The sequence below is a fragment of the Homo sapiens genome, chromosome 11 (genome assembly GCF_000001405.40).
Source record: "Homo sapiens chromosome 11, GRCh38.p14 Primary Assembly".
Classification (NCBI taxonomy): Eukaryota; Metazoa; Chordata; class Mammalia; order Primates; family Hominidae; genus Homo; species Homo sapiens.
The window spans coordinates 107,217,208-107,461,000 of record NC_000011.10 but is presented as its reverse complement, the minus strand read 5'-3'; the positions used below and the strand labels follow the sequence as shown (position 1 = coordinate 107,461,000).

The 243,793-nt window shown below is 37.7% G+C and overlaps 1 protein-coding gene, 2 long non-coding RNA genes and 1 pseudogene across 6 annotated transcripts, besides 6 other annotated features; all 4 read left to right on the top strand.

The window, feature by feature from the left end:
• Positions 2,892-3,397: an enhancer, noted in NCBI's record as "H3K27ac hESC enhancer chr11:107328330-107328835 (GRCh37/hg19 assembly coordinates)". NCBI's record gives its function as "activates a minimal SCP1, AML or CMV promoter by ChIP-STARR-seq in naive H9 embryonic stem cells {active_cell/tissue: H9 hESC(naive)}" and the evidence as "EXISTENCE:reporter gene assay evidence [ECO:0000049][PMID:30033119]".
• Positions 3,176-134,641, top strand: CWF19L2 (CWF19 like cell cycle control factor 2). Of its 4 annotated transcripts, NM_152434.3 has the most exons (18): positions 3,176-3,289; positions 5,225-5,335; positions 6,429-6,551; positions 17,952-18,062; positions 19,379-19,498; positions 21,818-21,911; positions 27,252-27,367; positions 31,550-32,202; positions 42,714-42,807; positions 44,703-44,792; positions 68,106-68,222; positions 70,790-70,927; positions 107,265-107,477; positions 111,948-112,064; positions 124,288-124,443; positions 126,040-126,120; positions 130,982-131,083; positions 133,948-134,641. In NM_152434.3, exons 1-18 carry the CDS (start codon positions 3,185-3,187, stop codon positions 134,089-134,091), a joined length of 2,685 nt encoding a protein of 894 aa, NP_689647.2. In that variant the 5' UTR covers positions 3,176-3,184; the 3' UTR covers positions 134,092-134,641. The 4 variants fall into 4 exon arrangements, 3 of the variants coding, with proteins under 3 accessions (NP_689647.2, XP_011540922.1, XP_047282375.1); XR_007062452.1 differs by lacking the exons at positions 126,040-126,120; positions 130,982-131,083; positions 133,948-134,641 and adding an exon at positions 115,511-115,587 and having other exon boundaries at positions 124,288-124,374; XM_047426419.1 differs by lacking the exons at positions 3,176-3,289; positions 5,225-5,335; positions 6,429-6,551; ... (2 more) ...; positions 21,818-21,911; positions 31,550-32,202 and having other exon boundaries at positions 27,260-27,367.
• SMARCE1P1 (SMARCE1 pseudogene 1) lies at positions 56,373-57,663 on the top strand (annotated as a pseudogene).
• Positions 62,967-64,166: an enhancer, noted in NCBI's record as "MED14-independent group 3 enhancer chr11:107267561-107268760 (GRCh37/hg19 assembly coordinates)". NCBI's record gives its function as "activates an origin of replication core promoter dependent on BRD2, BRD4, P300/CBP and CDK7 cofactors, and independent of MED14, by STARR-seq in HCT116 cells {active_cell/tissue: HCT116}" and the evidence as "EXISTENCE:reporter gene assay evidence [ECO:0000049][PMID:35650434]".
• Positions 62,967-64,327: a biological region, named in NCBI's record as "MED14-independent group 3 enhancer GRCh37_chr11:107267561-107268760".
• Positions 63,541-64,327: an enhancer, noted in NCBI's record as "NANOG-H3K27ac-H3K4me1 hESC enhancer chr11:107267400-107268186 (GRCh37/hg19 assembly coordinates)". NCBI's record gives its function as "activates a minimal SCP1, AML or CMV promoter by ChIP-STARR-seq in naive H9 embryonic stem cells {active_cell/tissue: H9 hESC(naive)}" and the evidence as "EXISTENCE:reporter gene assay evidence [ECO:0000049][PMID:30033119]".
• Positions 98,357-99,556: an enhancer, noted in NCBI's record as "BRD4-independent group 4 enhancer chr11:107232171-107233370 (GRCh37/hg19 assembly coordinates)". NCBI's record gives its function as "activates an origin of replication core promoter dependent on BRD2, P300/CBP, MED14 and CDK7 cofactors, and independent of BRD4, by STARR-seq in HCT116 cells {active_cell/tissue: HCT116}" and the evidence as "EXISTENCE:reporter gene assay evidence [ECO:0000049][PMID:35650434]".
• Positions 134,642-162,817: 28,176 nt separating the features above from the next.
• On the top strand, positions 162,818-237,785 carry LOC105369477 (uncharacterized). The gene is made up of 3 exons (XR_001748363.2): positions 162,818-185,540; positions 235,155-235,268; positions 237,598-237,785. It is a non-coding gene; the product is annotated as an uncharacterized LOC105369477 (long non-coding RNA).
• Positions 187,957-188,704: an enhancer, noted in NCBI's record as "NANOG hESC enhancer chr11:107143023-107143770 (GRCh37/hg19 assembly coordinates)". NCBI's record gives its function as "activates a minimal SCP1, AML or CMV promoter by ChIP-STARR-seq in naive H9 embryonic stem cells {active_cell/tissue: H9 hESC(naive)}" and the evidence as "EXISTENCE:reporter gene assay evidence [ECO:0000049][PMID:30033119]".
• Positions 207,285-210,278, top strand: LOC124902745 (uncharacterized). Its single transcript, XR_007062875.1, has 2 exons — positions 207,285-208,115; positions 209,014-210,278. It is a non-coding gene; the product is annotated as an uncharacterized LOC124902745 (long non-coding RNA).
• Positions 237,786-243,793: the final 6,008 nt, after the last annotated feature.

Genomic DNA, 243,793 nt, shown 5'->3' with positions numbered 1-243,793 from the left:
TACTATAAAGACATGCACACGTACGTTTATCTCTGCACTGTTCACAATAGCAAAGACTTGGAACCAACCCGAATGCCCATCAATGATAGACTGGTTTAAGAAAATGTGTTACATATACACCATGGAATACTATGCAGCCATAAAAAGGATGAGTTTATGTCCTTTGCAGGGACATGGATGAAGCTGGAAACCATCATTCTCAGCAAACTAACACAAGAACAGAAAACCAAACACCGCATGTACTCATAAGTGGGAGTTGAACAATGAGAACACATGGACACAGAGAGGGAACATCACACACCAGGGCCTGTTGGGGGGTGAGGGGCTGGGGGAGGGATAGCATTAGGAGAAATACCTAATGTAGATGACGGGTTGATGGGTGCAGCATACCTCCATACCACGTGTATACCTATGTAACAAACCTGCACATTCTGTACATGTACCCCAGAACTTAAAGTATATATATATATATATATATATATATATATATATATATATATATATATATATATATAAAGAATGTGGGTACATGTCTAAAGGACACAGGAACCAGCTTGAAAGGGCTCTCACTGGCCTAACCTGGACCAATTTGAGGATCAAAATAAATACTGATAACGAATTTTTATCCCACTGAACAAAAACAGGAATCCACTGAGAAATTATGAATCTGTATTATATAAAAATAAATAACTTGAAAATTTGGTACATGATCTACATAGTTTCAAAGAACCACTTCACAAAATACTTATTATAGAAGGAAAAGAGGTACTTTACAGCAGAGAAGCTCTGCAGATGCCAGTTTATTTAAATGATCAGAATTAACATCACCTGTAATGGAACAAATGGAAATCATGCGCTACCCAACAGGATGCAGTAAGACCGCCTCACTTCTGTGATCGTCCTGCTTAAGAGGCCAAATTTGAATTTAATCACAAAAGAACCTCCGACAAACCCAAGTTGAGTGACATTCTATAACACAACTATCCTGCAATCTTCATGAAACTTTTGTAGTTAATTGTGATCATCTGACCTATTTCTGGATCATAGGATTTAAATGAAAGAAACTGAACTAGGCTTTAGGAAAAGCCATCATTTTTCTAATAAAAAATGAGGCCAGCTTAGCTAACAACGTTTACCCTTTGTCCTTTCTCTTTATTCTTGTTTATCAGATGCCGTGAACAGATGTGAAAGAATATGATACCCTGCTTGTGACTACAAATACTAAAGTCACAGACTGCAACAAAGCGAAAAAGGATAAACTATTTGGCTCCTTCAGCAATTGCACCAAGCCTGGACCAGTTACTTTTAGGCTCCTTGTTACGTTATCCTTTATTTGATTAAGCCATGTGACTGGATTCGCATTAGGTGTGGCCAAATGCAAACCTAGCCAAAATAACCTGCTTTTTCTTTCTTTTCTTTTCTTTTCTTTTTTCTATTTTAACATATCTAGTTCCCCTCTCTAACCCCAACTTTTTTTTGGGCAGTTTTATTTGTATTGCATGGTATTTACAAATTAATTGAGAAATGATTTTTTATGATGTTTTCTTCTTTAAGCACATAGTATACCTCTCCATTCGTTCTAGTCTTTTTGGGGAGCTTATGCAAGATTTTAAAGTTTTCTTCATATAACTTTGCACATTGCTCTAGACCGAATGTTTGTTTCCCCAAAATTCTTATGTTGAAATCTAATCCCCAATGTGCTGGTATATGGAGGTAGGGACTCTGGGAGGTGATTAGGTCATGAGAGCAGCACCCTCATGAATTCCTATAAAAGAAGTTCTAGAGAGATCCCTCTCCCTTTCCGCCATATGAGACACAGCAAAAATACTGCCCTCTAGGAACCAGGACACACCTTCACTAGACAGCAAATAGCCCAACACCTTGATTTTATCCAGCCTCCAGAACTGTAAGACATACTTGTTTGTTATTTATAAGCCATCCATTCTATAATATTTTGTTATAGCAGCCTGAACTGATTAAAACACACACGTTTCTAATATAATCACAGTTTATTTTTATTGAATTGATGCAAAACAGTGAAATGGATGTTTTTCTGAATTCCAAGAGAATCTGAAAAGACGTTGATGCTAGTTATGACAAATATCAGTCAATGTAGTCAGTTGATTAAATATTACAAGGTCGATTAGTAAATTACATTTTAAAATAAAATGAATACTTTCTATTGCATATCAAACAAGTAGGCATTGTGTGTTCAAGATTCAGACTCATAGAATGGTAGTGAATGTAAAAACTCTTGGAAAGCTTCTTGCAAACACACATTAAATTTTATGAAACCTGAAGAGAAAGAGTATTTACCTCAACCTGGCTTATGTTACTTATTTTTAGCGTCTTTAAGGTATCGTTTATAATTAATTCCCCAGCCTTCTTCTTCTTGTAAATGTAAGCTTAGTGTCTTATGTTCTCAAAGCACTTCATCACCTTAGAATGTCTTATTCTTCTGAACTTAAAAGTTTTATGTTTGGGCGATACATGCGTAAAACAAAACAAAGAAATCTCCGCAGAAATAAATAAGTAACTGTCCATTGTAATGAAAAATGCTTGGATGGATAAGTATGAGTAAATAATATGGGGTCAGAGGAAAAAATATAATGTAAACTTCTAACAAGTTAAGCACGGGTAAATTGTGAAGTGCAATGCAAAATTCACATGAGTGTTTCATATATTAAGTAAAATCCACCAAAACAAAACACTGAATCTTCAAGGCAATTCTGTCCTTCCTGCCAGCTGCCACTACCTTTCTGGCAGCCTCCCTTTATCCCATTCCTCCAGCACAGGGAAATGATGCTCTGGCGACAAAGGGTACTTCCGCAGAAAACTTTTGAGAGGTACCAACTTAACTTCCAAGAGCTTGTAACTTACTCCGGTGATTTTAAGACGAAATTGGTGAGAAAGCTGTTAATATAGTAAAAAGTGCATAATAAATATATACGGGTATTAATCCTGCTCACAATCGCACCCAACACCTGAAAGAATTAAACCCTCCAACACCCTTCGGGTCTTTAAAATCTGGGCTGCGGTAATCCGAGCCCTAAGCGACCTCAGATGTGCGCATGCCCTGTTGGTGGAGCCGTGCTCCTCCTTCCTCGGGTCCGGAAGTCCCGGTTTGTTTGTTAAATTACGACCGTCGTAAACTAGAATTTTCTTGCGGCTTCTTAGCTTTACGATGGCAACAAGTATGGCGGCTGCTAGTGGTAGATTTGAAAGTGCGAAGAGTATCGAAGAGCGGAAAGAACAGACCCGGAATGCCAGGGCCGAGGTGTTGCGCCAGGTACCTCTGTTTTGGGGCTTTTGTAGTTATTTATTGTTGTGGGAGTTGAGGGTTCCCGTAAGCTAGCCCACTCACCCCTTCCCTTACCTCGTCAGTACTGAATCTCACCTTAATTTGGGTGAGTTCTCCCTTTGCAATGCCGGTAAACCCTTTTGTAGCTACCGATTTTTTAGATGTTCTGGCAGGTGCCAGTTGCTAATTCTCTTTTCAGGCAGATCTGTCGCTTTTTCTCCAAGTTTCTTTACCTTTTAAGTTACCCATTCTTTACATTTCTATCACTCGGACTGCACACTTTGTAGGTCCCCTGCGGCTTGTAAGGACTCTGCCAGCATGTCTCGCAGCCTCAGTCATTGCTACTGCTGTATCTGAAATGAGATTTTCCTTTTTCGGAAACACATTCAAGTCACACTTGAATAGACTCAGTTTGACATTTCCTCCTCCTGTCTCTATTGGTATCAATTCCAGACTTACTGTAAGCTCTTACCAATCCAAACAAAAGTTAACACCAATCTCAGTATATTTAGCCTGTCACAAAAGATCGCGAAACATTGTATTTCTCACTAAACTTCAGATACATAGAGGTAACATACAAAGAATGGAGAAAGTAAGCTTCTGAATTATCTGACAATCTATTCAATATGTAAGAAGTGTGGCAATGAAAGAGAAAAGTTGCAGTTGGAGAGCAACAGAGAATTCAGTGAGGGTTTTTGTTTTTATTTAAGTTGGAAGAGTTTTAAACAAGTTTAAATGCAAATGAGAAGGAGCCAGCAGAGAAGAGGGAGAGGAGACTCTAAAGGGAAAATGACATAGTTTCAAAATTTGGCAAATAATTTGAGGGTGAAGCAGCCCCATTCTCCTTTAATCTCCAATTTTCTCACCCTGTTCTTTGGAGTCCATCATAAGCCCTGCTCTTTTCTCTGATATCGATTTTTCTGTTTGGTATATAACCATTGTATTCATCTTCTTGCCTACACCAAGAATTATTATATGCACCCAGGGAAAAGCTAGCTGCAGAATGTTGGACTACCTCTCCATGATTTTCCCTTTTCTGGAATATTAACTCTTCTAGTTCTTGTTGCTTCAGCAGTTCTCTGATATAAACCTTTAATAAATTATTTTTATATTTGATTAAAAAAAAAAAGAAAATGACTACAGCCAGGTTTTAAAGGGGAAGAGTGGGCGATTAGTCTTGGGTAGGTGAAATGTTGGTATTGTTTCGTAATTTCAACATATGTAATGTGTGTGTGTGGGTATATATATATTATTCATTCTTTTCTCTTTGGTATTTCCAGCAGTTTTTGGAGGGAGTAAGTTTCGTAAGTTGAGATAAATCTTATAGTAGAGATATGCATAGAATTTGAAAAGGACCAAACTGAGCTTTGGAGTTACAGGGAAAGAAAGAGGGCAGGAACGATTTCCTAGGAAAAACTTGCTTTGTTTGACTATCATTGAAGAATGGATAAAAATTACCAATATGATCCTTTCTTTATACAGAGATGATTCTTCCTGAGGCATTTTTGGGGCTGGGTATTGGGGCTACAGGCATTGCATATTGAAGGCGTGGAGGTCTAACTGTTGCAAAAGTCTTAAGGCAGTAGCCATGGGAATGGTGAAGGGAAAAGGGATTCCAAGTCATATTGAGCTAGGGAGCTTAGAGAGATGGGAGGGCCTGGACTCAGTCCCTGGATTCTCTCTGATTGGTAACTCAAATCACTGGAGATTGGAAATGCAGAAGGAGAGATTTTTGCTTTGTTTTGTTTATTTATTTATTTTTTTATTTTTTTACACTGGAGAAGCAAATCCCTGGCAAGGAATAGACATTCATTCATGAGTGGATATTTTTGTATAAAAATGACAGAGGTTTTTGTTTTCCTTTTTTTGTGAAACCCAGTTGGGTCAATTGCCAGTTTGTCTTTTTTTTTTCTTTGGTTGTAGGCTAAAGCCAATTTTGAAAAAGAAGAAAGGCGTAAAGAACTTAAGCGACTTCGGGGTGAGGATACATGGATGCTACCTGATGTGAATGAGAGAATTGAACAGTTCTCACAGGTGAATACTAACAGGTTTACGTGATGTAAGGATATCTGTCCTTTTTTGCACGTATTCAAGTTAATATTGGATGAATAATTTTATAGAATGTTTTCATAAGTTACAAAATGAATATCACATAGTTGGCATTGCTGAATAGTTTCATCTCTTTGGCAGAGGTAAGATATTGTAATATTTTGGACATTATGACTCAAGTTTTGTTATTTGAGTTTGGCTAGTAGAAGACAGCTTCAAATTTCTGGCCCACTATAGCAAGCTTATAGGCCTAAAAATTTATGCATTTTAAGCTTTATGTATTTATTTTATTTTATTTTTTTAGGTCTCAAGCCTGTTTTCCTATAATTTTTTTAAAAATTATTTTTAATTGACAAATAATAATTGTGTAAATTTATGGGTTAGAGTGTGATGGTTTGATCTATGTATACATTATAGAAAGATTCAGTCAAGCTAATGAACATATCCATCACCTCATCAACTTATTTTTTTGTGGTGAGAACGTTAAAAGTCTGTTCTTCAATGGCTTTGAAATAGATAATACCTTATTATTAAATGTGGTCATCAGTAATAGATCACTAAAACTTATTTCTAGTGTCATGAAAACTTTGTACCCTTTGATCAACATCTTCCCTTTCCCTATCCTTGCTCCTTCCCCTAGCCTCTTCCTATAATTTTAATTTGTGCTATCTTGTTATATTTTTTATGGCCTAATAGTCTTGTATAAATTTTTGGGGAGACCATAGAGGGATATTATATGTATGTGTGTTTGTGTGTGTATAGATGCATGTATACATGTTTGTGTATATATGTGTTTATTTGATTATATTTGTCACATTAATCTACAAATAAAGCCAAAATTTTCCCAGTATTTTTCTGGTAAGAAGTCTCAGTTATATGATTTATTGATAGTGCATATATTATAGAAGGTGTGTTAAGATTTCCTGAAAGATTTTATTTATTTAGACATATTCTTGGTCTTATTTCATCAGAGATTGAAAGTTTTTTAGAATGTGGTTTATTTTTTTTCTCTCAGAATACATCCTTTTAAATTAAGATGAAATTAAATTATTTTCTTGCCTGTTCAAAATGATTGTAGGAACACTCTGTGAAGAAAAAGAAGAAAAAAGACAAGCATTCAAAAAAAGCAAAGAAAGAAAAGAAAAAAAAGAGCAAGAAACAGAAATATGAAAAAAACAATGAGTCATCTGATAGCTCATCAGTAAGTATGTACTAAAATTAATCAAAGCAGCTATTTGAGAACATTTTATTTGAATGTGTAACTTATGGGAAGTTAAAATACAAGAAAACGTAAAAAATATATTACTAGTTATGATATGAAAATATCTGGGATACATCTACTTAGAGATGTCCAGAAAATATTGGAAATGTTGATCTTGAATTTCAGAGAAAGGCTAAGAGGATAGGGATATGATTTGGGAATTATTGCTAAGCACAGCACTGGATCTTGCCCAAGGCCTGCTGTAACAATTACCTGGCTACAGCTGGTGTTCACTCAAGGCCCTGGGGCTCTGCAATCAGCAGGTGATGAAGCCAGCCAGGCCTGCGTCTTTCCCTTCAGGGTGGCAAGTTCCCCCAGGCCTGAGGGTGGGTCCAGAGGTGCCATCAGGGACCCAGGTACTGGCGTCAAAAACCTTAGACTTGTACCTGGTGTTCTATTGAACTGTGGCTGAGCTGGCATTCAACCTATGAATGGCAGTCCTTCCCACTCTTCCCTTTTCACAGGCAGAGGGGCCTCACCCTGTAGCCACCACCATAGACCCACAGGTAGTACTGGCAGGCTACCACTGATGTTCCCTTAAGGCCCAAGAACTCTTCAGTCAGCTGCCCGGCCTGGGACTCACCCTTCAGGGCAGTGGGCACCCCCTGGGCCAGGGCAGATCCAGAAATGCTATCCAAGAGCCAAGGCGTGGGGCTGGAGACCCCAAGATCCCTCTTGGTGTTCTACCACCCTGTGGCTGAGCTGGTACCTAAGGCGCAAGACAGAGCCCCCTTTACTTTTCTCAAGCAGAAGGAGGCTCTCCCCATAGCCACCACAGCTGGGAATGTGCTGAGTCTCACCTGAATCCAGCAAGTCTCAGATACACAGTGAAGGCCACAGTGTAGTACCCGATTATTGGTGCTGGTTATTCAGGGCCTAAGGGCTCTTTAGTGGTTACCAGCTATGGCTGAGCTGGTATTCAAGATGCAAGATGGAGTCCTGTATTTACTCTTCTCTCTCCTCTCCTCAAGCAGAAGGACAGGGTCTCTTTTGGAGCTGCACATTGTGCAGCCTTGGGTTGGGGGAGAGGTGGTGTAAGCACTCCCTTAGCTGCACCAGTTGCCCCCCAACCACCTGTCCATTGGCTCTGAGGCAAGTTTAGCACTAGGAGTCACCAAGGAATTCCACATCCTTGCTAGTACTTGGTATTGTCAGTCTTAGTAATTTTTAGCTATTCTACTGTGTAATGTCTCGTGTGATATTTCTCTGAAGAACAAGGATGTAGAGCATCATTTTAAGTCCCCATAGGGCATTCCATGTCTTTGTGAAATCTGATTTATTAAATATTTTCTTTTTTGTTTTTCATCATTTTTTCTTAGTGCTTCTGGTATCCTAATTTTTGCGCACCTCAAGATTGTGATTTCTCCTATGTTTATGTTATTATTAAATTTTTTTGTTTTTTGTTTGTTTTTAGAGATGGAGCCTCACTATGTTGCACAGACTGGAGTGCAGTGGCACCATCATGGCTCATTGCAGCCTCAAACTCCTGGGCTCAAGCAATCCTGCTGCCTTAGCAGCCCAATTAGCTATGACTACAGATGTAGTACAGAAAAGTTGTTTTTGTAGACATGGAGTCTTACTATATTGTCGAGGCTGGTCTCGAACTCCTGGGCTCTAGTGATCTCCTGCCTCAGCCTTCCAAAGTGCTGGGATTACGGGTGTGAGCCACCATGCTTGGCCTCCTATTTTTTTTCCCTAGAAGTTTTATAGCTTTGGCTTTTTTGCTTATTTATAATCCATTAATAATTTTTATTTATGTTGTGTAGTGTCAGTTTATTTTTTTCCCACGTGGATTTCCAGTTTTTCTAGCATCATTTGTTGAAAAGGCTGAATTTTCCCTATTGGAAGGAATTTAGGGAGATAGATATGTTAAAATATTCTTTCAATCCATTATGCACTTGGTACATCTCTCTATCCATTTATGTCTTTGATTTTTCTCACAATGTTCTGAAATTTTTAGTGTAGAGATCTTACATGTCGTTTGTTATTTTTTTTCCATTTTGTTTTCTGGAAGTGCTATCGTGAGTGGAATTTTAAATTAAATGTGTTTACAGCTAGTATGTAATTATAGAAGTGACTTGAAACATTAGGATCAGAAAAAAAAGAAAAAAGTGAAAAAAAACCTGCTTTTGATATATTCACCTTGCCTCTTATCACCATGTTAAAATTACTAATACTAGTGTTAGTAGCTTTTTTAGTAGATTTCTTAGGATTTCTAGGTAAATGGTATGTCATGTGTGAAAAAGACTTTTACTTTTTTCTTTTCAGTCTCTGTGCCTGTTTTATTTGTTAATTGTTGTTGCCTTATTTCAGTAGCTAGGACTTAAAAATAGTGTTGAATGGAAGTGGTGAGAGTGGACATGATTGCCTTTTTCCTTATCTTAGGTGCAAAGCATTCAGGTTTTTACATTTAAGCATGATGTCTGCTGTGGGACTTTCATGTATGCCTTTTCAGATTAAGGAAATGACATTTTATTTCTAGTTTTCTGAGAGTTTGTATCTTGAATGAGTATTGAATTTGGTAAGTGCTTTTTTTGCATCTATAAGTGTTAAAATTTGCCAGTGAAACGGTTTGGTCCTGGAGTTTCTTTGTGGAATGGGTTTAACGACAGAGTTAATTCCTTTAATAGTTGTGTTAAATACTTTCTGTTTATTCTTGAGTTAGTTTTAGTAATTTCGGTTTTTCTGGGAATTTATTCCATAGAAATTGTCAAATTTATTGTCATAAAGTTATTTGTAATATTTCCTTTGTTCTTTTAATGTTTACGGAATCCATAGTGATACCCCTCTTTCATCCCTGATTTTGGTAATTTCTATTTTCTGTTTGTTTCCTCTGTCAGTCTGTCTTGAGGCTTATCAGTTTTATTAATCTTTCTTTATTGCCTTTTAGTTTCCTTGAATTTTCTCTGGTTGTGTGTTTTCTATTTCATTGATTTAAACTATATTTATTCTTTGCGAATACTTTGTGTTTAATTTGCTCTTCTTTTTCTAACTTTCTAAGATGAATGTATCGCCACTGATTTGAAATCTTTTCTAACGTGTATTTATTTTATAAAATTTTCTCATAGCACTGTTGTATCTCTACGTAACTTTGATGTTATATTTTCATTGCTGTCCCATTCAAAATATTTTTTACTTTACTTTTTCTTACTCATGGATATATAAGAGTTTTTAAACTTGCAGATATTTGTGGATTTTTCTAGTTTTTTTTTGGGTTATTGACTTTGATTTTAATTATTATGTTATACTCTGTATAATTTCAGTTTTTAAAAAGTTTTTGAGACATTTTATTTTCTAGCCTATGATCTATTTTGGTGAAAATTCCATATGTATTTGAAATGAGTATGTATTCTGCCATTGTTAGGTATAGTGTTTTATAAATGTCAATTAGGGAAAGTTGACTAATAGTATTAAGTTTAGTGTTAATGATTTTCTGTTCACCTGTTCAGTCAGTTACTGAGAAAATAGTATTGAAATCTCTTAATTGTTTTGTGGATTTTACCTATTTCTGCTTTCAGTTTTGTCAGTTTTTGCCTTATGTAATTTTGAAGCTTTATTAGGTACATAGACAGCTCCTTGATGAACTGACTGTTGTTACGAAGTTTTCGTTTTTATCTTTGGTAATACTCTTGTCTGAAGTCTCTTGTATCTCATATTAATAAAGCCTCTTCAGTTTTCTTTTTTTGTGTGTTTTCATCGTCTTTTTAAAATTCTTTTAGTTTTAATGTACCTTTTTTATATATTGAAAGTGTATTTCTTGTAAGCAGTGTATAATTGGGTCTTGCTTTTTTATCTCGCCTATCAATTTCTTCTTTTTTATTTTATTGATTGATTGATTTATTGATTGATTGACAGAGTCTTGCTTTGTTGCCCAGGCTAGAGTGTAGTAGATCACTGCAGCTTCAACCCCTGGGGCTCAAGTGACTCTCCCACCTCAGCCTCTTGAAAGCTGGGACTACGGGTGTGCACTTCGACGTCCAGGATATATATATATGAGTTTTTAAATTTCCAGATATTTGTGGATTTTATTAGGTTTTTTTGGTTATTGACTTTGGATTTAATTATTATTTTATTGTACTCTGTATAATTTCAGTTGTTAAAAAGTTTTTGAGACATTTTATATTCTAGCCTATGATCTATATATATTTTGTAGAGATGTGGTTTTGCCATGTTGCCCAGCCTGGTCTCAAAGTCTTGACCTTAAGCAATCCTCCCACCTGGGACTCCCAAAGTGCTGGAATTACAAATGTGAGCCACTGCATCTGGCCTCTTCCTTTTTTTTTTTTTTCTTGAGATGGAGTCTCACACTGTCACCCAGGCTGGAGTGCAGTGCCGCAATCTTGGCTCACGTCTCTTACTTTTCAATTAGATGTTTTTTGTGCTCTCTAATCTGTTAGCTGTTTATGGCTTTTAAATTTTTTGTTAAAATTCATTAAAATTATATCAGCCAAATTTATGTGGCTACTATATTCGACAGTATATAGAAAAATTCTTTGAATAGTACTGGTTTGGATTATTTATGTTTAATGTAATAATTGATATGGATGAGTTTAAGTCTACCATGTTGTTATTCCTTTTCTATTTTTTCTTTGTTCTTTTTTCCTTTGTTCCTTCCTTTTCCTGTCTTTTGGATCGAGTGTTTTTTAGCATCCCATTTCATCTGCTGTAGGCTTATTAGGTATACCTTATTTATTTTTAATGACTGCTTTAAGTCTTATGCATATTTTAACTTACCATACTCTCAAATAATATATAATTTTACTTTTATAATTAGACTTTCACCAAAATATACTTCCATTTTCTCCTACCATATTTTTTGCTATTGTTGTCATATATTTTACTTCTACATATGTTATAAACCCACATTGTTTATAATTTTTAATGTCATACATTCTTTTTATTTATACTTTAGTCAGTTATCTTTTAAATAAGTTACACATATGAAGAAAGTCTTTTATATTTACCCACAGATTTATCATCTCTGATATTCTTTATTATTTTATGTAGGTCTGAATTTCTGTCTAATACCATTTTCCTTTTGTCTGTAGAACTTTCATTAACATGTATTATAATATGGATTTGCAGACATTGTATTCTCTCAGCTTTTGTTTGAAAATTTCTTTTATTTCATCTTCATTCTTTTTTTCTTTTACCACAAACTCAGAAGTTCCTACTAGCAATCTTCATTTTTCAGATACTTGGCTAGATAAAGAATTTTAAGTTTATAGTGTTTTCTTTTTTTTTTTTTTTTTGCACTGTAAAATGTCATCCCATTGTCTTCTGGTTTGCATTGTACATATTGAGAACTCTGTAGTCATTGTAATATTTTTTCTCTGTATGTAGTGTGCCTTTTTATTCTGGATGCTTTTAGGGCTTTTTTTTTCATCATTATTTTTCAGTGAATCAATTGTGATATGTCTTGGTATTGATTTCTTTGTGTTTATTCTACTGTCTTAGTTCATTTGGGCTGCTATACCAAAACTAACTGGGTGGATTATAAATGACAGAAACTTATTTCTCACAGTTTGGGAGGCTAGAAAGTCTAAGATCGAGGCGCTGGTAGACTTTGTGTCTGATGAGGGTTCAGTTCCTCAGAGATGGCTGTCTTCTCACTCTAACCTCATATGGCAGAAGGGAGTGCTCTTGGGCTATGTTTTATAAGGGCACTAATCCCATTCCCAGTCATCTCCCAAAGGCCTCAGCCCCTATTATCATTGTCTTGGGAGTCAGGATCTCAACATAAGAATTTGGTGGGGGACACAAACATTCAGAGTGTAGCATCTGCCTTAGGTTCATTGTGCTGCTTTGATTTGTGAGTTTACAGTTTCCATCAAATATGAAACTTTCAGGCTTTTTTCGAAGTATTTTTTTTTTCTGTTCCCTCTCATTTTGGTAGTCTCCTTAAAATAATGTCTCACAGGTTGATGAGCCTGTGTTCACTTACTTTCTAGCCTTTTTCCTTTCTATGCCTTGGGTTGGGTATATTTTATTGCTATGTCGTGAGCTTCAGGTTTACTGGCCTTTTTTTTTTTTTTTTTTTTTTTTTGTGACGGAGTCTCGCTCTGTTGCCAGGCGGGAGTGCAGTGGCGTGATCTCAGCTCACTGCAACCTCCGCCTCCTGGGTTGAAGTGATTCTCGTCCCTCAGCCTCCTGAGTAGTTGGGATTACAGGTGCTCATCACCACGTCCAGCTAATTGTTTGTATTTTTAGTGGAGATGGGGTTTCACCATGTTGGCCAGGATGGTCTGGATCTCCTGACCTCGTGATCTGCCTGCCTCAGCCTCCCAAAGTGCTGGGATTACAGGTGTGAGCCACTGCGCCTGGCCGACTGGCCTTTTCTTTTGCTGTGTCTAGCTTACTGTTATCCCTATCCAGTGACATTTTCATTTCAGGTACTGTATTTTTTTTTTATCATTAGATGTTTCGTTTGGATCTTTCTAATGTTTTTCAGTTTATCTCCTCATTATCTTTACATTTTCCCTTCCTTGAACATATTTATGATAGCTGTGTTAAAGTCTTGGTTTGCTGTTTCATTTTCTCTTGTTTTTTCCTGTTCTGTTTCAATTAAATGATTTTTCTCTTGAATATGGGTCACATTTGCTTGCTTCTTTGAATGTCTAGTAACTTTTAATTGGATGCTGAACCCTATGAAACTTATATTGTGACTGCTGGATTTTGTTGACTTCTTCAGAGAGTATTGAGTTTCCTTTTGGCATACAGTTAATTACTTGTGAATTAGCTTAATCCTTTTCAAGGATTGTTTTTAAGTTTTGTTCGTATGCACCTAGAATAGCTTTACTCTAGGACTGGTTTAGCCTTTCTACTAAGGCATGACCTTTGTGGGTTCTCTGCTGATTGTCATGGATGTTCAGCGAGGTTTCTTTATTCTGGTTGGGAGGAACTAGAATGTCTTCCAGCCCTTTGTGAGCTCTGGGGATTGTTCTGCTTACAGCTCTTTGGTAATTGTTTTCTCCATGGTAATTTTTCTTTGCCTGACCTTGTGGACTCTCATCCTCAGCATGTTCAGCTTGGTCTTTCTTTAAAGACTCCAGGGGTCCTTTAAGTAGATTTCTGGCACCCTTTCTCTGTGTAACTTCCCATCTGTACTTTTGTTTCAGCCTTCACAAAGTTCAAATTCCGTTTCCTTTGCTCAGTGAGATTTTCATGTTCTGCTTGGGTTACCCCTCTATGCCACAGTCTAGAAAGTGCCTTTAGATAAAAAGCTGTAGAGATTGTAGTTTCATTTTTATTCCAATTTGTATGTATTTCTAGTTTGATGCCATTTATTTTGTCAAGGACAGAAGCAGAAGTCCTCAAGATCCCTTGAGTTTTGCTGGTAGCACTTTTCTGTCTTAGTTCCACCTTCTAGGTTTTGACCACTAGATAGAATTAGAGGTGTGGTTAATTCTGCAGGCTGCACAAGAGAAGGAGAGCCCTGAAGGCTGTGTTAGGTCAGGAGGCGTATTAAGCTTGATAGTTAATGAGTTCAAGGTAAAATGGAGATTGAAACTAAAATTAGCAAGAGAACTGAAGTCGTAGCATGGGGAGCATCAATTTTGCTGAAGTGGTAAGGTGAGTGAGTGCATAATTGTGAAAATGAGTATAGGTTGCTGCTTAAAAGTTTCTGACTAGTGCTATTGAAAGAGTAGAAAAAGACATTTCATTTAATTTCAGCTTGCATTTATCAAATGCTTATTCTTTGCCAGACACTGTTCTAGACATGGGGAATATAAAAATATATTTTTAAACCTTTGGGGAACTCATTTCCTAATTGGATAAATAGATACATAATATTAATAATATGATTTTGTAGTAGATTTTGTAGAAGAAGATGTTGGCTTTATTTTCTGTTGTTACTGAGTTTAGCATACCATCCAACATGATGCCATGGTAGTACAGGGTATTAAGAGGGATTTCATTTGCTAACTTGTTGATTAAATGATGCTTGAATTGAGACTAGATAGATTAGTAAGCATTAGGCAAATAAAGGTGTGCTTGGCATTTCATGCATAAGGAATTGCGAGAGCAGAGACATGGAAGTATGAGATAATATGAGTGTGAGTATGTGTGTATGTATGTAAATATAACTATAAGCAATTTGATAGTACTAAATTATAAAACAAGAGGAGGGGGTGAATGGAGATGAAACTGTAAGAATTAATAGGGCCTTGTAAACCAAGAGCTTTGACTTTATTCAGTAGGGAATGTATCATCTAATTGGGTTCAGCTGCATTTATTAGAAAATCTCAGAATAGCCATTGATTATACAAGATAGAAATTCATTTTTTTCTGATATGAAATAAGTCAGGTAGACAGTCTAGGGCTAGTATGGTCTTCTGGGACCTAGGCTTCTATTGTCTTGCTTTTCCATCATCCTTACAGCATTGCCTCTTAGTCCAGATAACAGGAAAGAAGATGCTCTTTTTTTTCTTAACTTGACTTCCAGAAAGTCCCATAAAATACTTTTGTTTACATCTAATTGGACACTTGATCATAAGGCTTCACTTTCTAGCATGGGAAGTACATTACTTCTCCAAATAAAATGGGATTCTGTTGGTAGGAAAGAAGAGGGATAACTAGCAGTCTTTGTAATGGGAAGCCCTAGAAGAGAAGTACGGTGGTCAGATGTTCCCTTTATATTACTCTAAATGTATTTGGGGTGAGGGGTTGGAGAAAGAAGGGGAGCAGGAAAGATGAGTCCAGGAGATTAATTAGGTCTCCTGGAATCAGTTGTTTAGGTGAGAGATAAGATCTGATCTAGGGCTACTACTTTTTTTTTTTTTTTAAGGCGGAGTTTTGCTCTTGTCCCCCAGGCTGGAGTGCAATGGCACGATCTTGGCTCACCACAACCCCCGCCTCCCGGGTTCAAGATACTCTCCTTCCTCAGCCTCTCAAGTAGGTGGGAGTACAGGCATGCGCCACCACATCTGGCTAATTTTTGTATTTTTAGTAGAGATGGGGTTTCACCATCTTGGCCAGGCTGGTCTCGAACTCCTGACCTCATGATCCACCCGCCTCGGCCTCCCAAAGTGTTGGGATTACAGGCGTGAGCCACCGCGCCCAGCCTGGGGTGCTACTTTAAGGATCAAAGAAGAGAATATTAGTTGGTATTTTGGTTGCAGGTAACAGAAACTAAATATAAATTGGATTTTGCAAAAAGGATTTATTATTAAAGTACAAAATTCTCATAAGACATATAGATGTAGGAATGCAGCTAGGCTTCAAGAATAGCTGGAATTAGAATTGTGAATGGTTTTTGCAATTTTCTTGCCATTTTTCATTTCCCCTACCCTGAGTTCTAGTTTTTAAAAAATTTTTGCTGATTTCTATTTCTCATGACAGAAATGGCCTCTCCCAATGCCTTCCCATTTCTTAGTTTTAGATAAGCCCATTTAGACCTGATTTCAGATTCCTGTGGAATGGCTCAGGTTGATGTGAATTGGGTCAGGTACCTACGTTTGAACTAATCAGTAGTGGCCAGGGATAGAGGTAGGCTCGTATGGTAATCATGTATTCACTCTATGGTATATTTAATAAATATTTTAAAAATGAAAATGGTAGGCTTGAATATGTGAGGTAACATCATCCTGAGTTTCTGACTTGGTTTAAGTGGGTGGTTGGTTGTTCCAGATAACTCAGTTCAATACTATACAAGGAGAAGTAGATTTTGTAGAAGAAGAGGATAGCTTTATCTTCTGTTCTTACTGAGTTTAGCATGCCATCCAACTGCAGTAGACAATTAGTCAGTGAAACTTTGGTTAGACAAATTTGAAAGATATCAGCACAATTTATTGTAGTTCAGGCGATCAGAATGGATTTAATGGCCCAAAGGGAATGTTTAGACATTGAAAAATGTCATGGGCAAAGAATGGAATCCCAAATAACAAGATATTTAAGGGCTAAGCAAAGGAGGAAGAGTTCATGAAGGAAATGGAGAAGAAACAGAGTGGGAGGAGAGCTGAGAGGTGTCATGGAAGCCAGGAAAGTGAGTTATCAACAGAGTTGCATTAAGCAGAGAGGTCTAGAGAGCTGAAGACTGAAACGTTTTGTTGAGTTCGGCACAGTGGAAGCCACTGGTGAGTTTGGAGAAGTTTCAGTAGATTAATGGGGACAGTAGATGTATTGTAGAGTTTTGAGAAAATGTATGAAAGTGAGAGTGTGAAGGCGGTGCATGTAGACTACTCTTTCAAGAAGTTCATCTGAGAATGGAAGCCGGAAGATTAATTCCTGCTAGAGGAGGAATATACGGGGTCAAGGAAGGTCCCCCTTCCCTCCTTAAAAAAAAAAAAAAAAGGGTGGGAAATGCTTGAAATTGTTTCTAGGCCATTAGGGATCTTTGGTTAATGCCGTGAGAGGAGAAGATAATTGATGGAGCAAGGTCCTGGAGGAACAGAAAGAGTTATCAAAATCTTTAGAGCAAGATCTGCCTTAAATAGGAGGAGTTAACTGGAAATAAGGATAGGCACAGCCATAAATGTTTTGGGCGGTGGGTAGGAGGATAAGGTGGCCCTAGTTTTCTTGATGAGGTAAAAGAAGACATCATTTGCTGAGAATATGGGAATTGGTATAAAGCTTCAGGAGGGTGTTGAAGAAGATAATGTTATCTGCAGTTTTAGATCAAGGGAAATCTCAAAATGTGAAACTTAGGGGCAAACAGCAAATTCGTTTACCTGGGTGGTGTTTCCCCTGTTCTAGTGAAGCAGAGATGTGAGTAACTACTTGACGTTGGTAGTCACTGAAGCTCTGTGCTGAAGTGAGGTCTCTACTTGGCAGTTCCCATTTTTGTTTTTTTGCCTTCTCTTGGCTTGATAATAAATGGATGAGAAAATAAAAATAATTTGGTTGTGTTTGGTGGGCTTAACTCAAACTAGTGGGTTTATATGTTTTTTCTTTAAAAAAATTTTTTTTTTTGAGACGGAGTCTCTGTGGCCCAGGTTGGAGTGCAGTGGTGTGATCTTAGCTCACTGCAACCTCTGCCTCCTGGGTACAAGCGATTCTCCTGCCTTAGCCTCCTGAGCAGCTGGGATTACAGGCATGCGCCACCACGCTTGGCTAACTTTTTTGTATTTTTAGTAGAGATGGTGTTTCACCATGTTTGCCAGGCTGGTCTTGTACTCCTGACCTCAAGTAATATGCCTGCCTCAGCCTCCCAAAGTGCTGAGATTACAGGTGTGAGCCACCACACCCAGCTCTTTAAAATTTCATTGCCATTTTGTAAAGGGGAAATACAGTGTAAGAATTTTTTTCTACGATGTTGAATTTCTACCACTTAACAGCACAGAATTTTTATATCAAAGTATGCAAATTTGACAATTTCACTTATATGCTAAATGTTCTTAGAGCTCTGAAGATGAGTGGGTTGAGGCTGTTCCATCCCAGACTCCTGACAAGGAAAAAGCCTGGAAAGTGAAAGATGAAAAGTCAGGAAAAGATGACACCCAAATTATCAAGGTAAGCAAGCCACTTGATTTTCCTTCCTTGCTTTCTTCCTTCCTTCCTTCCTTCCTCCCTCCCTCCCTCCTTCCCTCTCTATCCCTCCCTCCCTCTCTGTCCCTCTCTCCCTCCCTCCCCCTCCCTCCCTCCCTCCCTCCCTCCCTTCCTTCCTTCCTTCCTTCCTTCCTTCCTTCCTTCCTTCCTTCCTTCCTTCCTTCCTTTCTTTCTTTCTCTTTCTCTCTCTCTCTCTCTTTCTCTCTTTCATTCATTTTAGAGACAGGGTCTCACTCTGTTGCCCAGGCTGGGCCGCAGTGGCACAATCAGAGCTCTCTGCACCCTCGACCTCCCAAGCTCGAGTAATCCTCCCACCTCGACCTCCCTGGTAGCTGGGACCACAGTTGTGTGCCCACCACGCCTGGCTAATTTTTTTATTTTGTGTAGAGTTGGGGTCTCCCTATGTTGCCTAGACTGGGTCTCAAACTCCTGAGCTTGAGCAATCCTTCCACCTCAGCCTCCCAAAGTGCTAGAATTAGAGACGTGAGCCACTGCACCTGGCCTATCACTTGGTTTTAAAGAAAAAAGTATCAACTTTTGAGAATAAATGAATATGAAAATGAAAGATGATTAAAATTTCTTCAGGAGAACAATTAGACTTTGAAAACAATATACTTTAGGAATAATTTTGGCAGTACTGCTGTTTGCTGAATGTTTAGAACCCCCTTCCCCTTCTACTGTGAGAAAGTGAGTGTTCCTCTCTATTCTCGTTCCTTAGAGGCTTTCATGCTTTTGATTGTTGATAAGAAGTGGCACTTTCCCCTTATGTCCCTAAAGCCTTATACTGTATCTCTGTCTGACCCTTCTATAGTGAGTGGAGTTCCATCACAGTTTTTTTTCCCTTCACCTCATGCCTTAATTTTCTTAACAATACTTAACAGTTGAATAGTTCAAAAATTTTGGGCTATAGTTCATCTGCCTCAGGAAGAATGTAATTTGTCCACTGTTAGCCACAGGTGAAGGAAGAAAGGTGAACAGGAACTAAGTTTGATTGCTTGTTGTGTGCCAGGCTTTGGGCTGGATGCTTTAGATCTGTTATCTTGTTTACTCTTTAAAACAATCCTGAAAGGTAGGGATTTTATACCATTTTATAGAGGAGAGACTAAAGTATAGAGAGATTTAGAAGCTTGCTTCAAGTTATATAGCCATGTAGGACTTGTTTCAGGTTTGATTGCCTCCAAAGTCCCTGCTCTTATTACCAAGTGTTTATTAAATTCTAATCAGTTCAGATTGAAATGATGAGTGGATGACTGTTGATTTTATGTCTTTTTTTTTAACAGAGGGATGAGTGGATGACTGTTGATTTTATGTCTGTTAAAACTGTGTCATCATCATCACTCAAAGCTGAAAAGGAAACTATGAGGAAAATAGAGCAAGAGAAAAACCAAGCGCTTGAACAGGTAAGAGAATATTTGAAATGCTTTAACTTTCTAATTTACCTTTAATAAACTTACAAGACATTTATATAAATGCAGTTTAACTTGTAAAATACCATTTTATTTTTTATAGTATTTAATACAATTAGTGAGAACAACTATGAAATACATCAGTTTAAGAAAAATAAATTTCCTATAGGAAGTGAGTTTAAAGGTTTACTAGATTTATAAATCTAGGGCATATATAAAGTTGAGTGAATATTGAGTTTAATATCATTAAATTGAAAGTGAACTCACTCAATTTTTGTTTCAGTGTACATACTGAATTAGACACCATGAAAATACTTCCATTTCAAGACATCTAGAAATTCTGGTGGATATAATGTAAAATAAGCATGCTTATTTTATACTTTATTGTTGTCACTTTGCTAGTAAGGAAGCAATAGGAAATCTGTAGAGACCAAAAAATGAGGCAAAAGCATGAATCCAGAGAAGTAAGGAAGTGCTGAAGCTGATGACTTTCCTAGGGGCATCACACAATCCTGGTAATCTGGAATTCCAATTTATACTGTACCAGGAGCATATGTTTCTTTTCCAGTACTCAGTATCTGTAATTGTCAAACTTTATATATTTTTTTATCAGCCTAATAAATGGGTGAGAAATGGTATTTCATTGTTTTTGTTCGCATTTATCTGATTGCTACCAGAGAGGTCTTTTCATGTTTTTTGGTCATTCAGATTTCTTGTACTGGGAGCTGCTCATTTATGTTTTTTGCTTACTTTTCTACCAGGGTTGTTTGTCTTTTTCTAACTGATTTATAGAAGTTATTTATGTTTTCAATCCTTTGTCTTTTATACATTTTCAGATAGTATCTCATAATTTGTCTAGCCTCTTGTCAATTGTCCTCAGTATGCAATTCTAGCCTTTTTTGTCCTGTTGAGTATCTTATGTGTATATTTTTGAGAGTCTTAAGACCATTGGAAGAAATTCCTTGACTATAGATATTGAAAGATTTTGTGGTAAACTAACAAGGGAGGTGACAGAACCTTTTTTGATACAAACTAAGAAATCAAATCTGTATGGTTTTGTATATCCCTTTAGGTTAAACTTTAACTTAAATTTTGTCCTTTGAAGGTTCTTTTTCGTCAGCTCATGGATACATTTAAAAAAGCCCTTTTAAAAACAAATTTTACAGAGCATTTTAATTTTCAGTAGTATATTGTATTCCTGGAAACTAAAGTTCCTAACATTTAGCTCGTTCCATTTCTTGCCATCCTCTTGCCATTATTACTTCTTGTAGGAAGCATTTTCTAACCCCCCACTCCCAGGGTCAACTTCGGTATCATTAGTATGTAGTTCTTTAGCACCCTTTACTTTGATCTCACATACCTATATTTATATTGCTTGATTGTCTTTCCCCCTTCTCTAGACCATAATTTATTTAATGGCAAGGACCATGGCCGCGTCACACATTACAGTCCCAGTGCCTGGCATCGTGCTTAGAACACAGGAGACACTTGCATTGTGATTAGGCTACTATCATCTGTTGCCTGGATTACTGCCACAGCCTTCTGACTGAACTTGTGCCTCTGATCTTGTTCTCCAGACTTTCCTCCATGCTGAGCCCAGTTTGCTCTTTGTGTGATATGAAGCTGATCACATTCATGAGTCTCTTTTGGCCCCAGCATGAAACCCTCATAGCAGTTCAAAATGGCTCACGTGGCCCAGTCCCTGATTATTCTACAACATAATCTCTTGTCATTAGTCACTCACAGTTTTAGCCAATTAGAATTATTTCTAAGTTTCCTGAAACTGCTGCACTTTCTCTTTCTCTGTTGTTTTAAGAACGTGCTGTTATTCTTTCTACCTGGAACATCTTTATACTCCCTACCCTACAAAAAAAGAAAATGCGGTTAATTTATGCTCATCCTTGGACTGCACATATTACTTCCTCTAGGAAGTCTTTGATCCTTTATTGTGAGAGGGATTTGAATTCTTTTTGCATCCTCAGTACTGTATACTTCTGTCTTCAAAGTACATGTCTGTTTTTATTGTCTGTGTTCCATACTGAACTAAAAGTTAGCAAGGGCTGACCAGGATTTTTGACAGTTAAATCTTCTGCAACTAGCACAGTTTTAAGATATAGTAGGCATTAAATAAGAACATTGAATGAATGTGAATTTAGACATTTCCTGTAAGTTACAGAACAGCATATCTTAAGAATGTTTTAAATGATTTGTCCAGGGTTATGACTATTAACTGGGTCTCAGATTTATTATTTGTTAATTTTTTATAATTTGTTAATTTTTTGAAATTTCACCTCTGAAAATAATTTGTTCTAGTCCAAACTGATGGAAAGAGAATTGAATCCGTACTGGAAGGATGGTGGGACAGGTCTTCCACCTGAAGACTGTAGTGTGTCATCGATTACTAAAGGTATTTCTACATTTTGATTATAGACACACAGGGTTTTTTTTTTTTTTTTTTTTTCGAGACAGAGTCTCGCTCTGTCAGCCAGGGAGTGCAGTGGTGCGATCATGGCTCACTGCAGCCTCCACCTCCCCCTCAAGTGATCCTCCCACCTCAGCCTCCCAAGTAGTTGGGATTACAGGTGCATGTCACCACTCCCAGATAATTTTTTATAGAGATGTGGTTTCACCATGTTGCCCAGCCTAGTCTTGAACTCCTGGGCTTAAGCCTTGACCTAACTGCCTTGTCCTGCCAAAGTGCAAGGATTACAGGTGTGAGCTACTGCGCCTGGCCTCAGGCATTTCTTTTGGTATTATAAGTGTATGACCCAAGTTTACGTATGAGAAAGCATTGATAAAAATTTGCAGTCTTTGGAAGGCTAATTTAAATTATTAGTACTATGGAAGATTGTTTTAATTATGATGTATTTGGAGCAGGTTAATTAAATACATAGTTTTATACTTGAAAATATTCTCATATATGAGTTTCTACTTAAACTGGATTAATACAAAGTATGATTCTATGAGTACATAATAATGCATTTGGTTTGTTACATTCTGTAACAAAATATAAAAAGTATCTGAAATTTCATGAAAATAATGTATAAAAACTAAAGATGTGGTTTGTATATTCAGAATTTCCTGCTTTTCTAGAATTCTTAAAATTTGTATTGACCTTAGGAGAGTGCTATTATTTTCCAGCAGATGGAGACAAAATATTTAAATGTCACGTAAGCATACTTTATAACACAATTTTAAAATTACTTATATTCCCATTAAGTGTTGTGCTGACACCTCAAAAGTTTATTACAACTAACCCATTATACAGATGGTAGTATTACAAATTGTGATGTTCTCTTTTCACCTTAGTGATTTATCAGTAGGATGTTTTCCTGCTTTTTATACATAATGTATTTTTATTTTGGTTATTTGTTAAAATTCTTCTGTATTTTATGTAGAGATGACAGTAGAGCCACCTTACATGTCCCTTCTTAATTTAGCAATTTTACTAAAGTTATTGGTAATAGTTAACAGTTTCTTTTTTTTTCTTTCAACTTCAGGCAGAAGTGTCCCTGCTGAGTTATGTAATAGTAACTATAGTCATACAAGGTTCTCTTTGAAATACTGTTTCATAGATAGTTTAGGGAACAATAAGTTAGCTCACTCAACTATTACTATGTAGGGCTGTTTTTATGATCTAGGCTTTTGCCATCCCTAATGTCAGAGGATGGTCCATAAATTTCTTTGAGGAAAACCTAGAATTGACAAACCCAATCTTTGGATCTTGCCAGTTGACAGGTTCTTTACTGAGTGGAGAAGATCCAGAGTTTTACTTTAGGTGGTATCTTTTAGCAGACTGAAACAGCAGAATCAAAGATACTAGGAGAAAATTATGCTTTTAGAGTGCCCTTCTCCCTTCCCCTTCATGTCATGCTTTTACCACTTCTTTTCCATCTTATGTTTATTCAGAAAGAGAAAAAATGACAGAAAGCTTCTGTCTTTCTGAGGCTAAGATCCCAGAGTTGAAATTAAGTTTTAAAAAATGATTGGCAGGTTTTACTGCATATGTAGATAGTGTTGTCATTCTATTTAGACCGATGGTAGGGGTGGAACTGTTAGGCATCTAAAAGTATTACAATATCTGTATTAAGGAGGTAGAGGTGACATAGTGTTATTGTTAAAGGACTAGACTTTGGAGTCAGTCTACTTGGGATTAGAATGTTGGCATTTCCACTAATTAGCTTCATAATTGTGGAGACATTTTCTGGCCTCTCAGAGCCCAATTTATTCATATGTAATAGGGAATAATGATATTACCTATCTTATATAGTTAATGTGAAGATTAAATTAGAAAATGTTTTAGCAGTGTCTGGATTATGGTGACTACTCAATAATGATGGTAATGTCAGATACTTGTATGATTAAATCTTTTGGGAAGGTTTTATCAACAGGTTTTTGTAATGATTGAAGGGACATATTTTCAATAATTACTGTGTTAATCTTGATTTTTTGTCTTAGAATTCAGTGGAAAAGTAGGTTAATCATTTTCAGAGCCCATACAAAATTATTTTGTCATATTTTAGTAATGGGAATATTTGTACAATTTTAGAGTTTATATGGCACAGTTATATATCAGCTTTTTTCTTGGCAACCATGTAAAGGACAGCAGTGTAGATAGTATTTTAATATTATAGCTCAATAAACCAAGGCTTAGAGTGGCCAGGTAATTTTTCTGGTAGTCGTGTTAGTAGTACTAGAACCCAGGTCTTCTGATTCCTAGTCCAGCATTAGTTACTCTAGATTCTTTAGTGGAAGACTATTTTTATTACCATGTAGTTAGTAGGAATTCTTGCTTACAGACTCCTTTGATGTGATTTTGTTCTTCCTATTGATTTCTTCCCCCTTTTTATTTTTTGGCTTTTTCTGCTAGAATGTGAGTTGAAAAGACTTTGAAAGGTGGTTTAAATTGGCTGCCTTATCTTAGAGATGAAGGAGCAAAGGTCCAAAGAAGTTAATGACATACATAAGATTTTACATATATTTAATAGTAGCAGCAAGACTAAAATCTAGGTTTCCTGATAGTTTATCACTATTTTTATGTTAGTCTGTTTTCTGAGAGAGTTGGGTAATATAGCCCAGATTCATTTGGTTGTATTAATATTTGGTCTATAACAGTGTAACTTTGAGTTATGATGGAAGCATATGATGGAAGTTTCTTCATTTTTTACTTATAAATAACAGATTTGAAATCTAGGTGTATGTTAAGTGCCACATATCAGTGAATTTATATAATTATTTGATATATCTTTTTCTCAGCATAGAGGACCTGAACCATGCTACATTCATGTTTGTACTTCCTATTGTACATTCATGGGTTTGTTTTTTTTTTTTTTGGGTCGGGGGGCGTGTGGAGTCTCGCTCTGTCACAAGGCTGGAGTGCAGTGGTGCAATCTCGGCTCACTGCAGCCTCTGCCTCCTGGGTTCAAGCGATTCTCCTGCCTCAGCCTCCCGAGTAGCTGGGACTACAGGTGCATGCCACCACACCCAGCTAATTTTTGTATTTTTAGTAGAGACAGGGTTTCACCATGTTGGCCAGGCTGGTCTTGATCTCTTGACCTCCTGATCTGCCCACCTTGGCCTCCCAAAGTGCTGGGATTACAGGCGTGAGCCGCTGCACCTGGCCTTGTACATTCATGTTTGTACTTCCTATTGTAGGAAGGTTTTTATATTCATAATAAATATTGACTAAATTTTTTTTTATTGAATTTTGGGATGGTACTGCAAGTTGGTATTTTTTATTCGCTTTTTAAATATTAAATTTGGTGATTTTTTTCTTACCAAAAAGACTTCATTATTGCCATCTCTAATTATAAGATTAATAGGACTATTGAGATAGAACATATTATCAACTAAAGGTGAAATCATTATATAAATATTTCTAAAATTGTATGGATTTAACTAGTGAAGGAATTGGCTGAAAATTTTTACTCCCATTGGATTTCCTTCATAAATGTTAACATAGAGGAATAGTCTTACTTTTTTCTCTGATTTTTTTTTTCTGAGCTATTATGTTTTAGTGATTGTTCAGGAAATTTTTACTATGTCCATCAGCATTTTATCAGTTTCACAGATAATTTTATGGAAGAAACAATTTTGTAGCTGAGACATTCATATAGGTATTTATTACTGTGGATTTCTTTTACTTACCGCTGTGTAGATTGCGGATTTAGACTAACTTCCTCAAGTGGTTGCATAGTTAATTTTGAACTCATGAACTATATAAATAACAACAAAAAAGCAAGAGTAAAATAAGCTTTTGAATAAAATGTGAAATCATTGCATTAGAGATCTAGGTTTTGAAGTACAAAATATTTTAGGCCTATAAAGAAAAGTCGTATTAGGAGAGATTGCTTAGTAAAGATAAACTTTTGAGATCTGAATGGGAGAATGGAATTAATTTGAGCCTTGAAAAATCTGTTTTTAAGTAAACTTTTTATTGAAATGTGACATATATAAAAATATTCAAAAATATTTAGTGAATATTTACTATGAATATAAAAACCTTCCTACAATAGCTTACATATATATTATATATGTACATAAATACACAAACCACAAGTGTACAGCAGCAGACTGATCATTTTCATAAAATGAAAACGTTTGTGTACTCAGCACACAGTTTGAAAAATCTTGTTAGTATCCCAGAAGCCCCCTTTGTGACCCTTCTAGTCACTACCTTGTCACCAGAAGGGTAACCATTATTCTGTTTTCTAGCACCAGAAATCAGTTTATCCTCCTTTGTTTCCAGCTCCTTTTGCCCACATTTTGAGATTCATCCATATTGTTGTATATAGTTGTAGTTTTTTCTTTTTTTTTTTTTTTTTGCTGTGTAATATTAAATAGTATATTTTAGGAATATATCACAATGTAGGTGTCCTGTGTACTGATGGTAGACATTTCCTAGGTTGTTTCCAGGCTGGGATTATTGCAGTGTTCTGCTATGAATATTCTTGTATATGTCTTGGGGTTAATGTGTGTGCATTTTTGTTGGTTATGGAGCTGGGGCGATCTTAAAGCAGTCATGTTCTGGGGCAAGGAAAATCAGGAACAGAATTTTTATTAAGTAATTGATTTGATTTCCTCTTTACACATATCCAAAGCGTGATGTGTAAAGAAGAAAATAAAGCCAGCTTAATAAATTAGTTGAAGGCTTTCAAATGTTCATGGTTGGTAATTATGACTAAAGTAAGATAATTTGTTTTAACATCCACTTTGGCATTATCTTCCATAGCCTCCTTATTTGTTCTTTGTTCTGCAGCTGAGGTAGCTTTTTTTCTCTCCCTTTCTCTGTGTGTCCTTTTATTCCTTAATTATTTCTTGGAATGTCCTCCCTACCCTTGCCTGTTTGAAATAGAAACCCAACTCATTTTCTTGAGCCTGGTTTGTGGAGTTTTCCCTGACCTCCTACTTTCTAGAGTCCATTATATCTTTTTATAGTAGCGGTCACATTATTTTTATTGTAATTAATTATGTCCTTTTATTCTTATTCTCTTAGATTGCAATTTTCTTATAGTTTTATTTTTCTTTTCCTTCTTTCTAGTGGCAAAACTCTGTGGCTTACATATAGGCACTGAAATATATATATATATATATATATATATATATATATATATATAAAATTCCAAAGGCACTTATATATTTAAAGAAAAATATTTATTTTTATATTTTAGAAGTCATAGAAGCAATACATATTAATTGTATGATAACCACATTAAAAGTATAACTAATATTTAATACTGGAATTTAGTTTCAGTGGTAGAAGATGGTGGATTAAGCTGGCTAAGGAAATCTTATCTAAGAATGAAGGAACAAGCTGAGAAACAAAGTAGAAACTTTGAGGACATTGTAGCCGAAAGATATGGGGTGAGTATCTGTTTTAAGGAGATGCCTCTTATTTTCAGAATTAGGTGAAAAATTAAGTGCCTTTAGCTTTGTTTTGTGCCATGAAGAATTGAATTAATATTTCATGTCTTTATACTACTGAAGTAATTTTCTGCTTTTCATTATTATTAAACATGTATCATATTTTTATTGACATAATGAATGTAAAGCTTAAGTATATAAAACTTAAATGTGGGTGTGTTTAATGTAAAAAAAATTTTCTTATTGTGAGAAAATTTAAACAATGCCGGAAAGTCTGCATGGTACACTTCTGGAGGTAACCACTGTTGAAATTTTTTATATTCCAGAGTTAGGTATATTCTAGAGTTTGGGTACTTTACGGATTTTTTTAAAAGAGTGTATATATACTCTTAAAACAATGAAACTGTGCAACAGTATATATTTTAGAACCAGTTTCCCCATCGTTCTGGACAATCTTTCTATTGCAGTAATTACTGATATTCTTTTTTTTCTCTTCAATTGCCGGGGGAAAGCAGGTTTAGAAAGTAGTAAGATTTCTGGAATATATTTTTCCAGATATTTTCCCCCAGAGTTTTAAAGTAGACTCGTAGAATATGCCCTGGCTTTTTAAACTTAATAATGTACACATAGTTGGATGCCAGTAAATATATACATTTTAATGACCTGTTAATTTTTTTAATATATTTATAGGCTTTTCCTTTATTTATTGGTCAGTAGATGACCATTTATATGCTTTTCCTTTCCCTTGTTAGATAGCACTGTGCTGACTGTCTATGCCCAATGCATTTTGCATATTTTTCTTGTTGGTGAATTACTAAAAGTGAAATTGCCTGTTTAAAGGATATAGACATTTAAAGCAAGGTACATATTGCCAGATTTCTCTACAGAAAGAATGAGCAAATCATACTTAAAAATATCTCTTTTATCACATAATTTTCAACAGTAAGATTAGTTCTTATAGTTCATGCTGTTGTGATTGGCAGAGTTTTTAAGTTTTGCTTTTGTTTTTATACATTTGTTTACTGGTGAATTGGAATTTTATTTTTATTTTGAGGTGGAGTCTTGCTCTGTCACCCAGGCTGGAGTGCGGTGGCACGATCTCAGCTCACTGCAACCTCTGCCTCCTCGGTTCAAGTGATTCTCTTGCCTCAGCCTCCCAAGTAGCTGGGACTGCAGGAGCACACCACCACGCCTGGCTAATTTTTGTATTTTTAGTTTTTAGTAGAGACAGGGTTTCACCATATTGGTCAGGCTGGTCTTGAACTCCTGACCTCGTGATCTGCCCACCTTGGCCTCCCACAGTGCTGGGATTACAGGCGTGAGCCACTGCGCCCAGCCGAATTGGAATTTTTTTACATTTATTTTGACCATTTGTATTTTTTAGTGAATTGACTATTGATATTGTTTTCCATTTTTCTTTTGGGATAATAATTTAAGACTTTTTAATAAATCTGTTCAGATTTCTCCCCCTCGGCTTGATGTTTTTTACTTCGTTGATAATTTGCTATGGATAAGTTTTAAATATTTTTACCTATCAAAATCCCTCATATTATTTTTTCATGAATTAGTGCTCTTGGTATAATTTATTGACAGGCCTTCCCCACCCCACAATCGTAAAAATATGCAGCTGTACTTACTTGAGTGCTTGTTCAGTTTTATTTTTTATGTTTTATCTTTAATTTTTCTGGAATATATATTTGTGCATGGTATGAAATAGGCATCAAACTTTGCATAAGTCTTATATAGTTGTTTGCTATATATTGAATGAATTATTTTTTCTCACTAATTTGAAATGACACATTTGTTATACATTAAATTTTCTCATATACATGGGTCTGTTCCTTTACTCTCGGATCTGTTTCATTGATTTTTCTATCTTTTCCTGGAATTTGTATCATACTTTTCTAATTATTGTGGTTTTCAGTAAATTATGCAGATAGCAAATAATAAACACCTACTATGTGGTAGTCACTATGTGATAAATCTCTTGTTAGTCACCAAAAAAATTAGCTTTGCTTTCTTATGTGTTTAGTTTTCTTAGTAAATTTAGTTTAAGCTCAATAGAAATAAATATTTTTCCAAAATTTGTTATAAATTTACGACTCTTTTTGGAGTTTTTATTTAAATTTAACTAAATGTATAGATAAATTAAGGACAACTAGTATCTTTATAATATAGAGTCATCCCATCCCAAAACACTATTTATTTATGCTCTTCAGTATTTTTCTCTGTGCAGTTATTATGCATATGCCATTGAGGTTATTTTTATTTTTTTATATTATAAATTGAATTTTAAAAATGTTTTCTGACTTGGTGTTGGTGCTGGTCGGCCAATTCTTTAAACTTTTATTATCCTAATTTTAAAAATTTTGGGTTATGTGGAAAGGTAGTTATATGCAAATAATTATTTTGTTTTTTTCCTCTCTGTTAATACTTAAACTTTCTTTTCTTCTTGAAATAGTTATAATTTTAGAACTTTGATAACAGGATTGGAAGCTGGTATTGCCTTTTTGTCTAAAGACAAAATAATGACTTTTGCATTTAAGATTAAGAGTATCATGTTTAAGTATCCTTATATTCAAAGTTGAGTAAAAGGTACTTTTTTGTTTTTTTTTAATTTTATTTTTTTATTTTTTATGTTGTATATGTTTAAGGTATGTATTCCATGACGTTTTGATATGCATGGGGAAATAATTACTAGAGTTAAGCAAACTAGTGTATCATTTATCTTACGTAGTTATTCTCCTTTTTTTTTTGTGGTAAAAATACCTAAAATCTACTCTCTTAGCAAATTTTCAGTATATAATGTGATATTATTAACTGTAGTCCTCATACTGTACATCGTATCTCCAGGCTTAGTTATCTTACATAATGGAAACTTCTGACTCTTTGACCTCCATCTTCTCATCCCCTCTCCTTCCAGTAACCACCTTCCTACTTTCTGTTTCTATGTATGATGCATCTTTTCCTTGAAAATTGTTTTAAAGTTTGCAACTACAAGAACAGTTATTTAGACTTGACCATTGCATTTGACATTTGGTTTTTAGCATCTGTTCTTTTTTTCAGAGATCTTTGCCCGAATTCATTGATGGTGTGTCTTAATCATCTTGAGTAATTTTTTTCCCTCAGAATTGCTAGTGATATGCCCTCTGATTCCCTGCATTTTTGAAAATGATTTTCTTTGGCCCATACCAAGGAAGGATAATTTGACTGTGAATTGAATTCTCTATATAGAATTATAGCTTAATTTTGTTTTCAAAATTTAATCTTCATTCTATTATTTACTTATTATTATGGATGAACAGCTGTAAGTCTGTCTTTCCTTTGTGGATAATTTGTTATTTATCTACCCCTATCCATATACAGGCTCACACTTATTCACTCCTTCCCTGATCTAGTCCTTGTAAAGGTTTTTTTTTTTTTCCTTGAGTTTTGAGATTCAGGTATTAGGGTTTTTTTCTGTGTTTTTCTTCTTTCTCCCCCACCCAAGGCTATTGGATGAGTCCTTCTGAGAAATCGGCTGGGGAAATTTTCTTATATATTTTTAAAATTAATGCTCTATTCCCATCATCTTTGCTCCATCTTTCTGGAAGTACTAATAAATGCATATTAGATTTTCTAGAATCAATTGTTCATGTATCTTTTTTTCTTATAACTTACATTTATTTACTACCTTTTCCTAAAATATAGAGAATTCCCAGGTTAATTTAGTTTTCAGCACTGTCTTTTCTTCCTTTTGGTGTATCTTGGCAGCTTTTTGGGACACACAATTTTTTATTTCCAAGTCTTTCTTGTTCTTGAACTATTCTGTTTTTTTTTTTTTTTTTGGTGAGAATCTGTTTTAGCAATTTAACCTCTTGAATCTCACAACCAGTAGGAATTAAGTATTTTTTGCAAAGTTTGTCTCTACTGTTTTCTGTGTTATACTTTGTGTTAGTGCAGAGTGTTTGGTGTAACTGGCTATCCTTTTGGAATCTTTTTGTTATTTAATAATTTTTAATTGTTTACACATTTTTAGAAAGTATTCGTTTCCGTATAGGATGATTGTATGGGTCTTCTTTCACCCCGTTAGTGGGCTTTTCAGTGTGCCACTTGGCAGTGAGTCATACAGTGACATGTGGGGTGCAAGTCACTGAGCCGTTCCTAATTTTAGATATCTTGTTTAATTTTTCTCCTTTGTAGTCAATGGAAATATTTCAGTCAAAATTAGAAGATGCTGAAAAAGCTGCATCCACGAAAGAAGATTATAGACGGGAACGGTGGAGGAAACCCACATATTCAGATAAAGCACAAAATTGTCAAGAAAGTAGAGAATCAGACTTAGTAAAATATGGTAACAGTTCAAGGGATAGATATGCTACAACAGATACTGCAAAAAATAGCAATAATGAAAAATTTATTGGTGATGAAAAAGATAAGAGACCTGGGTCTTTAGAAACGTGTAGAAGAGAATCTAACCCAAGGCAAAATCAAGAGTTTTCTTTTGGCAATTTGAGAGCTAAATTCTTGAGACCCTCTGATGATGAAGAACTGTCATTTCACAGCAAGGGCAGAAAATTTGAACCACTTAGTTCATCTTCAGCATTGGTAGCTCAGGGCTCTTTGTGTAGTGGTTTTAGAAAACCCACCAAGAACAGTGAAGAAAGATTAACATCATGGAGTCGCTCTGATGGGAGAGGAGACAAGAAACATTCAAATCAAAAGCCATCGGAAACCAGTACTGATGAACACCAACATGTTCCAGAAGACCCAAGAGAAAAATCACAAGATGAAGTCTTGAGAGATGACCCTCCAAAAAAAGAACATCTACGGGATACAAAGTCTACATTTGCTGGGTATTTTATCATTTTTTAACCTAATAAGTTAAGATCCAGAGAGTTCAAAGAACAGAACTGTATTTTTAGAACATCAGTTATTAGCTGTGACTATGATCTCACATTTCTTAAAATTGATAGAAGGGGTAAGATATGCAGATTTAACAGGCAGTATTGTGGTATGGATTGCATTTTATTTCATAGGTTTTTTTTTTTTTAAGAGCTGAAAGCAGTAGCTATATTTGTTCAAAATATGTTGCTGCTTTGCAATTTAAAAAACTGAATGAGTTAATGTTTTAAATGTATGTGCTGCAGGAGATATTTTGGTAGATTTTGTTACCAATGCCATTACTTTCTAAGGAAATTATCTTATTGTTGAGTATAATCATAATCATAAATACTGCATGTCTATAGGAAGTCTAGGAGACAAAAGGAAAACACGCTGCCACGGCCCAAATATAAAGTGACAAATACATGCCAGAGATCTTGCAGAGGGGAGCATGAATTATGGTTGTTATTTTGCACAAAGAAAGAAATAATCCACTTTGGGCAATTGACAGATTTTAAAGATAATATTAGAGTTTTAAATATAAAATATATGTTGCATTTATGTAGGGCTGGGTTAGAAGATGAGGAAACCCAGGTTGAATGGGACTAAACCTAAGAAAATTTGCTTTAGAAATTTGCTGGCCCTGTTGGAGATAGCCAGAAAAAAAAGTGTCCAAAGGGTAACAACTTACACGTGAATGATCATTAAAATATGTTTAAAAATAGCACCAAATGAGTGGGACACTAAAGGAAGAGGTTTTAGGAAATAATAGAAACACATGGTTGTAGTAGATAAAAGCACTGTGGTTTGGGGTTGTGAGTCTGATAAATCACTTTTGTTAATGACTCCATCTGAAGCAGTGGATTATAAAACTCAGTGTGTAATTTTCGGTGGGAGGGAGCTGGCAAAATCTGAACTGAGTGATTAAGCCCCAGTCAAATGGACTCTGGTTCACATCAGGGCTTTCCTCCCAGGAAGTGGAAGGAGAAATCCAATTGTATTGACTAAACAAACATGGCAGGGATTATTGTCTAAGGCTGTATGCATATGTAATTGTCCAGTCTTCACTCCAGGTGCCCTGGGTGGTAGACTATTTCCAGTTCCCAGTCACTAGGGGAATGAGGCTCTTATTTCCTGATATCATTAGGATTGGGTTAGCATTTGGATGATCTGTAGGCCTTCTTCTGTGACTGTAGCTAAGCAAAATGTCTGCAAAGTAATACCACACGATTAGTATTCCAACCGGTTGTCTGATTGCTGCATATTTGTATGTCTTATTTAAGTTGTAAGCTTCTGATAGATACACTATAATACAGGCACTCACTAAAAGCTGTGTATGTATATAATTTTTCGGTTTGAAGACAGCACTCACTAAAAGCTATATATGTGTGTATATATATGTATGTATACATGTAATTTTTCCTTTGAAGACAGTATTCTTTGTTCGCTGTGTTAATTTGATGGTACAGAGGGTTTGAGGCTTTCTATGAATTCTGTGACTGGCTGGAGAGGGAAAGAAAAATCTAGGAATCATCCAAAAAAAAAGATTCCTGAGAATGTAGAGTGGTTGTAAAGTAGGAGACCAAGACAGGACCTTGAAGAATGCCTAGTTGTTACAAATAATCTTTGTCTTATAAGTGAATGGTCATGATTGGAAAAATTAGTTGAATTAGTTTTTACTTCTTTGTATGTATTGTTCATATATCTTTACCTTTCTTGTTATTTACACCAGTATTATTTTTTAGAACATGCCATTTGTAATCTTAATAAATGTATATGTATAAAATTTAAACAATATAGACAGAAGAGTATAAAACAAGAATATGAAGCATAGGTGAGTATAAAATGAAAAAGTAAATCTCCCTTTCATGTCACTTCCAACCCTAATCCTATTTGCCAGGTTAACAGTGTTGGTAGTGTCTTTCCAAATTTTTTAGTGTATTTGAAAATGTGTAATATATATATTTAACTTAATGTATAAAATTTTATAAAAACATAACTTATATATTTAATATATGTAAGTTAAATAGCTCTACAATGCATATACCATTCAAAATCTTGGTTTTTTTTCCCAATAAGTATATCTTAAAGATCTTTTTACTTTAGCCCATATGTACCTACATTTTTTTATTTTAAAGGCTCTTTAATACTCCATTGTAAAACTTAGGCATAACCTAATATTTTTCACTGGTTTCCTATTGATGGAATTTTAGGTTGTTTCCACTTTGTTGCTCTAAGAAACAATTCCGCATTTAATTTTTTGTGAGTATCTTTGCATGCTATTTAAATATAGCTGTAAAATAAATTCCAAGGAGTGGAACTGTCAGGTCAAAGAGTACATGCATTTTACTTTTTACATATTTTGCAGTATTAACCAATTTAGACTTTTATATTGCATTGGAATGACTTTTCTCCTACTTCTTGCTGATAGTATTATTGAACTTTTTAAATCTTTGCCATATGTGTAGTTGAGAAACAGACTCTTTGATTTTTATTTTTTTAAATATGAGTGAAGTTTGCCATATTTTTATGTGTTGTTTATTTGTATTTTTTTGTTAACTAGTCATATGTTTTGCCCTTTTTTTGAGCTATTGTTTGTTTGTGAGAGCTCTTTATATTTGTCATGTAATACAAATAGATTTTTCATCATTTGTAAATTTCCTTTCATTTTTCATTCTTTCTTTAATGTGTTCAAATTTATCACTCTTTTTCTTTATTCATTTTAGGCCCTGCGATTATGTTAACTAGCAGAAAAACGTCCACTGCCATGCAATTGAGAACCTTGAGCTTTTTATTATTAGAAATGAAATGTGCTTTTGCATATATTTTTCTTGTGTTAGAAAATATATTGGCTAAGTATTTCCAGGAATTTAAAACTTAGAGGAGTATGTAATGTGAACAAAAATTAATGAGAAGTCCTTAATTTTGGTTTTACAAATTTAATATCAGAAACTAACCCATTTTATATAATATTTTAACCTTTGGATGTCATTCTTGGCAGAGTTTGTTACTGTAGCCCAGAAGGGCAAGCAAAGGATGCTAGATTCTGAAGGCTTTGAGTATAGTTGTGAGATCTTTAAGCAAGGAAGCAAATATGAGAGCAGCTGGTAAATAAGGGAGATCTGTGAACACTGCCAGCACAAGAATAATAAAATTATATGTGGCTTAACAGTGGGGATATATTCTGAGAAATTGTCATTAGGCAGATTCATTATTAGGTGATGTCATTGTGTGGACAGCGTAGTGTGTACTTAAGCTTAGTGCATACCTACACTATATGGTACAGCCTGTTGCCTCTAGGCTGCAAAGTAGAACATGTTACTGTATTGAGCATTGTTGGCAATTGTAACACAATGATAAGTATTTGTGTATCTAAACATAACATAGAAAAGGTCCAGTAATAATACAGCATTATAATCTTACGGGATTACTGTCATGTGGTCTGTCGTTGAGTGAAACGTCGTTATGCTATGCATGACTAATTTCAGGTTTTAAAAATGTTACTGGGCTAGAGCTCTTTTAGTTACTTATTTCTCAAAGGTTTTCAACCTCTTTGTGTGTGTGTGTGTGTGTGTGTGTGTGTGTGTGTGTTTCAAAGAGAGTACATTTTAATGTGAAAATAGGATTTGCTTTTTAGAAATTAATTATAAAAAGGACTTCTGAAATATAGCAGTAATTCTTGAAATTGAGACATGTTTGGGCTTTTTTTCTTTTTGCAGGATAATTGCAGGTGTCATGGTGATGTTTCTTTCAAAGCATTTGCTCATCATTATAAACACTTGGGGAAAGAAAGGAAGAGCCCATTCCCTGATGTTTGCTGTAGAACAGTGTCTTTGCTGTGGTGTTCACAAAATAAAATAGAATAATATTTTCTTCAGTTACTTTGTGCTCAACAACTTTCATTTAAATGTCTTTACTTGACACCTATTACTGTTACATTGTGTTCAAGTAACTTAATGTTGAAATTACTACTATAAAAGATGTTCAGAATTCTTGTATATTTTTGTCATTTATCCTCATCTACTAATAAACAATTTAATTCTTGTTAGAAAATACTAAAAAAATTGTGTGGAGCATTCCATTTCATGACAATGGAAATCACCTCTTTTAAAGATCTATTGAGATTCTAGTTATCTTCTGGAACTCGTGGGCTTTAGATGCACTTCAGCCTACCTTCATTGCCCTTCCTTGATTGAATATCTAAACTTTTATCCTGGGAAGTGAGGGGAAGAGGAAAGTAAAATGACAAAGATGTGCGCTTTGGATGGATAATAACAAACTTCTTTGGCTACTTAATCCGGGCTTTTTTTTTTTTATTATAAAAGGGTGTATAGAAGCCAGATTTTAGTAGACTAAATTATTAAGAGTTATGGAATGGTAGAGATAGAAAGTGTATTTATACTAGAACATGTTTATATTTAATGGAAAAGAGTCAGTATCCTTTTTAGAAGAAGCAAGACAGCTAGGCAGATGATAGATGGGGCAACTGAGCAAGATCCCTGAGGTTAGTATGGGTGAGTGTGGGGTCCATTTCAGTTATAAAAGTAGAAGGATTAGCTTTGGGTGGAGATAGTTAAAAAAAAAAAAGAGGGAAATGTGGCTACAGATTGTGGGTGACAAGGGAGAAATTTGAGGAATTATTTCTTAATGACTTAATGCCAGTATTTTTTTGACATATGATTCCCAGAATATTGGTGATCCCCTTGATCTATATATGGAGAGTCAGTTATGATTGGTATTGGTATTATAAAGAAACAACTTCTAGTTCTTCATGAGAAGCTCACATTAGAAACTGAGAATTTGATTAGTACCCTGTTTTTAGGTATTTATACTTTTTTTTTTTGCTCATATATATTAGTAGGTATCTATTGTCATATTGACATTTGATGTAGTCGTTTGTGTTAATAATCCTCAAACATTTCTCCTCAAGAGAAGGAGATGGATTGATGGATGGCTTGGTCTTTAATTCTTCTGATCCTGTCAGACTTAAGGTTGCTTGCAAGATGACTTATTTCTGGATATGGAGCTCAATAGGAGATTATGTGTGGACTTGTTCTACATCTGGTTTATAGTAAGCATCTATTGGAATAACAGAAAGGATTGTAGAAATACTGCGTAAATAGCTTCGTTATCCTAAAGAACCTTTCTTTGGTTCTTTGGTTTCTTAGTTGGCCGATGTTGAGATGAGAAATGGAGGAACTAGACATAACTTTAGTTGGAAAGAAAAACCTGGTCAGGTACAAATGGCAGAAGGAAAAGAAGCCAAGAAGTTTCTCACTTAGGAAACAAGAATTTGAGAGACAGACCCTGGAGAAAGCGACTTCATAGGGGAATAATTGCACTGGTGCTCTTTAGAAAGGGCATGAACTGTGGTTATTTAATTTGTGTTATACATACATGTAAAAATGTAATATCTATAATTCCACATAATAAACATAAACATAAGTTTTTAAAGCAGGGAATTTTGGAAAATTGAATGTGAAAGAATGCAAATTGAGGAAAGTTGTTTTGGTTAGTAAGTAAAAGAGAGATATGATTAGTTTGCCAGAAATTCTGGTAAATTACATTTGCAATACAATGAAAATGACATGTACCTTAGCATTTAATTTGAAAAAGTACTGAAAAATATTTTCCATACAAAAAAGTACAACTAATAAAACAAGCAATAACTCAGCCCACGGATGCATATAAAAAGTAATAACATTCTCCTGCTTACATGAATGCAGTGTCCCTACTGTTCATTTTCATTGTTTTTTAAAATGACTGAAATAATATGAGGGGAATGAAAATATGTTACTTTCTAGTGTTGCTTTACCTCAAATATTTTAGATTTCTTAAACACCAGAGTATTGCCTTTCCTTTCAACAATGTGGGAAGAAATGGCTACTATACATTTTCTGTAGAGATTTTTTTTTATTCCAATGCTATCTGTCTGTTAAAAGATTCCCCTCCCAGAAGAATTCACTATTTAAAAATAATTTCCATATATTGTTGGTAGGTCATGTTTTGATTTGGAAAACCAAATTTGTAGAAAATATGATTAAGGTTAATTTTTATAGAGTATTATAGAATCTGGGAATTCAGGAAAACTAATAATACCAGATATATCCTTTATATTTAAGATTATGACAAATTAGTTATACTCTGGTTTTAAAATGTATTACTCCCTTTGAGGGTTAAAAAAACTTTGAGGTATAATTGACATATAATAAACTGCAAATATACAAAAGTGTACATTTTGGTATATTTTGAAATGCATATGTTCTCATTAAACCATCACCCCCCTGAAAGCCTTTGTGCCCTTTTATAATCTCTCTCTCCTGCTTTCCCACACCCCTGCTCTCCACTCCTAGGCAACCACATCTGCTTTCTTTCATTATAGACTACAGTTGTCCCTTGGAATTCGTGGGAGTTGGTTCTAGGACCACTCAAGTATTCCAAAGTCGCACATACTCAAGTTGGAACCCACATGTATGAAAATGTTACTCTGGTATATGTAGTTTTTACATCACATGAATGCTGCATTTTTGATTGACGTTTGGGTGAAAAAAATCTGTGTATAAGTGGACCTGGGCAGTTCACCCCTGTGTTGTTCAAGGGTCAACCGTAGTTTGCATCTTCTAGAGTTCGATGTAAATGGGATCATACATTATGCACTCTTTTTGGTCTGTCTTCTTTCACTCAGAGTAATTATTGTGAGCTTCATTTATGTTGTTGCATATGTCAGTAGTTCATTCCTTTTTATTGATGGGTAATATACTATTGGTGGGTACATCACAATTTGTTTTTCCATTCTCCTGTTGGTGAATTTGAGATTGTTTCCACGTTTTGGCTATTATAAATTATGTACAATTCTGAACATTCAGGTACAAATCTTTGTGTTGACATATGCTTTCCTTTCTCTTGGATAAATATACCTAGGAGAGCAGTAGCTAAATCATATGGTAACTGTATGTTTAAATACTAAGAAACTGCTAAACTGTTTTCCAAAGTGATTGTACCATTTTACATGATCACCAACAGTGTATAAGAGTTTCAGTTTCTCCACATCCTTGTAAAAACTTGGAATGGTCAGTCTTGTAAATTTTAGCTCTTCTAGCGGATGTGTAGTGGTAGCTCATTGTGGTTTTAATTTGTATTCCCCTAATGGCTAATGACTACTGATGCCGAACATCTCTCTATGTGCTTATTTGCCATCTGGATATCTTTTTGTAAAGTGCTTACAACGTGTAGTGCTGTTACCTCTCTACTAGTAATTTAGATCTCTTTTTTATCAGGCAGGCTATAGGTTTATCAATTTTATTGCCTTAAATATCAGCGTTTGGTTTCACTGAATTTATTGTTTTTCTATTTTCTATTTATTTTACTCTGATTTTTATTGTTTTTTGAATTTTTTAAACTTTGTTTTAATTTGCTCTTTTTCTGCTTTCTTAAGGTGTAAGATGAGGTGATTGATTTGAGATCTTTTCTAATATAAATATTTAGTGCTATGAATTTCCCCCTGAATTAGCAGCATTCCATCAGTTCAGACATGTGTCATATAATTTTCCTTTGGTCTTATTTTTGACCCATGGGTTATTTACAGTTGCGCTATTTAGTTTCCAAGTATTATAGTTGAGGATTTTCCAGAGACTTTTGTTAATGATTTCTAATTAATTTCATTGTGATAAAAGAACATAGTTTATACAACTTGAATTCCTTTAAATTTATGAGACTGTTTGTATAGCTTAGAACATGGTGTATCTCAGGAAATATTTTGTATGCACTTGGAAAGAATGTGTCTTCTATTCTTGTTGGGTGGTGTGTTCTATGGATGTCCATTTGGGCATGTTAGTTGATAGTATTATTCAGGTCTTCCTTATGCTTGCTGATTCTGTTTACAGTAGTCCCCCTTTATCCATGGTTTTGCTTTCTGAGGTTTCAGTTACCCATGATCAACCATGCTCTGAAAATATTACAGTATTCTGCAAGAGATACCACCGTCACATAACTTTTATTACAGTATATTGTTGTAATTGTACTATTTTGTTATTGGTTGTTGTTGTTAGTGTCTTACTATACCTTATTTATAAGTCAAACTTTAACATAGGTATGTATATATAGGAAAAAAAATACTACAGATAAGGTTTGGTACTATCCAAGATTTCAGGCTTCCACTGAGGGTCTTGGAACATAACTCCTGCAGATAAGGGGGGGGACTATTATATTTATCCTATCAAATATTGAGAGAGAGGTATTGAAATTTATAGCTATAATTGTGGATTTGTTTATTTCTCTTCTGTCAGTTTTTGCTCATGTATTCAAACGCTCTTGCTGGATTGACTCCTTTTTCATATGAAATGACGTTCTTTGTCCCTGGTAATATTGTTTTCCTCTGTAATCTTGTTTGTTTGATATTAATGTAGCCACTTCAACTTTCTTTTGACTAGCATTAACATGGTATATCTTTTTCTATCCTTTTATGTTTAACATACGTATGTCTGTGTATTTATAGAACATTTCTTGTAGTTGAATTTTGCTTTTATATCCATCTGATAATTTCTGCCTTTTAATTTAGGTATTTGGACCATTTATATATAATGTTGTTGATATAATTAGGTTCAAATATGTAACTTTGCTATTCGTTTTCTATTTTTCCCATCTGTTCTTTTTTCACTTTGTCCTCTTTTTCTTACTTGTTTTGGATTATTTTTATGATTCCATTTCATTTCCTTGGTTGCTATATATTTTTTTTTAAATAGTGGTTGCTTTGTCTTTGATGGTGTACTATACCTTTAACTTATCATAGTCTATCTTCAAGTGATATGCTATTCCTGAATGGTGTAAGAACTTTATCATTGTTTATTTATATTTCTCCCTTTCTTTCCTTTCTGTTAGTGTTCTCATACATTTTACTTATACTTGTTATAAACCTCAAATATATTTTAAAAATAGTTATCTTCCGTTACATGTATGGTGGGATACTTAAGGTTGTCCCACAGCCCTCTGATGCTCTTTTCATTTTTACAGATTCTTTTCTCTGTTTCATTTTTCATATTGCTTCAAGTTCACCAAACTCTACTTCTGCAGCTTAATTTTCCATTAATCTTACCCATATATTTTTTATCTCACACATTGTAGTTTTCATCTGTAAAAGTTTATTTTGGATCTTTTTTATATCTTTGTTGTGTCTGACTTTTTGAACCTATGGAACACAGTTATAATAATCACTTTTAGTATCCTTGTCTGCTGTTTTTTACATCTGTGTCAGTTCTGGGTTGATTTTGACTGATAGCATTTTGTTCTAATTATGGGTTGTGTTTTTCTACTTATTTGCCTGTCTGATCATCATTGATTAGATACTAAGTTTTACAGACTACCTTGTTGAGTGCTAGACATTTTTGAATTTCTATAAATATTCCTGAGCTTTGTTCTGGAATATTTATATTGTTCTGATTAATTGGAAAACATTTGATCCTTTTAACTTTTGTTTTAACATTTTTTAGGTGGGCCCAGAGCAGCATTTAGTCTAGGGCATGCTGTTTCCCACTAATGAAGCAAGACTCTTTAATACTGTGTCTAGTGCTTTTTGAATTACGTGATTTCCTAGTCTAGCTAGTGGGACTGGATAAGCAGTTCCCAGGAATGCCAGGTACTCTACCTCCAATCCTCTGGGCTAGTTCTTTCCCTGACTGCAGGTGGTTTCTTGCTGAGTACTCAAGGGGAACCCTCTGCAGTTCTCTGGGATTTTCTTATGGTGCAGCTTTCGCTTCTTTGGTACTCTGTTCTGTGAATTCTAGCTGCCTTGGAATTCTTGGACTCCTGGCTATGTCTCCTTTACTCAGAAATCCTTCAGACTCTGACTGAGGTCACTGTCCTGCACTGTAGCCTTGAATTATTTCTTAAGGCAGTAAGCTAGGGAAATCTGACCTTGGCTGGAGGTTTCTTTTTTTGTGTGAGGCTTCCATAGTATAGGTTTGGCACATGATACCAGTTTTAAACTAGTTTATATTATTTGACTATATGTTATGTTCTGGACTGACTTTACAAAAAAGCACACGATCAATGCTTTTATTCTTTGAATGCAGTTAGATATATATATCATTTTATAGTTTCTTAGATTATTAACAACTTATGTCGAATGAGAAGAGTTTCCAAAGATGTATAGAATTATGGCCTGGTTCGAACGTTTTTTGTTTGTTTCCTTTTTAAAGTTACGAGTATGGGGATATTAAATAAGAAGAGTTGATAAGTACTATTTATCTCATTGTTATTGGGATTTTGATCAGTTATTATAACTGCCATAGGTGGTTGTGGCATTGTAACAGAGAACTTTATCAATTTGTGGAAAAATATTGAGTTTAATTTACATGTATTACAATCATGATCTGCTATTGGTACTGAATGCTTTGTTGAGGTCAGTTAAAATAACATTTGAGTCTTGATGTTATTGCTTGCATCGCACCTATATTTCATATGCTGTTAATCTTTCCTATTCCAATAGCAGTCCAGAGCGTGAGTCCATTCACATCCTGAGTGTTGATGAGAAGAACAAGTTGGGAGCCAAGATTATCAAAGCAGAGATGATGGGGAATATGGTAAGACTCTTAGATGTTGCTTTAGAGAATAATGATTAAATGTTTAACTTCTTATGAGTAATTTTAGAAGTTCCTTAGCAGTGTGGATATAGCACACTGTGAAAATAACTGTTGGTTATTGATTCCTTAAAGAAATTCTCAGGCCTGGCACCATGCCTGTAATCCCAGCACTTTGGGAGGCCAAGGCAGGCGGATCACTTGAGGTCAGGAGTTCGAGACCAGCCTGGCCAAAATGGTGAAACCCTGTCTCTAGTAAAAATACAAAAATTAGCTGGGTGTGGTGGCGCATGCCTGTAATTCCAGCTATCGGGGTGGCTGAGGCAGGAGAATCGCTTGAACCTGGGAGGCGGAGATTGCAGTGAGCCAAGATCACGCCATTGCAGCACTCCAGCCTGGGTGACGAAGCGAGACTGTGTCTCAAAAAAAAAAAAAAAATTCTCGAACCTTTCTGTGAAGAATACTATCTACTTCTAAATAAATGATCTACTTTCTCTGTCAGATCTCTGAAATTGAAGATACTAAGGAACTTCATGCTTTTAAATTTCTTTTTTACTTGGCTATTTACTTTATTCCTGCATTTGTAACTCATTGAGCATATTTAAGGGAGATAAAGATGTCACTTTTTCTACCTCATTTTTGTCATATATTTGTAAGAATGTTTTTTACTTTTCCAAATTACTTAGGAACCTAAAAAGGAGGATTAAGTCATTTATTCAAGTTTTAAGTAAATGTGCTGTGCCTGATACTGTGTTAGATGCTTTGTGTAGGCTTACTCATTTAATTCCTGTAGTAATGTTTGATTTAAGACTAATTTACCTCAGAATTGTAAGAAATAGGGATGATTTGGTAAGAGCTGCATTTATCCATTCATCCATTCACTTATTGTCACATGCATATTAAAATAATATACAGTGAGATGTATATATTTAAGTGCACATGGCAGAATAGCACAGCCAGATATTCCACATCTTGATAGAATAGATTCAGTCATGGTCATATGTATGCACTCATCTCAAACCCAAATATAAGGGATCTTTAAGTAGTCTTATGTTTTGGTAAACTATTAGTACAATACTGTAGTAGAACAAATGGTAACCAAACAAGATATTTCTGTGTTATGTCTAATAAAGGGCATATCTTGCATATGCTGCTCTATCTCTTTGAATCTGATCCTTGGAAACACTGAACTTCCACTCGTCCTAGAAATTGGTAAGGGAAGTAAACCAACAACAGTAACGATAGCAAGAAAGTAAAGTTTGAGCTTTGAAAGTACAGAGGAATTAGTTAAAATAGTGAAAGAGAGGTCATCTAGGTAAAAGGGTGAAATATGTGTTCTTGTGTTCAAGAAGAACACTGTGGTGGTGCTTGCTATTCTTTGCATGTCACATAAATCTACTTATTTAATGTATTACTTCATGGTTTATTGCTTTATATGGCAGTTGTTTTATATAAATTTCTATAAGTTTCCTAGAGTAAAAATGAAATATCTTCGGAATTTTCATCTAAATTATCAACAATAAAGAAGGTAACAGTTTAAATCTTGTGATAGCTTTTTTGTTACCAATAACCGAAGTTGAAAGTATTGAACTTTTGTAATATTTAGTAATTATTAAAATGTCATTAAGGTTATGTATTTCCTTCATCTATCTCTTCCAAAATATATGTCCTTATAATTATTTATCTTTGAAGCATGTCACAGGTATTCAAGAAGTTTGTAACTGAGATAAGTTCATTAAAAAGTAGTATACTAGGCTATGGGTTGGTAATTGAAATTAGATGAAGGCTACATGAGTGTTGGTTATGCTGTTTTTCCTTCTGTTGTGTAAATTTGAACATTTTGTCGTAAAGAATTAAACTACATATCGCACATATTTTACTTGTTTTTCTTTTTGAAGGAATTAGCTGAACAACTTAAAGTTCAACTTGAAAAGGCAAATAAATTCAAAGAAACTATAACACAGATACCAAAAAAATCTGGGGTAGAGGTAAGTAATAAAAGTTTGGAGAATGTAATTACCTTGTGTAAACTACCACCGGGCAGTGGTAATATTTTATTTTATTTTATTTTATTTTTTATTTTATTTTATCTATTTTTTTGAGATAGTGTCTTGCTCTGTCGCCCAGGCTGCAGGGCAGTGGCATGATCTTGGCTCACTGCAACCTCTGCCTCCCACGTTCAAGCAATTCTTGTGCCTCAGCCTCCTGAGTAGCTGGTACTACAGGTGTGCGCCACCATGCCTGGCTAATTTTTGTATTTTTAGTAGAAATGGGTTTCACCATGTTGGCCAGGCTGGTCTCAAACTCCTGACCTCAAATGATCCACCCGCCTCAACCTCCAAAAGTGCTGAGATTACAGATGCGAGTTACTGTGCCCAGCTGGCAGTGGTAATATTTTAATGTGAGATGTGTCTGTATATGTGTCTGTGTGTTTATGTGTATGCATGCTTGTTTTAAAAAATTTAGTTTTCTATATATTCTCTTACATTCTATCAGTGTGCTCTGGTGGAAAAAAGCCTCGGGCTGAGACCAAGGAGTCTTGCTTTTATTCTGGACTGTGCTGCTTACTGATTGCTTCTGTATGAGTCAAACTGCTTCTTAACTGTCTCCTTCAGAATGAGAGACTTGAATTAGTTATTCATTTCATATAAAACAAATTACTTTGGTCTATGATTAATTCATCTATCTGTTAGTGAACAAAACAAATAAAAACACCTACCTGCATGGAACTTTCATTTGGGTAGGGAGGGAAACAATAAATTATAAAAATGATAAGCAAATTAAAAAATAATACAGTGTATCAGAAAGTTACCCTATGGCAGGGTAGTGGCAATTTTGAGTGACAGGTGGGTTGGTGGCTTGGAATGCACAGGCCAATTCTGTTGAAAAAGTGTAAGGACTTTATGTAAGGACTTGTAGTTAATGGAAGAGTGAATTTCTGTGTATTTGAGTGAAGAGCGCAGTAGTCATAGGGAACAGAGATTTAAAGGCCCAAAGATGGAAATATGTCTGATGTGTAGGAAGAATAGCAACGAGACTGGTGTTGCTGGAGTGGAATAAATGAGAGAGGGAAGTAGGAGATACAGGTTAGAGAGACTATAGGTGGCCAGATCATGTTAAGCTTTGAAAGTCATGGTAAGGAGGTGGACTTTTTTTTCTGACTGAGGTGGTGAGAAACTATTACATGGTTTTAAGCAGAAAACATATTTTGACAGGACCATTCTGGATTCTCTATTAAGAACGGTTTGCAGAAGCTGAAGTAGAGGTGGGCTTTTGTAATAATGCAGATAAGAAATGATAGTGGCTTTGACCAAGACAGATAGTAGCTATGGAGATGGTTAGAAGTGATTGCATTTTGTATTTGTATAAATACTTTATGTATATATTTTGAAAGAAAAACTGACAGGATTTTTATGGTGGTTTAGGTGGGGGGTGGGTAATGGGCTAAAGAGAGGAGGCAAAGAGGACTCCAAGGTTTTTAGCTTGAGCAGCTGAAAGAATAGCCATTAATTGAGTTGTGGAAGAAAAAGGAAGAATAGGTTTTGGGGCAAATCAGAGGTTCTGTTTTGGATATATTGAGAGTTTGGATGCCTGTTAGATGTGGAATAAGTGGAGATGTCAAGTAGGCAGTTGGATGGTTGGGAGTAGGGAGAAGATAGAATTGGGTAGTTGGGAAAAAGTCCTCTGTGCTGGAGATAGAAATTTGGGAGTTATTAACATGTAAGTGATATTTAAATCTATGATACTGCATAAAATAATCACAGGCATAAATGTAGTTAGAAGTTGAACAGCTGAGTTCAACTTCTGCATTACAGATTTAGATGTATATGAATAACTCTAGCTGGGTGTGGTGGTGTGCTCCTGTAGTCCCAGCTACTTGGGAGGCTGAGGTGGAGGATTGTTTGAGGCCAGGAGGTCCAGGCTGCAGTGAGCCATGATTGCACCACTGTACTCCAGCCTAGATGACAGAGTGAGACCCTGTCTCTAAAAAAAGAATAAATAAATAAATAAAAACACTAAAAACAAAATCCTCCCCTTTCCCCCAAAATAACTCATGCAATTTTCACAGTATCCTTTGAGGTAGTCCATGTCATTATTACAGTTTTATAGATCAAGAAACTGAGGCACAGAGGGCTAAGTAACTTGTCCAGGTATACAACTGGTAAGTGCAGGGCAAGGATGTAAACCCACAAAAGTACTTGTTTTTACATGATACCTCTTTTTGATGCTGAAGGACAAAGTCAGCTGCTCTTTTGGAGAATCAGGTTTGGGATATAATGAAGTTTAAAACTGGTTTTAAAGGTCTGTTCTCAAAGATTAATTTACATAATTTACTGTCAGTGTGGGAGGAGATGAGAATGTCAACTTCCCTAGAATTTTCTTCAGGCTAACATCATTCATGACTTAGATAACATTATAAAGAGTGTGTTTATGAAAATGGCTGTTTACACTAAGTTGTGGTACCTAATATTTTTAAAAAGTTTCTTGCACAGATTAAAGAATGGAGAGTGAGAAATTACTAGTAGGATTAAAAAGCAGGGACTGGGACGATAGCTAGAACTAGGTGTACTGTGAAGTCTATCTTACACACTTTTGCCAAATTATTGTTTTCAGGTGTCCTTGTGGTTAGCTGATTTTGTACTCTGAAACTTGAAGTGGTTTATTAGTGCTAACTGTTAGTACCAGATCTTCCTGCAGCATAGCCTTCCACAGTATGGCCCTGTTTTCCAGTCCTACCTCCAAGACTTACACATAACCAGTGTCTCTTTCACATTTACCTATGCTATTTATTATTTGTGCCAGACATCACCCTTCTTCATTATGGCCTTTTTCTAATCCTGTCATACAGTTGCAACATTTTCCATTTTTGAAACCTCAAAGACTTTTCTTTTTAAGATTTTATTTTTTAGAGCAGTGCTACATTCACAGCAAAATTGAGAGGAAGGTACACACATTTCCCATACACTTCCTGCCCCTCCATAAGCACAGCCTCCCCCGTTATCAATAGCCCCTACCAGAGGAGTACATTTGTTACAATTGATGAACCTGCGTTGACACACTGTATCACCCAAAGTCTATAGTTTACATTAAGGTCCTCTCTTGGTATTGTACATTCTGTGGGTTTGAATAAATGTGTAATGACATGTATCCACCATTGTAGTATCATACAGAGTATTTTCACTGTACTAAATCCTCTGTGTTCCACCTGTTTATCCCTCCCTACCCCTTAACTCCTGGCAACCTCGGATCTTTTTAGTCTCCATAGTTTTGCCTTTTCCAGAATGTCATGTAATTGAAATCATACAGTATGTAGCATTTTCAGGTTGGCTTCTAATATGTATTTAAGATTCCTGTCTGTCTTTCCATGGTTTGATAGCTCATTTCTTTTTAGTGCTGAATAATATTTCATGGTCTGTAGGTGCCACATTTTACTTATTCATTCACCTATTGGAGGACATCTTGGTGCATCCAAGTTTTTGCAGTTATGAATAAAACTGCTATACACATCTGTGTGCAGTTTTTTGTGTGGACAGAAGTTTTCAACTCCTTTTGGTAGGCTGGGCGCACTGGCTCATGCCTGTAATCCCAGCACTTTGGGAGGCTGAGATGGGCAGATCGCTTGAGGTCAGGAGTTCGAGACTAGCCTGGCCAACATGGCAAAACCCTGTCTCTACTAAAAATACAAAAATTAGCTGGGCATGGTGGTGGGCACCTGTAATCCCAACTACTGGGGAGGCTGAGGCAGGAGAATTGCTTGAACCTGGGAGGCGGAGATTGCAGTGAGCTGAGATTGTGCCACTACACTCCAGCCTGGGCGGCAGTGTGGGACTCCATCTCAAAAAACAAAAAAACCCAAAAAACTCCTATGGGTAAATATCAAGGAATGCGGTTGCTGGATCGTGTGGTAAGAGTATGTTTGTCAGAAACCTCAAAGATTCTTAAAGTATTCTCTATGGCATGTATCTTTTCAAATTATATATATGTGTACACTTGTTACCACCTTCTCATTTATACCTGTTTCTTTCCTGGCACTTGTCACTTTTATTAAAGGTTCTAAAGCTGTGGCTGGACTTCAGGGGATTCCTGAATCAGGCACATTTTTTTCCCTTTGATTTGGTTGGTTGAAAAATTGTCTTTGTAAGAAAAATTTCTTTATATCAAATGCTGTTCATTTCAGACAACTGTAGTTACATGACTGTTCCACAGCCTGGTAGCACAAGCTTCATGGGAGCAGTGCTGAGGCCTCTAGAATGACTTCCATTCGATAGGACTAAGAGACCATTGTGCCATTTTGATCTTTTGACAATCCGTCTCTGCCTTTGTCCCTCTCTTTAAATATTAGGCCTAATGAAGAAAATAAAATAAGAATCATAAGTACTCTTCTATTTTACTTTGATTATCATATATTCTAGAATAGAAAAACCAGTGTTTTTGATAATCAGGTTTTTAAAATATCCGAAGGGGCATTAAATGTATGAGAGCATAGGAAGGAATACTTAATTTTAATTAGTATATTTATTAAATTTATTAGCTTAAATAACCTGCCCTTCCTTAAGCATTAAATGCTCTTGGTAAATTTAGCAAATCACTCAATTATTTTAAGAAATAATCAGACTAAAATTCTTTACCATTTTCATGGTTAGCTTAATTAAATTATAAAATTTTAAGCTGTTATTAGTTTTGTATAGCTTATTCACTTAAGGGTTTCAAATACGTTCAAAAGACAAACACACATTCTTAAAAAGTTATAATGAACAAGTCATTATAAATGAACGTGAGTGCCATTAAAAATGTGTTTCCTGTGTTAAAGTGAAATAAATTTTATATCAAAAAAGGTTGCAGAGCTATTACTATACTTTTACTTAAACACAATATAAAAGGTTAAGTTTGATTTATTTCTTAATCTCAGAGTTGCAAAGTTACTTAACCATCTAAGGGAAATTAACTGTTTTAGGCAGGTTAAGGTCCTTCCATAGCAGGAGAGATCTTTATAGAATTAACAGAATAATGGGTCAGAAATTTGAGACTACTGTATGGGACCCTAACCAATAAGAATATACCTTGCTGTTTTATGATAGTGTGTGTGTGTGTGTGTGTGTGTGTGTGCACGCACGCGCGCACACACACACCACACTCTTATAAAAGCATAGACCTAAGCCTGAGATTTTTGTGTTACTTCTTGTAGTCAAGCTTTGCTGACCCTACCAAATAAATTGACCATTTTCTTCTCATTTTTTGACTAAGGTTTGCTATGTCCCACCAGATTTTATTTCATACACCTCCTAAAGTGAAGTGCTTTTTCCATTATTCTGTGCAGTTGTTTAATGTAAAGTCAGTTTTCAAAGTATCTTAGGCAAGCAAAAGGAGCCACATAGAGAAACCTTGCTTGAAATGTTAGAGCTGGTTTGCGGCTTGGAACAGAAGGAAAACATTTGAAGCAGGTATTCTGTTAAATAACATTTCTCCTACGGTTTTGAGGATATGACTGAATAATTGACAGGCTATATCTCATCCCTTGTGCACATGACTCTGATATTACTGATTGTTTTTTAAATTTCTAGCTCCTCCTATCTTTGAGCAGTGGACTTCAGTACTCAGTAGATTAGTATTCGAAGTATCATACGAAGTGTTATTTCTGCTTGTTAGTCCCTTTTGGGAACTGTATAGCCCTTTGAAACTTCAAATAGAAAGCTTTTTTTTCCCCTAAGGATTCTTTGACCAGAAAGGCATATTTTCATCTTCTCTGCAGAGAAGGTTCAAGCACACTTGCACATCTGGTTCAAGCTTTACTAAGTATATATATGTATAAAACAAATCTTTGCCAAAAATTCTGAAAGAATTCTCTACTGCAACTAAAGTAATTTATTCCATCAGATCCAGGGCCTTGATTACCTTTCAAAGTGGTTTTTTTTTAGAAATCAGAGTGGAATACAAAGTTGTTTACTACTATGGAGATTTGATGACGTTCTAGAGGAAAATCATGGAATACTTCTGATGGAAATTTTGCTCTTTGAGAGAAAAGAAAACCCCATGCATAGAACGCTTGAACAGCGAAGAATTCTTTCATTGCTTAGCTCGTTTGTTGGAAGTATTAAGTTACAGGAATAAGGTAAATCTCTTCATTCACATATCTATGAATACCATTTTGGCTTTAGTGAAAAACCATCAGCACTATTAATTATTAGTTTCCTTATCCCTCTTCTTTAGAGGGTGAACTATTTAGTATTTAGGACAAGGGTTATTCTTTCAGTTCATATCTAGTACATAGAGTAATACTTGACATCTTGTAGATGACCAAGACATACTGAAATACTTGTTTTATGAATGTCTTTAATTTATTTTATTCTCTGTAGTATTTTATTGTAAATCTTAAAAATGATCCATGATCTTTCACATCATCTAGTCTGGCCATCACACAAGTACAGCTTCTTTATTTTAACATTAAGCCCACCACATAGCTTCTCCATCTAACTTGTGCTTGAACACTGAGTGATGAGGTCTCACTGAGTTTTGGATATTGCTAGTTTTATATCAGGAAAAATCCAATCCTAATTCTTTAATATGTTAGTCCTAATCTGCCCTTCCATAACTTGTGCCTGTTAATAATCCTTCAATGGAGTCACATTATGTATACATTTAATCTAAAGGAATTTAGCTTTGTACTTTATAAGAAAAGATAACGCAGGAAATTAAGCTCAACATTTGTAACAAAGAATGAAATAATGTTTGCCTAATGGTGTAGTAGCTTTAAAGTTTTGTCTACACTGCTGATAAAGAGGAGAAATGCATTTTGGTCCCTTTGCATGTACGTAGAGGGGGTTTATGGACATTCTCTTTAAAGAAATTGAGGAATTAACTAAGGGCCATAGAGAAACATTAATAAATAAACAGATACATTCATCATTTTGTATATAAATCAGGTACTTGACTAGTTATTTGAAGTATTTCCAGTAGTAGTTTGACCATATTCAATTACTGCTTTAACACTGTCTTTTGGATCTGATTCTTGGGTGCATCGTTCACTGTGTTCACAAGTTCACTTGTCATTGGTGTGATTCCCAGAATATGTGAACTGTTAGACTGTGTCTTTTTTTTTTTTTAATGTTTTAGCATCCCAATCCCTGCAGTTGATCCCCTAAGCACAGTACAACAGAAAAAAAGTTACAAGACTATAAAAAACTTGCTTGTGGTTTACTTTTAATATTTAAACAGTGAGGTTTGACCTTTACTCAATGAATACTTTGCAGTTCCTTCTTTGTAGAAGGCCTTTGCACTCTCAATTTTCTAGGTCAAATATTTTAAATCTAAAGTAAACATTATTGTAGCTTTGCATTTATTCTGTTTACCTTGCCATGTTACTGTAGGCACACTTTTCCTGAGGTATGGTCTTGCTTGACACAGAGTAGGTATGCAAAAATATTATTTCCTTTTAGTCATTTAGCTAGTTTTTTCCCCAGCCAAGTAAAAAAGGTCAATGGATGTACCTATTTTCTATACAGTTCAGCTTGTATTTTTTAACCCTCCTTAAAGTATCTGTCATTTCTGTCCTGTGCAGTTAGAAATACCATCTTAGGCATTACTAGAGGGCTTATTTCTTGAAATAGAGTATTACTATAGGAGCAAATATTTTAAGAAAAAATAAATTAAAGAAAATGGTGTATAAATACAAACTAGTATTAGCATGCAGAATCTGTCTGTTCTCTAGTCTCATACCTCACATAAAATTCATCGTGAAATGGTGACAATTTTACCTGCTAAATATTTCTTAACCCTCCTCTTTGTTTTTTATATCTACCACACTAAGATGACCATCATCTCTTGTCTTGACCTCCTAAGTAGCTATTTTCCCTCCTGCCTCAGTGCCTTTACAGTCTTTCTTTGCCTAGAGTATTTTTCATGTAGTTACCTTCTGTATATCCTTGAGATCTTAATTCAGACATCATATACTCCTTATAAAAGCTTTCTTTCAGGAAAGAGAACATACAAATAAGATTAATTATATAAATATATAATTACAGTCCTTTGACGGTCCTTCAAAGGAAAAGTATAGAAATATGGAGGTATTGAACAGGGCCTAGTGCAATCTGGGCATCCAGAGAATGTTCTGAGGCTATAGCCATTATTTTGGGATCCTGTTACCATTTTGTAACTTTGCCAAAGGAAAAGCTATTCTATTTATGACTACTATCTGTAAGCCTTATTTGTTTACCAGAAAAATAATCTTTAGCATGGTATTATCCTAGCTGGGAGTGTTGACCTGTAGGCTTCAGTCATGGAATAGGAAACACCCACTCATATGACTATAGGATGTATTTAATTCTCAATGCTTTCTGGGGTAGTTAAAAAATTTTTTTTATTGTGTTATGAACAGTATTTTCTCAGGTCTAATTTGGAGAAATTGTAGAGTAGTTGTTTTGGATAGTTATGATTATATATTTATTAATGATCTAATTTTGGGATGAAGAATTATGTCATAGACTATCTCAAACTTTGAACAGGGCTCTGTAACAGATACTGAAGCCACAACTAATTGATTTCCTTAGAGAGGGACCCAGCAGCAGCCTCTCTCCTTCCTCAGTTTGCTTCTATTCCCTCAAATGCTCATTATTTTTTTCTCACTAACTCTACTATTAGCATTTAATTCCCTTTTCTGTTGTTAAATTTAAGGGAAAAATGAAATATTACTGCATATGAAAAATACTGAGTCCTTATACTGTTCAGTAGCATTTGAGACTTAGGTTTTGTCTTGGACGGATGAATTCATATATGTTCTGTTTCCAGAATTTTTTTTTTTTGGTAGGGGGAAGGGTTAGATGGAGGGACGATGTCACATAATTATATATTTGCAGTTTAAAGGGAAAACATTTTAAGTGGAAAAAAAACAAACCCAAGGTAAGTTTTATCCTTGTACATGTTTTAAAATTAACCATATTGTAGACTGCATAACAGATTGTTGAAGATAGAAATCAAATTTAATGTGCTTTATAAAAACTGAAAATACAGTTTTCAATTTCATAGTGCATAAATATGCAGGTACCAAGAGGTTCTGACTAGAATAATTATAGTAGACAGTTGTTAATGAAGATTGATGAGGAAGAGAAAAAATTAGTTGAGTGAAACTCCAGAATACTGAAAAAAAGGAAAGAAAAGAAAAACACTTGCTATATCACAGTGAATCATAGAAAAATCTTATAATATTTATTATGGTCTTGTCTACTCAAAAATAGTAAATAATCTGTGTGTCATTCTTTAACAGAAAGTTAAGTTATAATTAATATAGCTATTTATTAATAATTAGTAATAATGTCTGTGGCATTAGCCAATAGTAACACAGAAGAGATAAGAGAGAACATAACAAAGAGTAGATACGATATACAAAGGATAGATTAAAAACTGAAATTACTAAAATAGAAAATAAAAAATAAATAGAAATGATTTTTTAAAAACCCAAGAGTTTATTCTTTGAAAAAAGTTAATAGCCTCTAAGAAGGCCAATCTAAAAAAAAAAAAAGGAAAACACAATAGTATATTATAAAAGTGGGACAGTATGGACAGAATTGAGAATTTAAAAACATTTTTAAAAGGGCTGCATTGCGCCTATATGATGCCTTCATGGAGTTAGAAAAAGATGTCTCCTTTGGGCAGATGCAGTCCTGTGAATGCTTTTGTACAAATTAAATAGTAGCCTTGGGCTAGGACATACATCTCAGTTATCAGAGTGTAGCTTGGTGTTCAGTCCACCCACTGCCTTGGCCAGGTACTTGTGTGTAGGGAACAACTTGTGGACATAATTAGAGATAAAGTAGAAATTATTCAAAAGCCATGAAAATACTAAGAATAGTAAAAAGTGATTATGGAAATTTTAAAAGATAAAAGTTGAAACATGCTTTATGGCATTCAGTGATAACAAACTTGCAGGCTACCATCATGAACTCTGGAAGTTTGTAGACCACTGATAGGAAAATCTGATTTAGTAGGAGAGTTTTGCTTTATTTCCCAATGCTAGAAAAGGCTTTCAAACATTTACACTTTTTAATAGTAGCTTTGAATCAAAGCAGTGTGTGCTTTTTCCTTTTCTTTTTAATCAGCGTATTACATACAAGTAGTGCTAGGCCTGCTATACCAAATAATAACAATGTCGTGAGCTTTTTCCAGACTTTCTTCCAATCCTGGTGGAAGCCACTTTGGTTCTTAGTTGTTTCCTTTGCTTTACTTCTATATTTTTTAATTAAGTTATCTCTTGATCCAGTAAATAGATACTGTTAGGCCAAATAGTATAATTGCCTTTCTTTTATGTAAATAAATAAAATTTCTTAATTTGCATTATCTTCTTCTTCTTCTTCTTTTTTTTTTTTTGGCTTGCTTCATATTCTTTGCTAGTTTTTCTCTTACTTCCAACATCTTGTTAAAATATATCCCAATTTAGTCAGCAAGGAAGGTCTGATTAAATTCCTTTGTACTGCAGTCTATGAACTGCCTCTTAGTAGAAAGCTGTGGCCATCCTAGGGCTCATCTCATTTCTTTCCCTTCTTTTAGGGATTATACTCTTCTCGAGGTCAATGTCTAAAAGTGGTTGTTTCATGTATTTGTCCTGTTGTCTAGTTTTTTTAAACAGCAGCAGGTTATACTGTTTTTTTTGTTAGTTCATCATGGCCTGAAATGGAAGTCAAGCATAGATATTTTAACAAAATAAGAGTACCAGGTCCTGTTCTCTTACCCTAATTGTTACCAACATGGATCTTGTGTAATACTATTAAGCAACTGCAAGTTTTAATCTTGCTTGTTATCAGGTAGTAGGAAAAATCAATAAAGTGATTTTGAATTAGTTTTATTAGCTAAATAATAGTATAGAACCAAGATTGGCAGACTTTTCTGTAGAGACCAAATAGTAAATATTTTAGATTTTGTGTGCTGTACAATCTGTGCCACAACTATTCAACTGTTGTTGTATCATGAAGGCAGCCATAGATAACACATAAATGAATGAGCATGGTTGTGTTCCAATAAAACCTTATTTATGGTCACGAAAATTAGAATTGCGTAGAATTTTAATCTGTCATGAAATACTATTGTTTTGATTTCCCCCAGCCATTTAACAATATAAAGACCATCCTCAGCTTATGGGATGACTAAAAACAAGCACAAGACTGGAGTTGGCCTGTGGCCCATAGGTTGTTGACACTGATACAGATTCTTAAGCCTCATATTCTGTATTAATGTGATGGCAAATTGGGAACTTGCTCATTGTTTCTGAGCTCCTCAATATTTCTGTCTTGGTTACTCAAAGTGGCAAAACAGTGTGATTTGTATTGGCAGGCCTAAGGAACAGAAAGTAGAGAAGTGAGTAGAAGAGGAAAGTAGAGGGGAAAGTGGGTTAGCTTTGGGTGTATAATGAACCTGTCTGAGGCACCAGCTTGTTCATTTCATTTATCAAGCATTTATTGAGTACCCACTATTTGACACTGTGCTAGGTCCTATCAATACAAAACAGTATACAGCTTGGTCTTTGGTCTGGAAAGGTGGGGAAGACAGTTAAGTTTTAAGTATCTGTTGGGGTAAGCGTGGGACAAAGGGAAGCGAAGCCAGAGCTGCAGGTGCTTTTTCTGCCTGTGGAAAGACCATCTTATGCCCCACCTCCCACCCCAGCTCCTGCAACACAAATGCCCAGCACTCCAAGGTTTGTGGGATACAGTCCATACAGTCATCTCGCCTACAACAACTAAGGGCTGGGAGGGAACCCGGGTGCCAACAGCCAGTTCATGGCATCCTCTGGTACTATAATTCCAAAACCCCCAAAGCCACCAGATAAGCTGCTGATGCCCTACATGAGGTACAGCTGAAAGGTCTGGGACCAAGTAAAGGCTTCCAACCCTGACCTAAAGTTGTGGGAGACTGGCAAGATTATTGGTGGCATGTGGCGAGATCTCACTGATGAAGAAAAACAAGAATATTTAAATGGATACGAAGCAGAAAGAGTACAATGAATTTATGAAGGTCTATCATAATTCCCCCACATACCTTGCTTACGTAAATGCAAAAAATCGTGCAGAAGCTGCTTTAGAGGAAGAAAGTCGACAGAGACAGTCTCACATGGAGAAAGGAGAACCATATATGAGCATTCAGCTCTGCTGAAGATCCAGATGATTATGATGATGGGTTTTTAGTGAAACCATCACCTCTTCAGTGAAATCCTTAGTGAGAGTGTGGTGCCAGACGTTCGGTCAGTTGTCGCAACAGCTAGAATGCAGGTCCTTAAACGACAGGTCCAGTCCTTAATGGTTCCTCAGTGAAAACTAGAAGCTGAACTTCTTCAAATACAGGAGGAGAAGAGGAAATTCCTAGAAAGCACAGATTCACTTAACAATGAACTTAAAAGGTTGTGCGGTCTGACAGTAGAAGTGGATATGGAGAAAGTTGCAGCTGAGATTGCACAGGCAGAGGAACAGACCGGCAAAAAGCAGGAGGAAAGGGAGAAGGAGGCGGCAGAGCAAGCCGAGTGCAGTCAGGGCAGCATCATTCCTGAGGAAGAACAAGCACCAAACAAAGGTGAGGAGAAGAAAGACGAGGAGAACATTCCAATGGAGACAGAGAAGACACACCTTGAAGAAACGACAGAGAGTCAACAGAATGGTGAAGAAGGCACGTCTACTACTGAGGACAAGGAGAATGGGCAGGAGGGGGTTGACAGTATGGCAGAGGAAGGAACCAGTGATAGTAACACTGGCTCAGAGAGCAACAGCACAACAGTGGAAGAGCCACCGACAGATCCCCTACCAGAAGATGAGAAAAAAGAATAAGTGTTGCCATGTTTTATGTGTTCTAAATAGTTTTTTAAATGAAAAAAAGTTTTTTGGTTTTTTAAAAAAATACCTGTTAGGGTAAATGAAAATTTAGAATGACTGGACTCTGAAGTGTCTTTTGCAGATAAATACAGTTTTTTTTAATTTTAATTTTTTTTTATACCAGTGGTATTTGGTTACATGAGTAAGTTCTTTAGTGATGATTTGTGAGATTTTGTGCACCCATCACTCAAGCAGTATACACTGGACCATATTTGTAGTCTTTTATCCCTCACCCCCTTCACACTCTTTCCCTAAAGTCCCCAAAGTGCATTGTATCATTCTTATCCCTTTGCATCCTCTCACAGCTTAGCTCCTACATATCAGTGAAAATATATGATGTTTGGTTTTCCATTCCTGAGTTACATCACTTAGAATAATAGTCTCCAGTCTCATCCAGGTCATCACAAATGCTATAAATTCATTCCTTTTTATGGCTGCATAGTATTCCATTATATATATATATATATATATATATATATACACACCACAGTTTGTTTATCCACTCGTTGATTGATGGGCATTTGGGTTGGTTCTCTGATTTTGCAGTTGTGAATTGTGCTGCAATAAACATGCGTGTACAAGTATCTTTTTCAAATAATGACTTCTTTTCCTTTGGATAGATACCCAGTAGTGGGATTGCTGGATCAAATGGCAGTTCTACTTTTAGTTCTTTAAGGAATCTCCACACTGTTTTCCATAGTGGCTGTACTAGTTTACATTCCCACTAGCAGTGTAGAAGTGTTCCTTGTTCACCGCATCCACGCTGACATCTACTGTTTTTCGATTTTTTGATTATGCTCATTCTTTCAGGAGTAAAGTGGTATTGCATTGTGGATTTGATTTGTGTTCCCCTGATCATTAGTGATGTTGAGCATTTTTTCATATGTTTGTTGGCCATTTGTATATCTCCTTTTGAGAATTGTCTATTCATATCCTTAGCCCACTTTTTGATGAGTTTTTTTTTTTTTCTTACTGATTTGTTTGAGTTCGTTGTAGATTCTGGATATTAGTCCTCTGTCAGGTGTATAGGTTGTGAAGATTTTCTCCCACTCTGTGGATTGTCTGTTTACTTTGCTGACTGTTCCTTTTGCTGTGCAAAAGCTCTTTAGTTTAATAGGTCCCAGCTATTTTTCTTTGTTTTTATTGCATTTACTTTTGGGTTCTTGGTCATGAAATGCTTTCCTAAGCCAATGTCTAGAAGGGTTTTTCCAGTGTTATCTTCTAGAATTTTTATAGTTTCAGGTCTTAGGTTTAAGTCCTTAATCTATCTTGAGTTGATTTTTGTATAAAGTGAGAGATGAGCATCCAGTTTCATTCTCCTACATGTGGCTAGCCAGCTATCCCAGCACCATTTGTTGAAAAGGGCGTCCTTTCCCCACTTTATGTTTTTGTTTGATTTGTCGAAGGTCAGTTGGCTTTAAGTATTTGGGTTTATTTCTGGGTTCTCTATTCTGTTACATTGGTCCATATGCCTATTTTTATACCAGTACCATGCTGTTTTGGTGACTATGGCCTTATAGTATAGTTTGAAATCAGGTAGTGTGATGCTTCCAGATTTGTTCTTTTTCTTAGCCTTGCTTTGGCTATGTGGGCCATTTTTTAGTTTCTATGAATTTTAGAATTGTTTTTTTCTAATTCTGTGAAGAGTGATGGTGGTATTCTGATGGGGATTGTGTTGAATTTGTAGATTGCTTTTGGCAGTATGGTCATTTTCACAATATTGATTCTACTCACCCATGAGCAAGGGATGTGATTCTATTTGTTTGTGTCGTCTGTGATTTCTTTCAGCAGTGTTTTGTAGTTTTCCTTGTAGAGGCCTTTTGACTCTTTTGTTAGGTATATTCCTAAGTATTTTATTTTTATTTTTATTTTTATTTTTGCAGCTATTGTAACAGGGGTTGAGTTCTTGATTTGATTCTCTGCTTGTTCGCTGTTGGTGTGTAGAAGAGCTACTGATTTGTGGTACATTAATCTTGTATCCAGAAACTTTGCTGCATTCTTTTATCAGTTCTAGAAGCTTTCTGGAGGAGTCCTTAGGGTTTTCAAGGTAAACAATCATATCGTCAGCAAACAGTGACAGTTTGACTTCCTCTTTACCAATTTGGATGCCCTTTGTTTCTTTCTCTTGTCTGATTGCTCTGGCTAGGGCTTCCAGTACTGTGTTGAAGAGGAGTGGTGAGAGTGAGCATCCTTGTCTTGCTCCAGTTCTCAGAGAGAATGCTTTCAACTTTTCACCATTCAGTATTATGTTGGCTGTGGGTTTGTCATAGATGGCCTTTATTACATTAAGGTATGTCCCTTGTATGTTGATTTTGCTGAGAGTTTTAATAATATAGGGATGCTGGATTTTGTCAAATGCTTTTTCTGCATCTATTGAGATGATCATGTGATTTTTGTTTTTAATTCTCTTTATGTGGTGTATCACATTTATTGACTTGTGTATGTTAAACCATCCCTACATCCCTGGTATAAAACCCACTTGATCATGGTGGATTATCTTTTTGATATGTCATTGGATTCGGTTAGCTAGTATTTTGTTAAGGATTTTAACATCTGTGTTCATCAAGGATATCAGTCTGTAGTTTTCTTTTTTGGCTATGTCCTTTCCTGGTTTTGGTATTAGGGTGATGCTGGCTTCACAGAATGAATTAGGGAGGGTTCCTTCTTTCTCTATCTTGTGAAATAGTGTCAAAAGGATTGGTACCAATTCTTCTTTGAATGTCTGGTAGAATTCATCTGTGAATCCTTCTGGTCCTGGACTTTTTTTTGTTGTTAATTTTTAAATTACCATTTCAGTCTCACTGCTTGTTATTGGTCTGTTCAGGGTGTCTAATTCTTCCTGATTTAAGCTAGGAGGGTTGTATTCTTCCAGGAATTTATCCATCTCTTCTAGGTTTTCTAGTTTATGTACATAAAAGTGTTCATAGTAGCTTTGAATGATCTTTTGTATTTCAGTGGTGTTAATTGTAATATCTCTTTTTTTGTTTCTTAGTAAGGTTATTTGGATTTTCTCTCTTCTTGGTTAATATTGCTAATAGTGTATCAATTTTATTTATCTTTTTGAAGAACCAGCTTTTTATTTCATTTATCTTTTGTGGTTGGTTTGTTTTTTTCAATTTCATTTAGTTCTGCTCTGATCTTGGTTATTTCATTTTTTCTGCTGGGTTTGGGTTTGGTTTGTTCTTTTTTCTCTGGTTCCTTGAGGTGTGACCTTAGAATGTCAGTTTGTGCACTTTCAGACTTTTGATATAGGCGTTTAGGGCTATGAACTTTTCTCTTAGCACTGCCTTTGCTGTATCCCAGAGGTTTTGATAGGTTGTGTCATTACCGTCTTTCAGTTCAAAGAATTTTTTAAATTTCTATCTTGATTTTGTTTTTGACCCAGTGCTCATTCAGGAGCAGGTTATTTAATTTCCCTATATTTGGATCGTTTTGAAGGTTCCTTTTGGAGTTAATTTCCAGTTTTATTCCACTGTGGTCTGAAAGAGTGCTTGATATAGTTTCAATTTTCTTAAATTTATCTAGGCTCATTTTATGGCCTATCAAATGGTCTATCTTGGAGAAAGTTCCATGTGCTGTTGAATAGAATGTGTATGCTGCAGTTGCTGGATGAAATGTCCTGTATATATCTGTTAAATCCATTTGTTCCAAGGTATAGTTTAAATTCGTTGTTTCTTTGTTGACTTTCTGTCTTGATGACCTATCTAGGGCTATCAGTGGAGTATTGAAGTCCCCCACTTTTACTTTTTTGCTGTCTATCTAATTTCTTAGGTCTATTGTTTTATAAATTTGGGAGCACCAGTGTTAGGCACATATATGTTTAGGATTGTGATATTTTCCTGTTGGACAAGGCCTTTTACCATTATATACTGTCCCTCTTTGTCTCTTTTAACTGCCGTTGCTTTAAAGTTTGTTTTGTCTGATATAAGAATAGCTACTCCTCCTCACTTTTGGTGTCCATTTGTGTGAAATGCCTTTTTCCATCCCTTTATTTTAAGTTTATGTAAGTCCTTATGTGTTAGGTGAGTTTCCTGAAGGTGGCACATAGTTGGTTGGTGAGTTCTTATCCATTCTGTGATTCCGTATCTTTTAAGTGGAGCATTTAGGCCATTTACATTCATTCGATGTTAGCATTGAAAGGTGAGGTACCGTTACTTTTCTTATGCTCTTTGTTGCCTGTGTACTTTTGTTTTTGTTTTTGCCTTTTAACTTGTATTTTTTGTTTTATAGGTCCTGTGTAATTTATGCTTTAAAGAGGTTCTGTTTTGGTGTAAAAGATTTGTTTCAAGATTTAGAGCTCCTTTTAGCAAAAGGAACCTTCAAAACCATGCAAAAGGTGGTGGTTTGGTAATGGCGAATTCTCTCAGTCAGTGTTTGTGTGTCTGAAAACAACTGTGTCTTTCCTTCATATATCATGCTTAGTTTTGCTGGATACAAAATTCTTGGCTGATAAATGTTTTGTTTGAGGAGGCTGAAGATAGGTCCCCAATCCCTTCTAGCTTATAGGGTTTCCGCTGAGAAATCTGCTGTTGATCTGATGGGTTTTCCTTTATAGGTTACCTGGTGCTTCTGTCTCACAGCTCTTAAGATTCTTTCCTTCATCTTAACTTGGGATAACCTGATGACAGTGTGCCTAGGCAAAGATGTTTTTGTGATGAATTTCCCAGGTATTCTTTGTGCTTCTTGTATTTGGCTGTCTACGTCTCTCACAAGGCTGGGAAAGTTTTCCTTGATTATTCCACCAAATATGTTTTCCGGGCTTTTAGAATTCTCTTCTTCCTCAGGTATACCGATTATTCTTAGGTTTGGTTGATTAACATAATCCCAGACTTCTTGGAGCCTTTGTTCATATTTTCTTAGTTTTTTGTCTTTGTCTTAGTTGGATTGGGTTAATTTGAAGACCTTGTCTTCAAGCTCTGGATTTCTTTTTTCTACTTGTTCAATTTTGTTGTTGAGACTTTCCACAGCATTTTGCATTTCTAAAAGTGTGTCCAAAGTTTCCTGAATTTTTAATTGTGTTTTCTTTAAGCTATCTATTTCCTTGAATATTTTTTCCTTCACGTCTTGTATCATGTTTCAGATTTTCTTGCATTGGGCTTTGCCTTTCTCTGGTCCCTCCCTGATTAGCTTAATAACTAATTTCCTGAATTCTTTTTCAGGTTAGAAATCAGGGATTTCTTCTTGGTTTGGATCCATTGCTGGCGAACTAGTGTGATTTTTGGGAGGCGTTGAAGAGCCTTGTTTTGTCATATTACCAGGGTTGGTTTTCTGGTTCCTTCTCATTTGGGTAGGCTGTGTCAAAGGGAAGGTCTAGGGCTGAAGGCTATTTGAAGGCTATTGTTTAGATTCTTTTGTCCCATGGGGTATTCCCTTGATGTAATAATCTCCGCCTTTTCCTATGGATGTGGCTTCCTGTGAACCCGACTGCAGTGTTTGTTGTCTGTCTTCTGGGTCTAGCCACCCAGCAAGTTTACCTGGCTATGGGCTGGTACGGGGGGTTTTCACAGAGTCCTGTGATGTGAACTGTCTATGGGTCTCTCAGCTATGGATACCAGCTGCTTGTTCTGGTGGATGTGACAGAGGGTGCAGTGAACTCCGTGAGGGTTCTTAGCTTTGGTGGTTTAATTCTCCATTTTTGTGCTGGTTGGCCTCCTGCCAGGAGGTGGCACTTTCCAGAGAGCATCAGCTGTAGTAGGGTGGAGAGAGACTGGTGGTGGGTGAGGCCCTAGAACTCCCAAGGTTGTATGCCCTTTGTCTTCCACTACCAGAGTGGATTGGGAAGGATCATCAGGTGGGGGCGGGGCTAGGCCTGCCTGAGCTCAGACTCTCCGTGGGCGCGTCTTGCTGGGGCTGCTGTGGGGGATGGGATGAGATTCCCAGGTCACTAGAGTTGTGTTACCTATTATTAGGATTATGGCTGCCTCTGCTGAGTCATGCAGGTTGTCAGGGAAGTGGGGGAAAGCTGGCAGTCACAGGCCTCACCCAGCTCCCATGCAAACTGAAGGGCCAGTCTCACTCTCACTGTGCCCCCACCAACAGCGTGGAGTCTGTTTCCAGGCTGAGGGCAAGGTGGGCTTGAAAACATACCTGAGGATATCTGCCTTCCAGCTGCGAGAGAAAAGGGCTTTAGTTCTTACCCTGCCTGTGAAGTCTGTACGCAGGATTTGTGCCCTCCCTTGAGTTCTGGCCAGGAGGTTTCTCACCCTGTTCAAATTGTTACAAAGTTCCGCTAGATAATTCCTTTTCCCTGTGGAGTTTTACTCCCTGCTCCTCTGGCCACCCTCCTGTTGGATCCCTGTGGTGCCAGGCAGGAACGGGCTGTTTGGGGACCCAGCGAGATCCCAGGGCCTTTCTGCTCCTTCCTCTACCCCTGTATTTCACTTGGCCCCCTAACTTGACTCAACTCCAAGTAAAGTCGAAAACTTCTCCTGCAAACAGACCTTCAACTTCTCCAGTTGGGGGGTATGTTCGGGAGGAAGTGTGTTCCCACTTCCACAGTTGGGGGACTCACAGTATTTGGGGTGTCTCCTGGGTCCTGCAGGAGTAGCAGTCTGCTTCCTTCAGAGAGGGTCTGTGGGTCCTCTCGGGATTGCTGGTTTGTTCTTACAGTCAATCTGGAGCTAAAATCCACAATGCAAGCCCCTGCATGCTGCTCTGTCCAGAGCTACAATCTAGTCTTGCCTTGTGTCTGCCACGGTCTCTTGAATCCTCAATTTTTATTACTATAAAAATGATATGCACTTGTGGGAGAAATTTATTATCTCACAAATACTATAGATACCAACAGGGAAGGTTTATTCTGGTTATGTTAGCAAACTGATTTTGTAGCTTTATATAAAGTGTTTTGTTTTCTCCTTTCTTCCTTTAAAATAAGAATCCATGATTTTTGTCAGCCAGAAGGTTCTTTTATGGATTAATGAGTAAATGATCCCAGAGCATTTTGGGATTTGTTAATTAAAGTGTCCTTATAAAATGCTTTAACAAATTATCAGTTTTGATGTTTTTAAAATAAAAAGTCCTCCAGAGCAAACTGTAATTGTTGGGGATAATTTAAAAACCTGGAGCATTTGGCATTCTTATGAAAATGGAAAGAGTTTATAAATGCTTTTTAGTTATATCAAGAAGTGTTTCTGGTTTCTTTTGAGATAAATTACAAAATTACATGGATAATGAAAATGTTTTTGCATATTTTCTGTGTAGAGTGAACTTTTCATTTCTGTCTCGTATTTTAATGCCATGTAGGTGGTTAGATGCACTCTGTCTTGCGTACCCAAAATGGAGCAACTTGGGGTCTTACGTATTGGCAGTCCTAAGGAACAGAAAGTTGGCAAAGGGAGGAAAGAGCTCACTGAAGGGGAAAGTGGGTTAGTTTTGGGATACAATTAATCTGTCTGAGGTGCCAGCTTGTAATAACATTTATCAAGCATTTATTGAATTCCCATTATTGTTTGACACTGTGACAGGTCCTATAGGTACCAGTAGTGTATAGCTTAGTCTTTGTCCTGCAAAAAGAGATAAATATAGACAAATAGTTACTGAAAATATTACAGTCTAGTAACATACATGTGCCAAAAATTATTGGGAACAGAGCATTGGCTGTGACTAAATTCTCAATTTCCTAGTTGAGCAAGAAGGGATAATTGTTCCACGCAGAAGAAATAAAATTTACAGTACGTTTACAAAAATTACAAGGAACTAGAAAAATCTAGGGCCAGAATTTGAAGGCTTTGTATACTGTGTGAAAATGCTTTACCTTTATTTCACTATTTAGACTATGGTGTAGGATCAGGGTTGTTTATATATATTTTAAAATTTTACAGACCATGATGGATTAATAGTTTTATAAAATACAATAAAAAATAATCATAGAAAAATGAAATAAAGATAAATGAAATAAAGTCCCAAGTTTTTATTTAGGTTGAACCAACATAAAGTGATTCTTGTATTTGTCTGTTTTCATGCTGCTGATAAAGACATACCCGAAACTGGGCAATTTACAAAAGAAAGAGGTTTAATTGGACTTACAGTTCCACATGGCTGGGGAGGCCTCACAGTCATGGCTGAAGGCAAGGAGGAGCAAGTCACATCTTACGTGGATGGCAGCAGGGAAAGAGAGAGCTTGTGTGGAGAAATTCCCGTTTTTAAAACTGTCAGATCTCATGAGATCCATTCACTATCACGAGAACAGCACAGGAAAGACCTGCCCCCATGATTCAGTCATCTCCCACCGGGTCCCTCCTACAACACGTGGAAATTATGGGAGCTACAAGATGAGATTTGGGTGGGGACATGGAGGCAAACCATATCAGTTCTATACAATTGCTATAAAACACTCAGTTTCTATACTTACCTCATCATGGATTAGTAACAAATATTTAATGTCTAGTAATTATTGGACTTGGGATGGTCTGTGGGCCATACTTGCAGTGGTATTGATGTTCTGGTGATAAATGTTCCCTGCAGATTTTTAAGCAAAGAATAGCATGATTATATTTGTTTTTAACACGGTGAATTTTTTTTGCAATATGGGTGATGATTAGGTTTCAGGCTGAAGGGCTGGAAACCAAGGAACCCTGGAATCATCAGCATTTGAGGGGTAGCTGGAAATGAAGGAGAAAGTGAAGGTGACTTTGTTTATATTAATAATTCATGTGGGGAGTAGTTTCCCCACTAGGCCATAAGCTTATACAAGGCAGGTGTTAGATTTCTTTTAACTCCTAAGATTAAATAGATATTTCAGAAATATTTGATGAATGAATGAATAATGAATGAATGTGTCAGAGAGGTAAAGGCAGAACCAGGAGAGAGTAGAGTGTTTAAAACTGAAATAAGAAGAATTTCAGGCTAGAGAATGTAATAAACAGAACCAAATGCTTTCAAATCAGGGAAGATGACAATTTAATAATTATGTATTGGACTTAGTATTTTGAAAGTCCTTAGGGAGACCAGCTTTATCAGTGTGGTAAAGTTAGATGCCAGCTTATAATGTGTTGCCTATCTCTACTATCTGGTAAGGGAGTGAGTAGAAAGATCTTTTAAAAGATGGCACTTCATTAATGTTCGTTTATTTATTGAGGAAGAAAAGTAATGATAATCTTTTATATCAATTTAGTATTGTGTGTGAATGTAAGATCAATAATAGGTATATATTATTTTTCTTCCATTTCAGCAGGGGAACTAACATCTATTAAATGGAATTGGGATTGATTTTTTCTATAGTTGATTCCAATTGAGAAGAAAACTATAATGTGAATATTTTGCTTGGTCTTGTTTCAAATGGATTTTTAATGATTATTCCTTAATATTATTTTTGTTTTTAATTTTTAAAAAATAGATTCAGGGGTTGCATATGCAGGTTTTTTACAGGGATATATTGCATAATGGTGAGGTTTGGGCTTCTACCCATCACCTGAATAATAAAAATTGTTCCCAATAGGTAATTTTTTCAGCCATTACTCCCTTTCCATCCTCCCTGCTTTTGGAGACTACAGTGTCTATTATTTCCCTCTTTATGTCCATGTGTACCCATTGTTTAGTTCCCACTGTTAAGTGAGAACATGCAGTATTTGATTTCCTGAGTTATTTCACTTAGGATAATTGCCTCTAGCTCCATCCATGCTGCTGTGAAAGACATTTCTGTTTTTTGTGTGATTGTGTAGTATTCCATGGCATGTATACACCACATTTTCTCTTTTCAATCATCCATTAGTGGACACTTCAGTTGATTCCATGACTTGGCAATTGTGTGAATAGTGCTGGGATAAACATACAAGTGCAGGTGTCTTTTTGATATAACAATTTCTTTTCCTTTGTCATTCTCTAATATTCTTTAATGATTATTAGAATCCTTCCAATAACATTCCATTTCCATTAGAGAATAAAGTTTACTCTTATTCTGTACTGTGCCAGGTTTATATTTGGCCAAAAGTTTGTAAGAAAAATATGGCTTGAAAGTGTGTGGGATATAATTCCTTCTGAAGAGTCAGAAAACTGAAAAGCATTTGAAGGCTATTAATAGAAAGAATAGAAGTTACGGGTAGTATCATTATATTTGCTAATTTAGCAAGTTTGTCTTTAGTTGTTTTATTTCTTATAATCAGATTTTAATAGGATCTTTAAATTTAAAAAACATTACATCTACTGCATAAGTGATGGGCACATGGACTATTGATACTTCGTCATCTTTTAATATTGTCTAGATGAAAATTTTATTTGAAATTTTCTTCTCTTGATTGCTTTTTTAAAAATACTAAAATAAACATTGGGTATTTTTTACCCTTTCCCCAAAAGATTATGTTCATTTTATAGTATAGAGAGTAATGAAAATCCAGGAGATTTAAGGCAATCCACAACGTTATGTGGAAACGTTAATCATTTTAATGCTTTTTTTGTTATTAAATAAAAACATTCAACATTCTTCACAATAATTTCAATAGTTATCTCTAAATCTTTTTATAGAATGAAGACCAGCAAGAAGTAATCCTTGTCAGAACAGATCAGTCTGGAAGAGTATGGCCTGTGAACACACCCGGAAAATCTCTGGAATCACAAGGAGGAAGAAGAAAGAGACAGATGGTATGTTTAACATATGTCTTTGTTTATTAATTCAGAATTCCTTCTTCCCCTTGGGGCTTTCTTTGTATCAGATTATAAAATATTTTCTGAAATGTGGCTTTTGAATGCCAATATTGGAAGGTAGGAAATGATGTTGTTACTACTTTTATTCTTAGTTATATCTCTTTGCCTTTTACAGAATGGAAACTAATCCAACTATTTTTTCAAATAGTTGTTAACATTGAATGTTTAAGGCAATTTTAATTTTAGTGTACATTTCTTTGATGTTGTTTTCAGCTGCTTTTGGCATACTTGCTATAGCTCTTAGGGAAAACTTTGGTCTCTCAGAGCTGTTACTAGTGTTAGACAGCTAACTTGAGACCTGGTGATGGGGTATCCATACACAGTAATGGCTTAATTATGTAGGTGCCATGATCCTTTATAAAACTAATTTTCTTTTCCATTTTCCAACTCTAGTAATTAGTTTTTAGCACTACCTTGAGGCTCTTGAGCTGGCAAAAACAACATATTCAGCTTTCTCAAGTTAGTTTTTTTTATTTTAAATTTGGAAGATCAGACAAGTGATAATTGCATATACAAAAGAACTGTTCATTCAGAATATTTCTGTCAAATGTTTATTTTTTGCCTGTTGAGTGCCTATGTTGCTAGAGATTCTAATTAATTCATCCAACAAATAGAAGTGGGATGGATATGTCTTCTAATGTAATGGGAGGAATTTGGTGGTTGGAGAGGAGGTGCAGGAGGAGAATAGTAAAGGTCTGATTTATATGAAATGGTGGAACTGACTAGGGATCCATAAATGCATTGTCAGAAGGCATTGAGGGCCCTTTTTGAGTTGCATATTACTGAGCAATCTAGGTATAGGAGTAAAGAAGGTAGACGCTTTCATTCATGAGTAGAGTTTGCTCTTTGAGTATAATGAAAAGACAAGAGGGCCAGAAATTAAGTGTCTGGAGCCAGGGGGTGATTGGAGTCATGGGATATGAGGTTTAAGCTAGTAAAGAAAAGAATAATAATGTTGGAAAATGTAGTTGCACCCCTGTTCCAAAGATCTCAAAGAAGTTAAAGACAAGGTTTTATTTGGATAAGGGAATGTGAGAGCAGCATTGGAAAGATTTGATTTGAGAGGAAATAAACAGTATTTTTCTGTTGCACACCTGGGTATGGAACCAACTGATAGGAAAATCTGGGACTGAATTAGATGGAGACCAGAATATCAGCTTTGCTTTTGATAAAGCTGTTTACAGAACAAGGGTTTAATAATTAGAAGTTGGTCTCTTAGTTCAGGCTACTGTAACATAGACTGGATGGCTTAAACAATAGAAATTTATTTCTCACAGTTCTGGAGACTGAGAAGTCCAAGATTAGGACTTGGAATGGCAGCTTCATTGTCTGATGAGGGCACGCTTACGGGTTTGTAGATGATAGTCTTCTTGTATCCTCAAATGGCAGAGAAAAAAGAGAGAGAGAACAAATGCTCATGTCTTTTAATAGAGGTACTGTATTAGGGTTCCCTAGAGGGACAGAATTAAGAGGATAGATGTATATATGAAGGGGAGTTTATTAAGGAGTGTTGGCTCACACAATGACAAGGTAAAGTCCTACATAGGCCGTCTGCAAGCTGAGGAGCAAGGAAGCCAGTCCAAGTCCCAAAACCTCAAAAGTAGGGAAGCTGACAGTGCAGCCTTCGGTCTGTGGCTGAAGGCCCGAGAATCCCTGGCAAACCACTGGTGTAAGTCCAAGAATCCGAAAACTGAAGAACTTGGAGTCTGATGTTTGAGGGCAGGAAGCATCCAGCATGGGAGAAAGATGAAGGCCAGAAGACTCAGCAAGTCAAGTCATTTCAACATCTCTGACTCGCTGGCAGCTGATTAGATGGTTCCCACCCACACTGAGGGTGGGTCTGCCTTTCCCAGTCCACTAACTCAAATGTTAATCTCCTTTAGCAACACCCTCACAGACACACCCAGGAAGAATACTTTGCATCCTTCAGTCCAATCAAGTTGACACTCAGTATTAACCATCACAGGTTCTGATCCCATTTCTGAGTACTTCATGCTCATAGCCCAGTTACCTCCCAAAGACCTTGCATCTTAATACCTTCATACTGAGATTTCAACATGTGAATTTTGGGGCAACATAATCATTAAATTCATAGTAGTGGATTTGCTAATACTTCATCTCTGTTTTTGATATACTTACTCCATTTCTGGATGACTTCAGTCTTCCCACCACAGTGGTAAGGAATTTTAACTATAAGGAGAAGAAGAGCAGAAAAGAGAGAAGAAGGGGTAGAGCAGTTTTGCTCTTTCATCAAAGCTCAGAAAGCAGATCATATCATGCTTCCATCCCTGGGGAAGAGGAGAGTAAAGAGGTAGAAGTAGGGAGTGTAATTCTAATGGAAGTTTTTTCACATGGAAACTGGCAGACTAGGGATAAACTGGAAGGAAAGGTTGTGATTACATAGTGGGATTTTTACATTTAACATCAGATATTTATGTAATCCATCAAGAAATACTTCAGAGACTCATGTTTTCATTAAATTAATAATGTTCATTTTGTCATAGGTTTCAACCCATGAGGAAAGAGAAAGGGTCAGATACTTTCATGATGATGATAATCTAAGCCTAAATGATTTAGTCAAAAATGAAAAGATGGGAACAGCAGAAAATCAAAACAAGCTCTTTATGAGAATGGCATCTAAGGTAAGATATATTCCTAGGATACCTCTGAATTTTGAGAAGCTGATTATTCAGTGTAACAGTGATCTGCTTTTTGGAGAGATCTGGTTCTCTCTAATCTTGATTCATTTTATTAAATTAAATCCTTTGTAAGACTTATTAGAAACATGCATTTTGGAATTGATCTGGTTGAGAAACATACAGTTGAAATGTTGTTTGTTTTTAAATATAGACTGTGGTTTATTTCTTTAATGCATTCTGTGGAGATTTTAATTATACATTTCCTCTACCATTTAAGAGAAAATGTTAAGCCAGAGTTAATGATTGACAGTGCGCTGATAGTTAGGTTACCACTCCGTCTTGTCTTAACGTTCCTCCAGTTCTTCATAATTGTGCCATGAAGAGGTAGAAGAAAATATTTGCACTAATATATTATGGATTATGGAGAGGCATCTGGGAATAATCTTACATCTATTTATATGAAAATATATATTATTTTAACACGTCATTATGGGTAGGATGAATTTTTGTTTCAAATAGCATTCTTTGTTGCAGTTTCTTCCATTGAAGTCTCTTCCAAACACTACCATTAACATTTTTTATAAAAGAGACACTGGTATTTAAACTGTTCTGTAACAGGTTTTGGCAAACTGTGACCCCTATGGGAAAAATTCAGCCTACTGTCTATATTTGCAAATAAAGTTGTATTGAAGAACTGCTATACACATGCATTTACATATTATCTAAGGCTGCCTTCACTCTATAATGGCTGAATTGAGTAGTTGTGACAGAGAGTGGATAGTCCATAAAGCTGCAAATATTTTCTGTGTGGCTTTTTACAGAAAAAAATGGCCAACTTCCACCCTATAATAACAATGGTTACTTTTTGGTAGTGGGAGTTTGAACTGAGTCACTGAGATATAGGCAAGGGATGGGGAGACCTTTCACTGTATATCTTTTCAGACTTACAATCTTTTATTTTTTAACTTTTAATATTCACATAAGTACGTAAGTATGTTACCTGGTAAAAAAATTAAACTTAATGAAAACTAAGATAAAGTAACCAAGGTATCTGTATGTGTATGTTGTGTTGGGGAAGAGGGCAATAAAGTAAAATAGAGTTTAAATGGAAATGGCTTTTGTACCTATCAGCAAGAGTTTCATGAGATCTTATATTTAGCCCATTAAGATAATTTTACCTCTGTTTATTTTGGAAAAAATGCCAGAAATTTCCTAGGGTCTGGAATTTTAATGCAGAAAGAAGGAAGACATGTTTTTATTAGAGTTTCCTTTTCAGAAGTGGTACCTCTGTATATGAAGTCTGAATTAAATAGTTTTAGTAATCTTATAAACCGTTCAAGTTTATGAACCATAAACCATTCAAGTTAAAGAAAAATCCTTCTTAAAAATTGTAATAGTGCCGGGCGTGGTGGCTCAACCCTGTAATCCCAGCAATTTGGGGGGCCTAGGCAGGCAGATCATGAGGTCAGGAGTTCGAGACCAGCCTGGCCAACATAGTGAATCCCCGTCTCTACTAAAAATACAAAATTAGCCAGGCATGGTGGCACGCACTTGTAGTCCCATCTACTCGGGAGGTTGAGGCAGGAGAATCCCTGGAACCCGGGAGGTGGAGCTTGTGGTGACCTGAGATCGTGCCACTGCATTCCAGCCTGGACGACAGAGCAAGACTCCGTCTCAAAAAAAAAAAATTGTATAGCCATTTGTCAGTTCAACAGTTATTATTGAAGACTTAATTAGTGTCAGATACCATTTTAGTTGGGGGATACAGAGAAGCAATTAAGTCAAAGTTTGTGCCCTCAGGCGCTTATATTTCTAGTGGATGAGAAAGTGAACAAATATATAAACTATGTAACAATATATTATAAAATTGAAAATAGTTTTGTAGAAAATGAAGCAAAGTAGAAGGAGCTGCGATGATATTTTCAACAGAGTGTTGCTGAGGGAAAGTCTTTCCATATAGGTGATGTTTCATCAGACTGAAAAAAGTGAGTGAGAGGTCCTTGTGAATATCTGAGGGAAGATTATTTCAAGTAGAAGAAACAGCAAAGGATCTGAAGCAGAGACAAGCTTGAAGAACATCAAGAGACTGCAAAAAGACAAGTGTGACTGGTAGTAGAGGGAGGAAGAGAAAGAGAAGTTGAGATGAGATAGGAGACATAAGTCAGATTACGTAAGGCAGGGGGCCCATATCCCTGGGCCATGGATGGGTACTGGTCTGTGGCCTATTTGGAACTGGGCCGCACAGCAAGAGGTGAGCGGAGCGGGCCAGTCGGCATTATTGTCTGATCTCCACCTTCTGTCAGATCAGCGACAAGATTCTCATAGGAGCATGAACCCTATTGTGAATTAGACATGTGAGGGATCTAGGTTACACACCCCCTTACAAGAATCTAATTCCTGTTGATCTGAGGTGTAATAGTTTCATCCTGAAAGCACCCCCACCCCCACCACTGCCCTGCCACCCTGTCTGTGGAAAAATTGTCTTCCACAAAACTGGTCCTTGGTGCCAAAAAGGTTGGGGACTGCTGAGGTAGTGTCTTACAGGCCATGGATAACTTTCATATTTGTTTTAATGATGGGGAGCCATTTGAAGGTTTTTTTTGTTTTTTGTTTTGTTTTGTTTTGTTTTGTTTTTAGCAAGGCTGTGTCATGATTTGGTTTATATTTTGACAGAATTTTTCTGGCTGCTCTTTTGAGAAGGCAGTGTAGAGAGGCATTAGTGGAAGCAGGAGATCACTTAGAAGGAGAGTATTATATTAGTTCAGATAGAGCCATGGATGGATTACAGTGGTAAAACTGGTGAAAAGTGTCAGGATACAGGGCATTGCTGGTGCTGTATATTGAAATGGGAAAAATTGCAGGAGGGACAAATTTTGGGGGAGTGGGAAATCAAGAATACTGTTATGGATGTGTGAAGTATGAAATGCCCGGTCACATGGTAGTGTAGGGTGACTGCCCCTGGAGTTCTGGGTAGATGCTGGTTCTCCCATATAGATTTGGATGCATTAGCCTTTTTTTTTTTTTGAGACGGGGTCTCGCTCTGTCACCAGGCTGGAGTGCAGTGGCTCAATCCCAACTCATTGCAACCTCCGCCTTCTGGGTTCAAGCGATTCTCCTGCCTAAGCCTCCTGAGTAGCTGGGACTATAGGCACGCACCACCATGCCCAGCTAATTTTTGTGTTTTTAGTAGAGACGGGGTTTCACCATGTTGGCCAGGATGGTCTCTGTCTCTTGACCTCGTGATCCGCCCATCTCAGACTCCCAAAGTGCTGGGATTACAGGCATGAGCCACTGCGCCTAGCCCTGTGTTAGCATTTAAATAGTATTTAAAGCAATGAGATCAAAGAAATTATTAATGAGGAGAGTCTGAAGACTGTCCTGGAGAGGACAGAAAGGATTCAGCAAATAAAACTAAGAAGTGCAGCCAGTGAGGCAGAAGGAAAACCAAGGGTGTGGTGTTTCAGGAGACAGGGAGGAGGCTGTGAATGACTGTGTCAGCTGCTTCTAAGAGGTGAGGAAAATCTTTGAAGATGGGAAATGGTCACTGGATTTGGCAGTGTAGAGGTTTCTGGTGACTTTAATAACTATGGGTTTTTCTTGGTCCAATAAGGAAAAAAGCATGATTATGTTGTGTTCAAGAGTGAATTTGGGAAGAATTGACCTTAGAAAGGAGCTGATTACCATCCATCAATTATATAAGGAGGAAAGGCAGAGTATTAGTATACAGATGTAGGTAGGTTCTTAAATTTGGTAGTAGAAAAATGAACAGGAGTGGCGGCTCACACCTGTAATCCCAGCACTTTGGGAGGCCAAGGTGGGAGGATTACTTGAGGCCAGGAGTTCAAGACCTGTCTGGGCAACAAAGTGAGACCCCTATCTCTACAAAAAATAAAAAATCAGCTGGGTATGGTGGTACTTATCTGTAGTTTCAGCTATGCAGGAAGCTGAGGTGGGATGATCACTTGAGTTTAGGTGGATGTCTGAAACTGTGGATGGTACCAAACCCCTATATATGCTATGTTTTTTCCTATTCATACATACCTATGATAAATTTTAACTTATAAAGTATAATTGATAGACATAGTAAGAGATTAACCACAATAATCATAAAATACAAGTATAGCAATATGCCAGCATTGCTACTCTCGCAGTTTCAGGCTATTATTAAGTAAAATAAGGGTTACTTGAACACAAACTCTCTTATGCTGCAACAGTCAGTCATAACTGAAATAGCTACTGAATAACTAAATAGACAGACAGGTAGCATACACAGCATGGTTGTGCTGGACAAAGGGCTGATTCATGTCCCCTGGGGGGGATGGAGTAGAACAGCATATTTCATCACACTACTCAGAATGCCATACAATCTAAAACTTATGAATTGTTTATTTCTGAAATTTTCCATGTAATATTTTCAAACCACAGTTGACTGCAGGTAACTGCAGCCACAGGAAGTAAAACCACAGGTAAAGGGGGGTTACTGTATTGTATAGGATTGCTTATTTAATATTAGCTGATTTGGCAATAATTGCATCTTCATTACTTTCCCTAAACATTTTACATCTTTGATTTTTTTAATTGACGTTTAGATAAATTGACGTTTAGATAAATTATTGAATGTGCAGCTGATACACATTCAGTCCAGACTTTTAAAAAAAATTTTGATCAATTTATATATTATTGAATTTGTAGTAGTGTTGTATTAATATCTTGACAAATGTGTTATTTTTATTCAAGCAAATTGTTTTTTTTTTGTATTATTTAATGGAGGTGTTTTTTCTAAATATGCAAAGCAATGCCAGTTCCTACCTATGTGCAGTGGGGCCAATGGAAGTACAGGTTGCTATGGAAATGCTGATTTCACATTGGGATTTTTAGTTCATCCTGCCTGATAATTACAGCAGAGTAGCAATTTGTTTTGTATGTTTAATGATTAAAATCAGCTCTGCTAAAAATTTGAGGCGTTACTAAAAGCCTATAAAAAAAAGAAAGTATTTGAAGTGTTGGCCATTTCTAAGAATACTGTGCCTAATCCTTTCACTCTTAAAAGTTTATGAACTAAAGTAGCTAAGTTATTGAATTTTTGATAGTAATATTGCTGGTATATAGTTTAGTTATGTCAAATAGTTTCATGAATGACTCCAAAAGCTCATTATCCTATGTTTCTTTTTATTATTAGTTAAAAATGATTAGTCTAGTTTAAAGTCATTAGAGGTTGGCAAACTTTTTATGTTTCTTTTTATTATTAGTTTAAAGTCATTAGTTTAAAGTCATTAAACAGAGGTTGGCAAACTTTTCTTGTAAAGGGCCAGACAGTAAATATTTTTAGCTTTCTGTTGCAATTACCAGCACTGCTGTTGTAGCACAAAAGCAGCCATACACAGTATGTAAATGAATGGGTTTGACTATATTCCAACAAAACTTTATTTACAAAAACATATGGATGGCCTGATGTGGCTTGGAAGTTGTAGTTTTTCAATCCCTGGACTAGGATATAAAATCTTCAATGCAAATGTATTTGAATTTAGATACAGGTTGAACATACCTCATCCAAAAATTAGAAATCTGAAATGCATTAAAATTCAAAATTTGTTGGGCACCAAAATAATGACACATTTGCTTTTTGATGGTTCAGAATACACAAACTTTGTTGCATGTACTATTTAAAACGTTGTATAAAATTACCTTCAGGCTATATGTATTAGGTATGTATGAATCATAAATGAATTTCAAATTTAGACTTAGGTCCCATCCCCAAGATGGAATGTATATGTAAACATTTTAAAATCCAAAACAATTCAAAATCTGAAACACTTCTGGTTCCAAGCATTTTGGATAAGTGATATTCAACCTGTATGTCTCTTACTTAGTAGTTTCCCTGAAAATGGATCTTGGGCCTTGGGAAAAGTAGCTAGTCAGGAATAGTTGATATAAATTTATAAAACAAGAGTCTGCTTATTTATTTAGTCGACAAATGTTAATTGAACTCATTCAGTGTATGAGGTGTTCTACTGGGGACACACTGGCACATGAAGAAGAAATGATCCTTGACTTTATGGAGCTTATTAGGCTAGTGGGGAAAAGGAAGCACTAAATAAATAGCTATGAAAAATAGTTCAGTAATCTTGGATGTACAAAGAACTGTGACAGACAAGTGAAAAGTCTTTTGGAAGTAACACCTGGGTGACCCAATTTAAACTGGGGGCACAGGAAAGATTTCATGTTGAACAGAAATCTGATACTACCTGGGCTCAGTATTCAGATCTGCCCTATTGCCTTTTGCTGTTGATGTGTATTTTACTTTTTATTAGTACCTTATATTTGTTTATTTAATTTTTATTGCCCATTCTTTTCTTGCATTTCCAAAATTCAGGTTATATTTATGTTCTTTCCAGTTGTATTTTACCATTAAATCTTTAATAGAATATCTTTCTTATAACAAAACCAAGAAAGGTATCTCATGACAAATATGAACTTAATTGTGTTTGTATAGGGGAATTATGATTCTTGGTTTTTTTATCCTTTCTATATTTTTCAGTTTTTTTGAATATGTACTACATAATTAATGAAAAGAGGGGAATACAAAATACCCTGAAAAAGATGTGTAGAGAAAAACTCTCTTTTAAAGTGTGTTTTTCCTCTACTCTTAAATCACAGTCATCAGCACAGAAGACTTCTGTGACCAAATGTGTGGGTTTTTTTCTCCACGCACCGAGCAGTGGACACTGGCAAGATGTCCTCTAATTCAGTTCCAACACTGTCTACCTGGAGATAGTGTCTGATTCCACAGGTTGGGGTCTCAGTCCCCAAGTCTGTCCTCCAGATGCCCAGACTGGTACCAGTCACAAGTCTGGGCTTCCAGAACTTCTGACCACCCAGCTTCAAGTTGGGGTTCACATGACCCCCCCACTTCGGGTACGATTAATTTGCTGGAACAGCTCACAGAATTCAGGGAAACACTTAAATTACATTTACTGGTTTATTATAAAGGTTATCATAAAGGATATAGGTGAAGAGACGCGTAGGGCGAGGTATGGGGGTGCAGAGCACGCTTCCTTGCCATCCCTGGGAGTGCCACCCTCCAGGAACCTCTACGTGTTCAGGTATCCAGAAACTCTCTGAACCCAGTCCTCTTGGGTTTTTATGAAGGCTTTTTGACTTCAGTATTCCTTCCCCCATTGCATAGGGTGTGACCCTCTCTGGGGATGGTCTTAAGACCCACAATAAAAAAGGTAGGAGAAGATTAGAGTCCTGCCTTGGGGCAGGTGAAAGGAGGGCAGGAGAGAGACTCTGTTTCCTGAGGCCTGCCTCTGAGGCTTGAGATACCCAACATTGTAATACAAGACTGTAACAATAGCTATGGGAGTTATGAATCAGGAACTGTGAATGAAAACCAACGCATATCATAACACCACAGAAGTGTATGTTGGTCTAATTTTCTTACCATAGATGTGCCAGTATGTTTACTATGTTATGTTACTTTATTATGTTCTAGAACATAATAGGTATATAGTAACTTATTTTGGATAAAGAAATTTCTTCCTTCGAAATCATAGAGCCAAAGAATTTTAGATTTGGAAAGGGACCTTACTAATCTTGTTTCACCTTTCACATCTTACAGCTGAGGGAACTGAGACTTTGAGAGAATTAAATGACTTAACGCAAGGCTAAGTAACTTTCCTAGTCCCCACAGCTAATGAGTTGCAAAAGCCAGCACCAGAAGCTTCAGCTTTACTTTTCAGTCCACATTAAACAGTACTGTCATTCAAATGACTCATGTTAATGGATAGTTGTTGACTGTTGCCTAAATTTAATTGTCTTTGTCCAATTTCCATGTATCGTTTATTGCTATTTGGGAATAATAAGCTGTGTATGCTTTGCTCTTTCTTAAAATACATTCTATTGACTCCAGCATTCTTTAAATATAAACTCTTCCATTTAAAATTTAAGACGTCAGTGTTACCTTGGCAACGTAAACTCAGGCACATCTTCAAGAGATCTATATACATCTTTCCTCATTAATTTTGTTGAGACTGTGGGCAGTAATTTTATCCTTTTTGTACTAATAGACCATTAAACATGGGCCGGAGGGGAGGAAAAATGAAAGGTGTAAGAGGGGAATGATAAGGGAGAGAAAAAAAGACTCCAGTAATTAGGATTTTACCTTAAGTTATTAAAAAAAGATGATTTTATTGTCTAATAAAGTGTTTGTATTTTTACTGATTTATTTTCTCTTGTTTGTAACACTTAAGGCTTAATATATTTTCCCCGGAAGTAGTCTTTAGGATATATATTACATGTTTCTCTAATAATATACACTTGAAATCCTCTACTTTTTTATTCTCAGTAAACTACTAATATCAGATTTTGAGAGATTAAGTGATATACCATTCTTAAATGTATGATTAGAATAAGGTAAGGAATATTGAAATTGCCAGCTTATTGCAGCAGCCCCTTGGTCATTTTCATTCTCATAGACTTTAATAGATACACAGTGAAATTATCTTTGCAAGAGGCCAAATCCAAGAGTATGAAATCATTTATATGTTCCTGTGATATCCCCTAAAGGAAATTTGAAATTTGTATGTCATAAAATAATAACGTGATATTTTGCCTTTTTGTAGAACCGAATAAGATAAATATTGACTTAGTTTATTCATTTTCCAAAAGATGTAAGCTTGAATCCAGTTCAGGCTGCTGAACAAAATAATTTTTGTTTTTCTGAACCTCACCTATAGGTGATGGGAGTGGGAGGAAGGTGGGATCATAAGAAGAATTTATTTAATGTTTTTTCGTTCAGGTCCTAGTTGGGTTTTTTATGGCAAAATATACATAACATAAAATTTACCATTTTAACCATTTACAGTATACAATTCAGTGGCATTAAGTATTAATAAATTGAAATATTTTGCAACCATCACCACTATCCATTTCCAGAACATTTTTTCATTATCTCAGACAGAAGCTCTATACCCATTAAACAGTAGTTCTCCTTCCCACTGTCCTGCTCACTTCCATTTACCCCAGCCCCCTGGTCACCTCTTTCTGTCTCTGTGAATTTGCCTGTTCTAGGTAATTAATGATAAGTAGAATCATATAATACTTGTCCTTTTGTATCTGATTTATTTCGCTTAACATAATGTTTTCAAGTTTTGCAAGTATTTAGCATGTTTCAGAATTTCATTGCTTTTTAAGGCTGAATAACTCTATTATATGTATATAACACATTTAAAAACTCCATTCATTTGTTCATGGACACTTGGGTTGCTTCCATCTTTTGGCTGTGTGAATAATGCTCTTAGGAACATTGGTGTGCAAGTCTCTGCTTTCAATTTGTTTGGGTATATATTAATATCTAGACATGGAATTGCTAGACCATATGGTAACCCTATGTTTGACTTTTTGAGGAACCACCAAACTATTTCCCACAGTTTGAACAATTTTACACTCCCACTAGGAATGCACATAGGTTCCAACAGTGTCTCCACATTCTTGCCAACACTTATTTTTTTTTATTTTGTTTTGTTTTTTGTAAAAGCTATCCTTGGTGTGAAGTGGTATCAGTTGTGATCAGGTCCCAGTTCTTGACCCTGGTGAGATTTTATGAGGTCTTTTGGACAGTTCTCTCAGATTTTAATCAAAGTTTAAATTGTTGACAGTTGAGCATAGTGGTTTAATAGCTTCACTATCCATAGAGTCCAAAATGATATGAAGTTTATATTTAATCAATGAATTCATCTATTTCCAATGGATTTAAGGGCTTGGAGCTTGAAGGATAGTTTCACAGTTTTGATTAAAATTTTGATTTAATAAACATTGTCATAAAATTTGAAATGGTTTTGTAAGAATTAGACTGCAGTCTATTTTTCATTGTTGGTAATCCTTGTGTAATAATGCAGCACTTATTAAATAGATTCATTGCAAACCATTTTTTTTCTATATAATGACACTAAAATAAGCCTCTAGTTTTCATAGAGTTTTTATTCAAGGATCTTAGTATCTGATTTTTTTTTTTTTTTTTTTTTTTTTTGAGACGGTGTCTCGCTCTGTCGCCCAGGTTGGAGGGCAGTGGTACGATCTCAGCTCACTGCAAGCTCAGGCCATTCTCCTGCCTCAGCCTCCCGAATAGCTGGGACTATAGGGGCCTGCAACCATGCCCGGCTAATTTTTTTTGTATTTTTAGTAGAGATGGGGTTTCACTGTGTTAGCCAGGATGGTCTCAATCTCCTGAGCTCGTGATCCACCTGCCTCGGCCTCCCAAAGTGCTGGGATTACAGGCGTGAGCCACCGCGCCCGGCTGAGTATCTGATTCTTAATAAAATGACAGTTAATTTGTAGTATTTCAGGTTTTTCTTTATGCAGACATCAAAATGGGAAAACAAATTAGCTTTCATGGTTAGAAGACATTAATATTTTTGTATGTTTAAAATGTAGGTTATGAATTCACTTCTGGTAACAACTTCTGTAACCAGGCTTGAATTTGGAAACTGATTGAACAGGTTATCAGTAGTAAATCAGTTTAACTCCCTAACTCATGTGGATGGTTGTTATTAGTGGATACAAAAGAACTTTTCATGTGCAGTTATCAGAATCAGAATCCCTCTTGAACATGGCTTCACAGCCTTAGCGCTATTGATATTTTGGGCTGGTTAAGTCTTTGTTGTAGAAGGACTGTCTGTGAACCATAGAAGATTTAGTAGCATCCCTGGCCTCTGGCCAGCAAATACCAATAGCAACCCCTCTCACCCTAAGTTGTGACAGCCAGAAATGTCTCCAGATATTGCCAGATGTCCCAAATAAGGGGCAGGAAGCAAAATTGCCTCATTTGAGAACACAATCTTGGGAGAATCTGGGAGAAAATAGTAATAACTACAAATTTTTGAGGACTTGCTAGGTGCCAGATCCTTTTCATACCATAATACTTATAATTGTCTCTCAACAGGGTATAATTAACCCCATTTAATAAAAACTGTTGCTCAGAGATATTCAGTAGCTTGCCCAGGATCACGTATCTCTTTAACGAATCTGGCTTGTTTTCAGTATTTCCTATACCATTGTGTAGTACTACTATCTAACCTAGATTAGAAAGCTAGTAGTCATCAGATGAGGGAGAATGATCTCTCCTTTGTTCTCCACATCCAGTCTGTCACCAATCTTGTCTTCCTATGCCCAATCTACTTCTCTTTGTTCCTGTTGCCATCACACTATCGATGCTATCTTTCTTTTTTTTTGTTACAATATATATTTATTGACTTTATAATTTAAACATTTTGTAACTTTATTTTATTTTTATTTATTTATTTATTATTATTATACTTTAAGCTTTAGGGTACATGTGCACAATGTGCAGGTTAGTTACATATGTATACATGTGCCATGCTGGTGCGCTGCACCCACTAACTCGTCATCTAGCATTAGGTATATCTCCCAGTGCTATCCCTCCCTCCTCCCTCCACCCCACAACAGTCCCCAGAATGTGATGTTCCCCTTCCTGTATCCATGTGTTCTCATTGTTCAATTCCCACCTATGCGTGAGAATACGCGGTGTTTGGTTTTTTGTTCTTGCAATAGTTTACTGAGAATGATGATTTCCAATTTCATCCATGTCCCTACAAAGGACATGAACTCATCATTTTTTACGGCTGCATAGTATTCCATGGTGTATATGTGCCACATTTTCTTAATCCAGTCTATCATTGTTGGACATTTGGGTTGGTTCCAAGTCTTTGCTATTGTGAATAGTGCCGCAATAAACATACGTGTGCATGTGTCTTTATAGCAGCATGATTTATAGTCCTTTGGGTATATACCCAGTAATGGGATGGCTGGGTCAAATGGTATTTCTAGTTGTAGATCCCCGAGGAATCGCCACACTGACTTCCACAATGGTTGAACTAGTTGACAGTCCCACCAACAGTGTAAAAGTGTTCCTATTTCTCCACATCCTCTCCAGCACCTGTTGTTTCCTGACTTTTTAATGATTGCCATTCTAACTGCTGTGAGATGGTATCTCATTGTGGTTTTGATTTGCATTTCTCTGATGGCCAGTGATGGTGAGCATTTTTTCATGTGTTTTTTGGCTGCATAAATGTCTTCTTTTGAGAAGTGTCTGTTCATATCCTCCGCCCACTTGTTGATGGGGTTGTTTGTTTTTTTCTTGTAAATTTGTTTGAGTTCTTTGTAGATTCTGGATATTAGCCCTTTGTCAGATGAGTAGGTTGCGAAAATTTTCTCCCATTTTGTAGGTTGCCTGTTCACTCTGATGGTAGTTTCTTTTGCTGTGCAGAAGCTCTTTTGTTTAATTAGATCCCATTTGTCAATTTTGGCTTTTGTTGCCATTGCTTTTGGTGTTTTAGACATGAAGTCCTTGCCCATGCCTATGTCCTGAATGGTGACGCCTAGGTTTTCTTCTAGGGTTTTTATGGTTTTAGGTCTAACGTTTAAGTCTTTAATCCATCTTGTATTGATTTTTGTATAAGGTGTAAGGAAGGGATCCAGTTTCAGCTTTCTACATATGGCTAGCCAGCTTTCCCAGCACCATTTATTAAATAGGGAATCCTTTCCCCATTGCTTGTTTTTCTCAGGTTTGTCAAAGATCAGATAGTTGTAGATATGCGGCGTTATTTCTGACGGCTCTGTTCTCTTCCATTGATCTATATCTCTGTTTTGGTACCAGTACCATGCTGTTTTGGTTACTGTAGCCTTGTAGTATAGTTTGAAGTCAGGTAGTGTGATGCCTCCAGCTTTGTTCTTTTGGCTCAGGATTGACTTGGCGATGCGGGCTCTTTTTTGGTTCCATATGAACTTTAAAGTAGTTTTTTCCAATTCTGTGAAGAAAGTCATTGGTAGCTTGATGGGGATGGCATTGAATCTGTAAATTACCTTGGGCAGTATGGCCATTTTCACAATATTGATTCTTCCTACCCATGAGCATGGAATGTTCTTCCATTTGTTTGTATCCTCTTTTATTTCCTTGAGCAGTGGTTTGTAGTTCTCCTTGAAGAGGTCCTTCACATCCCTTGTAAGTTGGATTCCTAGGTATTTTATTCTCTTTGAAGCAATTGTGAATGGGAGTTCACTCATGATTTGGCTCTCTGTTTGTCTGTTATTGGTGTATAAGAATGCTTGTGATTTTTGTACATTGATTTTGTATCCTGAGACTTTGCTGAAGTTGCTTATGAGCTTAAGGAGATTTTGGGCTGAGACAGTGGGGTTTTCTAGATATACAATCATGTCATCTGCAAACAGGGACAGTTTGACTTCCTCTTTTCCTAATTGAATACCCTTTATTTCCTTCTCCTGCCTAATTGCCCTGGCCAGAACTTCCAACACTATGTTGAATAGGAGTGGTGAGAGAGGGCATCCCTGTCTTGTGCCAGTTTTCAAAGGGAATGCTTCCAGTTTTTGCCCATTCAGTATGATATTGGCTGTGGGTTTGTCATAGATAGCTCTTATTATTTTGAGATACGTCCCATCAATACCTAATTTATTGAGAGTTTTTAGCATGAAGGGTTGTTGAATTTTGTCAAAGGCCTTTTCTGCATCTATTGAGATAATCATGTGGTTTTTGTCTTTGGCTCTGTTTATATGCTGGATTACATTTATTGATTTGCGTATATTGAACCAGCCTTGCATCCCAGGGATGAAGCCCATTTGATCATGGTGGATAAGGTTTTTTATGTGCTGCTGGATTCGTTTTGCCAGTATTTTATTGAGGATTTTTGCATCAATGTTCATCAAGGATATTGGTCTAAAATTCTCTTTTTTGGTTGTGTCTCTGCCCGGCTTTGGTATCAGAATGATGCTGGCCTCATAAAATGAGTTAGGGAGGATTCCCTCTTTTTCTATTGATTGGAATAGTTTCAGAAGGAATGGTACCAGTTCCTCCTTGTACCTCTGGTAGAATTTGGCTGTGAATCCATCTGGTCCTGGACTCTTTTTCATTGGTAAGCTATTGATTATTGCCACAATTTCAGCTCCTGTTATTGGTCTATTCAGAGATTCAACTTCTTCCTGGTTTAGTCTTGGGAGAGTGTATGTGTCGAGGAATTTATCCATTTCTTCTAGATTTTCTAGTTTATTTGCGTAGATGTGTTTGTAGTATTCTCTGATGGTAGTTTGTATTTCTGTGGGATCGGTGGTGATATCCCCTTTATCATTTTTTATTGCGTCTATTTGATTCTTCTCTCTTTATTAGTCTTGCTAGCGGTCTATCAATTTTGTTGATCCTTTCAAAAAACCAGCTCCTGGATTCATTAATTTTTTGAAGGGTTTTTTGTGTCTCTATTTCCTTCAGTTCTGCTCTGATTTTAGTTATTTCTTGCCTTCTGCTAGCTTTTGAATGTGTTTGCTCTTGCTTTTCTAGTTGTTTTAATTGTGATGTTAGGGTGTCAATTTTGGATCTTTCCTGCTTTCTCTTGTGGGCATTTAGTGCTATAAATTTCCCTCTACACACTGCTTTGAATGCGTCCCAGAGATTCTGGTATGTTGTGTCTTTGTTCTTGTTGGTTTCGAAGAACATCTTTATTTCTGCCTTCATTTCGTTATGTACCCAGTAGTCATTCAGGAGCAGGTTGTTCAGTTTCCATGTAGTTGAGCGGTTTTGAGTGAGATTCTTAATCCTGAGTTCTAGTTTGATTGCACTGTGGTCTGAGAGAGAATTTGTTATAATTTCTGTTCTTTTACATTTGCTGAGGAGAGCTTTACTTCCAAGTATGTGGTCAATTTTGGAATAGGTGTGGTGTGGTGCTGAAAAAAATGTATATTCTGTTGATTTGGGGTGGAGAGTTCTGTAGATGTATATTAGGTCCGCTTGGTGCAGAGCTGAGTTCAATTCCTGGGTATCCTTGTTGACCTTCTGTCTCGTTGATCTGTCTAATGTTGACAGTGGGGTGTTAAAGTCTCCCATTATTAATGTGTGGGAGTCTAAGTCTCTTTGTAAGTCACTGAGGACTTGCTTTATGAATCTGGGTGCTCCTGTATTGGGTGCATATATATTTAGGATAGTTAGCTCTTCTTGTTGAATTGATCCCTTTACCATTAAGTAATGGCCTTCTTTGTCTCTTTTGATTTTTGTTGGTTTAAAGTCTGTTTTATCAGAGACTAGGATTGCAACCCCTGCCTTTTTTTGTTTTCCATTTGCTTGGTAGATCTTCCTCCATCCTTTTATTTTGAGCCTATGTGTGTCTCTGCCCGTGAGATGGGTTTCCTGAATACAGCACACTGATGGTTCTTGACTCTTTATCCAATTTGCCAGTCTGTGTCTTTTAATTGGAGCATTTAGTCCATTTACATTTAAAGTTAATATTGTTATGTGTGAATTTGATCCTGTCATTATGATGTTAGCTGGTGATTTTGCTCGTTAGTTGATGCAGTTTCTTCCTAGTCTCGATGGTCTTTACATTTTGGCATGATTTTGCAGCGGCTGGTACCGGTTGTTCCTTTCCATGTTTAGCACTTCCTTCAGGAGCTCTTTTAGGGCAGGCCTGGTGGTGACAGAATCTCTCAGCATTTGCTTGTCTGTAAAGTATTTTATTTCTCCTTCACTTAGGAAGCTTAGTTTGGCTGGATATGAAATTCTGGGTTGAAAATTCTTTTCTTTAAGAATGTTGAATATTGGCCCCCACTCTCTTCTGGCTTGTAGAGTTTCTGCCGAGAGATCTGCTGTTAGTCTGATGGGCTTCCCTTTGAGGGTAACCCAACCTTTCTCTCTGGCTGCCCTTAACATTTTTTCCTTCATTTCAACTTTGGTGAATCTGACAATTATGTGTCTTGGTGTTGCTCTTCTCGAGGAGTATGTTTGTGGCGTTCTCTGTATTTCCTGAATCTGAACGTTGGCCTGCCTTGCTAGTTTGGGGAAGTTCTCCTGGATAATATCCTGCAGAGTGTTTTCCAACTTGGTTCCATTCTCCCCGTCACTTTCAGGTACACCAATCCGACGTAGATTTGGTCTTTTCACATAGTCCCATATTTCTTGGAGGCTTTGCTCATTTCTTTTTATTCTTTTTTCTCTAAACTTCCCTTCTCGTTTCATTTCATTCAGTTCATCTTCCATTGCTGATACCCTTTCTTCCAGTTGATCGCATCAGCTCCTGAGGCTTCTGCATTCTTCACGTAGTTCTCGAGCCTTGGTTTTCAGCTCCATCAGCTCCTTTAAGCACTTCTCTGTATTGGTTGTTCTAGTTATACATTCTGCTAAATTTTTTTCAAAGTTTTCAACTTCTTTGCCTTTGGTTCGAGTGTCCTCCCGTAGGTCGGAGTAATTTGATCGTCTGAAGCCTTCTTCTCTCAGCTCGTCAAAGTCATTCTCCATCCAGCTTTGTTCCGTTGCTGGTGAGGAACTGCGTTCCTTTGGAGGAGGAGAGGCGCTCTGCTTTTTAGAGTTTCCAGTTTTTCTGTTCTGTTTTTTCCCCATCTTTGTGGTTTTATCTACTTTTGGTCTTTGATGATGGTGATGTACAGATGGGTTTTTGGTGTGGATGTCCTTTCTGTTGTTAGTTTTCCTTCTAACAGACAGGACCCTCAGCTGCAGGTCTGTTGAAGTACCCAGCCATGTGAGGTGTCAGTCTGCCCCTCCTGGGGGGTGCCTCCCAGTTAGGCTGCTCGGGGGTCAGGGGTCAGGGACCCACTTGAGGAGGCAGTCTGCCCGTTCTCAGATCTTCAGCTGCGTGCTGGGAGAACCACTGCTGTCTTCAAAGCTGTCAGACAGGGGCATTTAAGTCTGCGAAGGTTACTGCTGTCTTTTTGTTTGTCTGTGCCCTGCCCCCAGAGGTGGAGCCTACAGAGGCAGGCAGTCCTCCTTGAGCTGTGGTGGGCTCCACCCAGTTCGAGCTTCCTGGCTGCTTTGTTTACCTGAGCAAGCCTGGGCAATGGCAGGCGCCCCTCCCCTAGCCTCGCTGCCGCCTTGCAGTTTGATCTCAGCTGCTGTGGTAGCAATCAGCGAGACTCCGTGGGCGTAGGACCCTCCGAGCCAGGTGCGGGATATAATCTCGTAGTGTGCCGTTTTTTAAGCCGGTCTGAAAAGCGCAATATTTGGGTGGGAGTGACTCGATTTTCCAGGTGCGTCCGTCACCCCTTTCTTTGACTCAGAAAGGGAACTCCCTGACCCCTTGCACTTCCCAAGTGAGGCAATGCCTTGCCCTGCTTCGGCTCACGCATGGTGCGCGCACCCACTGGCCTGCGCCCACTGTCTGGCACTCCCTAGTGAGATGAACCCGGTACCTCAGATGGAAATGCACAAATCACCCGTCTTCTGCGTCGCTCACGCTGGGAGCTGTAGACCGGAGCAGTTCCTATTTGGCCATCTTGGCTCCTCAACCCGCTATCTTTGTTTCTTATCTGGTCTACCAAATAGCCTTCTAACTAGTTTTCTAGCATTCCTTCTTATCCTCTTTCACTTCTTTCTTAACTCTTATCTCACTGAAACCAGAATAATTTTTTTGTTCAAAATGTGCATCTCATCCTTTAGTCCCTAGGTTTAAACATTTTGAATGGTATTTTGTTGCTGTTAGGCTAAAGACCACATTTTTAAATGTGGCCTAACAAGACCTGGAATGGCCTGGTCACTACCTCTTTAGACTCATCTTGAATCACACTCTTTTGTTTTGCTTCCTCTGCTCCATCCGTGTTGATTTTCATTCAGTTTCTCAAATTAATGTGCTTTCTGCTGCCACAGACTGCATTTGCTGTTTCCACTTTTTTTTTTTGCCACCTTTTATCCCCCTTTATCTAGTTGATTAAACAGAATATTCATACAAATCTCATCTTTATCATAACTCTTTCAGGGAAGCCTTTACCTCTGACTCGTTTACTCCCTCTGTTAGCATCTCAAATTGCCATCACAGCTATAACTTGACAGTTCTTTGAGTAATGCTTTAGTTAGTGTCTTTCCCACTATTCTGTAAGTCTCATATGATTGGCTCACCAATATATTCTATCTAGTATAGTCACTAACACATAATAGCATTCAATAAATATTTGTTTTCTGGAGTCTCATATTTGGGACTTGAAGTCAAGTGCATGGAATTCCAGAAACCCCCTTTTCACTATTATACAAAATTGCCTACAAAATTTAGATATATTCTGTTGTTCCCATTGATGTCTGTGATTTTGATTTTGCAACAATAATATTTAAAAAACAAGCACAAAAAAGGATGATGAATAAAATGATGTCTTGGACGTGGAGGTGGGGGGACCATCTTTCATCTCTTATTTTTGTTGTCCTTTTTTGTTGGCTTTCTCCACTTTTTTTGGTAGAGATCACTTTTTAAGAATGTCAGAATGGTGACAGCAATGACCGAGCTGCGGAGAAATTGTCATCTTCAGGTTTTATCATCTAGAACTGTGGTTACAGGGGCAGTCAGATCCTGGGGCAGGTTTCCTGGAACATGTGATTAATTTGTAGTGCACAGAATCAAGAATTGAATATAAATATTTTTAAATTTCAAAAATGATGATATTCTTTCAGTATATTTTAGTGTATAACTAGAACCTCATGTTTAACAAATGGCATGAGCATGTTATTAGCTTGCTTTAATAAAACTAGCAATGTTTTAATAGCACCTTTAAAAAATCAGTCTGTAATTCATGCCGTACTTTAAATATTGAATACATAAAATTACACATAAGTCAATGTCATATGGGAGAATAGTCTTGAGTCCTGCTTCTAATTCCTATCCTTATCTCTTTTCTATCAAGGAATTCAGGTAGGAATTAGGATTTTTTACATCTTGGCATAATATGCATGACCCATTAACACTAAAGATAGAAACTAGAGGCCGGGCGTGGTGGCTCACGCCTGTAATCCCAGCACTTTGGGAGGCCGAGGCGGGCAGATCACGAGGTCAGGAGGTCGATACCATCCTGGCTAACATGGTGAAATCCTGTCTCTACTAAAAATACAAAAAATTAGCCGGCATGGTGGCAGGTGCCTGTAGTCCCAGCTACTCAGGAGGATGAGGCAGGAGAACCCGGGAGGCAGAGCTTGCAGTGAGCCGAGATCGCACCACTGCACTCCAGCCTGGGCGACAGAGTGAGACTCCGTCTCAAAAAAAAAAAAAAAAAAAGAGAAACTAGAAATCTTAACATCGTGAAATAGCAGTTTTCTCGAAAAAGAATAATTTTTGTTAAATAGTTTTCTTAAAGGTATTGTACAGACAAATGATAAAAGGTACTTATGTCTCTCAGTAGTTTAATGTTAAATTATCTATATTACAAAACACAGATGACAGGAATTAGTTATAATGCTCCCGATTCTTTTGGACATACAAATATTCTAATGAAAAACATTGCCACCTGTTTGTCAAAGCCAACATTAAAGTTTATTTTTATTTACTTAGATGGTAAGAAAGTGTAGAATTAAAAACTGTCCTAAATTTTGGTTGCTGACAGGTCAGATCTCATGCTATTTATGGCATCTGAAATATCCACTTCCATTTTCAGTGTTTAAGATGAGGTTTTCTCAATTCTGTGACTCGACCTCAGTGATTTCTTCTCTTTTCCCAGGCCATGCAGTTGTTTTTTTTTTTTCCCTTGAAGAAACAATCACTTATGAAAGAATGACTCATTCTTGTGCCATAAACTTCTCTCTCTAATATGTTAGTTTTAATTCTCAAATCTTTTGTGAGGAACAAAGAAGACAAGAAATCAACTTAAGGGACTCAAATAATCTGGAAATGAAAGAATTTGGTTCTGTTGTCATGATAACTCACAAGATTTTAATATGATTTTATGGAATTCCATTGGTGGGTCTTGTCTTACTCCCCTCCCCTCTTTTTTAAACAGGCTTGGTTAGTTAGCATGATTTATTGAGCATATCTGTTTAGCTGCTGACTTTTTAGTATTGCAGTGGTACATGATTTAATAGAAGAACAACTTTTAGAAATACTGTCACCTAAGAGTTTAGAAATACAGTCACCTTAGAGTTCCTGTAGTAGGATGTATTTTACTTGAGATTTTTCCCTGAAGTTAAACTTAATGGTTATTTAATCATTAGTAGGCTGAGTGTCAAAGGACTGTTGACTTTGTTGGATGCTTATTTGGTAGTTATGTCAATAATGGAAATGTGGATATATTTCTAACCATGTCAAAAAGCTAATATTACAATCCCAACACTGCACTCCAGCCTGGGCTACAGAGTGAGATCCCGTCTCTAAAAAAGAGCTAACACTTGAAAGTTAGTTTTAATTATTTGTAAAAGAACTAGGTAATATTATATTTCATGTAGTGTAAATACATAAGGTGAAGACTAACACCACAGTTATAATTATGCTGTCTTAATACATCATTATTTGCTCTTCTGTGTCTTTATCAAGTTGGCAGTTGGCTCTAGTTCCACTTTGAAAAATAATTTCTTGTTGGAATCATTTTCTTTGGTTGGGTTTTAAATCTTAAAGTAATTTTGAAAATGTATGGAATCAGTGTCCTTACTTTCTTCTAGTAATAAATTATTGTGAATATTTTGACATCAAAATAATGCAATATACAAATGAGAATTAGTAGTAAAAGAGGCAGGATTCAAAAAGTTGCTTCTAGCTAGAATGTCATTGTGGGCCAGGGAATAAGTCAAGCCTATGTGTCTTTTTTTCGTGGTTTGTCATTATGGTTTTAAAAATGTGGCATTTTGTGTTTTTTCTCTTGATACTAGTCAAATGTTTATGGATTGTAGCCTAGCTTTTGTATTTTTGTTCCAAATGCAACAACTATTTATTGATTACCTAGAGAGGGTGCCTCTGAAGCTCTACTTTTATATTATACATAATTCTAATGTATTTGGTTATCCAGTTTTAGAAAAGAAATATAATAAAAGCATCAAATTATAAGTGAAGAAACAGACTACCACAAGGAGCTTATGGCAGTAAGAACTGACAACAGACTTTATAGAGAGCACAAATAATGAAGAAAAAAATGGATAACTAAAAAACCGTGTAACTCTTGCTGATATAGTTAGCATAGAAGCAACTGGCGTTACATTCTGGCCAAGCTAAATTCTGATTTGGAGGAGTTGCTGGAAAGGGAAGAAAGGCCAATGGTTCAATCTTGGGAGGTTGTGTTTCCAGGAATTTATCCATTTTCTCTAGGTTTTCCAGTTTGTGAGCATATAGTTGATCATCATAGTCTCTGATGCTCTTTTGTATTTCTGTGATATCAGTTGTAATGTCTCCTTTTACATTTCTGATTTTGAATGCACCTGGCATTTTGAAGCACCATTCTTGAATTAAAATACATTATTATCACAGTAATTATTGTGTATTATCAGGAAAAGAATAAAGTTTCATTTATTATATTTTAAAAGGCAGGAAAGCTTATAACACTGTTCGGGAATATTTCCTTTCAAAATGACTATAAAAGAAATGTTTTTATACTTAAATGGTAAACCCTTAGCTATTTGGAAAGTTTTGCTAATTAGAAAAACACATTCTGCCAGTTTACATTAACCAAGGTTGTATTCTGAATATCAGTCATAATTTGGCACCTCACACATCATCAGCTGTCAGTCACTGTTTAATAAAATCATTATATCTTTATATCTTTCTTCTCTTCTGTATATGATTATTCATGAAGTTTAGTAGTTACTGTGACGGCAAGTGGATGTGTATGCCAGACAAATTTTCAAAATAGAAGAATCTTTAGCATGCTTAAATACTTAAATTCTGATTTGGAAGAGTTAGATAGGGAAGAAAGGCCAGTGGTTCGTTCAATCTTGGAAGGTTTTATGTTTCCAGGAATTTATCCATTTCGTCTAGGTTTTCTAGTTTGTGAGAATATAGTTGATCATCATAGTCTCTGATGCTCTTTTGTATTTCTGTGATATCAGTTGTAATGTCTGCTTTTACATTTCTGATTTTGTTTATTTGGATCTTATCTCTTGGGTAATTTAGCTAGCAGTTTGTCAATTTTGTTTATCTTTTCAGAGTCAACTTTTTATCTTACTGATCTTTTGTATTTTTGTGTGGGGGGGGGTCTCAATTTATTCTGCCCGGATCTCTCTTTTCTTCTGCTAATTTCAGGTTGGTTCCTTCTTGCTTCTCTAGTTTCTTGAGGTGTCACATTAGATTATTTTTCATTTGTTATTTTTCTACTTTGTTGATGTAGGCATTTAATGCTATAAAATTCTCTCAACATTGCTTTTGCTATATCTCACTGGTTTGGGTATGCTGTATTTGCAGTTTCATTTGTTTAAAAAAATTCAGTAAAGTTTCAGGATACAAAATCAGTGTACAAAAATCAGTAGCATTTCTTTTTTTTTTGTTTTATACTTTAAGTTTTAGGGTACATGTGCACATTGTGCACGTTAGTTACATATGTATACATGTGCCATGCTGGTACGCTGCACCCAGTAACTCGTCATCTAGCATTAGGTATATCTCCCAATGCTATCCCTCCCCCCTCCCCCCACCCCACAACAGTCCCCAGAGTGTGATATTCCCCTTCCTGTGTCCATGTGATCTCATTGTTCAATTCCCACCTATGAGTGAGAATATGCGGTGTTTGGTTTTTTGTTCTTGCAATAGTTTACTGAGAATGATGATTTCCGATTTCATCCATGTCCCTACAAAGGACATGAACTCATCATTTTTTATGGCTGCATAGTATTCCATGGTGTATATGTGCCACATTTTCTTAATCCAGTCTATCATTGTTGGACATTTGGGTTGGTTCCAAGTCTTTGCTATTGTGAATAATGCCTCAATAAACATACGTGTGCATGTGTCTTTATAGCAGCATGATTTATAGTCCTTTGGGTATATACCCAGTAATGGGATGGCTGGGTCAAATGGTATTTCTAGTTCTAGATCCCCGAGGAATCGCCACACTGACTTCCACAATGGTTGAACTAGTTGACAGTCCCACCAACAGTGTAAAAGTGTTCCTATTTCTCCACATCCTCTCCAGCACCTGTTGTTTCCTGACTTTTTAATGATTGCCATTCTAACTGGTGTGAGATGGTATCTCGTTGTGGTTTTGATTTGCATTTCTCTGATGGCCAGTGATGATGAGCATTTTTTCATGTGTTTTTTGGCTGCATAAATGTCTTCTTTTGAGAAGTGTCTGTTCATATCCTGCGCCCACTTGTTGATGGGGTTGTTTGTTTTTTTCTTGTAAATTTGTTTGAGTTCTTTGTAGATTCTGGATATTAGCCCTTTGTCAGATGAGTAGGTTGCGAAAATTTTCTCCCATTTTGTAGGTTGCCTGTTCACTCTGATGGTAGTTTCTTTTGCTGTGCAGAAGCTCTTTTGTTTAATTAGATCCCATTTGTCAATTTTGGCTTTTGTTGCCATTGCTTTTGGTGTTTTAGACATGAAGTCCTTGCCCATGCCTATGTCCTGAATGGTGACGCCTAGGTTTTCTTCTAGGGTTTTTATGGTTTTAGGTCTAACGTTTAAGTCTTTAATCCATCTTGTATTGATTTTTGTATAAGGTGTAAGGAAGGGATCCAGTTTCAGCTTTCTACATATGGCTAGCCAGCTTTCCCAGCACCATTTATTAAATAGGGAATCCTTTCCCCATTGCTTGTTTTTCTCAGGTTTGTCAAAGATCAGATAGTTGTAGATATGCGGCGTTATTTCTGACGGCTCTGTTCTCTTCCATTGATCTATATCTCTGTTTTGGTACCAGTACCATGCTGTTTTGGTTACTGTAGCCTTGTAGTATAGTTTGAAGTCAGGTAGTGTGATGCCTCCAGCTTTGTTCTTTTGGCTCAGGATTGACTTGGCGATGCGGGCTCTTTTTTGGTTCCATATGAACTTTAAAGTAGTTTTTTCCAATTCTGTGAAGAAAGTCATTGGTAGCTTGATGGGGATGGCATTGAATCTGTAAATTACCTTGGGCAGTATGGCCATTTTCACAATATTGATTCTTCCTACCCATGAGCATGGAATGTTCTTCCATTTGTTTGTATCCTCTTTTATTTCCTTGAGCAGTGGTTTGTAGTTCTCCTTGAAGAGGTCCTTCACATCCCTTGTAAGTTGGATTCCTAGGTATTTTATTCTCTTTGAAGCAATTGTGAATGGGAGTTCACTCATGATTTGGCTCTCTGTTTGTCTGTTATTGGTGTATAAGAATGCTTGTGATTTTTGTACATTGATTTTGTATCCTGAGACTTTGCTGAAGTTGCTTATGAGCTTAAGGAGATTTTGGGCTGAGACAGTGGGGTTTTCTAGATATACAATCATGTCGTCTGCAAACAGGGACAGTTTGACTTCCTCTTTTCCTAATTGAATACCCTTTATTTCCTTCTCCTGCCTAATTGCCCTGGCCAGAACTTCCAACACTATGTTGAATAGGAGTGGTGAGAGAGGGCATCCCTGTCTTGTGCCAGTTTTCAAAGGGAATGCTTCCAGTTTTTGCCCATTCAGTATGATATTGGCTGTGGGTTTGTCATAGATAGCTCTTATTATTTTGAGATACGTCCCATCAATACCTAATTTATTGAGAGTTTTTAGCATGAAGCGTTGTTGAATTTTGTCAAAGGCTTTTTCTGCATCTATTGAGAGAATCATGTGGTTTTTGTCTTTGGCTCTGTTTATATGCTGGATTACATTTATTGATTTGCGTATATTGAACCAGCCTTGCATCCCAGGGATGAAGCCCACTTGATCATGGTGGATAAGCTTTTTGATGTGCTGCTGGATTCGTTTTGCCAGTATTTTATTGAGGATTTTTGCATCAATGTTCATCAAGGATATTGGTCTAAAATTCTCTTTTTTGGTTGTGTCTCTGCCCGGCTTTGGTATCAGAATGATGCTGGCCTCATAAAATGAGTTAGGGAGGATTCCCTCTTTTTCTATTGATTGGAATAGTTTCAGAAGGAATGGTACCAGTTCCTCCTTGTACCTCTGATAGAATTCGGCTGTGAATCCATCTGGTCCTGGACTCTTTTTCATTGGTAAGCTATTGATTGTTGCCACAATTTCAGCTCTTCTTATTGGTCTATTCAGAGATTCAACTTCTTCCTGGTTTAGTCTTGGGAGAGTGTATGTGTCGAGGAATTTATCCATTTCTTCTAGATTTTCTAGTTTATTTGCATAGAGGTGTTTGTAGTATTCTCTGATGGTAGTTTGTATTTCTGTGGGATCGGTGGTGATATCCCCTTTATCATTTTTTATTGCGTCTATTTGATTCTTCTCTCTTTTTTTCTTTATTAGTCTTGCTAGCGGTCTATCAATTTTGTTGATCCTTTCAAAAAACCAGCTCCTGGATTCATTAATTTTTTGAAGGGTTTTTTGTGTCTCTATTTCCTTCAGTTCTGCTCTGATTTTAGTTATTTCTTGCCTTCTGCTAGCTTTTGAATGTGTTTGCTCTTGCTTTTCTAGTTGTTTTAATTGTGATGTTAGGGTGTCAATTTTGGATCTTTCCTGCTTTCTCTTGTGGGCATTTAGTGCTATAAATTTCCCTCTACACACTGCTTTGAATGCGTCCCAGAGATTCTGGTATGTTGTGTCTTTGTTCTTGTTGGTTTCAAAGAACATCTTTATTTCTGCTTTCATTTCGTTATGTACCCAGTAGTCATTCAGGAGCAGGTTGTTCAGTTTCCATGTAGTTGAGCGGTTTTGAGTGAGATTCTTAATCCTGAGTTCTAGTTTGATTGCACTGTGGTCTGAGAGAGAGTTTGTTATAATTTCTGTTCTTTTACATTTGCTGAGGAGAGCTTTACTTCCAAGTATGTGGTCAATTTTGGAATAGATGTGGTGTGGTGCTGAAAAAAATGTATATTCTGTTGATTTGGGGTGGAGAGTTCTGTAGATGTATATTAGGTCCGCTTGAGGCAGAGCTGAGTTCAATTCCTGGGTATCCTTGTTGACTTTCTGTCTCGTTGATCTGTCTAATGTTGACAGTGGGGTGTTAAAGTCTCCCATTATTAATGTGTGGGAGTCTAAGTCTCTTTGTAAGTCACTGAGGACTTGCTTTATGAATCTGGGTGCTCCTGTATTGGGTGCATATATATTTAGGATAGTTAGCTCTTCTTGTTGAATTGATCCCTTTACCATTAAGTAATGGCCTTCTTTGTCTCTTTTGATTTTTGTTGGTTTAAAGTCTGTTTTATCAGAGACTAGGATTGCAACCCCTGCCTTTTTTTGTTTTCCATTTGCTTGGTAGATCTTCCTCCATCCTTTTATTTTGAGCCTATGTGTGTCTCTGCCCGTGAGATGGGTTTCCTGAATACAGCACACTGATGGTTCTTGATTCTTTATCCAATTTGCCAGTCTGTGTCTTTTAATTGGAGCATTTAGTCCATTTACATTTAAAGTTAATATTGTTATGTGTGAATTTGATCCTGTCATTATGATGTTAGCTGGTGATTTTGCTCGTTAGTTGATGCAGTTTCTTCCTAGTCTCGATGGTCTTTACATTTTGGCATGATTTTGCAGCGGCTGGTACCGGTTGTTCCTTTCCATGTTTAGCACTTCCTTCAGGAGCTCTTTTAGGGCAGGCCTGGTGGTGACAGAATCTCTCAGCATTTGCTTGTCTGTAAAGTATTTTATTTCTCCTTCACTTAGGAAGCTTAGTTTGGCTGGATATGAAATTCTGGGTTGAAAATTCTTTTCTTTAAGAATGTTGAATATTGGCCCCCACTCTCTTCTGGCTTGTAGAGTTTCTGCCTAGAGATCCGCTGGTAGTCTGATGGGCTTCCCTTTGAGGGTAACCCGACCTTTCTCTCTGGCTGCCCTTAACATTTTTCCTTCATTTCAACTTTGGTGAATCTGACAATTATGTGTCCTGGTGTTGCTCTTCTCGAGGAGTATCTTTGTGGCATTCTCTGTACTTCCTGAATCTGAACGTTGGCCTGCCTTGCTAGATTGGGGAAGTTCTCCTGGATAATATCCCGCAGAGTGTTTTCCAACTTGGTTCCATTCTCCCTGTCACTTTCAGGTACACCAATCCGACGTAGATTTGGTCTTTTCACATAGTCCCATATTTCTTGGAGGCTTTGCTCATTTCTTTTTATTCTTTTTTCTCTAAACTTCCCTTCTCGCTTCATTTCATTCATTTCATCTTCCATCGCTGATACCCTTTCTTCCAGTTGATCTCATCAGCTCCTGAGGCTTCTGCATTCTTCACGTAGTTCTCGAGCCTTGGTTTTCAGCTCCATCAGCTCCTTTAAGCACTTCTCTGTATTGGTTGTTCTAGTTATACATTCTGCTAAATTTTTTTCAAAGTTTTCAACTTCTTTGCCTTTGGTTCGAGTGTCCTCCCGTAGGTCGGAGTAATTTGATCGTCTGAAGCCTTCTTCTCTCAGCTCGTCAAAGTCATTCTCCATCCAGCTTTGTTCCGTTGCTGGTGAGGAACTGCGTTCCTTTGGAGGAGGAGAGGCGCTCTGCGTTTTAGAGTTTCCAGTTTTTCTGTTCTGTTTTTTCCCCATCTTTGTGGTTTTATCTACTTTTGGTCTTTGATGATGGTGATGTACAGATGGGTTTTTGGTGTGGATGTCCTTTCTGTTTGTTAGTTTTCCTTCTAACAGACAGGACCCTCAGCTGCAGGTCTGTTGGAGTACCCAGCCATGTGAGGTGTCAGTCTGCCCCTCCTGGGGGTGCCTCCCAGTTAGGCTGCTCGGGGGTCAGGGGTCAGGGACCCACTTGAGGAGGCAGTCTGCCCGTATTCAGATCTCCAGCTGCGTGCTGGGAGAACCACTGCTGTCTTCAAAGCTGTCAGACAGGGACATTTAAGTCTGCAGAGGTTACTGCTGTCTTTTTGTTTGTTTGTGCCCTGCCCCCAGAGGTGAAGCCTACAGAGGCAGGCAGTCCTCCTTGAGCTGTGGTGGGCTCCACCCAGTTCGAGCTTCCTGGCTGCTTTGTTTACCTAAGCAAGCCTGGGCAATGGCGGGCGCCCCTTCCCCCTGCCTCGCTGCCGCCTTGCAGTTTGATCTCAGCTGCTGTGGTAGCAATCAGCGAGACTCCGTGGGCGTAGGACCCTCCGAGCCAGGTGCGGGATATAATCTCGTAGTGTGCCGTTTTTTAAGCCGGTCTGAAAAGCGCAATATTTGGGTGGGAGTGACTCGATTTTCCAGGTGCGTCCGTCACCCCTTTCTTTGACTCAGAAAGGGAACTCCCTGACCCCTTGCGCTTCCCAAGTGCGGCAATGCCTCGCCCTGCTTCGGCTCACGCACGGTGCGTGCACCCACTAACCTGCGCCCACTGTCTGGCACTCCCTAGTGAGATGAACCCGGTACCTCAGATGGAAATGCACAAATCACCCGTCTTCTGCGTCTCTCACGCTTGGAGCTGTAGACCAGAGCTCTTCCTGTTCGGCCATCTTGGCTCCTCCCCCAACATCTTCCAGTAGCATTTCTATACACCATAACAGTGTAGCTGAGAATGAAGTCATCAAGGTAATCCCATTTACAATAGCTATAAAAAATAATACCTAGGAATATATTTAACCAAGGAGGTGAAAGATCTCTACAGGGAAAAGTATAAAGCACCTGTGAAAGAAATCGTAGATGACACAAATAAATGGAAAAACATCCCATTCTCATGGACCAGAAGACTTAATATCATTAAAATTGCCATACTGGCCAGAGTAATCTACAGGTTGATTATAATCTCTATCAACATACCAACAGCATTTTTCACAGAATTAGAACAAACAATATTAAAATTCATATGGAACCAAAAAAGAGCCTTAATAGCCAAAGAAATCCTAAGCAAAAACAATAAAAAAAACCCAAAGCTGCAAAGCTGCAGGCATCTGATTACCTGACTTCAAATTATACTGAAAACGCTATAGTAACCAAAACAGCTTGGTACTGACGTAAACAATAGACAGCCAGATCAATGGAACAGAATAGGAAATATTGAAATAAAGCCACATATTTACAATCAACTGATCTTTGACAAAGTTGACACGAACATACACCGGGGAAAAGATACTCTTTTCAGTAAATGGTGCTGGGAAAATTGGTTTGCCCTATGCAGAAGAAGTATGAAACTGGACCCATATCTCTGAACATACACAAAAATCAACTTAAGATGGATTAAAGACTTACATGGAGAACTTGAAACCATAAAAACTCTAGAAGAAAACCTAGGGGAAACTCTTCTGGACATTGATCTAGGCGAAGAATTCATTACTAAGACCTCAAAAGCCTGAGCAATAAAAACAAAGACAAATGACAGTTAATTAAACTAAAAAGCTTTATGAACAGATAGCCTGCACAGTGCGAGAAAATATTTGCAAAATATGCATTTGTCAAGGGTCTAATATCCAAGAATATACAAGGAACTCAATTCAGCAACAACAACAAATAGTCCCACTAAAAAGTGGGCAAGGATATGAATAGATATCTTTCAAAAGAGGATATGCAAATGGTCAACAGGTAAATGAAAAAATGTTCAACATCGCTAATCATCTGAAAAATGGGCATTAAAACCACAGTGAGATATTATCGTACCCCAGCCAGAATGGCTACTATTAAAAATTTAAAAAACTAACAGATGCTTGTGAGGATGTGGAGATAAGGGAGCTCTTATGCACTGTTGTGGGGAATGTAAATTGGTACGGCCTCTATGGAAAACGGTATGGAGATTTCTCAAAGAACTAAAAGTAGAACTATCATTTGATTCAGCAATCCCATTACTAGGTATCTATCTACTCAAAGGGAAATAAATCATTATAAAAAATACCCCCACTTGTATGTCTATTGTGGCAGTGTTCACAAGATTAAAGATAATGTAATCAACCTGTGTCTATCAGTGGATGATTGGATAAACAAAGTGTGGTATATATACACAATGGAATACTATTCACCCATAAGAAAGAATGAAATTGTGTTTTTTGTTTTTGTTTTTGTTTTTGTTTTTTGCTGCAACATAAATGAATCTGGAAGTCATTATCTTAAGTGAAACAAGTCGGGCACAGAAAGACAAATATCACATGTTCTCACTTTTAAGTGGGAGCTAAATAATGTATACACATGGATGTAGAGAATGGAATAATAGAAAATAGAGACTCAGAAGAATAAGGGGGTGGGAGGAGGACAGATGATGAGAAATTACTTAATGGATGCAATGTACATTATTTGAGTGATGAATACTTTAAATGCCCTGACTTCATCACTATGCAATCTATGCATGCAACAGGAGAATACTAAGAGGCACCCTCAAGGATCTCCTACATTCCAGCCATACTTCCTCTTACCTCCGTTGTGTAGTCCAATCCAATTTGCCCTTGATAGGATCAGTGGCTTCAGCCAATACAATGCCTTTTCATTCAGTGGAGTGAGGAGTCATAGCAGCGAGGTAGCAGTCTCAACTTCAAGTTCGGTGAGTCGTTGTTGTGTCCCTTGGTGGAAGTATTCCTTCTTTTTTTTTTTCCTTTGTAAAATGTAGATGGGGTTCTGCCATGTTGCCCAGGCTGGTCTTGAACTCCTGGGTTCAAGGAGTCTTCCTGCCTCCTTCCTTGGCCTCCCAAAGTGCTGGGATTACAGGTGTGAACCACTGTGCCTGGCCCTGTATTTCTCCTTTTCGAACTAAAACCTCTAGACCGGTAGAGTCTAAAGTCACAGGAATGGGAAGCAAAAATTTTGCTAGTTTATCACAAAGGGTAATAGTCACTCCTGTTTTTTCCCTAAGATTCCCAGACCTGTGGATCCTAGTTGTGGATCATCATTGTTTGGATGCTGACTTAGAGCATATACTATATCCTGGAAGACATAGCCCAGCCCTACAAGGGATAGTCACCTGGCTGGTACTTGTAATTACATCTTCAAAAGGACAGTTCACTGTTCTGTCCAGACATCTACTTCAGAATGATGGGGATTTTGGCAGAAGCATGGCATGCCAGGAAGGCAAATCCATATCCAAAGTATCTATTCCAGTAAGAAGAAAGCACTGCCCCTTCCAGGATGGAAGCGGCCTGTTGTATTCACCTTGCTGCTAGAGGGAGAGTTATCCTATCGGGCTCAGTGTTGGTCTCTGTTGTTGGCAGACTGGGTATTCAGCAGTGTATGTAGCCCAGTTGGCTTTGGTGAGTCCAAACTCATGATGGTAAGCTCATGTGTAACTTTTATCTGTGCATGGCTGTTTTGTTCACAAGCTTTGAGACGATGATAGGAGTAGCTAATGACATAAGTACTGTCATGTGGGAGATAAGTATCCTTGTACTCTGTATCTGTTTGCATAACTCTTTCCCAGACCTCCTTGTCATCAATTCTCTAATTGTGTTCTAAGTCCCTGACCATCCAGCCAAATATGATGTTGGGGAGTCCTCAAGACCAGCTTTACTCCTGACACCAGCTGCAGGTTCAGAGGTCCCTAAGGCCACTCTTGGGTTCAATATTTTACTGGAAAGACTCACAGAATTGACTAAAAGCTGTTACTCTCATGGTTAAAGTTGATTACAGTGAAAAAATACAGATTAAAATTAGCTAATCCTCTCAACTCTTCCTCCTTAAGCCCTAAGCAGCTACTAATCTATTTTGTCTATAGATTTCCCTGTTCTCGACATTTCATATGAATGGAATCATAGAATAGTGTTTTTTTAAATGACTGACTTTTTTCACTTAGCATAATGTTTTTATAGATCATCCATGTTGTAACAAGTATCAGTACTTCATTCTTTTTATGGCTAAATAATACTACATTGTGGAGTTTCTTGGTCATGTGGTAACTCAACCTTGTCCAACCCATGGCTTGTGGGCCACATGTGGCCCAGGACAACTTTGAATGCACCCCAACACAAATTTGTAAACTTTCTTCAAATATTACGAGCTTTTTGTGATTTTTTTTTTTTTTTTTAGCTCATCAGTTATCAGTAGTGTTAGTGTATTTTATGTGGGGCCCAAGATGGTTCTTCTTCCAATGTGGCCCAGGGAAGCCAAAAGATTGGGCACCCCTGTGGTAAGCCATATGTTTAATATTTTATTAATTAATCTATATTGAAATGTTTGAGGAACTACCAGACTGTTTTCCAAAGCAGCTGCACTATCTTACATTCCCATCAGCAGTGTGTGAGGGTTCTTATTTTACCACATCCTTGACAACACTTGTTATTATCTGTCTATTTGATTGTAGCCATCCTAGTGAGTGTGAAATGGCTAACTCACTGTCATTTAGTTTGTGTTTATGGTGCGCCAAATTGATTTTGTATAATATAATCAGCTTTTTAAAGGGTTCTGTCTAAATGATGAAGAGGCATATTTTCATGCTCCTCTTTTCTTTATCTCCTTTCATCCAGCAGTTTTGTTCACTTTTTCCATCTTACACTTAGTACATTCTCCACTATCTTTTACCAGTCTATCTGTTAAAAAATGTTGATTGTTACTCTCAAATAATGAGAATACGGTAGGCTGGAGGTCATAGAAGAGGTATATATGATTGATAAATTAAAAATATTTGTATCAAAGCCTAAAGAAAAGATAATGAGTAAAAATGCAAATAATTTGAGGCTGCAGGAGGAGGGAATTAATTGTTCCTGGATCAGTAGGGACCATATTTCAGTTATATTGAAGAATCAGTCAGACTTAATTGGCAAGACTGTATCATTTTCAATTCAAACACTACAAATAAATCAGAGAGGTTTGGCAACATCCATGAAAACTAGATTTAAGAGTAGAAATACCATCTTCCATGTATAAAACATTTGATTTGAATTGAATATTTTCTGTGATCATTTATGAACTTTCCAAAAACACAATGGGCTATATCATATGAAGGCACAATTATGTATGTATAAATGTGTATTGTGCTCCTGTTAATATATTTTGGATAAGATAAATACCTACCTAGATATCTGCGTTCCCACTGTTAAGTACCTTAACTTGATTTGGTATGTTTATTCTAGATGAAATAAGTTTTCTTCTAGCTCTTTATTCTGCTTCATAGACTATATTCACAGTATGCCCTTTCTGTGTTTCAAACATTGATTTCTTAAGGGAAAAAGCCTCACTTATATGCCAGACACTGCAGTTTTGTATTCAGACCAACCAGTTTTGATTCCTGGTTCTGTCCTTTAATAGCTGTGTGATTTTGGTTAAGTTACTTAGTTTCTGTTAGTCTCGGTTTTTTGTTTTTGTTTTTGTTTTTGTTTTTGTTTTGTTGTTTGAGACGCAGTTTCACTCTTGTTGCCCAGGCTGGAGTGCAATGGCGTGATTTCGGCCCACAGCAACCTCCGCCTCCTGGGTTCAAGCAATTCTCCTGCCTCAGCCTCCTGAGTAGCTGGGATTACAGGCATGTGCCACCACGCCTGGCTAATTTTTGTATTTTTAGTAGAGACAGGGTTTCTCCATGTTGGTCAGGTTGGTCTCAAACTCCCAACCTCAGGTGATCCGCCCACCTCCACCTCCCAAAATGCTGGGATTACAGGCATGAGCCACTGTGCCTGGCCTAGCCTCAGTTTTTAATCTGTCAAGTGAAAATAAAAATTTCTGTGTTGCAGAAATATTTGGATTAGAATTACTATCTGGCATGTAGTTGGACACTATTTCATGAAAATGATTAGTGACCAGTTCTGATATTTTTTAGAATGTAATGAATTATGGTTTAGATGAAGATATAAAGTTAAAATAAATTTAAAATAATAATTTGTAAGGCAATGCAGTTTACATAAATAGACAAACCTGGAAAAGTCAAGAAGTATACAAGGACTAATATGTAGAATATTGTGGAAGAAAAAAATAAATTGCTAGTAGAAACAAGGAAGTCAGTGTGCTCTAAGAAATGCCTTGGTAATAATCTTTTTACCTGATTCTTTCAGTAATGGTGTTAAATAAATTTTCTTCTATTTACATTGGGTTTTATTTTTTCTTTTTCTAGTTTCTTAAGGTGGCAGTTGGCATCATTGATTTGAGACCTTTCTTGTCTTTTAATACAGATGTTTAATGCTATAATTTTCCCTCTAAATTATGCTTTAGCAGCATACCACAAATTCTGATATGTTGTATTTTTGTTTTATTGCTGTTTAAAGTCATTTCTCATTGTCTTTTTTTGTTGTTGTTGTTGATTCATGGGTCATTTAGAAGTGCACAATACCAGGTATGTGGCAGTTTTCCAAAAATATTTTTCCAAAAATATTTCTGTTACTGATTTTTAATTCCATTGTGTTCAGAGAACATACTTTAAGTTACTAGAATCCTTTTAAATTTATTGAGACTTGTGCTATGACCCAGAATGTCATCTAGCTTGGTTGATATTCCATGTACAATTGAGAAGAACGTATATTTTGCGCTGTTGGGTGGAATTTCTATTAATGTCAATTAAGTCAAGTTGGTTGATAGTGTGTTCAAGTCTTCGACGTAGCTATTGCTTTTCTGTTTGTGCTACCAATTATAGAGAGTGAGGTATTTAAAATCTGTGATTACAGTTGGGATTTGTCTGTTTCTTTGGCAGTTCTATCAAGTTTTTTGTTATGCATTTTGAAATTCTGTTATTAGGTATATAAACTTTAGGATTGTTATGTCCTCTTAAAATTTTTCTTTTCAACTTACATAATCTACAGAATGTTGTGTCCTCTTGATGTTATGATTCCTTTATCAGGTGACCTTTTATCATTCATAATACTATATGCTATGAAATCTGCTTTGTCTGACATGAATAGAACTGCTCCATCTTCAAATCATTTAAAATGCTAACATCCAAGCATCTTTTTATTGCTTTGTGTTTGATGATAACATGTAGTTTTGTTTTTTGTTGTTGTTGTTGTTGCTTTTGTTTGTTTTTTTTTTTTTTGAGACGGAGTTTCGCTCTTGTCGCCCAGTCTAGAGTGCAGTGGCGCTATCTTGGCTCACTGCAACCTCCATCTCCCTGGTTCAAGCGATTCTCCTGTCTCAGCCTCCTGAGTAGCTGGGATTATAGGCATGGACCACCACGCCCGGCTACTTTTGTATTTTTAGTAAAGACGGGGTTTCACCATGTTGGTCAGGCTGGTCTCAAACTCCTGGACCTCGTGATCCGCCTGCCTTGGCTGCCCAAAGTGCAGGGATTACAGGTGTGAGCCACCGCGCCTGGCCTGTTTTGTTTTTAATACTTAGTACTTTAATACTTCCATTACACTAAGTAATTTACATTACACTTAGTACTTTAGTACTTATATTACACTTAGTAGAATGCAGTGTAATGGAAAAAAAAGACAAGTTAATGAGTGTGATACAGTGTAGTCATCCTGAGACTGACAGCAGTACAAGTACACATTGGAGGGGCTTGCAAGATGGAGGAAGTTTCTTTGATGGAAATGACAGCTAATTCTTACCATAGTATTGAAAAATGAGTAGAATTAAACCTCATGGGTTGACCCAGGAAGACACTTACTACAACTGATGAGACAGCCTGTCAGGAAATAAGGATGCCAAGGACAGAATAACTGCAGTCATGTGCCAATGCAGCAGGTATAAATAAGTGTAAATGTGCTGTAATTCTTTATGGGTGGCTGAGATAATGACATCTTTGCCTTCTGATAGTTCAATATACATAAACTTTGTTTCATGCACAAAATTATTAAAAATATTATATACAGTTACCTTAGGGCTATGCATTTAAGGTACATAGGAAACATAAATGAACTTCATTTTAGACTTGCATCCCATCCCCATGATACTATATATATGCAAATATTCCAAAATTGGAAAAAATTGGAAATCTAAAACTCTTCTGGTCCCAAGCATTTGGATAAGGGATACGCAGGCAGTATTGTTACAACCATTGTAAAATGAGGAAATAAGGCATAGAGAGAGCACAGAGAAATTAAATAATATGTTCAAGGTTATACACACAGGAGATAGAACTTTACCATGGTCATTTTGACTGTGGAATCTAAGCTTTAAACCATTATGACTTTATGTATGTATGATTTAGTTGGCTTTCAAGTTCAAGAGTTTGAACTTCATTCTGTACACAGTATAGAACTCTCATAACTACCTAAGGAGGTACATAAAATAAGAAAATAAAATTTGTGTTTTTGTATTTTGAAAGCATCAATCTGTCCATAGTTCATGTTGGGAGAGATATGGAGAAGGTACCTGGAGATGTGGTTAAAAAAAAAAAAAAAGTTCCACATTCTATATAGTGTATATGTGAATTTTTAAAGTTACAATTTAAACCTCTCTGTGATTCAGTTTCCTCATCTATTAGTTGAAAATGAAAATGCTAATGGTCCCCACCACATAGGAGTATAAAACATGAACAAGTCATATAGAATTGTATATAGTAAATATTCAGTAAACTTTAGCTGTGGTGATGATGATGATAGATTGACTCTAGAAGATCAAACAAATATTAATCATGTTTTTTCTTTTCTTTTAAATGTATTAGTTTTATCATAGAACTTACAGATACAGATTTAGGATACCACAGTGCAGTAAAATCTTAATCACTACCTTCTACTCTCTATTACTGTTATTTTGGTTTTTCAGTTTATGGGAAAAACAGATGGAGACTATTACACCCTGGATGACATGTTTGTCTCCAAAGCAGCTGAGAGAGAACGTCTTGGTGAAGAGGAAGAGAACCAAAGGAAAAAAGCTATTGCTGAGCATCGGAGTCTTGCTGCACAAATGGAAAAATGTCTGTATTGTTTTGACAGCTCTCAATTTCCCAAGCATCTTATTGTTGCAATAGGTGTTAAGGTAAGAAGTATTTATTATCCTTTGCTTACATTCTCATAGAACTTTTTTTGTTTCTTCATAGAATAACTTGAATAAGTTTATTATTTTGTCTGTTTTACTTGTTTATTGGGTCTTTCCCCTAATAATTTTTAAGCTCCGTGAAGACAGAGATAACTTTTGTTCTCCATTGTATACAAAGCATCTAGCCCTGGTTGTAGTACATAATAGTAATTCATTTCAATAAATACTTATTGATTTAATTCTTACATTGAATAAATAATTTTTGTATACCTAATATCTGCCATACCCTAATTAGTCACTGGGGAAAAGTTGAGACTCAGACTTTTAGACCTTATGACTAGTGAAATAAGGCAGTAAATAAAGTAATAATTGCCCTGATTTGAAAGAATTAATTGTCATAAAGCAAGTAAAGTGAGGAAATGGGAGAAAGTGATGGGGGTATTTTTTTCACAAGGTAGTCTGGAAGGCTTCTCTGAGGAACTTTAGTAAAGATGCATAAAATGGGAAGGACAAGTAACCTGAAGATAGGAATGAATAATGTTTCAGGAAGGACTGTCAGTGAAAAGCCCTGAGGAGGAAATGAGCTTAGCATTGGTGGAGCAGAAAGAAGGCAGGAGTGGAGTCAGTGAGAAAAGTAGAAGAAGTTGAATGAATGAATGAATGCTAGTTTCAGGAACGAATAGTTTGGGAAACATACATGTACATATTTATGTTGTTTATTGTATACATACACATACCCCTAGTCTTTAATATCTTTAGGTTGTTGAGGTGGTTACATCAGTGTCCATTCTGGCTTCTTTTGATTTATTTTCTTATCTTCTTTTTCTTCTCTTTTCCTTTATACTTAACAAAAAGATAAATGTCAAAATCCCATTCAAAATTAAATAATTTTTAAAAATCCATCTTAACTAATTATATTTATTTTTCTAAGTTCCTTTCCCAACTTTCATGTAAACAACATGGTTATAACTTAAATAAGAGTTATGTTCATTCTTTAATATTTTTGCCTGATTCTAGTCATCTATTTTTAATTTGATTTAGAAAAAGAAACAAAAAACTGCTTGGTAATTCATTCATTTACCAGGTATTTACTGAGTATCTAGTGTTTGTCAGCCTCTAGTACTAGGTACTAGAAATATAAATATGCCTAAAACCTCCTCAAGTTGCTTACAGCTTTATGGGGAGCAGGCAAACATAACCAGATCAGTTTTAATGCAGTGATATAAATGCTCTTGCATTTCGTGGGAACACGAAAGAGGAATATTTAGGTTACCGTGGAGTTATCAAGGAAGGCTTTCTGGAAGAAGTATGTCTTGTGCTACATTTTAATGGTGGAATAGGATACATTTCAGTATTTAGGAAATACAGGACAATACAAGCAAAGACACTGAGGTTTACAACCACATGGTTCATTCTGGGAACTATAAGCTGTCTTAAGTGGGTACTACCCTTACTGGATCTCAGACCTCAGGAGTGTAAAGACTTTATACATCAGACCTGAGAATTATCTAGTCTTCCATTTATACCTTTAGGTGGGGGAAGAGGAGATATACTAGCATTCATACATAAATGAACTACACCAAAATTTAGTGGCTTAAGACAGCATTTAAATCATTCTGTTTTGTATGGTCTGTTATCTTCCAGTAGGCTAGCATAGGCTTCTTCACATGGGAGCTAGGCTTGTTCCAACAGAATTAGCAGAAGTACACAAGGCCTCTTGAGGCATAGTCTTGGAACTGACCATCATCATTTCTACCATATTCTGTGGCCCTTATGAGTCATAAGGCCAGTTTGCACCCATCTCTTGATGGGAGGAGCTACAGAGTAACATTGTGAAGGGTTTCAGTATATGGAGTAGTAAATAACTGGATGCCTTTATGCAATCTACTATAGAAGACTTTTAGAATTTTTGCTTACACTCTCTTAAAATGCTATAACAGAGATATCTTTCTCTGAAATGTTCTGTTCATTTCATGACTACTGTTTTTAGACCACTAGCAAATTTACATTTTAACCCAAATATCTCCTAGAATTCTAGGTTCATGTATCCAACCTACTTTTCCACTTGGATATCTAGTAAACATCTGAAACTTAGGTGAAGGTCTAATACCCGTCTCCACCTTTACCTTTAGCTAACACTAACCCTCCCATAGTCTTCCTCTTTTTAGTAAATGTCACTTTCATCCTCCAGTTGCTTGCATTAGACCTTGGAGTAATATTGAGTCCTTTACTTTCCCTCACTCCTTACTGTCCATTTCTAAATTCTGTTGGCTATATTTCAGAATATATTCATGTTCTGACCACATTTCATAATCTTTATTTCTACCACCCTGGTTCAAGTCATCATCATTTATTACTGGACTTCTGTAATAGTTTCCTAATGGGTCTTTCTGCCTCTTTCCTTTGCCCTTTCTCTATACAGTAGCAAGTGATCTTTTTGACTTTAAGTCAACATTAGTCAGATCTGGCTTTCAGACCAAAGCTGGAATCCTTATTGTCGCCTATGAGGCAGGCCTACAGGCCCAATTCTTCCTGTCACCTCACTGTCTGTCAGCCTTCCTCTCATCATCTCAGCTTAGCCACACTGGCTGTCTGACAAGCTGGAGAGCACACTTGGTATGCATCCTCCTCACATGCTTTTCCTTTTGCCTGGGAGTTTCTTCTTGTGTCTACCCTTCCTTCCTTCACATATCTTCTCAAATGTTACCCTAGAAGGTAACTTTAAAGGGAGGCTTCCTAACTTCTCCCTAGACACTATCTATACCTTTTTCTGCTTTATTTTTTTTAGTACCCCTTATCACCATCTGACATATTGTGCATTTTACTTTACATTTACATTGTTTATTTGTATTTCTTCTTTGATGTCTTAGTTCGGGCTACTATAAAAAATACCGTAGACTGGATGGCTTATCAGCAACAGAAATTTATTGAAGCTAGTTCTGGAGGCTGGGAAGTCCAAGATCGGTGCTAGCAGATTCAGTGTGAGGTCCCACATCCTGGTTCACAGACAGTCATCTTATTGGTGTGTCGTTACATGGTGGAAGTGGCAAGAACATTCCCTGGGGCTTCTTTTATAAGATAATTAATCCCATTCATAAGGGCTCTGTCCTCATGATCTAATCACCTCCCGAAGTCCCCTACCTCCAAATATTATCACCTTGGGTGTTAAGATTTAATGTGTATATTTTGGAGGCACACAGACATTCAATCTGTAGCACCCCATAAGCTCCTTATGGGTAGGGATTTGTGTCCCTGCACATTGTTGATTCCCTAGCATGTAGAACACTGCCCAGCATGTAATTGGCCCTCAGTAATTATTGATCAGCCAATCAGTAGCTCTGCTTTCTCTGTCAAATAAAAGAAAGTATTGCTTTTTTGTGTGTTCTAATTTATTTAGGTATTAATTTATGAATTTTCTTTTCTCTTTTATGTATCTATTTGGAAAAACTGCTTTTGATACCAATTTTAGGGGATTTTTATGTTTATAATGCTTTTAAAAATGAATTTTATTACAACTTATTTGACCTGTCATTGACACTTGGACCTGGCTCTTTATCTCAGTGATTATGTAGAAAATTCAGTGATTTCTTTAAATATTTCATTTTCTAAATCTTGTAAGTTGTCTATAGACATACCCATGACCCTTAATCTTTATTTCTTTTTTTCATGAACATGTTTGTGATTTTACTGTAATTTTAGGTAGATATCCATGTCCACTCCTACTTTGTTGTTTGTCAGCAAAGTTTTAAACATTTGAGTTATTCTATTAAATAAATAATGTCTGCCATGCAAAATATTTCTAGCTAAAACCCAGCAAAATATAACAGAAATAAGAATAAGATCAAGCCCTTTGTAATGCTTTTGTTCTCTGTATATATACCGATTAACCTTTTTTTTTTAAGACAGTTTGTATATAATGGAAAATTAGCACCAGTTTTTAGGTAATACATGTATGTAAATACACAGTGGTAAAGCCATTCCGAGGTCATTTCCTCTTCGTCTTAGCTGAGTTAATTCTCTTTTCTCAGCTAATCAGAGAAGGAAGGCCTGATAAACAGGCATCAGTTAGACTACCGTTACCAGGCCATGTGTCTTTTTGTTTTTGTGAAAATTGTGTTGTTTCAAGAGTTGTCAAAGTATCTAGCTCCTTCAGATTAAGGATATTGTGTCATTCATTCTGCTCTTCTTTGCCTAATCTTAATCGTTGTCTGATGTAAAATAGTGAAAATTGAGATCTGTGCTCTAAATTTTCAGTTTATTAAAAGCTATCCTGATGCCTTTAAAAATACTAAATATCTTTAAAAATATTAACATTTGCAAAAGCAATTCTTAAGTATTCTTCATTAAATATTCATCATTTTTTTCTACTAGGGGCTCATCTGTTACAACTGAGAATAAATAGCATTAACATATAAATATATAACATATAAATAACAATAACATTTCACCTTTTGTATTTCTCTCTTATAGGTTTATTTATGTTTACCCAACGTACGGTCTCTTACTGAGGGGCACTGCCTGATAGTCCCTTTGCAGCACCATAGAGCAGCTACTTTGTTGGATGAAGACATCTGGGAGGAGATCCAGGTCAGCATAATAAATGTTCATTATCATTTTAAAACTCATGAGCAATTTTTGTAAATTATTGTGATAAATTCCAATAGGTATAACTTCATTTAATGATTTTAGTTTCTAAACTTAAACACGTGTGTTTTCATAGTTGTATATATCTGTGGATCATGATGTTTCCATCATTTTATTTCCCTTGTGTACTCCAGATTTTGAGACCTTTTATCTACGAAATAAACTGTGACAAAGTAATAATTATTTTTACTTAAAAAAATCAGTCTAAGATTTCAACACTTCTTTTGTAGCATGAAAGAATCATTCTTACCACAGTAAGCCAATAAATTGCAGCTGAAAGGAAAGACGTTTTCAGATAATGAAAAGAAATTTGAGGAGTCAGAGGTTTTATATTTAGCGGTTGCCGTATTTTCCTGTGATAGAATTGGTCTTCTCTGCTGCTGTGTTTTTGTGGTGATTTTGTTACTAGCTTTAATTTCTGCTCTTTTTCCTTCATAATCTGGCCCAGCTTTTGGATTCAGGGATTTGTTTTTGTGGCTGATGCTTTAAGAGAGTGAAAGGCACAACATGGGTGAAATTGTTGCTGAATTATTTCAAGACCTAATAATGACCAGGAAAGAAAGGAAGAAAACTCTTTATTTTTTTAATGCCAGACAACTGAATAGGGGCTACAGGGAGCCTTAATTAGAAAATGTGAAAATTGTAAGTTAGCACTGCACAAGAGATGACTAGTCTTTGCAGCATGCTGATAAGTATGTCAAAAGAAGAGATGTTTTGATGGCATTTAATGAAATTTAGTCTTGTATACCTTGTAATTTTAAAGTTTTTGCTGTCAAAGTTTAAAGGGTAGATTGTTTTATTGCATCTGCAACCAAGCAAAAGTAAGAATATGTCTTTTTGATGTGAAAGTTTGCGTTTTCCTAGTAGTGGATGCCAGTGCCAGTAGGTAATTTAAGGTGGAAAGTATGGAAATTCAGTTCTTAGAATTATTTTAGAACATTTCCAGGAAGCCTTTTAAAAATTTATACATATAAAACTGATTTAATTTAGAGCAAAATGCAGTGCCAAAAATATTTTAAGTAATTATAGGAATACAATGTGTATATGTTTTATATTTCTATAAGAAATCAAGCTGCTTAATGAAAACAGTTTAAGTGGATGAAGATTTTTATTCAATTTAACAGATATTGAGTACACAAATATAATATTTTAGGTGCTGTAAGAAATGAAGAGATCAAGTAATTCATTAATTCTGCCAAAATATGTGGTGTATTTCTAGTATAGTTTACATTATAGTTTAGCAGAGTTTGGAAACCAAGTGTACTATGGAAAACTGCGAAAGAGAGGAAAAGCCAAATTGTTTTATGCAAATAATGGTGTTGTAGCTCCTTTTGTGTGAGAAAGGAAAATAATTGTTAGAAGTTATCAATTATTGTAGGCTAGTGAACTAATGAAATATTTGAATCCTAGCTTGATGAGGTACAGTTTGCTGTTGCTGTTGTTGTTGTTGTTATTTTACTTTCAAATATGTACAACTCAAATTAATTCTACCCTAGTGAGTATCTTTGATTATTCACCTCTTTTATTGGATATATTAAAAAAAGATTTGACTTAGCACAAAATGTTGTTGCCAAATGTTGCAATGCAGGAGCCACTTCTTTCAAGTGGTTTTAAAAATCACCAGTATCTAGTAATATTTAAATGTAATTTTAGACTTCCTATTTAATAGAAAATGCGAAGATGTTTTAGCATAGCATACTTGAGTAATCACAGATTTCAAATAAGATCCAAATTGCTGGTTTTGTTTAATATGTAATGAAACTTGGTTCCCTCTAAATTTATTGTTATCATTTTTACAAATTTTCTTGAACATATGCTGTAGGCAAACACTGTAAGCCCATTTAAAAAATATCCCAAGTTGGTAGGTGGGGAAAAAGGAGGGTCACTGATGCTTACATACAGTGAACTTCAATGTGGAGTGATATGTGGGGCCATTTCATTAGGAAATAGCCAATGTTAGTACCTTTAGGTCTTTTTCTTGGGGCTAGCCAGACCTTCAAAAAGACTCTTTCAACCTCCTGTCATCTAAGCCCACTTGCCAGTGTTCTGGGAGCTGAATGGGGGAAGAAGGCTGGAGGTGGCAGTGTTGAACATGTACGGACATTAAGTAACCTTTCTGATAACACCCCTGTTTTCAGACTGTAAACTCTCACCTGTGTCTGGTTTTCTAGCCCAGCTACCTTGTTTTACCTTTTCCAGAGGAGAATCCTGTAGTGTTCTGATCATGAGGAGGGGATCTGTCATGTTGATTGCTTTTTTAATAGGCTTTCCTCTAAGTCATCTGTTTTTAGCCACACCTTCACCTCCACGTCCATAAGTACTTGGTGCTGCCAACTCCTGAGCCTTTTGAAGGTTCTGCAGTGTAGCATGGGTTTCCTCTTTGCTATCCCTGCTAACCTTCTTTCTCCTCCCCAAGGTATGAACCAACTTTCTAGCATTTAAGTCAGATCTTATGGAGTGATCTGATTTGTCATTGTGTTTTCTCTCATTTCCTTTGTTCAAGTAGCTTCTGCCTTTTAAACAATTGTTTAAATTCATTTTTGAGGTGTTACTCTGTGGAGAGAGTAGAGATAAATGTGTTCTGTTCTGTTGCATAACATTTACCTTGGGATAACTTGATAACTTTATATTTAAACATGTTATATTTTAAAAACGACTACATCATAGCGTTAATATTCCAAAATCAGTCCTATATAGCGTTAATAGTTTTAAGTACTTTAATTTGAATGTCAAAATTATGTATTCATATGTACTTGATTTTTTCATACTGTGGTGATACAAAAGGACCTGCAACATTGTGCAGTATAGTTTCCTTAAACTGATTATAAGAAATTGTAGTCTGGATGCATTGACTAAATGAGGAATGGGCAATTAGATGAATAATGATAGGTTAGAAATGTGGAAAGTAGTGGTTACCCAAAGAATGAAGTGTTTTTTTACTAGGAATATGGGAATTTCATGTCATCTCCATAACATGGGAACTCTGCATCTCTCTTAAATATAAAACAGTTTTGATTTATCTTATGATATGGAACTACAAAAACTTTCCCCATTATTTAGTTGTTACATAACTTTTTAAAAAATGAATATTTTTGTATAGCGTATTTGTTATTGAGTATGGAGAACATCATGCTTGATGTTGATCAAACGCAAATTATTCCATTAAACTCATATTTGTAAATTAAAATATTCTATATATGTGTGTGTATAGAGAGAGGGAAAGAGAGAGGAGAAGTACTTAAATGTGTGTGTATCCTCCTTGGAGCTATTAGTATGAGGTTTATATATTTTATAATACAGAACCATTCTTGCAACACTATTTTAGTATTTTTTCAGTTTTTGTTTATAATTCATGACATTTTGAGTCTGCCTTCTTCACTATTCTCCAGATAAAATCTAGAACAGTCATCCAATAATTAAGCCAGAAAGGGAGTATGAACAAACATGAAGTAAAGATGTTTGTGAGGTAATTTTCGGATTATTTAAACTTTTATTATTGTTATTGCTGTTGCTTTTTATGTACATCTTTTCTTCTTTGAAAAAGTTTGGGTTACAAATACATAGTTCCACTCTGTTAACGATTTTGTTTTTTCTAGTATATAAGGTTATCTTCTCACTCTATGACTAGATATTGAAGTAAGTAACAATAAAGTTTTCTTAATAAATAAAAGTTTATAAGCATAGTAACAAGTAACAAAATAGAGACAATCTGAAAAGCTGTCATAATAGCAAATTTGTATATTTTCCTATTTCATTCTGTTTTTTAGTTTTTTTTGTGCAAGTAACACTAGGCATGTGAAGGTAATGATGAGTGGAAACCATGTGGGGAGGAGGCACGAGCCATGCCTCCTCCTTCCAGTCAGGATAGTATCAGTGGAAGCCTAATGGGAACCTAGCACTCCCACCTGCTACCCAGCAGTAATGAGTAGCCTCTCCCATTTTTGAGTGTCAACAGAGGCCGAGTTGGGAACCTGAACTTCTATCCCCATATGGCAGTAATGAGGTAGTATCTCCCTTTCTTCTGATGGAGCAGTATTAGGAAAAGCCATATAAAACAAAAAATTTAAACAAGATCCAGTCTCTTAATTCTCAAAATATCCAGATTTCAATTGAAAATAACTTATAAAGACAATCTCAACTAGGTTGAAAAAGGTAATCAATAGACACCAACACCAAGATAACAGAGATGTTCTAATTATCTGACAAAGATTTTAAAGCAGCCCTCGTAAAAATGCTTCAACAAGCAATTAGGAAAATACAACAAGTGCTGTAAGGAAAGTACAATTTGAATGACAGCGCATTTCTCACTAGAAACCATGGAGACCAGAAGGAAGTAGCACATTTCTCAAGTGCTGAAAGAAAATAACTGTCAAGCAAGAATTCTGTTTCTAGTGAAAATATCCTTCAGGAATATGGGAGAAAATCAAGACATTGTTAGGTAATGGAAAACAAAGAGAAATTGTCATCAGCAGAGCTGTCCTAGAAGAATAGTTAAAGGAAGTTCTTTAAACAGAAAGGAAATGATAAAAGAAAAAATCCTGGAAAATCAGGAAGGAGGAAAGAAGTTTTGACTAAAGAAGAGGAGAAGCCAGTATGATGACAGAAGCAGAGACTGAAATGATGCAGCCACTAGCCAAGAAATGCTGGCAGCCCCAGAAACTTTTTTTGAGATTGAGTCTTACTCTGTTACCCAGGCTGGAGTGCAGTGGCGTGATTTTGGCTCACTGCAACCTCTGCCTCCTGGGTTCAATCGATTCTTGTGCCTCAGCTTCCTGAGTAGCTGGCACTACAGGCATGCACCACCACACCCAGCTAATTTTTGTATTTTTAGTAGACTGGGTTTCACCATGTTGGCCAGGCTGGTCTTGAACTCCTGGCCTCAGGTGATATGCCTACCTCAGCCTCCCAAAGTGCTGGAATTACAAGCGTGAGCCACCGCACCTGGTGTCTGATGTGTTTCCAAATGTATGTGGAGAAAGTATTTAAGACAATTTTATTCTAACTGAGGGAGAGTAAATGGACATAAAGGGAAGTAAGGGGTCTCTATTTTATTTGCATTGGTAAAATGGCCCCAGTAGACTGTGATTAAATATATATGTATGTATATGTAATGCCTTAAAGCAACTCTTAGAATCACTTTAAAAACTATACAAATTGACAGACTGAAAAACACTAAATAAATCAAAATGGAATTCTGAAAATGTTCAAATAACCATCGGAAGGCAAGAGAAAGGAACCAGAAAAACAATAGAAAGAACAAACAGAAAACAAAAAAAATAAAAATAGAATATCTCTACTATATCAATAAACAGTATATCAGTTAAAAGATAGTTTGGTAGAGGAGATTTCATAACTATATGCTGTCTGCAAGAACTCTTCAAATGTAATAATACCACAAGTAGAATAATATAAAAGGTTGGAAAAATATATATTATGCAGCCATTAATGAAAAGAAAGCATTTATGCCAGATAAAGTAGACGTTAGAGCAGAGGAAATTACCGAAGAAGAGAGGGGCATTACATAATGATGAAAGGGTCAATCCACCGAGAAGACATAGCAGTCCTAAATGTGTGTACACCAACACTGAGGCACAAAGTCTGTAAAACAGAAACTGAATGAACTGAAAGGAGAAATAGGCAAATTCATAATTATGGTTAGAGACTTCAGCACCTCATTTTAACAACTGGTGGAACAACCAGACTGAAAGTCATCAAGGATATAAAAGAACTTAAAAACACCATTGCACTAGTTTCCTATTGTTGCTGTAACAAATTGCCACAGAGATGGTGCCTTAAAACTGTAGAAGTGTATTTTCTTATGGTTCTGGAGATCAGATTCCAAGTGAGTCTTATGGGGCTAAAATCAAGGTATCTACTGGACTGGTTCCTTCTGGAGACTCTGGAAGAGAATCTATTCCTTACCTCTTCTAGTTTCTAGGGGCTGCCAGCATTTCTTGGCTTGTGGCTACATCATTTCCGTCTCTGCTTCTGTCATCATATTGCCTTCTCCTCTTCTTCAGTCACAACTTGCTCTGCCTCCCTCTTATAAGGAAACTTTTAATTACATTTAAGATATACCCAGGCAATCCAGGATAATCTTCCTGTATCAAGATTCTTAGTTATATCTGAAAAGTCTCTTATGCCATATATGGTAATGTTGTTAGGTTCTTGGGAATAGGACCTGGATATCTTGGGGGCCATTAGTCAGCCTGCTATAACCATCAGTCAGCAGGATTTAATCAATATTTGTATAACACTCCACTTAACAATATTAGAAAACATTTTTTTCAGAGCATAGACTCTATCTTGCCACAAAACTAATCTCAGCAAATTTAAAACAATTGAAATCATACAGAGTGCATTCTCTGATCACAGTGGAATCAAACTAGAAATTAATAACAGAAAGATAATCAAAAAATTCCCAAATACTTGGAAATTAAATAATACACTTCAATAGTGTATTATGGAACAACTTTAAAAAGAAGTTTCAGGAGAAATTTAAGAAATAATAATCTAATTGAATTACAATGAAATTACAACATGTTAAATTAAATAATACACTTCAATAGTGTATTATTCAACAACTTTAAAAAGAAGTTTCAGGAGAAATTTAAGAAATAATAATCTAATTGAATTACAATGAAATTACAACATGTTAAGATTTATGAGGGACAGCTAAGGGAGTGCCGAGAGAGAAATTTATAGCACTAAATACTTATAGAAAAGAGGAAAAACCTTCACCTCAAGAACCTAGAAAAAGAAGAGCAAAGTACATCCAAAGCAAGCAAAAGGACAGAAATAATAAAGATAAGAGCAGAAATCAATGAAATTGAAAACAGAAAAATCATAGAGAAAATCAATGAAACAAAAGTTGGGGTTTTTAAAAAAATAAATTAATAAACTTCCAGCAAGACCAACAAAGGAAAAAAAATGAGAAAAAACAAGTTACCAATATCAGAAATAAAACAGTATTAGTACAGATTTTGCAGTCATCAAAAAGATAATAAGGGAATAATATGAACAACTCTGGATGTAATGGACCAGTTCCTTGAAATGCAAACTGTTACAACACACTCAATATGAAACAGACAATTTGAACAATCTTTTAACTAATAAGGAAGTAGACTTCATAATGTAAAACTTCTAAAAAATTAAATCTCCAAACCCAGATGGTTTCATTGGAGAATTTTATGAAACTTTTAAAGAATTGACACCAATTTTATATAATCTCTTGAGGAAAGAACACTTTCCAATTCATTCATATTGGGAGTTTGTATTATCCTGATACCGTAAGTTAGTGTTATCCTCATACCACAAGACAGTTAAATAAAATAGCTACAACTCAATATCCTATGTGAATAGAGATGTAAAAATTATCAACAAAATATTAGCAAATAGAGTTTGGCAATATATAAAAACAATAACACACTATGTCCAAGTAGGGCTTATACCAAGTATGAAAGACTGGTTCAATATTAGATAATAAATCATTATAATCCACCATGTTCATATCAATCAATGAAGAAAAAGCATTTGATGAAATTCCTACTCATTTATGATAAAAACTCTCAAAATCAAAGATTAAAGACTGCCGGAAGGAAGCTTATCTAAAGTTTGTTCTCTCCATAAGGCACATCACATCACAATGTTGTGCTAAGGAACACCAGATGGCACTTCAGTAATGTGCTTAGGGTCCAGTTTGAACAGAGAAATCAAAAACAAAAAGCACAAATATGTGGAAATGTGGCACTAAATAGACCCTGGAAAGCACACTTGTTTACATTGAGAACTGAAACAGGGCAGACCATTGCTTTGTTCAACTTTGGTTGGGAAGGTGTATGTCGGATGACTCAACTTTTTCACCACTCTGCAGTTGTCTGTAAAAGATCTCAAAAATGCCATGAGAATTGATTTGGAAGACAAATTTGTAAATATGGAATCCACAAATACTGAGGATGGACGAAGGTACAAATCTAACAAAACGTGTCCATATTTTGTATGCTAAAAACTACAAAACACTGTTAAGAGAAATTTCAAAAATAAGATAAATGTAGATATATCATGTTTATGGATTAGGAGAGTCAACATAGTAAAGATGACAGTCTTCCTCAAATTAATATACTAGTTTAACACAATTTTTATCTAAGTGCCAGCAAGATTTTTTTGTAGGTATAGATAGAATTATTCTAAACTTTATATGGAAAGGCAAAGGAACCAAAATAGTGAAAATAATTTTGAACAAGAAGAATACAGTTGCAAGAATCAGCCTTACCTGATTACTGGAGATGTATAATAAGCAAGATTATTACATATCTACAGTAATCAAGACTATGTGATATTGGTGGAGGGATAGACATATAGATTAATTAAACCAAATAGACAACCCAGAAATAGACACAACCAAATATTCTCAACTGAATTTGACAAAGGTGCAAAAGCAATTCAGTGTAAAAGGGATAGCCTTTTCAGTGAATGGTGCTGGAGCAATTGGACATGCATAGCAAAAAACTTGAGTATCAGCTTAAACCTCATACCTTATATAAATATTAACTCAAAACGGCACACAGCCCTCCAGTGTAAAGTGGAGCACAGCACTCCAATGTAAGGTACAAAACTATAAAACTTTTGGGAGAAAAACAAGATAAAATTGTCAAGATCTTGGGTACACAGAGTTCTTTGACTTGACACCAAAAGTATAATCCATGGAAACAAAAATTGATAAATTGAGCTTTGTCAAATTAAAAACTTTTGTTCTGCAAAATACTCTGATATGAAGATGAAAAGACAAATTATAAACTAGGAGAAAATATTTGCAAACCACATACCTGGCAATGGATTTGTATCTAGAATATATAAAGAATATTTTTATATCTAGAATGTCAAAACAGTGAAAACAATCCAATTAGGAAATTGGCTGAGCGCAGTGCCTCACGCCTGTAATCTCAGGACTTTGGGAGGCTGAGGCAGGTGGATCACCTCAGGTCAGCAGTTTGAGACCAGCCTGGCCAACATGGCGAAACCTTGACTCTACTAAAAATACAAAAATTAGCCAGGCATGGTAGTGCACACCTGTAATCCCAGCTGTTGTGGGGGGGCCAAGGCGGGAGAATCACCCGAACCTGGGAGGCAGAGTCTTCAGGGAGTTGAGATCGCACCACTGCACTCTAGCCTAGGTGACAGAGCGAGACTCCATCTCAAAAAAAAAAAAAAAAAAGGGATAAACAACATCATGAAACATTTTGCTGAAGAGGATCTATATTAATAGATGGCAAATAAGCATATAAAAATGATATTTAATATCATTGGCCCTTAGGAAAATGCAAATTAAAATCACAGTGATAAATTAGACCTATCAAAATGTCAAATAAAACACATTGACAACCCCAGATGCTGGCCAGGATATGGAGAAACAGAATTGCTCTTCTGTTAATGGTAGAAATGTAAAATAGTATGACCACTTTGGAAAACAGTTTGGCAGTTTTTAAAAATATGAAATATGCAACTATCATAGGACTCAACTCTTGCACTTCTTGGCATTTATTCCAGAGAAATGGAGTTATATTTCCCCAAAAACCTGTGCACAAATGTTCATAGCAGCTTTATTTGTAATAATTAAAAACTGGAAACACCCCAGATATTCTGTAAAGGTGTATGGTTAAACATACTGGGCACATCCATATCAGGAATACTCCCAGCAATGAAAAAGAATGAATTGTTGATGCATGAAACAACCTGGGTGGATCTCCAGAGAATATGCTAATTGAAAAAAGCCTAATGGCTACTATTAAAAAGTCAAAAAACAACAGATGCTGGTGAGGTTGTAGAGAAAAAGGAACGCTTATACACTGTTTGTGGGAGTGTAAATTTGTTCAACCATTGTGGAAAACAGTGTGGCAATTCCTCAAAGACCTAGAGGCATACCATTTGACCCAGCAATTCCATTACTGGGTATATACCCAAAGGAATATAATTCATTCTGTTATAAAGATACATGCACACATGTGTTCATTGCAGCACTATTCACAATAGCAAACACATGGAATCAACCTAAATGCCCATCAATGATAGACTGGATAAAAAAATGTGGTACATATACACCATGCAATACTATGCAGCCATAAAAAGGAATGAGATCATGTCCTTTGCAGGGACATGGATGGAGTTGGAAGCCATTATCCTTAGCAAGCTAATGCCAGAACAGAAAACCACACACCACATGGTCTTTCTTATAAATGGGAGCTAAATGATGAGAACACCTGGACACATGGTGGTGGGGAACAACACACACTGGAGCCTGTCGGTGGGTGGGAGGTGGGAGGAGGGAGAGCATCAGGAAGAATAACTGATGGTTGCTAGGTTTAATACCTAGGTAACGGGATGATCTGTGCAGCAAACCACCATGGCACACGTTTACCTATGTAACAAACATGCACATCCTGCACATGTATCCTAGAACTTAAAGTAACAGTTGAAGAAAAAAAAAGAAAAAAGCCTACCTCAAAAGATTACATGGTTCTATTCATGTAACATTCTTGAAATGTCAGAATTAAAGAAATCAGGAACACATTAAGGGGAAGGTAGAAGAAGGGAATGAGGACTGGATAGGGTGTGGAATGACTGTGACTGTAAAAGGGTAACAGGAGCTGGCCATGGTGGTGCACCTTTAGTCCCTGAGTAGCTACTCAGGTGGCTAATGGGGGAGGACTGCTTGAGCCTGAGTACGACGAGGTTGTAGTGTGCTATGATCACACCTGTGAATAGCCACTGGTACTTCAGCCTGGGCAACATAGCATAACCACATCTCTAAAAATAAAAGGAGAAGAGAAAGTAAAAGGGTAACAGAAGATCTTTATGGACAGTGTTGGAATTGCTCTCAGTGTTGACTATATCAATGTCAATATCCTGGTTGTGATATTATAGTATAGTTTTATAAGATGTTACCTTGGGGAAACTGAGTAAAGCATACATGGGATCTCTCTGTATTATTTCTTATAACTACATGTGATCTGTAATTACCTCAAAACAAAATGTTTAAATAAAATATTAAAAAGTTATAAATCAAGCTGACAAATCTAAATAAAATACATTTTATCTTCCTACTTAAATATACTTTCATAAACTCTTACAAGGCCAACTTTAGTTTAAAATTCTTAGACAACTTGATCTTGAACTCCTGATCTCAGGTGACCTACCCACCTCGGCCTCCCAAAGTGCTGGGATTACAGGCATGAGCCACCGCGCTCATCCAGAATTCTTAGACAGCTTGAGGGGTTCACAGTAAGACATGGTGATGTGGACGGAGCTGGGCTCTGGCATCCAGCCTTCAGCCTGTTCCCCTTTCTTTCGATCCCTAGCTCCATCCTGTACTACAGGGGGTGTCATGTGAATGCATGCAGACATCCTGGACCACTCAGCTCTATTCAGTCACCCTCTACAAACAGCTGCCCTTTAGGCCTAGGAGTGTGAAATACACACACACACACACACACACACACACACACACACACACACAAAACACACACCTCCACAACTGATTATATTTGTGTGTATAGTTGTATAATAATACTTAGTTCCTTGGGAAGAGAAAACCCTATTACTTTTCAACTTTAGTGTATTTGGCTTTCATATGCTTTATAGGACTGCATTATATGTGAAAATAGAGGACTACCTGAATATACAAGGTTATTAGTGATGGGTCAGCAGACATAGGGAACCAACAAATGCAGATGCTATGAGCATAGGAAAACAATTGGAAGTGAATTCTCATGTATTTCTGAGTTTAAGGATGCCCATCTGCTCAGAGTATCTCTTTTGGCTTATGGATATTTTCCTATGATTGTTCTGTCAGTTCTGCATATTTTACCACCTAAATTTGATTTTTATCACTTCTTTCTCTCATTTTACTGAAACTATTTCTAATATATACATAGTGGGTTTCAGTTTTTTTAAAAGTCTTGCTTAAATATATGAAATTATATAGTAGATTTAGAAAGTAAAGTAACTATAACATTGCAGAGTTCAGATATTACTGTTTATTTTATTTATTTTTCATTTTAAAGGGATTTGTACTTTTTTATTAAAGTTTTCATATTTCAAATATCTTGAATATGCTTGATTTTGAATCTCCTTTAAGTGTTTTCTTTACCTAGTTCTTTTTTTTTTTTAGATGTTCAGAAAATCATTGGTAAAGATGTTTGAAGATAAAGGATTAGACTGCATTTTTTTGGAAACTAATATGAGCATGAAGAAACAGTATCACATGGTTTATGAATGTATTCCTCTTCCCAAGGAAGTGGGTGACATGGCTCCCATCTATTTTAAGGTGTTTATAAGTAGTCTTTGCATATACACTTATTTTTTGCTATAGTGCTATTTTACAAATATTGTTGTCTTTATTAACATATTTTTCTCCTATATACTTACATCAAAATTTATATAAAGAAATGAAATAGGCCGGGCACAGTGCCTCACTTGGAAGGCCAAGGTGGGGAGATCACCTGAGGTCAGGACTTCAAGACCAGCCTGGCCAACATGATAAAACCCCATCTTCACTAAAAATACAAAAATTAACTGGGCATGGTGGTGGGCACCTGTAGTCCCAGCTACTCAGGAGGCTGAGGCAGGAGAATCACTTCAACCCAGGAGGCGGAGGTTGCAGTAAGCTGTGATGGCACCACTGCACTCCAGCCTGGGTGACAGAGCCTGATCTTGGCTCACTGCAACTTCTGCCTCCTGGATTCAAGCAATTCTCCTGTCTCAGCCTCCTGAGTAGTTGGGACTACAGGCATGCACCACTACGCCCAGCTAATTTTTTGTATTTTTAGTAGAGATGGGGTTTCACCATGTTGGCCAGGATGGTCTCGATCTCTTGACCTCGTGATCTGCCCGCCTCAGCCTCCCAAAGTGCTGGAATTATAGGCGTGAGCCACTGCACCTGGCCTACACTAAACCTTTTATGTGATCATTGAAGATGCTTTTATATTGAATGTGCTATATTACAGTGTCAAGCCAAGCAACTGGTGCCTTTTAAATAGGTAATAGCACTGTATCTGTTCTATTTAAATAGAACTTATTTGAATGTTATTTTATCTTTAAAATTTGCTTCATTAATAACAATACTGTAAAAACATGAGGTTATTTTATATTTATCACTCTGGCTTTTCTTTCTTTTAAATATTTCTTTACCATAAATAGTAGTCACATTGCTTAGCATAGGAAGTCTTACTCCATTTCTATGTATTTTCTCCCTACATTTTAAAAAATTCTTATTTTTTAAATTACAAATTGACAAATTATAGTTATATAAATTCTGACATCAAAAACATAAAATGTGTGAGGGGTAAATAAAAGCATTGAGTTGCATGCAATCAAAGTTAAGTTGCTATCTGCTTGAAATAGACTTATGCTTCCTGGACTTTTAAAAAATAGGCTTTATTTTCTAGAGCACATTTTTTTTCCTGTATTTTTACTTCTTCATTATATGAGCAGAAATAGTTCAAGACCTTGGTTGCTAGAAAACATGTAAATTACTCTGTTGCCTTTTGGAAGAAGAGCAGTAAAACTAAATGAATTTATTTAGTAATCTCTATGAATGCAGTGCTATAAATGGAACTTTATGATCACAAATTATGTTTCATATTAAATTGATTGGTCTTATTAAGGATTGCCATGTAAAGTTGAGCTCAAGTTAGTATAACAGTTAAGAATGAGTAAAAGAATATTATCTTTGGCTAATGGTAAGATTTCAAAAATTTAAGAAGTTCTTATTTTAAATAACTAAAAGCCTTAATCAGTTCAGAATAATGGCTTACTATGTATAATATACCCCATAATTAATTTGCTATATTACTTGTTATAAGCTGTTTCTTTTTATTTACTTACATGTTCTTTTTTCACTTAACAAATGGATATTTCTTAGAAAGCCATAATGGAATCTGATGAAGAGTGGTCCATGAACAAGAAGTTGATAGATCTCTCTTCAAAAGATATCAGAAAGTCTGTAAGTATGTTTTTTCCTGGTAAAAGAAATTACCCTAGTGCTCAGGATCTTTATTAATTTCCATGTCTTAGTTGACAAAGGGACCATTTGGTTGAGTGACTGAAGGCGAAATTACTAGTTCGACAAATGAAGTTATTTTTATCCTACCTGGTCTAGAAAATGCTTATTTGTTTGTAGAGGGTTTTTATTTGTTCACATGAATGTTTCTTCCTGACCTTTGGCCTTCTGCCACTGTAGTCCCTATAATTGGCTATGGCAGCTATTAGAGTCTGCCGTGAGAACTGCTGTGGTGAGCTTCTCAGCCCCTGTGGGACAAATGGTGAGAAGGGCCTTCCTGAAATATATTGTTCTGCAATTATACTGAGAGAAAAATTTTCCTAGATGTTCCATTTTGAATTTGGAACTCATTTTCTTTTTCTTATACAAAGGTTCACTATTATGTTCCTATAAAACTATAAAATAGTAGTTGAGTTAGATTGTGGGTTCTTTTGGAGACTTGCCTAATCATACCTCATAGTTTAATCTTTATTTGTAGATCAGCTTTTATGTACAAGTTACACTTAAGTTGAGCACGTCTGGTAATGATTTTTTCTCTTTTCTAGAAATACAAATTAAATGGAATGGAATAGAGATTTAATAGAAGTGTGGTTCGTTTTTGTTTTTCTATTCAAAAAGTAGTTTATTCTACAAATATTTATTGTGTGCCTGATATTTACCAGGCATTGTTCAAGATGCTTTTGGTACACAGTGGAACAAAACAGAAAGATTCCAGACTTGATGGAGATTATAGTCTAGTGCTGGGGTTGGCAACTCAAGCCCTGCATGCTAAACCCAGTCTTCTGCCTGTTTGTGTAAATGCACTTTTATTGGAACACAGCCACACTCATTTGCTTAGGTATTGCTTATGGCTGCTTTCATGGTACAAGGGCAGATTTGAGTAGTCCCTACAGAGAACGTATGACCTGCGAAGCCTAAAGTATTTTATTATGTGGTCCTTTTCAGAAAAAGTTTGCCAGTCCCTATTCTAGTAGGTGTCACTGGAATACTTCTCCCCCATTTCTTCTTTTGGAAAGCCAGACTCCTGTTACATGTCACGTAACTAATAGGATTCCTTATTACACTTATTATATTCCAGTCAAAAGATTCCATTTTATTACATTATTCAAGATACATAGTTTTATTTTAGAGGTACAACATTATCTACAATCATTTTCTCTTCTCTGCTGGTGAATTGGGCCAGACAACATATTAAAAAACAAAGTAAAACAAAACAAAAACTCTAAATGTACTGTTTACTTCTCTCCTTTTTGTGCCTATAGAAAAAGGCATTTAATGTACGTACATCTTTTGTGCTACGTTTTTCACTTCTCATGTTATAATTTCTCATGCTGTTAAGTATTCTTTCACAACATAGTTTTAATGACAGTTGAAAATATTTCAAAGGAGAAAAAAATTTGATTTATTAGTCCCCGTTTTCTATACTGTGTATACATTTTCTTACTGGTGAAATGTCTAGTATCTTATTATTTGTTTCTTTTTTAAAAGCTCCATGAGTACCTGAATTAAGTAGCCAGGAGGTCTTAATATTTTAACTTAACATTATGAAACATAAGAAACACAGATACTGTAAAAATGGCAGTTGTATATTCAGTTTTAAAGGATTTCAAAGATAGCAGCAATTGCCTTTATTAAGGCATCACATAGTATTGTATCTGAGACTAGCTGAGGGTTACAGTCAATGAAGGATGAGCCAGATGACCTCTTGAGATCCCTTTTACCTTTTTTTTTTTTTAGACAGAGTCTAGCTCTGTCGCCCAGTGACGATCACTCCACCTCCCAGGTTCAAGTGATTCTCCTGCGTCTGCCTCTTGAGTAGCTGGGAATACAGGAGCGCACCACCACGCCAGGCTAATTTCTGTATTTTGTGGAGACAGGGTTTCACCATGTTGGTCAGGCTGGTCTCGAACTCCTGACCTCGTGATCTGCCCGCCTCCGCCTCCCAAAGTGCTGGGAATACAGGTGTGAGCCACTGCGCCCAGCCCCTTTTAGCTTTAAGATTTTATAATTATGTGGATGGAAGTAAGAATGAGAAGAGTACATAAGTATAAGAAAAATTCCAAAGGAGGTCACTTTTTGGTTAATAAACTTTCCATTATCTTTTCAAAAATTAATAAAAGTATTTTTGAACATGAAATGAACAATACTGAGTTATTTTAACATTATTATTACTTCTGAAAGAACCTTATTATACTTCTTTTAAAAACTTTATGTCCTTAATAATTTCATGAAATATTTTGCCTGCATCCTTCAGGGTGGGGTGGTTTTTTTTTTTCACTGTGTAAATTCTTGGCTTATAATAGAGATTCACGTATATGTAATCCATTCTGATTTTTACAAATTTATGTTTTTCTTTGCTGTATGAAGGTAAGCTTCTCTTTATCTGCCCATTTTGTTCATTTTCTTTGGCCCATTTGCTTTCTTTTCAGTGTAATGTGAGGTTCATGGAAATAAACAGGAAAAACAGATCTGAGTGTTCAATGCAGAGGAATTGCATGATAATAAGTAACTGTCGAGAAAAGCAGTCATTTTTCACAAGGCTGTTTTAGTGAGATTGCATGAGAATTCTTTCTGAACTTTAAAAAATGGTATTTTAAGTTTAATTTTGTGATAACTATAGCAATTGAAAAAACATCCAACATTTAGAAATTGATGTTCTAAACTAAGGAAAGCACTTCTCACGAGAATGTGGGTTTACCAGAGGCCTTCAAATTCAAGGATACTTATAAGAAGTCAGGAGTAACATCTGGAATAAAAGTGAAAAATCCAAATATGTCTATTTTTCTACCATAAATAAAAAGTTTTGCTTTAATTCTGTCAGTGCCTTTAAAGAGTGGTGCCAGAGTTCCAAATGCATTTCCTCTGACTGGCCAGTGCAGAAAAAAGGAAGTGCTAAATGTACATACACTTTGATACTAGAGCCTTTGCAATGCCTGCTAACAACTCTTCTAGCAAGCAGCAGGTTGTACCTTTTTGCAGCCTGCAGGGAGAGAATAGAGAAGCTTGTGACAGCAGTTGCCTTTGTGTGAAAGTAGTAGTGTGTTCATTGTGCCGTCTTGGCAAATATGCCATAGGTTGTTGAGCCTTGGCATGTATATTGGTTTCCTATTGCTGCTGTAAGAAATTACCACAAACATATTGGCCTAAAACGCCATAGATTTATTTCAAAAATCTGGTGATCGCAAGTACAAAGTGGGTTTCTTTTGGCTAAAATCAAGGTGTCAGCATGCCTGCATTCCTTCTGGAGGCCCTAGAAAGAATCCATTCCTTTGCCTTTTCTAGCTGTTAGAAGCCACCTGCATTCATGGCTTATGGCCCCTTCCTTCATCTTCAAAGCCAAGAGTGTAGTATCTTCCATCTTTCTCTGACTCTGACCTTCCTATCTCTCTTATTAGTGTCCTTATGATTACATTGGGCCTATCTGGATAACCCAGGAAAATCCCCTCATTTCAAGATCCTTAATAATATCTGCAAAGTCCCTTTTGTCACCTAAGGCAGTATATTCATGGCGAATTGAGGACTAGGGCATTTCTTCATGTTTCTCATGAGACTCAGAGATGTTAATTAACTTGTCTGAGGTAACACACTTATAAGAATCAGAGTTGCAATTGGAGCCTTGTCTATCTCCTTTACTTTGTTTTTTCCTAATAGTCAAGGTCATAACATGATTATTATATTTAAAAATGTGGAAATATAGAAAAATTAAAGCCACAAATGGTATCCCATTTCTCCATATTTAATGTTATATACTATTTCGTGAACAGATTTTTACGTGTGCTTTTTAAATAACATGAAAAACTTTTTATAAGCCCTAATTTTAGTTGCCTTATAATATTTCAAGGTGACCACTCTCCACTATATCATACTGTGCCCTTCTACATTGTGCCTTTTTAAAAAGGACACAATACACAATTTGTATGGTTAAGTAGGACCATGTGATTCACTGCCCAAATAAGTAAGTACAGACTATATGAGGGAATTAGAGAGGAGAAATGTTGCTATAAATGACCCACTTGGATAATTTCTAGTGGCAAAGTTTGGGCTTTGAAGCAAAACTTGCAAGGACACAAAATCTACTTAATTGATAGAGAAAACAAGAATTTGTGGCTTTTCCTAGTCATGAAATAGTTTAAAGTGTGTGTGTGTGTGTGTGTGTGTGTGTGTGTGTGTGTGTGTGTGGTGGGGGGGGTGTGTGTAGAGAGAGAAAGAGAGAGGGAGGGAAGGAAAGAGTAAGGAAGGGAGAGAAAAAGACAGTAGGGATTTAATCCTGGAGATATTTTGAAATAAGGCTGGTAAACTAAGTGTTGCTGTATCCACTTCACCAGCTCGTAAAAAATTATGATTGTTTTTGTATAATTTATCTTTGATAAATATATAACTGTAAAGATTCAAGGAGAGCTCTAAGTATGTGCAAGGTCCCTCTTGCTGTTCTCCATTGTGAGTGGAATACAAGAAGGCATATACTTATTCTCTATTTGTGTAGTCTAAGGGAAATTATTCTTTGCATTTGTATTTTTAAAAGTATAATTTCCCCCGTTGGTTTTCCCCAAGGACAGCAAAATAGTTGGTTTTGATTATAATTCATAGATAATGATGAACTATCTGGCTGAAAGGCTACCAAAATGAGATATTTTACTCAGAAAGTTAGGTCATTGTTTAAATATCTCTAGAACTGGAAATTCATTTTATACATTTGTCTTGAGGAATGCTTAAGATTACTGTCCTTCCAGAGAAGAGGGGAGGGATTAAACATAACTTTCTGGTTTCATACTGTATTCCATTTGTGATTTGTCTGTTTATTTAGGTACCCAGAGGGTTACCTTACTTCTCTGTGGATTTTGGCCTTCACGGAGGGTTTGCCCATGTCATTGAAGATCAGCACAAATTCCCTCATTACTTTGGAAAGGTAGGCTTACAAATTTGATAAAATCCCAGAGTTAGCAATTTGGTAACATTTTTCTTTTGAAAGGAAATAAAAACTTTGGGCACAGTATACAAAGAAATTGGTGAGTACTGCTCCACCCAGTTTTTAGAGAGGGAATACCTAGCAACTATTAATAAAAATATCCCAGAATGTATATAACAGAGCCAGGAATGTTACTTTGGAACCAAACATTTCTTGACGGTGTCAACAATTACTATAATGGTTGTTTTTGGAGGAAGCCAGGCTTGTGTTGAGAATGATGATAATTGTTAAAACTTATTAAGGGCTTACAGTGTGCCAGCTACTGTTCTAAGCATTCATTTAATGCTCACAATAATCCTATTGTGTGGATATTATTATAAATTTCACTTTACAGATGAAGAAACTGAGCTACAGAGAGATTAGGTAACTTGCCCAGGGTAATGCGCTAATAAGTGGTAGAACTAGGAGTACATATAGTCATGGTTGAACTAGAGAACCAATTTTCTCATCTTCATTTATAATTAAGCAAGGCGTAGCCCAAGAAGAACACATGACTCATTTTACGCTGATAGTTTCTGGGCAGATATTAGCATACAGATCTTTTGATTCACTACCACAGATTGCCTTCTTATATTCTGTGGGGTATAATCTTTAAATTAAAGTCTACAGAATAGTGTCAGGAACTGGAATAAAGTTAATGCAGCAACTGAAACAGTCAAAAGTAGTCTGGGCAATGATTGCTCTAGAAGTGAGCCTTTAATCTAGTATAGATCAGGCCTTTCCATTCATATTTATCCCTATGTAGCCAGGCCCTCTGAAAAAGAGGGGCCTTGGTGAACTCTGCTTGGGATTCCCTGTTCTCCACCCTGCTCCCCACTTTCATCTCCTGCAGAGGAACATCTTCTGCAATGAGTAGAAATATCTGAAGAGGAATCTCAACTCCAGAGGTTTGATTCAAAACTTTTTAATGCTCTTGTCCTTAGTGGGTTAACCAGCATAACAAAGTAACATGCATCTTTGAACTGTTATAACATATTACAGAAACAAGTTTGAGAAGTGTTCAGAATTTTTTTTAACTAGAAAGAAATGTGTTTTCACTGTTCTGAAAAATCCTGTTGTTATACAGTAGAGCTTTATAACCAAAAGCTCTATGGCTGGATTTATTAAAAACAAAAACAGAAAAACAAAACAAAACAAAAATTTGGTCCTAGAAAAAAGGAAGTAAAATATCCATTTTTAAAAAGTTGTATATATTAAACTGGGAGATTGCCCTTTCTTCACATATTATTCATGCATTCTGGTTTATATGATTCAGTTTTGGAGTTAAAAGTAAATTTTCTCTGTCAGCATTGCGTCACTGAGCCATTTTCCTCAAAATTTGCTTTTTAAGAAATAGCCTGTGGGCTCAAGACCTCCCTGCAGTCTGCTGCTGAAGCAGTTGTTCAGAGAGCAAGAAGAGATTATGGGGATAGTCTTTCCATTAACAGCTGCTTTGATAACAGAACAAGAGTCAAGCTTATATGGTAGATGTAAGACAAAACTTGGTATTTTATAGACAATTTTAGGTAAACTTTTATAAGCTAGGCTTTCTTAAACTACATTGCTTATTTGGACCGATGCTGAGAAACTCTTGAACTAAATCTCAATTTGCCCTATTTCTCTTTTCTACTATCTCTGTTGACCCCTTTATTTCCCTTCCCTGATGACAGGAGATTCCCTTTTCCATGAAGCATCTCCTGGTCTGGCCAACAAATAGATTGTTTTTTTTTTTTTTTTTTTGAGTCTCCACAAATGGTCTGCTTTGACACTTACCTTCTACTTTATGAGACAGTCTGCTGCATAGCTGGATTATTATTCCTCCCACCACAGCTCCAGATTCTATTCTGTCTGAAGACAACTGTGTGTCTTCACCCCACAATCTCTGTATCCCCTACAACATACGGCATTTGCTTCTGCATAGTAGGTCCCTAAGTAAGATGAAGAACCTGCATCTGAAAGATTATGTGGTTTGTGCAGGATCTCACCACACAGTCTGGTGGAGCTAGACCGACTATGCAGAATTTGATCCTTAGTCTGTTTTTTGTTGTTGTTGTTTTGTTTTTTGTTTTTTGCTTTGTTACCATACTGCCCTCCCTCTAAGCATTTAAGCATTAGGAGGCTCCCCCATGTCTTTCTGTTCATGGATACTCACATGCCTAAATTTGATTTATTTCTATAGCTAACAGCACAGGAAGAGGATCATGAAGGAAATCAAGAATAATAATCAGATAACCAAAAAGCCATTTATTATGGGACTTGAGAATGTGATTTTTTAAATGAAAGTGATATATAATTTTTAATTCTATCAATAGGTTTACTTAAACTAGTATTACAATAGGATTTTGTTTCATGAAAAAAGATTTCTGCTAATAGTGGAAGAAACTAATTTATAAATATACTTGGTAGCAGAGAGAGAACATTAGCTTGGGATTCAACTGCAGTTGAGCAGTAAAGTTAATAATTGCTAGAAGTTGATTAACATTTTTGCAAAATTGTTTACGGGAGCCTCTAATAGAGATCATATTAATTAAATTTCACTTGTTTTCCCTCCCCTTTGTTACCATCTAGTAGATGTGCTAATAAGCAACAAAATGGACAAATTGCTTGATAGGAGATGCAGCTAACTTGGACTCTTAGAATCACACGGTTTGCCTAGTTAGAATTAACTGAAAACATATTTTTTTAACTTCAACTAGTATTTATGCTTGAACATTGTCATGGAGAAGAACTTGTTATATTTTATAGCAGAATAAACAGAAATAGTTTCATTTCTGTTTTCATTATTTATACATGCTTGTGTTTGTGCTTTTCTCTTTCTTTAAAAGGAAATCATAGGTGGGATGCTGGATATAGAACCAAGACTTTGGAGGAAAGGCATCCGAGAAAGCTTTGAGGATCAGAGGAAAAAAGCACTGCAGTTTGCTCAGTGGTGGAAACCATATGACTTCACCAAAAGTAAAAACTATTGAGGTGTACCTTCCATTTTAAAATTTTTCTTCAGATCCCGTTCAGTTTTATTTCCATTGCATCTAATGAAGCAACTGACCCTCAGGTCACAGGCAGAGAGAGTCACAGCAGCAGACTGCTCTGGGTCAGTGACAACTGTACATCAGGAGATTGTGTTGTTTTCTTCTTCACCTGCTCCTATCTATGGACTTCATTTTAGTCACCATGGAGTAAAAACATATATTCGATGATCTGCTCACATTCCTGCTCTCTACCTACTTCTTGGTATTCCGAATTGTTCAGTTAATTTAGAGAAGGCCTTTTCTGAAGGGATATCTAAAAAGCATAGGAAATCCTTGGTTCAGAGGGAAGTGGGTCTGCTTCATGGTTGTTAAGTCTACTGTCTGGCTTCTTTTGCATTTTTAAAAATAAGACGATTTAATTTTAATTTCATAGGATTTTATAGAAAAGCTCTTAATTTTCTACTAGCAGTATATAGTATCACTTCTATTCTTTTTGTTAAAGGAAAAGGAAATGTCCCCAAAGTATTAAAGAATTAAATGATACTGAAAATTTGTATGATTCAAATTTGTTTTTATTTCTGGATTTTTAAATAGTATCTTTGAATTTTGGTGGTTCTAAAAGTAATTCTTCCAAATAACATATTTTAGGGTTGTTTGGGGTTTGCATGAAAGTTAAAATTTATAGCCAAATCATTGGTTTTGAGTTGTACTGATTGTCGTAAAATCTTAAGTAATGAGAGTTTTTATTTATTTATCTTTTTGTTTTGTTTTTATTTATTAAGACAGAGTCTGGCTTTGTCACCCAGGCTGGAGTGCAGTGGCCCAATCATAGTTCACTGTAGCCTTGAACTCCTAGTCTCAAGCTATCCTCCTGTTTCAGCTTCCCAAAGTGCTGGGATTGCAGGTATGAGCCACCATGCCTGGATGAGAGTATGGGACATTCTGTTGTCCCTTACTTGATCCAAGGAACGTAATTTTTATTTGTTCTCAACTCACACCATAGTCATATTTTGTAAGTATAGGGTTTTTATGTTTTGAGTGCTCCTACTTTTCTTTTTCTTAATGGAAATTATTGTTGTAGTAACTTTTTTTTCAGCTATTGGCTTTTTGGAAGCTGAACCTTTTTGTATGAAATGTTGGATACCTAGATTCAGTGTGAGGTGTGCTCCACTGTAACTTATAACTCTACACATTGTTTCTTCTCTTTTTTAAATTATATTTTAAGTTCTGGGGTACATGTGCAGAACGTGCAGTTTTGTTATATAGGTATGCATGTGACATGGTGGTTTGCTGCACCCATCAACCCATCATCCACATTAGGTATTTCTCCTAATGCTATCCCTCCCTAGCCCCCCGACCCCCTGACAGGCCCCGGTGTGTGATGTTCCCCTCCCTGTGTCCATGTGTTTTCATTGTTCAACTCCCACTTATGAGTGAGAACATGCGGTGTTTGGCTTTCTATTCTTGTGATAGTTTGCTGGATTATTCTTGTGATAGTTTGCTGAGAGTGGTGGTTTCCAGCTTCATCCATGTCTGTATGTTTTATGTTAGCATCTCATTGCTTCCCTAATATGTTAAAAAGCAAAATGTATGTGTTCTGTCTGTAGTTTTTTTTGATTTCATAAATAAGTTGAAGTTTAATGTTTTCAGTTTTTGAATATTTGCAACATACACTTAGGCATATATATGAAGTAGATGTTTGACAGTATTTATTGATTGCTATTTTAAAACTCTTGGCTTTGCTTCCAAATCTTAAAGGAATCAATAACACTAATTTATTCAATCAGCAAATTAACAAACATTTGTTTGTAGAGCACTGTGTTATGTGCTGGTAATGCAAAAATGAAAAGTACTTCCTCTACCTTAAATTATTTTATAATTTAGTGGAAAAAGATATATACATAAATAATTATAGCACAATGTGATAAGTTCTCAAGTGAGATATGTGCCAAGTATACTTGAGTACAGTGCTAAAGGACTATTTCACATCTCCCCTCTCTTCATTCCCAGATTATGACCGTGCTTCCTATTTTACTGAGAAAATAGAAGCAAATGGAAGGAAATTTGTAGCACGTCTTGTCAGTATACCTGCATGTATACCTGTGAACTCTTACTTTTTCTCTTCCTAATTCCAGATAAATTTTTTTGTTTTTCTTATCTAGGGCCAATCCACTTATTTATGTACTGGATTTTATCCCTTCTCAACTACTACATTGCCTCTTCTCTCTATATTATTATTTTTTGCTCTTCTTTACAGGATTATTCTTATTAGCATACAAAAATATTTATATAATATATCAACAGCAAATCTTGGCATTGCATCTCCCCTCTAGCCCTGTGTCCAGTTGACAGGAAACTCATTTTTTTAAAGTCTGTTTTCTCTTCCTCCATTCTAATTCTGTTCTCAGTGCAGTGAGGATGAAGTTCGACTTCACCCTCATCATTCTACCAAACTCTTCAGGTCAAGGTCATCGGTGACTTTCCACACTAGCAAATCCAGAATTAAAGCTCAGTGCTCATCTTTATCTATCAGCATATCCATGACATACTTGATCATTTCCCCTTTATGAAACACTTTCTTTACTTTGATTCTAGAACACTGTTTCTTATTTATTCTTCTTTCTTACTAGTTGTATTCTCTCAGTCTCCTTTGCTGGTTCCTCTTCATCTCCTCAACCTCTAAATGTTGAAATGCCTACTTTCAAACCTTATTTTTTTATCCACTGCACTCACTTTCTACGGGATCTAGAAATACCATTTTTAAGTTGGCTCACAACAAATACTTCAGTGTCTTTAATATGCCAGTCACTGTTCTGCATGTAAGGGATACATTAGTGAATAAAAACTCTCTGCCTTAGTGGCTTATAGTAATAGCCATTTTATTATATCTAGTGTTTTATAGGTGAGGCATTTGATACGGGCTCAGCTGGATGATTTGCCTCTGCTTCATGATGTCTGGGGCCTCAGCTAGAGTGGTTTAAACCCATCTGGAGATGACTGAAGCTGTATGTCTAGGTCCTCTGTTCTCCATATGGTATATGCTGGTGTAGAATATTCAACATGGTTCCTTCACTCGTATGTCTGGTGCCTGGGCTAGAATGACTGGAGCAGCTAGAGACTGGCTAGTATGACTTTCTCCATATATAGCAATTTTGTTTTAGTTGGACTTGCTGTATGGCTCTGGCTTCTCCCAGAACAACCATTCCAAAGGGCAGTTCCAAGGCCTAAGAGGTAGAAGGTGCCATCTTGGGGCCTGGGCCCAGATAGTGGCACAGCATCATTATTTTCTGTATGTCAGAGTTGTCACAGAGCCCACGTATATTCAAGAAGTGGGGTCATAATTCTACCTCTTGATAGAAGGAGTGTGAACACCAATTTACCCTCTGGCCACAAATTTATATTTCTCCCACATGAAAATATATTCAGATCCTCTCAAGAAAGTTTCATCCCAGTCAGTAACTAGGCTTAGGCTTGAGGTTTAGGTCTCATCTGAATCAGACCCAGATGGAGATGAAACTACTCAGGTGTGCTTCCACTCACTCTGAAGATTTGTGAACATAAGATCTGCACCACCTCCACACAAACACTCACCAAACACAATAGTAAGAGAAACATACATTAACTGCAGTAGGCACATTGATGGAAAAGTAAGAAAATAGGAGGAATATAGCAGTCACTGTTCACTAGAAATTTTAAAATTAAGTATATATTGCCAGTTTCTTGATTAGGTGATCTGTCCTGCTTCTTGAGAAGATTCTGTGGCTCTTTTCTCTGTCCTCTGTGCTCTTGTTTTAACCCTGAGTCAGCCTTTCTTTTTCATAAGAAGTAGCTCAAGTATTACGCTTCCAGACAAGATAGTGGCCCGATTACCTTGCTGCCTAAAACAACCAACAAACAAACTGTATATGAAACAATGATTTCAAGACATGGGACATCATACAGCAAGGTACAATGATCCCTGTGAGATGGGAAACAAATGAGATGAGTCCTACAATTGTCCTCTCTTAATGCTTTGAGAGAGTTTCCAAGCTGTAGTCCAGGATTGGGAAACAGCTTGTTGACTATCCAAGTTGAGGAAATGGAGCTGTGAGCCTAGATAGACCAAGTCAGAAAAACAGATTACTAGAGGAAGGATTGCTGTACAGAGAGAAAACACTAGAGGTATGCAGAGGGTCACCTTTGAGCATCTGTGCACTGATTAGTGCATGCCTTGAGGAAACTACTCGAGGCTAGGCCAAGATTGACCTACCCCAAAAGAGTTAGAGGTGACATTTTCCACAAGCTAGAATGGAAAATGTCATGATTGACTGGGAATTGGATAGAGTACACGTAATGGTGGTGTGTAGCATAGAATAATTGTCTCAGTAATATAGAATCATTTTTCAGAGACTGAGTATTGATCTAGTAGTCTTGACAAACAAATCTTAAATATAAGAGACAAAAGGATCAAACTGTTTCCAAGTCACTTAACTGAATTCCAGAACAAAGCTAAAAAACATGTATAGGAATAAAGATATATCCAGTAGTCTACACTATGTGCCCGTTAGTCACTCAGTAGTCATCTTCATTTTCAGATTGATTGTGGTGGTATTTCAGTGCTTGTGTTCAAGTAACCCTTATTTTAATAATGGCCCCAAAGCTCAAGAGCTGGCAATTTAGATATGCCAAAGAGAAGTTATAAAATGCCCCCTTTAAGTGAAAAGGTGAAAGTTCTTGGCTTAGTAAGGAGATAAAATAAATTATGTGTTGAGATTGCTAAGATCTGTGAGAACAAATCGTCTATGAAATTGTGAAGAAGGAAAAACAAATTTGTGCTAGTTTTGCTGTCACACCTCAAGCTGCAAAAGTTACAGTCACAGTGCATAAGTGCTTGGTTAAGACAGGAAAAGCATTAAATTTGTGGGTGGAAGACATGAACAGAAATGTGTTCCAATTAATGGCAATTGGGTTCAGTACTGTCTGTGGTTTCAGGGATCCACTAGGGGTCTTGGAACATATCCCCCACACATAAGAGGGCACTACTGCATTGCTTAGAAGCAAGTCACAGGTCCTCCTCACACTTAAGGGGATGGGGTCATACAAGGATGTGAAAACCAAGATTAGAACATAATGGAGGCCACCTTAAGAATCTATTCACTGGCATTTTAAGGAAGTCCTGGGAGTGATGTCACCAATATGGCAGAGTAGTAGATCTACAAGCCTTAATCTCCCCATAAAAAAATATAGATAGCCATTCACAAACCAGAATAGCCCTGATAGTGCTCAAGGATCTATTTAAGAATCTGCCGCAACACACTGGAGAAAAAAAAGAAGAATATCCACAGAAAGGATTGCTGTTGAAATTGGCATACTTGAGGCACCAGGAGATGGTTAGGAACGAAGAAATGCAGAGGATATTGGTATCAGCTGTACAGGTGAACTGCTGTGGTTCCCAGGAGCCTGCTTTGCAGAGGACAGTGGCATCTTTTGCAACAGAGGTAACCAACAGCCATTCCTGTCCAGGAACCCCATAGAGGGAGATGTGGCTGCACACTCCCATAACCCCTAAGAATCAGTTGCTCTTGTGCTATTCTGGGACTGGAGCTGCCACATTTCCCATCCCTGTGCATGCCTCCAACCTCTGAGCTGTGGCTGTTCCACAAGTGCCCACATTCCTGACCCCTTCTCTGAGGGTTTATTCTGTGTACCCATGTCTCATACACCAGAACCATAGCAAGCTAGATCATGTGTGGGTCCCAGAGCCAAGGTCTCTCCATGCATGCCTATGCTCTGGGTACAAACTTAGCTGCCATAGAGAGCTAGCTGGCATCCCTAACCCTGCAGCCACTGTAGCTCTATTCATGCCCATAGTCCTGTCCCAGGTTCCCTGGCTTACCCATTACTTCATAAGCACCAACATGCAAGTGGGGGTGCCTTCATCCCAGCACCAATGCCATTAATGCCTTGGATCCCAGAGCCATAGTCCCTCTGCTCATGCTCATACTTCAAGACTTGGCTCCATGGCTGCTTTACATGCCACTCATCAGACACCTGTACCACTGCCACCGTGAGCAGGCCCACAAGCCAGACCTTGTGCCAAAAGAGATCCCATTGTCGAAAGATTCATTGGTGGGAGAATAAGAGATTGGGAGAACCTAGCAGCCATTGCCACTGACAATCCCAATAGCCCTCACCTCTGCTGTGGACATTCACAGTACTGGCTGCTGAGGATCCCTGCAATCTTTGTCACTTTGACCTCAGCTGACAGAACTCCATGGAGACTATACTGCTGTGTCCTATCTGGAACCAGAACCACTGCACCTCACCCAGCCAGGGGCCTAGCACCCTCCCATAGGGGAAAGCCTTTCCCCACTGAAACCAGTGCATAAAATCTGAAAGAGATGGCTACCCCCACCAAATGCACAGACATCAACAGGGCAGCAAGAAACATGAAAAATCAAGGAGACATATTACCACCAAAAGAACAATAATTTCCTAGAAGCTGCAAATAAATAGAGACTATACACTGCCTTACAGATAATTTAAAGTAATTGTTTTAAGGAATCTCAGTGAACTTCAAGAAAATACAGAGAATCAGTTCTATGAAATCAGGGAAACAATAAATCAACAAAACGATAAATTTAACAGGTTGAAATCACTAAAAGAACCAAACAAATTTTGGGGCTAAAGAATACAATGAATGAAATGAAAAATGCAAAAAGGAGAATGGCAGAACTAATCAAGCAGGAGAAAAAAATATGTGTGAACTCTATTTCAAAATAATATGGTCAAAGGAGAAAAAATAATGGAATGAAGAAAGACTACAGGATTTATGAGACATCATCAAAAGAGCTAACAAATGTATTATAGAAATAAGGATGAGGGTTTTTCAAAACCTGATTTGAAAAAAATAATAGCTGAAAGCCTCCCAAATCTGGGGAAAGATATAAATACACACTATTATGAAAAGGTCAGAGGTCTCCAATAAGATTCAATCTAAATTATATGAAGACATATAATCAAACTTCAAGACAGGATTCTGAAAACAGCAAGAGCAAAGAAGCACATTACATTAAGAACAATATCAATAAGACTATCTGCAGATTTCCCAGGACAGACCTTACAGGCCAGGAAAGGGTGGGATGATATATTCAATGTGCTGAAGAAAAAAACTGCCAACCAAGAATATTTCACCTGGCAAAGCTGTCCTTCAGAAACCAAAGACAGAGAAAGATTTTCTCAGACAAACAAAAGCTGAGGGAGTTCATTACCACTAGACCTGCCTGAAACTAATAAATGCTAAAGGGAATTATTCAAGCTGAAAATAAAGGACACTAAATTAGTAACATGAAAACATATGAAGTATAAAACTCACTGGTAAAAGCAAGTACATAGATAAATACAGAATACTCAGATATTGTAATGGTGGTGTGTAAATCACATCTCTTTAGTAAGAAGATTAAAAGACAAAACTTTTATAATTATAACCACAATACTTTCTAAGTAATATACAATATAAAGAGATTTAAATTGTGGCATCAAAAACATAAAACTACAAAAATGGTAGTGTTTCTATATGATCAAGTTTAGTTATTAGCTTAAAATATAGCCTGTCATTGCTGTTATTTTATGTAAGTCCCATGGTAACCACAAAGCAAAAACCTATAGTAGATACACAAATGATTAAAAAAAAAAAAAAGGAATCAAAGCATGTCACGCAAAAAAAATCATCTAATCACAAAGGAGAACAGCAAGAGATGAGAAAGGAACAAAGGATTTATCAAAACAACTGGTAAACAACAAAATGGCTGTAGTAAATTCTTACCTATCAGTAATCACCTTGAATATCATTGGATTAAATTCTCCAAACTAAAGACATCACTATTCTTTTGAAGGACTGAATGAATTTTTTAAGGACCTGATTTTAGGCTGAATACAAGACGCTCATTTCACCATTAAAGACACATAGATTGGGCCAGGTGTGGTGGCTCACGCCTGTAATCCCAGCACTTTGGAAGGCCGAGGCGGGTGGATCACGAGGTCAAGAGATCGAGACCATCCTGGCCAACATGGTGAAACCTCGTCTCTACTAAAAATACAAAAAATAGCTGGGTGTGGTGGCACATGCCTGTAGTCCCAGCTACTCAGGAGGCTGAGGCAGGGAGGTGGAGGTTGCAGTGAGCTGAGATCACGCCACCGGACTCCAGCCTGGCAACAGAGTGAGACTCTGTCTCAAAAAAAAAAAAAAAAAAAAAGAAAAGAAAAAAAAAGACACATAGATTGGAGGTAAAGGAATGGAAAATGTATTCCATGCAAATGGAAACCAAAAGAACTGGGATAGCTATACTTAGGTAAAATAGATTTTAAGTAATGTATACAAGGAGACAAAGGTCATTGTATAATGATAAAGGGATCAATTCAAGAGGATATAACAATTATAAATATATATGCACTCAGCATCAGAGCACCTAAATATATAAAGCAAAGATATAAAGATCTGAAGAGATAAACTGCAATACAATAATGGTAGGGTACCTCAATACCCATTTTCAACAATGTACAGATCATGCAGACAGAAAATCAATATGGAAATGTTGGAATTGAGCCACAGTTTAGACAAATGGATCTAACATATATACAGAACATTTCATCCAATAGCAACAGAATACACATTATTTTCAAGCTCACACAGAGCTTTCTGCAGAATAGATCATACATTAAGCTACAAAAGAAAACTTAACAAATTTAAGCAGGTTAAAGTCATATCCAGTATCTTTCAACCACAGTGGTATGAAATTAGGAATTAATAATAGGAAAAATGTCAGAAAATTCACAATATGTAGAATTAAACCAAATTCTCCTGTACAACCAGTGGGTCAAAGACAAAAGTAAAAGGGACATTAAAAATTGTCTTGAGACAAATGAAAATGGAAACACCACATGCCAAAACTTGCGGGTAGCAGCCAAAGCAGTCCCAAGAGGAAGATAATAGCAATAAACACCTATATCGAAAAAGAAGAAAGACTGTGAACCATCTAACTTTATATCTTAGGGAACTAGAAAGAGAAGAATAAATTAAGGCCAAAGTTAGTAGGAGGAAGGAAATAATAAAGATCAGAGCAGAAATAAACACAAACTAGAAAAACAACAGAAAAGAACAAAACTAACAGTTGGTTTTTAAGATAAAATCAACAAACCTTGATCTAAACTAAGAAATGAGAGAAGGCTAAAATAAAATTAGAAAATAAAGCAGAGACATTATACATGATACTACAGATATACCAAGGATCTTACGAGATTGCCATGAACTTGCTAACAAATTGGATAACCTAGAAGAAATGGATGAATTCCTAAAACCATAGAATCTATATGAGCCGTATACTTTCTTAACATTTCTGCCATCCTCCCTATCCTCTTTGGTATAGCCTCTCTTCAGACTGCCTCCTTAGCTCTCTTCTGGATCACTATAACAGCCTAACAATTGTATCACCTTCAGTTTTGCTCTTCCTTCCATATGACTAAATAAATGAAAAATTTGATCAGACATTAACGAGTAGGGAGAGTGAATTGGTAATAAAAGGTCCACTTATTTTGTCTTACAGTGAGAGTGGCTTGCTATTATCTCCCATTATTGATGCATTTCTATCTTTGTCTTCCTGCATCCCCTGCAGTTTTTGCTTCATAAGAATGTTTGCAGTGTTATTTGGTACCATACATATTCATGTTAGGTCTTTATTGTGAATTACAGATTTTAGAATTAAAAAGGAGATTTGGGCCGGGCACAGTGGCTCACGCCTGTAATCCCAACACTTTGGGAGGCCGAGGTGGGCAGATCACCTGAAGTCAGGAGTTTGAGACCAGCCTGCCCAGCATGGTGAAACCCCGTCTCTACTAAAAAAAAATACCAAAAATTAGCCAAGTGTGGTGTCAGGCGCCATAATCCCAGCTACTCAGGAGGTTAAGGCAGGAGAATCACTTGAACCTGAGAGACGGAGGTTGTGGTAAGCCAAGATCGCCCCATTGTACTTTAGCCTGGACAACAAGAACGACTCTGTCCCAAAAAAAAAAAAAAAAAAGAGATTTGAGGGTCATATTTATATTTTTTTGGCTTGGATTCTACGTTGCCTAGTATCAGGATCACCTCCCCTATTTTCTTATTGTTCTCATTTCCCCTATATTTCATTGTCCATCCCATTATTTTTAGTCTTCTTACATCACTTTGTTTCTTGTATACAGTATACTGTTGGTTCTAGCTTTGTAAGACAAATTGAAATAAGCTGAATAGGTGAGTCAAGCCCACTCATCATTCATATGACTGAGTGTTTGGTTTGAAGCCTGTCATAAAATTGTATTGTTATATTTGCTATATTTATTTTCTGTGCAATGTGTACTATTTGTCATTTTATGAAAATGTTTTACTGATAGTTAAGAATTTTTATTCTAGTGGTTATCTTTGTATTTATACTTTATTCTCCATTTTCTTATTTAAGATTTACTATCTAGTTTGTCAGGTTTTAATGCCTGTAATTCACACTTATTGCCTATACAGCGATCAATGATTTTAATCTCACGTCTTTTTGCTCCCATTTTTTAGTTGTTTTATTTCTACCTGATTGCAACATATAATGTTTGTGTATTGGTTTTGCACTCGAATTCCTACTGTTGGTTTAGTCTGAAAGCTACTATTAAATATAGTAAATATTGTAATTTTATTTTGCTGAAGTTTTTCAGTCATCTCTTGTTGAATGAAGCTCATTCATTAGTAGATCTTCATGAGTGGCTCAGGGGTACATAATTGTCTAAGTTATGTGTTTGAAGCTGTTTTTCTATTATAGTGTTTTATACTGAAGGACAGCTTGACTGAATATAAAATCTTGGTTCACACTTTCAGTTTTTTGAAAATTTATTGTCTTGCTTTATATATATTTTTTGAGAAATCTGATACCAGTCTAATTATTTTGCCCTTGTAAATTATTTGATCACGTATCCCTGAATCCTCGAGGATTAAAAAATTTTTTTCGGCCTGGCTCGGTGGCTCACGCCTGTAATTCCAGCACTTTGGGAGGCTGAGGCGGGCAGATCACGAGGTCAGGAGATCAAGGCCATCCTGGCTAACATGGTGAAACCCCATCTCTACTAAAAATACAAAAAATTAGCCTGGTGTGGTGGTGGGCGCCTGTAGTCCTGGCTACTCGGGAGGCTGAGGCAGGAGAATGGCGTGAACCCGGGAGGCAGAGCTTGCAGTGAGCCGAGAGTGCGCCACTGCACTCCAGCCTGGGCAACAGAGCGAGACTCCGTCTCAAAAAAAAAAAAAGAAAAAAAGAAAAATTTTTTTTTCAAGTTTAAATAGTTTTACTGAGATGTGTCTTGGAGTTAACATTCAAAGTTTACTTTTCCAGTTAACTGGAAATCCCTTTCAAAATGTAGATTCAGATCCTTTTTATTTCTGATAATTTTTCATGGATTATAATGTTAAATATTCTGTTCCATTGTTTTTTATTTCTTCTTCAGGGGTTCCAATTATATGTGAGTTATTTATCTTTTGTTCAACTTTCTCTTTCTGACCATTTTTCCTTCTTTTCTGTATCGTATTTATTTGTTTATTTTTGCATCTATCCAGTGTCTAAGTTTTCATTAGTCTGTTTTCCTTTGGACACCTTGTAATTTAGTCTTCATTTATAATTCCCCCCCTTCCATTTCTTTCTTGAATTCAATAATCTTTAAATTTACTCGTGGTTTTTTTAATCTATTTCTGTTTTTTATATTTTGAATTTCCAATTCACGGTGCTTTTTCATATCCCCAAATGCTTATCTGAGGATTTTATTCAGTTTGATATGTTGTGTTACAATTTTCTTCTGATTTAATGGTTGCTTTTTGGTAGAGAATTTTCATCAGCCAATGCATGTTAATTATTGTTTGCTGATTTCTCATACTACCATTATATAGATTTAGTCCATTTCCTTCCATTCATTTTTTTGAATTTGAGGGGTTATAAGATTCCTAGTTCAGAAGGACTCTCTCTGTCAGCATAGAAAATACAATTTCTTTAGGGGGTGTTTTTTTTAACTTTATAGTAGAGGGAGGGATTATGTATGTTCCAGTTTTTTGTTTTTTGTTTTTGTCTTGCAGGACCCTGAATTTCTCCTGTTGCTTCTTTTCCCCTTCACCATCCAGTTGCCAAAAGGCACCTTGCCTATTCTTTTTGCTCTCTCCACTCCCTGAAGCTATCCTGTAATAAGTGTTGTGATACTAAGATACTTTATATTTTTGCACCTAGGATAGAATTTCTATCTCTGCTGGTGATTTTAGACCAATTTTAGGCCTGCCACTAGATCCGTTTTTCTTTATTCTGTATGTTCTTCTTTGGCCTGCCCTTGCTTGCTACAAAGGCTTATGGTAGAAATGTGAAAGATCACTCACTTGGATTTGGTGCTTTTAATTTTTTTACTTATAAGTATTTGACATTTGGCTATATTTTTCTTCTTGTTAGGCTGAGGGTGTATTTTGTATAGATTTATTTATTCTTCTTGTTCTGTATCGTTTATGACGGACATAGGTAGCTGCCATTTTATTTTATTACCGCGAAGTCCTCACCTATTCACTCTTAAATCTACCTCATTGAAGACTTCAATAACTATTTGTTGTTGGAAGCCATAATGAAACTGTTGATCAAATTACCCAATCCAAATCAAATTAACCAAAAAGACTTTCTTCAGTCTTCATATTAATTACCTTCCCTGCAGAACAGAACATGGTTGCCCATTATGTGAAATTCCTTTTACTTCTTTGGTGGTCCTGTCTGTTTTCTTATGCCTAATTGTTGCTTACGGTATACTTGCTGTTTGTTTGTTTGTTTGTTTGTTTCTTTTATACACTCATTAAGTGAGTTCTCCATCTAAATATCCCATAAGGCACTTCAGAATCAACATATCCAAAAGGAAACATATTTTACTCATCTCCAAATCTTTTGTTTCTCCAGCAATTCAAGTTTTGGTGAATGAAGCTATGAACAATCCAGTAATCCAAACCAGAAACTTGAGAGTCATCTTTTTTACACCTCCCACTTTGCATCTCTCACATTGAATAAGCAATCATGCCCTGAGCCATATACTTTCTTAGCATCTCTGCCATCCTCCCTATCCTCTTTGGTATGGCCTCTCTTCAGACTGCCTCCTTAGCTCTCTTCTGGATCACTATAACAGCCTAACAATTGTATCACCTTCAGTTTTGCTCTTTCTTCCATATGACTATCAGAATTATTTCTCTGGAAGATCATGTCAATCACTCCTTCTCAGTGGTTCTTCATTGCCTATAGGAAGAAATCCAAACTCCGTAGCATGAGAGAAATGTTTTTCATAATGACTTTATCCTGCCTTTCTATTGTTTCTTTCATATCATGCCCAGCTCAGCCCCCCATTCAATGAAAATCATACTAAACTACTTTAATTCCACTAACATGTTGTGCTAGTTAAGCCTCTTTACCTTTGTTCATGCTGTTTTTACTCAGACCACTCCATTCCACAACATACACTTGGGGGATACCTACTAATTTTGAAGACCCCCTTCAGCCCTGATGTTAACCTTCTTTGTGGAATCATTATTGACATGATGGATAGAATTGGTCAGATGCTTCCTTGTTCATCAGTTGTACTAGGCACAGCATTCTAATGTAGCACCTATTACACATTTTAAAATTTGTTTACATGTCTCCCCTCATGTAAGTTTGTAGGACTGGTACCTGAAATATACTAGGCTTACCTTACTGACATTTTGAAATATAAGATAGCTTTCCAAGGCTTGCTTTTGCCTCCTGATTCAGGACTCTACCATTGGCATCATCAGGAAGAATTTCTAATAGTATTATTGATCAGAGTCTTCTGGAAGTTTCTGCAGGTTACACATCAACTTACTTTTCCCTGACAAAATAATTCTGCATCTAGAAACACAAACAAGTAGTCAAAGAAGTTATATTGGAACTAAGAGATGAATTACCAAAGGAAAACTGAAATCAAGAAACATTTGATGAAATTCAGGCAATGTCTTCAGGTGCCAGAGGACACAGAAATGTCCCGAGAACCATTCACATGATCTTAAAGAAACTTCTGCTGGTTGTCTTGTACCTTTGAAGCAGGTGTGATTGAGATGGATACCTTAATTTTTTTAAAGTAAAAATTGTTCATTCTCTTATGTACTTTAGCATACTGGTATTCTTATCAAAATATGAAACAGCATCAAGTTTAATATTAATTATAAAACACATGGTATATTTATATTTCTGCTCTTTATTTTCTAAAGTTAACTCAGTTAACTCTCCATATAGGTATTTGGACATGGGCTGTAACCACTTTTTAGAACAAATACTGTGAAGATTGTTTTATTACATGACATTTTATGATGTGAGATTAACACCTTTGTGTTAGTAAACATCCTAGATTGTTCACTTCAATATAGATTTTTAAAATGTATAGTTATACTTGTGCAGGATACTAGAAAATGAAAATGACTGTTCACACATGCTTTATTATTCAGTAATTTTACAAGAAAATATTACTGTTTGAAAGAAAATCATGCATGCCTAAAACTGATTCTGTTCCAGTTTTATAAGTTAGTATACTAATTTTAAGACATTGTGTATATTTCCTTCACTTAATTTCTATTTTCTACTGCATTTCTACCAATATAAAAAACAAAGAATTCAGTTGGTTCCTTTCTAGAGGGAAAATTTGTTGTGAGTATAGTACTGGGCATCACATGCTGCTTCCCTTTGTGGCTTTGAATAAACCCTTATTTTCTTGTCCATTTTGTCTCAAAGAATTTTAAATGGCATTGTCTAAACTCAGGAGTATTGTGTGGATTGATTAGTATGAGAAGTTTCTTTCATGGTAAGTATAGAGTTTAAGTATATAAAATCAACTCTTGGTCATATATGTAAAACACAATTGAGAAGTAAAACTTGCCATCAACTCTTGGTTATATACAAAAAAATTGAGAAGTAAAACTTGCCATACATATTAGTACAAGTAATTAAAAACGGATTATAGCTTGAAAGGCATTAGATCTCACATTATTTACATTCTCACTCCTTTTAGCTCCTTTGCTTTTTTGTTCTCTTGTTTGCAAAGATTAAAAATAATGTTCCTGGCATTTTAATGGAACATTACCAAATGTACATTCATGTGTATTGATCAAAGACCAACTTTCATTAGTGAAAAAATCTAATTTTTTCTAGACCAATTAAAAGGATAAAATTCTCTTATTTGAATAATAAGAGAATTAAAGAGTTTATTAAGCAAAAACAGTTGCTGAAAAAGCGTAGCAAAGACTGACTAGACTGGCTAGAATTTCCTCTTCTTCCAGGACAGATGGTTCTACGACATTTTAAGCCTTCTTTGTAATGGCCGAGTGACTGGGTTCTAGCTAGTGGAATGTGAGTGGAAGCCTTTTACCTCAGAAAAGACACACAATTCTGCATGCCCTTTCCCCTTCTGTGGCATGGTGCAAACATGCATGGTGACTTTGGAAGCCACATTTTGACGATGGTGGAGCCGCAAGATGAAAAGAGCCTAGGTTCCTGAATCACCAGGTGGAGGAATATTGCCAATCCATCAGTAATGTATTTTGTACTTTATCAGAGCAATAAATAAAATTCTCTACTTTTAGAGCCATTATACATTTTTTTTTTTTATTTTCATTGCAGTTGTCGCCTGAACCTATATAGAAATTGGTACCTTGAAAAGTGGAGGTTTCTGAACAAAAAAACCTTTAAGGTATGTGGCATTGGCTTTGTGGTTGGGTAGAAAAATTAAGTTAAAATTAGTTCCATTGTAATAAAGATGTATTTTAGTTTTTACAGGTAAGCTTAAGTTTCATATCATCACACTTCATAACACAGAGGAGGAGCAATCTGTGCTTTCAAGTGCAGCCATTTGTTTTTAATAGCCAGGGTCCTTGATTAACCTATGGATAGCCCTTGTAAAGGTAAACAGAGCTCTGCTTCTGAATTTGCTTATATTCTCTGCTTTGAGCATAAATTATCTTTATTTGTAAGATATGTAGAGATCATATATGATACCATTTCATTCATTTGTATAGTATAGCTTTGAGAATTCATATTTGGCCATTGAGTTGCCAATTGTTACAACTACTTACTGTTCCTTAAAGGAATTTAATAAAATAAATGCTGTCATTAAAATTACAACTTTGAAAACAGTTTTTGCATGTTATCATAGTGTTAAGTTTAAAAAGAGAACAGTGAGTTTTGTGTGAAAAATTATATGGGCTAGGTGCAGTGGCTTATGCCTGTAATCCCAGCATTTTGGGAGGCTGAGGCAGAAGGATTGCTTGAGGCCAGGACTTAGAGACCAGCCTGGGCCATATAATGAGACCTGTCTCTACAAAAAATAAAAATAAATTAGCTGGATGTGGCGGCACACACCAGCAGTCCTAGCTACTGCGGACACTAAGGCGGGAGGATTGCTTGAGCCCAGGAGTTTGAGGCTGCAGTGAACTATGATTGCACCACTGCAACCTAGCCTGGGCACCAGAGCAAGACCCTGTCTCCAAAAAGTAAATATATAAAAATAAAAATAAATTTAAAAAATGAATTATATAAAGGACAGTGTGGATGGAAAGAGAGAGAACTTTTTTCATGTGGGATTATCGGTGACTTTAAAAAAATCATTAAAGATATATATGTCTATATATAGATATAGCTGTGTATGAAGGAGAAGTGAAAAGTTAGAATAACATTACCTCAATGTTAGCTAGAACGCTAGGCCACTAGGCTGCTGCTCCATATTATGTAGTATTTTGCTGGAACATGTTTCAGTTTAGAGAGACAGTAAAAGAGGAATTATACCCATTTTTTCACACACTGCACACACTGGAAACTTGTTTTTGTTCTGTGAAGTCTTTTTTTTTTTTTTTTTTTTTTTTTGGAGACAGAGTCTCGCTCTGTCACTCAGGCAAGAGTGCAGTGGCATGATCTCAGCTCACTGCAACCTCCACCTCTCAGATTCAAGCGATTTCCATGCCTCAGCCTCCCAAGTAGCTCGGACTACAGGCATGTACCACCACTCCCGGCTAATTTTTGTAGTTTTAGTAGAGATGGGGTTTTGCCATGTTAGCCAGGCTGGTCTTGAACTCCTGGCCTCAAGTGATCTGCCCTCCTCGGCCTCCCAAAGTGCTGGGATTACAGGTGCCAAACCACATGCTCAGCCATGTGAAGTCCTTTTGACTTAATGGTGCTTCTTTGCTAATTTTTGTTTTACTTTTAAGGCAGAACCTTTCAGAATCCCTTTCTGTATTTTTGTCTGTATTTATTTTGGTCTCATAAGTTATGCTATTTTTCCTGAAAAATTAACATAATGTACAATGAAGAGTATGAAATTAGTCATTACTGGGATAACATCCCATTGATTGAATTTGGTTAAAAAGATATTTCTGGAGTACTTTTCTAAGTGTAATAAAAGCATTTGTTTTCCAAAGAAGCCTCAGATGTTTCCCTGAAAGTTACAACATAATCAATAATTTAAATACAAGCAGTATACTTATGTCAGCTAGTTAATTTCATCTATTCATTACCCTCATATTTTTCTTAGGATCTTAATAGCTGAATGACAGTTTGGAAATAGTGTGGGGATGATGATAGTGATGGTGATAGTTTTAAACCTCACTAATTTCTCCTATAAATAGCAATAGATCAACCAGAATAGTGAAACCAAAAACACACAGATAACATCTTCAATACCCTACAGACCCCAGTTACGCGCATGCAGGAACAAACCACCAACATCTATAGATCTGCGTGATATCAGCATTTGACTAAAGAAAGGAGAGGGAAACAAATGGGCTTTGACGTCATTGAGTGCAGAAGAACCCTCAAATTGCCAAAGGTGCTTACTGTAAAGCATTATGGGGTAGTGTGAGAAGAGGAGCAGCAATTGGAAACAGAATCCCAATGTTGGGTGGGTGTAATAGAATCATGATATGATAGTATCTGATGACTGTGAAGTAAAGAAAAGCTACTCTGGCCTGTCTCTCCCTTTAAAAGTAGAAGCAAACTTGCTTCATTTAAGTGAATACGTTACAGAACATTATCACAATTAAATCCCATACAAAATTATTATATGACAAGAGAGAATAGGAGCCAAATGTTTCTACAGACAATAAGATTTCACAGACATGCCCTCAAACAGATAAAAATTGTAACTCAGTATTCCAAAATGAGCTTTGAAATTTAAGAAAAGGACAGAAGGTATGAGGGAAAAAGCAACATAAATCAGAACTTGAAAAAAATCATAAATGATGTGAGAGAAGAAAAGGAAGATTTCACACAAAAACTTCCAATACTCAGGAAACATTTAGAGAGAAATATTATTTCAGAAATGAACTAGAAAAAAACGCAAACAATAGATAATGACTGTCTTAGTCCATTTATTTGCTGAAAAGGAATACCTGAAGCTGCGTAATTTATAAAGAAAAGAGTTTTATTTTACTCACAGTTTTGCAGACTGTTCAAGAAGAATGGTGCCAGCATCTGCATCAGGTGATGGCTTCAAGTTAAAGAAAGAAGGTTCATGGAAGAAGGTGAAGGGGAGCCAAGCTGGCTGTGTACAGATAGCACATAACCAGAAAGGAAGCAAGAGGTGAGTGGGGAGGTGCCAGGTTCTTTTTAACAACCAACTCGTAATAGAGCCAGATCTCACTCAGTGCCCCCGTACTGCACCCTAGGGAGCACATTAATCCATTCATGAGGGATCTGTCTCCATGACCCAGACACCTCCCATTAGGCCCCACCTCCAACTTGAGATTTGGATCAGATTTCAACATGAGATTTGGAGGGGTGAAATATCCAAACCATACCAATCACTTAATACAAGTATAATAAGATATAAAGAATCTTTTTAATAAAAAAGATATGAAAGAGATTTAAGAGAGTCAAGAGAAAGTGAGAGATACAGAAGATAGATATAGTATCTATTTTTTTAACTTTGAAGAAGAAAACCAAAGCAATGAACAGAACAAAAATTACTAGGTCCATATAATCTCACGGGAAAATTTTATCAGACCTTTAAATAGCCAATGATCATAGTGCCATTTAAATTATTTCAGTGTGTAAAAGAAGAAGGAGAACTTCCAAAATTGTTTTATGAAATGATGATGCTGTAATCCTTAAACTTGACAAGGATTGCACCAAAAAAGAAAACTACATATCAATACCTTTTAAAATATCAATCCAGAACTTACAGATTAATAATAGCAAACACTTATATATTCCTTATATATTCCAGGAATATTGAATGATTCAATATTAGAAAATTAAACTATGTAATTGATCATATCAATGAAACAAATAGGGAAACTCATATGATTACACTCCATAAATCCTGAAAAGGCATATGGCAAAACTTGGCACACATTCATGTTAAAGAATGTTCAGTGGGAGAGGAATTGATGAATATATCCTCATTAACATTAAAAAGTAGATATATTTCAGGCCAAAAACTTTTATCTCATTTATTGGGAAATACTAGATGCTTTTCAGCCAAAGTCGGGAGTAAGGCAAGAATGCTCACTGGTTCTCTACTACTCTTTTTTTTTAGACAAGAGTTTCGCACTGTAGCCCAGGCTGGAGTGCAGTGGCGCGATCTTGGCTCACTGCAGCCTCCGCCTCCCAGGTTCATGCGATTCTCCTGCCTCAGCCTCCTGAGTAGCTGGGACTACAGGTGCACACCACCATACCCAGCTAATTTTTTATAGTTTTAGTAGAGATGGGTTTCACTATGTTGGCCAGACTGATCTCGAACTCCTGACCTTGTGATCTGCCTGCCTCGGCCTCCCAGTGTGATCTGCCTGCCTCAGCCTCCCAAAGTGCTGGGATTACAGGCATGAGACACCACGCCCAGCCTTCTTTTTTTTTTTAAACAGCTTTATTAAGATATAATTTACATACCATACATTTCACAGACTTACAGTGTACAGTTCAGTGAGTTTTATGTATTCACAAAGTTGTACAACTATTACCATAATCATAATTATAAAATTTTAGAACATTGTCATCACCCCAAAAGAAACCCCATAATCATTACTAGTCACTTCTCATTTTCCCCCAATTTCTCCAGTTGTAGGAAGCCACTAATTTGCCTCCAATTTTTATAGATTTACCTATTCTGGACATTTTAAATAAGTAGACTCATACAGTATGGGGCCTTTCGTGATTGGCTTCTTTGACAGCATAATGTTTTCAAGGTTCCTCCATGTTGTAGAATCAATATTTCATTACTTCTTATTGCTGAATAGTATTTAATTGTATATATGAACTACATTTTACTTATCCATTCATAATTGGTAGACGTTTTAGATAGTTCCCAATTTTTAGCTATTATGAATAATTATAGCATTATACATGATGCTGACATTTGTATATACATATTTGTTTGGAAATATGTTTTTATTTCTTTGGGGTATATAAAAAGGTGTGGTTGTGTGGTAATGTTACATTTAAACATTTGAAGAACTGCCAGACTCCCGAATGACTGGAGCATTTTGCATTCCCACCATCAACTTATGAAGGCTCTAATTTCTTTACATCCTCACCAACACGTGTTATTATCTATCCTTTTGATTTTACCCATCCTCTGGGTGTGAAGTGGTATCTGTTCTGGTTTTGATTTGCATTTACCTAATGGCTAATATTATTGAGCATTGCTTCCTGTACTTATTGGGTGTTTGTATATCTTCTCTGGAGAAATGTATATTCAGCTTGTTTGTCTACTTAAAAATTTGGATTACTGTGTCTTTATTATTGAACTGTGCTTTAGCTTAGGCTGCCTTAACAAAATACCATAGACTGGGTGGCTTAAACAACATAAATTTATGTTATCACTGTTCTGGAGGCTAGAAGTCTCATCAAGGAACCAGCATGGTCAGTTGCTGGTGAAGTCTCTCTTCCCTCTTGTAGATGGCCACCTTCTCATTGTGTCCTCACATGGTGAGGGGAGAGAAAGAGCAAGATCTCTTGTGTCTCTTCTTTTAAGGGCACTAATCCCATCATGAGTGCCATACTCTCATGACCTCATCTAACCCTCATTGCTTCCCAAAAGTCCCATCACCAAATACCATTACAATGGGGCCTACAGATTCAATATATGAATTTTGAGGGGACACAAATATTCAATCCATAACAGATTTGTGAGTTCTTTATATATTCTGCATACAAGTTGCTTATCAGATATATGATTTGCAAACATGTTCTCCTATCCTATGGGTTTAAAAAAAAATCTGTATGGCATCCTTTGAAGCATAAAAGTTAACTAATTTTGATAAAATCTGGTTTATCTGTGTTTTCGTTTCTTCCTTGTGCTTTTGATATCACATCTTGGAAGACTTTGCCTAACCCATAGTCATGAAGATTTAATCCATATTTTAAGAATTGTATAATTTTCATTTCTACATTTAGGTTTGTCATCCATTTTGAGTTAATTGTTGTATATGGCATGAGAAAGAGTTTCAATTATTTTCTTTTGTTTGTAGATATCCAGTTGTCCCAGCACAATTTTTTGATAAGACTATTGTTTTCTTTCATTGAATTTGTTTGGCAAACTTACCAAAAATCAATTGACCGTAAGTATAAGGATGGATTTCTGGACTCTCAATTGTATTTCACTGGTGTATGTCTGTCCTTATATCAGTACCACACAGTCTTGATTATTTGCTTTTGTGGATTCTTTAGGGGGTTACATATACACAATCATGTCATTTGTGAAGAGAGACTGTTTTACTTTTTCCATATGGACTCGTTTTTATTTAATTTTCTTACCTAATTCCTTTTCTAGAACCCACAGTACAATGTTGACTAGAAGCTGAAAAATTGGACACTGTTTTTCTGGATTGTAAGCGAGAAACATTGTGTCTCACCATTAAGTATGATGTTAGCTATGGTTTTCATAAATACCTTTTATCAGGTTGAGGAACATTCCTTCTCTATTAATTTCCCAGGGATGCTATAACAAAATGCTATAAATTTGATGGCATAAACAGTACATTATTGTCTCATTTCTGGGGGCCAGAAGTCTGAAATCAAGGAATTAGCAGGGCCACACTCCATCTGGAGGGTCTAGGGAAGAATTCTTCCTTGCCTCTTCCATCCTGTGGTTGCTATCAGAATTCCTTGGCTTCCTTGGCTTGTGATAACATAATCTAATCTCTGCCTCCATCTTCACATAGCCTTATTCTCTCTGTCTGTGTCTGCCCCTTTTCTAAGGAAACTTGTCACTGGATTTAAGGAATACCTGAATATTCCAGATTTATCTCATTTCAGGATTCTTCACTGAATTACATCTGCAAAGATCTGTCTTCCAAATAAGGTGCCATCCACAGTTTTGAGGATTAGGGCACAGATTTCTTTTGGGGGTATTCGGGGTACTGTTCAACCACTACAGTCTGCCCCCTAGCTCCCCACAATTCACATTTATCTCACATATCTTCTTTCATCTTCTTTCATTCCTGATCCTGATTATTTGAGTCTTCTCTCTCTTTTTGTTGGTTAGACTAATTAAAAGTTTATCAACTTTTATATCTTTTCAAAGAAGCAATTTTTGATTTTTTCTTTTCTATTTATTTATTTATTTAGAGACGGAGTCTTACTCTGTCGCCCAGGCTGCAGTGCAGTGGCGCCATCTCTGCTCACTGCAAGCTCCGCCTCCCAGGTTCACACCATTCACCTGCCTCGGCCTCCCGAGTAGCTGGGACGACAGGCGCCCGCCACCACACCCGGCTAATTTTTTTGTATTTTTAGTAGAGATGGGGTTTCACTGCGTTAGCCAGGATGGTCTCGATCTCCTGATCTCATGATCTGCCTGCCTCGGCCTCTCAAAGTGCTGGGATTACAGGCGTGAACCACTGCGCCTGGCTGATTTTGTTTTTCTCTATTGCTTTTCAATTCTCTATATTATTTATCTCCACTTTCATTTCTATTATTTCTTCCCCTGCTTGCTTTAAGTTTAGTTTGCTCCTCTTCCATTGTCTTAAGGTGGAAGGTTAGGTTATTGATTTGCAGCCTTTCTTCTTTTTTAATATAGGTATTTATAACTATAAATTTCCCTCTAAGCACTGCTGTATCTGTATCTCATAAGTTTTGGTATATTATTCTTCATTCATTCATCTCAAAATATTTTTAAATTTCCCTTGTGATTTTACCCTTTAGTAATTTAGGAGTATGACTAACTTCCACATATTTGTGAACTTTCCAAATTTATTTCTGTTTTTGATCTAAAATTTTATTCCATTGTGGTTGGAAAACAAAATTTATATGATTTCAATACCCGTGTATTTATTAAGGCTTGTTTTGTGGCCTAGCATATACTCTATCCTAGAGTATGTTCCATGAGCACTTGAGAAAAATGTGTATTCTCCTACTGTAGGGTAGAGTGTTTTATGGATTTCTGTTATATCTAGGTGATTTATACTGTTGTTCAAGTCTTCTATTTACTTGTTGATATTCTGCCTAGTGTTGTTTTTTTAACTGAAAGTAGGGTAATGGCGTCATTATTGAAAGTGGGGTATTGGAGTCTCCAATTATTATTGTCCAATTGTCTATTTCCTTTTTCATTTCTATTAGTTTTTATTTGATGTATTTTGTGGCTCAGTTGTTAAGTTCGTATATCTTTATAAATGTTATATCTTCCTGATGGATTATTCCTTTTATCATTATAAATATTTCTTACTCTCTAGTAACATTTTTGTTGTAAAGTCTACTTTGTCTGATATTACTATAGCCACTTTTAGCTTTCTCATAGTTGCTTTTTTGCATGATGTATCTTTTGCCACTCTTTTACTTTCAATCTAATTGTGTCTGAATCTAAAGTTTATCTCCTGCAGAAAGAACATAGCTGGAATTTATTTTTTAAATCCAGCCTGACGGTCTGCTTTTTGATTGGATTGTTTAATTTATTCATATTTAATGCTATCATTATAGTTGGACTTATGTCTACCATTTCTCATCTATTTTCTGTATTTCTTATGCATTTTTCTTTTGTTCTTTCTTTTCAGCTGTCTTTTATATCAAATGAATAATTTCTAGTATGATTTTTTAATTTCTGTAATCTTTTTCACTGTATTATAAACATTTATTCTACTAGTGGTTGCTCTAGGACTTCCCAAACACATATTAATGTATCACAGTCTACTTCAGAATTATACGTATGTTTAGTGAGATATAGAAATGTTATTCTATATAGCTATATTTTTGCTTTCCATTTTTGTGCTATTATTGTTATGCATATTACATCTATATGTTACAAATACAACAGAATATTGTTATAATTATTTTATATAATATTAACATCTTTTTAAAAAGCTAGGAAAAGACAGACCAAGTGTATATATTTATAGTGTGTTATATTGATGTTCTTATTTACTATTTCAGGTTCTCTTAATTTGTTTATTTTGCTTTTGAGTTTTAAAGTGAATTTCCTAAAAATTGGAATAAAATGAAAAATGAACCTAACTGCTCTATTCAGAAACCATTCAGAGCTATTTATTTATTTATTTATTTGTCTTTTTTCTTTTTTATTGCTTTTCACATTGAACGTCAGGCCTTAAGCCTGAGAGAAGTGGCTCTGAGACCCTAAGTGCCCTGAGGAGTGCCCCCATCCCCACTGAGCTAAGCGGGGTGTTTTAAGTTATTTTTAAACCCAATAATTTGTATATCTTGGTGTGATATATACAAAAGATAAAAGTAACCACAACAAGACCTTAAACTGTTTCCTGTAATCACTGATAGCTGTGGAATTTTTTGTTTTTGTTTTCTGAGACTGGTGAATGTTCTTCCTGAATAAATTAAGTGAGGAATTATTCAGGGCCAGGACTAGAGTGAGGGAAGAAGGCATTTGCCTCAGGCACAAAATATAAGGGACTCAAAACAAATACAGTAATGAGCTGTGATTGCATCACTGCACTTCCACCTGGGCAACAGAGTGAGACCTTGTCTCAAATATATATATATATAATGAATTAAAGAATATATATATATATGTTTGAGACAAGGTTATACAGCTGAATTAGAGAATACTGAAACATTGCTCCAGGAGAAATGCAGAATTAGATTCCTGCAAGCCTCTGGTTATATTTTTTGTCAACCAATCATTATATAACCTGTTGTATATGTGTTTCTGTATAAAGATACTTTATTTAATATGTGATGCATCTCTCCTGGGAGCAATGTTTCAGTGTTCTCTAATTCAGTTGTATAACCCTGTCTCAAATACATATATATATATATATATATATATATATATATATATATATATATATATATGATGCAATTTTTTAAAAAATAAAAAATAAAAAAATAAAAATTTTAGATAAAGGCAGGAGCAGTGGCAGTACCATGCTGTGTCATATTGGTGCCTGAGGCAAAAGGAAAAGTCAATAATTCAGATCCTGTTGTGGTTTCAAATTGGTTTTTTGTTTGTCATCGATCCTGGCTGGGAATTATGTTAGTGTCATTAAGAACCAAGATTTTCAGCATGGGAGAAAGGAGATGCAGATGTAAGACTGAGAAGATTTAGTAAAAACTCCATTGTCCTGAATTTAAAATATAACTTCTGATGCTTTTTATCTTGAAAATACAAAATGATAGCTATGTCACTATAATTATCACTATATATGTACATATATTTACATACATATACAGTTGATTCTCTTTATGATTTGTATTTGTGAATTCTCTTACTTGCTAAAATTTATTTGTAATTCAAAAAAATCAATATTCATGACACTTCTGTGGTCATCGATGGATGTATTCAGAGTGGCAAAATATTTGAGTCACCAGACACATAGGTTCCCAGTTTGAGGTCGATAAAGCAACATTTTCCTTTTTTGTTCCAGATCTCATATTGATTGATTGAGACAGGGTTTCATTCCATCACCCAAGTTGGAGTACAGTGGTGTGATCACTGCTCACTGCAGCGTCAACCTTCTGGGCTCAAACGATCCTCCGTTCTTAGCCTCCCAAGTAGCTGGAACTACAGGCACATGCCACCACACCCAGCTAATTTTTGTATTTTTAGTAGAGACGGTTTTTGCCATCTTGTCCAGGCTGGTCTCGAACTCCTGGCCTCAAGTGATCCGCCCGCCTTGGCCTCCCAAAGTGCTGGGACTACAGGTGTGAGCTACTGTGCCAAGCAAGCTCTCATACTTTAAGCAAGTGTCCTTTCTGCAGTTGGTGCTTCATTCAAGTGCGAGTCATATTGTTACCTGTAAGTTCAGTGTTAATGAATCAACAATATATATTAAATAAAGTATCTTCATACAGAAACACACATACAACAGGTTATATAATGATTGGTTGACAAAAAATATTATAACCAGAGGCTTACAGTGTCTAATTCTGCATTTCTCCTAGGAGCAATGTTTCAGTATTCTCTAATTCAGTTGTACTCTGTAACTTTATAGAACATGTCTACTGTAAATAATTAGAATCAACAGTATATAGGAAATACAGGAACTGTATATATGTAGTTACTGGTAAAAATATCATCTGTGAGGAGTTTTGCAATAACAAACAAAACCCTGAATCTGATCAAGCAATACTCTACTACTAATTTACAGGAAATAACCTAATTAAGTAAATATGTACATGTATATACATATACTTCCTAGTCTGTCCACTGAAAAGATACAGAAAAATGGCTGCCTAGGAGTAATGAGCCCTCTTAGTTGCCGTATTGTGACTAAATTCTAGATTTAGAACTGGCTTTTTGGATAAATACCCAGCGCAAGACATAGGGCAGGAGATGTACAAGATGAGCCCAAAACAGTTTGTCCTATCAGAAAGGAGGGGTGCTATTAAAGACTTAGAGTTGTATCAAAAGAACACAGACTCAGACCTGATTAAGTTCCAACTAAACAAACCTGGGACAATTTGAACATCAGTAATAATAGCAACTATGGAGTTAAGTACTTCAAATATAATTGTGCACTGCATAACGACTGGTTGGTGGTTTCATAAGATTATAATGGAGCTGAAAATTTTTATTGCCTAGTATTTACTATACTATACATTTATTTGTTATTTTATTTATTTTTTTGATTTTCTTTTTTTTAATTTTATTTTTATTATACTTTAAGTTCTAGGGTACATGTGCACAATGTACAGGTTTGTTACATATGTATACATGTGGTATGTTGGTGTGCTGCACCCATTAACTCGTCATTTACATTAGGTATATCTCCTAATGTTATCCCTCCCCACTCCCCCCACCCGACGACAGGACCTGGTGTGTGATGTTCCCCTTCCTGTCTCATTTTTCAATTCCCACCTATGAGTGTTTGGTTTTTTGTCCTTGCGACAGTTTGCTGAGAATGATGGTTTCCAGCTTCATCCATGTCCCTACAAAGGACATGAACTCATCCTTTTTTATGGCTGCATAGTATTCCATGGTGTATATGTGCCACATTTTCTTAATCCACTCTATCATTGTTGGACATTTGGGGTGGTTCCAAGTCTTTGCTTTTGTGAGTAGTGCCACAATAAACATACGTGTGCATGTGTCTTTATAGCAGCATGATTTATAATCCTTTGGGTATATACCCAGTAATGAGATGGCTGGGTCAAATGGTATTTCTAGTTCTAGATCCTTGAGGAATCACCACACTGTCTTCCACAATGGTTGAACTAGTTTACAGTCCCACCAACAGTGTAAAAGTGTTCCTGTTTTTCCACATCCTCTCCAGCACCTGTTGTTTCCTGACTTTTTAATGATCACCATTCTAACTGGTGTGAGATGGTATCTCAATGTGGTTTTGATTTGCATTTCTCTGATGGCCAGTGATGATGAGCATTTTTTCATGTGTCTGTTGGCTACATAAATGTCTTCTTTTGAGAAGTGTCTGTTCATATCCTTTGCCCACTTTGTGACAGGGTTTTTTTTTTTTCTTGTAAATTTGTTTGAGTTCTTTGTAGATTCTGGATATTAGCCCTTTGTCAGATGGGTAGATTGCAAAAATTTTCTCCCATTCTGTACGTTGCCTGTTCACTCTGATGGTGGTTTCTTTTGCTGTGCAGAAGCTCTTTAGTTTAATTAGATCCCATTTGTCAATTTTGGCTTTTGTTGCCATTGCTTTTGGTGTTTTAGTCATGAAGTCCTTGCCCATGCCTATGTCCTGAATGGTATTGCTTAGGTTTTTTTCTAGTGTTTTTATGGTTTTAGGTCTAACATTTAAGTCTTTAATCCATGTTGAATTAATTTTTGTATAAGGTGTAAGGAAGGGATCCAGTTTCAGCTTTCTACATATGGCTAGCCAGCTTTCCCAGCACCATTTATTAAATAGGGAATCCCTTCCCCATTGCTTGTTTTTGTCAGGTTTGTCAAAGATCAGATGGTTGTAGATGTGTGGTATTATTTCTGAGGCCTCTGTTCTGTTCCATTGGTCTATATCTCTGTTTTGGTACCAGTACCATGCTGTTTTGGTTACTGTAGCCTTGTAGTATAGTTTGAAGTCAGATAACATGATGCCTCCAGCTTCATTTTTTTTACTTCGGATTGTCTTGGCAATGCAGGCCCTTTTTTGGTTCCATATGAACTTTAAAGTAGTTTTTTCCAATTCTCCGAAGAAAGTCATTGGTAGCTTGATGGGGATGGCACTGAATCTATAAATTACCTTGGGCAGTATGGCCATTTTCACGATGTTGATTCTTCCTGTCCATGAGCATGGAATGTTTCTCCGTTTGTCTGTGTCCTCTTTTATTTTGTTGAGCAGTGGTTCGTAGTTCTCCTTGAAGAGGTCCTTCACATCCTTGTAAGTTGTATTACTAGGTATATTATTCTCTTTGTATTAGTTGTGAATGTGAGTTCACTCATGATTTGACTCTGTCTGTTATTGGCATACAAGAATGCTTGTGATTTTTGCACATTGATTTTGTATCCTGAGACTTTGCTGAAGTTGCTTATCAGCTTAAGGAGATTTTGGGCTGAGATGATGGGGTTTTCTAAATATACAATCCTGTCATCTATAAACAGAGACAATTTGACTTCCTCTTTTTCCTAACTGAATACCATTTATTTCTTTATCTTGCCTGATTGCCCTGGCCAGAACTTCCAATACTATGTTGAATGGGAGTGGTGAGAGAGGGCATCCTTGTCTTGTGCCGGTTTTCAAAGGGAATGCTTCCAGTTTTTGCCCATTCAGTATGATACTGGCTGTGGGTTTGTCATAAATAGTTCTTATTATTTTGAGATATGTTTCATCAGTACCTAGTTTATTGAGAGTTTTTAGCATGAAGGGCTGTAGAATTTTGTCAAAGGTCTTTTCTGCATCTATTGAAATAATCGTGTGGGTTTTTTTGTTGGTTCTGTTTATTTGATGGATTATGTTTATTGATTTGCATATGTTGAACCAGCCTTGCATCCCAGGGATGAACCTGACCTGATTGTGGTGGATAAGCTTTTTGATGTGCTGCTGGATTTGGTTTGCGAGCATTTTATTGAGGATTTTCACATCGATATTCATAGGGATATTGGTCTAAAATTCTCTTTTTTTCTTGTGTCTCTGCCAGGCTTTGGTATCAGGATGATGTTGGCCTCATAAAATGAGTTAGGGAGGATTCCTCTTTTTCTATTGGTTGGAATAGTTTCAGAAGGAATGGTACCAGCTCCTCTTTGTACCTCTGGTAGAATTTGGCTGTGAATCTGTCTGGTCCTGGACTTTTTTTGGTTGGTAGGCTATTAATTATTGCCTCAATTTCAGAACCTGTTATTGGTCTATTCAGAGATTCAACTTCTTCCTAGTTTAGTCTTGGAAGGGTGTATGTGTCCAGGAATTTATCCATTTCTTCTAGATTTTCTAGTTTATTTGAGTAGAGGTATTTATAGTATTCTCTGATGGTAGTTTGTATTTCTGTGGGATCGGTGGTGATATCCCCTTTATCATTTTTTATTGTGTCTCTTTGATTCTTCTCTGTTTTCTTCTTTATTAGTCTTGCTAGCAGTCTTTCAATTTTGTTGAGCTTTTCAGAAAACCAGCTCCTGGATTCATTGAGTTTTTGAAGAGCCTTTTTTGTCTCTATCTCCTTCAGTTCGGCTCTGATCTTAGTTATTTCCTGCCTTCTGCTAGCTTTTGAATGTGTTTGCTCTTGCTTCTCTAGTTCTTTTAATTGTGACGTTAGGATGTTGATTTTTTATCTTTCCTGCTTTCTCTTATGGGCATTTATTGCTATAAATTTCCCTCAAAGCACTGCTTTAGCTGTGTCCCAGAGATTCTGGTACATTGTGTGTTTGTTCTCATTGGCTTCAAAGAACATCTTTATTTCTGCCTTCATTTCATTATTTACCCAGTAGCCATTCAGGACCACGTTGTTCAGTTTCCATGTAGTTGTGCGATTCTGGATGAGTTTCTTAATCCTCAGTTCTAGTTTGATTGCACTGTGGTCTGAGAGACAGTTTGTTGTGATTTATGTTCTTTTATATTTGCTGGGGAGTGCTTTACTTCCAAATATGTTGTCAATTTTAGAATAAGTGCGACATGGTGCTGAGAAGAATGTATATTTTGTTGATTTGGAGTGGAGAGTTCTGTAGATGTCTATTAGATCTGCTTGGTGCAGAGCTGAGTTCAAGTCTTAGATATTCTTGTTAACCTTCTGTCTCATTGATCTGTCTAATATTGACAGTGGGGTGTTAAAGTCTCCCATTATTATTGTGTGGGAGTCTAAGTCTCTGTGTAGGTCTCTAAGGACTTGCTTTATGAATCTGGGTGTTCCTGTATTGGGTGCATATATATTTAGGATAGTTAGCTCTTCTTGTTGAATTGATCCCTTTACCATTATGTAATGACCTTCTTTGTCTCTTTTGATCTTTCTTGGTTTAAAGTCTGTTTTATCAGAGACTGGGATTGCAACCCCTGCTTTTTTTTGTTTTGCATTTGCTTGGTAGATCTTCCTCCATCCCTTTATTTTGAGCCTATGTGTGTCTCTGCACGTGAGATGGGTCTCCTGAATACAGCACACTGATGGGTCTTGACTCTATCCAATTTGCCAGTCTGTCTTTTAATTGGGGCATTTAACCCATTTACATTTAAGGTTAATATTGTCATGTGTGAATTTAATCCTGTCATTTTGGTGTTAGCTGGTTATTTTGCCTGTTAATTGATGCAGTTTCTTCATAGCATCAATGGTGTTTACAATTTGGCATGTTTTTGCAGTGGCTGATACCAGTTGTTTCTTTCTGTGTTTAGTGCTTCCTTCAGGAGCTCTTGTAAGGCAGGCCTGGTGGTAACACAATCTCTCAGCATTTGCTTGTCTGTAAGTGATTTTATTTCTCCTTCACTTATGAAGCTTAGTTTGTCTGGATATGAAATTCTGGGTTGAAAGTTCTTTTCTTTAAGAATATTGAATATTGGCCCCCATTCTCTTCTGGTTTGTAGCATTTCTGACAAGAGATCTGCTGTTAGCCTGATGGGCTTCCCTTTGTGGGTAACCCGACCTTTCTTTCTGGCTGCACTTAACATTTTTTCCTTCATTTCAACCATGGTGAATCTGACAATTATGTGTCTTGGGGTTTCTCTTCTCGAGGAGTATCTTTGTGGTGTTCTCTGTGTTTCCTGAGTTTGAATGTTGGCCTGCCTTGTTAGGTTGGAAAGTTCTCCTGGATAATATCCTGAAGAGTTGTTTTCCAACTTGGTTCCATTCTCCCCATCACTTTCAGGTATGCCAATCAAACATAGATTTGGTCTTTTCACATAGTCCCATGTTTCTTGGAGGTTTTGTTCATTTCTTTTTACTCTTTTTTCTCTAACCTTGCCTTCTCGCTTTATTTCATTAATTTGATCTTCAATCACTGATACCCTTTCTTCCACTTGATGGAATTGGCTACTGAAGCTTGTACATGCGGGACGAAGTTCTCATGCCATGGTTTTCAGCTCCATCAGGTCATTTAAATTCTTCTCTACACTGTTTATTCTAGTTAGACATTTGTCTAACATTTTTTCAAGGTTTTTAGCTTCCTTGCGATGGGTTCAAACATGTTCCCTTTAGCTTGGAGAAGTTTGTTGTTACCGACCTTCTGAGGCCTACTTCTGTCAACTCAGCAAAGTCATTCTCCATCCAGCTTTGTTCTGTTGGCTGGCGAGGAGCTGCGATCCTTTGGAGGAGAAGAGGCGTTCTGATTTTTAGAATTTTCAGCTTTTCTGCTCTGGTTTCTCCCCATCTTTGTGGTTTTATCTACCTTTGGTCTTTGATGTTGGTGACCTACAGTTGGGGTTTTGTGTAGATGTCCTTTTTGTTGATGTTGATGCTATTCCTTTCTGTTTGTTAGTTTTCCCTCGGCTGCAGTTCTGTTGGAGTTTGCCGGAGACCCTGTTTGCCTGGGTATCATCAGCGGAAGCTGCTGAACAGCATATATTGCAGAACAGCAAATATTGCTGCTTGATCCTTCCTCTGGAATCTTTGTCCCAGAGGGGCACCCACCTATATGAGGTGTCTGTTGGCCCCTACTGGGAGGTGACTCCCAGTTAGGCTACACAGGGGTCAGGGACCCACTTGAGGAGGCAGTCTGTCTGTTCTTAGAGCTCAGATGCCATGTTGGGAGAACCACTGCTGTCTTCAGAGCTGTCAGCCAGGGAGGTTAAGTCTGCAGAAGTTGTCTGCTGCCTTGTGTTTAGTTAAGCCCTGCCCACAGAGGTGGAGTCTAGAGGCAGTAAGCCTTGCTGAGCTGCAGTGGGCTGCGCTTAGTTGAGCTTACTGGCTGCTTTGTTTACCTACTCAAGCCTCAGCAATGTCGGACGCCCCTCCCCCAGCCAGGCTGCCACTTTACAGTTCAATCTCACACTGCTGCGCTAGCAGTGAGCAAGGCTCTGTGGGCGTGGGACCCGCTGAGCCAGGCACGGGAGAGAATCTCTTTGTCTGCCTGTTGCTAAGACCTTGGGAAAAGTGCAGTATTTAGGTGGGAGTGTCCCGTTTTTCCAGGTACAGTCTGTCACAGCTTCCATTGGGTAGGAAAGGGAATTCCCCCTACCCCTTGCATTTCCTGGGTGAGGCGACACCCCGCCCTCCTTCCTCTTGCCCTCCTTGGGCTGCAACCACTGTCCAGCCAGTCCCAAAGAGATGAACCAGGTACCTCGGTTGGAAATGCAGAAATCACCCATCTTCTGTGTCAATCCCGCTGGGAGCTGCAGACCGGAGCTGTTCCTATTTGGTCATCTTGTTATATCTTATATATATATGTTTTTTAATTGCTTACCTACAAAAAAATATTCTTTGGAGAAATTATTCAAGTTCCTAAATGCAATTACCCTTGCTCTGTGTACAAATAAGCTTTAAAAAAATTTTTTTTTGCACATTATTGAATATTCATTTGTATACTCTGATAAATTGCAATTGAATTTAAAACATTATGTCTAGATAGGCTTTCCTAGACCCCCTCCATGTATAAAAGTGATGGAAGGACAGTGGTTTTCACTCATATACATGCACACACAATTTCACATATATGCATTTATCCATAAATATGCATATACACATACATTAAAATGTATAAAGCCTGGGCACAGTGGCTCATGCCTGTAATTCCAGCACTTTGGGAGGTTGAGGCAGGCGGATCACAAGCTCAGGAGATTGAGACCATCCTGGCTAACATGGTGAAACCCCGTCTCTACTAAAAAATACAAAAAAATTAGCCAGGCGTGGTGGTGGGTGCCTGTAGTCCCAGCTACTCAGGAGGCTGAGGCAGGAGAATGGCGTGAACCTGGGAGGTAGAGCTTGCAGTGAGCCAAGATCATGCCACTGCACTCCAGCCTGGGTGATAGAGCGAGACTCCATCTCAAAAAAAAAAAAAAAAAAAAAAATTAGGCAGATACTTCACAGAAGAAGTAAAAATGACTAATACATATAAAATTAGTTCTGTGTAATTGATCATCAAAAAAATTTTATGAAATACACATCAAACATTGACATCCCATTTTTTTCTTATTTAAGATTTTAAAATTACAGTCTTGCTGGTGAATGCATGATACACAAGCTTCTGGTGGAAGTATAACTTGGTACAACCTTTTGTAAAGCATTTTTGACATAAGGTATCAAAAGTCTTAAAATTATTTATAACCTTTGCTTCTCTATTTCGACTTCTTAGGGTCTAGCCAAGTAAAATCTTAATCAGATATAGTAAAAAAAATTGTATATAAAAATATTCATTATTCATTAATGTTTAGTATTGAAAACACCTAAAAATTTTGTAACAATAAGAAATTGATTAAATTAATTGGGGTACATTCATAATTTGAAATGCTATACAGCTATTAAAAACTTGAATTTTGAAGGTCTTAGCTACTTGAAAAAATTCTCGTTAAAAATTTGAACACACAAAGGCCATACCTGACAAACCCACAGCTAACATCATACTGAATGGGGAAAAGTTGAAAGCCTTTTCTCTAAGAACTGGAATAAGTCAGGATGCCTACTTTCACCACTCCTCTTCAACAAAGTAATAGAAGTCCTAGCCAGAGTAATCAGGCAAGAGAAAGAAGTAAAAGACATCCAAATTGGAAAAAAGAAAGTCATATTATCACTCTTTGCAGATGATGTAATCTTATATTTAGAAAAACCAAAAGACTTCACTAAAACATCTTAGAACTGAAAAACAAGTTAAGTAAAGTTGCAGTATACAAAATTAACATACAAAAATCAATCAGTATTGTTTCTGAACACCAATAATGACATAGCTGAAAAAGAAATCAAGAAGGCAATCACATTTACAATAGCTACAAAAAAATAAAAATACCTAGAAATAAATTTATCCAAGGAAGCAAAAGAGCTCTACAAGGAATACTACAAAACACTGATGAAAGAAATTGAAGAGGACACAAACAAATGGAAAGACATCCTATGCTCATGCATCAGAATAATTATTGTTGTTAAAATGACCATACTGCCCAAAGTGATCTACAGTGTGATCCCTATCAAAATACCAACATCATTTTTCACAAAAATAAAAAAATTCCTGGCCAGGTGCAGTGGCTCACCCCTGTAGTCCCAGCACTTTGGGAGGCCAAGGCAAGTCGATTGCCTGAGGTCAGGAGTTCAAGATCAGCCTGGCTAACATGGTGAAGCCCCATCTCTACTAAAAATACAAAAATTAGCCAGGTGTCATGGCAGGCGCCTGTCATCACAGCTACTGGGGAGGCTGAAGCAGGAGAATCACTGGAACCTGAGAGGCAGAGGTTACAGTGAGCCAAGATCCCACCACTGCACTCCAGGCTGGGCGGCAGAGTGAGTCGCCATCTCAAACAAAAACAAAAAAATAAAAATTAAAAAAAATTTAAAATTCCTAAAATGTGTATGGAACTAAAAAAGAGCCAGAATAGCCAAAGAAATCCTGAGCAAAAAGAACAGAGCTAGAGGGATCACACTACCTGACTTTAAAATATATTACAAGGCTCTATAGTAACCAAAACAGCATTGTATTGGTATAAAAAAAGAGACAAATAGACTAATGAAACAGAATAGAGAACCGGGGAATAAATCCACACATTTACAGCCAACTGACCTTTGACAAAGCCATCAAGTACATACGTTGGGGAAAGGACACCCTTTATAATAAAATGGTGCTGGGAAAACTGGATAACCATGTGTAGAAGAATGAAACAGGACCCCTATCTCTCTCTGTATATGAAAATCAACTCAAGATGGTTTAAAAGCTTAAACATAAGACCCAAAACTATAAACCTACTAGAAAATAACATAGGAAAAACTCTTCAGGACATAGGTCTAGACAAAGATTTTATGGCTAAGATCTCAAAATCACAGGCAAGAAAACCAAAAATAGACAAGTGGGACTATATTAAATTAAAAAGCTCTCCACAGCAAAAGAAACAATCAGTAGAATGAAGAGACAGCCTGTTGAATAAGAGAGAATATTTGCCTACTAATTTCACAGGGGACTCATATCCAGAATATACAAGAAACTCAAACAACTCAACAGGAAAAAGAAAAGAAAACCCAAATAATCCCATTAAAAATGGGGTAAGGACATGAATAGACAGATCTCAAAAGTAGACATACAGGTGGCCTACAGTTGTGTGAAAAAATGCTCAACATCACCAATCATCAGGGAAATGCAAATCGAAACCACAATGAGATATCCTCTTATCCCAGTTAGAATAGCTATTACTAAAAAGACAAAAATAACAAATGTTGGTGAGGATGTTGAGAAATGGGAAATCTTATACACTGTAGGTGGGAATGTAGATTAGTACAGCCTCTATGGAAAACAGTATGAAGATTTCTCAAAAAACTAAAAATAGAACTACCATGTACCCAGCAATTCCACTACTTGGTATTATCTAAAGCAAAATAAACTGCATGTCAAAGGGATACATGCAGTCTCATGTTTATTGCAGCACTATTCACTACAGAAAAGATATGGAATCAGCCCAAATGTCTCTCAGTGAATGAGTGGATAAAGAAAATATGGTATATATACACAATGGAATACTATTCGACCATAAAAAAGAATAAAATCATCATTTATAGCAACATGGATGGAACGGGAGGATATTATGTTAAGTGAAATCAGCAGGCACAGACATATTGCATATTATCATGTGGGAGCTAAAAAGTTGATCACGTGGAGGTAGACGGTGATCTACAAACATAGTTTGGTTAATGGGTACAAACATATAGTTAGATAGAAGAAATAAGTTCTAATGTTCAATAGCAGAGTAGGGTGACTATAGTTAACAACAATATATTGTATATTTCAAAGCAACCAAAAGAGAGGACTTGAAATGTACCCAACATGTAAAAGTGACAAACACTTGGGTGACAGATACCCTAAAGAGCCTGACTTGATCATCACACATTCTATGCATGCAACAAAATTTCACAAGTACCCCATAAATATATACAAACATAATGTATCAAAAAATTTTTTTAAATTGAAAAAATACAGAATACAGTTATGTACAGTGTACAATATAATACTAATTTTGGTCTCTATGTATATAATCAGAAAGATCAGAAGGGAAGGCAGCACAACTTCAACAGCGTTTATCTCTATGTGATGAATTATAGATTATATTATACCTTTCTGTAGTTTATAAGTTATTCAGTGTTTCTCATGTTTTACTGTATAATCACTAAGGAAGAATACACATTTTTCACAAAGCAAACTCAGAGGCACCTAAGATATACTGAAAAGTATAGACTCCCCAATTTATAATGGTTCGACTTATAATTTTTCAACTTTATGATGGTATAAAAGTAATATGCATTCAGTAGGACATCAATAAATTACATGAGATGTTTAACACTTCATTATGAAATAGGCTTTATGGGCCAGGCGCAGTGGCTCACACCTGTAATCCCAGCACTTAGAGAGGCCGACACAGGCAGATCACCTGAAGTGAGGAATTTGAGACCAGCATGGCCGACATGGTGAAACCCAATCTCTACTAAAAATACAAAAATTAGCTGGTCGTGGGTGGCACGTGCCTGTAATCCCTGCTATTGGGGAGGCTGAGGCAGGAGAATTGCTTGAATCCAGGAGACAGAGGTTGCAGTGAGTTGAGATCGTGCCATTGCACTCCAGCCTGGATGACAAGAGTGAAACTCCATCTCAAAACAACAAAAACAACAAACAAAAAATAAAATAGGCTTTGTGTTGGATGATTTTGCCCAACTGTTGGCTAATGTAAGTGTTCTGAGCACATTTAATGTAGGCTAGGCTAAGCTATGATGTTTGGTAAATTCAATGTATTAAGTTCATTTTCCACTTACTGATATACTAAAATTACAATGGGTTTATTGAGATGTAACCCCATCATAAATCAAGGAGCATCTGTATTTGAGGAGTCAGCAAGCAAGGACTTAAGCCAGTCAGCTCAGTGGTCCAGAGTAAGTTTCTCTTCTGGGCCTGATATTCTTATCTAGAAAACAGCCATGGTAATTATACAGTTGTAATGTAAATTAAATTTAGGAAATGAGCCTTGCATACACTATGCATTCAATTATAGGACATTTCCCTATAACAACAAAGTTTAAAATTTGGTTGTATTTTTTTGTCTGTCTTTTCCCCCTCATATAATATAGATAATAGTTTGCAAATACTTTTGTACTCCTGAATATAATCTTGCATCTTCAAACATAAGGGAAACATTTATTGGAATGTTATAAAACCTCAATTTTGTAGTATTCTTTGTGTTCTCTTGGTTTTAATGGCTTGTCTATAAAAAATTACTCATTCATGCAGAAATTATTGTTTCTTACATGGAAAGAAGCATTGGAGAATGAAATGATAAATAAGATATATTTGCTGTCATAAAGGATATTTCACTCATACAACCAACAAATACACAAATGTATTAGGTTCCATAGGGAGAATGGGAGAATAATACAGTTTTGGAGTCCAGAAATTACTTATATCTTACACAAAGATTATTCATCTCAATTTAAAATGACAGTCACCAAATTTATGCAAAAGTTTTCTGTGAATACTGGAGCTAAGAAAGAAAGTTAATGGTTTGGTCTTTGCAATTGGGCTTACTTCTATTTGCTATAGTTTATTAATTAAGAGTAAAGTCAACTTAGCAAATATTTACTTAGTACCCATTATAAGCAACAAACTGTGTGGGCAAGAGTGGAAATGTGAAGAAAATGGACTTTTTATCTTCAAGGAGATTAAAGTTTTAGGAAGTTCAACTATGAAAAACTTAATCACGTTAAAATATTTATTTACTATTTTAAAACAGCTAAATAACTTGCATACCATGTCAAAAGGATCTCAGGGGAATGAGAGGTAGTTCAAAACTTCACTCATTGGAAAATTGGAACTTCAAATGAGTCAATGAATAGGATTAGACCAGACAGAGAGTTGCTGGGTATGATGTACTGGTTGGGTGAAACAGTGTGAGAAAAAGTGCAAAGGTAGACTATATACAAGGCACGTTTAGTGAACAACAAGTAAAGTATGTACAAAAGTCATTTGAAGGATTTTCAGGAGATAAGAATATCTTGAAATAGTTGGGGCAAATTTTTAAAAGTCTCAGAAGTCTAAGTAATTATGGCTTATTCCTATCAATATTGTGGCATTAGTGCAGACTTTTTTTTAAAAGATATTGTCTACTTGAAGTAGTGTGTTAGGAAATTAATCTGGAAGGAAGTATGTAAAATTCAAGAAGGTCATTTAGAAGGTCTTGTAGTCACATTGTTATAATGAAATAAAGGCCAGAATAAGTGTTGCAATATTTATCAAACATTCCACAGACTTGCCAATGTAAAGATGAAAAAGCAATTGCTGGGTGTGGTGGCTCATACCTGTAATCCCAGCATTTTGGGGGCTGAGGCGGGTGGATTGTCTAAGCTCAGGAGTTGGAGAACAGCCTGGACAACATGGTGAAACCCTGTCTCTACTAAAAATACAAAAAAATTAGCCAGGCATGGTGGCACGAGCCTGTAATCCCTGCTACTGGGGCGGCTGAGGCACAAGAATCACTTAAACCCGGGAGGCAGAGGTTGCGGTGAGCTGAGATAGGGCCACTGCACTCCAGCCTAGGCGACAGAGACAGACTCTGTCTCCAAAAAAAAAAAAAAAAAAAAAATGAAGGAACAATGTTACTAAAGTAATAAAAAAGAAGCCTGGGCAACATAGTGAGATCTCATGTCTACAAAAAAAAGAAAAAAAGAATTACCTGGGCTTGATGATGCACCCTGTAGTCCTGGCTACTCAGGAGGCCAAGGTAGGAGGACTACTTAAGCCCAGGAAGTCAAGGCTGCAGTGAGCTGTGGTTGCGCCATGGTACTCCAGCCTGGGCAACAGACCGAGACCCTGCCTAGAAAAGAAAAAGAAAAGAAAAGAGTTACAGCACTTTTTCAGAGATACTTATCTGTGCATTTTCTCTGATAAATGCAAAATTTTCTCTGTCCAGGTAGGGAGAAATTGGAGCAGGCTTCTTCGTATGGTTTTCTTTTCTTTTTCTTTTTTTTCTTTTTTTGAGACAGTCTTGTCTGTCTCCAGGCTGCAGTGCAGTGGCTTGATCTCCACTCACTGCAGCCTCCACCTCCCGGATTCAAGCGATTCTCCTGCCTCAGCCTCCTGAGTAGCTGGGACTACAGGCACGTGCCATCACGCCCGGCTAATTTTTGTATTTTTAGTAGAGATGAGTTTCACCAAGTTAGCCAGGATGGTCTCTATCTCCTGACCTCATGATCTGCCCGCCTTGGCCTCCCAAAGTGCTGGGATCACAGGCATGAGCCACTGTGCCTGGCCCGTATGGTTTTCTTAAGGAGTAGCAATTAAATGAAATGAAATCTCTTACATTACTTTCTTTTATCATTTGTATTTTGTATTATTAAAATGGGCCAGTTTATAATGCTTGAGAAAGAATCCATGAACTATTGACCTAAACTAAACTGTAGAGTCAGCTTTTGGAAAGAAAAAGTTGATCTCTTCCCTGAGTTAAACATTCTTAGAAGTTCTTGGTCTTTTAAACATCTTTATAAAAATTGATAAAACTGGAATCTTTTAGCAGTAACTTTCATATATCATAATCTCTGCTAGTAAAAAGGATATTTTTTCATGATTTATTGGTATCTGTCAACTTCAGAATCATCATCTAGGATTTATCTCTATGAAATATGCAGTTACAGAATTTATTGCATAGTTAATATTTTCCATCAATCTTGCCTTTCAAATTGGAAGTCTCCATTAAAACATATTTTAATGATAGTAAGACATGCCAACCTTTCTATCAGTTTTTTATATGTACTGAATATTAAGGTGTTGTTCATCATTTACACAATGATCATATTTCATTACAATTACTATCATTTAGTTCAACTCGATGTCAGACTGCCCACTGGATGCTGTATACAAATCAACCACTGAATAGAGTTGGATTTATTTTAGGCTTTTAAATGAAAGCATTGTCGCAACTCACTTTAATTTATTTGATTTTTCCACTAATCTATGAAGTCCTATTTGGAAACATCGTGGTATAACGTAAAGAACATTGAGTATGGAGTGGTGTAGTAATATATTCATAATTATGTGGCTTTATGTACGTTATTTAAATGCCCTCGTGTATGTATTATGAGGCAGGCACAGTGCAAGGCTCTGGGAATGGTACACAAAGATGATAGAACTTTGCTTGAAGATGTGTCAAGTTTAATGATAGTGGAGAGTGGAGGTATAGCAAGTAAGATCTCAGAAAGCTATTGAAATTACATTAGATAACGTGTATCCAGTGCACAGACCAACAAAGACAAGGTTGTTACTATTGGTTCTCTCTTTACAAATGTTACCTATTTGGCTTCTTTATAGCAGACCCGATTTTATATAGTGATAATTTGGTAGAATTCCAAATTGCATTGGTAAGTGGAGTTTTACTGGACACAAAATCTTATTTAGGTCAAGGTTTGAGTCTGAGCTATTGTTTTTTTTTTTGAGGCGGAGTCTCGCTCCTTCGCCCAGGCTGGAGTGCAGTGGCGCTATCTCGGCTCACTGCAAGCTCCGCCTCCCGGGTTCACGCCATTCTCCTGCCTCAGCCTGCCGAGTAGCTGGGACTACAGGCGCCTGCTACCGCGCCCGGCTAATTTTTTGTATTTTTAGTAGAGACGGGTTTTCACTGCGTTAGCCAGGATGGTCTCCATCTCCTGACCTCGTGATCCACCCGCCTCGGCCTCCCAAAGTGCTGGGATTACAAGCGTGAGCCACCGCGCCTGGCCCTGAGCTATTGTATCTATGCATTCTCCTTAATATGCAGTTTGAGTTTCACTGAAGAGAAGGAATTTTTCAAATATCTACTAGAATTTCTTGCTTACTTGAATTTAACAAATTAATCATCTGCTTTTCTTTTGAATGTAACTCAAGGGAATGTGGAACAGGCATCCTTGAGATGTATTAAATTATTAGCTGGCATAATTTTTGAGAATGCCTATACAGCTATACAAGGTGTTCATAATACTCAAAGGATCTTAATTTTCTTGTAAGTAGGAAATAAACTGCCCATGTTTTTAGACCTTAATATTTTAAACTCTTTACGGTCTAAATTTCATCTCAAATACTCTAAATGAAAACCAAATGGGCCACTGGCAAATCAAGATGAAGGAATTTGAATGCCCCATGGTATGCTATTAGAAGATGAAGACTATTTTTTCTCAAGGGGTTTACTGTAATTTAATATTATGAGGTATTCTTTGAATTCAAAGACCTGCCCCCAGTAAGGCATAAGATATGAATAGCAAACCTCACTACTTATTTATCTGGCACTTGAACTCAAAATGTGCCTGGGTCCCAAAGGAGCTAGACATATATAAATACAAAATATAGCCATGATTATATTAATAAACATTCATATTATTAATATAAGCAGTCATTTATATTAATAAGCATTCATATTTATTAATATAAACATGGCTATATTTAATGCAATTTGTGATAGTCAAGTTTATTCAGTGAAAGAAAAACATGGAATAAATATTTGTGCTTATTTAAGTTTTATCTACCATAATTACTTATACATCTCCCCTTTTAGAACCAATATTCTGCCTTTTAAATTATGATAATTGAACACAATCATGCAATCCTCCCACCTCTGTCTCCTGAGTAGCTGGGACTACAGGCACAGGCCAACCACACCTGGCTAATATTTAAAAAAAAAATTTTTTTTGTAGATATGAGGTCTTGCTGTGTTGCTCAGGCTGGTCTCAAAACGCCTGGGCTCAAGCGATGCCCCTGCCTGGGCCTCTCAAAGTGCTGGGATTACAGGTATAAGCCGCTGCACCTGGCCCTAGCAACATCTTAAGGGTTGATCTTCTGAAATCTTTATAACATCAGGTAAAAAGCAGATAAGAGTGGGATTACCTGCACTTTTTGTGCTGAGCATTCAGTTCCCCTCTCTAGAAGAGTATCACTAGGATTTACAATTTTTGTAAAACATAACCGGTGTATTGCTATACAAACCAGTAACTTGTCAAGGGAAATATCTGATAGGTGTTTCCTTAACAAAATGATCAAACTTAGCATTTCCAACAGGATGAGATAAAATATCCTTTTTTGCCTTTGAATGTGATACATGAGAAGCTCACAACATCACCTATATAATATTCTGGAATTTTAAAAAAATGGAATCTACTCATCAGAAAACAATGCACATTGTAAGACATAGTGTAAAACAGGTAGCCCTTACTCTTCAAAAATGTCATTGACATAAAAGACACAAAGGGCTGGTGAACTGATTCGATTAGGGAAAACTAAAGAAATATGACAACTCAATTCAATGTGTGACTTTGGATTAATTCTTAGATAAGAAAAAGAAAACAAAAAAGCTATAAAAAGTACATTATTGAAACAGTTGGGAAAATTTGAACATGGACTTTATCTTAGATACTAGGTTTAAAAAAAAAAATCAGTGTTAAATTTCCTGAGTGTGATCATTGTATTGTGGTTAGGTAGGTATGTAAGATAATACTTTTTTCCTTTGGAGACACATGCTGAAGTATTTAGGGTTGAAGTGTCAAAGTCTGCAAGTAACTCTCAAATGGTTGAGAGAGAGAGAAGAAAATATGTATATCTATATATATAAAGATAAAACAAATGAGATGAAATGCTAAAACTGGCAAATTTAGGGGAACAGCAAACAGATGTTCAATGTATTATTCTTCTGACACTTATGAATGTGTAAAATTTTTCCAAATAAAAAATTTGCAAAATGCATATACAAACCAGAGAAAATGAGATTGAGTACACAACATAAAGTAGTGTGAATTTGGTTGTTATTAATCATATGCTTAATTCTCATTTTAATAAGACATATATATGTATATATATACATATATACACACACATGTATATATACATATATACACACACGTATATATATACATATATACACACACGTATATATATACACATATACACACACGTATATATACACATATACACACACGTATATATACATATATACACACACGTATATATACATATATATACACACATGTATATATATACATATATATATATACACATGTATATATATATATATTTTTTGAAACAGTTTCACTCTGTATCCAGGGTGGAGTGTAATGGCACGATCATGGCTCACTGCAGCCTTGATCTCCTGGCTCAAGCAATCCTCCCATCTCAGCCTCCCAAGTAGCTGGTACTACAGGTGCACACCACCATACCCGGCTATTTTTTTTTTTTTTTGGTAGAGATAGGGGTCTCTCTATGTTGCCCAGGCTGGCCTAGAACTCTTGAGCTCAAGCCATCTTCCTGCCTTGGCCTCCCAAAGTGCTAGCATCACAGCCATGAGCCACCATGCCTGGGCAAGAGATATTTTTAAATGTCATATTTTTAAACTGGATGAAAGTCATTGATAATATAACCTACTTACAGATATAATTCAAAGAGTCAATATAATGCCCTCACTGTAACATACAAGAGAAGAAAAGATAATATTCTTCAATAGTCTAATTCTCGGGCACAACTACACTATTAGACTGCCCCCACACATTTCCAGAATTTCCCCTAGAGGGTGGTACTGTCCCTGTAGTGAACAACTGGATTAACTGCTAGTGTAGCAGGGATATTACCCTGAGACATCAGAGATTACAACATGACCATGTGCATTTGCTGAATGGGTAAGAAGGCCCATGGAATATCAATCTGTATCTATTAATTGCCTGAGGGTTTTGAGGTTTTGGTTATACACTGAGGGATTATTAGGGGGTGAATGAGTTACAGATGAAGTATGGAAAGGGCTGCAGGCTGTCTTGGTTCCCATAGACTTTGTTTAAACTCCGTAGAGGAATGAAGTCCTGGGTAAAAGCTGAAAAATCTGGGTTTTTTTTCCTAGGGGTTCAGAAGGAGATGTAGACACCAATATGTTGTTTCTTGATATGCTGATAACACAGCTGAATGCAATTTATTTTGTCTATGTTGGTTTCTTAAAATTATGCAATGAAGGAAATGTTTTCCCATGCCCTGGATGAAACTTGGCAGCTCATAGCTTTTCTGATTACTATTACTGTTACCTAATAGTGGGTAACTCTAAGTTGCCGTGATTCAGTAAGTGATTAATAAAATGTTCAGTCTCAAATTCAGGAAAGTCTCAGGATACAAAATCAATGTGCAAAAATCAAAAGCATTCTTATACACCAGTGACAGACAAACAGAGAGCCAAATCATGAGTGAACTCCCATTCACAATTGCTTCAAAGAGAATTAAATACCTAGGAATCCAACTTACAAGGGATGTGAAGGACCTCTTCAAGGAGAACTACAAATCACTGCTCAATGAAATAAGAGGATACAAACAAATGGAAGAACATTCCATGCTCATGGGTAGGAAGAATCAATATCGTGAAAATCGCCATACTGCCCAAGGTAATTTATAGATTCAATGTCATCCCCATCAGGCTACCAATGACTTTCTTCACAGAATTGGAAAAAACTATTTTGAAGTTCATATGGAACCAAAAGAGAACCTGCATTGCCAAGTCAATCCTAAGCCAAAAGAACAAAGCTGGAGGCATCACACTACCTGACTTCAAACTATACTACAAGGCTACAGTAACCAAAACAGCATGGTACTGGTACCAAAACAGAGATATAGACCGATGGAACAGAACAGAGCCCTCAGAAATAATGCCACACATCTACAACCATCTGATCTTTGACAAACCTGACAAAAACAAGAAATGGGGAAAGGATTCCCTATTTAATAAATGGTGCTGGGAAAACTGGCTAGCCATATGTAGAAAGCTGAAACTGAATCCCTTCCTTACACCTTATACAAAAATTAATTCAAGATGGATTAAAGACTTAAATATTAGACCTAAAACCATAAAAACCCTAGAAGAAAACCTAGGCAATACTATTCAGGACATAGGCATGGACAAGGACTTCATGACTAAAACACCAAAAGCAATGGCAACAAAAGCCAAAGTTGACAAATGGGATCTAATTAAACTAAAGAGCTTCTGCAGAGCAAAAGAAACTACCATCAGAGTCAACAGGCAACCTACAGTATGGGAAAACATTTTTGCAGTCTACTCATCTGACAAAGGGCTAATATCCAGAATCTACAAAGAACTCAAACAAATTTACAAGAAAAAAAACAAACAACCCCATCAACAAGTGGGCGAAGGATATGAACAGACACTTCTCAAAAGAAGACATTTATGCAGCCAAAAGATACATGAAAAAATGCTCATCATCACTGGCCATCAGAGAAATTCAAATCAAAACCACAATGAGATACCATCTCACACCAGTTAGAATGGCGATCATTAAAAAGTCAGGAAACAACAGGTGCTGGAGAGGATGTGGAGAGATAGGAACACTTTTACACTGTTGGTAGGACTGTAAACTAGTTCAACCATTGTGGAAGTCAGTGTGGTGATTCCTCAAGGATCTAGAACTAGAAATACCATTTGACCCAGCCATCCCATTACTGGGTGTATACCCAAAGGATTGTAAATCATGCTGCTATAAAGACACATGCACACATGTGTTTACTGCAGCACTATTCACAATAGCAAAGACTTGGAACCACCCCAAATGTCCAACAATGATAGAGTGGATTAAGAAAATGTGGCACATATACACCATGGAATACTATGCAGCCATAAAAAATGATGAGTTCATGTCGTTTGTAGGGACATGGATGAAGCTGGAAACCATCATTCTCAGCAAACTATCGCAAGGACAAAAAACCAAACTCCGCGTGTTCTCACTCATAGGTGGGAATTGAACAATGAGAACACTTGGACACAGAAGGGGAACATCACACACCGGGGCCTCTTGTGGGGTGGGGGTAGGGGGTAGGGATAGCATTAGGGGATATACCTAATGTAAATGATGAGTTAATGGGTGCAGCACACCAACATGGCACATGTATACATATGTAACAAACCTGCACGTTGTGCATATGTACCCTAAAACTTAAAGTACAATAAAAATAAATAAATGTTCAGTCCAATATATTAGGAAATGCTTCATTCCGAGGTAAATACTTCTGTTCCCTTCCAATTCTTCGGTTAGAGCCTATAGTGGGCAGTTCCCTACCCTCTCTGGAAGAGGGTGTGGTTGACTTTTTTCTTTTTCATTGCCCTACCTCTTTCCACTAGCTACCCATATTTCTGACTGCTCCAGAGGGAATTACAACTTGGAGTGGAAATGCAGAAAAGAGGCGAGAGAGTGTCATTGAATAGGTCTTCAGATGACCTTAGTCTCTCTGGGTCCAGCAGATGTTGAAAGTGGACCATCCTGTGGCTGTTCTCATGGCACTCTGGAGGTTCCCTGCTGGTCTCACTGAAAGTTCTCTACAGGCTAGAGGTGAAAGAGGTAGAGTTGGGCTTTTGCCCTTTCCGTTTGGGGAACGGGTGGTTCTCACAGCACTCAGTGGCTTTCTCCAAATAAATATTTTTACGAATCCTCTCTGACTTTCCACTGCCTTGATTCTTTTATATCCTTGATGTGTCCTTAGAGTTGTCTAACTTTCTTTCAAAGTACACAACTCGTACTTTACTTTAGAGTTTTATGTATTTTATGATGGAGCCTCAGTGGAAACTCCCAATTTAACATTTCATTTTCCTTAAATTCCTGGGTAACAGTGCAGCAGTGCGAAGAAGCTAGAGGTGGTGAAGTCAAATTTAAATTTGATTTTAGATTTTATGACTAGCTTTGTGATTGTGGACAAGTCACTTAGCCTATTTTTTAAAATGAAAGTAACGTATATCACTAGGATTGATGTGGGATACAAACAGGGTACCCTGTAAATCATTAAAGCTTGATCATAGTAAGTGCTCAGTAACTTGTAGTTACTACTGTTATCTTTCCCTTTTCTGTGAAGAACAATCTAACACCTTCAGAGCTGGCAGATTTAGGAGATGAGAAGAAATTTCCTTGGAATGGATATCAGTATTCTTATGGAAGGCACCCATACTGTAGCAATGGTGAAACACTCTGTGGCTTCACAGGTAGTGGACATGAACCCAGGAACAAGAGTAGTAGAGGTGACAGGATCGACTATGAGTATCTGAGATATAACCAGGTGAGACTTTGTGGGAGCAAAGTCCTGCATGACCCTGCTGTGGAAAGTTCCAGTGAAATCTGTGTTATTACTGATACCATGAGCCCATCATCCCCACAGCCAGTGGTTCAAAGTGAAGAGAAGAGCGTATCAGATTTCATAAGATGTAGAATTATGTTTTCTCTTCTTAAGGGAGAAACACTAAAATGGTTGGAATGCTTTCAGTTGCAAGCAGAAGACTACCTAAGAGTGAAATAAAGATTTTTAATTATCTAACATAACAAGAAGTATAGGCAACTGTTTGTGTTGGTATGCTGACTGCATTATGGTAAGGCCAGCCTCTCTGCGATTCTTTTAGCCTTCCGTCTTGATCACAAAATGTTTTCTGCCTTTCCAGGCATCAGGTCTTCATCAAAAGCAGGAATAAGTGGGAAGAGTTGGTGTCAATCACGTATGTGCTTTTGTCAAGAAAGTTCAAGTTTTCTAGAACCACCCCCTACCCTACCGAGACCTCTGTGTGTTTGCATCTTACTTATCAGGGTGGTGTCACGAGGCCACAACCACTAGCTGTAAGGGAGGTTGGGAAAGCCTCTCTGGTGGAGTTGGGTGAGAGTGAAGGAGTTTGGAACGGGGTTGTGTTCATCAACGGACAGAGTCTGCCACAGATGCCATCATCTTTTTGGGTGTGAACATCATTCTGGATACTTCAGAAAACCCAAACCCCAGCAAATCCAGACAAGCTCCAGAAATGCTCCCACAACTTAGAGTAATATGGGTAAGAATGATGAAAAGAAAATCAATATGGAATTACAGGTTAGAAATTCCAGAAGAAAAGACTGAGGCAGATGGAGGAGAAGGAACAATCAGTTAAATAGTGACACAGGCTCCCTGAACTGAGGATAGATTATCAGGTCAAAGCAGCTCGCCGCATTTGAGGTAAAATTAATGAGTATTAGCTCATAGTTGACACTGTTGAATTTCAAATTTTAAGAAGAAAAAAAGTCTCATATCCATCCTGAGGAAAGTATGTTATCAACACAAGAAGAAAAATCATGTAGGCATCTGATTTCTCCACAATATTAACAGTTAGAAAATGGAAACAATGGCTGCAGATTTTTGAGGGAAAATTATTGACTTAATAATTTCTGAACTCAAAGAAGACTTCACAAATAATTTTCACACATGCACAGCTTTTAACTACTTCACTCATATACTTTCATGAAAAAATTACTCCCCCAATTTTTTAGGTTAAAAAGGAAATGCACCAAAAATAAACAATGAAATATATAATAGAAAAGAAGTGGCTGGGTGCAGTGGCTCACGGATGCAATCCCAGGACTTTGGGAGGCTGAGGAAGGTGGATCACCTGAGGTCAGGAGTTCGAGACCAGCCTGGCCAACATGGTGAAATCCCATCTCTGCTAAAAATACAAAAATTAGCTGGGGGTGGTGGCGTGCACATGTAATCTCAGCTACTCTGGAGGCTGAGGCAGGAGAATCGCTTGAACGCGGGAGGTGGAGGTTGCAGTGAGCTGAGATCGGACCATTGCACTCCAGCCTGGGTAGCAGAGTAAGACTGAGTGGCAGAGCAAGACTCTGTCTCAAAAAAAAAAAAAAAAAAAAAAAAGGTATTATTAAGCAACAAAGTCACTGAAAGTTTATGTCTAAGTAACTGTTTTGGCTTTGAAACTCTTATGACTTAAATATTCTCTAACTAGAAAATACATAAAATAATATAGATTAATATCTGAGATATTTAAAAGAAAAATTGTGAAATGTGGAGAGGGAGGATGGAAAAGGGAGGGAATGAACCAGCTAAATTTTTCATCTTTCACCAGTTAAAAGACAAATAATGGAATAAAATTATTAATGTGGTATTAATAGACTCTTTCCCCCAGCCCACATGAGAAAATGTTATCTTGCTTGCCAGACTTTCCCCTGCCTTATGTTACTGCCAAACTAGTTCCTGTGTTTTGGTCACATATAATTGGAAGATGCACAGAAAAGGATGTGTCCAGAGATGCTGAAGGAGGAGGTTATAGATTGGGAGAAATGAGGGAGATAGGAAAAGTCAAAAGTTTCCCAGAATGGAGTGGATCAATTTGAGGGCTTTTCTCCCCCTTTGGGGTTTGAGTTGGTGAATAAGAAGCACAAGAGGGTGTGGGAGAAAGCTGAATAGGAGAGGAAAGGAGATTCAAGATGTGTTCATGGGGGTTATGCATCAGAACCTCTTTACATCCTTTGAAAGATGAAAGTAGAACATGCAACTCCTTTCTTAAGACTCTGTTGAGTCTTAAAACAGTTAACATTCTGATGAACTTTGCTAAATTTATGATGCTGTGCAGAGAAGGAACCATAAAGATGACAGCTTCAATAGGGTTACACCTGGAGGATTTGTCTAAAATTGTGGACGGAAAGCACAGCTTTCAGCTGAAATTTTAGAATAAAACCATTGCTTTGTCACTGGAGTCAAGAGTACGTTATTACCAGACTTTACAATAATAGTGGCAAGGAGAGAAGCTCCAATAGCAGCTGGGATAACACCAGACATGTCCTGGTGGATGTGCTGAAATCTGAGTTGTAAATGATGTCTCATGGGGAGTGGATGTGCCAGCTGCAGAACTAAACTTATATGGTGCTATGCAACTTCACTAAATTTAGAAACTCTGAAGGAATCTTTTGCAACATAGTGCAATGAAAATTATGTTTTACTGCAGTTCCACAGATCCCCAGTTTCTCAAGCGGTTAGACCTCTGCAAATCCTCAGAGGAAGCCAAAGCCAGATCTGGATAACTCAGACCTTGGCTGACCAATCCCTCATGCCAGAACTGGGTCCCATGGGGACATGGTGATGGCCAGATAGACTGAATTTTAGAATCACCTATAGGCTGTTTTCCAGAAATGGAAAGTAATGTGTCAGAGACTGAAGAAAATCACTTTACATTATGGTTAGACAAAGTTCACAGATGAACAGGATTTAGCATCAGAGAGATGTTTCCAGCCTAAAGTTTCTTAGGATCTAAAGAACTGAGCTTTATGTACAGGGTGAATCAGAGACAGTGACCATTGAGTGGTGTTTGCCAAACTCAGTGTGGTACAGAGACGGGCCACATGAGTCATCATTTCAATAGGGTGGCAGACATTTTTATTTGGGATGTTAGGAAGTGTATGTTCAATGATTTTTAAAATATTAAGTATAAGATAAAAATGCTAGTAGAGTCATTCTCACTAACTCTGTTAGAAAATTCCTGGAGTAAATTTTGGTTTGGTTGGTTCTCTCTAAAGATTAATACCCACTGGGGTCACCACCAGAAGAAACCAGAGAATGAAAACAGCACCTACTAATGCCAGGAAGGCAGAGCCCAAATAAGAAAACACTCCATGTGGAGTGAAAGCTGCAGGATGCTCTTTTTACCTCCCATCTATGTGATTTGGTCAGCCTTACAAGTAAGTGGGTACCAAGTGGTAACTACATGAAAGAGAACAAATAGAATATTTGGGGTGACCAATAATGCTTAAAATGTTACATGTTGTCAGTTATAATTTGCATTAATGTTTCCTCCTATTTAATATATATTGATAGAAACTGTAATAGGAAATTCTAAAAATGGGATAAAATAGAACCACAATATGAAATTCTAAAATTAGAATTTTAAAATGAAATTTTAAAAATTCTGAAAAATGGCTTTGAGGGTGCAATCACCAGTTTCATGTAGCGTTAAGCACACAAGCTTTGACGAGCTATAAGATCTGGGAAAGCACACCTCTCTGAGCCTCAATTTCCTCATGTGTGAACTGGAGATAATAATGCTTACGTTATATGGTGCTCAATCAAGGTGGTGTGTGTATAATACATATCGTAGAACAAAGTGCTTAGAAAATTATATTCTAATACAATGGTATTATTATTGTAAGTATTGTATTTTGTGGTATATAGTACAGCTGACGACATTGATTGTATACTAAAGGAGAGTTTACAAGCTAAAAAATCTATTATATTTTCTCCCAAAGAAAAGATTGGGGGATAGTAATACTCTTGGAGAGATGAAGAAAGAGTGGGCAGATGGAAGGTGCAGGTATGGATTGGTGATGATCCTGACCAGCCAGAGATTTATACATGTAAACTTGGAGAAGATGGGCCTGGAACTGCAATTTGGAGGAGGAGTGCTCTTTGGTGGAGAGGAGTTGTGAATGTCAGTGTGTGCCTAACAGTAGGAAACTGAGGAGAGAGGATGATATTTGGTCTAGAAGTGTTCAAGCAAGAGAGAAGAGTGAGTGGCAGACTTGAAAACCCTCTCTGTGAAACTCAGCTAGTCTCCCTGCATGTGCACTGTGGCATTCTCGTTGTTCAGGTCTCATCATCTCTGGCTCTGACTTTCCCTTGCTTGGGGTCCCACACACTTTGGCAGACCCTCAGGTGGACTCTCACACGAATCCCAGGTGTATTCCAGACACTGTTTTCTCATAAGTCCAGTCTCTACTTTTAGTCTCTCGGGTATTGGCCACAGTTTCTGGTCTGCCTAGAATTTCTCAGCATGGCTATGCGTGTCCTCATTATACACATTACTTTAGGGTGTGTAAGTGTGTAGACATTTGACATGCATGGATATGCACATATACATTATTTTGGTGGAGGATATAAGGAGTTTGCAGTATGTGCCCAGTTCTCTATTTTGAAACTGAGAGTCCTTTAATTTAGATGCCTTTTCTATTATACTGGGGAAAATGATAAAGTAAAACAAGTGGAATGGAGGAGCGGATAGGGCAGAAAATAAGTAGGTGCATCACAGTAAGTGAACTGAAGAGTTCCCACTTCTATCAGTGGTCTCACAAAGAGGTGGTTTTATTCTTAATAAAGCAGCATTTTATCATTATAAAGAATCATAGAATATCAAGTTATTTAACAAAATCTTCCTCACCTGCCATAGAACTCTGAGTACAAGTTCATATTTTCATTCAAATAATTCTGCTTTTTCACGAGGTGGGGCAGAACCCCACAAATCAATTTCCCTAAGTGGCTGAAGTTAAGAGAGAAAGTTTTTCTAAGAACCCAACTGGAAATCTGTTATGAAACTTCAGCAGAATGAGCTGTGTCAGTGTGGAGTCCAATTTAATCATTACCTCATTTGTCTCATGCTAAGTCTTTGCTTCCACTTTTCTTCATACTTAGACAATCAGTGTCTTAACTTTATAGTTTTAAATGAGCTCCCTCTAGACACACATCAAACACTTGAAATAATGTACGTTATGTAAAAGAAATGGTCCAAAGTGAACACCCAGTGAAAATGTGAATTAAGACTAATCTAATCTTAACCTTCCAAAATAAGATGACTCTACATCTCTAGAAAGACTTTTATTCTTCTTTTTCTCCTCACCTCTTATTCTCACCCAGATAAAATAAATCCTATAAATTTATAGCCCATATTGCTATCAAAGTTTATTAACATGATGATATGACAAAGGAAAATTCCAACACAACAAATTTAAATACTATACTCTGGGCACATAAATATTATGGTGGCCAGCAGAAGCACAAAAGCTGCAATGCTGTTTTGGTTTAGAAGGCTCGGTTTGAGACTAACCCTTCAGAAAAATGGGGCACTGTTATCATAATTTTTTTTTTTTGAGATGGAGTCTCGCTCTTGTTGCCCAGGCAGGAGTGCAGTGGCGTAATCTCGGCTCACTGCAACGTCCGCCTCCCGGGTTCAAGCGATTCTGGTTACTCAGCCTCCCAAGTAGCTGGGATTATAGGTGCCCGCGACCACACCTGGCTGATATTTGTATTTTTAGTAGAGACGGGGTTTCACCATGTTGGCCAGGCTGGTCTCGAACTCCTTACCTCAGGTGATCCACCCACCTCAGCCTCCTAAAGTGCTGGGATTACAGGCGTTAGCCCCCGCACCCGGCCCATAATTGTTAACGTTTAGCAAGCACTTCCTCTGTGCCATGTTCTATGCTAAATATTTTTATGCATTATCTTGTAGAGAGCCAGCAAAGGGATCATGACCAACTCAGCATTCCACTGGCAGCTATATGATCAAACAGCAAACTGTTTATCATGAATGCAGGATGTGAACAAAGTCACACTGCACCTGCCGCCAGAAGGTTTGCTGAGGGCCATCACTCCCTGGCGCCGGGCTTCTTGAAGTTATCTAATGGGAAATGTAGTGCCTATTGTTTGAAGGATGCAGTCTCACAAGCCTGCTGTGAACCAAATGGCCGAGTGACAATTACCTGACAATCACCTCCCCTTTCTCGTTATCTCTTTTACCTAATAAATTTGGAAGGCTGAAAAAGCTCAGGGCCCTTGTCCACTAGAGGCAAGGTGCCCCTTTACCCCTTCTTCCAAATATACTCTTTTGTCTTTGTCTTTTATTCCCGCGTTCATCTTCCTTTGTTCAGTCCACCAGGGATTGTGGTCAGTTACACTATCTCACTTAATTTTCACCATCACTTAACTAGGTAGATACTCTGAATGCCCCTGTTATTATTAACACCCTTATTCTACACTTGAAGGAGCTGAGGCTTTGAGAGGATAAGCAATTCAAGTCACACAAAGGCTGCATGTTGTCCAGTTCCAGAGGGTACAATCATATCATCGACTAGGAGATAGCACCCCTTGGAGGTGAGGAGTCCACACTTGGCACAGTTAACACAATCGTCCTGTGGGTGACATGCAGTGCTAACATTCAGGTTCAGATCCTTGTGACTCTAGACACCAGGTGCTCTCTGTGCTATATATAAAAGAAGTTGGAGGCCCTGTTGTAAGGAACGAACACAATTCCTAATTCTAGAGGACAGAAAAGTAAGTCCTGTTAACAGCCTTCAACGTGGAATCTGTAGAGAACTTGTATTATCTCAGGATCTTCTCATTTGAAAATGAAAATGGTCACACCCACCCTTTTCTTATGATGCAAATCACTGGTCAGTATTTTCATTTTCCAGCAGTCTTCAAAGCTGTAATCCAGAAGGACAATAATCTAGATGTAATTACTATATTAAGCATAAATCAGGTTTGTCATGAACTCAAAGGATAAATTCCCTTTGAGTTCATGACAAACCTGATTTATGCTTAATTCTATATTATTATTAAGGGACAAAGTCTAAAGAATCTCCTATGTTTGTGTTTCTAACAATGAAAATGCAATGGTTTTAAATTTACACATTTCATTTCAGCATATTTGTTTGGAGACTCTTGAACCTTAAGTTGACTGGAAGCATACAGTGAATGTGTTCTTATAATTTATTCCATTCCATTTCCTGGTTAGCTATCTAAATTTTTGGCCTTTGGACTTTCACATTAAACACAATAGTCTACACAATGCCGTAACAGCGTTCATCGCCTTTCAAAGCTAAGAATAGACAATAAATAGTCTGGCGTTTTAATTAGACCCTTGCCTTCGTGTGCATTTCAGCTCCATTCTAGCAAAGCTGAATTATAGATGAGCGTTTGATGCGACTTCAAATATCCCCATTTCTTCAATTGTATCACAATAGACAAAACAGAAATGCAGGATGAGAGCAGTTTTGTTCATTTCTTTTCTTAAATCATATCTTGCTATTTTTTCCTTACAGCTATTTCAATTCAATAAATGTTTCCTATTCTTCCAGCAGTGCAATGATGCTTTTCAGTAGAGTACCTGTCCTCTTAATACATAGTTATTTTCTAAAATGTTGCTATTAGAAAATGAGATAATGAGTCCAATTTTCCCAGTCTCTCTGTCTCTCTCTCGTGTCTCTCACACCTGACAGATGGGTGCTCATGGTGCTGTACCTGGGCTGCCCTCCTAGGAACCTGGGACCAGCTGACATAACCCCCTCTCAGAACATGGAGCTGAATAGGAGAATTCACAGCCAGCTGCCTTGGACTAACCTACATCAAACCTGGGCAGATTATCCAATTGGATTATTGGTTCAAGAAGGCTAGACAGAGAGATGAGGATCTAGGAGGGAGATAATAGGTTGAATAAACCCGGGAGATTAGGTGAATGCTTGATCATTTGAAGCAAATGGCAGGGGTCAGATCTAGAAATTACTGAAGCCTTGTTGTGATGCACGTTATATTACAAATACAGGCAAGACTTGATTTTCCTACCCTCAGAAAAGGTCAGATAATGAGATAACTGCAGTCTGGGGTGACATGTTAGAATAAAGGTGTGCACAAGCTATTGTGAAGGAAATTAAATTACCTAAGGAAGATGGGAGCAGGAGGAAGGTCAGGGGCTGTTTAATAAGAAAGGATACATGGGAGCTGAGTCCTGATGGATGAATAATCTTTTCAATCAGCAGGAAAGAAGGGAAAACATTCCAGAGAGGAGCAACCCAGTGCAAAATCACCAAGTTTTCATATAGCAAATGGAGATGACAAGGATTTGGGGGTGGCTGTAAATAAGGTGACAATGAAGGAGATCCAAGAACTGATACTGGCAAGGTGGGAAGGACCCAGTACATAAAGGGACATCTGTTTTATATTCAAAAGTTAGGATTTTATCTGTGTGTAGTGGGAATCATTAAAGATCTAAAGGTAGGGAAGAGAGATAAATTGTTGCTTAGAAAGCCCACATTGACACCCATGTGGAGGATGCCACAGAAGGACCTGACATTAGAGAAGGGAGGTTAGTTTATAGGCATTTGCAATGCTGTCAAGAGATGAAAAAGATCTGGACCAAGATAGTGGCAATAGTAGGTAAGAGACACATTTGAGAAATATTTTGGAGATAGAATTTTGAAAACAGGTCAAGGTTGAGTCCCAGATTTTGGATGGGTGAAGGGAACACAGGAAGAGAAGTGGTTTGAAGTGTGGTCAGGAGGGATGAACCAAATGAATTGGTTTTAGAGTTTTTGAATTTTCAGAGCTCTAAGGAGTTCTGGAGGATATTTCCAAGAGCAGAATGGACCTCAGGAGAGGGGTGATCCTGTAGATAAATAGGAGCATCAACTCACGGTAAGTAGTTGAAACCATAGCCTGGATGAGATAATGGAAGAGATGGTGATAGTGAAAAAAAATAAAGGCCAAGGACAAAGCCATGGAGAACACTATTATTAAAGAGGAGAATGGAGAGGATGCTGTTATGAAAGTCAATCGCGGTGGAAGTTTTAAAACAGTGACATTTAACACTGTCAAAAGAATCTGAGATTAATTGAAAGGTTGAAAAGCATTTGAGAATTTGTTAGATTTGACAGCAGTGGTCTTAGCATTTCAGTGGAGGGTCAGTTTTGGGTTGGGGAGTAAATGAAAGGTCAAGAAGTCAAGATTGTGACTACTCAATTTTTCTAGAGGCTTGACTATGAAGAGAAAACATGATTTATAATAGCTGGATGAGATAGGCAGGTCACGTATTATCTTCATTTAACAGATGATAAAACTGAAGCTCCGAGAGGTTGTAATTTTCCCAAGGTCGACCACTGGTCAGTAACAGAACAAAAACTAAGTCTCTGGTCTTCAGATTCCCAATTCAGTTCTCTTCTACTTGTCCACTGAATATTTGACAGATCCCCTAGTGCAGGGTATAGGATCACAATCAGACAGTATACATGTGACTATGGTATATTTCACCCAATGGTTAAAGTATTAAAGTGGGGGTAGGGGAGGGGAAGAATTGTTTTTCCTCTTGGTCTGAACTTGTGAAATGCACACAGGAAAAGTTCATTTTAAGCCTCATTTGGCATGTTTTCTTGGCTGGGTGTGAATATTCCCAGCAGCCAAGTCCTGTTTTCTTCCTTTGCTTTATCCCTGACAGCCTTGTGCTCCTACTGTGATTTCAATTCATGACCCGAACAAGAATGATGAAAAGTAAATTGCATTCTCATGTATATTGCTATTAGAGGCTAATTACGTAGCTGTCTGAAATCCTTTGTCACTTGGACAATATGCATTGACGGAACCTTATTTCCTTGATTTAAAAAAATGCATTTTATTTGGTGTTTTCTTTAGAGATTAAAGCAACTGTTCTTGCAATGATGCACTGGCTGTTGGAGTCAGAACAGCCATCCGCACTAATGAGGATTACATAAACGTCCCTTGCTCTCATGTAAAGATAAACCTCACATCCAGGCGTGAGGAAACTAGGTCTTGTTCCTAACTCAGATACTACAGACTTAGGTCAACAATGCTGGCCTTCTTCACCAAAGACATAGAATCTTTGAATTAGATGCAGTGCTTTGCAGTGCTTGGAGACAAAGTTCACCAGAAAGATGGTATTGATCTTAGAAAAGATTAAGCTAGGCTGGACGTGATGGCTTATGCCTGTAATGCCAGCACTTTGGGAGGCCAAGGCGGGTGGATCACCTGAGGTCAGGAGTTTGAGACCAGCCTGACCAACATGGTGAAACCCCATCTCTACTAAAAATACAAAATTAGCTGGGTGTGGTGGTGCGTGCCTGTAATCCCAGCTACTTGAAAGGCTGAGGCAGGAGAATCACTTGAACCGGGGAGGCGGAGGTTGCAGTGAGCTGAGATCACGTCACTGCACTCCAGCCTGGGCAACAAGAGAGAAACCCTGTCTCAAAAAAAAAATAAAATAAAAAAGAAAAGATTAAGCTAAAGAGTACATTCACGGCTGGGCGTGGTGGCTCATGCCTGTAATCCCAGCACTTTGGGAGGCCGAGGTGGGCGGATCACCTGAGGTCAGGAGTTCGAGACTAGCCTCAACATGGAGAAACCCTGTCTCTACTAAAAATACAAAATTAGCCAGGCGTGGTGGTGCATGCCTGTAATCCCAGCTACTTGGGAGGCTGAGGCAGGAGAATTGCTTGGGAATACCAGCTACTTGGGAGGCTGAGGTTGCGGTGAGCCAAGATCATGCCATTGCACTCCAGCCTGGGCAACAAGAGCGAAACTCCGTCTCAAAAAAAAAAAAAAAAAAAAAAGTGTGCATTCACATATCTTATGAATTAGCCTGGCTCCCAAATGGACTTTTTGTCATAAATACTCAAACACAAATCTTTATTTCTCAGGCAACCCATTTGCCTTGTCTTGTGAGAAGTAGCCAATTAAAAATGGGCATTTTAGGCCGGGCACAGTGGCTCACTCCTGTAATCCCAGCACTTTGGGAGGCCAAGGCAGGTGGATCACCTGAGGTCAGGTGTTCGAGACCAGCCTGTCCCAAATAGTGAAACTCCATCTCTACTAAAAGTACAAAAAAAACTAGCTGAGCATGGTGGCAGGTGCCTGTAATCCCAGCTACTTGGGAGGCTGAGGCAGAAGAATCACTTGAACCTGGGAGGTGGAGGTTGCAGTGAGCTGAGATCGAGCCATTGTACTCCAGCCTGGACAACAAGAGTGAAACTCCATCTCAAAAAAAAAAGACAGGACTTTTTTTGGAACAGATGCTAACCTTCTTAAGGGTAAGAACCTGTCATACTTTTTTTGGTAATGATTAAAATTATTAATAAATTATATACAATTAAAACAATTATCAAATTCATATGCACACATATTACACATATTTATATGTAATAATTGTAATCCTATAGATTAACAAATGAGTTAATATTTATTATTTGTTTTGCATATTGTCATGCCCAGTAAATAATTTCTGATTGGTTTCATTCCATTTGAGATTCATTAGTAAAATAACTGCAATTTGTAAGTTGAACTAATTACCACTCAATCAAAGAAGCAGTACTGACAAGCGTCAGAGAAATCTGCCTTAAGGAGTCTTTGGCTGAAGAGCTATGTTGAATATATGACTAGAAAAAACAACACAAAGATGAGCGTTTTACTTCAATATTTTTTATGGTTTTTTTTTTTTTTTGCCTGTCAGTTGGATTTACTATCCGGTTATGGCTGATCACAGTGGGAGACATAGGTGCAAATAAAATAGATATTTATGAGCTTTGTTTATTTTATGAGGTTATTAAATTCTTTTATAAAATAAGAACTTAGCAGTGCTAAGATTTTTTTTCTTTCATTCTACATCCTGAAGTTCAGTCCTAGCCTGTGTCATCCAGTCGTTTCCCAGCATCCCTGTATATTAGGAGGAAATAAATCTAATATTTAAAAACTCTAAGTGGCATTCAGGAGAGTTTTGAATTTTTAATGTGAACATACATTTTCTTGAGCCAGAAGCCCTTCATCACTTCTCAGCTTTGTGGAAAATATTCCCATCTTCAGTGTCACCAGCCAACCTCCTGGCCTGATCCCGGCTCTGGCTGAACCAAGAGAACTTGTGTTCAGATGGCTAAGGAAGCAAGATTCCAAGGTGGAGTGGAGGCAGTGTGGCTGCCCATGAGGTAAAAGCACCCCAGAGTTCTTCCCAACTTCAGAGCTGTCTTAAAGCTGTGCTCAAAATCTTCATAAGCTGCAAGTGCAGACGAGGAATACTAATTTGCCAAATATGTTCGGAGACTTTATTGCACAACATGGCTCAAATCCTGATTTCCATTGATTGCCAGGAAGTGTAGAAAAGCTGTATCTTTGGAGCAATGGCAAATTTTGCCATCTGTAAAAGTGAATGATATTTCTATTTTAATGAATAAATTTGAAGACAATATTTGAATCCTCATTTCGTCAATAGAGTGCAAGCCTAGCCCTGTACCCGACATAAAATGCGTGCTTAATGCTTGTCAATGGAATAAAGGGAGCTGTACCTTGCTCACTGCATTTCCTACTTTCTCTACTGTATTTTTAACTTGGAAAGAAATGAATGCACCTGCACATCATCTTCATAGCCTGTGCTGCTCTTTATCCTAATTTATTTTTTGGAGGCTCAAACTAGTCAAAAAGCATCAAAGGAGAAAAGTAATAGGTTTACCTCTTTCTCCAGTCTCTATAATCCACTCAAAAACAATTTAGTTACATACAGCAAAGATAGGAATCTGTAACACTGAGCCTTCATGTATAGCCCTTTATCTTCTACATTCTCTAAGGAAAATTCTCTCAGGCAAATTATATGAAAATCCTGAAGGACTTGTGGACACCTGGTAGCTAAGATCAAGTGAAACAGAAAGTAAAATGATTCTTCACTCTTGGAATGAACTGTCAAGTCTCCTTTCCAAATATAATAGGCTGTTAAATGGGACATATGCTGTTTCCTTCAAATTCCAGCTAAAGCCTCAAAGCTAAGGATGATAGAGGCAATGTACCCACACTTTCTAAAAAGAGATGCCAGACTCATCCACGCAGGGCCTGCAGAAAGATAGTGGAAAGGTACCCATCATTCACCTCCAGTCTGTGTAGGAGGCAACTAGAATGTCAAAAGACATTTTGATACTTGATAAAGGTTGAATAAATGTATTAGAAGAAAAAGAATGATATAAGGTAACAGAGGGTGAGAATAATATCACTACAAAATAAGAGTATACAGTTATAGAAAGAAAGGTTTCCAGTGGAAAAAAAAATTATACACCGTGAGAATCCTGTTGAATTACATGAAATTTTATACAATTTTTAATTTTGTAATTTTTGTAAATCCTTATAAATGGATCTTATCTATTCCCTAATGTTCCCAACACAAGTATGTAATGTACCTGACATGGAAACTCAGATGTGTGTATGTGAACATGTATGTATGTAAGTTCTGTGTTTATTGGGCTTTATTTTCTACACATTATGGCCTCACCAACCACTTCTTCCTCCACCACCACATTTCTCAGTCAAGAAAAGGAAGAGTATTGGAATGTAATATTCTTAACATTTGCAGTGTTTCTGGAATTGTTGAGAAAACTACTTATAGCCCATAGAAACTATTGTATAGGAATGTCATGTGAGAATATTTCTGTTGTCCCAGGATTTCAAAGTTAGGAAAAGAAGTGTCCACATACACCAATATTCTAGGTCCAGAGAACTGCCAAAATTGGCAGCAGCCATTTATCCACATAGCTGACTGAAAATATTCTAGTTCAGAGAATTGGCCTAACATGGCCTCTCTGCTCCTCCATCTGCCTTTGCTTTTCTCCCACTCCTCATACTTAATATAAGGATGGATCTAGGACAGGGGAGGCTGCCTTTGGTAAGTGAGATGCAGTGCATCTGACAGACTGACTCTATTTTCTCCCATCAAGACCTTCCTGTGTAGAGGACAATAGGGAGTGCCATCTTTTCCTGCAGGGAAGGGAGAAAGGCCCCAGGAGGAGGAACCCTTTGTAAAGATGAGAGAGAAGGCTGGAAGAAAGAGAGACCTGTGTGTTAGTCTCCAGTTGAGTCCTTGCCTAAATAGTGGGCCTGTTAATCTGCCTGTGTTACCACAGCAGGAATAAAGAGAACCCAGAAGGTTATTGCCAGGGTGAGGGGACTGACAGGCAAAAGAGGTCAGAATTTCTTCTCTACCTCGAGGTGCAGAGGATGAATCCCACATGGGACGATGGGTCCCAAAATGTCACAGCTCATAAATGGCTGCCGGGGTCTAGGGGGTGCTGCTGAGGAGCAGGCCCCCCATTAGCAGGGCAGGTTTGAATGGCCACCAGCCCACAGGAATCCCACAGAAAGCGCTCTAAAGAAGTGGCCCTGAACACCCAACAAGGGAGCTGAGGCCTCCCTCAGTTGGGGAAGGAGACATCTGTTTTCTCTCTTCCTCTTTCCCACCTGACAGGGAGTAGAAGGGGTTATGTGAGAGCCAGGCATGTCCCATCCTCCACCACAAGCTGCTAGAACCACAATCATGAGGTGAGCCTGAGATGGGGCTGGAGAGGGAATGGAGTAGGGGAAGTGCTTTGACTCATATATGATATTGAACTTTAAAAATGAACAGAACTGATTCTTAGACATTTTTGGGACATCTAAACTAAGACATTTTTGAAAACCAAAAGTGACTAAAATGTTATGCAGCCTACTCAAGAGGAAGGATGGGTTTGGCCTAGTATTATTGGGTAGTAGCTATTAGGGAAAAAAATGTGTTTTTCTCCCCCCTAATCTCAACAGTTGAGACTCTTCAACACACTGATTGCACCATTTGACACTCGATTCCTTTGGAAAGCAGCCTGAATCTTGGAGAAAACCAGTTTTTTTTTTTTTTTTTTCTTCCCTAGCTGGTTTTAAAAACAATTCCTAATGGGTGACAAGATCTGCTTTTCTGGTGACAGTCCTTAAAAGTTGCTCATTAGCAGTTGATATTTAATGTGAGTGCTTCCTAATGTAACTTCATTTAGGTTATTTTTATTTAATGAACCCTGGAAAGCTGTAATGAAGCTACACACCCCTGTTGTTTTCATGCAGTTCCTGGAGCAGAGAAATTGTACAGACCCCTGAGCACAGCAAAGGTGTGAGAAAGGCATGAGTAAAGTTGGGTTGCAGCAGGTGGAGACTGTCCTCTTCAACATCAGTACAGGAAAAAAATAGCAGTTTCAGAAATGATGACTTTATGTGAACTAAAGTTAAGCAGATGTAAGCTGGAGTGGGAGGATGAGTTCCACAGTCAGAGAGTAGTGATTTGATCTCTTCTTTTCTCCCTCTCCTGTCTCCCCTCCTAGCCTGTCCAGATCCCATTTATTTTCTTTATTAAGGCTATCTCTTCTTATTTATTCAAACTGTCATCCCTCAACTAAAATCCATATTTTTTTCTCCTGCTTAAATGAATTGTGAGTGTAACAGGTAGCCTATTCAAGGAGAAATTAAACAGTGTGCCCGTTGAGAAACATTCTTTAAATGTCCACAGTGAACATCACAGGTCACTCAAAATAGGTCTTATACCGAAAAGTGTCATATGGCAGCCTCACCTTAGTTCTGCAACATTAAGTCAATTAGATCATGTTGAGAGTCTCTTTTAGTTCTGTGTTTGTAAGGAGCTGGTCATCTTGTCTTAGGAGATGAGTGTAAGAAGTCCTTACTGAATTTGATTGGCTGAAGAGAATGACTTAGCCCTGAAGAGGTAAGACAGACAGTGACTCTGGGCACTGCAGTTAGGGTCACTTCAACCCGGACACGGTGGCTAGCATTACAGTGCCTGGTTTTTCCCCAGGATGTGACTGTGAGGGTAAGCTGTGAACCCAAGCAAGAACCTCACCATAGATATGCAGAGTCCAAACCTGGCATCATTGTGGGAGGAAGCCCATGGAACTGTGCAGGCTCTTCTTTGAGCTCAACTGAGAAGGATATGAGCAGAAAGTAGCTTTATTCTTGCACACTATTGCCTTTAGGCAAGCTCTATTGACACCTTCTTCCCTACTTCTGCATGAAGTCCTGGGTAGATCACATGGTTTTATCAAGTCATTTCAGCTACCAATGAATACTGCCATTTTTCTGGTAATAAAAGTGTAGACCAGTCTCATATATAAAATTTAGTCTCTCATCCAATCCAAAGTTTCTCCCCTTCCCCAAGTGAATCCAATCCAGGCTGGGAAAGCTGCAGTGGAAAAAACATCATGATCATGCTTTAATTACGTCCTTCCCCATCCTCAATCCCCTAAGTCTCCTCTGGCTTTACCAGAGTTAGCAAACAAATAAAACACACCAAAAAACAAAAACAAAAACAAAAACAAAAAAAAAAAAAAACACCTGACTTGTGACCTGATATCTCTGGAGGGTGTCAGATGTCCCAAAGCTAATCTTTTTCTCATGAAGCAGTTCTGTGGGATTGTCAGAGAATCCCATTACTGGAGGTCTCTTTCCCACTGTTTCCTGGTACAGGTGCATCCCCCTATGAAGGGGGTCTGACTTTTTGAAGTCTGTCCTGCATAGACTGCTTTTTGGGGGTCACCTAGTCCTCCTGATGGCCCTTTTGGCTGGGATTTTCTTTTCTTTTCTTTTCTTTTTTTTTGAGATGGAGTCTCGCTCTGTCACCAGGCTGGAGTGCAGTGGCACGATTTCGTCTCACTGCAACCTTCACCTCCTGGGTTCAAGCGATTCTCCTGCCTCAGCCTCCTGAGTAGCTGGGACTACAGGCGCCCACCACCGCATCCAGCTAATTTTTGTATTGTTAGTAGAGATGAGGTTTCACCAAGTTGGCCAGGCTGGTCTCAAACTCCTGACCTCAGGTGATCCGCCCACCTCAGCCTCCCAAAGTGCTAGGATTACAGGCGTGAGCTTGGGACTGGGTGCAGTGGCTCACACCTGTTCACTTTACAAACTTAAAAAAAAAAAATCTGTTCCAAGCGTTGGGAATATAGCAGTCAGAAAAACAGTCACAGAAACTTACAGCCTAGTGGGAAGACATCATTACAAATGATCACACAAATAAATTTTCAGCAGGTGCAAATCTTAGTCCATAAGCTCAACATTTAAAAACTTTTATTTAAGTCAGCTTAGATTTGTATTAGAGTTGTCATCTTGACCCACACTGAAAAATTCTATCTCAGCAATTCTTGTCTGCTCTCCTCACACTTCCTTCTGTCTCTCGCCAAAAGATACACAGACTTTTTTTTGTGGCATCAAATACATTAGGAAAGTGCATCCCAGTAATGGCCACGTGGTCACACTGGATCATGCCCATGGACCACTGTGGCAGAGGGTCCCTTGTGGGCTGATGCTCTGCACTCAGGACTGGGAATCTTTGTGAGGATGGGGCACAGGCGCCTGTGGTCCAGCTGTGCCCTTGGAGGTTTCCCTGCCTCCCTGGGTGCTGCAAGGAGTGGAGTATGTGCTGGCCGCCCCACCACTCAATTGAGAATTACTCCTCTCCTGGCTGCTTCTTCCCTCTTGCTCTACATCTTCCCCTATAATCTCCTCAATGGGGAATTTTTAGGCAAAAACAAACATAAATTCATATCTCAATAAATTATTCTGCCTTAAGTAGTAAGTAGACTTCACACTAAGTACCAGGAAGGAAACAGACATGGAGCTGGCCATAAGTATAATAATGGGACCTATTAAATAATTTAGCTGTGGGGTGGGGACGGGACATCAGAAAATGCTTCTCTGAGGACATTACATTAAAGCTGAGACCTGAGCAATCGGGAGAACAGAGTATCCCAGGCAGATGGACCATATTAGTTTCCTTGACTGCCATAACAAATTGCCATAAAATTGTTAGCTTAAAATGACAGAAACTTATTCTCTCATGGTTCTGGCAGCCAGAAGTCTGGAATGAAGGTGTTGGCAGGGCTGCACTTTCTCCAGAGTCACCAGGGCAGAATCTTCCTTTTTCTCTTCTAACTTATGGTGGCTCCACACATTCCTCAGCCTGTGGTTGCATGACTCCAATCTCTACCTCTATTTTCACGTCACCATCTCCTCTTCTTGCTTTTCTTGTCTCTTATAAAGATGTCTGTCACTGGATTTAGGGCCCACCTAGGTAATCCAGAATGATCTCTTCTCAAGATCCTTAACTTAATGACATCTGCAAAAACCCTTTTTCAAATCAGGTCACATTCACAGGTTCTGGGGGCTTGGTATGGATGTATCTTGTTTTGGGCCATCATTTAATCCACTATAGGGACTAACAATGCAAAGTCCCTGAAACCATCTTTCCTGGACTCTCAGAGTAGTCCACCCCTAGATTACTCCTTTACCATGCCATATAGCATTTGGATTATTTTATTTTGTGTTTGAGATGTTTTGCATCTCCAGAGCATACATTGATTAGAGGCAAGAACTTTATATCTACTATGTTTGCATCCTACCCCACCTCTAGTGTCCAGCACAATATGGGCACTCGAGACACTTGAACTCACTTGTAGATTTAGAGCCATGTTTGTTTCCACTATTTGGGGGACAAAGCAAGGACATGACAAGTTTTGAAATGAAAATGAATAGTAGCATCCTAAATGAATGAGATTGCTCATCTGTGGAAATCTATTCAGGAAGAAATGATTCGGATGAGTGTTCCTGATAAGATGAGGGAGCTTCTCAGCTCCCAGCCAGGGACCCACGATGCTCCCTGCAAGAAGGAAGGCATCAATTTAGAGTGTAGCTAATGAAAGGCTGTCATCTTAGAAATGGTGACATTTCTGTCTCAAAGGTATGTTGTAATGACAGAAGTCTTTGGTGACTTTAAGGAACATTGAGACAGCAAGTGTTTGGTAAGAATTCGTCATTGCCAATCTGTCACTGTCAGAGGCACAGAGACACTGTGTCTGGAGGATGTGAGCTTTCTAGTCACGTTTAAAGCGGCGCTGCCTAGTGAAGTAGGGATAAGACCAGCAGCATCTCCCAGATTCCTGTTTGAATTGCATGCTTGCCATGAATCTTCTGGTGACAAGTCGGTTTCCCAGGCAATTTGACAGCTGGGGGTGAGGTGACAGGAGTGGAGCCAGGGAGCTATACCCTGCACAGTGGACAAGAGTCTGCCAGTCACCATTAAGGTCTGCTTTCTGTCCAAATGAAATTGGCTCTCATGGGTGTCTTGTGATTTTAGGGAGCAGGAATCAGTTCCCAGAATGTGGCTGATCCTAAGGAGAGCAAATACAGTTATCTGAATTTGCCATACCTGGAGCTAGATCCTGCTCTTTTGGTTGTCTGCCTGTGAGGGGGCCCAGCCTCAGGCATCCCACTTCTCTCCTACCCCTGAAGTTTGCTCTTTAGGAGAGTGTCTGGGGAGCAAAGGAAGGGAGGAAATATCAGCCGATGAATAGGCCCAGCCTTGAAAATTGACTTAGCTGCTGAGGAATAGATGAGTTGAATGGGGTGAAAAGACAGAGAAGTGTATTGGGGAAGGTGGACATAATGTTTTCAGTGAAATCATGCTTGGAGCTAAGGCTTCTGCTACTGCTTGAATGATAGTACATTCTTCTTTTAAAGGCATGGAGATCACCTTCAAATAAATCAGACTAGAGACAATAATGCAACACAGACGCCAGACTCACAAATAAGCCTCTACGGCAGCACAATCCCAGGGATCTCTTAAATTTTCTTTAAGAAGCTGAGATGTCTTGGTTCCATTGGGCCCTAGTAACAATGAAGAAAATGCTGTTGAATTTATGGTTACATTTCATCTACTTAAAAAGCCTGGAGAGGAATTTTTTTTTAAATAAATAAAAGAAAACATACTTGGTTCTAACAGAGGCACTCTGCTTTTAAGCAGATGCACATTCAATTGCAGACTTTTTCTCCCCCAATTAGTGTCCAAATGAGTCACTCACAATTTCCATTTGCATGGTTCATTTTGTTTCCCAATGAAGTAAATGATTATTTCTTGGTTCAAAGGAAGTCTTTTCAAGGACACCAAACACTGATAGCATTCTAATCCTTTAAAAATTAAAAATTTCTGCTTACAGTAATAAAATCAACATTTTGGACTGAGATTCCAGAGTGTTTGCTTTTTTACCCCCATCAGCCCTGGTGTATACACAGGTCACTCAAGGGCCTAATCTACCTCAGGCATGCTCAGAAAAACTGATGGGGGCAACCATGAGTTTCCCCTCTTTGGTTATATATGACCAGAGAACAGTCAACCCACAGTCTGTGAAATGGTTTGGTGTGATGAGCTTTGTTCAAAGAAGGAGTTGGGTTGGGTAGATTCCCACTCTGTGGAACTCGAATGGAAAATGGGGGGATAATCAGGCAGCCTGTAGTGGAGTATGAAGCTGATGAGTAATATAATAGAAAGAGCTCGATCTGAGGGTCATGATGGGCCATGGGTAAGTAAGCCAACATTGGAAGTAAGTGTGAAATAAAAATAAAATTCCAAGCCCCCAACTGATGGATGGACCCTCTCCTGGCCAAGGAGAACCCAGAGTAACTTTGAAAACTGAGTCCTTGGCCGGGACAACATGGGAAGTCAGACGTGCCTGTTATGCCCCTTCCCTTACTAACTGCCATTGGGCTTTCTTCCCTAAGGGCTAAACAGAAACCAGCCCTTCCTAAAGACTCCATCACTAGTATCAATCAGCTGCCTGTCTGCTCCCCGTCCCCTTTGTGGTTTTCACAAAACAACCAACCAGCATTTCTTCCTGGTAAGAGACCACCGACCATGGTGTGGTTCTGGCCAGTCTACAGAGAATGTGCAGTAAAGGTTTTTGTGTCCTCTGCTTTTGATGTCGGCGGCTGAACACACCACCCTCGAGTCATGCTGATGCCCCATTATTTGTACATGGGACCCATGAAGGGGGCGTGAAGCTCAATTGCACATACAGGATTCTCCTTTCATAAATATTCATGACTCCTCCTGTAGCTTATTGAATATGCATATTCGGCCACCCTCCTCAGCATAAATTCCTGTTCCCTTTGCCCCTCCCTCAGAGTATCTGTTTCTGGCTTCTGGCCAGAGACTATGCTTCCCAGTCTATCAGAATGGCTGCACTGCAGGCTGCAGTCCTTTATGAGAAATAAAATTCTCCTTTCTAAACTTAAACGAACTTCTCCGTTCTATAGTTGACATGGTTGGCTATGAAGGTGGGATCCATGGAGAACCCCAGTTTCCCCCAGCATGATCCGAAGTCAGCAGACCCACGTCTGCTGCTCAGTTGTCTCCCTCACTGTTCTGGGAGGAAGCTGGCTCATTTTCCTCAGGTCCAAGATCTCCTGCTTTTAGGTTGAAGATTTCACAGACTTTATTTCTCTCTACCCCTTCCCTTTCTTTCTTTCCAGTCCCGACTCAATCTGTCCTGCTTCCCACCATCCATATCCCAGAGGGAACGTCTTTGTTGACTCCAGTTTTGGGAGGGGGCCTTTGTAGCCTTCTTGGTTCCCACCATCTGGACCCTTGAGGAGCTCTCCCCTGTCAGCCCCAGGTTTAGGGGTGCTTCCCAGTCCAGTTGGTCACAGCTGGTCTGTAAGGCTAAGGGCACTCTAAGGGACTCCTAGTTAAAGTGAGTGCAGTTGTAGAGAACTTTAGGTCTAAGGGATAGAGAACCCTTAGTTCTGAAGGGACAGTCTCTTCTCAGCCACCATAAAAGATCCCATTGGCTTACATACTTAAGAACCATGGGAGATTATTATTATTATTATTTCCAAGATAGAGTCGCACAGGCTGGAGTGCAGTGGTGCTATCTGTGCTCACTGCATCCTCTGCCTCCCGGGTTCAAGAGATTCTCCTGCCTCAGCCTCCCGAGTAGCTGGGATTACAGGCCACACCCGGTTAATTTTTGTATTTTTAGTAGAGATGGAGTTTCACTATGTTGGCCAGGCTGGTTTTGAATTCCTGACCTCATGACCCACCCACCTTGCCCCGCCTCGGCCTCCCAAAGTGATGGGATTACAAGCGCGAGCCACCGCACCCAGCCATTTTTTTTTAAAGGACACGTAATAGTCTCATGGTTAACCTTAAAAATTCTCTTGAGTAAATTAAAGATCAAAAATCTGACCTAAAGCAAAGTTAAAATCCTTTGTAAGCTCAAACTGATTACTTAAGCTGCCCTGAGGGAATAACAATAAAAGCCACTCTGCCTTGTGGTCTAATAGTTAAATTTCTGTGATTTCACTGCCATGGCCTGCATTTGATTCCCAGTCAGGAAATCCTTTTGGTTTGATATTTGTGTGACTTTTTGCCATTTATTGATCCTTTTCCCTTTTGAGGACAGCTTTTCATTTTCTGTCTTCCCTCTGTGGAGGCCTGCAGGGCTTTTGGGTCTTTGTATGTAGATGGTCAGCTGTGAAGCTGAGACCCTAGAGAATATGGCCCAGCAGAAATGTGGGTTGTACTCCTTTTGCTGCAGGTGAGACTTTCCTTTCATTGAGCTGTCTTTTGGGATGGATCAAAATCTTGTGCGACTGCTTTGAAACCTCTTTGGCGATGCCCCATGGGTCCTTGGTTAAGCCTTATTGATTTCACTTGGGAGGTTACCTTTGGTAAAGAAATTCAAAAGCTAGATTCAAAAGGTTTGGTAAAATCTGGTAAGATTTGAGAAGATTTTGTTTTCTTTTAAAGAGCTCTATGGTTAGAAGTCAGCTTAATTAAAAGCCGATATCAAAGGTATAATTATAATTTTCTAAAAGGGATTTATGCTTTTTCTCTTTTTGGATCCTTTTTTGAAAGACTTTTTTTCTTCTCTTTGATTGAATTCTGTTTCTTCATTTACTTCTGTCTGTCCCTTGTTTCTCTTGCCACCTTCAGTACCCCCATGAGGACCTAAAATAAATTCTAACAGCTTGGGATCCCTTAAGGAAAACCAAAAATGCACCACAGACTCCTTTTTGGGAGGTAACTCTGTTTTTTCTTATGGAGCCCCAAGAGTTGTAAGCAGACAGATTACTCCCGGGTTTAAGACTCTGCTCTCCAGGCCGGGCACAGTGGCTCATGCCTGTAATTCCAGCACTTTGGGGGGCTGAGGTGGGTGGATCACAAGGTCAAGAGTTCGAGACCAGCCTGGCCAATATGGTGAAACCCCCATCTCTACTAAACATACAAAAATTAGCTGGGCATGGTGGCGGGCACCTGTAGTCCCAGCTATTCGGGAGGCTGAGGCAGGAGAATTGCTTGGACCCGGGAGGCAGAGGTTGCAGTGAGCCGAGATCGTGCCACTGCACTCCAGCCTGGGCGACAGAGCGAGACTCTGTCTCAAAAAAAAAAAATAAAATAAAAAGTCTCTGCTCTCTTTTGCATTGCATTACCTAATGTCTGGCTTTTGGTGATACCAGAGATTACTTTGTACTGTCAGAAAACTTGACCTTGGTGTGTGTGATGACTGCCAGTTACGGGTGAGAGCTACAGTGTTAGAGGTGGCTGATGGTATGAAATGAGACCACCACTTCTCCTGTTGTCCTTCCCAGCTTCTCCCCGACCTCCTCTTTTCCCTAGTTTATAAGACAGGAGAGAAGGGGGAAAGCAAAAAGTTGGAAAGAAACAGAAGTCAGATAAATAGCTAGACGACTTGGCGCCACCACCTGGCCCTGGCGGTTAAAATAATAATAATAATATTAACCCCTGACCAAAACTACTTGTGTTATCTGTAAATTCCAGACACCGTATGAGAAAACACTGTAAAACTTTTTGTTCTGTTAGCTGATGCACGTAGCCCCCAGTCACGTTCCTCACACTTACTTGATTTATCACGACCCTTTCACGTGGACCCCTTAGAGTTGTAAGCCCTTAAAAGGGCTAGGAATTTGTTTTTCAGGGAGCTCGGCTCTTAAGACGCGAGTCTGCCAATGCTCCCAGCCGAATAAAAACCTCTTCCTTCTTTAATCTGGTGTCTGAGGAGTTTTGTCTGTGGCTCGTCCTGCTACAATGGCAGTAGTGTTATCTAAAAACAAACCTTGCCTTTGTCCAGATCTAAGTCTGTGACTTTGAGATGTACATTTTCTACCTTGTTTCACCTGAGTCATGTCTTTGGAGATGCAAATTTAGAGCTGACTAGCTAACAATTGTTTAGGGCATGAAACAGGTACACAAGAGATTGATAGTCCAAAGTAGGGGAGAGACTTTGAAAACTGGCAAATGAAGAATCTTATAAGTCTTTAAGATCTGCCTCTGTCTGTGTCTTTCCTATACCAAAATATATGAAAGAGCTGTTACAAAGAGCTGATTCTGATATGAATATCTGAAAAATAGAAGCTAGCTGAAATACCTTTTAGTTCACAAGACTTTGGTAATCTTTGGTAAATAAAACTAGTTTCAAAATTATCTTCATGGCCAGGCACAGTGACTCACACCTGTAATCCCAGCACTTTGGGAGGCCGAGGTGGGCAGATTGCTTGAGTCCAGGACATGGCAAAACCCTATCTCTACTAAAAATACAAAAAAATTAGCCGGGTGTGGTGGCACATGCTTTGGAAGGCTGAGGTGGGAGAATCACCTGAGTTGGGGAAGTCAAGGCTGCAGTGAGCCATGATCATGCCACTACACTCCAGCCTAGGTGACAGGAGTTAAACCCTGTCTCAAAACAAACAACACAAACAACCAAAATTCTCTTCACTAATTTGAAAGCTTACAGTTAGGTTAAATTAAGTAATCCTGGCTTTTTTCACTGGAAACTAGGGTTATGAAGAGTTAGAATGGTAGTTAACATATATAATTAAAACTACTAGTGTAGCAGGATGAGCCGCAGACAAGAACCCCTCAGATACCACCGAGTTGTGGAAGGAAAGGGCTTTATTCAGCTGGGAGTATCGCTGGACTCACGTCTCCAAAAACGGAGCTCCCCAAGTGAGCAATTCCTGTCCATTTTAAGGGCTCACAACTCTAAGGGAGTCTGTGTGAGAGGGTTGTGATCGATTGAGCAAGCAGTGGGTACATGACTGGGGGCTGCATGCACCAGTAATCAGAACGGAACAGAACAGGACAGGGATTTTCACAATGCTTTTCCATACAATGTCTGAAATCTATAGATAACACAAACAGTTAGGTCAGGGGTTGATTTTTAACTACCAGGCCCAGGGCACGGCGCCGGGCTGTCTGCCTGTGGATTCCATTTCTGCCTTTTAGTTTTTACTTCTTTCTTTGGAGGCAGAAATTGGGCATAAGACAATATGAGGGGTGGTCTCCTCCCTTACTAGACATAAGAGAAGCAATTCTACATACAGAGTATATAAAGAAGGTAAGATGTGTTTTTTGGTGAAGTTTATAAAAAAAATGAGGATGTGATTTTTGCTAAAGGAAAAAGTAATTTCATTTGGTTAGAGGCTATTTAAAGTTTGCTTCAGAACAAAGGACAAAATGATATAGCTCAAACTAAATGGAGAAAAAAAAGGATGGGGAATGAGGAAGCTTTGATTCCTGCGTGGCCGCTGGCTCACCTACGGTATGAAGCAGCAGCTGTGCTGCATTCAGTTACTAAAGGTAAAATTTACCAGTGGAATTTAGAGATGGATGCAACTCTGGGGGAGTTGGTTCACTGGATGCATAAGGAAATGCAAACTAATAAGGAAAAAGCAAAATATTCATTCCTTTGGTTATTGTTATCCATCATAGTGATATAGGACTTAAGAAGAAATCACTTAGGCAGATAATGAGTGCTAGAGTCCTTGGTAAGGTTTTCCCTTTTAATGACAAGCAGTCCCCAAATCATTTTCTAACAAGAGCAGCCTGTAAAGTCAGGCTGCAGATATAGATGCTGGTAGTTTGTGCCAATCGTGTTCAAAATAGTGGCTCCATCTTCCCTTCTCTCTTTGTCAGCCACACGTGCAGTAAGCAGCAGACAAGATGGTGCCCGGACAAGTGGAAAGCTCATTTGCATAATACAATTATGAAAGTAACTCTGAGACTTGTGGTTACCAAGAAGATAGTCAATGTGGGGAGAACGGCAAAGCTAAGTGACTATTCAAATCAGAAGGTATCATGTGAAGGAATTGCTCCATTTTGTAGATCAGTATTATCAGCTTCCTGAGGAACCTTTACTAAAATGGGATTTTAAGAGTAACCAAGTTAGGGACAATATCAGTATCTTTGGTTTTAAATGCTGCAGAATAGAAGAGCATGTTTGGGTTGATGTAGGACCCACAGCTCACTATTGTACAATTGCAGATGGATATATATGATCCTGACAAACAGGAGATTATTCTCGAGGGAACGGCCAGCCTGGGGTACTGGATAAAAGCTACTGTAAGATCTGTTTACTCCAAGAAAGGGACTGCCCAACTCCTTATAAATGCCTAGTGGAGTGCCCCCAGGTAAAGCAACTGATACGCTTTGTATGCAAGCCATATGGAGCTAGATTTATGATGTCAGGGACAGTCATGCGCTGAATGTGCCCATCACCCAGGTCATGGTAAATGCTGTGGTTAAGGGGGCCCCTTCTGCATGGGCACTCCATAGGATGATGTTGTTAGGTTCGAGGATCCTTATCAAGTCTGCTGTTCCAGCTTTCCCTCATGTTACAGATGCTAATAAAACATTAGATTAATTAATAAGAAAATGGGAAAAGCAAATGAGAGAGTCAAAGGACTCATCTCAGGAAAGTGGAAAATTTTAAAGGGTAATTAAGAAATAAAATGAATACAGAAAACATTGATGGGGTGAAACTAAGGGGAAAAAAGAAAGGGGAGAGTCCCATGACCCAGCAGGGTGAAAATCTTTAGATGGTTATTAAGAGATGAAATAAATAAAATGGAAATTGGTGGGGTTAAAACAAAGATCTTAACACAACACTATGGAAGGTTGGGTGGACCAAAGGGAGACGCTGATCTCCCAACATTAAAGGGCTCCAAATCATTTTTCTGTATTTACCCTAGGCTGGAGATATTTCTGAAGAAAAGTCAGAAAGCGAAGAGTGCAACGAAAATTGCCTGGGGCAGTGTTGAGGATTGACAGAAGGGTTCCTGATCCTTTGGCTGAGAAGCCAAATCCTTTTTCACCAGAGAAAGTAAAATGGTCTGAGGGGTGGGAAACAAAGAAGCTCCTGAGACCAGAACATAAAAATGTAAGGTTGATACGATTTTGAAAGCTGGAATGTTTAAATAGGCTTTGTGTAAAGTGGTTGTGACTCCTTTTAACCTAAAAGTTTTATGAAAATGAATATTGTATCCAGCTGGGGGATGTTTCTCCTACCTACTACTATAAAACAGAAGGCATGTAAATCCACCCATCAAGCAATATTAATTGGACTTTCTAAATGAGAACCCATAACATTGCCCGAGCCTAGAACGTAGAGTAGAAACTGGAGTGCTGGTAGTGCCTGGGCTACATTCAACATCGCAAAGGACCCAGTTCTCCAGTTGAGAGCCCTTTGTGGAGCATTTACTGTGGCTTGTGGCCAAAGCTTGTGAGCACCTGTCAACTATGACTGCTGAAACTTCGGACTAAAGAATTTCCACTTCAGGGCCATTTAATGACCAGTTATGAGATGTTAACTGAAGCCACCCATATGTAAAGAATATAAAATGATCTTGACACCTGAAATACCCATGCTGTCTGGGATGATGCCAGAGAAGCACCCTAATGGGGATAGCAGTGCCCAGAAGTGCCCAGAGTTCCGTAATCCAATTGGAATGACTTATCATGCTACCTGATGAATGCAAGGAGGAGATACTCATATACAGGGAGCCCTTATTCCCATAGAGTTGACTCTGGACCTGTGCAAGGAGTTGCTGGATTCTGCAGTGCCTGATAAACAGCTCTCACCTGACTGACAATGAGCTGCTTGATTTGAGGATGGCAGTTTCAAGGTGAACAGACAACATCCTGATTGGAAGGCTGCTACTCTAATTGTAAAAAGTATACTTTTGTCAGCAGAATTTACCTTTCTGTCTACCTCAGTTCTCCAAAATTTGGAAACTTTTCATGAGTATTCTTATTTTATGGCAACATGGTTATTTGCATAAGTTTGTAAGAATCTGTTTTCTTTTGAAACAGGACACAGTTGGAGACGTTGGTTATTTTACCAAGGCCTGAAGTGTCTGTTTCTAGCATCTGACCAGAGGCTGTGTTTCCCAGTCTGTCAGAATGGCCATGCTGCAGGCTGCAGCCCTTTACGAGAAATAAAGCTCTCCTTTCCAAATGTATGAACCTCCTCATTCTTAGTAAAAATTATCATACAGAAAAAAATCTTTATAGAGATAGAAACAAGAAAGCCAGTTGGAAGTGGGAAAAACACGTGAAGAACAGTTATATTAGGGATGGGACATTAATATGAAGATTCACGAAGATCAGAGGAGCCTGCATGGCCTTTGATTTTAGATTTTCTTCCATTTCTAGCTCTATGAGGCCCTGTGACTCCGCTATGGAACTTCTTTTTCCTGAGGCCTAATCACTTTCCTTGATCACCTCGCTAGATTCCCATTTCCCTAGTTTCATGTTAAAGAGCTTTGCATTTAAGATCACCATTTTGGCTCTAATATTTTGTTGTTGTTGTTGATTTTGAATTACAAATGGAATTTATTGGCTCTAGTACCCAGTGAATCCATAGATGGGGCAGACTTCCGGGGGTTTCGAATGACAGCAGGCCTGCTAATCTGGGAGCTCCACCTCTCTGCCAATCCCTCACCTGGGCCTGCCTCTGCAGGCTGCCTTCATCCTCAGGCAGTCTTTCTTTCTGATGGCAAAATGGCTACCAGGAAGTTCCTGGAGCTGCATGCTTTTTTTGGCCAATAGAGGGGATTCTCTTTCCTCTAACTGCTGAAATAAATTCCTAGGCATCCCTCTGATTTGACCAATTTGGGTCACGTGCCAACTGGGGTCATGAACCAATAACAGACTGGGGAAGGGCCACTCTCCCCTTTATTTCAGGGGAAATGGAACAACTGCTAAGGAAGAACCTGCAACATCACTTCACTCTCATTCATCACAGACTTTGACATGCTTAAAACCACCAATGGCTTCCCAGGCCAATGTGAATAAAATAAAATGTTTTTAATCTTGGCATAGGAAATTCTGCATGATCTGGCCCATGCCTCTTTTTCCAGATAGGTCTTGAATCTCTCTGCCTCCTTCTTCTGCTTCATCTACACTGAGTTTTTAATTCCTCAACAGGTCTGAATTATTTTCCACCTCAAGTGCATCAAACGTGCTGCTGGAAGAGGTTCTACTTGGAACTTCCTTAACGTGCTTTTCACCTAGCTACTACTGAAATAAACTTATAACTTAAAATGAAGACAAGGGTCTTCAAACAAATGTACATGGACCTATGAAAGAAGATAAAGCAAGGGGTTGGGGGAGACCTCATTTAAACTAGAGAGGAGGCTGGGAAGAAAGTTCAGGAAAGACCTTCCTAAGCTGATAAATGAAGGATAAATAGCTGTCATTTATTTAATATCTGTTTTTCCCACTAGACTGAGAGCCCTGTGAGGGCAAGGACTATCCCTTGTTTTGTTTACCTCATTATCCATAATGCACAGAACCGTGCTGGCCCACAGAAAGTGCTCAATATATATTTGTGGATTGACTAAATGAATATTCTGAACACCCCACGAGGTCATTTATTGTCTCCACATACCAAAGAGAAAATCAAGACTGAAAATGGGGAAGTCACTGACCGATGTCATCAGGACTTGCCCTCTAGGAGGTGGCCCAGCCAGGATTAGAACTCACTTGCAATTCTGAGATCTTATCTACTTCCTATGGAGCCTCCTAAAGAGAAGTTATAGGTAATTTGTGCTTTGGGTCCAAGAGGCTAAGAAGTGTACCTCTAACTCCAGCTAAACGGGACATTCTCCCAAACACGTCCTGAACTTTGCAACCCTGCCCCTGTGCTCCTTCTTTTTGTTTTACTTGGAAAGCTTTCCCTGTCTTTGTATACCTGTCCAAGTCTTACTCACTGTTCAGAGGTCACCTCAAATATATCTTTTAAACTCTGTATATTTGTTATGATGCCACCATCTATCTTGTGTTAGAGTGATTTATGTATATCTCTTCCTCCAGTCCATTAATTCCATCCTTGAAAGATGGGATCATATCCTAACTGTATTTGTAAACCCTAAGCTCTTAGCACAATGTCTTGTTTATAGTTGGTGCTCTTTATTTTTTATTTTTAGAGATGGGAGTTCTTACTATGTTGCTTAGGCTGCTCTTGAACTCCTGGCCTTGAGCAATCCTCCTGCCTCAGCTTCCCAAGTAGCTGGGATTACACCTCTGTAACCATGGACCCTGACTATTGGTGGTCATTAAAATTGTCAATTTTGATTCTGAAGCCTTACATTGTGCTATCTTCCACAAGTGTGTTTCTCACGCAATATTCAGTATGTTTGACAGTGCCTCTTTTACTCACTGATGAATGTGGACCAGAAAAAATCCTCTTGGTTTCCAGGCTTGTCTCTGCTGCTGACCAGGCAAGTCATTTATTTGTTTTTTTTTTTTTAAGCTGGAAAATGTAAGATATTATATATAATACAAATTAATTTTTGTGTATAGATAAATATAAATTTATTTGTATATGTGATATATAAAAGTAAGCTATTATGAAGTCTGACAATTGCCTCTTGAGAGTCTTGCAGGTGTTGACTGATCAAATATGTTAACCAACTTCATGCTGCGATTGGCTTCTTCACATTGCTTTTGTTGCTTCAGCTCTTCATGTGTAAATGGATGCATGGTGAATGGTTTGTCAAATAGATATGTATAAGAGAAAGAAACAGAGGAAAACATACTCTGTTCCAACAGTGCCTATAATAACCTTGTACCAAGCTTTTTCATGATCTAGCTCTTCCACACTTGGTCACTAGGCTATAAACTAAGAAGCTAGACTAGATTGGGCTTGACTTCGCAGTCTTGGCTCGTGACTGAAAGCCCAATACAAACACACCACATCATCGATATCATCAGGAATGCCCTGGCCACTGTGTGAATTCCTGGTGACGTAATGCTCAGGATGCAGGCTTGGTGGTCTGCCATGGTGGGCTGTATTCTCTGTGGCTTGCTTTGCTCTATGAAACTCTGTGCTTTGAGGATGGCCAGACTGCATCCAGAAAGAGCCTTCTCTTTTCCTTTCAGAAAGCAGTCTCCTTGAATCGACCCTGTGTGATACCTGGCTGGAAAATATCTTGACTCTGCTCATACCATCACACTAGAAACAAATATAAAGCACCATAACCCTTGAATGGCAGTGTGCATGACACGTATACCTCAAGCCCCAAGGGGGACAATCTGACCAATTCTGTTAGAGAGGAAGAAAGCTTTGCAGATTACTGTCATTTATTTTTAGGCCTTTATTATATTTGCCATTCAGAGAAGAAAGAAATCTCTAGTGAAACTTCCATAATATTCAGTTCAAGTGACTCACATTTCTGCTTAATTATTATAAAGCTTTCTGGTAGAATTCTTTCTGGCCCTAATTGAAATTTATAGAACCTTTGCCTTCAAATGCAATAAATCTGTCATCACCAGGGAAGCAGTTTGCACCTGAGGCTACCGCCTGACATTGTAATATGGGGCTGACATTCTGATGAAGAGGCTGTGAGTGGTAGTCAGGCTAATATGAACTCTAGCAAGCACAAAGGCCACTGTTAAACCAAGGAAGGGCCTGGCCTGTGGTACACAGGGGCCCTAGGCCTGCGAGGAGAAGAAAGTTGAGGCCTACCTCACTGGACTTCACAACCCCTCATCCAGACACACCAATGAGCTGTTATAAGTTCACCTAGCTAATCTGCAATTTTCCTCATTCCTCCCCAAAACTTTATCACAAGTGGGGTTGGAAACATCAATAAACATTTAATTAAGGAGAGTTTGGGAAATTGTACCTTTTAAAGCTAATAAACAGTCACTTTAAATCTTATTTCAAAAATAACACATGCTCATTTTAAGACATTTAGTCAATATAAACAAAAATGAAAAATTAAAAAGTCAAATTATTGTTAGAATAGCCTTTAGGTCTTTTTTCTATGCACACATAAACATGTGATTTCCACAAAGCAATACTATCCATAAGGTTCAAAACCTATTGCTTTGCATGATATATCATGAACACATTTCCATGCTATTAAATATTATTTTGAACTCTAAACAATTTTAGTGAATGTAAGCATATTCAATTTTTAGGAATGTACAACAATGTATCTTGGCAATTTTAAATGATTAAACATTTAGGTTGTTTTAAATTTCCATATAAGTAATGGAGACAATTATTAAGAAGACTTCTTCCAATGTGATAAGTAAATAATAACATATTTTTATTGGAATTTATTTAAAACCAGTGGGGGTGTATAGGTTGTTGTGTGTTTTTTAGTCACTTGAAGTACTCCTTTTGTGACTTCCATACTTACCACATTTATATTAATGTGTTAATTTTTTTCTAATTTATTTCTAAGAAATTTACGTTCTGATAGTGTCTATTTTATTTCATTTTATTTTTGCTTTTTAAAACATAGTTATCCAGCTATATATATATATACACACACACACACACACACACACACAGATACATATACATTACATGCTTTCATGTTATATGTCTTACAAATATTGCAGTTTTATTTATGGGAGGCTTTCAAAAAACTATATTAAAATATTTAAAAATTAGTTAAAACTTTCAAACTTTTCAGTTTTTTTGTGTGTGAAATGCTTAGAAAGCCTTTAGATTTAGGTTATTTAAATAGTAGTACTTTTTTTTTAATGTTGTCGAAGTTTTTTGGGGTTTGTTTTTTACATTTAATACCATCTGGAGTTTATTTTGGTATGATGTGAAGTAGGGATCTTACTGCCTTGCTTCATAGATATTCCCACACTATTAATTGAATAATTCAGAATTCTCCAAATTATTTGAAATTCCATCTTGAATTTCTAATAATTTCAATTATTTAAAATTCCATGCGCTACATTTTTATATACCTGTTTCTGTTTTCTGAACTGTGTGGAATTGGTTGGTTGTTGCTGAGAGAGAGAAACAATAAGCTTAGGTCAGTTAATTACCAACTCGAGGCAGAGTATGCAAGTCAGAGGCCCCCTTACAGCTTTAGAGATCCTCATCTCCTGTGCCCAGGTCCCACTCTGCAGTGGACCAGGCTCAAGACAAAATTGTAAAATTGGCAGAACTTCATAGAGGGCTGAAATTTGTAGCCTCACAAAATTATCCACACCAAAGTCAGGGCTGTAGTAGGAAGAAGATCTTGGGACTAGGGTTGGGGTCTTCTGGACAGATAGACCTGAGAACCAGAAACTCTGGTTCCTCTGAATCTTCTGGGCCTGTATGAAGGGTCTCCTGCCCTTCACAGAAGGATGGAATCTTCCCCTTGCTCCTCATGTACCAGGTCTCAACTAAGGCTGATGCTGTGCCAGAAACTACTCATCTTCTTGATGGTCTGCCCCTGACTCCCATCTTAGCCACTATATCAAGCCTAGGGATTCATTTCAACAAGGGCTGACTGGGGAAAGGATGACCCTGCTAGTTTTGAAGATAGATTACCTAACGAAGGAGCTGCAGAGTCTGGGAATTCCTACCGGTAAGAACTGAAAGAGCATGTCAGAGGTGGGGGTAGTGAGATTAAAACTGGATAAGGGAGAGTTTGTTGAAAAGGGTCACTCTTCTGTTATCAGCGTGAATGCTCTCACATTGAGAGACCGTTTTCTATGCTGCTGGGATATTTCTTGGGAGCTTGGAAGAAGCAATGGTGTATACGCAAAGAGCAATTTATTTTCATTGTAGGAAACTTAGAAAATGAAGAAAAGTATTTTTTAATCCTCTTTAATTTTTAAAAAATTTTTATTTATTTTTGTTTTTTTAGAGACAGGGTTTCACTCAATTGCTCAGGTTGAAGCAGTGTGGCGTAATCATGGCTCACTGCAGCCTTGAACTCCTGGGCTCAAGAGATCCTCTGGCCTCAGCCTCTTGAGTAACTTAGCTAGGACTACAGGCACAAGCCACCACACCTGGCTAATTTTTAAATTTTTTGTAGAGATGTGGTCTCACTATGTTGCCCAGGCTAGTCCCAAACTCCTGGCCTCAATCAATCCTCCTGCCTCTGCCTCCAAAAGTGCTGGGAAAAAAATCCTTTTGATCCTTTGTCTTTTGCTTCAAAGATAAGCACAGTTAATATTTTAATATATTCCTTTCTGTAACTTTTCTATGTGTTCTTGTAAACACTCATACATAAAAACACACTAAAAGTAAACCTACTGCATATAAGGTTTTATTTTTATGTTGCTTTTTTTAAGAAATTAATGTTATATTGTTAGAATATTCTCCAAATTGTAATATTCTTAGAGAATATCACTTTTAACTTCAGAAAAAATATTCCATTGCATGATATAAGGTTCACCATGGTTGATTCCCCTACACCCCACTTAATGAGTTGCAAGTAGGTTGCTTGGAAAATTGAGTCCAGGCATCAATGATTGGCTCAAGAGTGGGAAGCTTGACACAATTTGGGCCAATAAGATACTAGAAGAGGCTTGTAGGTGGATTCTATGGGAGAAATGTCCTCACTTGTAAAAGAGAGCCACTATAAACTAGGTCTTTTCCTGATGAATGGGAAGAGGCAACATTGCTCTGGCACTTGCCTTAAGACCTTGAAAGAAGCCAGCATAAAGACAAAAATTAACACCCGAACAAAGGCCAAACAAAGAGAAAGACCAGAAATCAAGTTAGAGTCTCAATTATACAGGGTCTAAAGCTCATCCTATTTTTGGTCTTTTGATTAGGTGAGTCAATACACTTTCTTCTTGTTTGAGCTAGTTTGAATTATTTGCAGCTTAAAGAATTATAGGGACTATGTATGGAATCCAGGGTTGGCCTTCAGCTTTGCTGATTCAATTATGATCTTTGAACATAGCAAACTGATGATCTGATAGTATAGCTTAATAGTAAAAGCACAGATTTTGAAGTCAGAAGTACATAGGTTTGACTCCTTATCTGCTACTAACAAGTGACCTTGGGCAAGTTATTTATCCCCTCTAAGCCTCAGTTTAATAATCTGTATTATAAGAGTAATAATAGTTATTTCACAGTATCTTATTCAAGCTAATTATTGTTATCAAAGGAAGGTAGAGATAGAATCAGCTTCATACCCAGATGTAAAAATACCCAGCACACCAACATGGCACATGTGTACATATGTAACAAACCTGCAAGTTGCGCACATGTACCCTAAAACTTAAAGTATAATAATAAAAAAAAATACCCAGCAGAGGACTGTATAGTCTTCCAGATTCAATATTTTAAACTACAGCCTTCTATTGGTCTATACAAGTAATAATTATTTCTTGTTAAAAATGTCTGAAAAGTGTTGAAAACAATAACAATTACTTATGATCCCACTATGCTAAACAACTAACACAGGGATTAGGCTTTTGGCTTTAAGGATTGTGTACAAAGGAGAAAATCAGAGTTCTTTGTCTGCCTCGGTCATGGATTACTTTTACAACTTTGGCCAAGTCATTCAGTCTCTCCATCCTAGGGAGAGTGTTGACTTCTGCACATGGAAAGAGTAAACTTCCTATCTAATCATGAAGGGCAGGACTTTAGCAATACCACAACTCTGGAGGCCTGAAGAGAGTTTTTCAAGAGTGCTTTATGTAGGCCAGTCCTGGGGAAAACAGAATACCTTTCATATAATTAGAAATTATTCATAGACGTCCAAGGGAAACATTATAGGCAGGGGCTTATTGCTAATTTTCAGGGAGTAGGATGCAGTAATAATGTTGGAGTTTTATTATATTCTTGGCTTATTTGTATGCCAGCAAAACCCAAGAGATATCTCCTGTTTAATCCCATTGGAAAAATCTGATCCAGGAGGACACACATTCTGATGCTGCATTGTCTGCTTCTGAATTGGGAATCCTTGGTAGCTTCAAAAGGCAATTCAATTTGAAGTTGTTTCAGGCTATTAAAGCATAGAAACCAATGAGTGCAGAGACATACAGAAGAACCATTCTGGAGATGAATTGTTGATTACATGAAAGAGGTGGAAAAGAGACCTGATATCTGCCAGAGGGATCATGATTCCAATGAATGAATGGGGACCTTTCCCAGAGCAAAAACCTCCATAATCCCTCAAACATATTGAATTGAGTACAGAACCAGCCTGCATAGCCTGAGTAGCTATAAACCAAAACATTTTCCAAATCGAATATTCTCTTGCCTACATGTATGAGCTTCTCTCGCATCAGTCTTCCTTTCTCTTAAGAATCTTACCATATAAAATTTCCTTTAACAACTCAAATGCACCACACACACACACACGCACACACGCTCACACAAAGTTAACTTTTTTCTTCCCACATATTATTATTACTCTGCTCTGGAATGTTTTTCTTTCCCATCTTGGTCTCACTATATCCTATCAACTCAATGTGACAATCACAGGGAGGCTCTCTCTCAGATACTTCAGACAAGATTGGGTCCTGTTTTATACTCTCAGAGCACTGTGAACTTCCTGCTTGGTAGCATAATTGTGCATATAATGACTTGCTTTAACAGAAAACTTTCTTTAAACATTTACATATTGTAGAGAGGGGCTAATTTGCAATTATATCTTATTATGAATAAAGATTATGAGCCAAGTTCATTCAGTTTAACCAGAGATGCCCAGGAACATGGAGCCCTGGGTGCCTTGATGAAAAGGCCACTGAAAAAACAAGAGAGAAAGTGCTCAGTTAGGATTCCCTTGTTCCAAAGAGCACAAGAACTACTTCACACTGCTGTCTGGGGATGGCTCTCCAATCTTTCACTTTGCAGGCTTTTGTACAGTCCACAATAGAAGCACCATGGCCAAGATGATAATGGTCAGTTTCACTAAATAGCACAATTTAGAGTATGAACTTTCAATTTATTTCACTCCACTTTTAAAGCAACAAATGCAGGAAAATAATCAAATGGAGGCAATTCATGTTAATTCACGTTCTTTTTCCTTTTTCTTTTTTTTTTTCTTTTTTTTTTGAGATGGAGTTTCGCTCTTGTCACCCAGGCTGGAGTGCAATGGCATGATCTCTGCTCACTGCAACCTTTGCCTCTGGGTTCAAGCGGTTCTCCTGCCTCAGCCTCCCGAGTAGCTGGGATTACAGGCATGTGCCACCATGCCCAGCACATATTTGTATTTTTAGTAGAGATGGGGTTTCACCATGTTGGCAAGGCTGATCTTGAACTCCTGACTTCACGTGATCCACTTGCCTTGGCCTCCTAAAGTGCTGGGATTACAGGCAGTAGCCACTGCACCCAGGAATGTTAATGCACGTTCTGCATTGTTACCTAGAAAGATATATGCGCTTCACCCAGCAAAACATTTTTCACATTTCTAACTGGGCATAAACAACCATCATTTGGCTATGACCTGGAGGAGCTGAGCTCTCCAGCTATGGGGCAAGAACAGGGCTGGGCCCTCCGCAACCCAAGAAGGTGTGCTGCTGTGGCCACTGGTATGATTTGGATTTGTGTTCCCACCCAAATCTCATGTCGGACTGTAATTCCCAATGTTGGAAGAGGGGCCTGGTGGGAGGTGATTGGATCATGGAGGCAGATTCCCCCCTTGCTGTACTTGTGATAGTGAGTGAGTTCTCACAAGATCTGGTTGCTTAAAAGTGTGTAGCTCCTCCCTGTGCTCTCTCTTCCTCCTTCTCCAGCCATATAAGACATGCCTGCTTTCCCTTTGCCTTCCACCATGATTGTAAATTTCCTGAGGCCTCCCCAGTTATGCTTCCTCTACAGCCTGTGGAACTATGAGTCAATTAAACCTCTTTTCTTTATAAATCACCCAGTTTCAGGTAGTTCTTTATGGCAACGTGAGAAAGGACTAATACAGCCACGTTATTCAAATTCCTCAGGGAGCTTTGACAGAGTTGTTCCTCTAAGCCAGGACAACCATTCCCTTGCACACCATGCAGAAGAGCCATTAGGAACAGTGACCTTTCTGATTGTCTGGGGACTGAGCCAGAGGGTGACACCATAGGGAGAGGGGTAAGTGAGAGAGGACATTTGCTGGTTGGCTAGAGTTTCTCCTGAGCATGGAGATACCCCTGCTGGGACTCCCAGAGATATTTGGAAGGAGGCAGTAGGGTCTGGTGGTAGTGGTTTAACAGAGCTTTCTGCAGGATGTTTAACAAGGAGATGCCACAAATCCACAGGGCCTAAGCCGCTATTCTCATAAGCACTGGCGGGAAAATGAGAAGGAAGAGGAATATGAGAGAGGTACTGCTTCGTCCAGATACTTTGATTTCTTTATTTTTCTGGAGAAAAGTTTGTCTTCAACTACACTAAATTTTGATATGAAAGTAGATGTAGGTTTCCTACCAGGCACAAGGCACACCAGACCTTGCTGTAATAGGGGATTCCAATGGGAGTTCTCTTCCTGCCACCTGCCTACATTAGCCAGGACCCTTTGGTCTGACTGTGGTCAAGTGCCCATGCCCGTGCCCAAGAAGTAAAGTACTGTGTCTGGAAGCTCCTACCAGAATCACATGGTTGGAGAGGGGAAGAAATAGTTTCAGAAGAGACAGTGGGCGCTTTTCTGAGTAGAAAAAACAATATCTACTATACTGTCTTATGTATTAAAACATTTTCCCCCCCAAAAATTATGCAAAATAAGATTATTTATTAAAAATATCACCTATAATTCTATAATGGCAGTGTAATAGTTTTTTGTTTGTGATTGTATTTTCCCATTTCCTTCTCATCTGATTACATTTGTAGACATTGAAAAAATTATCACCAATACAGGCTAGATACTATTATATTTTTTGCTTTTACCTTGATTTCTTCCTGTGTTGCCTTCAGTCACTATCACCCAAAATTGATTTTAATGATTAGGACTGAGGAAATGTTTAAATTAGTGAATAGTCAGAGGTCAGCTTTGTAAATTCCAAGAGTAATAAGACATGGTTCTTGCCTCCAAGGAGTTTACCATCCAGTGAGAGAGAAAGAGATTTGGCATAAACCTCATTTTCCTTGGCTTCATGCTTCCACATGGAGGCATCCCACTAGAGCAGCACTCATGATTTCTGGCCCCATCCCTTCCTCTCACTCCTTCTGGGTAAGGAGGGCTGCCTTCTCTTTGAGAAAGAACAGAGCCTAAGTGGCTCAGTGACCTCCTTTCTTCTTTTATTTGGGGTATACTTACCTGAAGAAAGTATACATTCTTTTTGACTCCTCCATGTGAATATTCAGGGTCAGGGTTGGGGGAGATTTTTGGAAGTTCAGAACCAGCAGGGATGGTGCATGGTATGTCTAACTCATAGCCATTTTGGCTACAGGTCTTTGCTACATTCTCCAATATTAATTTTATCAGTAATAAAGGTGATGTTTTTATCTCCATCTGCCTAGCTCCTTTATTTTTTCAATTTGTTTCTAAGTTGGATGGCAGACTGAGGGTTGTTCCTGATTGACTACCCTAAAATGTCAGAAATGTACATAGGTTATTTTAGTATAATATTGTGCACTTACTAAAAGATAGAGATGCAGGTGTTATAGAATTACAGGGTGGGAAGGGGCACTTAGCAGAAACTGGAGGTCCAGGAGAAACTTCTAGAAGGAAAAGACATGAGCTGAATCACGATGGATGGAAATAATTATGAGAAAGAAGACAGAAAGGTATTCTGGGCAAAAAAAAATAACATTTATAAAGTCACAGAGATTTGAAGAATCATAGAGTGTGAAGGGAAGTGGCCTGATGACTAGAACTTAAAAAGTGTGGTAGACAGGTAAGGTTTAAGAGTGGGTGGGTAGCAGGTATTGAAGGGCCTGTGCACTGTGCTAAAGAACTTGTATTTGACCCTGTGGGCAATAGGGAGTTGCTGAAGGGTTTAAAGCAAGGGAGGTCAGATGTGCACTTTAGATAGGTGACATTGTAGAGAGTGGATGTAAGGGACCAAAAATTAGTAGTAACGTGACCTTCTAGAAGATTGCTTTTGTAGTTCAAGAAAGAATTGAGCATCCAAACCAGTGTAAGTTTTGGGAATTCAGATTTAAGAACATATAGAATATATTAAATTAGCAGAACTTGGCAATTGATGAAATATGTGTTGGGGTGGGTGTCTAAAATCACTCTGAGTTTTTTGGGTTGGTGACTTAGATAAATGTTATGTATTAGTTCATTTTCATGTTGCTGATAAAGACATATCCAGGACTGGGTAATTTACAAAAGAAAGAGGTTTAATGGAAAGAGGTTAATTACAGTTCCACATGGCTGGGGAGGCCTCACAATCATGGTGAAAGGCAAGGAGGAGCAAGTCACATTTTACATGGATGGTGGCAGGCAAAGAGAGAGCTTGTGCAGGGGAACTCACCCTTATGAAACCATCAGATCTCATGAGACTTATTCACTATTACAAGAACAGCATGGGAAAGACCTGCCCCCATGATTCAATTACTTCCCACCAGGTCCATCCCACAACACATGGGAATTCAAGATGAGATTTGGGTGGGGACACAGCCAAACCATATCATGGTAGAAGTGCCATTAACAGTAACTGGAAATCTAGAAGAAGGAACCATTCAGGATTGGAATAAGTAGGGAAGCTAATAATTTCTGTAATATTCAATTTAGCTTATGTTTATTTTGAGATGTTTCTGGGACTTCCAATGGCCATGTATAGCAGGCAGGTGAATGAATGAATCTGAAATTCATAGGCTGGTGTGATGGTTAATACTGAGTGTCAACTTGATTGGATTGAAGGATACAAAGTATTGATCCTGGGTGTGTCTGTGAGGGTGTTGCTAAAGGAGGTTAACATTTGAGTCAGTGGGCTGGAAAAGGCAAACCCACCCATAATCTGGTGGGCACAATCTAACCAGTTGCCAGTGAGGCTAGAATATAAGCAGGCAGAAAATGTAAAAAGAGAGATTGATCTAGTCTCCCAGCCTACATCTTTCTCTTGTGCTGGATGCTTCCTGCCCTCAAACATTGGACTCCAAGTTCTTCAGTTTTGGAACTCGGACCAGCTCTCCTTGCTCCTTAGCCTGCAGACGGCCTATTGTGGGACATTGTGACTGTGTGAGTTAATACTTAATCAACTCCCCTTTATAGCTATCTATCTATTTCATTAGTTCTATCCTTCTAGAGAACCCTGACTAATACAGGTTTTGGTTCCAGGAGTGGTTCTAGAGAAATAGAATATTAAGCATGAAATTCTTTTGTTGGTTTTGGGGTTTCTGGAGTTAGCTGTTTAATATGATTAGAACCAAAAATGCTAAGGACTCTACTTCTAATAGTATGGAGAACTGATAGTCCTTGGCATGAACTGTTTAGAAAGTTATGCAAAATAAATGCATTTGACGCTCCTGATTCATTGCTCGTGAAAGGCCAGGAGGTTAGTGACTCTATACATAATACATTTTACCGTATGTGGAGAACCAAGGAACATAATGAAGCTGGTTGATTGCTCCTAAGTTCAGTGGACAAAGTGATGAAACAAATGATGAACTCAGGGATTCCATCTTGTGGTTTCGGAAGCAGATACTGAGCTTCAAATCTGTTAAGATTGCCCTGAGTGAGAGTGTTATCTCCTGCAGAGAAAGAGCTGAAATTGTGGAAAAACAGACATAAGCTCTTATCATGCGAGTGGCTGACCTGCAATAAAACGTGCATGTACAGTCTCGCCAGGTGTCTACTGTTAAAGTGAGGGCATTGATTGGAAAAGAATGGGACCCTGCAACTCAGAATGAGGATGTGTGGGAGGACCCTGGTGAAGCTGGGGACACAGAGTTTGTAAACTCTGGTGAACCTTTTTGCCAGAAGAAACAGCTTCCCCATCCCCAGTAGTGGCAACATCCCCTCCCTGACCCATGCTGCCATCAGCCTTTCCACCTTTGTCTGAGGAGTTAAACCCTGCACTGCATGAGGCAACAGTGATGGACTCCCCTTTGGCAGTTGCCTGGCAAGATAATATTGATTCTCCTTAGGAGCTGCCCCCAACACCCCTGTTTGCTTCTAGGCCTATAACTAAAGTCCTGGTGTGCCCATAGAGGTGAGGTTGAGAGTGTGACCCAATAGGAGGTGTGCTACACTCAGAAAGAACTGCTTGAGTTTTCTGATTTATATAAGCAGAAATCTGGAGGACAGACATGGGAATGGGTATTAAGGGTGTGGTACAATGGCTGAAGGAACATAGAGTTGGATCAGGCTGAATTTATTGATTTGGACCCACTAAGTAGGGACTCTGCATTTAAGGTTGGAGCTTGGGGAGTTAAAAACGGTTCTAATAGTTTATTTGCTTGGTTAGCTGAAATATGGATTAAAAGATGGCCCACTGTGAGGAAGCTGGAAATGCCTGATCTCCCTTGGGTTAATGTTGAGGAAGGGATCCAAAGGTTTAGGGAGATTGGGATGGTATAGTGGATTAGTCACTTTAGATCTACTTGGCCCAGCTGGGAGGGTCCAGAAGATATACCCTTGACAAATGCCTTGTGAAATAGTTTTGTGAGGGCAGCACCTGCATCTTTGAAGAGCCCTATAATTGCTCTTCTCTCTGTGTCAGATCTAACTGTGGGAACCACAGTCACTCAACTACAAAATTTAAATATAATAGGAATAATTGGATCCCGAGGTAGCAGGGGCCAAGTGGTGGCACTCAACCATCAAAGACAAGGTGGGCATAGCTACCATAATGGACAGCAGAGGCAAAGTGGCAATCAGAATAGTCTGACTCATGTAGAGCTCTGGCATTGACTAATTAATCATGGTGGTCCTAGAAGTGAAATTTATAGGAAGCCTACTGCATTCCTACGTAATTTCTACAAGCAGAAAACTTCTAGGTCGAATGGACAAAAGACTAGTTTGAATTATAAAACAGAGAATCACAGCCCCTCAATCAGTTATCAGACTTAAGCCAGTTTATAGACCCAGAACCTCTTGAATGAAGGGGAGGGTGGGTCCCCTTGAGGAAGGACCCCTCTACATTACCAACAATTTAGGCAGTGAATTTTTCTCCCATCCTTCCCCAAGGAGACCTCTGGCCTTTTACCAGGGTAACTGTGCATTGGGAAAGGCAAATGATCAGACATTTCAGGGACTACTGGACACTGGCTCTGAGCTGACATTGATTCCAGGGTACCCAAAACGTCATTGCTGTCCCCCAGTTAAAGTACGGGTTTATGGAGGTCAGGTAATTAATGGTGTTTTAGCTCAGGTCCAACTTACAGTGGGTCCAGTGGGTCCCTGGACTCATCCTGTGGTCATTTCCCCAGTGCCAGAATGCATAATTGGCATAGACGTACTTAGCAGCTGGCAGAACCCCGACATTGGCTCCCTAACTGGTAGGGTGAGGGCTATTATGGTGAAAAAGGCCAAATGGAAACCGTTAGAGCTGCCTCTACCTAGAAAAATAGTAAATAAAAAACAATTTCACATCCCTGGAGGGATTGTGGATATTAGTGCCACCATCAAGAACTTGAAAGATGCAGGGGTGGTGATTCCCACCACATCCCCATTCAACTCTCCCATTTGGCCTGGCCAAAGACAGATGGATCTTGGAGAATGACAGTGGGTTATCATAAGCTTAACCAAGTGGTGACTCCAATTGCAGCTGCTGTACCAGATGTGGTTTCATTGCTTGAGCAAATTAACACGACTCCTGGTACCTGGGATGCAGCCATTGACTTGACAAATGCCTTTTTCTCCATTCCTGTCCTTAAGGCCCACCAGAAGCCATTTGCCTTCAGCTGGCAAAGCCATCAATATACCTTTGCTGTCCTACCTCAGGGCTATATTAACTCTTTGGCTTTGTGTCATACTTTTATTTGGAGAGAACTTGATCTCTTTTCACTACCACAGAATATCACACTGGTCCATTACATTGATGATATTATACTAATTGGATCCAGTGAGTAAGAAGTAGCAAACACACTGGCCTTATTGGTGAGACATTTGCATGCCAGACGATGGGAAATAAATCTGATTAAAATTTGGGGACCTTCTACCTCAGTAAAATTTCTAGGGGTCCAGTGGTGTGTGGCCTGTTGAGGTATTCCTTCTAAGGAGAAGGAAAAGTTGTTACATTTGCCCCCTCCTACAACAAAGAAAGAGGCACAACACCTGGTGGGCTTATTTGGATTTTTGTGGGCAACACATTCCTCATTTGGGTGTGTTACTCTGGCCTATTTATTAAGTGACCCGAAAGGCTGCCAGTTTTGAATGTGGTCCAGAAAAGGAGAAGGCTCTGCAACAGGTCCAGGCTGCTGTGCAAGCTGCTCTGCCACTTGGGCCATATGACCCAGCAGATCCAATGGTGCTTGAGGTGTCAGTGGCAGATATGATGCTGTTTGGAGCCTTTGTCAGGCCCCCATAGGTGAATCACAGTGGAGGCCTCTAGGATTTTAGAGCAAGGCCCTGCCATATTCTGCAGATAACTACTCTTCTTTTGAGAGACAGTTCTTGGCCTGTTACTGGGCTTTGGTGGAAACTGAACATTTGACTATGGGTCATCAAGTCACCATGGGACCTGAACTGCCTATCACAAACTGGGTGCTTTCTGACCCCTCTAGCCATAAAGTGGGTTGTGCACAGCAGCATTCCATCATCAAATGGAAGTGGTGTATATGTGATCAGGCTTGAGCAGGTCCTGAAGGCACAAGTAAGTTACATGAGGAAGTGGCTCAAATGCTCATGGTCCCCACTCCTGCCACCCTGCCTTCTCCCCCAGCCTGCACAAATGGCCTCATGGGGAGTTCCCTATGATCAGCTGACAGAGGAAGAGAATACTGCCTGGTTCACAGATAGTTCTGCACAATATTCAGGCACCACCCAAAGTGGACAGCTGCAGAACTATAGCCCCTTTCTAGGACATCCCTGAAGGACAGTGGTGAAGGGAAATCTTCCCAGTGGACAGAACTTTGAGCAGTGCACCTGGTTGTGCACTTTGCATGGAAGGAGAAATGGCCAGATATGTGATTATATACTGATTCATGGGCTGTAGCCAATGGTTTGGCTGGATGGTTAGGGACTTGGAAGAAGCATGATTGGAAAATTGGTGATAAAGAAATTTGGGGAAGAGGTATGCAGATAGACCTTTCTGAGAGGTCAAAAACTGTGAAGATATTTGTATCCCATGTGAGTGTTCACCAACGGGTGACCTCAACAGAGGAGGATTTTAATAATCAAGTGGATAGGGTGACCCATTCTGTGGATACCACTCAGCCTGTTTCCTGAGCCACCCCTGTTATCACCCAATGGGCCCATGAACAAAGAGGCCATGGTGGCAGAGATGGAGGTTACACATGGGCTCAGCAACATGGACTTCCACCTATCAAGGCTGACCTGGCTACAGCCACTGCTGAGTGCCCAATTTCAGCAGCAGAGACCAATACTGAGCCTTCGGTATGGCACCATTTCTTGGGGCATCAGTCAGCTACCTGGTGGCAGGTTGATTATATTAGAACTCTTCTGTCATGGAAATGGCAGAGGTTTGTCCTCACTGGAATAAACATTTACTCTGAATGTGGGTTTGCCTATCCTGCATGCAGTGCTTCTGCCAAGACTACCATCCATGGACTCACGAAATGCCTTATCCATCATGATATTCCACACAGCATTGCCTCTGACTAAGGAACTTGCTTTATGGCTAAAGAAGTGTGGCAGTGGTACTGTTTTTCCCATAGCCAGGATTCACGGGTCCAGGAATCAAGGGGTGGAATTGGAAGTTGCACCACTCACCATCACCCCTGGTGATCCACTAGCAAAATTTTTGTTTCCTGTTCCCGCGATATTACGTTCTGCTGGCCTAGAGGTCCTAGTTCCAGAGGGAGGAATGCTGCCACCCGGAGACACAACAAGGATTCAATTAAACTGGAAGTTAAGATTGCCACCTGGACACTTTGGGCTCCTCCTACCTTTAAGTCAATAGGCTAAGAAGGCAGTTACAGTGTTGGCTGGGGTGACTGACCCAGACTATCAAGATGCAATCAGTCTACTACTCCACAACGGAGGTAAGGAAAAGTATGCATGGAATACAGGAGATCCATTAGGGCGTCTCTTAGTATTACCATGTCCTGTGATTAAGGTCAATGGGAAACTACAACAGCCCAACAGCCTTGCCAATCCAGGCAGGACTACAAATGACCCAGACCCCTCAGGAATGAAGGTTTGTGCCACTCCACCAGGAAAAAAACCACAACCTGCTGAGGTGCTTGCTGAAGATAAAAGGAATACAGAATGGGTAGTAGAAGGTAGTCATCAATACCATCTATGACCATGTGACCAGTTGCAGAAAGGAGGACTGTAATTGGCATGAGTATTTCCTCCTTCCTTTGTTACAAACATGTTTGTGCATGTACACACTTGTACTAAGGAAATATCTTCATTTTATTTTCTTTCTCCTTTATCATGTAAAACAAGATTTATTGAATTCACATCAGCATTTAAGTATTGTTAACTTTATGTAATAGTATTCAGATTGGAGATTGGTGCATTTCTGGTTGTACAAAGGATAGTTGTATTAAGTTAGGCATAATTATGACCTTATTAGTCTTTATGATCTCAGGAGATGTGTATGGGTTCAAGTTGACAAGGGGTACACTTATGATGGCTAATACTGGGTGTCAACTTGATTGGATTGAAGGATACAAAGTATTGATCCTGGGTGTGTCTGCGAGGGTGTTGCCAAAGGAGATTAACATTTGAGTCAGTGGGCTGAGAAAGGCAGATCCACCCTTAATCTGGGTGGGCACAATCTAATCAGCTGCCAGTGCGGCTAGAATATAAACAGGCAGAAAATGTGAAAAGAGAGACGGGCCTAGCCTCCCAGCCTACATCTTTCTCCTGTGCAGGATGCTTCCTGCCCTCGAACATCAAACTCCAAGTTCTTTAGTTTTGGAACTCGGACTGGCTCTCCTTGCTTCTCAGCCTGCAGACGGTCTATTATGGGACCTTGTGATCGTGTGAGTTAATACTTAATAAATTCCCCTTTAATATATATATATATATATATATATATATATATCTCACATATATATCTATCTCATATATATATCTATCTCAGATATATATCTATCTCATAGATATATATATATCTCAGATATATATGTATCTATCATAGATATATATATCTCAGATATATATGTATCTATCATAGATATATATATCTCAGATATATATCTATCTCAGATATATATGTATCTATCATAGATATATATCTATCATAGATATATATCTATGTATCTCATAGATATATATCTATCTCATAGATAGATACGTATCTATCTGATAGATACGTATCTATCTCATAGATAGATACATATATATATCTCATAGATATATATATATGTAGAGAGAGAACCCTGACTAATAGAGCTGGTTATAGTTGGAGTTACAGATTTGAGAGTTATCAGCTTAAAAAATGGTAATACAAGAGTATGAGAAGTTTAAGGAGAGAAAAGAGCAGTGGGCCAAAGAAAGACCCTCAACTTTGTTGGGGGGTGAAGGAACAGCAAACACTATCCTTCACACAGATCCCTCCTCTGTCTCTGGGGTCAAACTCCAGTGAAGTTCAGCTTATACACAAGATCAAAGGTGAAGGAAATTTTTTTTTATTCAGGTTAATACTGTACTTCTAAAAGCTACTGTTTATTTTCTTGTAGTCGACTACACAAGAGTATAGTCCCAAGATGGGTGGGAGACCTTTACTCTCCCTTTTATGAGAAGATTATATTAGACTGAATATTTCCCTGTTTAGTTACTTACCTATCCCTCGTAAAGGCAGGAAGAGTAGCTAACACAGTTGTACAGTTTTGGGGTATTCATTAGAGATCATTTTTACTGCGGCATAGAGGAAAGGTACTGAAAAACATTATATGAGCCCATCTCTCAATCCTCCTTTTTCCTTATTTGGATACCAACTAAGTTTGTGCAGGTGAATGTGGAGGTAGATTGAGTTTTATTTGCAGCCATGTTCTCTCCAGAAATGTCTTTCAGCTACAGCTTCAGAAATTTAGAAAATAGAAGAATTAGTTCTCACATTCATGCTGCATTTTCCAGGCCAGGCCAATCCTATCCTATGAGGTTCTCAAGCACTAACCTGGCCAATTAATGCTGTCAGTGCTTTGAATTGCATTTAACTGCCAGATTTTGTGTGTGCTTTCTAATGTTCAGAATGCTGGTGAGGACATAAGACAACAGGAGATCCCTAATTTTTCTAGTAACATCCCTAACCCTTGCCTATTTTAGAAATGTATAACTCACGAACACCACACACGGTTTACTTTGAACTTTGAAGGAGTTTTGGTTGTTATCTCTTCTCAATGTAGCTATTATTTCAGGTGTAGAATGACCAGCTATAATCAGAACAATTAGTCTGAAACTCTGGGTGATTTATCTGGTGACCAAAAGCTAAAGGGGGAAATCAATATGGATTTTACAAAAAAAAAATTAACATTAGGTTAAGATGGAACATAACTAGTAACCATTAAATTGTTTTTGGGCACTTGGAACATAAGCATTCTTATGCAGTTTGGTATGAGAACTATTATCCGTTCTTTGGGTCAGAAGAGATTAGAGAGAAAGCGCTTGCCGATGAGATGCCTGGCCTTATCTTAGCATGCAAAAGTTCCTTAGGCAGTTGGTTAAGAGCCTTTCATGATCAACCAAGTATGATGTTAAGAGCATTTGTGAGTTAGCTCTTGGCACTGAAATGTTGGTATTAATGATGGGATGATAAAGACACAATTATACAATTTGGGAATTTGACATTTCCACCCTCTTTCACAGAGAGCTGAGGAATTCTCCTTGAGGATATTTCTTAAATAGATCGTGAACCCATCTACTTCTTTAAATCTTCTTGATGCACTTTAGTGAAAGCTATCATATTTTACTCTTACTTCCCCAACTGGCCATTCTTCAAACAGAGCAGTCTTTTCAAAAGCATACAACACGTACAATTTCTCTAATCAAGACTCGCCAGTGACTTTTCATTTTGTTTAGTAAACACTTGGGCTGTTTACTATGGCCTACTGAAATCCACATAATTTGGTTTTGTCTTTTTTCTAATTTCTCCTTTATGTCTACCATGTTCTAGTTTCATTGCCTTCTCTCAGTTCATTGAACATACTGAGCTCTTTCCTGCCACTGGACCTTTGCACTTGCTCCTTTCTCTTCCTAGAAAGACCTGTCTTGGCTGCTCACGTGTCTGACTCCTTTTATTCTTCAGATCTCAGCTCAGATTGCACCGACTTAGAGGAAACTTACTTGATCTTTTTTCTCCAATCACTCTTTATCATATCACCCTTTCATTTACTTCATAGCACTTACAATAATTAGAAATTATCTTCTTTATTCATTCCTTTAATTGTCTATTCTATGTCGCCCAACTAGAGTGCAGACTTTATAAGTGCAGGGAATGCCCCAAACCTGGAAGAGTGCCTGCCCCTAAAACTTTTGTTGATGGAATTAATCACAAGCTGCAATATAAAGATATTGCAAATCATAGAAACATAAACTTAGGTTTCCACTCTCCATTTCCACAGCTAATAGTGGTAGTTTTCTGTATCTATTTCTTGAGATGTGGGGGGCAGACAGCAACCAAGAGTAATAAGTCAGTTGAACTGCTGAATTGATGTTTCAAAATTCTTAGTAGTGAAGAAATCTTTAAAAGGCAAGAGAATGAAGAAAGAAAATGGGTTTGAAGACCTAGAACTTGGCTTTGTCTATCAAGAGCCAAAACCTTGAGGGAAATAAAGTGTAGAGCTTATGCAGAAAACAGTAGATTCAAAAGAATGCATGATGGGGTAAAATCTTGTCTTTTGCTCCTTGATGAACTGGGAGAAACAGTTGACCACCTGAAGGGAGGAGAGAGAAAGGCTAGATAGAGGGGTGTCAGAGACTGAGTAATGGACATGGATCCCTTTGAAGACTCTGATAGACTTGAGGATTAGAGAACATTAGAAGATCGAAGTCCCATGTCCTGCTGGAAACTCTGAGAAGAGATAGACTCATAGCAGGCCATATTCAATGTGGTAGTAGTGGTGGTAGTGTTGCCATGGTTAAGTAGAAATGGTGACCACTCAGGAGTAGCAGAGAGAAAACTAGCACCACTGTCCACTTCACCTTGAGCCTTAATGATGTTTCCATTTTTTGTTTGTTTGTTTGTTTGTTTGTTTGTTTGCTTGAGACAGTCTCGCTTTGTTGCCTAGGCTGGAGTGCAGTGGTGCGATCTCGGCTCACTGCGACCTCCACCTCCCAGGTTCAAGTGATTCTCCTGACTCAGCCTCCTGAGTAGCTGGGACTACAGATGCACACCACCACGCCCAGCTAATTTTTTTTTGGTATTTTTAGTAGAGACTGGGTTTCGCCACGTTGGCCAGGCTGGTCTGAAACTCCTTACCTCAACTGATCTGCCTGCCTCGGCCTACCAAAGTGCTGGGATTATAGGCGTGAGCCACTGCACCCAGTCTGAGCCTTGATGATGTTTCATAGTCCCAGGTGGTGTGAGTGAAGAGATAGGCTGAGAAGGGCAAATGAGTGTTGGGGGTGGGGGGGAAGTGAGGGAGTACAGGAGAAGCAGGGAGAGAGAGAGAGAGAAAACTCATAGTGGATGGAGAGAGAGAGAGAGAGAGAACTCATAGTGGGGATGGGATGGACACGGAGAAACCTGTGAGGTCTTTATAGGGAGGACTGCAGACAATGGGTGGCAGGTGCAGTAGAAACAGCTACTGTAAACCAGGGCCAGCTGAACAGAGGCCAGCACAGAGTTCAACATGCCGCAAGTGCCTCTCCCATGTTGCCAGGATGATACAAAACCCCTTGCTACCTCCCGTACTTTAATTCAGTCACTGGGAAAGAGAAGAGAAAACTAAGGAGGAGTTTGGAAATCTTAAATTAACTGAATTTTTTTTTTTTTTTTTTTTTTTTTTTTGAGACGGGGTTTTGCTCTTGTTGCCCAGGCTGGAGTGCAGTGGCGCGATCTGGGCTCACTGCAACCTCTGCCTCCCAAGTTCAAGCGATTCTCCCACCTCAGCCTCCTGAAAATTAACTGAATATTTAGGCCAGAAAGAGCCATTTTGAGTTTTAAAGCAGGATGATTTAATTTACTTTGAATTACAAGATTCAATTTTCTTCCCATTGGTGAAAGTGGGAGCTTGGAAACTAACAAAGTTCAATTATGAGAAAAGTAAGTCATATTCTTGCAAATCTGAATCCATGATTATATTAAAATTCAATTCATACTCCCTAAGTTGTTCATTTTAAAATCTGTCTGTGTATATATGTTTGATGTTGAGCGACTAGTAAATGGGTTTTGGTCTTTTTTTTTTTTCCTGCTGGTACTCGCAGGACTTTGTGAAACTAAATGGGAGAACTAGGTCAGGCTGCTCGTTCAGAGTGAATGACAAGGCTAGGGAAGAATAGGCTTTTCTTTTATCCTGAGGCTTTGGAAAGAGAGAAAACACTTTCGATGGGATTTAGAAACATGATGTAGGAAGAAATTTTTTTCTAGATACTTTTGTTGTATTCACCTCTCCTTAAGAAAATCTAAACAAGTCAGACTATTATAGAAATAAAAGAAGGAAGAGGGTTCATAATCTGAATTAGAAAATAATTCTTAGTAATACAAAATCAGTGCTTGTCTTAAGTGCTTGTTTATGGTTCATTAGCCATTTGACAGGGGAAGACAAACTGAAAACTAAAGCATTAAGGACAAGTAGCCAATGGAAGATCAATCATAAAAGACAGCCTGTTGGTAGTTGCCATTCATTGAGAAAATGTAATTTAATTTACAAAGCTATCAGTTTAATTTCACCTGTTAGAGAGTGGAAAGAAGGTGACCTTTTAGTAATATCAGGTTTCTTGTTTTTTTCACCAAAAAATGTGGAAAAATCTCTTCATTATGAGAGCCCAGGAATCTAGCACCATCTCCCTGACTTGACCACAACTATTGCTTTGTACCTATACTTCTGCTAGTATCAACCTGGAAAGTCTATATGGGTCATATTTGTTATAACCAAGTTTTTTTCCTCCACTGAATTTCAGTAATATTTCTGCATCCTGCAGCCTGTCAATGTTTTAGTTTTTCCCTGTGTGTTATTCTATACTCTTCTCAGCTGTATGGTCCTCCTCCTATGTCTGACATGGTCTGTGTCAGCACTGTGGTCAGCAAGATTTAACTTGTGCTACGTTTGTGTTCTGAGGACTCGGTAAACAGAATGCTTTTTACTAAGTCCTCAGAAAACATGCTCCCACACTCTCATGCTCTCTCTCCTTTCCCTCTCCTGTCCTTCAGCTCCTTCCCCAACTAACCACGACCCTCGCAACACTCACCTCACTTCCCCCTTAAATGTTGGCCCTACTAAGCAGGAGGCAGTTCCTCGCGCAGAAAGATACAACTTCCTCTTCAAGGGAGATCAGTTGGAGACCCAAGTGTGTGTTTTGGAAGTGAGAGGAAGGTGCCTGCGGAGGGAGAGGCTAAAGGGAGAAGAAAGGAGGATGTGGGTGGAAAAAAGATTAGAAGGAGGTGAGAAGGTGGGGAGAAGAATACTGAGGGGGGTGAAGGAGCTGTCTCTAGGGCACAGTATTACCTTTAAATAGAGGAAGAGGAAAACTTCCTGCGAGATAGAAGGTAATGAATTAAGAGGGGGGGAGATTGGCCGGGCGCGATGGCTCACGCTTGTAATCCCAGCACTTTGGGAGGCCGAGGCAGGCGGATCACGAGGTCAGGAGATCGAGACCATCCTGGCTAACACGGTGAAACCTCGTCTCTACTAAAAATACAAAAAATTAGCCGGGCGTGGTGGCGGGCGCCTGTAGTCCCAACTACTCGGGAGGCTGAGGCAGGAGAATGGCGTGAACCCGGGAGGTGGAGCTAGCAGTGAGCCGAGATTGCACCACTGCACTCTAGCCTGGGCTACAGAGCTAGACTCTGTCTCAAAAAAAGAAAAGAGGGGGAGATTTTGATTTGGCCATTTTGACCTGGCCAATTAGACACTGTGATTTCTACAGAGTTGGGAGATGTTTTGAGAAGGCCCCAATACTGAAGTTCATTCTTTGACAGGAGTGAGGTGGATATTACCATTATTTAGTGATCTTTTCCTGTGTTGCAGACCCAGAACCATTGCACCTGTCACTATGACTACATGACTACGATTACTCCCATTTCACAGGGGAAGAGAGCTGAATTATCTTGGAGCTTCTCCTTTGATATAGCAGTTGTACAGGTGAATATCAATGCTCTCTGCAAAGAGCAAATAACTATTTTAACGCTCTGTTCTAAAGTCAAGTAGCAAGGTTTACATGGTCTTACCTCATGTAGGAGGTTGAGAATTTTAAGAAATTTTAAAGAAAGTTTGAAATACAAGATTGAAGGTGGAATGACAGAGACTCGTGTTTGTGTGTGTGTGTGTGTGTGTGTATGGAAGGAGGAAATGGTATATAAATAAGGGCAAGGTCTGGACACAATATATCTGAGAAGGTAAAAGGGAAAATAGCTGAGTAGCTGTTCTCAATAAACGCACCAAAGAATTAACTTTGATTTGGAATCTTCTCAACACAAAGAGATGATAAATGTTTGAGGTGATGGATATCTCAGTTACCCTGATTTGGTCATTACACATTGTATGCATATGTCAAAATATCACATGTACCCCATAAAAATGTACAATAATTATGTATCAATGAAAACAAACAAAAAAGAAAGTTTGAAATCTCATTTGGCAAAATGTAGCCAGTAAATGTGATTCTTTTCAGTCCTGATTCTTCTCATTCAATGAAATTTTCTGCATCAGGCATGCAATTGTTATAGGCACTTGGATTTGCATCAGAGACCTGCTGGAGTTGTCCACTATTTTCAGGCTGGAAATGGAAGGAGGTAGCACTAGATTTGCAAATCCAGGCACATAATAGATGTTGTGATTCCATCTGAGGCATGGCAGAATGTACCTAGATTGTTTATCTTGGAGAAAAACTGAAGCTACTGAATGAGGAAAGCAGACAGATCCAAAAATCAAAACCACAGGCTGTGTGTTGAAGGCAAAACTCTGAGGGCTGTAAAGTTTATTTTTTGAAGTCTCTCACTTTGCCTTTCTTACTCTTTTTCTTGGCTACTACCCCACCCCAAACTGATACCACTCCTAGCATCCTTTATACAGAGACTTGCTGCCCCCTTATCTAATTTTTGTCTTCTTAGAGGCCATGACTGCAGTAAATATATTTTCTAGGCAAAATTATGTCACATGTATATTTGCAAATGTATTTATATGAAACAGTAACACAAATTACAATTAATTGTAAATATAGTTGTAAATATATACAAGTCCCAGTCAAAATGACCCCTCTTCTTTATTTTTTCAATTCCCATTCCTACCAGCAACATTCTTTTTCCTCAGTCCGTTAGTCTCACCTAGAAAATTGATTTGATAAAATAATATACTTTTAAGTGTTGTAGGCTGACAATACCTGTTGTTGCTATTAATGAGTTTTTTTGGTGTGTGAGCACCAAGGATCTCTTCCTTCTTTTGGGAATCTTACTGTTTTCCCTTTAACGAACCGCTTTTGTATCTCCCATTACAGGAAATAGATGGGAGTTTTTATTTTATGACTCTGTTTCCTGGCCACAGTGATTGGTTCATAGATAAATACCACCTAATCAAGACTGGCCAGTCACAGTTCTCCCCTAGGATATATATTTTTTGAACTATCAGGGACACAATTTTCTCTCTTGTCTCTGATTTTCAAGTGTAAAAGAATATAAGCCTATAGTTGCTAGTGTACACGTCTCCAATTGTAGAGATTTTGCTCAAGATAAAAAGAAAAAGCAGACACATTTGAGAGGTAGAGAGTCCTACAGATATCAAGCCCCTGCTTCCTTCTGGTTTTCTCTTGGGTCTAGTTCTACTCTTGCCTTGCCTACTGTTTGCTCAAATACTAGTCAACACATATATCTTCCTCCTCTCTCTCCTTTGTTTTTTTCCCCCTTAAATATTAGCCAGAGCTATGACTAATATATTTCCACAAGGAAGTAACTAAATCTAGGAAATTTTTCTTTTTCAAGAGGACATGGTCACAAAAAACAAAAAAACATTTGATGGTGTTTCATGAAGTATGGCAAATGGAAGTGAAGCAGTTTTGAGCAGAAGGTTCACTCTGATGTGTCTCAACTTCCACCACACAAGTATCAGTCTGTGCCACTCACTAAAACGGCCAGCTTTGCCAAGGATCTTTGAGAACTTAAGTAGATGAACTGGTGACTCTGTTTAGAATGAACAGCAATGCCCAGCTACTTCCTGAGGATTCTGTAGAAATCTAAAAGGCAAATAAGTAAGCCTGCATTAAATGATGCTACCATATTTCTACCATGTGGGTCTGATCTCCCTAATACCTATATTTAGGCTTTGATGCAGCAGTTCCATGTGGCAAGATCCTGGTAAAAATCTTTGTGCTGTGATAGAGAATGTGGCTGTGGATTGGCCAGGCCAAGGATTTCCTGAGAACCATGTAGGCTTTCAGTTGAGCAAAGCCTGGGGTAACTTCTCTCATTTTTTTCAAAAGGAACCTCAGTCAACTGGCCTGTTGTGCAGAAAGTTCTCAAGCCTGGTGCCAAGAGTACTGGGAACCACGAATTCCCTTCTCGCCCCTGCGTCTTTGAAGCTGACCCCTGGAAGAGCAGAAATCCTTGGCTCGGGTTCTGGAGTGGATGGGAGACAGTTTACTGATAAACTTATTAAAAATTTTGAAGAGGGTTGGTGAGTACACTCCTTGATCTTTTTGCCTGAGAGCCTGTTGAGTGTGGCTGGCTTTGAGGCATCATCAATCATTGGAATCTGTGTTGACAACAAATGAGAGTGCTTCTGCATTTGTTCTTGGTGGAAATGAGCCTTATGGAGCATGACAAAGAGTCCCCAGGAAGCCCTTATGAGGCTGTCTTCAAGAATAATCATGGCCCTAATGATGATTAAGTAGTGTGGTTAAGGCATTAGTAGTAGTGTAGTGTGTAGTGTAGTGTGATTAAGGCATTTAGGGGGTATAAAGCAATAGCGCCCCAGTATCTAGCATGGTATGCCTCAGAAAGAGTAATAGTAGTAACTTTCATTGAGCATCTGTTATGTGCCAGGTTCTCTTCTTACCACATTCCATGTACTACCTCATTTGATTCTTATAACATCTTATCAAATAGGCACTTTTATCACCTTCATTTTTTTGGAGGGAAAAAAATGAAGCACAATATAAATGAATTGCCCAAGGTTGCTATGGTAGCTTGTCTCCAAAGTTGAGTCTTCCTGGAATCTCTGCTGGCCCTGTGACTAAACTTTGACCAAGGAAATACAGCACAAGTGATGTCATAAGCCCAGTTGAGCCTTATATTACTGTAGCACCAGTTAAATACTGACTGCAACTGCACGAGAGACTCCAGAACCACCCAGCTAAACCCAGTGTGCCCACAGAACCATGAGAGCTAATAGTAAATTATTGCTTTAAATCACAAACTTTTAGGGTGGTTTATTATACAACAATAGCTAACGAAAACATTCACATGGCAGGTAAGTTGCAGAGCTGGGGTTAAAGCCCAGGCAGCTGGGTCCAGAGCCAATGCTCTCCACCAGTGCTCTACATGGACTCCATTCCTCTTGGTTGTTGTGACCCTGATTATGATGTATATAGGTGAGATTTCCCCAAGCAAGCAGACGTGCAAATCTGTCAAATAAACATGGTGGATTTGTAGAAAAAATATATATAGCAGAGAGGATTAAACATGATTCTGAGTCAGATAGACTTGACTTTGAACTTCTGCTGTACCACCTGCTAGTTTTATGACCTTGGACAAATTATTGCCGGGTGGGGGCCTGATGGTGATGAGGGTCAGCTTCTTAAGTTAGTGTGTACAGGCAAAATCACCTCTAAAACTCTGAAAGCTCTTCACGCTTTTTTTGTTGTTGTTAAAACAGGGTCTCATTCTGTCACCCAAGCTGGAGTGCAGTGTTGCAATCTTCACATTCTTTCAGTACAGACTCAAGTATACCCGTGTGGCCACACACTTTAAGGTGAAGTCTTTTCACAGGATATCTGAAGCAAGTGCTTATTGAGTGAAATGGCTAGAGCCATGGGCACTGTTAAAAATAAGTATCCTGTTTTATATTTTGACTGAATGTGCATGGTTTAATTTATATAATCTAAATGTGTTTAGGAAGAGCCTCTATCTTACTTTTCTGTGCTTCAGTTTTCTCATCCTTAAAATGGGACTGTAGATTAGCTGCACGGGTTTATTTATTTATTTTTATTTTTTAATAGAGGCGGTGTTTCACCATGTTGGCCAGCCTGGTCTCAAACTCCTGACCTCAAGTGTTCCACCCTCTTTGGCCTCCTAAAGTGCTGGGATTACAGGTGTGAGCGAGGTTTTTTTGTTTGTTTGTTTTTTGTTTTTGTAGATGAAGTCTTGCTCTGTCACTCAGGCTGGAGTGCAATGGTCTCGCCTCCCGGGTTCAAGCGATTCTCCTGCCTCAGCCACCCTAGTAGCTGAGATTACAGGTGCCCGCCACCACACCCAGCTAATTTTTATATTTTTAGTAGAGATGGGGTTTCACCATATTGGAGGGTTTATGCAGGTATTAAATGAGACCTTTTATGAAGAATGTCTGGTAATTGCTTCCTTTGGAGTAGAGGGCCCCTTGGATACTCTCAAGTTCTGGCTGACTGCCTCGCTGCTTACTGAGCTCCCTGTGGGGAGAAAAATAAATTAGTGATACCAAAACAAATTTTTAAGGGACCCAGGATATTAATTTAGTTCACTGAATCTCAAATCAAACTTTTTCTTTTGTACCTCAGAGATAGAAATATTTATATTTTCAGTATTTTCCACTGTACAATGGATGAATTCAAGAACATAATATGATAACCATGTAAGTTAGACAGCACATGTACAGTAGTCACGTAGGAGTGAGTGTATTTCTTGAGATTCCTGTTGTAACAAGTGCAATGGTGATTTTCAACTTTACACTAGTGCTTCCATAATTAACCTGAAAAAAGTTATTTGATAGGTGTGAAGAAGCAGTGGAAAGAGGGGACAGGAGAAGTATATATATCTAGGGTCATGTTTCAAGGTTGCCATGTCTCTATTTTTCAGAGGTCTCAACTGCTAAATCCGTCCATATTCTCTATTGCTGTATGATGAATCATCTCATACCTTGATGAGTTAAAATGAGTTGTTCATCACCTCTCATGGTTTCCGTGAGTGAGGAATTCAGATAGGGTACAATAGAGATGGCTTGCCTCTGGCTCACATCGTATAGGGCCTTGACTGAAATACTTGAAGACAGGAGGCTAGAATCATTTGGAGTCTCAAGCACTCACCTGTCTGGCACTTGATGGGGCCTTAGTGGATCTATCAGCTGGAACACCTACGTTTGGCTACTCTGTGTGGCCAGTGTTTCCTTAAAACATGGTGGCTGGACCGCAAGGGAAAGCAAGCACTGAGAGAGCGAGAGCGAGAGAGCCAGGTAGAAGCCATATTGCTTTTTATGACGTAGCCTGAAAAGTCATGCAGCAGCACTTCTGCCACATTTTGTGGGTCAAGGCAATCACAGAAGTCAGCCCAGATTCAAGGTGGGGTGGGGGGACACACATAGACCCTGCCCTCAAGTGTCAATGTCACAGTGTAAGAAGAGTATCTTACATGGGATATGTATACGTGTGTGTATTTGTGTATGTGTCTGTGTATATGATCTCTTTTTTTTTTTTTGACCACTTGTTACCTGCTGCCTATTGATATTGTCTTCTTTGGAAAACATAACCTCCCATCCTTACTTTGAAATAAGTTTTTTGCTAGGTCTCCACAAAAGTACCCTCATGTCTAATCTAATTCCAGAGTCTGTCATGGAACACTGGGGCCGGATGGCTACACAGCAGCTAAAGTGATGGGAGATGCTGGATCCCTCAAACTCAGCTTTCGTGGCAAGAGGAATGTATGGAAGTGTGAACCCTGAAAATCTGAGACAGGACCCAGTTAATTTAGAAAGTTTATTTTGCCAAGGTTGAGCACACACCCATGACACAGCCTCAGGAGGCCCTGACGAAATGCGCCCAAGGTGGTTGGGACACAGCTTGGTTTTATACATTTTAGGGAGACATGAGACATCAATCAATATATGTAAGATGTACATTGGTTCCGTCTGGAAACGTGGGACAACTGAGGCGAAGTCTGGAGAACTTGAAGGGGTGATGGGGCTTCCAGGTCACAGGTAGATAAAAGACAAATGGTTGCATTATTTTGAGTTTCTGATTCACCTCTCCAAATGAGGCAATCAGATATGCATTTGTCTCAGTGAGCAGAGAGGTGACTTTGAATAGAATGGGAGGCAGGTTTGCCCTAAACAGTTCCCAGCTTGACTTTTCCCTTTAGCTTAGTAATTTGGGGGCCACAAGATATATTTTCCTTTCACAAAAGGTAGCACGCAACTCAAGGGAAAATACATTCAGCAAAGGAGAGAGCACGTCATGGCTAAGAAAGCTGTTTATTTTCAATCCCAATGCACACTTGGAAGATGCTTCCCCAGATCCCTCATGACACTTCCCTTTTTTGCTCTGTGTCCTGCTGTTTAAGGAACACAAAGGATGCCCAACTGGATCACAGCTCACGAGATGCTCTAAATTTGATGTTTCTGGGAGGATGAGAATTACTCATGGAAGTAGTGGAAGCCAAATGTGTGATAGACCTTACACTTAAGTTCATTTTTATCTTCCATTAGCCATCCACTTCTGGAGAATGTCACATACTTTCTAACCACTATGTATAAAAACATTTTCTTTAGTTTTGCTATAAAGTCTTGTTTGAAAGGGAGAAAAGTAATGATGTTCCTTTAAAAAAAAATCAAGCAAGCTTTCCTATAAAGGTAAAGAAAATGTGGTTTGTGAGTCAGAAGGAGATGAGTTTGAATTCTGATTGTTTTGTATTATCTATACAATCCTGGTTCTTAAAACTCTCAGCGAGTTCATAAAAGTCTGAGCAAGATAAGGAAAAATTTGCATAGTTGACTAATAGAAACAAAATTGGATTGGTGCCGTAAGTCAAGAACATAGTTGGAAGCCAGCCAAATGACACAAAAATCTCAAAGAAGATGACAAAAATTATGCTGTGCATAATCAGTTCCCAGTTGCCCTCCCGGTGTTAATGACATGATCCTGAGAAAGCCATATATGAATGAAGTAAACTGCAGTCAGGGGGTGAGCAACAGGAGGTGCAGGGCACTCCATCTGGAGGGAGAAGTGGGGAGGAGTCTGGGAAGGGTCTGAATAGTGAACACTCTCATCAGGGTGCCACGTAGCTGGTAAATAAGAGAGAAGCATTAAGACTTAGTGATTAGGACTTCCTGGGCACTGAATATGTCCCTTTAAATAAACTTAGAGTGTCACTGACACACGTTGTCTAGCTATCAGTATTGCTACTTAAAAAGGGACGTCCTTTCTGAAAGATGAGAGAATTCTGTATCAGTTGGCTGAAGCTTTTAGCAAAGGTTTTTTAGCAACATGTTTTGGCAAGATCACAGCCTGATCTTCACCGTGCTTACTGTTCTTGCTATCGTCAGGGGACGTTTTCCTTGAAGTGGTAGGATTGAGAAGGCAATTATTCTTGATGATGATGATGATGACGATGATGATGATGAAATGTGAGCAGGTTTGAACTTTGCTTCATAATTCCTGAGTGAGTGGCATTCCATTTTATTTTTGTAAATCAAATTTATTCTGGCAGGTTGTTCATTTATTTATGTATTTATTGTGCTAAGAAAAATTATCTGAAAGTTAGAAATGAGGGGAAAAAAGCAGCCCCTGATAGTGATAAGCTGGCTAGCCATTCACAGCTAGGCCATGTTATTCACCTATGAGATATAAACAATCTCACAGAATATCAACCTCAGACAAGGTTACTCAGAGATAAATGAGATCAAGGTTACTCTGATAAAATGAGACAAAACAAGACCATATTTTTAAAAGCACAGACAAAAACAAGGTCATGGTGTCATTCATAAAATACTAAATACTCCTTTTTCAGTCACAACGAGTGACTCCTGCTTCTTTGTCAATCACAACTTTATCCTTGTTCTAGTGTACCTCCCTATAGATAAGAGTTATTGATTTACCCAATAATAGAATTGCCTCTCTTTTATTATTTATTTATTTTTAAAACAGAGTCTCACTCTGTTGCTCAGGTTGGAGTGCAATGGCATGATCTCGGCTCACTGCAATTGCTGCCTCCCAGGTTCAAGTGATTCTCGTGCCGCAGCTCCCGAGCAGCTGGGATTGCAGGCGCCTGCCACCACATCCAGCTAATTTATTTTATTATTATTATTTTTTTTGAGACACAGGGTTTCACCATGTTGGCCAGGCTGATCTGGAACCCCTGATCTCAGGAGATCCTCCCAACTTGGCCTCCCAATGTGTTGGGATTATAGGTGTGAGCCACCACGCCCGGCCTGTCTCTCTTTTCTAACAGCACCCAATCTAGGGCAAACTCTGGCTCTCTTAAACCCCCCACCCCAAATCATTCAAACAAAATTCAAAATCCAAATTCTATAATATATTCATTCTCACATTCTCTAACTGAAACATCCAACATTTCCCCATGGTGAGGGTTCTTCCTTGCTATAACGAGTAATAAACCCAACTTGTTCCACTATAGGTGTATTTCTGGTGGACTTGGCTAAAGAGCATTAACAGAATTGAGGCAAAAAATGATTATCTGAAGTTTTAATATAAT

Bases quoted from the DNA above. Each gene is read 5' to 3' on its own strand.
- CWF19L2 (NM_152434.3), top strand. From the start codon at position 3,185: ATGGCAACAAGTATGGCGGCTGCTAGTGGTAGATTTGAAAGTGCGAAG. The intron at 70,928-107,264 runs GTAAGATATATT...TTGGTTTTTCAG, and splicing joins TTATGAGAATGGCATCTAAG to TTTATGGGAAAAACAGATGG. The intron at 126,121-130,981 runs GTAAGTATGTTT...CTGTTTATTTAG, and splicing joins CAAAAGATATCAGAAAGTCT to GTACCCAGAGGGTTACCTTA.